The sequence below is a fragment of the Limanda limanda genome, chromosome 21 (genome assembly GCF_963576545.1).
Source record: "Limanda limanda chromosome 21, fLimLim1.1, whole genome shotgun sequence".
Classification (NCBI taxonomy): domain Eukaryota; kingdom Metazoa; phylum Chordata; class Actinopteri; order Pleuronectiformes; family Pleuronectidae; genus Limanda; species Limanda limanda.
In genome coordinates this window covers 7364149-7650596 of record NC_083656.1, presented here as the reverse complement: position 1 = coordinate 7650596, position 286448 = coordinate 7364149, and the positions used below count along the sequence as shown (strand labels likewise).

Below are 286448 nucleotides of genomic sequence, written 5' to 3'. Positions count from 1 at the left end.
CAGGGTGTGACTGCATGTTTGTGCTGCTGTGTGCATTTTTGAATGGAGAAAATGTGATTGTGTGTGTGTGTGTGTGTGTGTGTGGTCGTACCTTTTTTCAGATGCTTCTGAGGATGAAATTTAGACAAAGGGTTACCGATGAAAAATAACTTTAACTGCAGGCACCACAGACGACACTGCAGGTTTTCTTAGTGTCCAGATGACAATTATTCCTCTGTCAAATCAGTTATCAGTGTTTATTCCTTAAATAGTGAGGCAGGGTCGTCTTTCAAAAGAACCATCCATCTACCCCCTATCTAAACCGGTTCACACCAATCCCAGCTGACACTGGGTGAGAGGCAGGGTATGGCAGCGTATCACAGGGCCAAGATATGGAGAAAAACAAGCATTCACACCCACGTCCAATTCAGATTCTCCAATCAACCTGCACCCCGGCTTTTCTAAGAGCTCATCAAATATACTCAGTCCTTGATTGATCAATTATCTTTAATCAATGCTGAAATGAAAGAATTGAAATGGTCTCCCAAGACGGAAATGCGTGAACTCTTACTTGCATCTAACTCACCTCAGTTCTGCCTGTAATGGTTCAGTCCCCCAACCTTTCAGTAGATGTGTGTGTGTCATTATCTTGAGTGCTGCCGTACCCTACTCAGCTTCTACTCGATTCAGGCAGAGCAGACCCACTTAAACACCCAGCAGTGGCCACATCATCATCTTCTGCATCATCTTACAATGACCTTGCTCTCCTCAGTCCTGCTCTGCGTCAGCTTCAAACCCAAATGGCTCCAAATGACGCCCGCCTGCCGCCTGCCGCCTGCCTGCCAAGCACCGCTGCACCACCGGAGAGATGTTCTCTCCAACAACATGCAAGCAGTCATTTGCGCAGTGAACAAAAGGTCCTTGATTCATCAAATCCCGCGCCTCCTACTGCCCACTCCCCAGTGAGATGCTGTAATTTGCAGCACTCCTCCGGTGTGAGGCTGGGGAGAGTTTCTCAGTTATGTTCATTTTTTGGTGAATCTGCTAGGCTCTTAGGTGTGCACACAACTGGGCCATATCACACTCTCCACACAGCATGACGACTTGAAATCGCAGAAATGGCTGACAAGCTAAAGAAATGCAAAGCGGATTAGTTAGGTAGCATATCTCATGCACAGGATTTTTCCCTATTACATTAAAAGTGTTTTAGAAATAGACTGACAGCAGCCTGCTCCCAACAGACATACAGAATAACACAATTTAAAGCTTTGGAAAAAACTGAGAATATAATAATAATAAAAGATTTTAGTGACCGGGAAAATCAAAACCAGACCAGAGCTAAATAATCTGAATGGTCTGGTTTACTCTCAACATTTCAGCAGGTTATGGCAAATTGTTTTGCACCACTACCCAGTGCTTTATGAATGTATATTTTTTAAAGGCTTGTTCTAGTTCACACAAGATAAGCTTCCAAGAAATAATATTTTTTTCTTTTTCTGTATAATCCTGTCTCTCAGTACTCAATTTCTCAAAACCTTAAGAAACAGGTTACTAATATTTTATATAATTTTCAAGAAAGCCTGAACAATTTCAGTAAACAACTGGACACAGTAGTTTGGAGCAAACATTACTCAGACAGAAGTGAATAGCTGAAGATTTATTGAGTATTTACAGCTTAAGTGTAGGTGGGACTGACTCAGTGTAACCTACAGAGCCAAGTTCATCACAGTGGGGGGGTTCACTTGGACTTCAGAATGATCTGAATACATTTATTTAAAAAGCTTTACATTTCACTTTAATTGTGCTTTGTTTGCCTTTTGTGAAAAAAATCTTGTTGGTCCATTGTATTCCTCCATTTATTTTGTTTATTTAAGTCCACACATTTGATATAAAGCGATAGACATTAATATCAGAAAACCTATGTATGGTGAAGCTAAAGCAGTCAAGTATATAAAGATGACAAATATTTTATCCAAATGGTTAAAGGTCAACTTCACTTAAAATCTTTTAATATTCAGCAAAAACACCTCCATGGCCATTATATAATATCAATAACTCAGTAACAGTAAAGGCGATCGCCACCATATGTCACATTTAGACAAATACTACAATGGTGACACAAAACTTTAGTGCCCACCTTGAAACTGCAGCGACAGATCTTCTGTGCTGCCATATTGAAAATGGTCCCATTATGAGTCTGGACCATTATGACTCTGGACTCATTGCAGGCAGTAGTTCTGTTTTTCTTCAGGTTTACATCACAGCCAGGCTTGTGTTGTGAGACCTGAGATCTCAGCCCCTCTCATCCCTCACCCTCCTGCGGCACTAGGTCACGTTTACATATTATTTATTTTCCAAACATTACTGATGAAGTTGAGTGACCAGGTTATCTCCCTTTTATTTTTTTCGCCCCACTCCCTCTCTAACTTTCTCTCCTCTACCTCAGAGCGCTCTTTGGCATTTGGCTGCCGCCGTCTGTCTCTGTGAAAACCATCAGCTGTGAAATTGAGAATAATCATGTGGAACGAGATTGGGATGGGAGCAGCTTGAGCTCCAGCCCTTCACTGTCAATGGACTTGTGGCTCCTGCTGATAAAGTCCACCGAGGATTGAACAATTGCCTACGAAGCATTTTTTTTTTTGTTGACATGTGAGGAATATTGCTTTTTGTCATCGGTGAAGCAAAGATTTTTCTTCAAGACCAGTCCCTCTCTGTGCTTTTGTGTGGGTGTGTGTCTGCCATTGTCTCCAACCTAAACAAACGTATTGTCTCTATTCCACAAGCCTCCTTTCCACCAGTCGAAAACCCCAATAACCCCAGATTTGGTCTATAATAGAAATGGATTCAATCGGCACTCTGTCCCGTGTCACATGACTCTGCAGTGGGGTTTTTATCAGTTCCGCCTCCGATTGGCAGTGATGGAACATCCGATAATTTCTTCTTCTTTGTTTCGTCAGTCTAGACGCTAATGCTCCACCTCTTCCACCGTTTGTCTTCAAATATTTTTCAAAGACGTATCCGATGTATATACGATAAAGAAAAGAAAAAACAAATCAGATTCTTGCCTGAAACCATACAAGGCTTGGCATCTTAATCCATCACCCAAATAGCGGCAGATTATTTTCGTCAGCCGTCTTAATTGTTTCAGCTCTGTTGGACACGCCATTTTATATCATGGGATCTAAACAAAGGAGAGAGCGGTGGTATAAAACGTAGGAAAGACCGTGGTGGTGTGTTCACCGCAGTTCTCTCCACAGCAGCCATTTTCTGCTCAGGTTTTTTTTCCGTTGCCCCTCCTGCCTGCGTCGAACACACACATTTTCTCGTCTGGACTCTGACAGAAGCGAAAAAGATAAGTGACGCTTAGGACGACAAATGTTTTTCGATGAAGCACGTCTGTCTTCTCTCCGCGCATCCATCACGGGGTAATAATTTGAAATGGACTGCGGGTGAAATGTTCAAACCCGCTGGAATGTTCCACCGGTAAATGGTGTGTGTGTGCGGCGAACACCTTATCACAACAGACTCACAACAGATTGCCCCTCCCTAACCCCCCTCTGAGCCCCTGTCTCCTCTGATACACTGAAATGGATTTCTGCTTAAGTCTACCATCAAAGACGTAATGGCTCTCGGGACTGTGTCATTACAAGTCAGATGACAGTCTCCTTCACACAGCTTCAACCTGCCTCTGGACAGATAACTGTGATCTTTATTTGCCTGATTAGAGGTGAAGACAGGGCAACGCCACCTCCCCGGGCTCCCCCCCCCCCCCCCCCTGACCTCCCCCCCAAACACAGCGTTATCAGCTGCAGTTCAGGGTGGAAAACAGATCCCACCAAGGTGCCGCGACAATGTCACAACGCCCACAAACAAAAAATCATGAAATGACACGACACTGGCTGGTCAATACTGGGCTGTAATAATAGGGACTGGCTCTTGCTTGTTCAGTTACTCGTTCAGTGAGAACATGTATCACTACCCTGGCAGCATGAATCATCTCCACTGAGCTGGGATCATCTGCTTCTCACATTAAAGCGCCATTGGAATAATCAACCTGAGGATAAATAAACAACATAAATACTGTATGTCAAACAAACATCCATTTAAACTTCATTAATCCTTGCAAAGTTAGAAGTCATGGACTGTATATAAAGATGGACGTTGTGGCCCCACTTTCTCCCACTATCCAGAAATGAAGCCAGAATATCCCAGATAAGATATTGCCGCCATCTTGGATTTTTTTTTGCCAGGGGAGGTCCAATCCAGCTCGACCAATTACGAGTCGGTCTCAGCTGTCAATGATGACAGTGTGGAAATTGCATTTAAACACAGAAGGCAATTCCTCAAGTTGGGAACACAAGTGTGTGTCCCGTTTATTTGTACAGATGTAAACAAAGAATACAAAATGGCGCTACGTTACCCAGCAAGCATTGGGCTCCAACGTCATCACGTTACCCGGCATGCATTGGTCTCAACGTCATCACCCAAGTAGGATATTTAACGGGACCACAATCCCGGCACAGTCATACTAATGCCTAACACATTAATTAAATAACTGCGTGAAACAACAGTGTATACAACCACACTAAGAACAAGGGTGATTTATGTAAGTCACATTCACTACAACAGCATCAAATAACGAATTAAAACCAACTGCACCCATTGGACGGTAGGAGCTGATCACACAGTATCCATGCCCCCTGTTCCTTTAAATTAGACCATAATTTACTAAATGAACATCATGCTTTATTAAAGAAGACTTGAAAAGTAGAGATACTGTTTAAATGTTTGTCAGTTTTCTGAGGTTCATTTTCTCATTTATTTATTTAACAAGTGGAGTTTCCACATTGGCTTCACTTTCTGGAATCTTCATCCATTTTTATATACAATATTCTTTTTTAAGTTGCCGTTCGAATGCCTGCCTCATGCTGCTCTCACATTTTCTCCAAAATGCTGTTTTGCCGATGTTTCACATTTTCACATTGATTTAGAAACACAGCATGTTGTATCTAACACAGCAGCACAAGGGACAGTTGCTCTTTGAGTCCTCGTCGCGTGGACCGAGCGACGGACCGAAACCTCGTCGGCTGTGTGGGAAGATGAATTTGTGTGCGGTCCATTACCTCTCTATTCCTCTGTTGCTGGATTGCAGGTACAGATTCAACACAGCAGGCAGCAGTGTGAAATTGGGCTTCTGTGTGTGTGTGTGTGTGTATTGCTTATAGGTGTGTGAACGCCCACCTGGGTGTGTGAGTGTGTTGTATGTGTACGTATCGTGTGTGCGGTTGGGAATGCACAAAGAAAATGTCCTTTATAAGGGACATGAACATAATTCTTCAGACACAGTACTCATGCATCATTTCACTCCATTTCAGCAATAAGATTTATGTCAAATGCATGTAAGCACAAATGCTTTAGGCTCAGAAGGAAACTATACATTTGCACAAACTGCAGATTTAATATTCTTTCTACTAATATTCCAAATTTTCAATATTCTTTCAATACAATTTCTAACATACACATTTTACTGTCAGAGAACCAACTCCTTAGTTTCATAGCGCTGTAATTTGATTCTTGGTGTCATGATTCAACAATTCAATTTGAATTCTGTGCTTAGAAAGGAAGGCAGTATTTTGGTGCTAATATTGTATATATGAAACATTAGCTGTTAGTAACAGTGGAATTATTGGTCTTGTTGTGAGGATTCAGGGCCTTTTTAAAATGATGTACCGAATTATTTTCTTCACCTGACCAGAAGTGTTGTACTATGATGCAGTGTGCATTGGTTGGTCGACTTGTTTTCTAGTCCTGGAGGTCTTACTATCTACAAATGATGCCACACAGAGAGTCCATGAAATAATTCATCATTAGATTTGTTGAATACTAAACCCAAGCACTTGTGGTCTCCCGTTCAGGGTGAACTTATGAGGAGAGGAAAGATCTGCTCCACCAGTTTTGGGCATTTCTTCTCTTCCTGTAGCTCTTACAGGCAAAAGCCCCAGTTACCAGAGCAGGAAATGAACCAGTTACAGAAGAAGGGAGGGGTCACCTTGATGGTGCGTTGCTGCAGATGGATTTTCTCTTTCTCCGGCTTGAATATTTCCCACCTATTGCATATTCCATGTACCTTCATGTCCAGAGGGTAAATTTGTACTCTCTGTGTGTGTGTGTGTGTGTGTGTGTGTGTGTGTGTGTGTGTTTTCTTGCTGTGTACAATAGGGTCATTACTGGTATAGACGCCAACATACAAAACAGCATTGTAGTCTCTGTTTGTTATAGTAATACAAATTTGGCACGTAGCTGTAGATAGTCATGATAATGTGTAAATGTATTAAATTTCCTTCAAATACAGTGAGAAATAAGTCCCTGTGCCCTGCAGTTAAAATAGATTGAGTCCCAGGTGATGAAACTAAAAGTCAAGCTCTGCCATTTTTAAAACTCTTTTCCATCCACCCTGGTTTTTCCTTGGAGCAAGCAACTTTCTCCGCGCACCCGATTCTTCATGCGGCCCCTTACTCTGAAATTATTTTTCTTTGTTCCTCCGTTAAATGGTGTGTTATATTCTCTCTAATGTCCTTTTATTGCTGAACACAAAGACCAGTCAAGCAGGCTACATTAAATGGTCGTTAATTGAAGGAGCCATTATGGCAGCGCTCTGCTGCTCGTATGGTGCCGTCTGTTTCAATCGCGGCTGAATCACAGGTCGCTGATGGCGAAGCCCACGGACTGTTCAGTCCATCAACGATTTATTATCACCGCTCACTTGACTCAAACCACCAGCAGAATTTTGCAATTTCATGAAAGCTCACTTTGATGTTAAGACCTGGTATTTGCCACATTTCGATAGTAAGGAAAATGTTAGTAGCAGATTATGCCACTGAGAATTTCATCCGAGAGAAAGTTGAGGTGTCAGCTGCCACTGGAGCTTGTCTCCAAAAATAAAAATACATAACAGCACATAAGTTTTTGCACATAAGAGTTTAAGGAGTGGTGAATATGATGATTTATACCCGATATTTGTAACAACAAAATAAAATATAGGGCATTAGTTTGGCCTTTGTCATCTTTTCTATATTCAAACATTTGATATTTAATTCAAAACTTGAAGCCTGAGCTTCACTTCAGTTTTATGGGAGTTTCTCTAAGTTCATCATTTAAATTTTACAGCATTTACTTTCTCCTCCATATGACGATTGTTCCCTCGAGTATTTCATTGGTACTAAGTTACTGGAGTAAGTGGTGTTAAAGGTGTTTCCATGATGATGGTTTTTGTTAGTTACTTTTAAATCAGTAGCCGTTTTAACCAGTTGTAATCACCTTCTCTAAATGACTAACTTCATCTGCAATTAAACACTGAAACTACTGAGTTCACAGATTACGTTTACATTACGTTGATATTATTTGATGACGGCCTTAACAACCTCACAGTCTTTTTCTTTTAGTGGCTGTTGGGATTTAGATTTAGGTTTATTTGTTGCCCAGGTGCTCGTTCCTGCCCTACCACCGCGAGGAGCCGGGGAGATAGTTCACTCAATTAAACCCATTTTACCTGGGGACTGCACCCAATTAAAAGTCAATCCAATTTAGCCTGTCTGGTTTCCAGTAGGAGTCGTAGGCACAGAAGAGAACTCGGAGGATGGATGATGAGGGGAACTGGAGTGAGAATGAGCGGTGATCTTATCTGCAGTCATCTGTCGGCGCCGGGGATGATTTGCTGCAGAAATAAAAAACAGCATTGAATTTCTTCGCCATGTGACGAGAGACCTCAGCAATTCTCACTGCAGCAGAAAGTGATTTAATCTCAGGTTTGTTAGGATAATTGCTAATGCAGGTAGTCAGGAATCAGCATAATAACACACAGAACTTTGAGTATGGCAAAGCATAAACACGGAAAGAAGTATGTTTTCATTAGGCTCGGGGACAATACATGCATTGATTTATTATTATATTTGAAAAGACGTGTATCTCACTAGAGGGCAGAGAAAAACTGAAACTAATATTTTGACATCCGCTAAGGATTTCATCTTCTTTCTGTTGATGTTTGTTTAAAAGCAAGATTACACAAAATCAACCAAGCACATATCCACGAAACTTGGTGGAAAGATTTTTCAACATTTTCATCATTTTCCCAGATAATAATTCATGGATCTTGATGAAAAGAAATCTGGCACTTTAGAAAACGGATATATCTATGAATGTGTGAAATGTGGCGCCGCTTGATTGAATATAAGGGGAATGTCGGGTTTTGACGGAGGTATGTGCCTGACTAGTTTTATTAAGCACTAGGAAAAAACAAATATTCTCTGGCTATGTTATGAACGATCATATAGTTCAAGTAGGCTCTCTCCATTTGCTAACCCAAAGTCATTCATGTGAGAAATACAAATTAATATCACCATCATTACACTGCCATTTCAACCTTTTCATTATCAGCTCGACGCAATATTCATCAACCGATTGGATAGACGAGGCCGAGACAAATGACATGGAACTGCACCCTGAATACATCTCTTAGTCATCCACATTAGTCATCCCTGCCCCCATGCTTCCCTCCTCCCACCTCCTGCCATCACTCCACATGGACAGCACATGCTTCGCCTCCAAGTGGAAGGATTCTCCACTTGGCATGTCATCATTTAGCATAAACATAATAAGCATTTTGTAGTTTCGTGCCAGAAACGGTGGGACTATAAACTTGGTGCCAAAGCCTAAAAGGAAAAAAAAGGAAGCAGAGACAGACTGAGATTAGGTGCATTTCTCTGTGATTGAGATGTCACGTGTCCCGGCTTCAGCTGTTTTATCAGTGTCATGCAGTTTGTGATCAGAGAGCTGTCAGGAGCACGAAGCCCGAAGGGAAAACCGTCAGAAAGTGGATTAACCCTGCTCCGCCCAGGGCTTCATTCCAAATGTAAACATGTGTTCACACCCGTGTGTCAGTGCCAAGGCAGAGGCACAGTCCTACTTAGATATTCAGGGTTGATCCAAGGTTATTTTCAGAATTCATATCATGACGTATAATAATGGACCCGACAACCCACTGCCTCGACAGTTTGACCTATGCCTTTGGTAAGCAGGCGGAGCAGAAGTTTGAAATCTATCTTAAAGGCGGAACAACTATTAATAAACAAGATGTATGTTGTTAATCCCGACAGCGGGTTGAGTGTGTGAAGACGGTCGGAAACTTGAAACCTTTGAATAACGACCTTTTCTCCATAAATATCATATTGACCTCTTCTTATATCGTCCCAGGAGTCAGTCCTCACCATTCAAACTCTGTCACTGAAAGAAAACTCCAATAGGACAGCGGTGATTCAAACAAGTAGGATAGTTTGTGTGTACTTGAACTATGGCTTTTACTAACAATCAGATGCATTGGTTCAAGTGTTAATTAATCAATGATATTAATTGATTTCTCACAGTTTCTTAAATGCCAAGGTCAAGTCTTTAAAATTGCTTGTTTTCTCTGAATAACTCAGCAGCCCCAAAATATTTAGTTCACTATCACAGGGTTTTTCCTGGCAGATAATAGGGTGGGGGTGGTACTTAGCAGTCAGACCAGTTTGGGGGGGCATGTGTAGCTAAGTAAGCTTACAGTGTCAGTGTCATCTCTGTCAGTGTCTCTATCATTTAGGTGTGTGTATGTAAGTGTGTGTGTGTAAGTGTGTCTGGATGTATAACCACAGATGACCTATATCTGAAGTACTGTTTGTATTATATAGCAAAGGAATTCACAAAAATTCCTCTTATTCTCCAAGCAGCCACTGTGTTCGTTTCCTTGTCATTACAGATACCATAGGAAAGAATAGCTTGATTTTCACCGACGCATATTATTTTGGCATCACTGGTAATTCTTGCAATAAGCTCCCACTTGTTAAATGTATCTAAAACTATTAAAGAGAATTTAGGTCAAGTCTTATTTTGAGCATGGAAGGAAAAGGAGGATTATATCTGACTGCAGGCGGATTCAGTCTTCACCAGCCCACATGTCCCTGTCAGAGGAAGAGAGGACAGTTGTCTCTACTAATCCATCACACTGCAATCGGGGGAATGTCCCTCAAAGTGCCTGGAAAACCCTTGAAACTAAACATAATTTTCTTTTAGTAGGTGATAGGAGGACAAGGCCATTTATAAACTCACGTATTGTCAAGTATTGTCGTTAAAATGATTTAGCGTAGAATAGGTTTGGTAAGCATTATTATGTACACTCGGCCTTTAGCCGATTATGTACTTTTGGTTTTCTGTCATGATCCACAAAAATCTGAATTCCATAACTCCACCAAGGGGATTACGTTTTCAACCCTTTCATCCCGCAAAACCGAAACCACAAATCTTGTTGGAAAGATGCGGTAAAGTTCAGGAAAGAACCAGTTTGACATTTTGTTCAAATCTGAATCCGGGGTGCAGATCCAGGAATTTAAATTTCCTTATAATTGAGAGAGAGAGAGGCTAATTTTCAACATTTTTATTTATAAGAGAATGATTCTTGGATCTTGATGAAAAAAATGTTTAGGAGACTGATCTTTATGAAAATCTGGATTCAGTGGATATCATACTGGGACTATTGGGCCTTAGCGTAAAATAAGTGAGTCCCAGTAAACTTAAATTTAATTAAACAGATAAATGTGAGTTTCCTGGTGGTTGACTCGTTAGAAAGTCTATCATTTATCCTTTAAGGAAACCCGAACAACCTGAAGACAACGCATCATGAATAGTTTAGTCCTCCTGGTTTATAACATACGAGTTCTTGGTTTGACTTCTGTACGGTCATTGCTGTTTTTCCTCTGTCTGCATGTGACTGGAAGCGCTGTTGGTGTTCCACTACATTACTGTCGTTCATGCTCGGGTCACATTTGCTTTCGTCCCCACAGCAGCTTCAGGGCTCTCCCAGATGGCCGATGACAGATGCCCACAATTGCTGTTGCCCTTGGCTGAAGTGCAGTTTCTCCCTCCAGATAAAAAAAAAAAAAAAAAAAAAAAATGTCTTTCCAAGTTCCCTTTAATGTCCCAGTTCACCCATTCGTCACTTCTGCTCGTAGTTTACTGTCCGTATAGGTTTGTGGGTTTTTTTTGTGTCAGTAGGTCTATACCTTCTACCTTTTAGTTTGCATTTAAAAATAGTTTTGAGTTCCTATGTCCTATTTAGGGACCTCTCCTCCGGCACCATTCTTCATTCTTTGACCTTGGCTTGATCCCATGTCCTCTGCACCCTCTGTTTTTTCCTTTTTTTTGTCACAGAGCTGCTGAATGCCACTATGAGGTGTCCACTCCTGTGTCCCTTTTTGTCCTGTCAGTGCTATTTATTTATTCTTTGCTTTATTTTATTGAAAATACGCTACATTAAAGAATCATCAATAGTGGAGAGGAGGCGTTAGGGTTGGAGGCATAAGGGCACAACTCAAAGTGGAGCAGTTCATGGTCATTGCCTTTAAACCCTTAGGCCTCCACAATGTTTCCCCAGAAAATTTTCCTTATTAACATGAAATCTCTCGTTTTTTTCTTTTTACCATAATTTCCAAATGGTATCAAATTAAACTTGTAGGCTCTTAGTGTCATATCTGCTTCATTGTTGTGGTCTCTTGACTTTCTGACAATAAGAAATAGACGGAAACTTCTTGGATGGTGGAATAAAGATCTTTTTGACAATATATAACCTTCATGCTTTGCTTCGAAAAAAGGATATTTAACTAAAGAGTGAATTAAGATGGTTTGGTAACAGCACTATGATGGAATTCAATATTTCTCTGGTAAAACTTAAGTTAACCAGGACAAACTCTTCCCTGTGTATTATGTTTCTGCCTCCGTGTAACAGTGAGGACACACTGTCAGCCAAGCCTCATGCTACACGACAGACTCCACCTGGAGGAAGGAGATTATATTCTTCCTAAGCACCTGCTCACGTGTAGCACAAAACTGTCTCCGTGTGGAGGTGTCAAGGTTTTTCTGCTGATAGGAGATTAGGTGCAAGCACACAGATTTATTTTAAATAGACATGACGACTGAGTGACTTATGTTTTGATTTTTTTTCTAGCTCCTTCCACCAAAGTAATGACGTTTAAGAAAACAGTGGTAACAATTAAAAAGATGCCATTTTGGAAAGTTCAATAAAAGTAATTTCATTGATTAAAGGCCTGAATAATAAACTCTATTTGCACGATGGACTTATTTTTATGAATTTGTTGTTTTGTGCCATAAAGTATAGAAAAACGACGACTTCAAATGCTTTGAAAAAATGAATGGACTAACTGACTAATCATTGCAGCTTTAATTGATTATCATTTGCGTTTTGTAATATATCCTGCCTAAGTTAATAACCTACCAGTCTTTGTATTTTTTCTTTAAATTTTCATATCTAATTAATAATAGGTTCCTAAAGTTACCATTACACTTCACAGTTCTGCAAGCCAAAGCTGCTGAGACAAAACTTTCCAGCACATTTGAAAATGATGGAAGATTAGAAACTTGTGTAGAAACACTATGCAGGATTGTAGGTCCGTAAATTGGACAGATATCTTTAGAAGGTTGAGCTGGTTGAGTGTCGAGGGGCTGATGGTTGGTTTGACGCCAACTCAAACTTAGACAATGATTCCAGAAACACCACTGTGATCCATCACAAGGCTCGACTGGTTTTGCAGAAAAATCGGGGAATGAGAAAAACTAATTTTGTCTGTTTTACTGAAAAAAAAGTCAAAAAAAAGTAATTTGCCATATAGGATGAGCAGTTGATAAATGGCCTTTTCTTTTTAGTAAATTTGGCTACCGTGTCAAAAAATGAATCCATGATTATATGGAAAATATTCTCCTCCAGCATTGGATAGAGCACACTTGTTATTCAGCGCACACATACAGCCAATCTGCTGCAGTCCTGCTTCGGGGCACGTGTTACTTCAGTGAACCAGGCTGTAGACCTTTGTGACTGCCCAGGTTTGGTACAGTTCCCAGGAAATAGCGGCACAATCCTGCAGTGGAATTTGATGTTATTGTTTAATCCATCATCACCAGCGACACTTCAGAGGTTCAAGTTCTGCTTCAATACTTTGAGAAGGTAGAGTGATCTGACATAATGGATGTGATAGGGGAGACGGTCAGATCAGGAACGTCCATCTCGTGAGACAGAATCAGGTCAAGAGTGGGGTCGCTGCAGTGAGCAGGTTCAAACTGAAGTTGGAGGAACCAGAGAGTCATAACGTGGAGGAGCAGGTGGTCAGTGCGTCTATAGCGAACCTCAAGGGGATCGATGGAATCGGTGGCTGCTCCAACACTTATCTGTCCGTCACGCCATCTCACTGCGGCTGACAAACAACCTGGAATTCAAACGCTAGTCAGAGTGTGTTTTCAAAATGACTCTTTGAGAGTTTATTAGCTTATTGTTCTTAATGATCTTTTGTTCCTCGTGTGTGTGTGTGTGTGTGTGTGTGTGTGTGTGTGTGTGTGTGTGTGTGTGTGTGTGTGTGTGTGTGTGTGTGTGTGTGTATGTGTGTGTGTGTGTGTGTGTGTGTGTGTGGGTGTGTTTGTATGTGTGAGGGGGTGGTCGTGTGTGTCCTCAGATAACAGTGGTCTAATTAAAGAGCCAGCATGTCAGAAACCTGCTCTGCCTCTTTGTTAAACATGGTACCTAATCTCCTGCTACATGGAGGTGTGTGTATGTGTGTGTGTGTGTGTGTCTCTATGTTAGTGTACGTGTGTGTTTGTGTGACTATGTTAGTGTACGTGGGTGCATGTTATCTGGCGAAAGCAGCAAGGTGTCTAGAAGATGGATGCCAGACGAGAACAGGCATTGGGTGGGAAACCAGCCAAGCTACCCCAGAGTGGTGGGTGGGTGTCTGTGTCTTTGTTTGAGTGTGTGTGTGTGTGTATTTTTCTTGTTAACAAAAAATAAACGAACACAGATATTCGGCCTTGATTGTTATTTATCATTGCATCTTTATTGTTGTCAGCATTTCTGCATTATTTGATGGAGAGAGGGAGGATGACGAGCAGCAAAGCAGTGTGGGCTGAATTTAAACCCAGTCAGCCGCAGTGAGGACAACATGACACTTTGCTAAAAGTGAATGCAAAGTGTCTCAATTGCCCTCTGGTGGCTGGCTGCATATTGGTTATAAACCCTTCCACCTCCATGTTAGTGCCTGGTACATGGACCAAACTAAAATGTCAAAGTACATGTGAAATATCATTGTAGATAGTTGTTATCCAACTGATGTTTGTCCAGTATACGCTTGGTTTTAATTGTCGAGTGTAAGTATCAACAGGACCTCGCTCCTGCAGCTGTTTCCCACGATCACAGACTCTGGCTCCAAATAACGTCTTTGGCGTGTCCATGATATTTTGTATTGTGTAGTGGAATGAAATGAAATGAAAAGGAGATACATGGTCAATCTTTATCCGAAGGCTACCACTGACGTTCAGAGGGTTTTCGTTGACCAGGTCTGACGTGTTTCATTATTTAAGAGTCGACTCAGAGCAAAGAAGATGTCACTTCCTTCTCCTACATATAGTATGTGGATATATACAGTATCGCCTGTCGTTGCCCCATGTTCCCAGTACCAGATGAGAGTAAGGGAAATGTAGAGACTAAAAATATGCACCCTCTCAACAGCTCCCACTCACTTACCTAACCGAGTGAATCACCGCATTGTATGAGTGGAACATTTGCGAATGACCTTGTCATAGAGATCTGACACAACGGACGCTCACGCTGTGGGATTACAGTTGTATCTATATGCTGTACACACAGTATATACAGATTGTATATTCGTGATTGTGTGTTTGTGTCTGGTTCGGAGGGAAACGGTGTGTTTTTGAACGCTGCTGTCTTGAATCGAAGCCGTGGGTTTCGGCATTTATCCATAATTGAGCTTTCTAGGTGAGTCATGCTTCTCTTTGAGCCTCTTGTCAAAGACATCTTTGTCATCTTTACTTACACTCGCACACCGGAGACAAACATCAATTCAATACCAAGACAAGATTTTACTTTACCAGATCCTAACAAGACAAATTATACAAGGGTTTGTAAGTTGGTTATTTAATTAATGTTATTATTGATCAATTTATTACACAAAAACTTGCCAGCTTCTCATGGCCACATACAGCAGCCTCTCCACTCTGTCTATGCTGATTATTCAGATTATTTAGTCAAATGTCAGGAAAATACAAAAGATTGTAAGTTTCAGGTTGTGTAAGTTTTCATATTCAGATGATGTGTGTCAGACCAACACCCTCAGTCCACTGTATAACAAATACAAGAAATAAATAAAACATCCTCATATTGGAGAAGGTGCAACCAGAGGATGTTTTGGTATTTTTGAATGAAATGATTTATTAATTATTGAAATATTTGCAGATTAATACAAATTATACCTCAGATCTTGTCCTGTGCTTCCATATCGTAGAATCCGGCTTCTTCCCCTGTTTGCCATCTCACTAATTAATGCTTCCTGCCTGCTCCCCATTTAATCTCCTTTTTTTTTGCCTCCCCTGACTGCTTCCCTGTTGTTGACCCCCTGCTGTGGATGAAGACAAAACCTTTTCCTGAGCCCACCTGCTCCACTGCAGTAGACCTGTCTCTCACAGCACTTGGTCAAGGTTGGGGGGAAAGGTCGTAGTCTTAAATCTTAAAAAGTCAAAAAGCGACTTGGAAAATCAGACGGCACTAGATCAACTTTTTACACTTCCATACAAAACACAACAAACAAATGATTAGTTTAGGACCCAGAGAGGGGTTTTGAGTTCACATTACACAGTTGTCCATGTCGCCTTCAGTCCCCAGAGCAACGACAGCTGGTAGAAATAATAACAGATTGTTTTATATTGTTTGTTTTTCCACCTTCAGGGGAACAGACACACGTTCTGATTGTTGCTACGACCGTAGTCTTGGCTAATTACTGGAACCGGCACTAACCGTGTTACAGACGTTGAGCATATGTGAACCTTGCTCCATGCAGCTCACCCATTGGTCTATTGTTCTGTCATCTAGCTCCTCAATGTCACAGAGAAGAGATCAATACATCATATGTCATCAGACCGTACTTCAGGGTTCACTCACCTCCAGCGCTCTCTGCAGACTTCACGCTGTGTGTGTGCTGTGCACGTTTCTGCAGCCACCGCTCTGTGAAATGTGGCTTTTTGTCCATTTATTCCCCCTTTCTACACAAATTACAGCATAATTGAGCTGCAATTTATGTGGAAAAGGTTCAAATTAATCTTCATATGGGATGTGCAGGGTTGCCTAGCGACATGGCTGTAATTGACTGGAAGACTAAAATGAATTGTATAGGTGCTGGTGCTTTGTGTGTGGGGCATAAAGTGGTTGTAGAAAAAAAGAAACGTGAAATTATTTTCTTTTTTACATTTAGACACAGTTTTCGCTGGAAAAATACAGTACAACCAGTATAAACAACAAGATTATTACTGACACTCCACCACTGCTCAGTTTTTTCATACCAGGCCAATCGTGTAATCTGCTGCTGTCTGTTGTTGACGTAATGGAACAGCGCTGACAGGTGCGGCAGCGGCGGAACTCGTCTTGGCCTCGGCGTCTGGAGCGCGGCCATGTTTGAAAGAGCACACGTCTTTGCCAAAACATCCCATTAACAGGCGCCTTTCATGTCGGTGCCGCGGACCTCGAGGCACCTCTCCACACATCTGGATTAGACCAGCTCGTTCCAGGATGCCACCTCGACAGAAAGTCCACAGGTTGAGGGGAATTAATAATGAGGGGAATTGAATTATCTCCGTTTTTTAATTCATAAAGGCCAGTCTAAAAACAGGACCTGATTCTTTGAAACATATTCTTAGGTCGTTGCATGTGATTTAATAATAACACAGCAGGATTTAATTCTATGGAGACAGACGGCAGATTGTCCGGTTAAAGAATATGACAGTAAAAAATTACATTGCACATAGCCTTTATAGTGTAATAGATAGCCTATAATGTAGCAGGGAATTAAGTGCAGTTATATATAGAGAAGTTCCGTGGTGTACTGTATCCCCTTGAGAAAATGCAGGACAATAATCCACATGCTGACAAGTAATTTTATGATACAATTAAAGTGATTTAAAAATGGGCCGAGGTGTTTTCTTAAAAACGTATACGTCAAAATGAAAATCTGTCTCTTAGCCTCAGAGTTCATTTTGTGGCACTTTCACACGCGTGTTCCTGGAGAACACAGCAATATTTTCAAAAAGCTATCTGACATCATGTTATTCCAGATTACTCTTTTCAGACGGCACTGTGCCAAAGCTTTTCCAGCAGCATCCCCTCGTTTGTCAAAACTGGGCGACAAACAAGTTTCCTCAGACGGGAAACAACAGCACATCAAGGCAGCCGGCAAATCGCTCAGATAGGAAACTTAAAGGGAAATGGCCGGAGCGTGTTTCCAGTTTTATCGCAGCCTGTCAACTTGCTACCCGCCCGGTGCTGCTGGTGGTGGTAGCTTTTATCATCTCATGCCAGATTAGCTTTAAGAAGAGCTTAATGGAAGCTTTGATGAAGAACAATCACTGAAAAAGTTACAAACTACTGTATTTTGAAGTCAGCGATAAAGCTGTGGTTTTAAGTTTGTTTCCCTCTGAGATTTTCTCTTCATGCAGACCCCTAATCTGTGCTCTACACTCAGGGTTGAGGTCGTCCTGGTCCTCTCTTCATTTACAGTATGTTGGACTTCACACTGCGAGTCCCCGGATAAAGTACTGTGAAGCTGACAGGTCATTTCCATGCAGCCGTGTGAGGCCGTAAAGAAAAGATGTGGAGCACGCTGTTGGCCTGAAGTCAGAGTGATAAACAAAGATATGACACTTAAAGGCAGCTGAAAGGTTTATAGATATGGATTTAATATCTGCTGTCTTGATTGGTCGGCTGAAGAATCATTAGTTTAAATATTTCTCGATGGCTTTTATGAGACGATCAAAAACTAACCTCAGGATCTAGGGTTTCTTCGTTGTCCTAAGGTGTTTGAGGGTTGAGCCAACACCCGTCTCCCAGTATATGGTATTTGTTTACGATTTCTACTTTACAGTATAAAGGTCAGAGGGAGTATATAAAGCAGCCTTTATGACTTGTGCTTTATATTCTGGCTGATGAGTGCTGGTATTTAAAGAGCTTCTATAAAACCATACACCAGCTTTCACTACCAAGACCACACCTCTACAGATACTGTGTGTACAGATAAAGATGCTGAGTTTCTAATGCTTTAACTTTGTATAAATCAAAATGTATGGATCCTCCAGTTAGCAAATTCATAGATATTAACACCTGTATATGTATATCTTCAAAATAAAATGTCCGAGACTCTTTGCAAAACATTACTTTGCACCTGCAGAACAAATTTACATTTAAACTATATTTATAATTAGGGGTGATGGGACTTAATGCAGCTTGATGAAATGAATCTTTATCAGCAATGACGGCAATTAACGGCTGATAATAATAATGATAATAATAATAATAATCTTATTGACATAGAAGCATATAAATTGTCCTTTACTTTTTCATATTGAGCCTTTAAACTGTGATAGCCTGGTATAATAAAAAGATCAACATGTTGATTGCAGATTAATGATAAATTCATGTAAATTGGTAACATTTGCCTCATTCACTTCCATATAATCAAGAATTCTACTCGGTGTCGGTCACAGTAAAGATAAACAGTTACAACCATAATGACTCAGTGTTCGTTATCAACAAAAACCTCTGATAAACCTCCCGGTATCATCGTAGATTTAAAGGATCTGTGGTTAAGCTACACTTTGCAGTACACCCTGTAGGGCAGATGAAAGGCTTTTAGTGTAGGTCCTAACTGAATGTAACCCTCAGCTGCCGACTGCACGTGCCACACTTCACTGTGTTGGAGCACCAGTCACTTCAGCCATTTAGTCTGCAGCTCTGCAGCCCAGCACTGGGTGCTGCTCCCAGCTGCCAACTCAGGTGCCAAACCGGCAGCGCAGCACTGGCCGCGGTACAGAGCGCCACCAGAAACCAAACAGCTGCTGGCCGCCGGCAACCTGTTTTAAAGTTGTTTGGTAATGGGTCTGTCAGCTGCCAACCCCAGCTGACCACATAAAGATGAGTAAGGGCAGCAGGACGGATGTTTTCTAGTGGGATGGAGGGTCGTGGCGTCGATGTACAGTTATTAGCCATCGTCCAACATGAGCATCTGAACAGTGCTTGACTAGGACTAAAAAAAACGATGGCAGAACTTTAAAGCAGCAGACTGGGGAGGGTGCTACTCCCACTTCTAGTAGAATGTCCAACCTATTTGTTTTAAAATTATTATCTGCAAACAATCTAAAAAAAAGTCATAAAGTAGGACATATTTGTCAGATATCCTTTCATACCCACATACACGCGTGATACATGTCTATTTTATTATGTATTCATGGATGATTGTGTTGCTGTAAATGATTTCATGATTCTACCCTCTTAGACATTTGTCCTATATTTGATCGTAATTAACGTTTTGAGGTCACAGTGAACCTGAGTGTCACGTTTGATCACGTTCAACGTACAAATCACATACAGGAATAGTCAATGACCTTTGACCTTTGACCACCACTTCATCCTTGAGTCCAAGGGGAGCTTTATACCAAATTTGAAGAAACTCCCTCACTGTGTTTCTTAGATATCACATTCACAAAAATGGGATGGACTTACGGACAACCCGACAACTTGATGCCTTCGGCTGAGACTGCTGCTGGCACGGAGGCACAAATATTAGTAAACCGACTTCTGTTGATTTTGTCTCCTTCCATCTCATCCCTGAAAAGAGGGAACTTGTCGATGCAAACTGATTCAAAGTGAGTGAGACGGCCCCCACCTCGCTCTGACTGACCCCTGTCTCCACATCATCGCTGGTTTGATGGAGGACTTTACAGACTCAAGGCTTTGGAGGCGAGAGAGAAAGTCTGAGCTGCTGCCAGACTGAACTGAGACATATTTGTACCTCAGACAGTCTGAGAGCAGCAGTGTATTTCTGCCTCTGCCCCGGGGCTTATTTCTTTTTGCAGGAAAACAATCAATGTATCAGGATGAAAAATGGTTGCATTTTATGTATGGACAAGGAAGTGTATTGCGAAAATGCTTTGGTGACACACGGATATAAGAGGCAGGGAACTGGATGTACTAAAATGAAAAAAGCTTTGTAACAGCTCAAGTAGAAGCTGAAATAATATTTTGTTGAATGTGTGAATTTGTGTGTTTAAAGGTTCTTTTCTCTGTTTTATATCATTGTTGTTACAATCTTTTCTTTCTTCCACCAAGGATGTTTCGTTTTTATCTCATTTGTTTGGTAGTTGGCAGGATTATGTAAAAAATGACTGAACCGAGTTCCATTCAATTTTGTGGTCGGACATACACGGCTCCAAATAAAAAATCCAGATAAAATAAATTTAAATGTGGTTTCATGAGGAGACTGTTGGGCCTTTTATAAAAAACATTTCTACCAAACATTTTAAAAAAGGTTAAATAGTTTAAATATTTTGTGACTTGCCAGAAATGTCAATTAACGATAGCTTTTTTTGCACAATTGTCTGTCAAACCATTTTTATAGTCAGAAAAAATGAGGGCATCATTACAACCCTGTGACTGTAGCAGTCGTGTGATTGGCTGCTACACAACGGTTGATTTCATGCCCCATTACTTCTCTGGATTTTGAAATTCAGACGAACAATTCTCAGGCACGTGTGTGTGTTGAGGTGAAGGTTAAGACCAACACCTGGTTGTGTTGAAAATGTTCTTCTTTCCTTCACCAGCAGTCACTCGCCCACTGTTAGACTTTACCCTCCAATAATCTGTGTTGATGGGCTGCTGCTTTGAAGTCCATGTTGCTGGTCGGAGGCTGATGGATTCCAGTGAGCACATTTCCATTACACTTTCATCTCCCCACCAGACAAATTGAATTTTTATAACAGAAAAGATTTTAAAAATAATGGCTTCTGTTGGCGGTGGCGGCGGCGGTGGTGGTGGCGGTGGTGGTGGTGGTGGTGGTGGTGGGTACACTCAGCGAGGCGGAGGATAAAATGTGCAACACAATGAGGACTTAATTGATGCCATTATCATATGAACAGCACCAAAGCAACGAATTCGCTCAGACTTTCGGGGGGTGACATTTCCACATTCACAGTGAAGCCCGTGCTGAGCTGCAGCTTGATTTATGCCGTCAATCTGCCATAACCGCTCAGCCATTACAGGTATTAAGGCGGCGCATTCTCACAAAGAAACATGTCACTTTGTATACCCTAGGAATCAGCTTTTATTGTCTGATTAACAGAGAGACGCTGGAACAAGATACTTATCTGTTGTAACAACCTGAGAGACAGAACGCTCTGCTTTCAGCTGGTGGATGTTTTATTCAAGCCCCTTTTTTGAATGGGATGTCAAAGGTTTTGAACACATGCGTTTGTACACGTTGAAATGTGTACGTGCAGATAAAGAAGGCGTTGGCCGAAGGATTAAATGAGTCCAAGTGATGAGCATATATTTGTTTAGCTTTGAATTCTCTTTTTGCCTCAGTGAGAAATTCAGCTTTACTGTAGAAATGCATATATAATTGCAGCTAAGAAAAAGAGCAGTCCCACTCCTCTGCTGCTCTGTTGCCCCCCTGTGGAGGCAGAGACAACATACACACCACACTTATAAGGGCAGGATTTATTCCTTCTATTCACATTAATTTTCAGGTTCTTATATTTACGTTTATTTACCCAGGTATTCTCTGAATTTATCCTCTCATTAATGACCTGCGTGACCTTTTTTTCTCCATCCAGATATGAAACGCCCCAAGAGCCCCGACAGTCTGGACGGCAGCCCCCCTCTCAAGAGTCAGGAGGTGGAGGAGGAGGACGTGGAGGAAGAAGAGGAGGATGCAGAGGAGGAGGAGGAGGAGGAAAAAAAGGTGGGCGCAGGGTACAGGGCCAAACGGGAGCGGCGACACAGCATCAGCAGCGCCACCATGTGTCAGGTGTGCAGCATACAGCTCAACTCCAGTGCCCAGGCCCAGATCCACTACAGAGGGAAGACGCACCAGAGGAGGCTGAGGCGACTTGCAAAGGCCGTCAGCACAGGTAGGGACCCATGGATTTAACTTTAACTATAAACTTGATGAGAAATAAATCTGTCAACCAACTAAAACTCAGGAGAGTCTTGTTCATTAAACAAAATAAATCAAGTTATATATTGAAAATCAGGTTAAAGATGATGAGGCCTCACCAGTGAGAAATCATCAGGAACCATGGATCATCTAAATGGGCCGGGGCAGCCTTTTATTTTTATTAATTACACCTGCACCATTCGTCTGATGAAGAGTTAAACTACAGTTGAATCCTGACATTGCAGCTTATTATTAGAGAAAAAAGCGTTAGACCCTCACCAATATAACACATAACTTTGATATTTTCTGACCACACCACAAACTGCCTGAAAACGGGTTTAATCACCAACTCTGAACAAAAAGAGAACATCGTGAAGTGCTTCAAATTGATGTTTACTGAGGGGCGGCTTTATCAACACTGCTTCTGTTATTATTATTTTTTATCCGCAGTGTTTGAATCAATTTTTCTTCATAGAATGTCTGTTTACGAGTGAAAGAAAAAGATTCTGCTGTCTGAAATTGTTTTGTCTTCAGCGTATTCATGTGCTTTGATGTGGAAATGTCGAAAATCATGGACGCTGTCACCACAATATGTTTTATATATATGTGTGTGTAGAACATTTGCATAATACTTGGACAGCTCCAACCAATATTTGCATAATAACTAAGACTAAAGAAAAAGGACGAAAAAACCATAGGGACCTTTTGGTGCATTTTGACAGGGTCACATTAGAAGCTCTTATTTATAATTTATTGTAGCATAATGTTAATTGGTTTATAAGTGATGACATCAGCTACTCTGCGTTGTTTGGACTTGAGACGGCGTTCACGTGAATTTTTACCAGGTAACAAATTTTCCAGATCATTCCGACAATATATATATGAACACACAGTGATTCTCATGCTTCTTAGCAACGAGACATTTATTTGATGCATAGAAAACAAAAAAGAGTTTGTAGTCGAACGAAAAGAGAAAAGCTCTTTTTTCCCTTTGGCATTATTCTGCAATTTCTGTTTTTCTTCAGGCGTATTTTGCAGCTACACAGACAAACTGCTCACGACAAAAAATTACAATATATCAACTTTTACCATCCTATGAAAAATGAACTTCTGTGTCCTTCCTGAAAGCGAACACATCAGACCTAGGAGCTTTCAGAAACATCTGACACCAGAGGTCTTGAATACCACGAGAGGCTGAGCTCACCCGGACTCTTGGAACGCAGCATCAGTCTAAACAGTTCATTCAGGTGTTTATCTATTTGACTTGAAGCGTCTCTCTCTCTCTCTCACTCAGTGTCCTCAGCTGTGATCTTGTAAACGTGCACACTCGAGCAGGTGTTATGTGCTCAGAATACATTTGCTGCTCCACAACACCCCCCCCCCCCCCCCCTTTGCCGTTTCCGAGCATTTTCTGCACACCTGTTTGTACGAGAGGCCATAAATCACCTTCACTCTCCCCCACCTGTCACTCCGCCGCAGTGACCAGCTTGATCAGGCAGGAAGAAAAAAAAAAAGCCTCTCATCAACAACCGGCCAATAAAACGACACGTTTAATGTTGATTTATGATTCTGTCCCCCTCGGTGGACTCGCCACACATATTTCCACCAGATTAGATTATTACTATATCCATTGTTTAATGTCTCCCTTATCTCGGCCTCATTTTGTTATCGTCAGAATGTAATCGACTTCTTCTGTGTCAGATAATGGCCTGTGTGCATCATCATTCATACTTAAAAGTGCAAGGTTGATGATTTTTGAACACGCTTCAGTAGGAATCTGGGTCAGTGGCCGACTCTGTGATGCAGGAGCAGACACCTGTGGGAATGTGAACACTGTTTCTCCAGGTGGACGGAGGTGACTAGTGAGTGTGTGAGAGGAGACGTTTCTGAAATCACCTCACCAAGTGTTTTTCTAAAGTTTGAGTTATTTTACACTATTAAAAGTTTGTTGCATTTATATGATGTACACTAAGGCGGCTCACAGGCCTCACAGCGAGATGATACCGGGTTCAAATCCTAGCTTTTCTGTGTGGAGTTCCCATTTTTCTCCCTGTGTTCACATGGTTTTTTTTCAGGGTCTTCTTCTCACAGTCCAAGGACGTGCAGACTGGGATTAGGTCAACTGGAAACTGGAAATTGACCATAAGTATGGGAATTAATAGTTCCTCTATATGTTGGCCCTGCGATATACTGGTGACCCGTTCAGGGTGTTGCCCTGGCTTTGCTTTACCCCCCCCCCCCCTGCGCAGTGTAAGCAGTATATATATACTGTATGTAGTATGTTGATAATGTTATGTTAATCTTGATGACTTTTATATGAGTTGATTTTCTGTTTGGTTTTTGTTTAGTCTCACATTATATCATATTATTATTATTATATTATTCTGATGGTGTCCAATCCCTTTCTGTTTTATGTTTAAGTAAAAAACAAAAAGTCCAGGTTCCAGTGACTGAATTAACTTTCTATTTTCCTCCTCTGTTGTCCATTTGCTGTAAATCATGTATATCTGACTGTGGACAGAAGCAATAGATAATTTACACTGTGTGGTCATGTGTGTGTGTGAGCATGTGTGTTTGTGTTTGACTGCAGGGTTTTGCTGTGTGCTGAATGATGCCAGTGTCTGACCGTCAAAAACAAACTGAGAAAGAGTGTATGTTTTTATTTATTTTTTTCTAATGCGAACTCCATTTTGCTCCAGTCTGCTTGCAAGACAGCAGGAAGCAATTTGTTATCTCAGATGAAACACAGATGAAAAAAGGATCCTGCTGCAAACAAAGACATATAGATATATTTGGAGACAAGAAATTAACACCACTGTCATTTGCAAAAAAAAGACGTCCAAATATGAGCTCTGTGTCGACATTATCATCGCTGTAAACCCTCGACCTCCTGCAGGCCACAATGTCAAAGCCATCTCATCCACTAATTGATAGTTAAGATGGGACTGGCTCATTGGCAGCGAGTGTCGGTTCCCTCGGGGAACACGGCCTCTCATTTCCACACAAGTGCCGGACGCAGAGCGGTTTGAACACCTGCCTTGTTTGAACCGGTTAAATGAACCATACAGGATTTGACCCATTTTGTTTGGGTCGTTGTGAACCTGACAATAGCACAGACAGATTGAGCAGCAGAGCGAACAACTGGCCTGGACTTAAATTAGCCCAGCATTGCTTTATTTGGTGTAGAAAAAAAAGCAAATGCAGCTCGACCATAGACAGGACATATCAATTCTATTTGGAAGATTCTTCTGCCATATTCATGCTTCTAAATAATCCATTTTCAGTCCTCGAACGGTGTCTCACTAACTGGTTTCTCAGCGAGCCATTTTCCCGGCCGTCTATTTCACAGTGGAGAGGAGGAAAGGAGGACGAGCCAAGTCAATTAAGGTGACTGTTAGTATAATGCAGACTCTGCTGCAGTGACACAAGCCTAATAATACCTCTTCCCTTCTCACAGCTGAACTAACTTTCCCTTTTATTTAGCTGCATGAAGCGGTTGCTCAAATTAAAGTATACTGTGGCTCTTCTGAAAAGAGAACGGGAGAAAAGCCCTTTGCACCTCCTGCTCTCTGCACTAAGCTTCAGGACCAAGCCACTGCTCAGTTCAGGGGTTTGTGCTTTTTCTAGTTTTCTGTAAATTTGCTACAGTTCAGCTTCAATCGGTGACATGGAGCCAGATCCAGTCATTTATTTTCTCTGTCTTTAATATTCACAACATTTGTATTGATTTCTTTGGGAATAATTCAGGGATTTACATATTTATTGGGACTGATGTTTATGAATCTGCAATTTGTGGATCTACAGAATTTGAATGTGGTCTCATGAGGAGACACTGCGAGCCTTGCTCTCTCCTTTATCTTCCATCATGTCCATTTCCTTTCGGAGAAACCACGACTGTCACTGGTGTCGTAATTGATAGATGGACAGATTATTCATCTTGTCAAAGACTAATAATGTGTCTTGGTATGTTCACTTCATATTTGCAGTTGTACTGAATGTGCCTGACAGGGAGCAACAGTCAGGGAAATTAGATTTGTTGTCCCTATACAGCTTTTTCTTTCCAGACTTGGTTACATTTTCCAGGGGCCACTTTGCACAGTTAACACCACAGATTACCTGAAAGACTGTAACTTGATTCTCTGCAAGATGTGTGTTTTTGGTGCAGTCGCTCCGCCCAGAATTACTTTGTTTAATCCACCTCCGGTTAAAAGTGTAACGTGACTGTAGTCAGACTCGTCTTTGATTTGATTTTTTCAAAGTTAGACCTCTCGTTCATCGGAAGTCAGAGAGTTGACCTACATTTCCTGTACCGTTTATAACAAGTACTCCTCTGAAAGAGAAAATCATGCCCTTTTTTTTTCCTGCGCAAATGCTGTCCTTCACAATTGGAAAATCTCTTGAATTGTTTCTCCCGTTTACCAACATACTGTAGATGCATGGTTCCACAAGAAAAGCCCCTGCAGGCGGAAATACAGTATATTATTGTGTGAGCTGCAAAATAGGACATTTATCAGCTGGAGATTGTTGCTTTCTTGACCTCGTTTCATTTGCTGTGACAGAGGCTGCAGAGAAAAAGCAGCGATTTTCAAGATGTCACTCGATCTGTCATCAAGGATACGTCTGCACAGTGTGAAGGCCTGCAGAGAGAGAGAGAGAGAGAGAGAGAGAGAGCGTAATCTGGAGATGCAGACATGGAGGGGGGAAGGGGATGGTGGCTGGTTCCCCATTTCCAAATTTGTAATACTCCATGGCCGCCTACAGCACCTAAATCCTGATCACCATAAAGCAGACGCCTGTTGTACAGTATTCCCAACGGCTGTGTCATCTAAACGGGTCACAGATTACTCAGGGAGCTGTACCTGGATCTTAGACTCGAGTGAAACCAGTGGAGTTCCTGCTCAGTAATCTGGATGACAGTGCGTTGGGGTTGTTTGTGAGTCATTACCCTGCACTGCATGTGCAGCAGAGTCACGTGGCCTGAGCCGTCGGTGAATGTATCTGAAGCCTTGAAAATTAACTCGAACAATGCTGGATTTATCGACTGGATTTTTTGAAATTTTATGTTTTTAATGAAATAATGATTTTATAGTTGCAGTCGTATCTGTACTGTTGCTATATGCAAAGCTCTGCAGGGAGTGAACATTGCAGAAACAGGCTTTTTAAATAATTTTCCTATTATTCTATGTTGGTGAGATGAGGTTTGCACAGCCAATGCTCAGCAGATCTGCAGCCAGATGACCGTTGTGCTCGAGGCCGACTCCCTGCTCTTTCATTTGAATGCAGCATCCGGAAATCAAGTGTAAAACTGTCAGGGTTCGTCAGTGTTGTGCTTCCACACCACACTTATTCAAGTGGACAAGGAGCCAGCTCGGAGCACACAGGGCAGACACAAGCCGTGAAACAGTGTGTGTGTATTTGTGTGTATCTCCACAACACTTGTGACATTTAAGGCCTGTTTTTTCTATAGAGACGGAGAATAATTGTGTTTATTTGAAGTGATTATAGTGACTGTGGAATGAATAACAAAGCACTGAATTCCTGCCCCCTCCCGTCAGCAGCATTCAAGCCTCCGTGTTGCCTCCACAAATCAAAACCAATGTGCATCTGGAGCGAGTCGAGTTTTCAGATGTAGTTAAAATCGTCCTCTTCAAAAACTAAAAGCACAGCTGGCCATTTTGAAGCAAATGCATCATGCTAATGTGAAATGACCTGAGAGCTGTGCAAGCTGTAAGAAATATAGATAATTTAAAGTAAAATTTATACATTTATCCATGCTAAACTTAAATTATACTTTATGTTTATTTATACTTTATACCTACTGTCACATCACTGTCGAGTAGTTTTATGTTTTAGTATTTTTTCCATTGTTCCCTTCCATGTTTACCATCTTGCAGTCTTCTCTTCTTTCCTGGCACAGTGACGCCACCTGTTGATCAGCGGACTGGTGTGAAACCATTGGCAGGAATAAGTGTTGCATCACCTGCAGACTCACTCATTAAAAACTGCTCTATTGTGCTAATATAGGACAAATGCTCCCTTTGAATAGCTGGATTAGTTTTCAAACTGAATTGAGTGGTTTAAAATGTCATTATTTCTCTTTGAAATGTGATTAAATATTTCGTAGTATATTGAAAATGAAATTTACTTACCATAGTTTAAATACTAATTCACCTTTCATCCCTGCCTACAGGATGCGATAAAAGTATTTGTCCATTATGATGCATCACACCCTTTAAGCATTTCACTTATGAGCCGTGATTATCCCTGAACTATGTGTCATAGTTTGAGCTAAAGCTTTTAAAGCTGCCAGTTGTTGGACAACTGTTTCAAAGGCAGGCGTTTTTTTTTTCTACTGCTGTATATGAATAAAAAACACAACCCCAAAACAAAATTGCCGCTGCAACAGTAAAAGAAATTATCTTGAAAGTCGAAGCTGCTGCAAATCGGCTCGATATTGAGAATATTCTCCTCAGATCTTTTCCCAGTGGAAATGCAAAGACCATTTCTGTGCAAATTACAATGCATCTGGAGCCCTGCAAGGTAAATATGTTGCACAGAGCAGTAAAATGCTTTATTCATGTATAAAATGGCCTGTTCGGGTTGTGGCGGAGCGTGACGAGGAAACACGGGTTCCAGGCTGCAAATCTGCTCTGCAGCATCAACCGAGTGATCATGGACAGATTAGTCAGGAAAATGAGCAGACTATTAGGTGAACAATAATCTGCTCCATCTGCTCAGTTCACAGAGCAAAACAAATAAAAAATACATCTCTGGTGTCGCAACAATTACAACTTTGATCTTAGACATGTAGAGATAACAGTATGTATCTGTAGAAATGTAAATGGAACTATTTCAACAACCAACTGACTACAAACGTTGTATTTACGGTGCATAGCAATAATACTGATCTATCAAGCAACAGATTGAATTCATATTGTTGTGGTTTCTGTCTTCATGTCACGTTTCATTTCACCTCTTCGCGTTTCCGCTCATTTGACGTCTTGTTTTTTTCTTATTATCGTCCATTTCTCCTCGCAAACTACCTCCAGACTTTTCATAACATCCCCCACACGCTGCCCCTTTAAAGGTGTGAAACAAAACCTCTGAAAAACACATCTTTATACAAATGGTCTGATATGACCAGAGCTGTGTGATGATGACTAATGTTCAACAAATCTGAGGTGCTGTCTGTCAACTGCTGGCTTGATACATTTTGTCTCCATTACATTTTTCTGAGTTTATTGTGTTGGCAACATAAGCGCAAAAAATACTTAAAACAATAGAATATTTTGGCAGAAAAAAAATATGGTGTCTACAAACATTTTACTGACGTTCAGTGAAATATTTCTTAAGATGTCCTCATTATATTATTGGAAAATACAGTTGTATAAACCAGTTGCCATTGTTTTACTTCACATCAAGTTAATTTAGCAAATTTGTGGTAGGTTGATACAGTGGTGCAGCCGTTTGCAGGAAGAAATTTCTTGGTTCGAATCCTAGTTTAGATTCCCCCCAAAGTTCAAAATCATGCAGATTAATTAGACTGTAGATTTGACCATAGAAGTGCATGCGAAATGTTGTTTGTCTCTTTAATGAATAAATGTGTGGGATATAAACATGAACTCTATAGGACAGTTCTTTCTTTCTACCTCCTTCTTCTATTGTTACACTTAATATTTACAATTAACCTCTCATTGTCTCTGGAGGCCACAGTTTCCATCGTGCAGGAGACGTTATACACACACCTACTCACTTTGAATATTTAGATTCATCCTTCCCTCTCCTGGCTCTGCATCCCAAACCTCTCCAGGCCCTTGCGTGAACTATTAAATATTATAAATATTTATAAATGTATGGTGTGGAGGTCAAAATATGATGATGTTCTCCCAAAGTGTTAAAAAACAGAAACACAGGCTGTTTGATGACGACAGCGATTATATCAGTTCCACCGAAGAAAAAAATCGTTATTGCTGCAGAACTAATTATTTATAATCAAAGTGAACCTGACAATCAATGATCACAAACGCTTACCGACGCTCAATAACCTCAGTTCACGTGGCGTGTATCATTTTAGTGTGAGTGGTGCACAGCTGCATTATGAGCACAAGTGTTACAGATTGATAAACGATGCCTATTGTTGTCATGACAGGAAGAAAATTACATTTGAGTGTCCTTAAGGGAGCAGGCAGGTGGGAACCCTGAATGGTGAAGAGTGCTGGTGGGGGGAAAAAAGGAGAAGAAGTGGAAGAAATGGAAGAAGAAGAAGAGGGGGAGATGTGGGATGTTCATATTGTTAATAGCCAGTCCTCTGCCAGCTCTCTCTCTCTCCTAGCTCTTCACCCTCTTTCCCTCACACTCTCTCTCTCTCTCTTTACATACGCAGAGGCATACACACTCTCGCAGCCTCTTTTCTTTCCCCGCTCCTTTTCGTGAAGGGCGCCGTGATCGGCGGAGCGTGAGGCTTTTAATTGAAGCACATGTGTGTCATCCTTCAGCCGCGGCGGTTTGGTTTTGCAGCCAAGATGTGTCATTGACTGAGAGGAGGACTGAGGACTGAGTGCCGTTTCACCTCAAGAGTTACAGAGAGTCAGAGTGCAAGGAGGGGGGGGATAGATCCAGGAGAGAGGGGAGAGCAGGTTGTGAGCGACGAGGCGGCTGCACTTTGTTGGTTTTCTGCTGAACTTCTGTGATGGGAGATACGCAGGCAGCAGAAGCTTGAGTCGGGAGGAGAGAGCTGCAAGCGGAGGAATCACCCAACTCGTGCAGATGCTGTTCGGTAAGACTGATGTTTACTCTTCCAGCATGTCAGCACCTCTTGTGTATGGGAACGCAACAATAGCTGCTGTTCCGTCCTCCATCTGCCTAAATGCATGCGAGTGTGTCACCACTGTGCGCTGTTCGACTTCCACATCTCTTTGCTCAAGGGCAGGTTCTGTCCTCCTGCCCGTGCACCATCTGCCCCCGTCTCGGTTCCCCTGCATCCTAAATGAGTCCCCGGCCTGTTTGTTTCTCTAATTGACCCCTTTATGATGAAGCCAAGTGTGGAGTTCATACAACGCCCCCCCGCCCCCTCCGTCCATCCCAGATGTGTCGAGCCATTTTTAAAGCCACTCAAGAACAGCCCTGATATCATTGTGTAGATTGGTGGCAATTATGTCTTTGCCTCCCGAGGGAAATATGCCCAGATTAGCTCGCATAATTGGAGCCTGTTAGAGATAAAGGCAGTTTGGGGATTTGTAGTCATTTGTAGGTTGTTGGGGTTGTTTTTTTTTTCAGCAAAAGGAACAAAAGGCTGATTGCATTTAGAGTTTTTTATAAAATTAGAACCACCTTAGTTTTTCCAAAGTTAAACCTTTTTATTATATCAGCAGACGTTGATGTTACGTGTACAAGATCGGCTTAGTTTGACCTCTGGTTGGATACAAATTAAAGACCAAGGCATAGTTTAATCTTGATATATATGTGGAGTTAAAAAACATTTGTTAACAAAGATGAATCATCTTATTTAATATGATTTTTTTTCCTGCTTTATATCCTCTTTATCTAATAATTCCAGAAATCTCCTCCCTGTCTAGATGTGGAAGGCAAATCTCGAGAACCATCTTATCAGCTTCACACTTGGCAAGTGTATTGTTAAAGGCCCAAGCAGGTGCAGGGTCTAATTTGGTGCAATCTGGACACGAGATACATTCAACATTAATGGACTTTGAACAGACAGTGCTCTTTAGCCACCACTGGGACGTGAGGTTGTCGATTAGACTAAAGCATTTTCAATTGCAAGTCTGGGGTTCTGCATACTGAGTCAGGTTTGAATGAACAGGTGAACAGCTTCTGCGGACAGTCTTTATTTGCCGTGCCTCAATTACTGCAGATACAGTTTCAGAAAGAAACTTGCAACCGGCTTCACCACAGGATAAACAAACAGTGCAAACAGACATGATTAGAACAGACACGGCACCAGTGTCCTTAAATGTGAGCCTGGAGGAATTTTCCGGTTGCAATGGGCAGTTTTGCCTATTTTCTGACATTTTATAGATGTTTATAGATGTTTTAGTCATTAAAATATGACTATAATCCTAATTTACAGCCCAGTGTTCTGAATTTAAAAAAAAAAATTAAGAAACATGGATTACTTAGTCGTGTTAATTCTAATCTCCTAGACTTTTAATCCGAATCACTTCGGTTTGAAGTATTATATGTGAACATAAACATACTGTGATATAGTTGAGAAGCTTAAGGAAACACACAGACTCGGAGTGCAGCGTGAGCCTGGATAGAAATGCTAAGAAGTGTCTGTGCAGCAGCAGCAGCGGCTCTGGATGCTTTCTTCTTTAAATGGCAGATTAGGGAGATCAAAAGGAAACAGTTGGAGAGGAGATAACTGTAGAGTTTTGCCTGGTGGCCATGCAGCAGCTGTCCTCAACCCCCTCTCACCCCTCGTCAGAGAGCTCTGTTCAGGAGCTGTGCTGACAGACCATGTGCACTATTCCATTCTCTGTTCAGCATCATATGTAAGAGATGTGACACCATGGGAAATGCCTTCAAAATACAAAAAAAGAGAAACCATAATTGTGAGCCGTGAGGTCGATGTGTTTCTCTCTCTGAGTAAAAGAAGCAGTAGAAACTGGAGGCAGAAGGACATTTCAAGAGCAGTCTACCGCAAAAAAATTGATAAAATCATCATAATGGATCACAACAGGAGCACAATAGTGGAATATATACACAGCGGGGGGGCTTTGTCTGCATGTATCATAGCACATGCAGCAGCCACCTATAGTACGACATGCTGAATGGTTTTAGTAATTACGTGATGGGAGGTATACAGAACAATTGCCCCTCGGTTGGAAATTAACTGCGTTCAGTGGTGTGAGACGCCGGAAATGTGACTGCTGCCATATCGTTGGCCCGAGTCTGGCTGGGGGTCCTTTGTAAAAAATATTTGTGTAGCGCTTATCAAAAAACATGATCACCCCAAATCACTCTACAGCCTGGTATAGACAACAGAGAGGGATTTCATATTCTGACCAAGTGATGCAACAAAATACAGGATCGTAAAAAATGAAGAAATTAGATTTCGATTGAGACGAAACACTGATACATATACTTAATAGGATAGAAAAATAAACATGGTTTGGAAAGTGAGTCTTAAACCAAGATTTAAACACATTAATTCATTCTGACGTTGCAGGATAATTTATTCCAAAGCTTTGGGGCACGTTGTCTCCTTTAGTTTTTAGTTAAGTTGTCAACTCCCTGTTCCCCCTCCTACATGTTTTCTGTTGCTCCCTATTCTCAACAAACAAATGCTGAAAGTATTACTTTCGAAGGTAAGTTTACAGGCAGTGATTAGAATAAAAAAAGCATCAAATACACAAACGTTCGTGGTTATTTACGCACCAACGCCCGGAAGTTCAATGTGCATCATACTGTTTAACTGGAAAAGAAGAAGCAGCATCAGCAGGAAGACGAAAGTGTTCATCTGGGTGTTTCCATCACTGCTGATTGGAGCTGAAGCTGATAAAAACCAGTGTCTCCTGCAGGGTCATTTGAACTGGGAGTGAATGCTGTTTGTATCCATTCCCATTGAAGACAAAAGCCAGATGTTAGTGGGTGTTGGTGGTTTTTTTTGACCAGCAGAAAAGGGGCTGTTTCATTCCCTTTCTGAAGCAAGTGAATCTGCAGTGAACTAAAATCCTGATGCTGCTGAGCTCCGTTGTGTTTTGTAATAAACACAACACCCTGTAATGCAATTTGCCACCCACACGCAGAAATCATTTACTATATATCAGAGGTTAAAGCACCGGGGACTCGCTTTAAATTGCCGCCAATGATCTTTGTGTGATCAGCTAAAAATAACCTGCTGCAGGTTACAGTTTGCAACAGACACTTTCATAAAGCACAGTCTTGTTTCTGGTTGTTCTCAGTTTATCTGCTGGTCTTTACTAAAATCTGTCAAAAATATAATTTTGAAAATTTACCAAGAATCTTTCTGTACTACGCACTTGAGGAAAGAAAACTGAAAAAGCTAAATTTGTCTCCTAAGTTTTGTTAAGGCGGTGAGAGACGATCCTTGTTTTCTTGTGACGTCATGGAAAATGTTTCCGGAGCCGGAAGTTCATGAGTCAGTTTAAATGGGACCATTAATTCTCCTGTTGGGCCTCGTATTCACCATCCTCCAGCGCTAATGAGTCATTACTCTAATCAAAGGGTAATGAATATGGCACAGTATGGTTTTAATTGTAATACTGATACTGCAGATTATCTTTGAGAACAAATTTAATTAGTCTGCTGTACTTTGACTCTGCGGCGTGAGTCGGTGAGAGTATTTGAGTTTATTTGTCTCTGCGGTTGTCATCAAGTACATTCCGATGAGCCAACTTGACTTCGATTTACTTTGATACACTTTCATATTTAAGTGAATGTACAAGCTTGTATGTAAATTACCACATATGCTCAGGAGCGCCATACTACTGCTACAAGGAGCCATTAGAGGATGCTATGGTCATAAGATGATGCACATGGTCAACAACAATACCCAAAGTGTGATTAAAAAACATTTCCCACACCCTGTCCACCACCACCACCACCAGCAGCAGCCTGGACTTTTAAAACAAGGGAGGCCAGGTCCATTAATTCATGCTGTCGATGCCACATTGTGACCCTGCCATGTGCGAACCTCAGCAGAAACCCAGACTCATGAGAGCAGGCCTCGTACTCCTGTCGTACGCCTCAAGGTTCGACGTGTTGTGCATTCAGTGAAGCTTTCCTGCTCCCCACAGCTGTAAATAGTGGTTGTCTGAGTAACTGGGGCCTGTTTGTCAGCTTGAACCAGTCTCTCGTCTTTTGAGTCTTAGGATTTTGTGGGCTTACCTCGATGAGGAACTATACACTTTTTGTAGTTTTGTGGTAGGTACAAGTTTCCTGACCTTGAACATAGATAATCGAGACCAACTTATTTCACCAAAGACTAGATCAATATGGCAGCTGATCTAATTTTGAGTGTTGTTCCAAATCTTGCATAAAACTGTTGCCCTCCTTAACCTCAGCAAGACTGACAGCCTAATCAGTCATTGTGAAGTGTTGACTGTGTGAGTTTGATTAGCCTCACTGGTAATGACTGTGGGACACACACACACACACTTATACACACAATAACGCTCTGAGTGCTTGCCACCAGTATCTAAACCATGCAAGACGTTCTGTGAACACCATCAGGAAAATGTCCTGAGCATTCAGAGCATGTAGGAGACAGATATAACGTCTTTGTTTAATCATAATCAGTGGAGTGATGTTATCTTACATCTAACTCCTCACGGTCATCTGTCTTCTACTCTTAATACTTAGAGTGCACCATAAGTGCCAGTATCTCCATTGGAGTGTGGGTACAGGGACAGGTTGCGAGTGTTGAGAAGACTTAAGTTTGAATGGAGATATTGACGCTTTGCACTTATGATTCATCGCGGAGGTAAAATCTGAATTAGAATCTGGAGAAAAACGTTTGCTGTGTGACAAGCTTGGAGTTGTGTAATTGAGCTTAAGAGATCAAGCACTGTTGAAAGTCGACGATCTGTGGAACAATATTTCTGTTTCAAAATCGTATCAAACTTCAGGCTGCTTAGTGACTGCATCGAAATGAGAAAGACATTTTTCCGGGTTTATCTCAGGACTGGAGCTGAAAGCCAAGACCAAACGAGTTAAGGCACTTTAACGATTTAGACACATGCCACGGATTTCTTTTATATTCTGGATTTGGCAAAAATTCATACTGCCTTAAGATATCGGGTGACTATGGATCTGCTGCAATCCAGCATCAGTGAGAGGCTGTTAATGTGTTAGAGTTTACACTAACTGCCGTGGGGCTTTTGTGATTAAAGTGAAATCTGATTTCTTTATTTTTCCCGAATAATAACCCCGGGGATAGGGGCTGGGAAAAGCATTACAGAGAAATAATCTGCTGGAGATGCAGAGTAGATAAGTGGTCAAATATTTCCCTGACTACGAGGAAAACACTGGGGAAGTGTTAGAAAAAGGCAGAATTGATAAACCTTTATTTTTGTTCACCGAGACACCTCTTGTCTGTCCACTTCTCCTCACTGCTGACAATCTGTCCATCACTCAGAGGACATTCATATGGCCCACGAGGCCCCACCATTCATTTCCAACTGGAAGGAACAAATACCTGGTGATCAAATGTGACAGGTTTGACAAAAAAGAAAAAGGGATAATTGTGTAATGCTCTTGCATAATACCAGAATACATTTCCAGCAACATCAATACGTCTTCACATCCAACCGATCCTGATAAATTTGCATCTGCTGCAGCTTTCTACAGACTTCCATAGCAAACGCCCCTCTTTGAAAATTTGTTTTGCAAATGTTTCCCGAAACAGATAGTACAGGTAGCACTTCCAGTGGTTAACACAAGATGAGCCTGCAGAGAAACAGAGGCAGGAACAGAAAGAAGAGGAAACTGAAGTCTCAACAACAGCAGTGGCCTCCACTAACTAGGAAAGTACCTGATTATTCTGCCTGCACTCTGCCCTGTTCATCACAGATCTAATTTAGTTTTTTATTTATATTGTGTGTGTGTCTCTTTTAATTCTGTATGTATGAGTTGGTGGGTTGTGACTCATTGTCTGTATCATCACTGCAGCAGTGCACAAGGAGGGATCGTTACTCCCTGGTGTTCGTTGGTTTAACACTTGGGTCCAGAGGAGGAAGCAGCCGGACACATTGTCGTTGACGTTCGGGTGTTCACTCTACCCTGAACCTTTTGAAGTCACATACTGAACTTTTTCTCTGCCACAATTTGCTCAAGATTTCTCTGTAATCACTTTACTCCATAACTCGGAAACTAAAAGCTTTATTTTCTTGACATTTCCTGCGGATTTTCACGGTCCACCAAAGCTTAAATCTGTACTCAATGAATAACAAGTCTAAACAGGAGATTGGAATAAGACGAGACTTACCCAGGTTCTGTGAGAACAAAGGAAGTAAATCTGTATAGTTTTTACAGTTACCTGATAAAATGAATACCACCACTGGGGAGTGGACAGTGACACTGATGGACCTTCAAATAGAAGATGGTCACCTGTAGCTGTACCTCTGTCTGAGCCCTGTAGCTACTCAAAAAACCTACCCTCACTCTTTCTAAGTTTTGACATACATGACATTGGATTTCCAAGAACATCCTGCGGGTCGCTGTACCTGACAAGCTGCTGACTGAGCACATTTCCTGCGTTTTCCCTAATCTCCCTCCGGAGTGGTGACAAACGATTGAAGTCAACTGTTACACCGTGGCTCAAGTGCTGCACGGGATTCGGTTTAAGACGCAGACGTGAACGCAGGCTCGCTGAGACACAAACTGCACATTGTGTCAGCAAAATGCATTCAAGTTTTGGTATTTTTGCTGAAACGCTGACATAAATGAAAATGTTGTGCCTCCGATTCCGACAACGTGCCTCGAAAATCAAGCAGAAAAATGCATAACCTGCTGAAAAACGTGTCCATTAAGATTCAATGCAACACACTGTCAAGATGGTGTGTGTGTGATTATGTTAGCTGCAGTGAGGTATGTAAGCTTGGAGTTGAGCGGTGGTGTTTGACTCTTTATTTATGTTATTTTATATTATTAGAAGGCTCAAATCTTTTTCTGGTAAGTTTTTATATGTTCTCTTGAACTCTCAGATTAAATGGAGCAGCGTGGTCAAAGGTCAAGGTTGGTTGTTTTTGAACATGCCAGTTGCTGAGCTTTGATTGGACAGTTTTTTGTTCCAGCATGAACTTTAGTAAACTCTGAGGTGACTAACTTTCTGTTGAATCTTCATTTACCAGAATAATCGATTCGGAAAAACTTTGCTTATCTCAAAGAAACAGGCCGAACTAAAAAAGCTCTTAAAAGCACAGTTTGTGACCTGTTTGATGAATACACGGCTCCTCTGTAATGTAGCCCTGATAAACATCTTTCGAGGTGCACCAGCAAATATCCTGCGACTCTCATCTCCGAGGCCACTAACGTAAGATGCTCAGCAGGCAGGAAGCCAGCCTCGCTGCAGCTCGGAGAGGAGCGCTGAGACAGAGCGCTGCTAATTACTAAGTTCATGAGGCGAATAAAGCCGCACACAGACTTCAAATATCAATAAGCGTGTGCTGCACATCCGCTGACTGCCATTCAGCAGCTCTGATTGGACTCCGTGCTTATCTCAATTCAAGCAGATGGCGGCAGTTTATTTTAAGTGGGATTGATACAGATGTGCAGGAAACACAACAAGCGCTGCTCTGTGTGAGCCGCAGTGATGGTGTGTGTGTGCTCATTTCCCTGCAGATCGGCCTTATCTCTGTGTTTGTTTACGCACACGGTGAAAAAGATTCAGATTCGCTCCAAACAACCGTTGTGTGTTTACTACATTTCATTTTCTGTTTACCTGCTTTCAAAAGATAACAACTTCTTTACATAATCTAGATATGGAAATGATTGATCATTGTGAGATTAACCAAACGATAGCTGAAACAAACTAAGAATATAACTTTTCTAATAGGGACATGTATTACAAGATAGAAGGTCTTGTGGAAATTATGTAAACAGACAGCGAGATGACAGCCTCCTGTAAAGGTCAGGTTAATCAGATAGCATTACATTGTGTAGCTGATCTACTGTAGCACACTGGAGACCTGATAATTTTTCAACCTCTTGATTGTTTTTGGTGTAATCATACCTTGGGGACATTAAAAGCTGCCGCTTGTGGTTTCTGAAGAGCAGTACCTCACTCTGATTTTATTCTTCTTTGACCAGGAGACACCTATTCCTGGATTTCACATTGAACAAATTCAATACAGGTTTATGGACCCTGGCGTGGAAAATGTTGAAAGTAGGACAGATTTCCATGGGGAGCCTGATCTGGGCTGGATGGTGCCCTGCAGGTAGGAACTCTCTGGAAGCCGCCGGCTCCGCCAGCTGCAGCTGCACGAGTTTAAATAGACGCTGACAGCCAGTGGGAGAATTTGCCTGTTGGCTGCCAGTCGTGGCCTAAATGTACTTTGTCACAATAAAGATGATTTATTTAAAGACCACACAGTGCAAGGTGGGGGCAGTCTTTTTAAGCCATCATGGAAATTAGGCCTTCACTCTCCAGCCTTTTGTCTCCAATGGAGAAAGCTCAGCGGAGCCGTCAATGGCGGTTTTAATGGATGCTAATTCATCCACCAGAGCTCATCATAAATGCCTATCTCAATGCCTGTTGTGTAAGCAATGAATGGCATCAACATTACGGCCAAAGCAGCAGCAGCAGCGCACTAACCACTTCTGTTTTATGACTCACAGAGGCTGTGTGCGTCATGCCATTGTGGCGTGGAAAACATACCATTCAATTTTCATTATGCGGCAATGTGTTTTGCAGGCTTAACAGAAAAAATACAGTCAAAGAGGCTGCATTTTTCTCGGTGTTCAAATTCCACGTTCCTCAGTGCTTAATCTGGCCTGTTTGATTAAACCATTTGTTATGACTGAGTGCTATTCTGCAAATAGAAAGATTAGTGTTCGTTAGAGATAGTGGGGGTGGGATTTTATAATGGGCACCATACACACTGAATAAAGTGTCCAGCAGGGGCTTACCATGGCTTTGTTTTATTATTTAGTTTTTTACACATTTTTTTAAGATATTTAATAACAAGATTGAATACTAAATTAAAATGTGATTTCATTACAACCTCTTTATTTAGTGATTTTGTCAAATATCTCAACAAACCATTAAATTAACACTGCGTTTCGATTCATATGCATGATGTCTAAAGTCCCTGATATGAACACATTCCACATCTATGGTTTCCAAAATAAGGAAAATTATAATAGTTTTTATTAGACTAAATATAGATAAATAAATACTTTATTGATCCCAACGGAAATTTGCGTGGAACCTTTACAAATAATCAAAATTCTACTAAAACTGTGACAATTTCTTAAAATGAAAATTGGTTTTGTTAAATTATTTAACCTTTTTTTTCCCCAGCCTTTTTACTTTACATAGTCATTTGTAATGTTGGGTGTAAAAGGGAAAAAAATGGTTGTACATTTACAAATACGTGCAGTGCATATATTCAGTGGTAAAAATAAGTAAATACTTCTAAAGTGGAAAAGCTCATTGTCCTGTGAAAAACCAGGTAAACATCAGGTGTTAAATTGAAGAAGATTCTTCTGTAGCTAAATGAAACACTTAAACCCGTATCTGAAAAAGCTATAAAGCTTATTACAAAGCTGAAATCTTGACTTAGCTCTAAGCTCATGAAAGTTTTTGGAGATACTGTACAGGATTAACGACAATAGGCTAAACACTGCTATTTTAAATATCTAATTTAGAAGGTAAAGGTGACAAATGTGAATCTTAAGGCCAAACCTGTGGGGATAAGTCAGAATGAGAATGAAAACTTTGATATATATAACATCTATAATAATGTGAGAAAAGGAGGAAACTAATCTGCACGCTCCTACTGCATCTGTCCTCCTGCATTTTGTCTCGCTCTAGTTTCACTGACAACACAGCAGCTCTGGTCTTCGTCACTCCTCCTAAATCTGCTCTCATCCTCAAATCCGTGGAGCGTCACTTAACGTTTGAGGATGAGCGAAGTAATAAAAGTGATTAACGCCACACACAGGAGGCTCACAGGGGAATGTCGGTCGGTGAAATGTGACTCTACCTCCAGGACGCCATGATGTTTTAGAGTGAAGACAGAGAAACTGGCTCAGACAGATAATACTATGAAATGCATTCACCATGAAATGAGCCAAAGCAGCATTTTCCTCTGATGCCTTTGCTGTGATTCGTTGCTATATGAAAAGCTCCACCCCCCCCCCCCCATTTTCCCCCTCGTTTCATGGAAAGATGCCATTTCTCTCTCTCTTTGATTGCTGTGATGTTGAGTCACCCAGAGTCTAATCCAAGACACAATAGAGATTAAGCTCCCCCCTACCCGTTTTTCTTCTTCTTCTTCTCCTTTTTTTTCAAGGTGCTATAATTTCTCCAGCTCATAATCTTTTATCCCTTCTCAATGCGGAGAGGTTGGCTGCTGTGACCTACACTCCCAGCCTCTTTCCTGCATAGAAAAAGAAAGTGAATGCAGATTAGTGAGCAGGAACTGGCTCATTTTAATATGTTGAATTTCACACATTAGGATGAGGGAAATCAAAATTGACAAAAGCGCAATTCCCTGCTCAATTCACTGCTTGATACACAAACGTTAATGGATTAATCTGTGTGGTTGTATCCTGTTACCTGCACTGACTATCATGTCCAGCTAACTAGCTTAGACCTGCACTGGAAACCCAGCCTGACTTTAGGGGACAAGATGGTTTTGTCAGCACAAATATAAACACAAGTAATTGGGAATATGATTTTTTTTCTTTTGCTGCAGTATGTCTTTTTGTTTGTTTGTTTTTCCTTGTATATGAGCTTACAGAACTTTGAGTTTTTATGAAAACTGAAGGTTACCAAAGGTTCTCTGTCATGTTGGGAAGGGGAGGGTGAGGTGAGGGGTGTTCGGCTGCAACATGCAACTTCACCACTTTATGTCACTAAATTCGACACACTGCAACTTTAAGGTAATGGGTTCTATAATCAAGTTCATGGCTTTGACTCCATGAAGTTCTAAAAAACGAATCAAGTCCTGCTGGGTAACACATTACCAGAATGATTAAACCAATATAACCACAGCTTTAGACCATCTTGTCAGATTCGCTGGGATGAAGCCTCCATGACACCCGGACACAAGCTCTCAGCTAGTCTCAGACTGAGGCAGTTGTCATTTTGATTTTCTTAGATGGTTAAACAAGGAACCACATTGTGGATGCAGATGAGCTGGTAACTGGAGGCACAGTCCTGTCAGAAGCATGTTCCTCTGCTCGCCTGATCCACATTTACACGGACGATGGCACTTTCTAGTTTGTTCGGTGAAAACGCAGTTAATTAAACATCTCGCTCTGCCGTGCTTTGTGAATATATGCAGAGCAGATTAATGAGATCAATTTCAGATTTGTGTGGGAGGGAATCAATGTCCCCAAAAGTCACACTGACAGGCAGATTAAGCACATCGGCCTGGAAGAGGAGGGGAAAAGAAACTGTCTCATCTGTGTCTCTCTCTCTTTTACTTTCCCTCAGTCCTCGCTGCTCGGTCATTCGCTGTTTATTCAGTGTGACACAATTCAATATACTTTATTGAGATCGGCGCTACATTAACAGTCCTGGTGGAGCATTTGAATGAAAATGGAATTCATCAAAAACAAATTCAATCAGTTAACACGTGTTGCTGTTGTGTATGTGTGCGTGTGTGTGTTTTGCATATGTGTGTATTTCCCGGGGACTTGTGTTGCCCATTGCACATGCACGATCAAATACACAGTAATAATCATAATCGCGCCTCTCATTTCATTTTCAAATCGAAATACTTGCAAAGTACCAGAGTGGCTGTAATTCCTGAATACATAAAATAACCAGTAATGTTTATTTGATGGGGATAAAAACAATTTCTTCATATTTCATATAGTTTTCCACTCTTGTCTTCCCCTTGGCAGCTGTGTTCTCTTCTTCTTTCGATGGCCAGGGCGCTCCTCAGTGATTCTGTATTTATCTCTGGTCACATGCATCTCCTCTTTGTAGTGAGGAGATGCGTCTGCTAGTTATTATTCATGGGTTTTACTCGAATAGAATTTGTTTGCTGTCTCAGTGCAAGTTTTGCTTTGTGGAATCAGTTTCCTTCGTTTTTTGTAAACCTAAAATGACAAAAACCATCTTTGAGGAAAACGTATTTATTGTACTTTGACATTTTAAGTTCGACCCATGTCCCATCGTGGAGGAGGCAGGGTTTATGACATGTACTGCAGCTCACCACCAGGGGGCGATGCACATGATTTGGTTTCACGTTAGGGGAGCTGTCATGTCAACCATGTGTATATATAAATATAACTTTATATACAATCATACCCGCTAAACATGGGAATTGTTATGCAAGCTTTTTTATTCTCACGGCTCACATAGACTTTTATTCGATATTCCCAATTATACAGTATTTTCACATTTCGCTTCTATTTAAGCTATTCGTTTTGGATTAGTCCGATTTTTGTAAATACCTTGTGAAGTTTATATCTTGCTTAGTTCCCTGCCAGAAAAGAAAAGGACCCTCGGGTGTTTGTTGCTGCAGGCGATGATGTTCTCACTGTTGCTGCTGCTTTATTATCTGTTGCCTGTAGCAAACATCGGCTCGCTTGCATGGAACAGATTCATTCAACAACTCAACTTCTATGATCTCCAGCTTCTTTTCATGTTCCTGCTAAAGCCATGTGCCCATATTGAGAATTCCCTTATCATTAACTACCTTAGTGGGTTGTTTTCCCCCTTCCTCCGTTCCTCTGTCTCCGCTCAGACTTAAGAACCAGTTTGAATATAAGACCAGATTAGTAAAAAAGACATGCTAATGCTCGAGGACTTCCAGACCTGCTTCTTTCTCAGAGATAACACATGAAATCCAGAGGTGCAGAGGAAGCACAGTTGGGAAATGTGTTCTCCTGTTGTGCTGAAAAAACATCTTTAGACTCCAACTCTATGATTCACTCACTGCAGTATTTACAGAATGTATCCAGCTGTTCATGAACAATACACTTATTGATATTCTGTTTTGGTACAATAATCTGAAACAGTCTCGTATAGATATATATCCATCTGTGCATCCTTTTGACAATTTCTATTCTGCTAAAGCCAAACCTCCCACCCAAGTCTTTTAAATATTGTAACGTACGACAAAGATGGCTGTGTTTAATGTAATATGCTGGATTTTTCATCCATATATTTTCTCTAACCGCATAATATTTCAAGCACAAGCTTCAAAGGACACCTGTTAAACCCACTGAACGTTAGGATAACATGTTAAACTGGATCCAGATCCAATGCTGATTTATATTTATTTTATTCTTCCACCAATACTTTTAACATACACCATGCTGATGTAAGACTGAATTCATTTACATGCGAGCGCACTGATGTTCATTTTGGGTCCCGACAAAGGTCATGCCATGGGGCTTCTTGAAGCACGAGCCGTCTAAAAGCATTTAGGGCAACTAAGATGAAGCTAGAAGAGATGAGAGGTCGCGTGGAAGGAGATTTCAAAGCTAAATGTGATTGTGGAATTGATTTGAATAAACGCTACAGTACTAATGTGTGCAAAAGGATGGAAAACTGGTGAGCAAATAAGACCAAAACGAAAATATGTATGTACAGTCCACCTCTCATCCTAACCCCTTATTCAAAGTCCCTTTCCTCTTTATCCAGAGATACACATTTCCAGGATCTGAGGAAGAACCAAGCCACACAATTACACACACAAGTGCTGTGTTTAAAGGCCAGGGACATTTGTCAAGATAAACTATGGACTAGTGAAGCGGGAAAAGGCCACGCGAAGGCTCTCATCATTTATCCCCTGCTATTACTGAAGTCATTAAAGCTTTACTGAGTGAATCATTCACTGCGGCGATGGATCTTGAGCTCATATGCTGTGTGCTAAAATCTCTCTTTGTGTGTGTGAGGATGAGCAGCACAGGTGGGCTCGTGTGAAGAAAATCCACAAATGTGATTCAACACCGTTCATTTACACAACCGATTAACACACAAAGGGCCGAGGTTGACAGAGAAGTTAGAGGGAACCAGTTTTCCCAGCGATGTGTTTATGTAAATGTTCTCTTCCCTTTCTGAAGGTGCACTGTCCCAGGGTCAGGTCCACCCTCTCCTGGGATCCCTGCCTCTGCCGGGTCGACCCCTCCAGGCGCAGGGTCACGCCCAGCTGGAGCACTTTCTGCCACTGAGGGTCAACGGCTCCTCGCCGCTTAGCCTCTTCCCAAACTTCAACACGGTGAGATACCAGATGAAATTTCACACAGACACACACGTCCTGCAGGTGGATGCAAGTGGGAAATATCTCCAGCCCCGAACAGGGCCTGTAAATACTTTGTCTAAACTAGCGTCATAATACGTGTGCTATAAACAGACATTATCCACAACTTGTAGCAGAAAGGTAAATCTTTTCGAATGTTAACGAGAAGCTAAGATGATGCATGATTTTAATTAGAAAACGGAAGCAGCGTCTTGTGATGTCTGAGTACCGGCGGCTGTCTACTTGAACTAAGTATAAGGCAACAATTTACAAGAGGAAACATTTTTTCATTCAATGTTGTGCTCTGAATATTTAGGACTTGTTTTGTTTTGTTTCCAGAAGCGAATCTTATATAATCCTTTTTATTTGACTTGAAACGTGCACTTTGTAGCCATGTTATACAGGAAAATATAAATGTTTCTCCTGGACTACATTGGCAGGTTGTCATATTCCCTCCAGTCAGTGGTAAACAGGATCTGGACATCCCTAAGTTCACACTACTCCCACACACATATGCATATGGTCTGGTTCCGAATGGTGAAACTAATATTGTACATTTAGTCTACATTTAGCTTTAACCCTTTATGAGACAAATATGAGGAAACGTACTAAACGTTGGCAAGTGGGAGGCAGAGAGAAGATTCCTGTCTGACACCAAGAGGCTAAAAATAAGACTCCACCAACACGGCTGCACTGTAGGGATTACCTCCATGAATAGAACTGATCAGAATGGGATATTTAAAAAGTGTAAATTGAGCTGTAATTTCTTCATCTTAATATACGCCGCCGACTGAATGCTGAAGTCAAATTAATCTCCTTTCGCCAAAGTCATCCATGTCACACTGTGGAACTAGAATGGCACTCGGGATACTTCTCAAAGTCAATCAAGCTTCACCAAATAGCAAACACTCATGGATATTAAATACGAATGATTGTCTTCATCAAGATCCGTTAATTGTTCACGGATGAAAATGTGAAAATGTAAAAAAACGCAATGTTTAATAACATGAAAACAAATTGCTGCAATATGTCGGTTTATCTGGATCCGCTCTAAATTATGTGATGGGACTGGGACAAATACATTTTACTGATGGTTTCGGAAATAACTGTTGATAACTCAAACATAATTTTGAATTATATATAGTTTGTATATATATATTTATATGTATTTTATGTGTATAAAAAGATATTAAATATCAAAAACAGGCATTCAAACCCAGAAAACTGTGTAAAATGTGCCACACAAAGTGCTAATTATTGAGATGTGTGTATTTGTGTGTGTGTGGGTTTGTGTGTTTTATCTCGTAGATGGACCCAGTGCAGAAGGCGGTGATCAACCATACCTTTGGCGTGACCCCCCCCAAGAAGAAACCCATCATCTCCTGTAACATCTGTCACCTGCGCTTCAACTCCACTGTGAGTCAGACGCTCTTCAGCGTTTTCTTTTTCCTGTTGGAAAGTGGGAAAACGACTTTTGACAACACAGTCGTGATTTCCGCAGAACTTAGTCACTCGTTAAATCAACCTGAGACATTTTTACATGACAGCGTGAAGGGATTGTTAAATGAGCTTTATCTCACTATGAGTGTAAAACATTGTGACCCTCCTGATGCGTGTTGTCATCTTAAAGTCATCTTTTGATTATTCCTGCAGTCAGACGTCCCTGTTCTTTCTCCACATTTAATATTTTTTCATCCTAGTGGCCTGAACACAATCTTGAAGCAGGTTATTCCTCTAATCGGTCCAATCGTGCGGGTTCCTTTTTTCTTTTAATCGACTGCTGAGTTCTTAAAAAGAAAAACCAGTCAGCTAATTCTGTGGCTTTTTTTCCTTCTTATCACGCCTCCCTTTCAAGTTCATTTGGCTCCCATTCCTGTGGAGTTCGTTTATGCATATTAGCATTTATATTGTCAGGAGGAACCTGGCGGAATGACAAACTCTTCTTTGTGTAGTCTGAGACTTGAGGGAAGCAGGACACTGGCGCACACTATCCTCACTTCCTTACCTCCTCATCTCTCTCCTCCTCTGCTCTTCACTTTCGGACACACAGTCATGTTGTCAGTTATTTTATTCTTTTAGCTAACAGGCTCTCTCCTCCTCCTCCCCCCTCTTTTACTTCAGCCTGACCCAGGAGGTGGATGCCAAGTTGCAGGCAGGTACCAGGTCCCAACAGGGGGCAGCACTGAGTGGCTGGAATTCGTACCCCTCAAAGAAATGTGATCAGAGCAATAGTTCTGAATGTTTGAAGTCTGTTTGTGTTTTATACTCGCTGCTTTGTGTGGTACGGAGGAATGGAAGGTGTCACTGTAAGAGACGTCCATCTGTATTTGTCATGTTGGACTTGCAGCTTCAGCTTGATATTATGAGATGAAGGAAAAACCTGATATCACAGCAGACTATCATATTCATTTTAATAGTTGTTTTGTTTACAGTTGTTCTTATTGAGTACATCAATGAGGAGATGCTTGGACAATCATTTTTAATGCTTCTTAAATCAGTATTACTCTCTGATTGTTCGTTATCCCTTAGTATCTTCAGTAGTCCCATTAGTTCTACACATTTTTGAGCATCTTTTAGCTCAATAATTTGGGTTTTACTCTCCAGAACTTTACGATTGACAGTAGACAGGCATAATAACAACAACAATAGGTGTGTTGTGATTACAATACACAACATAGTACGGTGTGTGTGCCAACGTGCCATGCTAAGCCAAACAAGAGACAGGAGATAACAACCAGATGAACACACTTCAAGTGCATCAAATGATAATGTTAATTGACCCTAATAGAAAGCTGATGCTGTTCGTTCAGTGTTAAGACAAAACTCGATGACTTGATGACGACTATATACACTCTACATAGTCGTACATAGGTTTCTTTTTGATAAGTAAAACCTATATACTGCTACATGAAAAGTGTATATGGACTTGGAAATATTCAAAATGATTCCTTTTAAAGCTGTAAACTCAGTGAACAAGAGCATGGACAACCAAACTTGTTTTTTAAGTTATTCTGCCCTTTTGCGGAGGACAGTTGTTGCTCACTGTGTGTGAAGCGTTTGGGCCTCAGTGGTGTAAGAATGCATAAAGCTGCTGGAAAGAAGGTCAGCCGAGGCCGTGCAGTCCCTGGGGACTTGTGTTTAGCAGTCCTGGGATACTCTGTTGGTTTTTTGTTTTAAGTTACTATGGTGGAACATAGTAAACTCATACTGCACTGGCATGCTGGGTAGATATGCAGATGAGAACGACTTCTCCCTGAATGGTTGGTGTGCACTGACATTCAGCGTAGCCAAAGGGGTCGTGCACCCTTTGCTCAACCCACGGTGCTGCCCTTTCTGTTTGGGTAGCAGGCCGGGCTTTATGCAAAGTGTTGATGGGGACACTTAGGGCCCCCCCCACCTACACCCTATACACACACACACACACACACACACACACACACACTCACACATTAAAAGATCACCTCCACACATTATGAGTTTGTATGTGCTTTAGCAGAAGCTGTGGAGCGTGTGCTTGGTAACTAGGATGGATAATTTGAGCAAATGACAAATTATCTAACGGCGTTGTGTGAAGCCAGACACTTGAAGTCTTGACACACTGATCCCCACTGAGTTATGATGTTGATTTAGGGAGCGCACTTGTGTCCTTCATATACAAAAGTGCTGCAAAAATGTCTCTCCAACATTTATAGGGCTGGTAACAGTGAATAAGTCATCTGCCCTCCTTACCTTGTAAACACATATCTGAGCTATGTAATGTCTGTATGGATTCTAAGATGAATGTGTTTTTGCTTCGGCTGTTTTTGTTTCACTGGTGGTGCACTTCACGTTTGCCGGACACTGATCTTCCTCTGTAGAGCACGTCTCTTATCTACAGATCCCCAATCTGAATGCATCTGTTGTCACGCTGCCACAAATGTGTTTTCTCTCGCCGCGGAAGACGGAGAAGTCATTTTGTGTTGCAGCATAACGGACACAGGCCATTTTGTGTCAGAACGAATCAGTGGGATGATGAGCTCAGTGGATGGTCATGAGACGCCATGAGTCCAACTGATGCTCATTTGTGCACAGCCATAACGATGGCGATGATCGAAATGGTGACGTGACTCTTCCTCCGAGTCAAACGCTTGATCGCATCATTTTTTCCCCCTCTCCCGACTCCATAGAAGCATGTGAAGCCAGAGAGCTGGAACAGATGGAACGATTACAGTTTACTGATTTCATGCTGTCCTTTTAATCATTTTAATTCAGTGATTCCGTGCATGTGCTGTCCATTGACTTTCCACTCTGCTTGTTCTGCTTGCGTGTATGTATCTGCGTGTGTGCTAGACCCAGGCAGAGGCCCACTACAAAGGTCACAAACATGCTCGCAAGCTAAAGGCCTTGGAGACCCAGAGGAACCGGCACAAGAACGGACACGGTCCATCCACAGCGGCAAAAGACCGAGAGAGGGGAATGGTGGGAGGAGCAACGGTGCCAAGAGACCTCTCTCATATGAAAGACAAAAAAGGTTTAAATCCTAGTTTTTTGTTTTTAAATCACCCTCTCTCCATCCTGTGAGTAATTACTGGTAATTGAAGTGACATAAGCAATAAGGCTTGGTTGCTGTCACTCATCTGGCTAATTACCTGCTATTACCTGTCCTGCTATCATTGGCTCTGTCAGATACGTAATTACCCTCATCATGCAAGACGTTTTTAATGATGAGAAGCCTCAAAGCACTTAAGAATACAAATCTGGAGAATGCAGTGGGTTTTCTTTTCTCAGATGTTGGTTTTTGCTTGTAAATCATCAGTAGCTCAACACAACTTCCTCTGGCAGTTCCGTGCCCCTGTTGGAAGATTTGTTGTGACTTGGTCAGAGAGAGTAGAAAATTGTGTAAAAGAAGAGGTGGCAGCATGATGACCGGTAAAAACGGTTAAAGTTAAGATTATTGTTGGTCTGCTGTCACAGATTTAAGTGTCAGAACCAGGTTCCTGCAAAAATCCCCAATATTAAGCAAGGAAACTGCGTAAATATGAAGAATTCTAAACAGAGAAAAAATGTGGCCATCTTCCCTTTCCTTACTCCGTCGAACCTTATTGATCTCCTTCTCCCATGTTCTTTCAGCACCTATCAATTTCCCTCTAACAACATAATGATAAGCTTGTTACATTCGCCAGTTGCCATGGTTGTTGATTGATGGTGACAGAGGGAGCTTCAGAAGAGACAGCGAACCAACGACAGAGAGGCAGAGTGATGGAGGAAGATAAATTGAAATGGCACAGAAAAAGAGAAGAAACGGTCTGAATTATAGAGAGATGAAAGAGCAGAGAAGAAAAATAAGTTGATGAGGTTGAGAATTATAGAATGACAAGCTCAAATGAAAGACACGGAACATATTAAAAATGACAGGTCAGTTATATAGAATGACGATAGAAAAGCAGAGTGGGGAAATAATTTATGTTTTTGTTTTTGCATGAGTCGAGAATTTATTTTTTTTTCTCCCCTCTGGCTAAGCTTCCCAGCAGAAATAATTTTCAATTCATCTGGGCTTTATTTATACCCGTACAGGCTGTAGACTGTATATATTACAAGCCATTTATGTTACTGTCTGTCTGCCTGATAGAATAGATAGATAGATAGATAGATAGATAGATAGATAGATAGATAGATAGATAGATAGATAGATAGATAGATAGATAGATAGATAGATAGATAGATAGATAGATAGATAGATAGATAGATAGATAGATAGATAGATAGATAGATAGATAGATAGATAGATAGATAGATAGATAGATAGATAGATAGATAGATAGATAGATAGATAGATAGATAGATAGATAGATAGATAGATAGATAGATAGATAGATAGATAGATAGATAGATAGATAGATAGATAGATAGATAGATAGATAGATAGATAGATAGATAGATAGATAGATAGATAGATAGATAGATAGATAGATAGATAGATAGATAGATAGATAGATAGAGCCAAATATGGAATTGTCGTATAGCTTAACCTCTTTTTATCTCTCTGTCCTCAGGCCCAACCTTGTCTTCTCCACCTGCACAGCAGCAAACTGAAATCATCCTGGGTAGTTCACTGGCAGCCCCCCCTTCCTCTCCACCTGCAGCCGTGGATTGCTTGCTCCGCTCCCCTCAGGTCCCCCATCAGGTCCTCCCTCAGGTCTCCCCTGGCTCTCAGCTTTCTGATCTACCCTCAGTGACACCACCTGTGGAAGGGTGCAGCCCCGCCACCAGCTCCGCCCCACCCTCTGATCCTCAGGGAGGCTCCACGGGAGGTGCGGAGGAGGAGGAGGTGGTGAAGGTGGATGAGGCTAAGGAGGCCAAGAGCAACAAAAACCAACCTATCCATTGTCCTACGTGCAAAGTGACGGTCAATTCCAGCTCCCAGTTGGAAGCTCACTGTAGTGGTACGTACTACACAACACTTTATTCAGCGTTTAAACATTTTTTTTACCTATAACCAATTATCATTCTGTCATTTCCTCCTTCTCTCTGAATGGCTGAATCAGGCTCCAAGCACAAACAGATGCTGGACGGTCCGAACAGCAGCCAGTCACAACGCAGGGTCAAGATGACATCATCGCCCAGACCCACCAGCAGAATTAAGCAGCGGATGGGCAGCAAGACCCGAGCGGTGGTGTGCGTGTCCAGCCAGCCCTTTCACTGTGAACTGTGCCAGGTGTCTGTCAACTCCGAGACACAGCTGAAGCAGGTGTGTGGGTTGATCCAAATATAATTAATGTGACTAATTTTGCTGCTATTTAAACGGCCGACCACTGATAATTAAAGAGACAGGACGGTTACCCTTTGTGTTGCACATGGAGAAGTAATAGGTTCTTTGCTGTGTGAGTCAGATCTGTCCTGACCGAATCACTGCTCTGTCCCCTTTTAGCACATGAACAGCAGGAGACACAAAGAGCGTTTGGCTGGGAAGCCTGTCAAGACAAAGTTCAGCCCCTATAATAAACTACAGCCCAGTGCAATCTTAGCGGTAAGAATTTATCACACACATCACATTTGACTGTTTTTATTTCTTATATATTCTAAAAGGCCCTAAAACCACATACAAACAGTACATACACATATACTCAAGTTGATATACCCACTGTGTACGTAAGTTGCAGATAATGAAATGCTACTTCTCTTTTGAGTATTTTATTTAAATATGATCACATTTGTTTTTCTGTCCCAGTTTTGTAATAACGGTGATCAATGGCTAAAGACAAATATATAAAATAAATCTTTATATCAGACTGGATAGAAGCCGAAGTTGTTGAAAAATGTAACCTTGGTCCAAAAAATAAAAGCTGAAATATTACACAGCTAAATTCTGTCACTAATGTGAAAGTTTGCATTTTTATTTTTATACTAGTTCGAAGGATATTTATGACAAGAGAATTAATTGCATGTAAAATATGTGTCTACGGTGAAAAGGCCTTTGGAGTCTTTTGTGCAATTATAATAAATCTCTTGTCTTGTGTGTCAGACTAAACTGGCCCTGCAGAAGCATCTCTGTAAGGCCCTGCCAGCCGGTTTCCTGACCAGCCCCCTCAATCCAGCTGCCTTTTGCACCATGGCGCACGGACCCTTGGCACTACGCCTACCGCCAACCATCTTCCAGGGTCCCCTGATCAGCCCCACGCTCTTCAGGCCTGCCCCAGGCCCTTTCAGGGCCACTCATGCACCCATAATGTTCTCTCCTTACTAGCATTGAGCCAAAGGCCAGAGGACCCGACCGTGCCAAAGCTGGACCAGGCAGGGGACCCCCCCCCCCCCCCGAGTGACAACAGGACACTATGCAGCGACAGCGAGGGCAACATGTCAGCATGTTAAGTTTGGCTGGTTATGGACATGGGAACAGTATGCCACAATCCCCTGGTGTGGGTTGAGATATCAGCACTGACTGACCAGTGTCTTGTCTTCTTAAAAATGGACGGACCATCACTCAGCTATTTCCTCTCGACAAGCTGTTGAGTGCATGTTCCCCCAGGGTTAGGGGAACATGGAAGCCATAATGACAAGCATCCTTTTATTTATAAGAATATAATAGACAGATAAACTAGGCTGTGTTTATGTTACTAAATGTTTGTTGCCAAATTTCTTTAATTCTGAGATCTTTCTAGTCAAACGTACAATCATGTACAATATTTCATCTTTGCCTTTATGAACATATCTAAATTATGTCCCATGGAACTGGCTACTTCCACAGAACACCCTCCACCGATAGTCATATATATTATTTGCTTTAATAAATATATACATTCTTCTTTTCTCACTTGCTCTCTGTGTTATGAGATGACAATCAACCACCACCATGATAATGATGCCAAGAATGCTTGCTTTATGGAAACCCACTACATGTAACGCATACAATGAGATGCTTTAATGTTTAAAGTTATTTAAAGTTTGAAACTTGATTTTGTTCGACATGAGGCATTATGAATAGCTCTTCAGGGGATGGTTATATGAATACGAATTTGCAACAGCTTGAGGTTGTTTGTGCAATATGGAGAGATGAGCTGTTATCCAGAGTGTAATGAAAAAGAATTAACCACATTTTAAATGTGTCTGACAATATTTATCATGTCTTTTTTTTGTTGTATAAAGTTGTATTTAAAAACTGTTCTTTAATTTTTCTCTCTCCCACCTGGTTGTGCTGAATCATCATAAGCAATATGTATTTTTGATGTGTCCCCTGACTAGTGTAAAATCCATGACAAGTGTAACTGCATTAATTGCAATAATGTAAATTATTATGTGTTAAAATGTCAGTACTGTATTCGATGAAAATGTATAAATAGTACTTTTTTTTACACAGTTGTGATAGTTTATTTTCTTATGAAGGCATGAATATCTTTATATGATTCTAGTTGTATTGTGCATCATTGAATAGAACTTAATTTATAAATATATTTTTGGACAAGAATATATGAAGAACTTTAATTCAGGCAATAACTTATATTGTATGGTCATATTTTATTATAGATTACACGAAGGTCACTGACAATGATTTAAATTCATTAATTTTGAGAAAATCTAAATATTTTGGATCAGCTTGTACTTACTTACGTATAAACGTAAAGCCTCTGAAATGCTGATAACCACCTACTGACACACAACAAAAGTCATTGCTGATGTGTTCCTCACACAGGAGCATATCCCATATTGTATAGTGCTCTAGTGCCCTCTACTGATACTCATCAAAATGTGAACAGTATTAGTTGTGGCTCAGTTTGACAATCAATCAATGGCCATTTATAAAATAGATATTCGAACATATTTATTATTAATGCAAAACCCCTGCTTAGAATCATATTCATTTTTCTTGATAGACCTAATATTTTGGGATAGTTCATGTTAATGTCAAACAGTTTATTGATTTTTTTTATGTTTATGATGGCATACTTTTAGACGTGAAGAGCTGTAAATAAAAATAATGATAAAAAAACCAAAATTAAATTATTGAAACCAAAATATGAATTTGTATCATGGACATTAGTTGTATGACAAATTAGCCACTGCATGACCAAACGTTTTAAAAAAAAATTCAAAGGCTTTTGCATGATTAGATTTTTTTTATTAAAACTGTTTGGATTAAAAACACTTGTTTTGTCTAACTCACACACAAGCACATAATCTCCTGTGGGGGGTGGGGGGGTGGGGCAGCAACAGGCTTGCGTAGGTAAGTCCCTGTGAAGACCAGCATCATTTACCCCTGAACCAGCGCGGAGAAATGCGCTCCCTGGGCCGCAGGGATGAGCCAGCCCCACGCCACTACGCTGCCATGGGTGGAACCAGGACACCAGTGGACACAGGAGCTGGGTCCGAACTCATGGGTAAGTTTGGCAGGCTGTCGTGTTGGCAGGACTTCAACCACCTATTCATTGCACAATATCTAATAGTATGTAAATCTAAAAACAAAAATGACCCATAACCATTTCAAATTTTAAAAAAATACAAAAAATACAAAAAATTAAATAAAAAAAATTAAATTAAATAAAAAAATTAAATTAAATTAAATTTTGAAAAAAAATTTTTAAAAACTGCACGCGCACATCCTGCGCAGAAGCCTATTGCGCACATCATGCGCAGAAACCCATTGCGCACATCCTGCGCAGAAACCAATTGCGCACAACCTGCGCAGAGGCCCATGGCCCACATCCTGTGCAGAAGCCCATTGCGCACATCCTGCGCAGAAACCCATTGCGCACATCCTGCGCAGAAACCAATAGCGCACAACCTGCGCAAGTCCATGCCCAACATACTATATTGCCATCTTTCTGCAGCAGGAACCTGAGAAACGAGAATGCATAACACATCAGAATAATTTCTTAGGTTTCCATGGCTGTGACCAAACAGCTGCACTCCAGCTGTTGTCCTGACTGAGCTTTGCTAATGAAAGAATACTGCATAGTCACATGCAGTATGCGTTGAGAGCACAGCATCCTGGTTTAAATGTTACTATCAACACATCTCCTTTGGTACTCTGTGTGCAACAAGCATACTGTGTCAGGGTGAAAATTAATTACACATGCAGTGTAATTAATCTTTTATTATTATAATTTTGTACTAACAGGAGATAACTTACGTCAAAGTCATATGCATGATGGGTACCCAGTTGAAGCGATGGTGGATACTTGTGTATTCAAACAAATGAGATGTTAAAAGACCTACCTCAAACATAAGTAACCCTCAAGTAGATAAACTACAGATCTATTAGAAGAATTTAGATAAACCATTAATATTAGAAGAAGAAAATGTCCTTCTCAAACTTCTCTGTTTACACCTTAATCATAATATAGCTTAAAAACCCAAAGCAAATAATTAAATCATTTCAACATGCATCAGTAGACATTCAATTATCTGAAATAATTTTAATAAAACATGCACTTGTCAAAGTGTAGGGGTGCTATATGTCTTGAAAAACAGCTTCGGATTCCTATCACTTGTGCACAACTTTCTGGAGGCCAAGTATGAATCACGAAATGTGAGAATGGATTTAAAAAAAAGAACTGTACTTGCATAACAGTGTATTGTATATAGGTGCATCCTTGTCAGCTGTATAGCCAGTTACAGTTTTTAAGTGCACCCCAAAGAATGTTTGTATTAAACTATGAAATGGTCTCAATCTCCTTATTCGCCTTCCTTCAAGGTTTCTCCTCCCTCTCCCTCTCTCCCTCTCCCTCTCTCAGCAGCAAAATGACAGGCTGGAGGCGGGATCACATCAGATACCATGCAGCGAATTCAGCCAGAGCAGCAATCCAAGTTGCAAACAGAACCTGTCCCGTTGGGTGTCGGAGGTCAGCCATGGCGAGTTGACTGGCATATGCCGTTCCACTCGACGCCGCTGGATGCACAAAAAGAGAAAAACAAACCTTGACAACATCAACCTCACAACAGTTCCGCATAGCAGCCTGATGCCCTATTTTTTTTATTCATTTTATTTAATTTAATTTAATTTAATTTTTTGTTTTTTAATTTAATTTAATAGTTTCACGCCCCTTGAAAATTCCTCCAGAATACGTACATTTTAACCACTTTCTAATTTTCTGCACATTTTGGTAAGAATTTGAGCATGTTAAAGCCCTCAAAAAGCCAGTTAATTTGCCTGAAAAAGAATAATAATAATCTTTACAATTTCAATAGGGCCTCACTGTCTTTGAATCCCTGTCAGTGCTCCGGCCCTAAATATTGGGTTTAGTGTTTGGCTAACATTAATTCATTAACTGAAAAAATAAAAGCATTTACTGATTTATAAAAAAGAACCACATTTATAAACAAATGTTAAAAGAATTAATATAAAAGAAAAAAGGAAAATATATGCTTTAGACGTGTGTGTGTGTGTATGTATGTGTGTTTACTATATTCTTTATTGAATCATTTTACAGTGCCCTAGTTTATTATGACCTCTAAATAAATAGATAAATTAATTAATAGATAAATAAATAAATTGTCTTCCGGAAGTGACGTGCGTTCCTGTTCGTCCTCTCCAGCAGAAATGGCAGCTGTTGACATCGACATGCCGGTAGATCCGGAGCCTCAGATCCGTAACCAGGATGAGCTGGATCGGTAAATACACGACTTCCTTTGTGTTTGATTGTGTTGTTTGTGTAAACAGAAAATAACCCGAGTGAATCCGACCTCTGGCTCCCGGACGAGCCTCGGAAACCACCGCGCGGTCGGTCAGCCCCGGGACCAGCTAACGATGCTAGCATGCCGGGGTTCAACCAACGGGGGCAGCGTGTTTCACCGAATCTAAATCCCGATTGTGTCTGTTTCTATAAACCACAGACGACGTCTTTACCCGAGGAAATGAACGCAGCACGTCTGTGAAACTATAAATCATCGAAATTGTCTGTTATTGTTGTTGTTTGCTAGCGCCTCAAAGGACACGTTAGCCACGACACATGTTTAGCCACATACATCCTAAAAACATCATATTATTTGGTTATTTAACCTGTTTGTGTGGACGTGTTTTAAACCTACACGTTACAGACGAGACAATAAAGCATTAATCCGGTTCCCTGCTGGACATTTCCGCCGTCGGTGATTTTCCGCCTTCCAGAATATTCTACAGCAGATCGTCAGCTAGCTCTAGCTAGCTAGCACCGAGCTAGCCTTCGGTACTCCCCTCTAAGATAAAGTCGCAGCGATTATATAACTTTGTATTTTGCCCCCAACATCTACAACAGGCTCAAAATGTAAAAAAGAACATTACCCGATTCAATGTAGATTTCAGTATTACAAACCAAATTGGGATTATAGTCTGGCTATTTAAGCTAGCGAGTGTTTCTTTCAGTTTCCGGTGAGATGTCCAAGCTTTCATTTCACTGTAAATGTGAAGTGACCACTTGGTTTCAGATTTTCAATATGACAATTACACGTTTAATCACACTGACAAAATCCAACCACAAACGATGTCATCAGCAATACTAGTGAGAATTTAATTCATTTTAAATATGCAAAATGTATGGATCAGAATTTCTATACATAGCTTGTTTGTGGCTTCCTTTCACATAAATTTTGCCACAAATATTTACAGCTGCTCTGCTCATATCATTTCTTAAAAAGATCTAAATGATAAAATAAATGTTGTGGGACATTCTTGCACAAAGTGCTTTGTTCAGGTGTTCGCTGCTGAAACAAACTAAGGTACCTGGGTGATGTAGATTCCACTGTTGTAGCCGATTCACAATTCTGTAGATGTACTGAGGTGTTTGCAGAGTCTGAGCAGGGAACTCATGATGACACTGTTTCTCCTATTCTCCTATTATCCCTCAGGGTCAGCAATGATGTACAGTGAGTAGTTTCATGTGACGTCAAGTCCAACATGCTCTGTAGTGCTCTTCGCTTTACTTTTTACAATTATTGGTGTTTTTAATAAAACCCAGAAAAGCAGGCACTACACAGATTTAAATTAATGCAGATTTTGACTAAACAACACCTTTAATCTTTATAAAAGTACAACACAGTTTTTCAAGTGAACATTCACCATTTTAGCGTTATGTCCCTTTTGTAACACAGCAGGGGGCTGCACAAATAACCTGCGTCTAAGTTGTGAGTGAATTCTACTTTAATAACATGTAGATGTATTGATAATAAAGCTTTTATCTCATTTTCAATAATTTTGTTTTACTTGTGTATTTTTACAAAGGTAATATCAATACCACTGAATCACGACCTTGAATTAATGCAGTCTATCTACTGACCACTATGCCGATGGAGGGGTTCGTGCAGTGTTTGAGTCCACAAAACACTTCTAGAGTTTCAGGGGTGAACAGCGTTGGAGCATAGAATCCGATACAATTGAAGTCAATGGTGTACTTTTCTTCAGGCGTAATAAAAAAGAAAGAAAAAAATAACATGCCTCCACACTGCTCTTGTGGTGTCATCCAAGTGTCCAGAAGCCTCGAAGTTCATATTCGACTCGAAAGGAGGTAATTTACACCGTGTTCTTAGCCTAACAGTCCACTGGAAGTGGCTAAGCTAGCAGATGTTAGCACGTCCAAGGTGAACACACCTCATAGGAGGATATCAGTGGACTTTAAGGCTAAAAATACAGTGTAAATGAACTTGCTTCAAGTCAAATATGAATGTTGGGACTTGTTACGTTTTATTCTGTCTGAAGAAGAGGTCACCATTGACTTCAATTGTATCGGATTCTGCTCAAACAAAGTTGACCCCTGAGACTCCAGTAGTGTTTTGTAGAGTCAAACACTTCATCCACACCCCCCCAATCTGCATGGTGGTGAAGGCATTTACATTTTTCGGTGAACTATCCCTTTTAATGTTATTAAGTGTAGCTGCATTGTCACAAAATTTGTGTGATTACTTTTGCATTTGTTATGGTCCTGGACCCCCCCCCCCCCTTCAAACACGGACTCCTAGCTGGAACCTTACTCAAAACTGTTTTGCATATTGCAGCACATTTTTGCCAATATGCAATTCTGTTGAATTGTCTTCTCCTGCTGCAAGCCTCAGTAAGTGATGTTATATCAGCTGAAGGAAAACACCCACTGTGATGTCTCTGGTTGGTGTAGCCCGTCTTAAAATGATTTACCCACACAGAACGGCAGAGCAGTAGCTTCCTCCTTGTGTGAATCAGCAGTGACCCTTTAGCACTTGGCATGTCTGACAGGACTTCAGCAGGCGAACCTCACTGCTATGTTTAGTACTGGAACTATCAGCACTGTGTGTACCCTGCTCTTCTGTCCCAGTTCCAGGTATAACACCCTGGCGAGTCCTGTCAGCCAATCTCACACTCTCGAGTCCCATCAAGAAATCCCTACATGGATAGAAATGTAAAATTGACCGGTTTCTTGCAGAATATTTTGTCTTCTTTTATATGCTTTGTTTTATCTTTTGTAAAGTACTGGCTTCATCTTTTCTTTCTCTACTCTCTCCAGGGAGGCTGAAGGATTCAAGGAGCAAGGGAATGCTCTCTACAGCAATAAAGATTACTCTGAGGCTTTCAACTATTACACTAAGGCCATCGGTGAGTTAACCACTCTTTATGGCTGGAAAGGAGTATTTGTTTTTGGGATTTGGTGTCGGACTGGAATAACTCATGTACATCTACTTGCAGCCTTATGTATGTTATTGTACACAGCGCCCGCTGAATAGTTCAAGAGGAAATTGTCTGATTTACTTTATTAGTTCATCTCCTAACAAATTTCCATTAGGATTTGACTCATTAACCCCATTTTAATGCTTTTCCCAGCATACGTGAGGTATTGGATATACACAAGGAAATATCCCTGTATTATTGTTTTTATTCAAGAATTTCTATCCACATCTCAGTTTGCCTGTGTGACATGGATTTCTTTTTTGTTTTATCTTAAGATACTTGCCCCAAAAATGCAAGTTATTATGGCAACAGGGCAGCCACCCTCATGATGCTTAGTCGCTTTCGAGAGGCCCTTGAAGATTCCCAGCAGGCTGTGCGGCTGGATGAATGTTTCATGAAGGTCAGTTTGAACAGGCTTTCAAATCAAGAGTTTTTTTCCCCTTAAACAATCTTTACATTAAAGAAATTTTCCCTTTTGGTTTCACAGGGTCATCTACGTGAGGGTAAGTGCCACATGTCTTTGGGAAATGCCATGGCAGCCAGTCGCTGCTTTCAGAAGGTTCTGGAACTTGAGCCCAGCAACAGAGAGGCCCAGCAGGAGGTGGGTGATCACCTGACTTTATAAATATTTGACTTAAACACCATGCACTTGTCTCTGAGTATAATTTGCATGATTCATTGTTTCTCATTAAAAGTGTTACACGTTGGTACCCTGTCATAGTCGGATTTGTTCACTGCAGTTTCACAATGTTTCCTAATGATCCAAATGTTTTTTTTACACTTCTTATAATAACAGGATTGATCTCATATGTAGTGATTTAAGCTGCTGCTTCATTATAGGGCTCACACACCCACACACTTGCACTTAAATGTTCTTCTTAGGGATACACTGACTGCATCCACAAGATGACATTTTTTTTCTTGTCTTTATTTTGTCTTTTTTTAGAACAAGAATTCTGCGACTCTGTTGGACTATGAGCGGATGGCAGAATTTGGCTTTGACAAGCGGGATTTCAGAAAGGTACTTTACAGTTCTTTTCTGCAAATTCTCGAAAGGATACTTCCATGTCTCAGCTCATCTTAGGGTCTATCACTGTTAGTCGAACAATCACTTTCATACTGAAACACCAACAAGAGCTTATTTGACTGAAAAGGCTTCAGTATTTGCATTTCTCTTCATGTAATGATGTAGCGTAATGGGTATAGTAACTCTTGTGCTCTTGTCCTGGTCCAGGTGGTGTACTGTATGGATCGGGCCTTAGCCATGGCTTCTGCCTGCCACCGCTTTAAAATCCTCAAGGCCGAGTGTCTGGCTCTGCTGGGACGCTATCCAGAAGCTCAGTCTGTAGCAAGGTAGGAATACTTGAGCTTTTATAATGAAGTAACTGGTGTTGGGGTCATTATTTTACAGGTTCTGCTTAAGTAGCTTACCGACTATAATGGTGGATTTGATTCCTCAAATTTCTTTTACAGTGATATCCTGCGAATGGATTCCACAAACGCAGACGCACTGTACGTCCGAGGCCTGTGTCTCTACTATGAGGACTGCATTGACAAAGCTGTTCAGTTCTTCGTCCAGGCTCTGCGCATGGCACCTGATCATGAAAAGGCCCGACTAGCCTGCAGGGTAGGATTGTCATTTTGTGTTATTGATTAAGGTTTGTAATGAGAAACAAGGATTTGCATAGACATTATAAAGGTGTTTTGAAATCTCTAATGGAAAATACGCCGTGTGTTGCCAAGGTTATCAGTTGCTGTAGGTTTGAAAGACATTGTTATCAATTTTAATTAAAGGAACCCTGATGAGTTTCTGACCACTAATGGTGCATATGTAAATGTTTATAAGTAACACTTGGACTTGTTCTCTTCCTAAATAAGAATGCCAAAGCCTTAAAAGCCAAGAAGGACGAGGGCAATCTGGCGTTCAAGAACTGCAGCTATGACTCTGCCTACCAACTGTACACTGAGGCCCTGACGATAGATCCCAACAACATCAAGACTAACGCTAAACTGTACTGCAATAGAGCCATGGCAGGAGCAAAGGTAAAAGGCAACACGTCTACATAAGTCTAATACGCCATTGAACTGGATCAATAATACTGATCGCTTACTTAAAAATGACTCCGATCTGTCATTAATTCTTGCTCGTCAACAGCTGAAGAAACCAAAACAAGCCATTGATGACTGCTCCAGTGCGATCAAACTCGATGACTCTTACATCAAGGCCTACTTAAGAAGAGCACAGTGGTAAGTCAAAATGAGAATGTTCTGCAAATGTTGTGTTCTGTTGTTCAGGGTTGGGCAGTTTTTGAGTGAATTTATGTGACTTGTAGTTACACGGACACTGAGCAGTTTGAAGAGGCTGTACGGGACTATGAAAAAGTTTACCAGACAGAAAAAACTGCAGGTACGCCGGTGATTCAGTTGTCTCATTTTTATGTGGCTGCTCACACGTACACATACTTACATGGCCTGTTTTGTCTTTTATTGCTGTAGATCACAAGCATCTGCTGAAAACGGCACAGCTGCAGCTGAAGAAGAGTAAAAGGAAAGATTATTACAAGGTGCTGGGGGTGGGCAAGAATGCCACAGATGATGAGATCAAAAAAGGCTATCGTAAACGCGCCCTCATGCACCACCCAGGTAGACCTATTTCTTTTTCCACACAGAATACCAGTTTTTGAGAATATTCAATGGGTAAATATCTGTATCGTCTCATCATTTTGCAGACCGACACAGTGCAGCTTCTATAGAAGTGCAGAAAGAGGAGGAGAAGAAATTTAAGGAGGTGGGCGAAGCCTTCACTGTGCTCTCAGACCCGAAGAAGAAGGGCCGCTATGACAATGGACACGACCTGGATGATGACAACGGAATGGACCATGGAGGTAAATTTACGTTCAACCTACAGGATTGCTGAGTAAAACATCTTTGGATTCATAACAAGTTTCACAGCCTTCAAACTGGAGACAGTGAAACAAAAATGTACACGTAGTAAGATACATGAAGGTGTTATAGTTATGTTTATTATTGAAGAGCATATCAAAGTCACAAAGTGCCATTAATTATGAATAATGAGATTGAGCAGAATGAATGAGCAAATCATCAAAAGATATAGTGAGCTTGCATCCAAACATTAAAAAAGGTGAAATCCCTCGTCTAAGCAACATACAATCTTCACCACTCTAAATCTTAGAAAATTAAGAAAAAAATGTTTTTGGCAACTACTATAAAAAGCTACCACCACTCTTATTTTAGTTGAGAGATTTTGGGCACACATTTTCTATTTTCTATTTCCTGAAGATGGCGATCATCAGTTAATCACTGCTTTGCTTTCTCTTCAGATTTTGATGCGAACAACATCTTCAGGGCTTTCTTTGGTGGACAAGGTGGAGGATATAGTTTTGATTCCAGTCCAGGTTAGTTTGTTTCTTATCGGTTTTTACATCTTAAGGTTTTTGGAACATGGGAGAAATAATCTGAGAAGGTTCATCATATAAACTAAATAACTAACCCTCCCCCCCTTTTTTTTCTGTAGACACTGGACCTGGAAACTTCTTTTTCCAGTTTGGCTAAAGTGAAGATGTGGGAAACTGCTGTTCTGCTGAGGACAAAATCAAGTTGGGCCCACTGTCCCCTTGTGACGCTCTTACTCCTGAGTGTCTAGAAAAATCTCACAACTATTCTTTCTCTGAAGAGATCTCTGATTATTGCATTCTCTTAATTTACCCCTTACATTGACGCTAACAATCATCGGAAGGGAAACCCCTGAGACTTTAGATGTGAATTAACAATGAAGATAAAGAGGTTTTGATCAGCTGATTCAGAGCATGTTGGTATTGCCAAAATCATATTAAATGAAATGTAGTCTTGCAAAACTGCCTCGACTTTCTTAAAGGTGATAAGTAACGAGGAATGCTTTAGAAATATTAGCGTCATGGTTGAACATTTCTTTTAGAGAACATGATAAACATTTTTAAGTTTCCACTGGGTCATCCGGTATCCATTGAGCAAGTCAATGTATTGGAGGAGTTCAATATCAAAACTGACCTCAGGATAGTCTGTTGAGGACAACGCTGAACTCTTGGAATGTGTGTCCAGGTTTTATTGGCTCATCTGCCAAATATAGAATCGACTTGCTGGGTTATTTTCCCTTCACCTCTCCTTCACTTTGCATTGTATATTTGACTTGAATGTAAAGCTGTTTTTGTCCATTCATATTTTTTTCTCTTCAGTCTTCCCCAGTCTATTTATATTTATTGTACTGTGTATCTTAAAATGTATGCAGCAGGATGCCATCGTCTTCCTCCTTTTGTAAGAGACGTCATTTGTAAATGTTTTCTGCATCATTGTCGTCACTAACAGATTGTGCAAGTTGTGTTACTTTTTTTATTTTTTCCCCCTGAATCGGGCCAAAAATTTCGCATCCACACACCTTCTGTTGAAAGCACCAGTCGCATCTGTTCGACTGTTTCATTCAAATTCAAGTGGTGCCTTACCAAAATGAGCAGATCAGTCAGTGACACCATCAGAAGCAGTAGAGCAGGCCCCTGTTTTATTTGCAAATAACAACAGTCCCTTTCAGGCCGTTTTTTTGTGCTCTTCAATAGGAAACCCCTTCTTTTGTCTGGCTAGTAAATTGATTTTTACCTGTAAATTCTTCATCCTGACAAACATGAGGTGCGATACGTTTCCTGTTGCCATCGCCGTCACACCCAGCCGTCATTCACCCAAACTCGTCATGCACGTTCAGCCAGTGCAGCACTTCCCCTACTCGTTCCACCTGTTCAAAGGGACGCTGATAGTACGTTGGAAGCTTCTTGTTATTTCGTCTGTGTATCATTTTAAAACAACTTGTCACAGTATTAACAAGACATGCTTTTCTTATAATGTAAATAAAGGCTTGTCTTTTACCGTAGTGTTTGACTTTTCTCTTAAAAATGTATCTCTTTCAGTTACCAGATGTGCGACGTAGCTATTTGAGTTGTGTGTGTGTATACTGAAAAATGTACAATCTACATAAGTGTTTCTAGTGTATTCTTTGTTACTTCACTCTGAGGAAGACAACTTATGAGTTACTTTATAGATTTTATATACAAAACATCTGATGCATTGTTTTTTTAGAATAAACTACCCAAGAGTAAATAATGTAAAGTAGTATAAGTTTGAATCTAATTGACCAATAATACAATATTAAATGACATCTACTTGTAACTGAGTCACTTTAACTTAAAGATCTGACCAGAGCTTCCTAAAGATTTCTATACGATAACATTTATTGTAATTTTTTAACCGGAATTATCTTTAAGTTTTTTGCACATGCATTTTTCCGTTTTTCTCTGGTACTGGTTTTTATTTAGTTGTGTATTTTATATGAAGGAAACCAAAAATAGAATTTTACAATAAATAAAATAATTGAAAGTAAAGTGAGGTTTGAGAATTTATTTTGAAATTTGTGTTGACAGTGTCTTTATTCTAAGGGCTGCTCTTACGTTACAGCCTTTGTTAAAAACAAATTACAAATAAAACCCCAAAAATAGAACATTGAAATACATGATGTAACAAGACCTAAAGATTCCTTTGATCTTTGACCACTGACACTGTTGAGTTGTTTGTTAATGGCTCAGCATCAAAGGATTCATGGTCCATGTATGTCTACTATACAGAACATCTTCACCACTTTCTAACTTTCTGCAAATTTTGGTAAGAATTTGAGCATGTTAAAGCCCTTGTCCACTCATCTACATGTAAGCCTGTTTATTTATCATTAGACTATCTTAACTGAATGGGCCTGCGTTTGTGTTTGCATTTGTTTCCAGCAGGGTGACAATACACCGGTAAGGTATCTTGCCTGTAGGGACGGCAAAGTGAAGACACAACCCCGTTTGAAGTTGTACACATTAGCCAGTTTGTACAATACATATATAGATTTAACAGCTTATTTTGTGTTGAGTCAGAACAAACAGCAACTAAGGATTGGAATAGGCAATATATAGATATATAATATCTTTGCAAAAATTATATTGGCATTATAGTGAGTGGAAAACTGGGCCTGATTACCCAGGGTTCCATTTGGCAAGGTCCATTGAAAAACCTGAATTGTGTGCGTGAATATGCAGTAGTCCACGACAGTGTTTGTTTTTGATTGTGTTGTCTGAAAGTTGTTTTTGCGTTTGCTTATATAATTGGTTGTGTTGTGTGTTTTTCCATCTCGACTTGTTTTAAATCTGTTTGTTTTGTTTATGTGGACGTGTAAGAAGTAGACACGGCCAACCAATGATAGTCTATTGCCAACAGTTTTTGTTTTAACTAACTACTTCCAATATTTGCTTTAAGCCAAGTTAACCACTTGCTGCTTCGAGCTATGTATTTATGACAGATTTAGACACAAAGCAGATGTTGAGACAAAGCAGGAAAGGGAAAACGACTGGAATCGAAAAGGAATACCTTCAAAAAATAATAATAATAATAATCCTTACAATTTCAATAGGGCCTCACGTCTGTCAGTGCTCGGGCCCTAAAAATATTTTTTGTTTACAGTTTTACGTAGTTTTATTCTAAACACTGTTCTTATTATACAATTATTATACAAATTTAACGCCTAAAATAGAATTTCGAAACAATAAGTCAATTCAAACAAAATGAGGAATTTTTGTGTGTACGTTTTGTAATTTTCTGAACAATACTTATTTGAACCTTTACAGTTCTACGGTGTTTTATTCCAACCGCTGTTCTCATTCTAAAGCCTTGGGCGTGTCTGGCACCTCACACGTGACCGCTCCGAGCCAATCAGCGGGGGGCAGTGACGTGTAATCGGTGGCCAGATTGTGGTGCGACCACTGGAGCGGAGGAGGAGACGAGGGACAGACAGCTGAGGACTCACCCGGGGACCAGGACACTCTTCAAGCGGTGGCACTTCTCTCCAAGCACCAGGGTCCTCGGCTTCTGGAACAAAAACGACTCAAACCGACAAGGTGACCACTTCCGCCCCGTGTGTGTGTGTGTTTTCTAAAAAAGCCCTGTGTTAGCTGGGAACTAGCTAGCTAGGCTACAGCGGTTAGCCCCGGTCAGTCAGCCAGGCAGTGAGTGAGTGAGTCCGGGTCAGCGGATATGAGATGCTGCGAGGCTCCACCAGCGATGACACGGGTTTTATTTGATGTCTTCTTGTAGTTTGAAGTATTTTATCAAATGGACGTTATGCTCAATTAACTGCCTCATCACTAGCAACGTTAATTACTCGCATGCTAACCCTTATTAGCAGCCCCTGCCCCGGGGAGCTTGTCATCTCCCCCCCACCTGGATGTTTTCATGACATGTCCATGAAATGTCCGCTAAAGTTGCTTCCTCCTGCAGCCCCTTGGCTACTCGAGGCTTAAAGTTGCTGAACTTCCCCGGCAGGCAGAGCTAGCAGGGTGGGTGTGGTAGCTGCCTCTGCTGCTGCTTACAGGGGCTTCATTCATTGAGTGCTCGCCTGACGCATGTAGATGGAGCATTGGATGGATTCCTCAAACAGCTGTTTGTGAAGCAGCACCACCACCACATCCATCAACTCCACCACCTCCACCCACTAACCCCCTTCACCGGCCCGTGAACTTATGCTGCTGCTGCTGACTCCAAACCCAGGTTCCTTCATCTCAGAAAGCCCCACAGTGACATTCATTTCACGGCTAGATAGTCTCAAACAATGGGCAGGACCCGTGGATTATGTGCAGGATAAATACTGGGACATCTGCCTCTAAAAGCAAGGCAGGTCAGCCTGTTAAGCCACCTGTCACAGACCCTTTTGCAGATTTAATGCATCTCGGTGCCACAGCTACCACAGAGCTTTGTATTTCAGAAGCATGAATAAAACGTGTTCGGTATCGCAGGGGAGATAAGATTCATGTTATCAAGCCTCACTGCTTATCACTGTTTAGTTAATGGTGGAGCCTTCAGGAGTTCCGCATCTCCCTTTTAGATTAGAGCTGTAAACTTCAGGCACCACACCAAAAGAAACAAACTACACATTAACATCTGTTTGTGTTTGCTGACGAAACATTGCCAGTGGCGTGTCTGCAGAGCAGGTCTGACAACATTGTGTGATGTTTAAAAACGGGAGTGTCGAGGGGGGGGTCACCGGTGCAGGCCTCATCCGGGTTCATCATTTAGATCTGGTAGCTTCTTGTTTTGGTCAGTTAATAATCTGAAGTCTACATATGATTCACTTATCATTTTGGCTTCATACCAAGGGTCTGGTAGTAGAGAACCAAATCTTATTTACTCTGTGGTTATGCATCGTTTCTGTGTTTAGAGCCGGAACTAACCATTGCTGCCTCAGCTAAGGAGGCTATGTTGCCACTTGCATTTGTTTGTTTGTTAGTTTGCAAGATTGTGTAAAAACTACAGCAGCCCTCTGTGGAAGGATGTGGTTTGGCTCAGAGTGGAACCCATCCCTTTTTGGAGCAGATCCAGATTTTTCTTCTTCCTTTACGATGCATGCATTTTTCACAGTCTACATTGATTTCACAGATGTCTTCCACATTTAGGGGACTGATATTCCAAAGTGTGTGAAAGTAAAGTCCAAATAATCTGAATTTTATCAAGTGAATTTATATGTGGTATCATAAGAGGACTGTTGGACCTTGGCAGAGGCAGAGACAGTTATTGATGTATCATTGATTAACGAATAATTGGAGCTGCACCTGCATCTGTGCTCTGAACACTTACATGGGATATTGACGTTTTCTATTTTCTTATGTACACTTTCTTACTGTCTTATGCACAAAGGCTGGTTTGTTGAATGAAGCAAGGGGACTCGAGTTGTGTGCACAGACTAGTCATGGACTTGCGAACAGGATCTGTGACTGACTGAATGTAGAGTTTGATTGTACCCCTCATTTCAAGCTCACAAATGGCCAAAGTCACTTTGAGGATTCACCACTGTCTCTAAAGTATGTGTTGACAGTTTGACACTGTCAGGGGAAATGAAAGCAGTCCAAGGCCGAATTATTAAACAGGTTTCTAGGTTTGGAACAAAGTAATTTAGATCAGAGTAATGAAGCTGTCGTCAGTCACAAACAGGAACATTCAAACTGCAGTATTGGGGTTTTAGCTGTACATTTTCCATATGCTTGCTTTGTTAGCCAATATTAAAAAGAAATCCTATGCAGTCCAGTCACTACGATGAGTTGGTAGAATTATTAAGTTTTAAATACAAGATAATTTTCAGGTTCAGATATTAGAATTCTCTGTTTATCTTAGGTCTGTTTGTGTTTTTAGCATCAAAACAACTGCATGAAACTCAGCATTGAACTCAGGCAATCATCATGAATATTTTGGTAGTATGTGGCCGTGCAGCTGATAGCAAATGCATTCGCACTTTATCTCTGTATTTTGTCTCTGTCAAAAATCTCAACCACTGATAAGTGTCGCTGGCAAGGCATCAGAAAGCTTTGGAAGGCCACATAGCTTCAATTCAGAAATGAAGACGAGTCACTTTTACTTTGTGAAACACGACTTTGGGACCGTTTAAACAATTTAATTCCATCACATTCAATCAATCGCAGTTTCCTTCTTTACACCCATTAATTGAGTAAACCAAGGCCTTGTAGTTTCAGGTCGTTCCCAGTCTACATATGCTTCTTTTTTGTTTATCTTTTATCCATCATTGTGTAGATATTATCATGTTCCTCCTGTGAAATTGACTGTCCTCCTCGCTCTCTCTAAAGGTCCTGTGCTAGCCAGCGCAGCCATGTCGGCGAAAGCCATCTCAGAGGAGACAGGAAAAGATTTATTATATAAGCATATCTGCACTTCAGCGGCCGTGCAGAATCGCTTTTCCTATGCCAGAGTAACCACCGAGACTGACTGGGACAGCCTCACGAAGGAGCATCCATGGCTGCTGACAGAGGTAAAAATACTGTGTTTTCATTCAAATGTATAAAACACAAACACCTGTACATGATACCAGGCAGGTTTTTGCCCGGTATCGGTTTCATGTAGCTTTTGTTTGATTTGTGGTTCTTCCGTCTTCCGCTCGCTCTTCCTGTAGCGTCTTGTGGTGAAGCCAGATCAGCTCATCAAGCGACGTGGGAAGCTTGGGCTGGTGGGCATCAACCTTGACCTGCAGGGTGTCAAGGAATGGGTCAAAAGCCACATCATGAAAGAGACCACTGTAAGTTTACTGTACTCCCGCTTTTTGTCACAGTGAGATTTTAGACCAAACACAATCCAGCATTACCTTTGAGACAATGAGATACCATCCAAGAATTTCGAGTTAGAGTAACAGATCTAAAAGTTTATTAGATATCAACCTAGAGTGGATTATATTACTATAAAGGACTATTCTACTTCTTTAGTTATTGTTTGTTGCTGTGATCTCTTGGTTAATCAGTATAAAAAGGCTGTTCATGTTGCAAAGTTCACAAAGCAACCTACCAGAAATATTCACTTGGTCCTTTAATACAACTTTATAATCCCCTGTTTAGAAATGTGTGAAACTGGCAGACCTGGTAAATGTGTTGTTAAAAGCAGTTAAAATGCAAATTCATTGCATCTTGCGTATATTTAGCAAACAACTATTCACACTTATTATCTTGTAAATTACAAAAACATTTTCCCAACAGTTTGACCTTGAGTACTGAATCACTAGTGCCCCATTTTCTTTTTTCTCAGTATATGGAGAGAAAGCAAGTTATATTTCCTTGTTTTTCCCAGGACCTGTCATGTCTAGGCGTATGTTGTGTCTTGTTTCATAGACCCACAGCTTATGTTTAGATCTGTCAGGTCAGAGGTGACCTAAAGCCAATGGAGGGGGGGGGGGGGTCTATTCTGGTCAACCATATATACAGACATGCATATCTGCTGTCCAAACAGCCAGAGGCCATACTTCCACTGTGGCACTGTGCAATACTTGCTCTCACTAAACAAAGTAACTACCAAGATGTTTAATGTGAAACTAAGATTGTCTTTTATATTTAGTAAATGTCTATAGGTTCTAGTTTAGAGCCAGAAACTAACATGTTTGGGTTTTTTCTTTAATAGGTGGGAAAGGCAAAGGGTGTGCTGAAGAACTTCCTCATTGAGCCGTTTGTTCCACACACACAGGTAATCTATTCCACCCTCCTGTGTCAAGTATAGTATATTTGCATAGCCTTTTAATGATATATAAATCATCAGAGAGCGGCATAGACCCCACAGCAACCAAGAAAACAAAGTGTCAGTCCTCTAAGCAGGGCAATAAAGCATCCAGGACCAGCTTTCATCCATTATTTTTGTGTTACTTCTAGGTCAGCGAGCATGTGATTAATTGGTTAATTTCCTAATATCTGTTGTGAAATGAACAAACCCGGGTGCAGTGGTATGTGTGTGATTTTTGTTGTTAGCAGTGAAGTGTGTGTGTGAACAGGCTCACTTAAACAAGTCAAGTATTAAAAGAACTTGTCAATCTATGATAATGTCATTGTGTGTCCATGTATTTGACCAGGAAGAGGAGTTTTATGTGTGTATCTATGCCACACGTGAGGGCGACCATGTGCTTTTCCACCACGAGGGAGGAGTGGAGGTGGGTGACGTGGACGCCAAGGCCCAGAGGCTGATGGTTGCAGTGGACGACAAGCTGAGCGAGGAGCAAGTCAGAGATCAGCTCCTCATACACGTCCCTGAAAATAAAAAAGAGTACGAATGAAACATAATTTTTTATCCACATGGCCTCAGTTTCACTTCACAGAGCCTGTTATTGATATAAAAAAGTGATAACTTGCCATTTTTACATCATATATAACATGCATGTTTTATATCTAACTGTCATCGGAAACCTGGTTGTGGTGGTTTTTTAAATTTTTCTGCCAGTGAACTGAAGAGACTTTCTTTCTTCAGTGGTGTTTCTGTGTCGTTTGCTCTTGTGTGACCTTGAACTTTATTTTCTCCCTTTTCGAATTCCACCCAACTGTGAGCAGAGAACATGCTGATTTCTCTCTTTCGTACAGTTTAATTTTTCCTTCCGAGCTCTAAGCTTGGAAGGAAAATGTGAACACTGTGAATTTATCTGTCACGTATTTATTTAACTGTGTGGTTCTCTATTAAGAGTTGTATTTGCTTTCCTGTTTGAACTTTTCTCAATTTTTTTTCTCCATAAAGAGCCCTGTCTAGTTTTATCGTGGCTCTCTTCAACTTTTACGAGGACCTCTATTTTACCTACCTCGAGATCAACCCCCTCGGTAAGTACTATGTGATGTTTTACTCAGCTCTTTGTGATTTGTACAAATAAGATTCAGTGCTATTCTTCAGTTTTTAAATGTTCTATATTTTAATAATAATAATTCAATCGCATGAACTAAGAACTTGTGTGTTTTTTTTTCTCCTATCAACCAGTTGTCACCCACAAAGGAGTGTACGTCCTTGACATGGCCGCCAAGATTGATGCCACAGCGGATTATATCTGCAAGGCTAAATGGGGTGACATTGAGTTCCCACCACCTTTCGGCAGAGAGGCATATCCAGAGGTGAGATCTGAAAAACGATAAATCTGACCATTTTAGTTGGTGTTTTTGGTGTTATAATGTTCCCGTTTACTTTTTACTTACTCAGTTTATTCATTGAGGCTGTGAAGGTTTAATGCCTTGTTGGTATATGTTTTTGACTTCACAGATTAATTTATTTTAATGACATGCATACCTTTTACATACATATATGATTTGTCACTTGTAGGAGGCCTACATAGCCGATCTGGATGCAAAGAGCGGGGCCAGTCTGAAGCTGACCCTGCTGAACCCTAGTGGCCGGATCTGGACCATGGTGGCGGGAGGAGGAGCTTCGGTTGTGTACAGGTAGTCCATTGTTTTGCAAGATTTATGCGAGACATTTTAGCCAACAGGAGTTAGTAAGATTTACAAACTACAATCAGGGCACAGTACTTGACTGTCCATCTTCTCTCTTCTTAAGTGACACCATCTGTGATTTGGGTGGAGTGGATGAGCTGGCAAACTACGGCGAATATTCTGGCGCTCCGAGCGAACAGCAGACTTACGACTATGCAAAAACCATCCTCTCGCTCATGACGCGTGAAAAACATCCTGAAGGCAAGTACAGCCAACACCCTTTACAAACATCATCAAAGATGTAAAAAAAAAAGTTGGCCAAAGTTGAAAAGCTGGGAGAAGGAGGTTACCAGAAGATGGACTCCATTAATTAACTTGGATATTTCTGTATTTAATCATGTTCTTCAATGTGACCTGTTCCTTCTCCTCTCGTGTGTTTCCAGGTTAACTATTTGTACTTTGCCAGCAATAGACCTCAAGGCTGTCACTTCAAATATGTTAGTGGGGGTGTCAAATTTCAGTCACGTACATGCTCTTAACATGTCACCTCCTCTCTCTTTATTCTACAGGGAAAGTGTTGATCATTGGAGGAAGTATTGCCAACTTTACCAATGTAGCAGCCACATTCAAGGTGAAACACAATGATATATTTATCTATGACACACTATCACATTGCCACGTAGTGTGATTTCCTTAGAAGAAAGCCAACACCACTGCAATAATTTCTTCCCAAAGCTGCAGCAGCTTGTTGAGAAGTGTGAAATGTCCCATCAAATAATGTTTTTTGAAGTTTAAAATGGGTCTTTGTATGTTTGAGGAACATGGAATCAAAGTTTCCTCTTGTTTTCTGAGGGGGACAAAGTCTTACCTGTTTAAAAGTGTTGATAATTTTCAAGCCTCTAGCTGACCTGCGTGTCTCTCACTTCAGGGCATTGTCAGAGCCATCAAAGACTACCAAGGTCCCCTGAAGGAGCATGAGGTCACAATCTTTGTTCGACGTGGTGGACCCAACTACCAGGAGGGGCTGAGGGTGATGGGGGAAGTTGGTGAGTTAGTTGATGCAGAGAGAGAACGTTTATGGACTAAACATTACAAGAAAGATAGCGAATTTTAACTTTTTGTCTTTTTGTCTTTCTTGTTTATTCAAAGTTGTTAAAATTGTGCTTTTTACTCTACAGGAAAAACCACAGGTATTCCTATCCATGTTTTTGGGACTGAGACTCATATGACAGCCATCGTTGGAATGGCCATGGGCCACCGGCCGATCCCCAACCAGCCTCCAATGGACGCACATACTGCCAACTTCCTCCTCAACGCCAGCAATAGTGCAATGGTATTTTTATTCAGTAACTTGTTTGGGAAAAATAGAATGATCTGCTGGTCATTTGCTGAAGAGCTGATATAGTGCTTAGCATTTTCTTTATTGTGAAGGCAAACTTTCGAAAGACAGAGGACAAACCAAATCGCTTTACAGCACCATATTATTCATTCAAGACATTTTATAAGACAAGAGCTGTTGTCGTCACAAATTCATATCTGCCTTCGCAGAATTAACAAAAATCGTAAGCCACTACAATTGCTTTACCTGAAAGATTGAAATTGTTAGTTCCATCTCAAAAACATTAGTTCTCTCTTTCTGCTCCAGACTCCAGCTGCAACAAGGACGGCGTCGTTCTCTGAACCCAGGACGCCTAATGACGCCATCCCAGCTAAAAAGTGTAAAGCAGGTCTTCCAGCAGGTATCTAAACTGGCGCTCTCATCTCTGCCTATTTGTTGTCAACAAGACTCCAGGCGCTCATACACTTCTGCTTTTTCATTTCTCTTGCCCTCACTTCCTATATTTTTCCCTCCCCCAATGCGGTCGCTGCTATTCTGCATTTTCTTTTGCTTTCTCTCTCCTCCTTATCCTCCTTCTCTTCTTCTTTTTGCTTTGCTGCACAAACTGTCCTCTCACCCCCCGTCTTTGTCATGCTTGTTTCTCTAAGACTCTCTTCATTCTATTCTGTGGCCTCTGAAGAATGTGGTCATAGCAGATTGGAAAGGTAAGTGGTAGGTGTGCCATGACCTCACTGCTCGCTGCTGTCCTCACACTCCACGTTGGTTTTTCCTATTGACTCCTCATCTCTGTAGAAAGGACTTTGACTGTGTGTGCGACACTTACATGAAGGGCTGTGCGATATGAACAAAAACATCCTGAAAACAATACATATCTTCATTTGTTACTCATTCCTTATACTCCACCTTGTACGTTGTGGCCATGTCATTGCAGCTGTTATCTGCTTCCACTCATTTGTATCTGAGTCTGGATTACTTTTGCAGCTCATCCATATGGTTTTTCATGATTCTCGTGGGGGTGATGAAAGACGTTTGTGGTGTGGGAATTTGCAGCGTAATTTGCAAAATGCTGTTTTCAGGTCCACGTCAGACTCAAACCATGACCATGCAAAAGAAGAGTAGCTCCCCTTTTAGGTACATGTTCCTCATTTTGTCTCTTCTGAGTCTTCCCGTCTAGAATGACCCCATTCTATGTAACATTCTCTCACTTCATGTTTGTTTGTGTTGCCTTCATGCAATATCCTGCGGTTAGTGTGAAGTGCTGTCCAAATGATGAAAAACATTGACAGAAAAGTGATTTATTGCCCAACTAGAACAACAGATCTTTTTGTATTGTTACACAAAATATATCGCACAGCCCTACATGTTTGCAACATGTTTGCATCAACTCTTGTCCAGGTATATTTTCCTTAGCAATAATAATTTTTTTTATACATAATAATAATCAAACTGCAGAAATAATCCCCAAATTGAGTATAGCTCCTGTTTTTGTTTTTATTGCTAAGGCTCATAAATACAAGGATCTTTTTGAAAAGATTTGTTGAGTTTAGTTGTGTGCTGGTGTGTGGAGATACTTTTTGATGTTGTGTCAGAAGTTCATCTCAGGCTATTTGGGAATGAGAGTTGAATAGCGGCTTGACTATACATTTTTGATTGCTTCTTATAGCAGCAAAGTAAAGAAAGGCATGCTCTTTAGCAGCTCAGCTTTGCATGCTCTTCCCTTTGCTGGGCTTGTAATGGAGTGGTTTCAGAGATAACACAGTTGCCACAATGCATTGAAGTCTTTTCAGAAACGATAAGCTAAAGATGAACTCATTCTTTTCTCTTTTTGTTCTTATTTTGTCACATTCTGTGTTTCCATCCCGTGGGGGTCACAGAAGCACAAGCCTCTTCAGGCTGCAGCGGAGGTATGGAAGGGTGTGAAAAACAAGTCCTCTCGGTCTTCTGCCTATTTCCCTTCCGCCTTCCCATCGTTGTTTGCTCTGTGATGTTTCTCAGCAGTTTGTCCCTCCCCCTTTTCCCCATTCTGATGGTGGCTTACTCCTTTAGAGCTGTAAATGTACAAGGACAAAACTCTCAGTTATACTGGTTGGTACAAATTGAACAGTCCCACTCACAGCTTTGTCTTACAACGTCACTGGAATGATCGCTGTGTGCCTGAATTACTGTAGCTCAGATGTAACAACAGAAGGCAGAGAGGAGGAGAGGCTTGGTAGGACTGGAACAAATGTGACATGGTGATTAACAATATATATTTCCAGCCACATTGTAAACTGACATTCTGCTTTCCCAACAGAGATCTTAACTTGAGCCTTCAGATTCTTTTTTAGTATGCCTCTTATTTCAGGCTGCTGTTTTTTATGCTTCACATATGGGCTTGATTTACACCTGAGTCATCGCAGTATCTGGATAGGGAAAAGTATTAATTCAGTAACTAGGAGACAACTGCGTCATCCGCACTCAGGGGTTCTGTCTCTCAGACAACCTCACATGGTGAAAAAAGAGAGGGTGTAGAAACATGACTCTAAGAGCATTGAGCAATTTTTACAAGCCCACATTTTCTTGAAAAACAATCTCAACATATTGGTAGAGAAGTTAAATTCGTGACGGTTCGATGAAGCCTTTACCCTCTGAGGAAGGGAAGTTGGCCAATCTGTCTTATCTCACACAGTGCAACTGCACAGGCCTTGTTCAGGACTAAGAGTTTTTATCAGCATGTGAGCATGGAATGGTTCTAATCAAGTTTAGGGTGGATCATTTGGTAAAGTTTCCCCTGTAGAAGTTTGAATATAAACAATGTGAGATCCCAAATTGATCCTTTTAATGGTGTGAGGGGGGTCGACAAAATAATGTCCTGAGTACCCTTATTGTACATAAGAAGTGTAACATATTAGATTGTGTGTGGCAGGTCACATACTAAATGCTTGTATGCATCCAGAAAAACAAACACGATCTGTTGAAGTTGTGTTTTCAGTGGTAAAAAGTCCTCAGAGTTATATTCTCTACCTCCTGTATCTCTGTCCTCGTACAAGATCTCTCTGTTCTCTACTTTCTCTTTCATCCCAATTCCTGGTGTTTATCTGAGCCAAACCTCCTTCTCTTGACTGATATTACTTTATTTCTCTCTTCATCACTAACTTTAATCTCTCTCTTTCTCTCTGCTTTCTCCTTCATGTAGCCAAAGCCACCACCCTCTTCAGAAAAAATTCCAAGGCCATTGTCTGGGGCATGCAGACCCGCGCTGTGCAAGGCATGATGGACTTTGACTACGTTTGCTCCCGGGAAGAACCCTCTGTGGCAGCCATGGTCTATCCCTTCACGTAGGTTCCCCAAGATCTAACCACTGCCTCAATTTAAGGAAATTAAAAGAGTCAATACATTTCTAAATTGTTACCACTCTTTATTTCAGAAATTGCATTGGTGTTTTTGTGATAGTGGTTTAAACTTGTGAACTTGGAAGAAACATCTGTTTTTTATAAACTAAGATGATGTAACCAACACATGTTTCTGTTGTTGAGCCATTTTTAGCTTGCAGTTCTGTTTTTTTTTAATCTTGTTTTACCAATTCAAGTCTTCATATCTTTCAAGATATTTCATCTTGATAAAATGTGTTAATCTGATCGGAAGTCTTCATATCTTGATAAATGTTAAACTTGAAAATCTAGTCAGCTCAACTTTATATTCCTGTTGCCCAGTGGGGATCACAAGCAGAAGTTCTATTGGGGCCACAAAGAAATCCTGGTGCCAGTCTATAAGAACATGGCCGATGCCATGAAGAGGCATCCCGAGGTGGACGTCCTTATCAGCTTTGCTTCTCTGCGCTCCGCGTTCGACAGTACAGTTGAGGGAATGCAGCACCCGCAGGTAGAAAGTCAAACACTACTGAATAAACATGTGATTTTCAGGCAGACATCAAAGTTAAGTCTTTTATTTAATTGTGTTTCCAGATTCACACTATTGCCATTATAGCTGAGGGCATCCCTGAAGCCCAGACAAGAAAGTTGATCAAGATGGCTGATGAGAAAGCTGTCACGATCATTGGCCCCGCCACGGTACGCATCAGACCGACTACAACTTTTAAAGCTGGACTGTTTGTACAGATACACGTAAGCAGTAAGTTACACTTGTTTTAAGTGAAAAGTTAATTTGATAAATTTATTTTATGTTTCCCAGGTTGGTGGCATCAAGCCTGGTTGTTTTAAAATCGGTAATACAGGTGGTATGCTGGACAACATCCTGGCTTCCAAACTCTACCGTCCTGGCAGTGTGGCTTATGTGTCGCGGTCTGGGGGAATGTCCAACGAGCTGAACAACATCATCTCCCGCACCACAGACGGCGTCTATGAAGGTGTAGCCATTGGAGGAGACAGGTAAATAACTTATTTGCACATTGTTCGGACTTAGAGACGGTTAAGAATTTAAGAGGATTTTATCTTGACAACACAGGAATGTTTTTTGTTGGAAGGACTTGTGTTATATTTGTTTCCTCTTTGCCAGATATCCAGGCTCCACGTTCATGGAACACGTCCTTCGTTACCAGGACACTCCAGGGATTAAGATGATAGTCATGCTGGGAGAGGTGGGGACAGGCTCTGCAAATGTTCATATTTTCATATTGACCTGTGAGTAAAGCAATTTGTCATTTTTAAACATCTTTTACTCTAACAACCCAGATCGGAGGCACAGAGGAGTACAAGATCTGCCAAGGGATCAGAGAGGGCAGGATAACCAAGCCTGTAGTGTGCTGGTGTATTGGAACCTGTGCCACCATGTTTGCTTCAGAGGTTTGTTGAGGAATGAAATTGCTGAGTATTTTGTTGTGGGGTGAGGATTTAGGGTTTTTGATTTATTTGGTTGTGCTGTCATCTTCAGGTTCAGTTTGGCCATGCAGGGGCCTGCGCCAACCAGGCTTCAGAAACAGCAGTAGCTAAGAACCAGGCTCTGAGGGACGCCGGAGCTTATGTTCCGAAGAGCTTTGATGAGCTGGGAAGCGTCATCAAGTGAGAGGGTTATCACATGTTTATGCAAAGTTTATCCCCGATTTTGTTTTAAGGGTTTTTCACTGATGTTGTGTCTGTATATTTGATGAAACAGGACTGTTTATGATGAGCTGGTCGCCAATGGTACCATCATTCCTGCTCAGGAGGTTCCTCCCCCGACAGTTCCTATGGATTACTCCTGGGCAAGGGTAAGCATCTTGATGATTAAACTACATTAAATATTTAGTAGTTGTAGAGCAACTATTTAGGCTGTGTAGATGGACTCATAACATAAATAAACCTTTAAGGTAAGGATTTGATTGTTTAAGAATTGTGACCGTGGTACAGTATGTTAGGAGCTTAGCATTTTGAAGTTGAAATATAAACTTGTTGGCGCTCTCTTGTGGACAAAATATTAAATACGCCACTTTTACCGCAAACATAACACTTGAACTAACCGCTGGGTTTTCTCCAGGAATTGGGACTGATCCGTAAACCAGCCTCGTTCATGACGAGCATCTGTGACGAGCGAGGCCAGGAGCTCATCTACGCTGGCATGCCAATCACTGAGGTCTTTAAGGAGGAGATGGGTTTAGGAGGAGTGCTGGGCTTGCTCTGGTTCCAGCGCAGGTTAGTGGGACTACTCCAGACATGGATGTTAATAAGTTCTTGGGGAAAGAAGATGGCTCTTTATTTTTTTAAGAAACTTATTTACAGTGGAAATATCTCTGTTCTTTTGTCAAGGTTGCCGCGCTACGCCTGCCAGTTCATTGAAAAGTGCCTGATGGTGACAGCGGACCACGGGCCAGCTGTGTCTGGTGCACACAACACCATTGTCTGTACTCGTGCTGGCAAAGACCTTATCTCATGCCTCACCTCTGGTCTACTCACCATCGTCAGTACTCACGACACAAAGACATTACACACATACACATTCACACTGTCCCAGCATCAAAATAACAGAAGTGGAAGGAGTATGTACTTTTCTACCAACTAGACTTGAAACTGATTTCCCTGCACTTTAATTAAAAAATGTTTCAAACTGACCAATATCTTTCTGTGCTGAATTGTTATGTCATCACTTATTTCAGGGGGACCGATTCGGGGGGGCTCTGGATGCAGCTGCAAAGCAGTTCAGCAAAGCATTCGACAGCGGCATGCTCCCCATGGAGTTTGTCAACAAGATGAAGAAGGACGGAAAGCTGATCATGGGCATCGGCCACAGGGTCAAATCGGTATGCGGCGCTCAGCTTATCACAATCTCTTAAGTCACATAGTCATGGGCTTTAAAAGATTATCTCCGTATAACATCCGTATTAATAATTACAGTTTGTCTTTGTTTTCAGATCAACAACCCGGACGTGCGGGTGCAGATTCTGAAGGACTTTGTTAAGCAGAGTTTCCCCTCCACCCAGCTACTCGACTACGCCCTCGACGTCGAGAAAATCACCACCTCAAAGGTACTTGTCAGTTGAATTAGCCGAGAGGGAAACAAACTATATGAGGAATTTTCCAAAGCAAAAATGCTAATGAGATGAAATGGTCTGAAAGGATGTCAGAAGCTACAATCAGGGCATTTGTAAAAGAACCTGTTAATGTTCAAATGTTAGAATATCAATCAATCAAATTTTATTTGTATAGCCCATCCACACAGAATAGGAACAGTATAATGACAAACAGTCATTTCAGTCCAACATCTGTGTACACGGGGTTGGCTAGCTCACTGGTTCTTCTGTAATCAAGATGAATTGAGTTTTGCTTTTTAAATTTCAGAAACCCAACCTGATCCTTAATGTAGATGGTTTTATTGGTGTTGCCTTCGTTGACCTGCTCAGGACGTGTGGCGGCTTCACACGGTAAGAATGTCTGCTAGGAAACTAAAAATGTTATCACCATTGCAAATATGCGAGAACATCAAATATATGGGCTAAGACTTTTAATGAGTATGGCAAAAACCACAACTTTGAAACCATTGAATAGTAGTTGTTTTATAACTTTTCTTCTATCTATCATTCAAAAGCATATATTATATATTTGGTAAATGGTTTATAAAACTAGAGTATAGCTGTTAGCAGATATAAAGACGTTATAAATCATTCATGTAAAATATTTTTCAGATAATTTCATCTTCTATCAAGCTATATATATCATATTATTATTATTATATTATTTATTAAAGCTGTATTGTATTCCAGGCTCCCACTATGGGTGTCCACAGGAGGATAATAGTTCCATTACATTACTAAACATAATTACACTGTTATTTATACAATTTGGAAAAAAGTTTGGATGTCAAAAGTGCATTGTCTGTACTGTCGCTCTCAGCTTTGATCTCACTCTGACTGCCCTGTATTGTTTCTCACATGAATGTTGAACTGGTTCCAGAGATGAGGCTGACGAGTTTGTGGAGATCGGTGCACTGAATGGGATCTTTGTCCTTGGCCGCAGTATGGGCTTCATTGGTGAGTCCCATTAAGACTGAGCCATGACACCAACTGTTTAAAGTGATAAAACAAGACCAAGTGTAAGTTGTTTGTTGATTTGTCTTGTATTAGGCCATTACCTGGACCAGAAGAGACTGAAACAGGGTTTGTACCGACACCCCTGGGACGATATCTCCTATGTTCTCCCTGAACACATGTCCATGTAAACGAGACATCAGACTGGGACGCACTTCCTGATGTGACCGCCCGTCTCACTTGGTGTATTGGTACGCCCCGGTTAACAGCTGCCTTCTGGAAAAAAGGCCAGGAGGATTCTGGAGAGTTGAATTACTCTCTGGCTGAGGGATCTGGGAAGAGGTTTTCAATCTAGTTTTTACGGAGACAAAGGGGAAGTATATTTTTAGATTTATCTTTTGACAAATTATTTAAAAAAAAGTCTGAGATGTAACTTATTCAGTTTTGAACAGAGAGCCAAACCAATGCAGATTACAGCAATTGCAGGAGCTTAAAATCAACCGGTACTTTAAAACCAAATGCTAAGGATCTGTTTTGCTTAGTTGGTACGAGACCGGGATTCAAAGCCCATTTCAAACCTGACCCGTGTGACAGAGTCTAAGTTAAATTGCAGTAGCTGATAAGAGAAATGTGTTCAAGCTCAGCAATACTTTGAGACTTTAATACTACTTACCAAAAAAAAAAAAAAACTTTTTTATTTTATTTTAAATAAGCAGCTGTTCCCTGTTTCAAGCCACAAGAAAAGTGTGCTTACGCATGCTTTGTCTTTGAGTATTGCACCTTAGTTTAAACTCTAGCAAATGTAGACCAATGATTTATTTTCCTTTCTTCTCCACGGTTCAATCCCATTGAGAAACATCCAAAAAATAAACCAAAGTTATTTTTAGGAAGTTGTCTTTGTTTAAAAGTTTAAAAACAGGCTCCGTGGTTGTTATTACAGAGCTAATCTACATCTGACATTTTGAGGAGGAGGCGTCGTAATGAGCTGAAGGAATTAAACCCGAACTGATTTAAGTGTCACTCCACCATTGCCTTTTTTGACAACTACCCTGTTTACAAACCCTGTTATCAACAAGTGGTTGGAATTCATCAGCAGCTGTAAATTAGATGCATTTGAGACCTTTACAATAAATCCAAACCTAACCACATGCGTTGCTGTTCTGAATATCTGTCAGAAAACACAAACGCGTGGACACTCCAAACAAAACGCTTCATGAATGAGCCCTGTGAGTCTCGGAGGCATCTTTTCGAGAGGGACCATGAAAGCAGAAATCGATTGCTCATTATAATGATGTGGGATCTGTAAAAGATTTGTTCGCTGAAGTCTTGCCACCAACTCAAAAGGCTTTGAAACCACCCACTTTACAGCCTGTTATGTTTGACCTTTGTTTTGCTGTTTTTATTTAACTGTGAAAAAAAATGCTTTGTTTTTGTAATAATGCTGTCATATAGTAGTATAATAAATAAACAAGTGTTGTTTAACTTTTCATTCTGGCTGCTGGTTAATGTCTGTATTTGTTGAAGGTGAAGAAGAAGGATCTGTGGACAAAGCTAATGAGATATGGCTCAAACACAGAGAACAGTCAAGTAAATGTAAAATATCTGTTTTAATACTGTGAGTTTGTCCATTTGCAAATCTGGTCAGCCACCGATTCATTTGATTAAGTTATTGAATAAAGGTTGTTCAATAATCAATAACATCTGTAGTTGTAAGTCCTAAACAGGTGGAGTTTAATAGCTTGTCTTGAAATTATTTATAAACCATCAATAAGTCAATCACCATTTATGAACTCTTTATAACTGGGGCTTATCTGTCCCACTTGGTTTTAAAGTTTTGAAATATTATAGTCTGGATAGCATATATGGTGTCCCTGAGGTGCAAATCAAAAAGCACAACAGCAAATAAGATTATGATTTGTTGTGTTTTGTATTTTGTTATGTTTGGTTGTGTTTCGTAATTTGCTGTTATATTTTGTGTTTTGTTATATTTGGTCATTTGCTGTGATTTGTACTTCGGGGGCCACCGTAGATGTATAACAACAGATCATGAATATAACTTATATAATGTAAATAACACGTTACAAGTCATTGGTCGTCAAAGCACCACACGCGCATGCGCAGAGACGGAGCCTTCACTGAGACAAAGTTTAAATCCTTCTGAAATAAAGACGTGTTACGGCTTGTGATCCACGTCAAAGATCACGTGGGGCTCTCCCTGAGTTAGTGTGTCCGTGTTGTGTTGAGACCACACGTGTCACAATGGACCTGTTGTTGTCTCCATCAGCGGAAAGACACAAATCACCTGAAGACGGAAGTGAGCTGCAGTTGTCAGTCCGGGCTTCGAACGCAGCAACGCATGCATGTCCCTGACTGACTGTTTGTTTACGTGTGTTTTCTACGTTTGCGAGTTCTTCCCCAAGATCCGTCCGAGCCTCGGGCCGCCTCGGACCCTGGCCTCCTGCGGGGGGATGGCTGCTGCTGCTGGGGTGGAGGAGCCGGAGGAGGACCGGGAGAACCGGAGCTGCGTGGCCGCAGCTCCGCTACCAGGTGCCGGGGAACCGGAGGAGGCCGAGGAGTTCACCTGCCCGACCCACCGCTCCGAGCTCTCCCGGCGGCAGGACGAGCAGCGGAGGGCGGGGCTGTTCTGCGACGTGACGCTGGAGTTCCGCTCCGGGTCCGGGTCCGGGGGGGGGGATCGGGTCCAGACGCTGGCCGCCCACCGGTCGGTTCTGTCCGCGGCGTCGCACTACTTCACCCTGCTGCTGGGCGGACACTTCTCCGAGTCCCAGTCCGCCCGAGTGGAGCTGAAGGGCTGGAGCTCCGAGGGCGGCCTGGAGCCCGAGGCTGTGAGGGGGGTGATCCAGTTCATGTACACCGGGGAGATCACGGTCTCCACCGCCAGTGTGCATGAAGTCCTGGAGCTGGCTGACAGGTGATGGACTTCATTCTATCTGAACCTGAGAGGGGAAGGGACTGATGTCTGTGGATGAACGATTTAAATACAAAAATCATGTATATGTATGTGTTTAATTGATTCACACAGTAGGTATTTGGATAGAAGTATGTAGTGGGTGAAATTAAACACAACAATGTACATGAAAGTATTTCAATCTTACATTTAATCTAAATCAGAAATTGGAAGGGACTGAAGTCTATGGACTAACAATTTAAATACAAATATCATGTACATTGTTGTGTTTAATTCTATACTTGTACCAAAGTGAGTCTTCCAGGAACAGGTGAGGCTTGTGTTGGTGTTTCGTGATCGCACACATCGTTGTTATTTGCCTGACTTATTGTTTTGGGTGTCAACAATGTGCTGGTCGGACAACTACTCGTGTTCTGCTGCACCTTCACCTTTGTCCATTTCGTAAATACACAGACTCTGGTGATGTCACGATGAATGTCATCACTACACCCAGCTCCAGTTCCAATTAAAACATATTGTATTTGTATAGCAGCTTATCACAGCATCCATTATCTCAAGACCTTCTGATATCAGAGATAAACTGTGTGATAAGAGCTACGGAAAAATAACAGAAACCATCTTTGAGAAACATTGATTTAATGTGTATTTTGACTTTGTAGTTTGGTCCCATCCACTAACATGGAGGAAGCAGGGGATATTACCTTTATGGCAGCCAGCCACCAGGGGGCAGCTGGGACTTTTTGGCTTCACTTTAGGGGCGCTGTCATGTCGTCCATCTTCATATACAGTCTGATAACTCAGATGTATTCTCTCCTCTAGGTTCCTGCTGGTGCAGCTGAAGAGCTTCTGTGGAGAGTTTCTCATGAAGAAGCTGAGCTTGTCCAACTGCGTGGCCGTGCACAGCCTGGCCCACATGTACACCCTGGACCAGCTCGCCCTGGGAGCCGCCACCATGATCCGGAGGAACTTCCACGAAATCATCCGCAACGAGGAATTCTTCACGCTGCCGTTTCACCTCTTGCGAACCTGGCTCTCGGACTCGGAAATCACCGTGGATTCTGAGGAGGAGCTGTTCGAGGCCGTGGTGAAATGGGTGCAGCAGAACCCGGAGGAGCGAGAGAAGCACTTTGAGGAGCTGTTCGGGCTCTTGAAGCTGTCACAGATTGCTCCCACCGCCCTGATGCAGGTGGTGAGGAAGGAGCCCTTAGTGGCAAACAGTGCGTGCTGTCAGAAGCTGGTGTCCGACACCCTCGAGGTTCAGGCTGTTCACTTCGAGAGCCTCAAGTCTGCTGATTTAGAGCTCTGTGCCTCCCACATGACCGCCACCCAGCCACGGTTTGGCCAGAACATGGACGTCATCATGGTCGTGGGTGGTGTTTCAGAAGGTGGAGAGTATCTGAGTGAGTGTGTGGGCTACTTTGTCGCCGAGGACCGCTGGGTCAACCTGCCGCACATTCACAACCACCTGGATGGACATGCTATCGCAGTCACCGACAGCCATGTGTACGTGGCGGGCTCCATGGAGCCAGGCTACGCCAAGATGGTGGAGCGCTACAACCCCAGCCTCAACAGCTGGGAGCAGCTCAGCAGCCTGAGCTCTCGCAAGCACTCCTTCGGCCTCACGTGTGTCAAAGAGGTTCTCTGCGGCATCGGTGGCCACGGAAACTTCAGTCCAGGCTTTAAGGACGTCACCGTCTACAAGCCCGAGCAGGACGAGTGGCACAATCTCGACCCGGCGCCAAAAATACTACGAGATGTCAAAACGGTGAGCGTGGAGGACCGCTACGTGTACGTGATGGCCAGGACCCCTGTGGACCTGGACTTCGAGGATGGGCTGAGCACGGTGACCACTTGCTACGACACGGAGAGTCACAAGTGGCAGGATGTGGACTCACTGCCGCTCCTCGATAACTACTGTGTCTTTCAAATGGCCGTCGCGTCCACCAACTTCTACCACACGTCTTCCTGTTGCCCCAAGAACTACGATGTGGCACAGGAGGCCGCTCAGCAGAAAATAAGCATAAACATCTCCGACGACATCCTGGACAGCCTCCCTCCAGAGGTCCTCGGTATGGAAGGTGCGGCCATCTGCTACCTGGCTGAGGACGTGTTCGTCATTGGCGGCTGGAGGAACAGCACCAACATGGACAAGCAGTACCGCAAGGAGGTCTACCGGTACTGTGCCGAAAAGAAGCGTTGGATGCTGCTGCCGCCCTTACCTCAGCCCCGCTGTCGGGCGGCGGCCTGCCACGTTCGCATCCCGTACCAGTATCTGTACGGCTGCCAGCGCTACCCCATGCCCCAGAACCTGGCTCGGCAGCGGGACCGCATGCAGCAGATGCAGCAGCTCCACCTGCGCACCCTCAGCCTGCGGAGGCAGCTGCAAACTCAGATCGAATGTTGACATTGAATCTCTATCGAAACGTTCGGCCTTGCACAATACTTCTGAGGTTCTTATTTTCCGCATGGGTTTACGTGGGGCTGAGGGTCACACTGTTCAAATTGCCAATAGAGAAAAATATAGGAAATACCAAGACAGGCTAATAAGTTTTCAGTCTTGTATATTTATTTCTAACTCTTAAACCATGATTTTACCCTTTTTTGCGCTGTTAGAATTGTTTCTTGTGTGTGCTGCTGGAACGAGACCATCATTTCATGTACAAGAAATAAGAAATTAAGCAAAGCATATATTGGGGAACAGGGTGGAGTGTGATTATATAAACACATAAGCCTGCATAAGGCAAATTTGCACTAAAAACTGTTGTGTTAATGATGTTTTTAAATTCCAATGAATGTGTATAAATGTGTATGTTTTATTTCAGCTGCTTAAAATTGCTTTATGTGATCAACATATCTTGAAACTTTGACCAAATATCGCCATGATAACGTGTCAAAATAGCTCTGCTTCTGATTTACATCTAAATTCTAATTCAAAGTGTCGTTATGTCAGGGAACAAAGTTTGTCGAGTTCTTGGTTTGTTGGTTTTTCTGGAATCTTTGTGCTTCTTGCAGAATTTGCTCTGCATTTTTCCCTTGAGTGATAAAGAGCACATGTTCACACACGGACACTGAACTGCTGAAAGACTGTAAAACGTGTAAAACACTTTAAACCATGAACTTCTCTCAATGTTCCTAACTTTCCTCTTCTCAATGCAGTTGGTTTAACTGCATTTCCTGCACTCAAAGACCCTGAATGTTAATTTAAACATTTCCTTCTCAGTGTTGTGTGGACCAGTTGCTGAGCTCAGTGTTTCTCTGTTACTGATCAGAAACTGCTCTTGTCTGTGGTTTCTCCAGCCAAGTTGTCTGTAACTATATGATCTCATTGGACATGGTGAGCCCGACACTTTCCACTAGCATACTGTGCATTATGTGAACAGAACTGGTGGATGAATGATTTCATTCAGTTGTGGAGGCTTTGATTTTTTCAGTTACTGTCACTTTGCATAGTGACAACGGACACGGGGAGATATTGACAGTAAGTCACATTTGAGGCTTCAGATTTTTGTGCCAAGTTTGATAAGAGGCGATTTTAGACTAAGTATGATTTCCCAGAGCCATGTATTCAGATTTCATGCGGCCAAGCCGGAGGTACCTTGTGACATGGTGTCATTGCATAAGCTGTAAGTGCACAAACTCTATAAATAAAAGTTATTGCAGTGAAATGTAGTTTGTCATCTCTTAATCGTGATCACAGTAAATCTAATGCATGATAAATGCCAGATTTAGCCAAACAGATATTTTTCTTGCTAAGTGTCTTGAGCTGTTGATGTTACTCAAAACCAAAAGCAGACAAGCTTCAATAATAAGTCACTGGATGTCTTTATGTCACCATTTAAGATAATTTTGTCAGTATTTTAAGTCTCAGAACATTTCTACATTTTCTACAGTACAGAACAATTGTTATATTTTCTGTAACAAAGTATTTTATTTATAGTCATATATACATCCAGTTGAATAAATAAAAAAAAATCAACAGGTAGGGTAGCTAATTAGGCATACATCTTTTTCAAAATATAAGACATATGGCTAATTAAATAGGCCTAGATAAATGCATTTAAATTCAAAAAGAACATAATTAAATATGGGTATTTAAGCTCATTATAGGATGGGACATCAAATTCGTAAGCACCATAATATTTGTCAATGCAAAGTAATTTTTTTTCCTCAATTACTGGGCTAGTAGATGTTCTATTATAATAATTTTTATGATATATGGTCTCAATCTTTTTTAGAATTACACAAATTTAGTTTGACTTTTTGGTATTAAATTGTTGATATGATTAAAATGATCATGTCTATGGTGGATAAAGTATTATTTGATTTTATTGTTTTTTTCTGTATTTGTTTCTACGCTGAGGCAGTAGGAACAAATATGCGTCGGAACCATGCTCGTAACAGTCCGCGTTTGCAGGGGGGACGCTGCGGGTGGGACCCACACGGACGATGTAAACAAACCCTCCAGAGCTGTTTCTTTGTTTTTAGCAGTTTTTAATGATTTTTCTGAAACAAACAGCTCGTGTTTGAAAACAATGAAGTGCTTGTGATGAACAGAAGTTCAGAGGAGACTCGTCACTTCGTTTGAAAATGGTAAGTTGAGGTTTCTTTCATCGAAATCCTCGTCGAGATTTGGGTTTAAACTTCATTTTAGTTCATATTTAGGACGTGAAACCCAACGGTAGTGATGTGTTTGCACTGAGAGACAAGATAGTTTTATATAACAGCTGAAACATGGTGGGAAATCTCACTGAATACACATGTTTACCCTTTTGAACAGAGCAGCTCTAAACTGCCTGCAACCTTGGATACATTGGATCAGTTTAAACTCAAGTGAATAATAATTTATTATTTCGTTATAAATGGAATATTTATTCACTATATATAGTTAATTATTTTGACTTTTTATGCATATCTGACTTATATAGTTTAAATAATTAAATGGAACTGTACCAACTGAAAACTGTTCCTAGTGTCAGTGGAGTCGGTACCAAATTCTATCAGTACTTCAAAACCCAACTCTATAGAATGACCTAATGACTTTTCCTCTTGGCTTCATGTGCAGATTTACCAGATTCCATGGATCTACACCCCGGCCCGGACTGCCCTGGCCATCTGGCACCAGCTGACCAAAACCCCGGTAAACATTAGCAGGAGTTAAAATCTCTTAAAACAGAAATAATTATGATTTAAAAGTGTGTTTTAAGTGAATTTAAATGCCTAAAAGAAGGATAACCATTATGCTTAGGTGTTTCAGAAACTTAATGTGATGATCTTGAGTTTGTAAGACTGAGACTCTTTTCTATTCAGATCCCGGAGCTGGCCAATTGCTCTGTGCTGATGAGGGAGCGCAGCAGAGTGGAGGAGACCATCCACGCCATCCAGCGAGCAGGTGCAGGCAGCCTGCAGGTCAGAGACATGAGCAGAGGAGGGAACTTTTTCATCCATTGTGTTGTTTTGTTTTCAATTCTAAAAAGTACTGTCGTCTCAGGTCATCGCAGACTTCGACATGACGCTGACCAGATTTGCTCACAACGGCAAGCGAGTGCCCACCACCCACAGTAAGCACACGGGCCACAGAGATCCTCCGCATAACGATCATCAGGGTCCTGATAATTGTATGTGAAGGATTTATGACTTTCTTGTACCTTTCTGAAACTAATACAAACCTGTTTTCCTTCCATTTGCAGACATCCTGGATAGCCCATTGTTGATTAATGAGGACTGCACTAGAAAGGTAGGATTTAGGATTTGTTTGCTACTCTATAATTTTGCATATTACTCCACTTTGAACAATTACAGTCTGATACGTATCTGTCATTTGTCTGTAAATATTTTTTCTGTATTTTGTGTTGGTTTATTGCAGATGAGGAAGCTTTTGAGCACCTACTATCCCATAGAGATCGATGCAAGTCTGAGTGTTGAAGAGAAGCTGCCTCTCATGGTGGAGTGGTAAGAAAGATCCTCACACTTCTGTTTAATATGTGCAGTTTGTGAAGCATTTAAAATGTTCAATATTTCTACTTACACTCCTACTACTGGAGAAGTCAGTTTCCCGTGCAGTAAAGACAAGGTGGTTAAAGCTGAGGAGGTTTCTGATCATGACGTTGTCTGTGCTGCTCTCGACAGGTGGACCAAAGTTCATGAGCTGCTGATTCAGCAGAGGATCAGAAAGGACATGCTTGCACAGGCTGTGAAGGAATCCAGTGCCATGCTCAGGTAAACACAGAGTAAAGGTCAAATGGAGTTTACCCAGAACACCAGTTTTATAACATTTTAAACTATATATATATATATTTTTCTCCTTGTAATTGGGACCGAATTCAAATTTTCATAATGAAACTAAAAGAGCTGATGTCCAGGCAAAATCGAAGAACTAAGATATTTGATTTTATATTTAAGTCTCTCCATCTTAGTTCTTGTTATACTCGTTGAAGGAATCTTGAATAGTCAGTGTGTAGTTCTCTTGTGTAATATTCTTTAATTGCTTTTCATGTTTACAGTAATGTAAAGCCCTCTGCTCAGATAGTCATAAGTTAATGTGTGTAATCCAATGAGGTGTGTGTGTGTTTGTGTAGGGACGGCTACAAGGTGTTTTTTGAGCGTCTGGCCGAGCAGCAGGTTCCTCTGTTGATCTTCTCGGCCGGTGTTGGAGACGTCCTGGAGGAGGTGATCCGACAGAACCACGTTTTCCATCCCAACGTCCACGTCGTCTCTAACTACATGGACTTTGACCAAACTGTGAGTTGGATCACGGCTGCCTCCACGTGTATTTGATCACAAGTACACCATTGTACCAATACTTTTTTCTCATCAATTCACATGAGCGAAAAAGGCTAAATTCTACTCCACCAACATCAGTCTCTATGTGAGAGCCCCTTTCTTAAACCCTGTCTTGTTGTTAAGGGCGTCCTTCAAGCCTTCAAAGGTCAACTCATCCACACGTTCAACAAGAGGGAAGGTGCTCTGTCACACGCCGCCGGCCTCAGCGAGCTGCAGGGTCGACCCAACGTGCTGCTGCTGGGAGACTCGCTGGGAGACCTGACCATGGCTGACGGGGTGGCCGAGCCCCAGAACGTCCTGACCATCGGCTTCCTGAACGACCAGGTCTGACCACAGCGCATGCACTACTGTTGATCAGTTGTAGACAGAGGATTGATTGATTGACACTGGGTTCTTCATCGTTTGTCTTTCAGGTAGAAGAGAGGAAAGAGTCGTACGTCAACGCCTTTGACATCGTGCTGGTGAAAGACGAGACGATGGACGTTCCGAACGCCATCCTCAGAAATATTACCTCATGTAGAGACAAGTGAGACACACAGACGGACATGTTCCCTCCATTTACAGTGTTGCAAGCTGGACAATCACACATCGTGATCATCACTTACCTCAATCGAGACCTCAAAACGGACCTCTTCACTTCGGTCTCTCCTGAAGTCGTTAATGGTGCAAATCATGCACAGTCAGTACTGTTTCTAATTTGTTACACTCACATGTTTTAACTTTAATCTGCTTGACCTACTTTTGTAGAATTTTTGATTCACTTCAGCCAAATCAGATTTACTCTCTTACAGCTGTTTACTTTCTTACTTTCTTTTACCACTGTGAACACCTGATACTCCAGGCTATCGTCACTTTACATGCAGGGGATTCTGGGATGTGTGTATTCATTTCAAGTGTTTTTCAGCTGAATTTGTGGCTGCTGCGTAGAAAAACTAAATGTTGAACTAGCTGCACTTTACTATGGGTGCAATAATTAGGATTTAGAAGACAATATGGAGATGGAGCAACTTGTAAGTTTGCTCCGCTCCATTTTTAAGATGCTTTTTTTAATTCAAAACAAATTGGTATTTTCTCCCAGTAAAGAGCAAAGTTGCAGGAAAATTCAAATCCAGGAATTGAATGTAATGCTGCTTCTCAAAACTATTTTCCTTGGTGTAGATGTTTCTTTATTTCCTTATCTTCTTAAAAACAAAACTGCACATTAACATGTGTGTTTTATGCAGAGTTGCAGCATTTGTCTTCACATTGTCACCAGACACACTCCTGTGTGATCACCCTGATTGGAATAAATCATGAATACGCCACCTATTGGTGATAGAAATACAACCAAAACTGATTTAGCAGTTTCATAAGACACTTTATTTCAGATTTGGAAGTATGATTTTTTTTACCATCAGAACCAGTGATAACATCTGTCTATACAATCTTCTTTACAAAACCTGTAACTTACCCACAGTGCAACTGTAACTGCTTATGGCTCCACCAGAGGTTTCATGTGTCACACTGTAATGCTCAAAGACCTGTGAACAAATGGTTGTACTTCTCCTTTAGATTTTACTCTGGATCTTTCACCAAAAAATCTTGGAATATTTTTTTTGATGTGCAGCTTTTAAAGCTTTTTAAACCATATGTTGTCTAACCTCTGTGATAAATAAACAGCAAATGTGATTATTTTAAGTTAACAGTCAAGAACAAAATGTTGTTTTCTTACATTTTAATTCACGTGAATTCAGGAAAATTAAAAAGGTGCTTGTTCAGTTCTCTGGAATACAACTCTCAAACAAAAACACTCATACAACACAAAACTCTGCAAAAAGATCACTTGCACTTTGTTCTTGTCATTTCAAAAACTGTCCAACAATAAAACCTGTTTGGTAAAAGTCTCTCGTTGATGTTCTTTTTTTTTTTTTTTTTTTTCTCAAGGTGTTGGTATCTCCCTGAGAGATAATTTAAAAAAGATCTGTCCTCCTCCTCCTCATCACAGCTCCTCGTGCATGATGTCTTCCCGCTCCTTGTCCTCCTCCACCTTCAGTTTCAGCTCGTCGGCTGTGATCACTCCGTCTTTATTTCGGTCCTGGTTTTCAAACATGTCGACAACGACCTGGTCCATAGTCAGACCGGGCTTGATACGACCGTGGCCCTCGGCGACCTGCAGCTTGATGAACTCCGAAAACTAGAAACAGTCAAAGAGGAATATTAACTGATTAATAACAGTGTGGAGGTAATTCATTAGAACTTTTGTCATGTGAATATGGTCAATAGAAAAATAAATAGATAACCTAAAACTGAAAAAAACAAGATTTGAAATTTTAAAATAATTTGATCTGACATCTGAAAACATTGAATCTGAAATCAGAAAAATAGATATTTATCTGAATTGTATAATAAAAATATCTACTCAGATGTAGAAATCTGAACATCAACTGGGCAGCTTCTACTGCTGATGAAGATTATTTGATTTGATCCTTAGTTGCAACTGACCTCTGTTTTCAGGGTCAGGCATGCAGTTTAATATTAAACCTTTACATTTTTTTATTAGGACAAAGATAGAAAATGCCTCATGTCATTGCAGACACCACCACCAGATGTCACCAAAGTAAGGAAGTAAGGATGCTGCCTACCTCCTCCTGTGGAACCTCCTCGTTCTTGTTGGCGTCCAGAGCTTCGAACAGGTTTTCAGGAGTGTTTGCGAGCCACACGAACAGGTAACCGGGGGGGACTCCCTTCTCGAAGCTCACCAGCTCGATTTCAAAGACCAGCACAGCGCTGCCCGGCACGCCAGTGGCTGACAGACGAAAAGTAAGAAAGACACGGTTTAGTTTTGGCCTTACCTCCATTAAATAGTTTGTGTGTGCAGCTTGATCGTACAGTTTGTGTTATATAACTGGTAGTAATATGTATAAAGTGTAATTGTAGCTTGATAAATGTAAAACTACTTATCAAACCATCTTTCTTCTGATAAAAAAAAGTACAGTTGTACTGTTGTCACAAGGGCGAAGTTTCAGTCTCACCTCCTTTCTCTCCGTGGCCGAGGTGGGGGGGCACGGTCACCGTCCTCCTCTCCCCCAGGCACATGCCGCGCAGACCGCTGTCCAGACCGTCGATCACCTTTTCTGCGCCCAGCACCGCGTCCTGAAGGTTCTCATAGGAGTGTCTGAGGACAGGGATAGAAAATGCATTCGTTAAAATGAAAGTAGACATGTGGTGTGCAAAGCTGCAGCTGAGAGTGTGCGTCTGCCGAACTCACGAGGAGAAGAGCAGCGTGCCGTCCATCAGCGAGCAGTTGTAGTTATAGCGGACGAGGTCGTTCTCCGCCGTGGTGTCGTTACACACTTCGGGTTTGTGGGTCACCTGGATGCTCACGGAGTCGTTGGGGTTGTGGAAGTCGATGATGTGGACGTCAAAGACGAGCACGGCCGAGGGAGGGATGACGTTACCTGGAAGGATCACAGAAAACGTTTTATCAACTCTGTGTCCAAAAATTATAAGTGTTCAGATGCATTTAGTCAAAGTGGATTTGAAGTACCAATGTGTTTTTTTGTTATACATAAGCAAATAATTAAGGGTCATGTTTATTTTATCTAACCAACAAAAATACAAGATGTTTAATTTACAATAAAAAAAACTATTGGCAAATCCTCAAATGTGAGAAGGTAAGAGAAACAAATGTTGATTTTTTAATGCTTATCAAAACCTTGATTTTCTTAGTTTTTATAATCACATCATCCTTTTCAAGCACTTTTAAATTCAAGACTTCAACGGCTTTGTGTCAGTGGACGTGTGTCAAATGAATCAAGTGTTATAATTTAATATAGTTTCAAAGTCTATTTGTGTTCGATCTTCTCATGTAGAGAGTTTGCTGCACTAAAGGAGGCACAGACTTACCAGCTCCTGCCTCTCCGTACGCCAGGTGGGGGGGGATGATGACCCTCCTCTTCTCCCCGACGCAGATTCCCACCAGACCCTGGTCCATGCCTGCGATCACATACCCCATCCCGATGTAGGTGTTGTATGTGCTGTTCCTCTGGTAGCTGTGGGCACAGGCAGGTTGCAAATAAACAACTTTTTAATCCCTTAAATAATTTGGTGTAAAAAACATTAAGAATCTTCATTGTCTGAGCTCACCTGGTGTCAAAGGTGCGTCCGTCCAGGAAGGTGCCGTTATAGTGGTAGCGGACGTAGTCCCCGACGACGGACTTGCGAGTGCACGACTCCGGCACCACCTGGTTCTCATAGGTGATGTTGTCCTTGGAGTTATGGATGTCCACCAACAGGACGTCAAACACCAGCGTCGCCTGGGAGGGGATCTCTGTGCCTGGGGAACCGAAAGCAGGACATTTAAAAACATTTACTGAAAAGTCAAATGGTTTGAGAGCTTTATTTTGATTATTTTGTTCATTTTTAATTGACCTAATTTGTGTTTATAAGTCAATTATTATTTGTTCTGCTAATAAGTTCTTTTGACTGTATGTCTTCTACACAACACAAGGTGACAGAATATATTGAAATAAAACATATGAGCATCTAAGGAATCATTTTGGCCATTACGTTTTTAAATAATGTTTATGGGACCATTTTAGACTTGTCCGACATTTGTGAACTGGTTGACTTTAAAGTTTCTTCGTGTAGACATCTTGTAAACGGACTAACTTTCTGTTTACGTTGTCAGTTTCTCACCAAAACACACTCAGAGTGTGTGTGTGTTTGTGTGCATCTTTAAGGCCAAACAAATGTGTAAAAGTATTTTCTATGATATGTGAAATGTATTCTATGGGTGAGATGTGATTTGGGGAATTTGCCTGAAGCCATGTTTTCTTCCTCTGACTAAAACATTCCACACTTTTATTTTAACTCGTTCTCTTCCTTCCCGTCTCCTGTACTCACCGGATCCTTTCTCTCCGTAGGCTTTAAATGGAGGGATGACGATGTGTCGGATCTCTCCCACACACATGCCCATCAGGCCCTCGTCCATGCCCTTGACCAGCCAGCCCTCGCCCACTAAGGTGTTGTGGGTCTGCTTCCTGTTGTAGCTACGTAGGGCTCATACAAGCGCATTGTCAAACACAACCTCACAGAGACAACACACCTGGATGACACAATACAAAACACACACAAGAGCAGTCATTCGTATGGGGGCTTCGTTTCAGAGAGAGACACAAACACATTGCATTTGATATTGTTTCATTAAAAAGTCAATAACCGATCACAGACACTCGATAAATCACCTGGATTCGAAGACGCTGCCGTCGAGCAGCGTGCCGTTGTAGTGGTAACGCACGAAGTCGGTGCTCATCACAGACCGTTTGCAGTCTTTGGGGGTGGTGATGGTTTTGGTGACGACCATGTCGGCCTTGTTCCACACGTCCAACAGATGGATCTCAAACACCAGGGTGGTGTCGGGAGGAACCACATCACCTGAAGAGAACAATCATCAATATAATATAACAGCAGTACAATACTATATATGAGCAAATGACAATTGACAATCATGAAATTTTAACTTTCAATGAAACATCTTATTTCCTCATGTGATGCCAAAGTGTAAACAGGATGTTAGGACACGCTACAAAACACCTGCATTGCTCTGAATTGATTTATATCTACTGGTGCTCAATGAAGTTTTATTTCCTCATTTTGATGTGCATTTATTGTGAAGGACTTTGTGATCTGATCTGTAAAAGTGAATTTCAAATAGAATATTTAAAGTGTTACTTCCTTAAATTACTTTTTAAAGTGAAGTAATAACGTTTATTTTTTTTGATCAGTTCTTTTTCATGACATGTTGAACAGAAATGTGAAAATCAGTCACTAAACCTGAAACCTGAACAGGGCAGGATTAAACCACTAGGCGGCCCAAGGGCAGAAATGAGGGGTGGGCCCCTCCTTAAACAAACCATTCAAACTCTGACTGGCTGTGGCATCAAGAAAATAAATGTGAAATTTGTATTTTGAACGTACAAAATTTAAAACCCTATTTAATTGTTATGTTTATTAATGAAACATCTTTTAACAAATGGGACATTTTGACTTACCGGCTCCGGCGCTGCCGTAGGCCAGGTGAGGGGGGACGGTGAGGCTCCTGCGCTCGTTCACACACATGCCCTGAAGGCCTTTATCTATACCAGCGATGAGTCGACCTTCTCCTAACAGACCCACCTTAGCTGCTCCTTTCTGGTGGCTGGAAGAGGAACAGAAGACATTATTATAATATTATTATTTTTATTAATTGGTTCTGCTATCTTCAATAACACCATTATATCTACAAGTGTGACTATTCTTGTCACACCTGGAGATTTATTTTCTTACATCTCCAGTGTGTAGGATTCAGGTTAAAAGGATATATTGGCAGCAATTGAATATAAAGTAATCTTTGTGATGTTTTCTTTACCCTGGAATGAGCCTTATATTGACTTTGGGTTCTCTGAATGGGGGGGGCCATGTTTTTTTTTTACAGGAGCCCAGACAAGACAAACTTGAGTTTTCCTGACAAGTGAAGGGGGAGGGTGAAGTGAGGGGTGTTAAGCTGCAAACATGCAACTTCACCACTAGGTGTCATTACATTCCACACACCGAGCCTTTAACAAAACCAGTCAGACAGAGCTTAAATGATAAAACTGTAATCTTATTTTTACAGTTATTCTTTTTTCTCTCCGGCTCTATTCTCTCCCCACATTGAGTCTGGTTCTTAAAAGAGTTTCTCCATATCCTAAAAAAGTTTTTTTTTATTCCTCCACATTCTCCAAATATTTGCTCCATTGGGTTCCTCCATGGTTTTCTACGGTCTCGTCCTCATCAAAATCTGCCTGGAGATGATGTAGGTGGTAATTTGGAAAGAAAAAAAAACGAGTTGAATTGAAAGTTATAGTTAAAAAAAAAAAAAAAAAAAGTGTATCTCCGGGGCACGTAGGTCTTTTCCACCTTCTCAGCTGCAAACTTGTTTTAACGTGTGAACCCTGGTCGTGTCAGCGTGTCTCTGCTGCTCGGAACGCCGCGGCTGCAGCCTCGGGCTGGGGTACGCACCCGGGCAGGCCTCCGTGCAGCGGAATGCGAGCAAACCCGAGTGAAATCAGAATAAAACCATCGACATTTTCACATGCAAAGCGACTTTATCTCACCTGGAATCGAAGGTTTTCCCGTCGACGAACGTGGCGTTGTAGTGGTAGCGCACGAAATCCCCTTCCTTCGCCTCCCGGCTGCAGACTTTGGGGCTGAAGGATTTGTCCACGACTACATCTCCCAGCACTGGACTGGGGTTGCTCTCCACCGAGGAGCAGGACCACGTACACAGCAGAGCCACGACCAGGCAGCAGCAGGAAAACATCCTCACACACTGGGAAGAGCTTGGATGAGTTAAAGAGCAGAATCAGAGAAGTTTGGAGAGTTTGGAGGCTGGAGGCTGTGTGCGCTCTTTACGCAGGAGTGGGGATGTGTCGGTGGCGCAGGGCAGCGGCGTCTGGAGCCTGTAAACGTGGACAATCTCCAGGTTAGTGTGCGTGAGAGGAGGTTTTTTTCTCTTTTTTCCAACCCAGGGGGAAGGGTGGAGGGGCTGTTGAATGTGGGAAGAGCCTCCGTCAAACTCCCCACAGTGAGAGGAGAGCATCACTTCCGTTACAAACTCGAAAGAAGAGGAAAACCCCACACGTTTCAGTTCGGCCACGTTGAGAAGCAGCAGAGTGAAAATAGTTATTCCAACTTTTTTTTCCAACTCTGCTCCTCATTGGTTTAAAGTTTAAGCTCCAACACACAAACTCAGATCAGCAGAATCTGTGCCTCAGTTTGAACTCTCCTGTATAGATGATCATTTGTTATAGTTATCTTTTTATTTAACTTTACGGTCACGTCCTCATCAAAAAGTGCCTGGAGATGATGTAGGTGGTAATTTGGAAAGAAAAAAAAACGAGTTGAATTGAAAGTTATAGTAAAAAAAAAAAAAAAAAGTGTATCTCCGGGGCACGTAGGTCTTTTCCACCTTCTCAGCTGCAAACTTGTTTATCTTTTTATTTAACTTTTCTATCTTTGCTTTTCTGTTTTATTTTGTGAAACACTTTGCCACTCTCGTTTTGAAAGGTGCAATAGAGATAACGTTTATTATTATTATCATCTTTCAAATAGACCTTAAAACATAATTTCCTATGAGTGCTTTTACATTTCATACGTTATACATAGTTCTACCTTTTTCTTTTATTATTTCACTTTTAAAATTTGAAAAAAAGTTTTTAAAAGTTCCATAAAAACAGAATGTATTATTATTATCATCATCATAACTGTGACACTGCCTTTTCTAGAACAGGGATATAACGGAGTGTGTATGGTTTCTTTTGTAATAAATAGATGATGAATTCAGATGCAGAGATTCCCCAAATTTATTTTTTCTTTTGTTCTACTCATACTATTAAAACTTTTCCTGGTTCCGCTTTTATTTTGGAAGAGGATGTTGCTCCAGCACAGCTGTACACAGCTGCAAAGCGGGGGATGAGGAGAGGAGGGAGGAGAGGACAGGAGAGGAGGGAGGAGCGGCTCTCTCTGGAACAGCCTCAGAGCCGTAAAAAGTCTTGGGACCTCAAGACTAAGCTTTTACATTAATGCCGTGAAGTTTAGACAAGAGGGCTTTATTACTTTGGCCCAGAACTACAAGAGGAACTACAAGTACAGGAGCCCGCAGGACTCTTTTAAAAAGAGGTACAGTGGATGGATGGATGGATGGATGGATACATGTAGATAGATAGATAGATAGATAGATAGATAGATAGATAGATAGATAGATAGATAGATAGATAGATAGATAGATAGATAGATAGATAGATAGATAGATAGATAGATAGATAGATAGATAGATAGATAGATAGATAGAGATAGATGTAAATGCTTAAAACAGCTAAACTGAAAGCCAAAAAAAGAACAAATATCAAAAGATGAGAAAGTTTGTGTACCTCTCTCTCTTTCTCTCTCTCGAATGATGAAGACACAGTCACTGGTATTCACATAGGTTTTAATATGTATTTTTTGAATATACAGTAATAGAGTATTTACATTGATATTCTTTACCGTGAGACTATAGACAGTGTTGACTTCCATGAATCTGATGAGTCTAACGACAACGAGTGATCTCAAACACAGCGAAACCTGAGCTTTCAGCCAAGAGTCCTCGAGTAACTTTGAACTCAGAGAACAAAGAGAAGTCCGAGTGGGATTAAAGGGAAACACAGATATTACAATTTAGTTCGATGTTGTTAAATTTCTACTGCTTCACTTATCTTTTTCAGTGAGGAATGTTTTTGAGCTTCTTTCCTTTAACAAACTAGATTTCTGAGACTTTCTCTCTGACGTTGACCTTAACTCAGAAAGCCGACATGTTCCTCTCATGCTCCTGTGGGTTAAACTGGCAGTGTAACTTGGATCATCTCTTCTGGCATCTGTGCTATTTGCCGAAGTTGTTTGTTTTTGAATTGTTACTGGTGACACAAAGCTTCTCATGTATAAAATATCTGCAGGAGTCAAATCCTCTGAACCTGATATGAGACCTGATAGGAGCAGAGAGGATAGAATGAGACAGTGGTGCACATAAAGGCTGCAGAAGTTTAAGGTTTTGTCCTAAGGGAAACGAGTCTTGTTTGTAGGAATAATAATGTTTTTTTTCTTTCAGATGTGTATTGCTTATTAAATGATTTGTTGAGCCAGGATTTAAAGTTTTCAATTAGAAAAAGGCATATTTGGATTAAACTGAGTAGAGAATTGAGTAGCGGCTTCATAGTCTTCTTTGAAATATGTTCTGCAACGCACGGCTTTTTTTTTTTGCAGTCCGAATAAACCGGCATGAAACCGAGAGCGATGCTAGAAAAACTCAGATGAGCTCCGACGTCCTTAAATCGTAAAAACTGCAAAGACGTGAATCATCTCTTGCTGATTAAAGTTTTTTCGGCTGAGAGGCAGGAGGAGTGTTCTTGTGCTTCAGCGGCAGTGAATCACTGCTTTCTGCACGTCAACCTTATAATACACTATGTACATCAGCACCCATGTTCAGCATACATGTATGCGTATTGGTGTTATATGGATTACTATCATACAGCAGGGGTTAAACATTCGGTGTGTACATGTGCAGCTTTTCTATCCGGCTTGGCTACGGTAACATCATCAGCACAGAGATTGGACCGTAAACAAGCTTCCTCGCAGGTTTGAGCAACACATTCGTACATTGATGCATATTATGTTGAAGCGTTGACACTGCAGTGACAATGAAACACAACATCAGAGGGGAAATTATGGCTGTTACCGTGGAATGTAAAGTCCTAACACACAAAAATAACCCTCATCTACAGAGATTAAAGCTCAACATTCACTATTCTGTATATTTATACACTTCTATTGCAGTAAGGGTCACACTCCTGAGGAGAGTTGATCGTTTTTTTTCCATGAGGTTAAATATATCAACTGTGTCACAACGGAACGCGTAATTTAAAAAGTCCAGAAGCAGGAGAAGGACGCGGCCTTCCTCCATGAACATCACTGAAGGGGCAAAAAGCAGGAGAACAGTCAATATGGCAGAAAAAGCAGCTGGAACCAGAGGGAGGGAAAAGAAAAGCGAAAAGAGGAGTAAACTAAGGGCGAGGTGTCCGAGACAAGAACATTCAGATCTGTGGGAATGTGCCCCTCAGGGTTCCTGTCCCTAAGCCCCACACCCCAAAAAGCATCCAGGGAGAAAATACTGATGGAGAGAGCTTCAGCAGAGTCAGAGAGAGGGAGAGGAAAAGGTCTGATGGCTCGTAGGTGGAAGACATATTTTTTGTGTTTTGTTTTTGTCTCCTCGGAGCGGACTGGACACAGTGTAAAGGAAGACAGGACAGCGGAGAGATGTGACTCACACTCATGAAGATCTGGAAAGAGAAGAGGGAAGAAGAGGAGAAGATAAAGACTAAAGAATCAGATGGGACAAACTCAGCAGCTAGAATCAACTGACTGATGCCACAAAAGACTGTTATCACTACAGATGTTATTTCAATTATATATCATTGGAATTATATAGTTGTGTGTGTTGTTTAATATATTTTTTAAAGCTTTTTCTCTCATTTTAGAACCTGGAACCGTCAATAATTGACTAATTGATTTATCAATGAATCATTGAGGTTTTAATGCAGATAGCAAAGAAAATAACAACAGTTATGATAAGAACAAGAGAAAGAGGAAGAAGCTGAGGACGGAGGAGATGGAGGAGAAGGAGGAGAAGTAGAGGGAGGAGAAGAAAAAGGAAGAAGAAAGGGAGAAGGTAGAGAAGGAGAAGATAGAGGAGAAGGAAAATGAGAAGAAGAAGAGAAGGAAGAAAGAGGAAGAAGAGATGAAAGAAGGCGAAGGTTAAGAACAAGGTCTTCAATCAAGCTTCAATCAGAAAAACAATAATAACAATAAAATAACTGAAAATTAAAAACTTATAAGAGATGTTCACCTTTTATTATTATGAAACTTATGAAATGAACATTACAAAGTCAACACTGCATCAATTTTCTATAAATGGCAGCCAAGTCAATACGGGACATGCAGTAAAAATACCAATGAAGCAAACTTGAATATGCACTGAAATAAAATTATGATGAGTGAAGTCGTATAATGCACTACTGTATATAAATGCTGTGTGATGTGAATGTATATGAATAAAAAATGCGTGAAAGATGAATAAAAATACATTTGAGTATAACAAAGTGTATGAGTCTGAATGAGGTGTGTGATCAGAGGATAAAGAAGCAGAGGATTATTATAAAAACAAAGATGGCCTGATGTGGACATGTAGAATGGGGATGATATTTTTTGGGGATCAGGATTGAAAGGCGGGGTCATACCTTCCTCTTCGGATGTTTCTGGATCCACGACGAGGCAGAAACAAGACGGAGACAGAAAAGACAGGACAAGTGAAGTAGAAAGAGGAGTAAAACCACCATGTTCTTTTTCTTATGTGAGTCGGATGTAGCGTGAAAAATAAACATGCAGTGAACCTGAGGCCTTGAAAAGCAAAGCAGTAAACAGAGGCACCACCTCCCTCCCTCACCCTCTGTTTACACCCAGACACTAGTGAGGAACTCAGCAGGCACATGATGTTATCATACAAGCTGCATCAAGATTACAGCATTTTTTGTTTGCTTGCATGCAGCAGGCGTGTCTCAGCAGAGCTTGCATTTGGCAAAACTGTACAGGAGAGAGAAAGGAAAAGAAAACCTGGATAATGAAGCGTATTCATCTGCTGTATTTATCTGATTATTTCTCTGCATCACTATCACTGTCTGTGTATAAAGATGGCCGACATGACGGATCCCCAAAAGTGAAGCTAGAGCATCTCAATCGGCCGCTGCAGGTCGGCTGCAGTACAGGCCTCCTCCATGTTAGTGGATGAGACAGGGACCAAACCCGAAATGGCAAAATGCACGTCAAATAAATTTCTATCAAAGATGGCGTCTGTCGTTTTAGTTAGTTCTAAACCCACTGGTGTGATTTTGTGGATTTTTCTGTGAAGTTTGGTTTTGATTGGTTATTTGATGCTATAAAAACAGAACAAAACATCATGATTGACAGCTAAGACCTTTGTGACCTAGCTACTGAGGCTCCATCACCGATACACCGATGCTACTGGGACGATTCTGACCATTTAAGGACCTGCCAGCAAATCAAATAAATACCATACATACATGCTATGTTAGTTATGCCACACGGTTAGTAGCCTAAAGTACAAACAGGGGTTATAAGTACTAGTATCTCTACAGAAGGATAAATCATCTACCGCCTCAGCATTGATAATGAACCTGTGATGGTCTTCGGTCGTTAGGATCAAGCAGCAAGCAGAGAGCAGCATTCAGCAGCGAGCCGCAGGCACGTGTGTTAGAGAGCAACTCAGCAGGCACACACAGACGGAGGCATGCCACAGCTCTTACTTAAATCCCCAGCCAGTCCCCCCCAGGACTATCGCTGCCACCAGAATTGCACCAGCAACCGAACCTATTATGATATTGGTGCCGCTGGGACCTGTGGGAGTGAAGGAGTCACCCGGTGAGGAGAACAAACAGCACACTGAGGCCTAGACATAAAATATATTTCCGTAAACTTCAGTCTTACCTGAACTACTTATTATATATCACATCACTTTATTTAGTTTAAGATGTGTGGAGGTAAACTGCTCAGTGTGCTCACCTTTGTATTTTTCCGGGCCGTCTGGCGGGGTGGGGCTGGGGAGAGGGTCGAAGACGCTGCAGTCCTTCCCCGTGAAGTCGACATCACAGATGCACTTCACCTCGTTGCTGCACGTCTGCGGCACGAGGAGGAGAAACACGAGGGGGGAGAGTTTATCTCTGCAAGCAAACCTGTGGAGGTCACAGAAAACCAAACAGAACCAAATCTGGATAACGGAGACGGACTCACTCCGTGGTGGGAGCAGATGCGTGAGGACGAGGAGCCCGGGCAGGTGCTCAGGTTGAAGGTGGTGACGGGGAGGCAGCGGCGCTCCAGACACATCATGTTCGGCCCGCATGGCGTCCCGTCCTCCACGTAGCCCAGGTCCAAGCCGTCATCCAGCACAGCATGGCCTCCCCTGCACGTTGGATCGTCACATCAAAGTGATTATTTCTTTATCCACATAACCTCAAGTTATATGTGAACGTAGTTGCCATCACTGTATCCATGTGAGGTAATATTTAAATCATGTACAAGCATCAGAATCAGTTCAGGAATCAATGAATCCCTCAGTATTACCTCATCACATTTGTCATTAACTTAAACAAATGTGTAAAAAAAGACCTGGTCAAATATGAGTAGATATCTGTCGCTCTTCCTCTGACAACTAAAACAAAAATAAAAGATCTACAACATGAACCTGATCCAATTTCACCTCATGTAGATAACCAAAAACAGCTTTCTGCATTCCCTAAACCTTCTTATTGCTGTTCAAACCCACTAAGCTCCCAGATCCAAGCTGCCTCACCTGCAGTCCATGTATCGGTTCTGATGGTGGATGGTCAGACTCGTGAGCTTCCCCTGAAGCTCGCCAAACCTCGGCTTCTCCGTCAGATTGGTGCACAGCAGCAAACCGCACAGAACGTCTCTGTTGGAGGCAGAAGATGCAACAATATAGCTCCACATTCAGAGCATGCACATGAGGTGTTTATGTGGTTTATCGTGTTCACTCACTGCTTGTTGCACTGAACCCATCCCTGACCAGTGGAGTCTGGGCCACAGTTTCCTTTCTCTGTTCCCTCAGAGTTCAGCTTCTCATAGCAGAACCTGTCAGCCGAGTCTGAGAGAAGAGGAAACTTTGAATGAGCTCACTCTGTCGTCAGAAATGTGGGTTCAATAAATTTACAACCCCAATGGCTGAATGAAAAAAGGGCTTCTCCCAAAAACACCTCAAATGCTTTGAACATTCTTTAATATTGTCATTCTTCCCACAGCCATGGAATTCCTGTTTTAATCCTCAGCAGGCCATGCAACACTGAGAAACCAGAAAGCCCCTCAGTAGAGCGCATATCTCCACCGAGGCCAAACACTCAATAAAGCTGCACCAGATTCCACACAAGCGGATTTCTTTTCATCAAGCTCCATGAATGAATCCCGAGGAAAACTGTGAAAATGTTGAAAAACAGCTAAACTATCTCACTATGTTACAAAAAGTGAAAACAAATCCTGGATCCGCCCCGAAATGCACTGGGCTCTTCCCTGTCACATATCACATCCTTCCACCAAGTTCCGTGGATATTTGCTCAGTGACTTTGTGTAAACTTAACAAACAAACAACTAAACCCACAAACAACAGCCAGGGGGGGTAACAGTCAATATTAAACCTACTGTAGCCCCACAAGTTCCTGCACTGGCCATCTCTGGTCTTACAGCGGCCTCCGTAACAGCGACCCTGAGGAGGAAGAGGAGGAGGAGGAGGAGGAGGAGGAGGAGGAGGAGGAGGAGGAGGAGGAGGAGGAGGAGGAGGAGGAGGAGGAGGAGAGTGGTTATGTTATGATAATAGACAGTATGAGAAGAATATTGTACTATATACATATTATACACCTATTATGTCTTTACCTGGCCAGCATCACACATGTAGCCATCCAGCTTGTGGACATTATGAGAACACTGAAAGAGAAGGAAGCTCATCTGTCCATTCAGAGTCACGGTGGGTTTCAGATTTCTCTATTTTCAAAACAATCTCTAAAGCTTCCCCTACCTGGCTGGAGTCTCCTGCGCAGGTCTCGGGAATGTCGCAGTCGTTGACGGCTTCGCGGCACGTCGCTCCTCTCAGCTCGTACTGTCGCCAATCATCACAGAAGAAGAGAGAGAACATGGATGAAGAAATAAGAAGGCAAGAAAAAAAACCTAAACCAGATTTGGAACTGACTAGCCGAGATAGGACCAGTGGATCGTTTAATATGTTGTGACGTATGAGAGCAGTTCACCTTACAGTCCCGGCAGCAGAGCCCATTGCTGCACATGGCATTGTGGGTAAGTGTACACTTCTTACAGCAATTGGCTCCGACACGAGCACAGTCCTACAGGACACGGAGGGTTTGGAACACATTTATAGATCATGAGTGATTTGCTTGCGGGCCCTGACGAAATGAATAGTGTAGCCATAAATACAACATAGAAATGAATTAGCAGGAGCTTTGGGAGGAATAAAGACCCTTGTAGTTCTAAGTTTAGACGTATTTTAAGAGCATTTCCTTCATAAATCATAACAGTATCCGATGTGACAGTAGGTGAATGTGTAGTAGGTTTGATTAGGCCATTAGTTAATTGGAGTTAACTCACCACCAGTGATCCACAGTCACATTCCTCTCCCAGCTCTACGTATCCATTGCCGCACTCTGGTGGGTCAAACAGCTGTTGATCAAAACAAACATTTTTATCTTTATGGTTGGAGACTTTTCTTAGATTTTTTTATTAAACATTGAAATAAGTACACTCTCATATTACATATTCGGCATGTATCTTATAATAACCAGTTTTTCTTTCATTGATCACTGTTCAAGTGAGTAGCCCCCCCCTCTGTGATACTACCTGGTGGAGTCTCACCTTGCTGGGCTTGTTGAAGAGGCAGCTGCCTCCTCCCTGTTGGAGGAAGCGCAGGTACTCGTCTATGCTGCAGCGGGAAAACTTCCTCGGCAGGTAGTAGCTGATTGACAAAGAAAAACAGAAAAACTATATTCAGTAACAAATAATAAAGAGGTCAGTTACTGATAGTCCTTACATTTGTCATTACATTGCAGATCATTAGCTGGATGGCAGAGATATGCAGGAAAGGAAACAAAATGATCAAATGCTACTTATCAACAAAACTTTCGATTCTTCACTGTCACATGTTTTATAAATAATAAGAGTGACTTGTGATTAATGTCCATCTTTGCTTGGTCACTGATTGATTAATTGTGAATGAGTTCATACCCTGTATCCTCCATGATGCAGCCCAGCCATGGATCTGGACACCTGCAGTCTCCTGGACACACACACACAAACACACATATTTACACAGAAAAAGGTAATGCTGACTTCTCGCCACTTGAGGGAGCTGTTAACACAGTCAGTGATAATAATACACTGCTCTTACCTGCTGACGGTCGCTCCTTGTTCCTCAGCATCCCGATGTTCTGGCCCAGACTCTGACACAGCGTGATGGCCATGGGCCCCACGCTGCCAAACTGAAAACACATCAACAAGACAAGTAAAGATACATTGGGAGGAAAAAGAGCAAACTAGACAAACTTAAAAACTTTTTACATCATAAGAGTCACATGTCCCACCTCATTGATGCCTCCCCCCCTGGTGAGGGAGCAGATGCCCTCGACATACGCCGCCTCACTGCGGCTGCTCATGAACGTCCTCCCTCTGTGGAGAAGACATGGGGGCAAGTTACGAAGACAGACATGAAGGGGAAGATGGACGAAGAGGTGAAGGAGAAGGAGACAGAGACAGAAGACAGAGGAGGAAGGGAGAAGATCATGAGAGAGGGAAGAGGATAAGTTGTAGGATGAGGAGAATAAGAAGAGGTGGAAGAGAGAAGGGAGGTTGCGTTAAGGAAAGACAAGAAAAGATGAAAAAGAGAGAGAAGGAGATAGAAGGATGTGGATGGCAGGGAAAAAGGATTGAGGAGGATAAGACGGAGGAGAAGGAGAGAAAAAAGAGATGAAGGAATTGGATGGGGAGGAGAAGACGGTAGAGAAGAGAGCCAAAAAAAGAGTAAAAGAAGAAAGAGGACAAGGTGAAAGAAGAAGAGAAGAGAAAAGAAGCAGGAAGTGATGGATAAGGAGGAGGTATCAGAGGAGGAAGAGAGGGAGGAGGAGGAGAGGAAAAAGAGGGAGATCATCAGACTGAACGTACGAGAAGAGGTGCACGGCGTCGCAGCGTTCCTTGATGCTCTCCTTCCTGTACTTCATGAAGTCGCGCAGGGTGAGCAAGGCATCGTCGCCGATGGAGACCCTGTTTTCAGACGACCACGTTTCCATGGAGACCAGGACGATGCGCGTGTTCAGCTGCTCCTTGTAAATCTGGACACATCAAAGGAGGGAAATCATGCGCATGAATTATGCAGCAGGTGAGGAGGGGAGAGCAAATACACATGGGTGATTTATTGGATGTTATCTGGTGTCCGGTTGTCAGACAGCGGCAGGAGACAGCTGATAAAAACTGTAATTCTGATCCACGACCTCCTTTAACACAAGACCAGACCTGAGAAGGTTAGAAATAACTTTTGGCTTCATTTCTGGATAGTAGGAGGACGTGGATGTTGTAGATTCTGTTCATTCTGATTCACTCACCGCATCGGCCATGTTCACCACCGCTTTGGCAAAATTCTTCGTCTGAGTGGTCGAGCGACGCAGCTGCACGAACTAACAAAAACAGAGGAGAAACTATTTTAAAAATCTATTTTTGAATGAGTCCAAATAACTTTATATAATTGCTGTGCCCCATTTAGAGAAGTACAGTGATGTAAGGGACGCACCAGTTCATGGTCGTTCACCACCATCAGCTCGATGTACTTGGTCTCAGTCTGGACGGTGCGTTGGCCTCGCCGCACCTGGAGGAGGAAAATGAAATCCACACAGCCTGAGTTCAGTGTCATAACAACCTTCACACAGGACAAACAGTCACACAACTATACAACACACACACACAAACCCAGCAGGTGACACCAGTACTCACACACTGATACAAACAAGTGCTGATGCCAGGGAAACTCTAGTCTTTGTCCCTGAGAAGGAAACACAACTTGGAGACCATGACTTGACCTTCCATGCAAAGTGCCTTGAGATAATGTTTATTATGTATATTGTGATTTGGCGCTATACAAATCCATTAAACAGGCCGGCCCTGCCTCATAAATCGTACTTATCGTATTTTCCATCAGAAATGAATCCAGTGTCATTATGAGCTTAATATTCTCCGGTTTCAAAAAGCACATCTCTGTCTCTCTTTTTTTAAACATGGAAGCTGAGACAAGCTGTGAGCGAGTGTGTCGTGATTTGGCATCAAACAGACGTCTCCATAAAATATTAATTGTGTTTGCATATCTCAACACTCTCCTCAATGCATGCGACAACTTCCTGGCAGGTCATCTGCACGCATGAGAACACGGAGGTGTGTGCCGGGAGGACGAGGCTGCGTGAAAACTGACTTGTCTTTTAGAGCGTCTCAGTGTTCCTATGACGACAGGCTCCTCTTCCTCAGACCAGTCGTCTTCATCCCTCAGCTCTCTGTCTCCTTCACCGTGGCCATCTGGCTGCCCCCCAGGCCCTGTGCTGTTCACAGAGCACCCTGACACACACACACACACACACACAGACACACACACAGACACACACAGATGTATGGAGAAACACAGACTAAGTTAGAGTGAGATAGAAAAGTGGCCAGTCATCAATCCAAATGCAACATGTATTTTAGTCCACTAATCTGCGGGAGAAATCAATATCACACAACCACTGGAGAAGAGGGGAGGAAAGGGGAGAGCATAACAGGAGTGAGAGCGAGAGAGAGAGAGAGAGAGAGAGAGAGAGAGAGAGAGAGAGAGAGAGAGAGAGAGAGAGAGAGGAGGCAGGGAGGGTAACAGGAAGGAGGTGAATCAAGAGTGTCAGAGACAGAGAGGGGAGACAGAAGAGATACTGCCAAATGAGAAGTTTAGCAAGGTCAAGAAGGGCAGCGAGACAACCTGAGGAGGACATCATACTCTGCAGTCAGAGAGTCTGTGTGTGTGTGTGTGTGTGTGTGTGTGTGTGTGTGTGTGTGTTTGTGTGTGTGTGTCTGTCATTCCGCCAGGTCTCATCAGAATCTCAGGTAAATGTCTTTACCTACAGCACCCACAGATGAGCCTTGTAATACAATTTATATGTATCACATCAAAAAGTTTAACCAGATATGCTTCCTACCACCTCAGGAGGAATGGAAACAGTGTGTAAACTTTCCTGTTATCAAAGCTTAGGCCCTACCTGGACAGGGAGGGGGGAAGAGGTCAATGTCCGGCATGCGATGCACAATGTGGTCATTATTCTCCTGAAGGGCATCGGGAATAAACACAAGAGAGAAAGAGATTGTGGGAAAAGGGTTTAAAAGTTAAGTTGTCACTGAATTTAAAGTTTAAAAATTTGTTTTAGCTTATTTTCTGTGCTGTTTGCTTTAAATGCCGACTCAGACCAACCCAAAGCAGATTTTTTTATTTAAAAATATATATATATATATATATATATATATATATATATATATATATATATATATATATATATATATATATATATATATAAAAGCAGAAAAATACACTTTTTAAAAGTATTATCTGATAAAAAAACTGCTGGAATTTAGGATTTTACACATCAAGGGTCAACAGAAGAGTCGGTTTTAGTTGCGTGCATACACTGTATATAAAGATGGACTGTGTATAAAAAAGCGGAGACGTGTCGTCCATCGTGTTACAGTCTGTGGCTATTCACTATTAATGAATGAGAAATACAAAATAACACCAAAAGTTGGGGATCAAGTCTAACTGAAAACCGACTTTGCCCTTTGAAAAGGTGAACCAGGCTTTAAGCCAATACAAGTGAAAATTACAAAACTCCTTCCTGACGAAAGTGCAGGAAAATATTCATCTGAACAAGCTGTGATCACCTCAGACAAAAGGAAAAACATCCTTTTAAAATTATACCGACCCTGAAACGATTTCCTTCTCATCCTGAACTTAAAAGCTTCTCTGTCTGAGAAGTGCTGCCGTGTCCTCTGAGCTACAGGCGGATCAACGGGAGAGAAAAGTGCTGCGGTGCATAATTAATCAGTCGCCCGGGCTGTCATAATGGCAAAAACACTACTGGACGCTGTGGAACACTCGAGCTGGGGATAAATACTTTATGAAAATGACCCATCTGAGATAGAGCAGCGAGGAGAGAGACAGACAGAGAGTGAGGTGAGTTTGAAGATGAGCTGCTATTGATCCATCTCTCCAGTCTATGTAATTGAGCTGCACTTCGCCTGCTGTGGGTCTTAATGGGAAAAAATGCTCAGCCATTTCTTTTCTCTCCTCTCAAATCAAATCTGAATAATTTTTTTTGAAAGATCTTAAAAGCAACTTAAACCCCCTGTTTCATCATTATTCATTTACACGTGTCGTCACTCTGTCTGACAGGTGATGTCTCAGTTTGGATATGAGACAGGAGGTGTGTTTCAGTGTTGGTGGATTGTGTGTCAACTGAATATTTTCCATACGGAAACTCAGAGGTAGAGTAACACTGTCTGGATTAGCCGAGATTCACAAGGTGACACTAAAATATATTATTTTGGCCACTTAGACAGATTGGTGCCAGTTTTTTTCCAGAACATTTTTCACACGACCTTGCTGTAGCCGAGGAAACCAGATAAGTGCACGATCCGCTTCACTGACGTCCTGACTCACCTCTCCACTGCCGACAGGTTCAATCCCATAAGAGAAGCTTCCGTCAGAAAACATCCCTCTAAAAAATACAAAGCAGAGGAAGGTTATGATGTGGGCTGGCAGTCCTGGACGTTCTGAAGGAGGATAATAGTTTTTAGGTTGAAAAAAACTGGCTTTAAATCCCAGTAGTGACCCTTAGTCATCGTAGTGTCCCATTTTGTGTGTTTCCTTCCTATTTCTCGGCTTGAGACTGTATTTGTTTTGCAAAGGTAGTAGGTACAGTCTGAGGAGATTGATGTGTTTTCAGGTGAAGTGACAGGGATCAGACTCACCTCAGGCCGTGGCAGGTGGACACAGCCGCCCAGGAGCCGGGCAGCCCACGCACTCGCCCGTGGTAATAGCAGTGTTCTCCCCCCTGACAATCAAATCATAGGTGACAGTGAGACAACAAACCCATCATCGTTCAGTAACACGTCCACATCAAGGTTTCAGGGAGTGAAATCAACACCGACTGTGAGCCCCTGGATGTGGCCGATCTCCTAAGCTCTACGTGAACACAGAGGAGGTGGAAACTGTCAGTCCGGGGCCTAGAGGGCCACCTGGTGGGTGGACTGAAGGGTATCAGTGACACGTGTTCGACTCGGGGGGAAAACCTACACCTGCAGAGGCTGTGGATGAGTTGGGTTTCAGCAAAGAAAAGCTGTGTGCATACAGTGTGTGAGTGTGAGGGATGGAGAGATTAATTAAAGTGCGGGAAGGCCATGGGTCAAATGGGAGAAACTTAGTGACGTGAGCCGGTTTCAATGGAAAGTACGTGTGTGTACAAAGTGACTTAAATCCAGTTTCTAACACGATACAACAGAGTCTATATCAATATATTTGTGTCGGTATACAATTTCATGTGTCAACTAATTGTAATGGAGAGGGCTTTATATTCATACTAGATGTGCTAGAAAAATATTCCAGTCATTTATAATTAAGCTTCGTCAAACTTGAAGGACAAGGAAGAGACAGGTTTTAAAAGGGCAGAAGGAAAATCAATGCAGCAACGGCTGAGAAGTATCCTGGCTTTCAGATCCTACACTGCATCTTTCACCAGACTGTCTCTGGCTGGTAAACGCCCACATACTTAAAACTTCATGCCCCCCCATTATGACTCAGGATTTCTGTTGGTCACCCAAACTATTCCAGTGACATTTATTAACTCGGGTTTTATGAAATTACAAACATTTTGAATGCTGACCTTCAAGATGGAATTAATAAATTGCGAATTTAGCATTGGATAAAACAAACTGTGATAGTGTTTCTGTATCAGTTGCAGTCGGGAGAAATGCATTGAGGTGTTACCCGTGCACCCGGCTTCCAGATACCTTGACCTGATTATTCATATTCCCCCTGAGAGGCTCCAGCGAGATGATCATGTTTGGGATATAGTGTTTCCACGCTGCCTCTCACAGTACAGGAATGATCCGATTACGACAGCTAGAGAGGAGACTTTACCGCTGTCAGACTCGCTACACCGCCACGTGTTTAACTATCGAAAGTTGTGGAGAAGAGAACAAAGTGTGCGCGGTGGAGAGAGTTGCATTCAGGAGAGAATTTCAATAATCAGGCACATCTCATCTACGTGGAAGAAAAATATAATACCACCATATACTTGATATATTAATGTTTGTGAGTGTGTGTGTTTGTGTGTGGGTCAGTTTCAGGTGTTGGTAATGAACCCCAATAATGTCATGTCTGCCACCTGAGACTGTTGTTGTCTGGCACGACTAATAGACCAAAATGAAAAGAGGCAAATGGGAGCTGCTGTTGTTTACCCATCGCCAACCTTTACTCCGAGCTGCAACTCAAAGCTGGAAAAAAAATGAAAATCGAGCTAAGTCATCCACAAACATGAAAAGTTATTTCCCTCACGCCTTTTCTACTCTTGAAAGGAATACAGTGTGCAATGTAACCAGGCATCTGCTCTGAGGTGGAGTAAATCACACATAGTGGCCTAGACTCCTGTTGAAGAGCGGTCTAACATTAGTCAACTGATTTTAAAATTCATTCCAATTAAAAAAATGGGATAAAAGTTTAACATTCCAAACATGAAAGAGAACCTGTGGAAGCCTTCAGCTTTCATAAAAACTCAGAAGGTTGTACTGTTTTGGCTACTGTAAAAAAAATGGCATCCTGCGTAGAGAAGACCCGCCCCCCATGTAAATATAAACTATTTGAATATAAAGGGCTCATTCGAGGGTGAAGAAAAGTACAATCCGTACTATTAAAGGGACTCTTACCTTTGTTGCATTTGAGAATTACAGCACATTCAAATCATCCCGCCTTCCTCCAATGCCCCACCCCCTCGTTCCCATCCGCGGTGTTTTTTTGAAGAAACTTTATTTACAACCTACTGCCTCCGCGCACGCACATGAGTTTTTGTTTACCAAAGCAATGGATTCGGATTCAGAAGCACCGGTAAGTTATATACATTGATGACGCGGGCCCGAATGCGCCACAAGAAGCAGACGGAAAACCTGCATGTCCATGCAGCAAACAGACAGGTCTGTCGGCCAATAAGGTCCTTCGGTCCGAAGAATTTTATAGGTTGAAGTTTTCACTAAATATTATGAGAGTGAAATAATTGTTTGTTTTTACTCCTGGTGGGTCTGTCTTGCATTTTAGAGTGTCATTACCTTATTAATAGCAATTTAACCTTATCCAAAAAAAGTGTAAAAATGCAACAAAGGTAAGAGTCCCTTTAAGATAATTACACACCCGTGAAATTATCAGTAGGATTATTTTATATAATTTTTTTGTAAAAAAAATCCCTTTTACCTAAATCCTACACACTGGACCTTTAAATATCAATTAAAAACAATTTAAATTTATTCCAGGTATTTTTTTTTAATGACGCATTTCTATATTCAGCATCAGTTGATTCGTTCAGGAAGAAAAGGGACTTTCATTAGTCATCTAGTCGAGTTAGACAGGCCACAGCACTTAGCCCCGGGCAGGATCATAAATAAATAAAAGGTAGGATTACAAGGCTAAATGGAGGAAATCAAATTGCCTGACACAGCAGACACACACCGACTGTGAGGGAGTTTTCAGACGAGATGCTTCACCGAACGGGCTTCGTCATTAAATATCATCAGTGCCACTCGAGCAGGGACGTTACATCAGAGCTAGATGACGAGATGAATGGAATAAAAACTGCTCGCACACACAAATGTAGGCGAGATCAAATTTGACATGATCAACTTTAACGGAATTAGGGGAGTTTAACCCCTTTGACCCTGCATTGCTGGAGAGGAGTGGGGGAGGAAAGTAACAGGAACTACGAAAGGCAGCGATCAAGAATATTTTACATCTTCAATAAGTTATAGAAGGATTGTTATTTTATTAATTTTTCCAGATCTTATCAAAAACATCAGGTGACGGCTAAGACCTGGTGAAATTTGGAGCGGATCCAAGTAATGATCCTGATTTAGTGAATCAAATAATGTATTTTAAGTCTTAACTCAGTTACTTTAACACATATTCCTTTCAACTATATTAGAGAATGTATATGTTGCCTGCTTCCTGTGTGCATGAATATACAATAAGGACAGAAAACCAATCAGCCTTGGTGGAGGTACGTGCTCTCAGTATTTTATCGATCAGGCTGTCAAGAAGTCAAACAAGTGATGTCTTCCCCGTTGACATCTTGTATGTTATGTGCAGATTACGATACGTGATCAATAGTTGCCTTGTGCAAAGAGTCATGGGGCATGTGTGATGGCAGGGGATGAGAAACGAGAAATCAAAGAGACAAGCACTACAGCGGGAAGAAGATTAATACATGAAACAGCTCCCATCAATTTCAGGCCGTCCTCGTCCCTTACTCAGTTCCTCTTTGGTCGTGTGTCATTGGGATTCATCCAAACATGACAGTCACAGATCCGAGGGGACCAATAAAAGAGTGACACACAAAGGGGGAATTTATTGGCAGGTCAATAAAACTAAATAAATCAAGATGGAGATGGTGTTGGTGGAGGATGGGCTGTTATCGATCGAGCTCTGAAATAAATGTATCACCGATCCTTTTAGAGAATAATAAAATTGTCTTCCTGTGTATAACCTTTTATTTTACATAATCTATATCCATGTTTGAGATGAGATGAGGTGATTTATTGTTTTTTGTTATTATACAGAGACATCAGTAATAGATTAATATTCTCATGCAGAGTATTATATATATTTCTTATATGGAATAATATATGTTTCTGAAGGTCACGTCACATGTTAGTGTTTGGTTAGATTTGGATTATAGTTTCTGGAAGTGGACATGATTTCAATTCCCCTCACGAAACAAAAAAGCAGACCCACGCTGCTGCTGCTGCTGCTGACTGCTGGTTACCACGGCAACCATCTACTGATTGGTCAGGTGGTCTTTGGCAGAGAAAAGGGGGGGGATTGAAAGAGGGAGAGAGAGCAATGGCGAGAAAGAGACGGAGAGACGAAAAGGACAGAGGCAGAAATATAGAGCTGAGGACACCAGACGGAAAGTGACAGTCTCCCAGATAGTGATGACAGTCGATCTGTCAGCATTAGTTACAGAGAGGAGAAGGTCAGCAATTTAAAAATTGGTCTGAATCATTTTCGGAGACACATCTCTCAGGATTCGGGACGAGGTGTGAATTCAAAAAGGGAAGGAAACCAGAGTGTGGGCTATAAAATCAGCCATTCACACCAGCCTCCAAGGTTAAGATGAAAACACGCTGCCGATATTGTTGGATTCATTTTCAGTTACATCTCCAATACACTCTGGAGAATATTGTTGTAGGTGTCGGCACAAAATCGACTTTAAGCTTCTATTAAATTCTGGCAAAAGTGATGATGTAGTAATTTGGTTTCATAAAGGAATAGTTTGACAATTCAGGAGAAATATATAATATAATTATCTGGTCATAAGTTAGATGAGAAATAAAAACCGCACCCATGTCTATATGAGTTTGAAAGTACATCCAGCAGCCAGTTAGCTTAGCTGGAATCAGATAGTAAGTGAACACAAGGTGCAGTTTCAAAGTACACAATCTTACAAGCCCATTAATAAACACACTGTCCAATTTATTAAATCCACATAAATCCTTCATGTAATCCAGCACTGTTCCATGTCATACTGCTTTGGCTTCACTTTTGGGCAGCAGTAACATCGTCCATCTTTATATACAGTCTATGCTCTATGCCAAGAAATATAGTTTTTTTTTCCAGATTAAACTAACAAAAACAATGTGTTAATTTGTGAGCTTTCTATTTGCTGGTTATCATATTTTGTACCTTTTGGACAGAGCCACACTACAGTTCCCTATTTACTGAACAAGCATGAGAGTGCAGTCAATTTCATCCACTAACCCCTGGCGAGAAAGAAAATAAGCATAATTTCTATAATGGTAAAACAAGCTCTATAATGGCAGTCCTACCATATTCTCTGAGGGCTGCCCGTCGTCGTCATAGTGACGCTCCACATAGTCTGTAGACAGGAGATCGCTGGAGAGAAGAGAAGAGAAGGAAAATAATCATTGTAACGTTAAGTTTCCATACCTCCATTAGACAAGAGCACCGTGAGACTATTAAAGGGATATTTAACAGAAACAAAAATCATCATTGCAAATACAGCACCAGTCTGGATCAACAAAGGGCACGAAAGTAAAACTAAAATGTGGGAAGATTCATTTCTTCTAAGTGCTTATCCAGCCAGAGAGAGGTGTTACATTAATGTAGTCCATTAGAGGAAACGATGTATGGAGCAAGAAGATGGGGGAGGGGGAGGTGTACAGTGTTGTTTCTCCCACAGTCGACAGAGACAGATGATGAAGATCAGAGTAAGAGTAGTAGGAGTGAGGTTTCTTTATTTTCCAACATGGGGAAATCTGTTGTGCAACAAGAGTTCACAAAGAGACAAAAACACAGACAACCTCAACAACAGCAGCCACAATTAAAACACATTTGGCGAGTACAGAGAAATGGAAAATCCCTACCACTTACAAATATGCAGAGCAGATGCCAATTTTCAAGAATGTGCAATTGCGCAAAACACAAACAGTATGTCAGTTTGTCCGTGACGGCTGTGACTACTGAGGTGCTGCTTTCTGGGTCTGTGGCCAGGGATGTGTTTCACTTACTGGTTGAGTTCCAGGTCAAGGACGAAGGATGCGCCGAACGCCTCCACCAGGAAGCTGCACTGGGCCAGATGGACCGGCTGAGGGAGAGATGGAGAACGGGAAAAGTTGGGAGAAGGTGGCGTGAGAGTAAGACAGAGACACAGGAGGAGATATTTACTACCTTCTAGAGCGCATGCCTCAGCCAAGGTCCAACAGTGCCCTTATGAAAACAAATTTATATTTCACTAGCTCTGGATTTTTATTTGGATCTGAAGCAGATTTGACTGCCTGACTTATTTCACCAAGTTCCATGAACTGTTCTCTGAGAAATTAGGAAAATGTTGGAATACATCCTATCTTGAAAAGCAAAATATTGTGAAAAATCGGATTTGAAACTAAATTTAATTTGTTCTTCCTTGGGGTATGAAATTTGTTGAGTAGGTTTTGCAAAATCCTGCTAAAACCAAAACTAAGCTAACTAAAGTTTAAACACTTTATAGGAGCACAGAGGGAGTTCAGATGGGACGTTTCCCTTGATGAATCGATGTCATCCTTGGAAATCTATGGCTCAGAATGCGTAGCTAAACTAGCATAAAGAAGAACTTGATGAGTTAACTGAGGGGACATGACTTCCAGCAGAAGAGAAACAGAAGTATTTTGTACGTCCAACATCTAACTTCTATAGATGTACACCTCGTATCCCTAACTGATATTCCTGCAACGTTGGCCCACATCGCTGACTCAAACAAATGACTCCCTAATTTGTCAAGTATTTCCTGCCTACTCTAGAATTGTGAATAGGAAAAAAAGAAATTTGACAGAATATGATGAGGGGAGAGCGGAGGAGGGAAGAAAAGTGATGGATGTTCAATATGGAATAATTTGACAGCGTGAATGGAGAACAAAGCAACAAAGGAGTCGGATGATAAGGGACCGTCCTCCGCCAGTGACCTCTCCCCGAAGGCGACACAGCCCTCGGGGTTTTGGGACAAAACTCTGCGTATGGGCTGATGGGCTCAGTCTCACCTTGCTCCAAGGTGAACCCCATCCTCATCACAAGACAGGGCTCTGTGGTGGATCCCAGCAGTGGGCTACTTAAAGGCCAGCAGAAAGGAAGGTCTCATTAGCATTACCATGCACTCTCTGCAAACCACTTAGTATCCGCCTAGTCCTCCACACGGTCCAGATAATGCACATTAAATAAAAACCACAATGTGAGCAGAGATAAGAAAACCGCACCAGATCTCTTTTTTTATCGTCTTGTATTTTTTCATTTTAACAAGAAATCATAAATATTTAAATTCTGCCTATAATTCAGGCAATGCAGCATCTCAGCTCAAGACACTGAATCATAAGCTGATTTCAGACATGAACCATGGACACACTTTCCACTGGAGTTTGTCTTTCACTAATGATGAATGTAGGTTCGGGTCAGATGAGTTCACAACGACAAGTGAATGTCTGGAACACTCTGGTGAGGAGTAGAACTCCTCCGACGCCTGATCTTGCCATGCTTACGAAAGTGAAAAATAATTCCTGGATACTCCCTCTGATCCACAAAAATGTAAGAGATTCTTCTCTGACCCAAACTGCACCCTTCCACCAAGTGTCATGGTGATCTCATAATCTCCTTGGTGGAGGAAACAAAGAGCTGAAAGACACTGATGGATTTGTAGCTGTAAACAACACGTTTCACATTACACCCAATCATTTGATCCATTGTTAAAACTAAAATATTAAGCAGCATTAAATCTGATCTGGGTCATTTATTGCCGTTCTATGGTTGTGAAACAGCCATTTGGTCCAATGATCAGTGTTCACTTGAGATGAAAATCCATATAAAGCATTACTCTAAATGTCAAAATCACACAGAAGATAATCCTTGTATCGTGGGTGAGATTTCTTGCAAATGTGTGGTTTACACTAACAGGAGAACCGCTTCAACCTCACGTCTAAATTCACATTACGTGACAGCACTTCAGATGCAAACATCCTCCGGTCTCAGGTAAGACAGAGAGGTCAAGAGACATCCTGCTTACCACAGAGGGCAGCTCAAGGTTCGAGCCGTGTCATATCCACTGACAGATAGTGTTTTATAGTGAAGGTAATGAGAGAGGACAGGTAGAGGTATGAAATATAATCTAACAGGGTGGAGAGGTGGAGCAGACGGCAGCGGTGAGGGCTGGGCTGAGGGTTTTTTTTCCTGCTGTGCTTCAGCCTGAGCAAGCTGGACATCATGAGGAGGTGTCACACGGTGATGAAGGGGTGACACACATGACCTCATAAAAGGTGACGCAGAGAAAAGGTTATCAGCTTTCTTATGTTACATGTTTGATACCGACTGTCTCAGTTTGCCTTTAATATATATTTATACCTATTACTCGATTTCTTTCTCCCATTGTATTTGAATAGATATTGTCGTTTGCATATTGTTCTTAGTTTATTTTATTGTTATAGAGTGGGCATTGGAAAAATCATATTAGGAACATTCAATATACTTTATATTTTGATATGTGCCAGTTACAGCCAGATTGATATGGATATTTGGTGACTGATGCTGATATTAGGGAGTAAAAAATGAAATATTTTATATGATACATAAATACAAAAATATCCAGGTTTAATAAGATGTCGTTACAAAACCCTTATGAAAAGGAATTGCAATTGAAGCTTTATTTCACCATAAACAGTATTCTAACTATTTAGAGCCAAAAAAACATTAATTATGTGTGAATATCAGTAATTATTAAAGCCAGAATAGATTTCTATATCCGCTGATTTAGGGTCAAGATAAACTATCTTTGAGAGGTAGCAGCTAAAACATGAATATTTAAATTGGAAAAATCATATTAGTAACCAAACGGGAACATTCAATATACTTTATATTTTGATATGTGCCAGTTACAGCAAGATTGATATGGATATTTGGTGACTGATGCTGATATTAGGGAATAAAATAAGAAATATTTTATATGATACATAAATACAAAAATATCCAGGTTTAATAAGATGTCGTTACAAAACCCTTATGAAAAGGAATTGCAATTGAAGCTTTATTTTACTTTATTTTACCATCAACAGTAACTATTTAGAGCCAAAAAACATTAATTATGTGTGAATATCAGTAATTATTAAAGCCAGAATAGATTTCTATATCCGCTGATTTAGGGTCAAGATAAACTATCTTTGAGAGGTAGCAGCTAAAACATGAATATTTAAATTGGTAATGTTGTAGAAAAAAGAAAAGAGGAATATATCTCCTCAAATATTTCATTAAAAAGACACAACTCCTATAATCTCTCCACCTCAGCACCTGCTTTGATTGAAACAAATTGAAGTTTCACTGATGAGGATGAAGAGTTTAAGAGGTTGGAGACTTTAGGGGTGGGGGGTGGGGGGCGCATTTTGTATGAAGCAACTCAGCCATTTTTCAGAGGGTGAATTCATCCAGATGTTTATTAAAGCCCCCTTCACTATACATGATAGGAAGCCCATGTACTGTTGACACCGGTTCCAGGGGCGGTCACCACTCACCTGCAGCCCGGTGGTGTGGTTCCTGACCCGGGTGTCCAGCCGGCCGTGGAGCAGCTCCTCCGGGGAGCGGATCTGATGCAGCAGCCTCTTGGGCTGGACGAGCTCCTGTGCGGGCGGCAGATCTGCAGAGGACACCGGGGGAGGATCAGTGCACTGCGGGGTGGATCGGACCGGATGTTTCAAAACCGTATTATTTCTGTGCATTGAGCCGATGGAGAAGAGACGCTTGTTGACGCTGATGCAACAACCACCCGGAGCCTGTTGTTGTGTGGAGCTGAGCCCCGGAGCCTCTTACCTGTCGCGGTGCACCGTGCACACACTGCGGCGAACAGCAGGCATCCCACGGCGAGCATGGTGCTCACATAGTCCCTGTGATGTCTCCTCCGGGTGCTGCTCCGTTAGGTGAACCGAGGGGAGCCGGGAGAGGAGCTGCTGCAGCGGGGAGAACAAACACAACAGCGGGGGTCCGTCCAGCGCGGAGCCCGCATCTCTCGCCTCCCTCTCGGGCTACAGCCGGTGGAAGCTCCCGGTGATGGAGCTCCTGAGCTCGGATCCAGCTGCGAGGTGTGTGTCGGTGTCAACGAGCTCCACCGCTCTCTCTCTCTTTCTCTCTCTCTCCTCCAATCACACACACACCCACCCACACACAAACACACACATCTCTCTATAGTTCTGAGGACACTCATTGGCATACTGATTCCCCAGCCCCATAGGCAAACCCTAACCAACAAAACTAACCCTAACCATAGCCCCTAATTATTACTCTAACATCTACCATAAAAGCACTTGAATTTATGAGGACCAACCAAAATATCCCCACATTGATGGTATTGAACCAAAATAAGCCCTCATAATTATAGAAAGACATGCACACACACTTTTGTACATCTACATGTATCTTAGTGTAGACACTCATTGGCATAATGTATCCTGTAGCACCTAGCTTTAACCACCCAAATTAAAAGCCTAACCCTAATTACCTTAACCCTCAAAAAGTGAGGACCTGCCAAAATGTTATAACTTTCCCAAAATGTCCTCACTCTGTAGGGACTATGCTCAAAATGATCCTCACAAATAAGTACAAGGACACACACACCCACTCCTGTGTTCCTGGAGGCTGCAAGGAGTCGTTTATCTTGGACCAAAGAGCACATGGGGGTCGACAGGCGCACCTCTGATGATTTAAAAACTAAACTGAAAAACTGTATTTTATCTTCCTATGTTTAATATCTTCATGCAAAATAAATCACTATTTCTTTAACTCCTTTAAATTAATCGGATGCTCATAAATCTTTTTTTCCTTTTAAATATAACCCAACTGAGGGTTTGTTACAGAATAACTGCCAAACCAGTGCAGTTTCATTCTTCATACACTTCTCCAGATTCATGAGGTCACTATGACCTTGGACATCTTACCAGTTCATCTTTGAGTCCAAGTGAACATTTGTACCAACTTGAGTGGCTTTCTCGAGTTAACGTGTTCAGAAACATTGGAGCGAAAGATTAAAATGTAACGACTCCACCGGCCTCTTGCACAAAGTCATAAACTCTTCTTCAACATCTTATCAACAGGCGCATACATGAATATCAGTGAGCAGCGGTCTGACCCTGGTGACTTCTGGTGAATGTTTTTCTCCCATTCTCCTCTCGATCCACTGTCTCCTTGTCTCAGAGGATGACCACCAAGCTTGAGATTCTGAACAATGTATAATTTGAAAATGTATCTGATTCTCTGCTCCAGACTGTAATCCATCACCACAGACGTTCGACTGCAAGGCATCATTGTCCAACGGGAGTCAGTGGGCAGAGGAGCCAAATACTTTGACCGGAATATTTGAGATTTTGAGCTTTGTATCTCACCAACACTCAACTCCCTGTTGGCAGCTACACCCTCAGCAGACGTACTTCCCCACACTTCCCTCTACTTATCAACAAAGTCTATTCAGCACACAGCAGCCAGGAAGTCTGCAAAGTTAAAGGCTGTTGTTGTTCTCCCTCCTCCTGTGACAAGCAGCGTGGTTTTGTCCAGTGCTGCTCACAACAAAGGATCCTGTCAGTCCAACAAATCTAGAAAGTTACGAGGTTACGCAACACGGCACCGAGATTAGATATCAAATATTGTTAGTGTCAGCTGGACGCCGGGATGAGGAGCCAAACAGAACACATCGACCTCGCTGTTGCCCTTGCTCCATCCTTGCCTCCCTTACTCTAGGAGCACCCTCAGCATTTATTCACAGGAAGAAATATGTTCAGCACAGCTGCAATGTTCCTGAAGCAACAACTTGTTATGAGACACGCAGCAGGAACTGTTTAAGGTTAAAAACGTTTATTTAAAAACACCACACAAGGTTTCACTTCACATTTCCCCCACGAGAACTGGGTGAGATTTCTTGGTGACATTCGATTTGAGTTTTGTCAGCTATGATGAGCTGTGGTGAGTCTTTAATGGCACGCGACCTTAAATTTCCTACACCGAGAAGTGAGGATAATAAAGCTCCTGTAGCTGCAGTGCACTACAGCGGAACAGGTTCTTTGGCCCACCTTCAGAAGGGAGGAAAAGTCGTTTCACATTAATTAGACAGTTTGTCTTGCACCTTGTGCGAGGCCTCCTCTCGCCCGTTTGACCATCTACGCCGGTGCAATCGGGATCTGATCCAGATGCAGCACTTACAGTAATTGAGTAATGCCCCCATTCAGAAAAGCCTCGTTAAATTCTCAGTACCAACGTGTGTTCCCGGACATTGCTGCTGAAACGCTGCAGTCAGCACAATATACAGAAACTGCTCGTGTTCTGTGCACAAGGAGAATTACAGGTTGAGAGTAAGCATGATAATGGAAGCTCTTTAAATGCATGCGAGGATGCAGGATCCACTATGCATCTACTACAACCAATAATACAAATGTGCACGACCTAAAAACAGTTGAGCGTTACCTTTTAGTTTGCACTCAATTTTAAATATTTATTGAATGTACACGTCAGTGGTTTATTTTGAAGAGCTTAAGTGCTGCACATTGTTCCTCGAGGTGGAATAAGCAGCTGCAGAGTCCGACACTTACTGCTCCCAGTGGTGGTTCTTCTAGTTTTCTGGAACAATCACCAGATTAATAGTCAGTGCTGAACTTGAACAATCTGTATCACAGTCCTGGAAAACACTGATGGGTCCATTTCCTCCCCACACAGTGAGGTCGATGGGGTCGCCGGCTGGAGGGCCGTGTGCAGACGTGACTCGTAGCTGGTGTCTTGCATCCACTTGCACGGCTTATGGAGGAGCTCGTTGTCGACAACACAGCTCTGCTCAGAGGGCAAAAGAGGTGTCGCCGAGGCCGGGCCCAGCCGTGACAGCAGGTCACACTCCCAGTCAGAGTCAGATGACGATGGAGAGAGCGCAGCCAAGTCAGGGATGAGGGCCGACTCGATGCACACGGAGGTAGAGTGGGATAGTGAACGCTGAGAGTCTTGGCTGGAAAACGCACTGAGAGATTCTCCATAGTGGAGCTGAAGCTGTGGTTCAAAAGTCTTTGTATTTGAAGGAGTTGTTACACGTGCGTTACTTTGACCCAAAATGTCAGTTTGACTCGGTTCCCATGGAAAATTCTGCACAGTTGGAACACAAAATGTTGAAGAATCAAGTTTTTCCCCCGTGCATGAAGAAGAGACCTGCTGTCGAGGACACTGTGTTATCTGACAAGAGGCCTTGTCAAATAATGAATACCCCCCACACTTTGGCCTAATGTCACGTTCTGGTTTTATAGATATCAACCCTTGTTCAGTCCAGTTACATTTCGCTGTAATCCTACTCCTTTTGCTGCGGTTACATTCGGGGCTGGCTGAGCGACAGCGTTTTTTGTGGTTTGGAGCTGTAGCTGACTGTCGAGGCAATGACTGGGATCGACATGACACCAGTTTATCACACACCGAACCACTGCCAGAAAATATGATCCCACTCAATGCTAAACAACCATCTTCCACCTCTGCATTTGTCTCAGCTGCAGTGTAAGGGAGGGAGACGGTGATGGGAACCGTGACAGCTGAGACAGAGTCCGAAAAACTCTCCGCAGTATCCCTTTCACTGACTTCCAGAGTTTCCTCTTCGATGTACTGTTGAGGACTGAGGACAGGCGGCTCGGAGTACGGGCTGTGCAGCTCCATAATGCAGGAAGGGATTTGAGGGCTGAGGACAGGGGGCAGAGAGTAAGGGTCAACGGATGGAGTATCAGGGGTATCAGGACAAGAGGATGGCTGCTGGCTGGGTGAGGCGTGGTATTGTGGTTGAACATCCAATAGAGGCATGACAGGGCTCAAAACCTGGGGCTGGATATCCGGGAGCTGGCACTCAGCTGGAGTGAAAGGCTGGATGTCAGCAGGTGGTGTGGCTGGTCTTGCGACGGGAAACAGAACTCCTAGCGATGGGCTGCCAGGGTCAATGGTAAGACGACCCGCGGTAGAACTGGAGATGATTATGGACGATGAACTTTGTCTGCGCAGGGCCTGAATGGCAAGTTCCGTCTCGCCATCAGTGAGAGGCTCCAGTTCACAGACGTCCTGGATGAGCTGCAGACTTGGTGGTCTAGGAGGAAGACATGAAAAATGATCAAACTATAGAAAGACACTGTTTTCTAGTGAAAAACCAAACAGCAAAAGCATCACTGCATTCCAACATTACAACGTAATCATCAAACTCACTCTGTTTCTTCTGGTTGTTCAGGTGGACTAGGGTTGAATCCTGGGAGCATCTCAGCCACAAGTTGATCAACCACAGTGTAGTTGGAGGGATCCAGCACAAACATACGGTGCTGATCCGACTGTAAGTGCTGCAAAGACCCGATCAAAGATTATGTCAAAGACTGTGCACACGATGTTTGCAAATCTATCAAATACTAATAAGAAAAGACTCAAAAGATTTCCACCTCCTCCAGATTGGTGAAGGGTTGATGACAGCATTCGCAGTACGCGGTTTCCTTTTTGCGCGGACGCCACGGTGCAGGGTTACAGGGGAGCGGCGTTTGGGATTTGTCCTGAATGCTGCTTTCAACTTTTTTCGTCTCCCTAATTAACAAAGAATAAAACAACATTTGTGAGAAATCAGTTGTTGAACTTGAAACTTAAAAATTGTCTGTAGCTCTGAAATATCGACTCCACCACAGCTGAACAAACCTCGTTTTACTTTCTCCTTCTTCTGTCGGATTTTCAAATCGAGGAGGAGCAAGATCAAAGGGACTGAATCGGCCCGAGTAGCAAAGCGATGGGAAGGTGGTAGACTGCATATGCAGGGGTTTGTATTTCCTGGTTAGATGACAAAAAGTAAGTTAGTAAAATAAAAAGAATTAAAAAAGACTGCCTATTTGAATTCATCATAATATTATTACGACTATGATTATTATCAAACTCTCACATGGGTATTATTTCATACTTTGCAACTCTGCAAATGAGAGAACACATCTGAGATTGACCCCTGCTGCCCTGCTGTTCAACCCTTTCAGATGTCACGGGTTCAGTTTCTCATTGCCAGGGTCTAAACATTAGCCAGAGCACTTCAATTAACTGAAATGAGAGGGCAAATGAAAAGACCTGTTCGCACAGAGAGAGGTCCCCCTGGAGGAACTGGCAGTGACGCCTGCAATGTCTCATCGAGTAGACATCGTATCCGCCTGAGCACAAGGCTCCTGGAGAGAGGCATCAACTGGAGGGCAGGGGGCCTTGTCACATTACATGATAGGACTTCTTAACAGGTTCCATTAGGAAAATCGCCTGGGCTGAAATGCAAACCGCCACAAATAGAACCCAGTGGGGTATGATGGGTAGAAACAGTGACAGGTGACTGTAGTTTCACTGTCACTATGATTCAACTGCAAAAAAAGGAACTGAATCTGATACTAAACAACCACTATATGGACTGAGGCAAACCTTAAGCACATTTCTCCTCTATAACTTTGCACTTGAATTAAAGTCACTCCTTTCTTGGGAGAAAATAAACCAACAGAAACTTCACTGACTGAAACTCACCTGCTGGAGTCTTCGATTTTAAGGTATGGAGTTCTTAAAGCTGCAGCTGTGTGCCAGGGGAAGAGGAGGAGAACACAAAAAAACAATGACATTAATTCAAACATTTACACCAACAGAATCAGAATATTTGGAAAGTAAACACAAAACATAAACCAACCTTTGACAACAGGAGAACTTTGTGGTTTGGCGTAAGTCCGCTGCAATAAAGAAAGGACTCATTAATATTAAAGAACAAATGCAGATGTGCATTATGTCATAGTAGTTTTTGTATTACTTATTCATTACTCCTTTTCATGGACGCTGATTTAATTGAACGCCAATCTTCAAAACCTTAAGCCTTTTTTATCGACTCACTTACTTTACTTACTTGACTTCTTTATATTGAACTGTTATGTCTGGATGTTTTTTAAGTGAAATCTTACCTCAGGTCTCCTGTGCCTCACGTTGAAACTCTCTCGTGTCAGTTGTTTCAGGTACAAAATCACATCTGACACCACATTAAGGAACAATACAAACACGGTTTTGTGCTTCAAGAATGTGACAGCTCTGTGTTGGTGCACAGCCGAATTCTTCAGCCTCTATTAGTAAGACACACAGTAAGGACAAAACACTTGGAGGGTGCCACCTGCTGTGAGAAGGGCCTCACAGCAGTACATATTTGAACACAGACATTTAACTCTCTTATGTGGAATCCATCTTTGTATTAAAGTTATTACAAAAAGGATACCGTCCACAAACAAAATCTTCACTCCCCACGAACGGGCACTGGCCAGAACACTGTTCGCCTGCAGTCGCTCCTGCAAAACAGAATCATCAGAATCACAAACCACGTCTCTCTTCAGTGCAACATCACCAATACCCACAAAATAAAAGATACAGCCTGAAGATCTACTAGATTAAAACATGTTTTGACTGCATTGACTTACATTGTTGCGAATGGCCTTTTCAAGCAGAGCTTTCCCTCGGCTGCCACATGCCTGGAAACGCAAAAACATGCAGGGTTTAGTATTAAACAGCAGCCTTTTAGGTGTTCAATTATTTTCATTTGCAATTTTCAGCTTAAATCACCATGATAATATTTAAGTAATGAATTTTGACACTCCTGCGAGCCTGATCAGTGGATGTAAAAAGGTTTTGGACACGTATGTGCCTGATGTTCAGTACCGTCGGTCGAGGAGTTACTGGTTGCTGTTTCTCGCTGATGAGGACACTCTTGGGTTTTTGTTGGGTTTCTTCATTTGTTGCCTTCTCCCGTCCCTTGGTCACCCCACTCCTCTCCTCTTGCAGACCCTCTTGGCTTCCAGTCACAACAAAGCTCACATCCTTGTGTAGAAAACTCTCGATTTTCTTCAGCAGGAGGAGAAACAGACATCGACTCATTAGTTTCTACTTTAATGTTGAAACATTTTAACTTGGTTTAGAAACCAATACGTGTTGGCATGCTGTCAGATTGGATATTTCATTTGATCAGACAGGCGCACAATCTTGAAACAAACTCACCCCTCCTAAAAGAGATATGGCCTCCAAAAGCAGAGCTGTTGCACGTTTCTTCAAGTTGTCCAAATAGAAGTTCTTCCCCTCGAGCTTCTTGTCCCCAGGACACAGTTTTCCCAGAAGGCCTCTCTCCTCTGCATACTGCTGCATGATCCTGGGGCAGAGAAGGAGCTCACAGCTCTACTGTAAAGCACCAGGATCCTGCGTAAACAAGAGAAAACAGAATTGACGATCAACATATTAATTAAATGGTAAAACTGACCTGCAAAGACAGACAGGATTGTAAAAAGTAGCAGGATTTACAATTCTATTACATTTTATATAAACATTTCAAAATAAGAACCTGATATTAAGAGTCTAGCAACACTTACACAACAGCTGCTTTTCTTATTATTTCTAACTTCTGTTCTAATCTCCTCTGTTTGGTCAAAATATGATATAACTAACTTAATTAAGTGAAAGTAAAACAAAGGTCTACTGCTCATAATAAAGTTTAAAGACTTCTCAAAGGTACGATTGACTTAAGGGTTTTCGCCAGTGATTAAAGTTGTGCAGGAAACACACGCAGCGTGACAACAACACGCACTAGCTCTGCACCTCGCTCCTGAGCTAGCACACTTAGCTGCGGCTGGTTAGCATTAGCCCACCTATGCTAGCTGGGCTTTCCTCCACAAAAATGGCGTTTGGCTGCTTCGTTACGGGGATCGGTCGTCTGGGGGGAGAGAGCTTCCACGTTGTCCGGGTTGTGGGGGGAAACAACAACAAGGCACTTCCGTCGTGGGACCTTTCCGAGGAGCTGAGCCAGAGAAACGGCAGCAAGTGGTTCATGAATAGGTGGAGGAGCAACCGCCGCTTTTTTAAAAACACTGGAGACGTCAACGTAGAGTGCGGATCACTTCCGGTACAGCGCTGCGTTCGAGGAGCTCGTCACATCCGGTCTGCGCAGCTGATTCCATACAGTCTATGGGCTGATTGTATGGGGGGGGGGGGACATCTTGTTAAAAATGATGGACAATGTTGATTATATCGGTGCGTAACTTTTAGCCTGAAGTGATGTTTTGTCAAACCAAGAATTTAAAATCCTACTGTGACTGAAAAAAGTGTCAAATCAGCACATTTGAGAAAATGGGTGCAGCAAACATTTGGAATTGTTGCTTTATAAGTAGAATGAAATGTTTCTTGAACATCTAAATAGTTGACGGGTAATTTTATGTTGGTCGACTTATCAATACATTTATTTAAAGCTCATATTCCCCTGCTGCTTAGTCTATAAGGTTTTTATATTGTGTTTTATTTACATTGTATATATTGGTTTATTTTTGTCTTGCACTGATTGCTGGTTGTACATCAATTTGCCCTTGAAGGATAATAAAGATTTTATTTAGGGGGCAGCCTCAGGACATCACATGGAAACAAGCAGCAGACTGCATTTGTATTAATTTAATTTATTTGCCACTAGTTAATCTTATTACTTATTAACTATTTCCACGACCTTTTATTTTATTTTAATATCTGAATGAATTACTTTTTTTCCTATCATGAAATAATTTCTATAGTAATAAAAGTGACTTTTATTTGACACACGTTCATACTTTTGTCATTTAGGACCTGAAAATAAGATTAACATATCAGGTAAAATGGATAAAATTGGGCAACTATATGCAATATGCCTAAAAAACATAAATCAGAAAAGCCTCTAATAGGCATATACTCAATTCTGGTTTGTATGGGTTGCACTATTGTTTTCGAAATGATGGTGTATCAAGCAGCAACTTCCCTGTCAGTTTCAACACTTGCTTGCTGAGATGGTTATCGAGTGCGATTCATTCTGACTCAGTTACAGAGATGGTTAAACAATGGAACAGACAATAGGTTGTTCTTATGTGACTTAGCCATTTTTTTTTAACTTCTCTCTCATACATATATATAATTATATCAGTTTGCTCCTTCAACAGGGGGTAAAATGTGATAATGTAAATACTCTTGAGCCTCACTCAAGAAAAAAAAGAAATCTTATCCTCCCCATCCAGCAGAGGGCAGTGTGCCTGTACACACAGTCATCCCTGTGAAGAAAGTGGCACCTTCAACTGTCTCTACTTATCATCTGTAATCTATATGTTCAAATGGATTCAATTTATTAATTTGTTTAAGGTTTTACAAGCTTTAATGACGACAACACTGTCACAATGTGAGACAAATATAAAGTTTTTATTCAAAACATGCATCATAAAACTACTTTTGACAAAATTAAACAATGCTGGGCTTCATGGCATTTCAATGTGAAAATCTGAAAGTGAAGTATGTATCAATAACAAGGAAGTTTTCAGACAAATACAAAAAATGTAAAAACCCAGGCCAGATGCCAGATTAAAGAAAGGTTGAGAAAACCTTCATGGCACAAACATCACGTGTCTAAAAGCAACAGGCCAACAAAAATACTACGAACAACAAATTATGGTCATTAAACTTTGCCTAACATAGATTTAACAATATATTAAAGAGAAAACAAGAAAAACTGTCAATTTAGCCAATGTCAGTGGGTAGCAGCTCTTTGGCTGTTTACATAAGGCACCATAGGTTTCAGTAAAGCTGCCTCTGCACTTTATATCCATACTAAATTGAAGTCGACATGAACATCCTCCAGAGAGACTTAAACAAATTGTAATCCTGAAGATAAAAATACAATTGTAAAGCACAAGCTGATAATTGTTAACACCCAATTTTATTTGGAATAGACTTGCGTTAAGTGTACAATTTAATACAAGATATACATATGTAAATATGTGTTGATCTGAGGAGTAAAAAAAAAACAAACTGATTTTAGGAAAAACATAAAGTCAAAGCCTGTCCTTCAGATAAACAGGGAACCCTTCACCACTCCGTATTTGCTGTTACTACTGTTGATGCTGATGCTGCTGCCACTGTCTGCCTCTGCCTTGCTGGAGGTGTGTTTGTGGACCTGCTGGTGTTTACGATCGCGGTGAGGAATGCTGTGGTTATTATCATTGTGGCTCTGAAGGTGCTGGTAGGCCGGACACTCGGCCTCCAGCTTTTTCTGAGCTGGACTGATGACACATCTGGAGGCATCCTCCATCCCCTCTCTGCCCAAGTCATCTTCATTTCTGGAGAAGTGCTGAAGCTCCTCTTGGGCATTGTTTACGTGGTTCTGTCGGCATGCCATCTTAGCATTAGCCATGTCGGTGATGAGCAGTGGTTTGTCGTGGTTCTTTGTAGATACCATAGAAGGCTTAATTGCAATGTTGTACCCTGGTTGATCTGTTGATGCATTCCAAGAATAAGGGTAGCTGTGATAATCCCTTCCGCCCAATCCGGCCTCTTTCATAGCTCCATGGTCATGTGACAGTCCGTACAACTCTCCATCGGGGAGCTGCACCTGGCGGGTGCGTACAATCTCACAGATGGTGCCGATGCCCAAGTAAAGCATCTCCCATAATTTGAGAGCCAGACAGAGCATGGAGACGACATACATGACGAGGAGAAAGATAGTTTTCTCAGTGGGGCGAGACACAAAGCAGTCCACACTGTGAGGGCAGGGAAGTTTAGAGCACATGTAGGTCGGAGGTACTTCAAATCCATACAGGAAGTACTGACCGCACAGGAAGGCAACCTCCAGCAAAGCGCTGGCCAAGAGCTGAAACACGTAAATACACATTAGCCCATCTTCTTTGATACGCTGGCGACCAACATGCCGCGCCTTGACCTTTACTTGTTCTTCGCCACTGTCTCCTTTTGCTGCAGCATCGCTCACCACCTCTGTCATTTCATAGATCATCGGGTCTTCCTCTTGGTTGTCCTCAGCCTCTTCAATACCTCTGTGCTGCATTCTTCCCCCAAGGTTAAGCTTCTGGGGTTTCCTCCGTGATGATCCACTAACTCCCCCACTGCCAGCCCGCTCCTCTGCCCGAGCAATCTTGTTGACCGCGTAGCCCAGGTACAGGAGTGAAGGCGTGGCCACCAGGATGATTTGGAAGACCCAGAAGCGGACGTGCGATAGCGGAGCGAAGGCGTTGTAGCAGACGTTCTCACAGCCCGGTTGACCCGTGTTACAGACGAACTTGCCATCATCATAGTAGATGGACTCTCCTCCTACAGCCGTCAGCACAATGCGGAAAACAACGAGGATGGTGAGCCAGATCTTGCCCACAGACGTGGAGTGGTTGTGGATTTCTTCCAGCAGACGAGTCAGGAAACTCCAGCTCATGGTAGTGGCACAGAAGCTACAGCGACAAACACCTCCTGTTACTCACCTGGGGAGAGAGCAGAAATGGTTTACTTTTTAACTACTATCCACATTAATATTCACAATTTATTTAGGTCTCCTGACAGCAAAATACCAGTAAAAGACAAGAACAATATCTGGTAAGAACAATTCAGTTTTGTGGGCTGATGGGATGTATGGGACGTAGCGGTTGCCTTTTTTAAAGTGTAGCCTCCTCTAGCTTTTCCATTGTTACCAAGCCTAGCATTAACAGTATATAAAATGTACAGAGAAAATCCCCCCCCAAATGCAGCTCCTTACTTCGCTTTCACCGACCTCCAAGGCATTGGATACACAATGAAAACATCAAAGCGAGAGGTTGTTGTATCTGTATAAAGTCAGTGGCCATAGGTTCCTTTGATGCCTTTGATGTTGCAAAGATGAAAGACATTATTCTAATAAACGAGAAAATTAGCTTTTAATAAATTAATTGATAAGTCGACCAACAGAAAATTACCCGTCAACTATTTAGATATTGTTGAAAAAGTTCATTCTACTTTTAAAGCAAAAATTCCAAATATTTGCTGCACCCATTTTCTCAAATGTGCTAAATTGACACTTTTATCAGTCACAGTAGGAATTTTTAAACTCTTGGTTTGACAAAACATCACTTCAGGCTAAAAGTTATACACAGATATATTCAACATTGTCCATCATTTTTAACAAGATGTCAAAAATTAAATATAAAAAAAAAGATCCCCCCCCAAATGCAGCTCCTTACTTCGCTTTCACCAACCTCCAAGGTATTGGATACACAATTAAAACATCAAAGCGAGAGGTTGTTGTATCTGTATGTAGTCAGTGGCCATAGATTCCTTTGATGTCTTTGATGTTGCAAAGATGAAAGACATTATTCTAATAAATGTTTTTTAGTCACAATTGTTTTCAATGAACAATTTGTTTCTGTCAGAAACTGAGCGACGCCGGTGAACTATTTCACGCAGCCAACTCGAGCTGCGCTGCGCCAATCATGTGACATACCTCACTCTCCACAACAATACACACCCACCTCATCAGGTGGTCTATTTAAGCAGAGAGTAATTTCCCATCATCCCCTATGCTTGCACTGCTGCTGCATTATTTTTACCAGTTGCTTCAGCCCCTCTCCACCACCCCAGCATCCACCTGTAGGCTCCAACGGGGGGTTACAAGTATTTGCTCATCACTCCCATCATTCCTGTGTAATCATATAGGGGAGTGATAAGGTTGGAGCATAGATGCCAAACACTAGACCTGTTCTACTGCTGTAATACACGTTTGAACGTGAGTTCTCTGACTGAACTGAGAGCATACCTGACAACCAGGAAATATAGTTCAGTTTTCACTAATTTGAAATGCATCATTGACAAGCACTTTGTCTTTCCTGTATCTGCTTAACAAAAAACAGTCCTGAGGCTGCCCCCTGCTGGCTGCAGGGTTCCTCTGCTGCTCTTGTTTGGTTTGTGCAGTTTGTGATTAACTAAAGTTGTCCATAAAAGAGAATCTTTATTATCCTTCAAGGGCAATTAGATGTACAACCAGCAATCAGTGCATGACAAAAATAAACCAATATATACTATATAAATAAAACACAATATAAAAACCTTATAGACTAAGCAGCAGGGGAAAATTAGCTTTTACTAAATTAATTGATAAGTCGACCAACTGAAAATTACCCGTCAACTATTTAGATATTCTAGAAACATTTCATTCTACTTTTAAAGCCAAAATTCCAAATGTTTGCTGCACCCATTTTCTCAAATGTGCTGATTTGACACTTTTCTCAGTCACAGTAGGATTTTAAACTCTTGGTTTGACAAAACATCACTTCAGGCTAAAAGTTATACACAGATATAATCAACATTGTCCATCATGTAACCCACATAGATACCAGACCCATGTTTGTCATTTAGAGGTGGCGCGCTAGCCCTGCATTCATGGTCACGACCATAGACTAGATCTCGTCTCGTCTGCGTTGCCGGCCAACGGAGCCGGACGTCACCACATGGCGGCCATCTTGCTAGGGGGCAGCTCGCTCACCCATAACATTGTGTTGGTAGTGGTAAATAACCATAACTTACTAAATTTTCAACCGATTTTGAAACGGTCTGGTTTGTTATAATTTTCAGAGATGTAGTTATGACACTGCATAAATTATTACATTTTTTTGGAAATAACATAATTATTCATAAGTATGCAGTGTCATATCTACGTCTCTGACGTTTATAACAAACCAGACCGTTTCAAAATCGGTTGAAAATTGAGCAAGTTGTGGTTATTTACCACTACCAACACAATGTTATGGGTGAGCGAGCTGCCCCATAGCAAGATGGCCGCCATGTGGTGACGTCCGGCTCCGTCCAACGAGACAGCTAGGCTTTATATATGTCTAAGGTCACGACCACATAGCGTGTCCTCGTCCTGAGACTCAACCGAGACATTGACCGTGAGTGCTGCTCGTTGAGTGTGCTGACGAACCTGGGTATGAAACGTGATGTAAACCTCATAAATTAATGATTAATCCCCACGTAGTATATTGATAAATCTCTTGTTTATTAGGAGAGAGCTTTGTGCGTTGTGAGAGAGAGAGAGCGGAGCTGCTTCAGCCGTGTAAGCCTCTGTTGACTCCGGTAAGAACCATGCTACATGCTAAGAGGCTAGCCTCGTTATTAGCTTGTTGATGTTAGCTCAGATGAACATGCTGCTTACTGAGGTACTTTTGTAAAACCAATCGGAGTCAAAAGGAATGTTTTGAATGTTTAACCCATCGTGGTACTATCTGTATCATTGTGAAATGTGGGAAATTACTTCTAAAAGATCGCTAGCTAATGCGCTAAAGCTAGCCGCGGGTAGCATTGCTAAAGCTAGCTCAGATATACTGTCGTGTTCAATATAGCTAATGTGTAGCTGGCTAAACTACCAGGCCACCACCATGTTTAATGATAGAGACAGAGATGGACTATGATGTCAGGTTGTAATAATATCGATCTGATATAATTTACTGTGTACATAATGTGATTAATCCATGGAGGTCATTTAAATATTCATGTTGAGTAAAATGGAGTGAATTGATACAGTTCATTTACAGTTAAAAAGATAAATATTGCTTAAGAATATAAACACTGCTTATAGAGATATATAAGTCTATTTATGTTAAATACAAGTACAGGATGAATAATTGTGTTAAAAATATTTGTACTTTAAATGTGTACATCGCCATTTACAATGATTGGAACAATGTATTGCATTTGGATATGTATATGCAGAGAATCAGAGTAAGAGTAGTAGAAGTCATGTGATGAATATGGATAATTGAAATCTATTTTCTGCACCATGCGTGTAGATTGTTTTTTTTGCTAGATCAGGGATTGATCAGAATTCTGAACCCTTGGTGGTTCAGTGGCGAGCCAGGCGATTGACAGCGGACGGAGATCGGGATCCACTCTGAAGACCATAGACATCTACTCATTCTCCTTTGATACAGATAAGAACATTCACCATAAAACCTACCCGGGTAGTAGAACGAACACAGGGTTGAAACCCCCATCTTCTGATATAGAAGAAAGGACACTTTTCTTTAAACTTTATTTTATTATTTTATTTTGTTATTTTATTGAAAGAGCTCTATTTTTGTTTTGTTCCTAATTCCATGCACTGCAAAATAATAATTGCGTGTGAGGCAATAAATGATCACTGTTCAATTTCCAGCCAGAGTCAACCTATGGGAATGTGAGTTGCTTTTTTCCATTAGGGTTAAAGGCGCTACAATCATTTTTAACAAGATGTAAAAAATTAAATCTAAAAAAAAATTAGATAAAATTAAATGAATCCTACGCAGTCGACTTCTGTGCAGGCTGTGCTCAGTGGACTTCTGCTTTTTTTATATTTAATTTCTTTATTCATTTAATTTATTTGCCACTAGTTAATCTTATTACTTTTTTACTATTTTCACGACCATCTCTTTTATTTTAATACCTGAATGAATAACTTTTTTTTTCCTTTCATGAAATAATTTCTAAAGTGATAAGTGACTTTTATTTGACACACGTTCATACTTTTGTCATTTAGGACCTGAAAATAAGATTAACATCAACTAAAACGGATACAATTGGGCAACTATATGCAATATGCCTAAAAAACATAAATCAGAAAAGCCTCTAATAGGCATATACTCAATTCTGGTTTGTATGGGTTGCACTATTGTTTTCCAAAAGAATGTGTATCCAGCAGCAACTTCCCTGTCAGTTTCAACACTTGCTTGCTGAGATGGTTATCGAGTGCGATTCATTCTGACTCAGTTACAGAGATGGTTAAACAATGGAACAGACAATAGGTTGTTCTTATGTGACTTAGCCATTTTTTTTACTAAAATGTGATAATGTAAATACTCTTGAGCCTCACTCAAGAAAAAAAAGAAAATCTTATCCTCCCTATCCAGCAGAGGGCAGTGTGCCTGTACACACAGTCATCCCTGTGAAGAAAGTGGCACCTTCAATTGTCTCTACTTATCATCTTTGATCTATATGTTCAAATGGATTAAATTAATTAATTTGTTTAAGGTTTTACAAGCTTTAATGACGACAACATTGTCAAAATGTGAGACAAATATAAAGTCTTTATTCAAAACATGCATCATAAAAAAACTTTTGACAAAATTAAACAATGTTGGGCTTTATGGCATTTCAATGTGAAAATCTGAACGTGAAGTATGTATCAATAACAAGGAAGTTTTCATAGAAATACAAAAAATGTAAAAACCCAGGCCAGATGCCAGATTAAAGAAAGGTTGAGAAAACCTTCATGGCACAAACATCACGTGTCTAAAAGCAACAGGCCAACAAAAATACTATGAACAACAAAATATGGTCATTAAACTTTGCCTAACATCAATTGAACAATATATTAAAGAGAAAACAAGAAAAACTGTCAATTTAGCCAATGACCACATACATCGTTTTTTCTTCATAGCGTTGAAAGTTGGGCTGGGCGATATGGAAAAAAATGTTATCACGATATGTTTTTCCATATTGATCGATCTCGATTCTTATCACGATATGTAGTTATTGCAGATGCTGCCAGTGTGAGGGGCATCCTCAAGCTTGAAGAAACAAGAGATTCACTGAAACTTTACAATAAAGTTTATTAACATAAAAAAAAAAAGAATATGCATCCAATAATGAGCACAAAATGTTTTTGTGAAGGTCTTCATGCTTCCATTGATCAAGAGAGCAGCAGGGCCCATAACTAGCAAAAGAAAATTCAGAGCAGCGCTCTTAGCTCATACAGAGTCTTATATGCTTAATGCAAACTAAGTGACTGGTCACTTTTCACTATATTTTACATTTTTTGATTTTGTAAACAACTTAAAAAAAGTAAACATGTGGGTCACACCCTCTGACACATTCAAGTGCTAAAACTAAACCACTATAATATTATACTGGTTTACCTCCCAGAGATTTTTTTGAGGTATTGAAAAATGCAAAAATAAAAATATTATACTATAAGGTAGGTGGTGCACATCATTTGTAATTCCAAACATTAGTCATCTCCCTTTACAAAATAATACAAGCTTTAACTTATTGAAACATTATACAGTATAAACTAACAGCTGTGACAACTATCACATCAAATTGCTTTGGCTGGACAGTGAACATCTCAAGTGCAAAAAGAGTAAACATGGCCCTAGCACAAATACTACCTGGAAGATGAAGGTAGATCTCTGAAAATGTTTTATAAGTAGAATGAAATCTGAGCAAAAATTGCACAACCTGTAAACATAGTAAACCATTCATAGTTATTCTTGTGCACTAGTGAACATCATTTACCCCATTACAGTTTTTTTACAAGAAAGACAAGTCTGTCCACCACGTCTGACTTTAAAGTTGCTATATGGCAGGACACAATATTGCCACTTGTACTAAAAGCATGCTCCGAGGGCGAGCTGTTGGCAGGAATACAGAGGGGCTCAGGGGCATCATATCTTTAGCTAAGCAATAAGTAATAGCGCTCGTTATATTTTTGCCCCGCTTCGACTGAACTTAGGAAAAACAAAAAGACACAGCCTGTCCTTCAGATCCACAGGGAACCCTTCACCACTCCGTATTTGCTTTTACTACTGGTGATGCTGATGCTGCTGCCTCTGTCTGTCTCTGCCTTGCTGGAGGCACGTTTGTGGACCTGCTGGTGTTTACGATCGCGGTGAGGAATGCTGTGGTTATTGTCATTGTGGCTCTGAAGGTGCTGGTACCTCTATGCCTTTTTAAACTAAACGCTTCCTATTTTAGATCATAGGACGAGTTACTTTCTGCCGCACTAATTAGCTCTAACTATAAGCTTTGTCCAAAAGATGTGGCTTAACTTGATCGGTCATACATTATGCTGGTCGTATATTGGTATATGCTTCAGGAAGCTCAGGAACACCTTTTGCATTTTTTGTTCTTAAAGTAGCTTAAAGGTTGGTTTGTATATGGAATGAGAACAGAGGGTAGTGCTACTCCTTATATAGTAGCAGACAGCCCATCAAATTGTTCGTTCATTCTAGTCTTTTTCGATGTCTGAAAAAGTGACTAGCGAACAAATCTAGCGACTATTGGGGTTTGGGTTTGAAATGTCGCATGCCACAGTGCAAAAAAGAAGAAAATAAAGCAACTAGCCACAAATCTAGCTACTATTTTTACTGTTCTCCTATACTGTATATCCCCCAAATACCTCTATCCCTCTAATTAACCCTAAACTTCACATAGTTTACCCCGTGACCTATAACACAGTTAGCCTATGACATGTTTTAGAAATGTTTCAGATGGTTATAACTGGTAACTCCTGTTTGAAAATGTTCAAAAACATACTATGGGAGTCCGATATTATTGACATCTAGAAAGTATAGGCAAAGATTATGCTGAAATGCAAAATCAGTCCAACCATGGTGGCCATCTTGAAATAAATGGCGGCCATTTTTGATTTTCGAGTGGCCTGATTCCTAAATCGAAGAGTGACCTTCAAAGATGATTTGTACCAAATTTCACGCTTGTATCACCATTTGAATGATTTCCCCAAAATATTGCTGTTATTTCCTCCACTAAGTTGCGATGTTGTACCCTGGTGGATCTCTTGATGCGTTCCAAGAATAAGGGTAGCTGTGGTAATCCCTTCCGCCCAATCCGGCCTCTTTCATAGCTCTATGGTCATGTGACAGTCCGTACAACTCTCCATCGGGGAGCTGCACCTGGCGGGTGCGTACAATTTCACAGATGGTGCCGATGCCCAAGTGAAGCATCTCCCATACATTGAGAGCCAGACAGAGCATGGAGACAACATACATGATGAGGAGTCAGATAGTTTTCTCAGTGGGGCGAGACACACAGCAGTCCACACTGTTAGGGCAGGGAAGGTCAGAGCACAAGTAGGTCCGAGGTACTTCAAATCCATACAGGAAGTACTGACCGCACAGGAAGGCCACCTCCAGCAAAGAGCGGGCCAAGAGCTGAAACACGTAAGCACGCATTAGCCCATCTTCTTTGATATATTTGCGTCCATCATGCCGCGCCTTTGAATCCTTCTGGGGTTTCCTCCGTGATAATCCATTACCAGCCCGCTCCTCTGCCCCATCAATCTTGTTGACCGCGTAGAACAAGTAAATGAGTGGAGGCGTGGCCAACAGGAAGATTTGGTAGATCCAGAAGCGGATGTGCGAGAGCGGAGCAAAGCTGTTGTAGCAGACGGTCTCGCAGCCCCGTTGATCTGTGTTGCAGACGAACCTGCTCAGCTCATCCTCATAGACGTACTTTCCTCCTACAGCCGTCAGCAGAATGCGGCCAACAACTAGGATGATGAGCCAGGTCTTGCCCAAAAACGTGGAGTGGTTGTGGATTTCATCCAGCAGACGTGTCAGGAAACTCCAGCTCATGGTAGTGGCACAGAAGCTACAGTGACACACACCTCCTGTTACTCACCTGGGGAGAGAGCAGAAATGGTTTACTTCTTAACTACTATCCACATTAATATTCACAATTTATTTAGGTCTCGTCATTTTTGCCGGATCCAAACCACGTCCACACAACTGACGTCGCGTTACCCTTTTTTTCGACAATGTCTTCGGTTTCGGGTGATGTAGTGATGTCGCTTTCACATTCGGCATTATTTTTGCTGTCCCCGACTTCAGTTTCACTCATTTTTTCTCCTTTTTCCAACTTCGTTCTCTCTTTTTCTCTCTCTCGCAACTGCAGCTACTCTCACGATGGGAAGTGGGCGTTGCGCTTACTTTTGCCACGTGAAATCGAATACATGTCACAAGGAGATAATCGAAATCGATCAAAATTTTATCGCGATCCCGAATCGAGATCGAAAAATCGCCCAGCCCTAGTTGAAAATAATGAAAGTTTGGTGAAAATAAAGATTGAATATTGCATTACTGCTTTAACACCTGGACAGTCATGAAGACTAGCCACATGAACCCGGCTCCTGTTGTCAGTTCGTAGTTATGAGCAAATTGTGTCAAAAATCATTCTTGAACAGTTGAACAGGAAGTGATGCAGAGTCAGTGGGAAGCAGCTCTTTGGCTGTTCACATAAGGCACCATAGGTTTCAGCAAAGCTGCCTCTGCACTTTATATCCATACTTAATTGAAGTCGACATGAACATCCTCCAGAGAGACATTAAACAAAATGTAATCCTGAAGATAAAAATAAAATTGTAAAGCACAAGCTGATAATTGTTAACACCAAATTTTATTTGGAATAGACTTGCGTTAAGTGTACAATTTAATACAAGATATAAATATGTAAATATGTGTTGATCTGAGGAGAAAAAAAAACAAAAACTGAACTTAGGAAAAATAAAAAGACACAGCCTGTCCTTCAGATCCACAGGGAACCCTTCACCACTCCGTATTTGCTGTAACTACTGGTGATGCTGATGCTGCTGCCACTGTCTGCCTCTGCCTTGCTGGAGGCGTGTTTGTGGACCTGCTGGTGTTTACGATCGCGGTGAGGAATGCTGTGGTTATTGTCATTGTGGCTCTGAAGTGGCTGGTAGGCCGGACACTCGGCCTCCAGCTTTTTCTGAGCGGGACTGATGACACACCTGGAGGCATCCTCCATCCCCTCTCTGCCCAAGTTGTCATCATTTCTGGAGAAGTGCTGAAGCTCCTCTTGGGCATTGTTTACGTGGTTCTGTCGGCATGCCATCTTAGCATTAGCAAGGTCGGTGATGGGCAGTGGTTTGTCGTGGGTCTTTATAGATACCATAGTAGGCTTAGTTGCGATGTTGTACCCTGGTGGATCTGTTGATGCATTCCAAGATTGAGGGTAGCTGTGGTAATCCCTTCCGCCCATCCGGCCTCTTTCATAGCTCCATGGTCATGTGACAGTCTGTACAACTCTACATTGGAGAGCTGCACCTGGCGGGTGCGTACAATTTCACAGATGGTGCCGATGCCCAAGTGAAGCATCTCCCATACATTGAGAGCCAGACAGAGCATGGAGACAACATACATGATGAGGTGACAGATAGTTTTCTCAGTGGGGCGAGACACACAGCAGTCCACCAGGAAGTACTGACCGCACAGGAAGGCCACCTCAAGCAAAGAGCGGGCCAAGAGCTGAAACACGTAAGCACACATTAGCCCATCTTCTTTGATATATTTGCGTCCATCATGCCGCGCCTTTGAATCCTTCTGGGGTTTCCTCCGTGATAATCCATTACCAGCCCGCTCCTCTGCCCCATCAATCTTGTTGACCGCGTAGAACAAGTAAATGAGTGGAGGCGTGGCCAACAGGAAGATTTGGTAGATCCAGAAGCGGATGTGCGAGAGCGGAGCGAAGCTGTTGTAGCAGACGGTCTCGCAGCCCTGTTGATCTGTGTTGCAGACGAACCTGCTCAGCTCATCCTCGTAGACGGACTTTCCTCCTACAGCCGTCAGCAGAATGCGGCCAACAACTAGGATGATGAGCCAGGTCTTGCCCAAAAACGTGGAGTGGTTGTGGATTTCATCCAGCAGACGTGTCAGGAAACTCCAGCTCATGGTAGTGGCACAGAAGCTACAGTGACACACACCTCCTGTTACTCACCTGGGGAGAGAGCAGAAATGGTTTACTTCTTAACTACTATCCACATTAATATTCACAATTTATTTAGGTCTCGTCATTTTTGCCGGATCCAAACCATGTCCACACAACTGACGTCGCGTTACCCTTTTTTTCGACAATGTCTTCGGTTTCGGGTGATGTAGTGATGTCGCTTTCACATTCGGCATTATTTTTGCTGTCCCCGACTTCAGTTTCACTCATTTTTTCTCCTTTTTCCAACTTCGTTCTCTCTTTTTCTCTCTCTCGCAACTGCAGCTGCTCTCACGATGGGAAGTGGGCGTTGCGCTTACTTTTGCCACGTGAAATCGAATACATGTCACAAGGAGATAATCGAAATCGATCAAAATTTTATCGCGATCCCGAATCGAGATCGAAAAATCGCCCAGCCCTAGTTGAAAATAATGAAAGTTTGGTGAAAATAAAGATTGAATATTGCATTACTGCTTTAACACCTGGACAGTCATGAAAACTAGCCACATGAACCCGGCTCCTGTTGTCAGTTCGTAGTTATGAGCAAATTGTGTCAAAAATCATTCTTGAACAGTTGAACAGGAAGTGATGCAGAGTCAGTGGGAAGCAGCTCTTTGGCTGTTCACATAAGGCACCATAGGTTTCAGCAAAGCTGCCTCTGCACTTTATATCCATACTTAATTGAAATCGACATGAACATCCTCCAGAGAGACATTAAACAAAATGTAATCCTGAAGATAAAAATAAAATTGTAAAGCACAAGCTGATAATTGTTAACACCCAATTTTATTTGGAATAGACTTGCGTTAAGTGTACAATTTAATACAAGATATAAATATGTAAATATGTGTTGATCTGAGGAGAAAAAAAAACAAAAACTGAACTTAGGAAAAATAAAAAGACACAGCCTGTCCTTCAGATCCACAGGGAACCCTTCACCACTCCGTATTTGCTGTTACTACTGGTGATGCTGATGCTGCTGCCTCTGTCTGCCTCTGCCTTGCTGGAGGCGTGTTTGTGGACCTGCTGGTGTTTACGATCGCGGTGAGGAATGCTGTGGTCATTGTCATTGTGGCTCTGAAGTGGCTGGTAGGCCGGACACTCGGCCTCCAGCTTTTTCTGAGCGGGACTGATGACACATCTGGAGGCATCCTCCATCCCCTCTCTAGATAGAGGTAGATCCAGAAGCGGATGTGAGAGAGCGGAGCGAAGCTGTTGTAGCAGACGGTCTCGCAGCCCCGTTGATCTGTGTTGCAGACGAACCTGCTCAGCTCATCCTCGTAGACGGACTTTCCTCCTACAGCCGTCAGCAGAATGCGGCCAACAACTAGGATGATGAGGCTGCCCCCTGCTGGCTGCTGGGTTCCTCTGCTGCTGTTGCTTGGTTTGTGCAGTTTGTGATTAACTAAAGTTGTCCATAAAAGAGAATCTTTATTATCCTTCAAGGGAAATTTGATGTACAACCAGCAATCAGTGCACGACAAAAATAAACCAATATATACAATATAAATAAAACACAATATAAAAACCGTATAGACTAAGCAGCAGGGGAAAATGAGCTTTTAATAAATGAATTGATAAGTCGACCAACAGAAAATTACCCGTCAACTATTTAGATATTCTAGAAACATTTCATTCTACTTTTAAAGCAAAAATTCCAAATGTTTGCTGCACCCATTTTCTCAAATGTGCTGATTTGACACTTTTCTCAGTCACAGTAGGATTTTAAACTCTTGGTTTGACAAAACATCACTTCAGGCTAAAAGTTATACACAGATATAATCAACATTGTCCATCATTTTTAACAAGATGTCAAAAATTAAATATAAAAAAAAATTTGATTAAATTAAATGAATCCTGCGCAGTGGACTTCTGCGCAGGATGTGCGCAGTGAGCTTCTGCTTTTTTTATATTTAATTTCTTTATTCATTTAATTTATTTGCCACTAGTTTTCATGACCTCTTTTATTTTAATACCTGAAGGAATTACTTTTTTTCCTTTTCATGAAATAATTTCTATAGTAATAAAAGTGCCTTTTATTTGACACACGTTCATACTTTTGTCATTTAGGACCTGAAAATAAGATTAACATATCAGCTAAAACGGATACAATTGGGCAACTATATGCAATATGCCTAAAAAACATAAATCAGAAAAGCCTCTAATAGGCATATACTCACTTCTGGTTTGTATGGGTTGCACTATTGTTTTCAAAAAGAATGTGTATCCAGCAGCAACTTCCCTGTCAGTTTCAACACTTGCTTGCTGAGATGGTTGAGTGCGATTCATTCTGACTCAGTTACAGAGATGGTTAAACAATGGAACAGTAATAGGTTGTTCTTTTGTGACTTAGCAATTTGTTTACTTCTCTCTCATATATATATAGAATTATATTAGTTTGCTCCTTCAACAGGGGGTAAAATGTGATAATGTAAATACTCTTGAGCCTCACTCAAGAAAAAAAGAAAATCTTATCCTCCCTATCCAGCAGAGGGCAGTGTGCCTGTACACACAGTCATCCCTGTGAAGAAAGTGGCACCTTCAATTGTCTCTACTTATCATCTTTGATCTATATGTTCAAATGGATTAAATTGATTAATTTGTTTAAGGTTTTACAAGCTTTAATGATGACAACATTGTCGTCATTATTCTGTGTTACATTAACACATAACAGTATATTGCACAATCACATTTCTCTCCTGTTTTGCATTTGACTTTATTTAACTTTTTATATCTTGTATATATCTATTTTGCAATTTACTCTTTATTTAACTGTTTATATCTTGTATATATTTTTGTTTTGTTCTATATACAGTTATTTCTTTCTTATGTGAAGTACTTATTGTGTTTTTATGCTTTATGTTAAATGTATGCACCTATTTACCAAAGAAAATTCCAGGTAGATGTAAACCTACTTGGCAATAAATCATTTCTGATTCTGATTCTGAAGTCTTTATTCAAAACATGCATCATAAAAATACTTTTGACAAAATTAAACAATGCTGGGCTTCATGGCATTTCAATGTGAAAATTGGAAAGTAAAGTATGTATCAATAACAACGAAGTTTTCATACAAATACAAAAAATGTAAAAACCCAGGCCAGATGCCAGATTAAAGAAAGGTTGAGAAAACGTTCATGGCACAAACATCACATGTCTAAAAGCAACAGGCCAACAAAAATAGTACAAACAACAAATTATGGTAATTCAACTTTGCCTAACATCAATTGAACAATATATTAAACAGAAAACAAGAAAAACTGTCAATTTAGCCAATTACAACATACATCGTTTTTTCTTCATAGCGTTGAAAAAAATGAAAGTTTGGAGAAAATAAAGATTGAATATTGCATTACTGCTTTAACACCTGGACAGTCATGAAAACTAGCCACATGAAGCCGGCTCCTGTTGTCAGTTCGTAGTTATGAGCACATTGTGTCAAAAATCATTCTTGAACAGTTGAACAGGAAGTGATGCAGAGTCAGTGGGAAGCAGCTCTTTGGCTGTTTACATAAGGCACCATAGGTTTCAGCAAAGCTGCCTCTGCACTTTATATCCATACTAAATTGAAGTCGACATGAACATCCTCCAGAGAGACATTAAACAAAATGTAATCCTGAAAATAAAAATAAAATTGTAAAGCACAAGCTGATAATTGTTAACACCCAATTTTATTTGGAATAGACTTGCGTTAAGTGTACAATTTAATACAAGATATACATATGTAAATATGTGTTGATCTGAGGAGTAAAAAAAAAAAAAACTGAACTAGGGAAAAACAAAAAGTCACAGCCTTTCCTTCAGATCCACTGGGAACCCTTCACCACTCCGTATTTGCTGTTACTACTGGTGATGCTGATGCTGCTGCCTCTGTCTGCCTCTGCCTTGCTGGAGGCGTGTTTGTGGACCTGCTGGTGTTTACGATCGCGGTGAGGAATGCTGTGGTCATTGTCATTGTGGCTCTGAAGGTGCTGGTAGGCCGGACACTCGGACTCCAGCTTTTTCTGAGCTGGACTGATGACACATCTGGAGGCATCCTCCATCCCCTCTCTGCCCAAGTTGTCATCATTTCTGGAGAAGTGCTGAAACTCCTCTTGGGCATTGTTTACGTGGTTCTGTCGGCATGCCATCTTAGCATTAGCAAGGTCGGTGATGGGCAGTGGTTTGTCGTGGGTCTTTGTAGATACCATAGTAGGCTTAGTTGCGATGTTGTACCCTGGTGGATCTGTTGATGCGTTCCAAGAATACGGGTAGCTGTGGTAATCCCTTCCGCCCAATCCGGCCTCTTTCATAGCTCCATGGTCATGTGAAAGTCCGTACAACTCTCCACCGGGGAGCTGCACCTGGCGGGTGCGTACAATTTCACAGATGGTGCCGATGCCCAAGTGAAGCATCTCCCATACATTGAGAGCCAGACAGAGCATGGAGACAACATACATGATGAGGAGGAAGATAGTTTTCTCAGTAGGGCGAGACACAAAGCAGTCCACACTGTGAGGGCAGGGAAGGTCAGAGCACATGTAGGTCGGAGGTACTGCAAATCCATACAGGAAGTACTGACCGCACAGGAAGGCCACCTCCAGCAAAGAGCGGGCCAAGAGCTGAAACACGTAAATACGCATTAGCCCATCTTCTTTGATACGCTGGCGTCCATCATGCCGCGCCTTGACCTTTACTTGTTCTTCACCACTGTCTCCTTTTGCTGCAGCATCGCTCACCACCTCTGTCATTTCATAGATCATCGGGTCTTCCTCTTGGTTGTCCTCAGCCTCTTCAACACCTCTGTGCTGCATTCTGCCCCCAAGGTAATGCTTCTGGGGTTTCCTCCGTGATAATCCACTACCTCCCCCACTGCCAGCCCGCTCCTCTGCCCGAGCAATCTTGTTGACCGCGTAGCCCAGGTACATGAGTGAAGGCGTGGCCACCAGGATGATTTGGAAGACCCAGAAGCGGACGTGCGAGAGCGGAGCGAAGGCGTCGTAGCAGACGTTCTCGCAGCCCGGTTGACCCGTGTTACAGACGAACTTGCTCTGCTCATCATAGTAGATGGACTCTCCTCCTACAGCCGTCAGCACAATGCGGAAAACAACGAGGATGGTGAGCCAGATCTTGCCCACAAACGTGGAGTGGTTGTGGATTTCTTCCAGCAGACGAGTCAGGAAACTCCAGCTCATGGTAGTGGCACAGAAGCTACAGCGACAAACACCTCCTGTTACTCACCTGGGGAGAGAGCAGAAATGGTTTACTTCTTAACTACTATCCACATTAATATTCACAATTTATTTATTTTTTATCAAAACGTGCATTTCCCACAGTAGCAATACCCTCATAGGCCAGTAGCTGTGCTCTTAAGCTTTAAACATCACCACAATATGGGAAACTAATGACAACAATGGGATGTCTATTGTTCATTGAATGCCCCTGAGCCTTTAATTTTACAGTAGGTCATAACAACTTCTGACTGTCCAGATTCTGTTCAAGTCATTTTTCTCTACTCGTGCCGATCGTAAGTATTATTGACATAATCAGTGCATTTAACTCTGTTATATATGAGTAATTTCAAAAATCAAAAAAGGTTGTGCGGGGTGGTTTATTAATCCTATTGTAAAGCTATGGCAACTACAAATTATGGTGCAATGTAATAAAATACTATATCTTTTATCAACACCACTCAGCGGAAAGGGTTTCTCAGGACAACATGACCAGCTGCTAACACCAGAGTTAACAATGTTCCTCACTGTGTGAAGAAAAAAAATCCAGACTATCTCATTAAGAATCACAAGCCCTTTAAAACTGCACATCTGGCCCAGTTGTGTAACGTACTATTTGGAGACCGAGTAGCACAGCTATCAACACCCAAACAAGTCTATAGCAAAGGGCGAGAAACTGGGAACACTTCCTTCTTCAGGTCATCAGCAAAGACCATCACTAAGACTAAGTAAAGCCAATTTAAGTGCTTTTTTGGTCATAAAACCATATGGATAGTTATAGAATCCATAGTTACCTTCACGATAACATGTACAAAATGCAAAATGATTTCTCTGACAGTGATGGTCATTCTGTTTCGTTGTGTGTGTTTGTTTTGTTTTAACTGATGTTAATTTCAACATTGTGTGTATCGTTCAGTCATTTTATTCACCAACCTATTTCAGATTTGACCCAACTAGCAGAGGTCCCCTTGGGCAAGCAACCTTCCCACCATTAGTGTATTGGGACAGGAAATCAGGGCTTCATCCTCCCAGCACAGACACAATAAATATAGATTGACGGTGCCTCACCACTTCCTTTCATTGTACAAAAATGTAGGGAAAATATCTAATAGACAGGCTGGCGTCTCTCTTTTTTGGCCTCATTACGAGCCAGAGACTGCACAGTATAGTCACAGATACACACAGGCTCAACCAACTGCGACTCAACCTTCCAGGTATTGTAGCATCAAATAACTAAACTAAACATATCAAAATCAATCAGATACACAAACACTCAAACGTACCTTTCAGTTTTATTTCACTAAAATCTGTTATATACCACACAGACACTACATGTTTTTGCATTAAACCACTTAGGACATGTCCATAGCGAAGGCTGATGGCAGTGCCACACTGAAAGCCAGACGTTGGTACAGTGCCCTCTCCAGATGTCTTCCAGCCTCAGACCAACAGCCTTCAGTTTCCTACGGTGCTAGTAAATGAACTATTTGAGAAGCGTTAAAGAGTTAAAAGAGCAGCCACCCATGTACATGCATATCGGTGAAGGCTCCAGGCTGTGAATTTGAAGGGCTGCGGTTTCCTTCGAAGCAGTTAAAGTGATGCTCCACCCAACATCTATCTTTTGAGTATGAAACGCTTACCCACTCTTAACTTGAAAGGCAACTGTAAAATGTTTGTAGGATGCTGACACTGCACTTGTTTTTGTAAGTATTTTTAGGAGAGTTTTTTTTCTTGCACACAGTACACCGTAGAAAGCTGATGAGGAAAAATGGGGAAATAAGAGAAGAGAATGACCAACAGGAGAGGTGCCGGGCTGGATTCATACCAGGTACGCTATGAACACATAGTCAAAGTGAACACCTGCCATGACTTATGAACATAGTCAAGGTTCAATAGCTTTGATGTGGTGATCCATGGACACAATAAGCTTTAAGGCAGTGCCAATAAGTGCTAACATAAAACATTACCTCTGTGGCTTAAGTCCTACATCATGCACCACGTCGGTGTCTCGCTAAGCTATTGTCAGGAAAACCTATAAACCCTAAATTTATATATCTAATTAAATATAATTATTCCCTGGGAAATCTGCGATAATGTAAAAAAAAAAAGAAGCCCTATCTTGCAATATTAAAGACACTGATAAAAAGAAAAAATTCCTGCCGTTATCTATATCCTTGGCAGAGATAACAATGACGACGGCCGCAGCAAGCGGCACGTATGTCTATCTTTAAATCCAGCACTGATCCAGTCATCCCCACATTTCATTCACATCCCGGCCAACTTACTGGAATAAAATATTGTGCCAAGACGTAAAGTTACAAAAAGTACTGCACATGCACTTTACCCAAACTTACAATTCAGCATTTATCTGTATAACTATGACAACTGCGTTAGACATAACGCCTGCAGGGTATCTTAAGGTCACATTGTGAGTCAAACAATCACAACATGTCAAAACACACACGGATGATGCAGTATGTATAACCTGATTTGATTTTGACACACGCCTCTAGCAAAGACAGCTTCTTTGCCACCTGCAGGAAGTCAACACTATAACTGGAAAACTGAGTGGTGAGAACAACCAGAGGGGAAACTGGAGAATTACCGCCCAAGCGGATATGTCATTTTACAGTGGAAGTAAACACCATCCCTTTAATGTTAGTGTTTGATTTGATTACAAGGAGCTTTCTTACTTATTACTTATGCAAATTATAGTGAGCAATTGCTTTTAAAATCTGTTTATTATCTAACACACATGAATTTGTACACAAAAAAGGTCTTGGGACAAGAAATAGTAATTTTATGAAAAGGCGGACTCCAATTTTACAGCAACACTTTTCTTTTGCGGCTCCTCCTCCCTCTCAACCTCTTCAACTAATCTCAATTATTAAAAAAAGCTCTAAATCTTAGTGCTCTTATAGCTAATGAACTTTATTCATAATTCTTATTACCTCTTCTTGTTATATTCTTCGATCCTTCTTGTTTTCCCGGCACCAAATTTGGAGCAATTTCAAACCCCTATGTGCCTGTAAAGGGAACAGAGATAACACAGAGACAAAAATCAGTTTCATCAAATTCCTCCCAGCTTTTATAGCTGGTAATATAGTAATTGTGTTTTTAAAAGCTTTTACTTTAAGAGTGTACTTCGTTGAGTTATAATCGCTTATTACATAATTTTCATTTATTGCAGATTAAAAGGTAAACACAATACAATTTTTTTTAAAGGGGGCACAGCTTTTTCCAAATAAATACCTCAGAAAGAAAATCATGCCAAACCTTGATCCACGTTAAATTATTAGATTAAGATTAAAATAAAACCCCCGCAATATATTAACTGTACTGTGTTATAGCACAGTCTCAAGATAAATTATTCTCTAAAGGCACTAATAAGATAATCTGATCATATAGACACTAAATATAATTTAATTTAAAAACTTTGGCTTAAACTTTTTTGGGGAAACATCAAGTTTGTTTTAACTTGTATGTATTACATTATAATAACCAATACATTTAAAATAAATAAATGACAGATTGATTGAAACCGGAAATAGGAAGTTAAGACCCTTCAATTTGCTGAAAACTGAATAATTCAACTACAGCTTTAAAGCCAACTGGCAAAGTTACGAAGAGAAAAATGGTCAGTGGGTTTTAACCTTGATGCACTAGGATGCTTAGTATTTCTTATAAATAATCTAACAGAACAGACATCATACTTCACAGTAACATAACTAGCAAAGCTAACATTCAGGTGAACGAACCTACAGGTAAACGTTAGCTAACTCAACGAACTTAGCACAGGCTCAAAATTCCTCCTCACTGACCTGGAAACAGATTTAAACCCGTTGTATTTGATTTAGTTTTTCCCTCCACAGTTTCCCAGTAGTTCTTGTTTTAATTAAATGTCCATTAGAAGCAGGAGGAGAGCACCAGTAACTCACCCACTCTCACCACAGCCTCCTCCTTCAGACCCACATCTGGAGCCGCTCCCGTCCGCCAGACAAGAGCCGGATGCACGATGGGAACTCGCCAGACATCCGGTGACACACGGTGGGAATCCTCATCGCCGAATTACCGTCAACGGGTGGACATGTCCCGCAAGGTTTCTGGCAAGTGAAGTTCTCCCCGGTGAAAGTGTTGAAATGTAGTTTTGATCACTGCAGACTGGACTGAGAGGTGGAGTGAGAGACAGAGAGAGAGAGAGAGAGAGAGAGAGAGAGAGAGAGAGGTGGAAGAGAGAGAGAGAGAGAGAGGGAGGGTGTGTGTAGGGGGGCGTCTGTGTGTGTGCGTCTGTGTCTGTGTGTGTGTTACTCATGTTGTGAGGACCTAAATCTTGCCTCCTCATTGGGATAAAAATGTGAATCATTGCAATTTTTAAGATGAAGACGTGTTTTATGGTCAATGTTAGGGTACAGTCAAGTTTGGGTCTAGGTCAGGTTAAGGTTAGGTAAGTAGTAGATATTGTTTTTAATGCTTAAGTTATGTGAGTTGTGGTTAGGTGAAGGTTAGGTTTATGTTGGGGTAAGGGTTAGGTAAGTAGTAACTATAGTTGAGGTTATTGATAAGTTATGTGAGTTGTGGTTTGGTTAATTAAGGGTTAGGTTATGTTTAGGTTGGGTCAGGGTCATTGTTAGGTAAGTAGTAACTATGGTTAAGGTTATTGATAAGTTATGTGAGGTGTGGTTAGGTTAAAGTTAGGGTTATAGGCATGAATTGCTTGTGGTTACGGTTAGTGATAAGGTTTTGGTTTGGCTGTTCACCATGAATGGAAGTCAATGTGAAGTCCTAATAAGGATGGCTGGACAAATATGTGTGTGCGTGTGTGTATGTGCGTGGGTGTGTGTGTGTGTGTGTGTTTGTGTGTGATTTCCATAGCACCATAAGGCAACACTTCTCCTTCGTGAGATTGTTGAATAATAACTGTTAAATGCCGTGATCCTGCTTTACCAAACGTCTGCATCAGGCAAATTACTTTTATATACATACTTGTATCCAATTAATACAAATCATGGGGACACATGATGTTTTTAATATATTTAAATTACGACTGCAGTTTTTTCTTCATATTGTTTAAAGAAAAAAAAACTTTAGTCAGGGTCAAGTACTAGTGGCATGACTTCTAATCAATAACTCACTGTTCTTTCTTTCTGTCTTCATCACTGGCTGCACATACAAGGAAGTTTGAATACAAGGAAGAGGCATCGTTTTTTAAATAAAAGTTACCCATGAAGACGCATTGCACAGCCACTGTCATAAACAGGTTCTATAGACATACTTCTGAGGATTATAGTTATCATCTTGATCTTCTTCACATTTTCATTGTAAGATTATGATCATTTAGCCTCCCCAGACTGTGCTGCTTTGTCAACAAATCTCTGGGTTGCAATGGATTACGGGTTTGTCGGAGACGCCATCATCTACAAACCTTTCAGTGTCAGAGCGTTACAGTTCACTGCAAACTATCCGGTTCCCTCCGGTTCCTTCTAGTCCCGCCCGCACTAACAGTAGCAAGGGCTTCTTGAAAAGGGCAAAGACGAGAGTTTTCAGACAAACACATGCTTTTTATTTACCACATTGTTTTCTTTAAACCGAGCCTGACAATGAACAGACACCAGGAGTTTGTCTCATCTTCTTCCACCAGGCCTTGGATACTGACCGTGGAACTGTAAAACTTCTTGTTTTTTAGCCTTCTGCTTTCACACAATGCACTCAATACGCCGCCTTAAAGGCATGCTCCACCAACACCACACATAAAAGGTCACTCGTCATGGAGAATACCACTCGGCTTGTTAAAAAGAGCTGTATTATGTCATCTGCCGCTCTGATGGGAGCTTTCTAGAAGCCTTAAAAAAATTACCCTCTTGATATAATCAGTGTGAGTACATAGTTTGGGTGTGAAATTTTAAAAGATGAGGACAGTTAACAGGCACGGAAGCTCAAGGAAACTCATTTTTAGAATCATGCAAGTGCAAAACTAAATTACAAGCAATGCCCCTTTAATAACACAAATGGACACTTTTGCAAAAACATGTGGCTCTGATATATTTCAGCTACTTATTCTACCTCGTAGGCCCCACGAGATGCGCCTCAAGGTAAAACATTTTATAAGATCCCACAATGCATGGCCTCTTCTCAGTTATCGTCACACTGCTGCAGCCTCAGCAGATAACGCATGAATACACCGAAGCCTCACAATGAGGTTCATTCGAGATATTGAACATCTTCAAGGACACGCAGACACAATTCGACGATTGTGTTTCTCCTGGTGCTGCAAAAAAATGAAATAAGCCAAAGAGTCTCAGTTTTATCTTTACTGTTAATCTCAAGGACCTTAGACAATTGTGAGCTCAGAGACTCCCCTCTTCTACTCCCCTCGCCATCTGTTGCTGTCTTTTGGTGGAGCGCCACGGCTCAAAGCTATCACTCTGACTTTTGGCTGGCATTGTATCCCTAAACTATCAGCAGGAGAATCAGACACACAGGAGTGGAAACACTTACAGCCCTAATCAGCCTGAGAGCGTTCTGGCATAGGAAGCATGCATCCTAATTCAGAGTGACCTCTTACAAGCCTCACGTCCCTTAATTGAGTTAACTTTCACCTCGAAATGAGTAATTGAATGGAGGAAAATCAATGGGGTTATCCATAAAGCCAATCATCGGAGAGCCCTGGCAATTTAAAGCATTTCAACAGTAGAGTGTGTGTATTGGTGTGGGAGCGGCTGCATCAGCTGGTATCTGGATATTGACGGGAAGCAACAACACGAGTGAGACCCTCAAATACAATTCGTCATCGTTCTCCACCGGCTGATGTTAATTGGGTTTTCCATCCATTCACTTACCTCCAGAGGTCGTTGGAAATTGGGTCTGGCAGCAAGTTATCTTTTGCCTATTTGACCATAATAGACACAGCATGTACTCTTTCCCTTAACAACGTCAGGCTCAATTGGATCTAAATTGAAGGATCAATCCCGGTCGGATCAATTGAGCCGAGTGTTGTAGATGCTAACAGAGAGGGGTTTCCGAAGAGTGATGGCTGTTGTTGGAAAGAGAAGAGGTGGACGACAGCAGAGGGAGTGAAGGCCTCCATTGATTATATGTTCTTCCAATCACTAATCATTTCTTCCCTGCGGAAAAAATACTGCAGATAAAACGGTCACAAGGCCTTTTTCAAATCAAATGCATCAAAAAGAAAAGCATGCAGAAGCTCAGATCTACATAAAATTATTAGATCAAGAGTTTACAAAGAAATATGATCACCGGAGGGAACAAATAAACGCGAAAGATGAAACCAGATGTGGAGAGAGAACAATGTGGACGTGGTTGGATGCAGAGTTGGAAACCTGGATTATGTTTGTCTGAACTGACGGACGTGAAAGAAGAAAGGGAGGAGAGGTTACGTAGAGGTTGTTGGGGGCTGAATGGGCCCGAATTCGACTTTGTTCCTCACAAGTTAAAAACATGAATCAACATATTTACTCTCTGACGTCAGCGGCCTCTCAAACTCACATGACGACACGGAGCACGCACCACGTCATCTCCATCACCAAAGCCTGGAGCCTCTGCTGTCACATACTCCCTGAGAGCGGTTTCGTGACTTCACGCCAGAACTGCTGATGTTGGTGCAGCGTGTCACTTGGTTTTCTTATTAATCCAATGCAACATGTTTCCCTGAAGTAGCTTGAAGGACTTGTAACTGACATTAAGTGTCTTGCTGCACAGAGAGATTTGGCGCCATCCTCTGGTCAGCACGTGTGCAGTTACTGTAAAACTGTTTCCAAACTTTTGGGTTTGTTATCCCTTTAAACAAAGAAATGTCCACCTGTGATCCCTCCTTACTAATTATGGCCTTAGTATGAAAAAATGTAGGTGCATCTCAATTAAAGAGGGTATTTATTTTGAACAGGTTTCATGGGCCTGAGGTAAAATAATCTGAATATTTCATAATATATATACATTTGTCCTCATTCCCCTAAGGATCATGCCTTCATTCGAATTTTTCTCTTTTTACTTTTTATTCACTGGAGCTAAATGTGTTCACCTCAATCTAATTTAAACATGAGCAGGATTTAATATACACATGGAGTTGGTAAATTAGTCTGTTTATTGCTGTGAATACTAAGGGAAAATTCAGTTTCATTTACATTCAAACCACCTCCCAGGAAACAAAAAACAGAGCTCTATCCACCATCTTTCTATGTATCTATCTATGTATCTATCTATGTATCTATCTATGCATCTATCTATGTATCTATGTATCTATCTATCTATCTATCTATCTATCTATCTATCTATCTATCTATCTATCTATCTATCTATCTATCTATCTATCTATCTATCTATCTATCTATCTATCTATCTATCTATCTATCTATCTATCTATCTATCTATCTGTACATAATACTACGCAGTTATAGTAGCAACAGTGACAACCTCTTACTGACATGAAACATTGACTGAGAGTAAAAGAGCCAGGTAAGAAGCGGGATCATGTATTATTTAGGGCTGCTTTGGTTGCAGGTACTAGGTTTTTGCAGAAGCGGGCCAGGTTGCACCTGATTGACCTGTATCTTTGTCCTGATTATGTTGAAGTGGCAGTTGACTGCATGCAGGTGAATTGTGCCCACTGCAATCCTTTTACTTTTTTATGGCTCAACTTACTATTGGATTGAAATTGGATCTATTGGCAGCCTTGAAAGGTAACTTTACAATTTATGTTTTCATTTGCGTATGATCACCTGAAACTTGGAAGTGCTGTTTTTCCATTGCATTAAAATTAGTTTTTCATATCTAGCTGGACTTTAATTTAACTTTGCCCTCTTTTGTCAGTAACCCAGAATGGACAAACCAGAGGCTTTTCAGTTGGTTGCAATACGCAACTTCACCACTTGATGCCCCTAAATCCTAATCAGTGGTCCTTCATAGTTAATGATGCTGAACTTTTTTATCACACACAGCAGGGGGCAATTTGGGTTTCATTATCTTGCCCAATGACACTTCAGAATTCAAACTAGAGGAGCCAGGGATTGAACCATGGACATTCTGGTTAGTGGACGACCTCCTGATCCACAGCCGCCCCCTGTAATGCACTCATACACTATCTCCTATCTACATGCACCCACCAGTCTGCATCCACTTTGTGGGACCGCCCTGGTAGTGGTGGTGGTGACACGTTTATTCATCTCATTGTCTTCTCATATCATCTCATCTCAGTGCTGCTGTCCTTCTCTCCTCTTCTCCCTCCATCACGCTGACTTTCTTTCCACTGACCCTGCAACCTCCACATTTCTGTCTGTGTCCTCATCCACTCTCATCTAATCCCTTCCGTCTGTCTTCACGCTGTCCTCTGGCTGTTCGAAGTCCTGCAAGTTGAGAAAGTGGTTCAGATGACTCCTCTCACTCCAGGTCTCCTCTGTCCTCTTCTGTCTCTGCAGCTAAATCAACATGTCACCAATTAAAGTGAGAGGAGAGAGAACAAGCTTCACTGTCACTTCTCCTAAATCACTTCCCTGCACGTCCTTTTCTTTCAGTTTCTTTCTGACACTGGCATGACATTGTCTCCCCCTAAACTTAAAGCAGTGACATCAACAAATACAGTACATTCCAGTATAATGATAAATGATTGGCCTCTTTTACTGAGGAGTAATGTCTCTTAAAAATGCTGCTTTTCTATGTTGTCCTCCTCCTTAAAACTCAACTGACATATCCTCCACTATTTTCCAAAACATCGACTCTTTCGAAACACAGTTTTAAAATGGAGTTATATAGTTTATAATAAAGATATTTATATTGAGTTGTCATTATAATTATAAGAATATTCTTTGCTGAGGGGCCTAATCGATCGGTCAGGAGTAGGAACTGAACTGTGCGGGAATACAATAATAGAACCATATAGAATAGAACAGAATAACAGTCATGAAACACACAGCAGAACAAGGTGAATCAGATAATGGCTTTATATTCCTGATACAATGATGCATTACACACGTACCTCAAGTCTTGATTAAAAGTAAAAACTCCAAAGAAACAGCAAACCACAAAAAGGAAAGCTAAATATAGCATAATAATCAGAGACATACCGTCACAACACATGTCCTACTTTAATTTGGTTCTTATTTTAAATTTGTATTGTAAAACACTGTAGTTTGGTTATTTGGGGTCATTTCAAATCCCTGTAAATGTCAAATGTGACATTTTTCTATCTGTTAAATCTCTTTTACATCATATCATGTACATAGCATTTAATTATTGCACAAAACTCCGCGGAAGTCTCATCAGATAATGAACTTAAAGTACCTGTGTTACAATTTTCAGTAATTCCAGCATCAGAGGGAGCAAAGATCACAGAACTTCAGTCTCCTAATCACAGAGAACGAGTGGATTACAGCAGGTTTAGATCTCCAAGAGTTTCAGGCTCAAACTCCTGCAGCTGCATTGATTTTCAATCACAAACAGACACTTGTTCTTAGAGCAGTGAATCTAAGACTGCAAATAATCACAGCTCCATAAATATACATTATTATTATCTGTTTGCTAGCTAACACTTTCTTTAATACTCCCTGAGAAATTAAAACACTGGTTAAAGGAAACGTTTTCAGCACTTACGTAGCATAATGTTGTTTTTCAAGGCTTGAAGTTTCTTATTGTTGATTGTAATGGCTTGACAAAGATGTACATAGATATATACGATTATTTATACCTCTGCCCTTAAGTCATCGTCAGTGATTGAGAACTTATGGGTGTATTAACAGGGAATACAACTTCAAATAGATAGAACAAATCAAACGGAGTGTTGCAACAGTTCCCTTGATTTCTCAGAGAGATATCTCATGGAGCTTAACGGAAAAAAACCTGGCATGTTAAGTGGACTAATAACTACGAGTGGGTGCAGTTAAAAATCTAGATCTGGTGAATTTAAGGGGGACTGTTGGGCCTTGGCGGAGGTATGTGCCATCTGAATGACCTTCTCAATTTTTAATGCGATGGAAAATTAAAACAGCAACGGCAATACACTATTCCACTAATCCCTGAATTTTAACAGAATAATAAAATGCTAAAAACAGACTGGGTGAATACAACTGCTCTTTTTTCATATTTTAAAATACATTTCTCAGTCCCTGTTGTGAGTTTCAGTGAGGTTATATGTTGAGTTTACTAAATATATACCTTTACCTCATAAATCTCTAAGTTAACGCGGAATACATTCAAACATAAAGAAGATATAGTTCTTTTGAGAGAATTAAAATCCTCCCCCATGCATACAACCTTTTGTCACTACTCATACTCACTGTTTTAATAGGATACAAGAACAGTGTGTGCTAACTACCGGTGTCACAAACCAAAATTATAATCTATCTTATCAATTGGTTTTTTGCATGATAGTTTCTTTCATTGTTCCAGAGTCATAGGGTTTCATAGTGGGGACAAAGTGCAGGCGTACATTTTGTCTGCAGCATTCCCTTTGGATCTCGTGCTGGTGTAGATTACTGCTGTATAATCAAGGCCTAGATTAGGTATCAGCACTGGCCGGGTGCAGGTACAGACGGTGTTGCCTGAGTCTCTGTCACGTTATCTCCCCTCTACGCCATCTTTGTGCCTGCCTGACTCAACACGTGTGGTCTTTTGTCCCGGATCGCGCTACAACACTCGATCCCACTCATGCGTCCGTCGTTGAGGCCTCGGACGAAGTGTCGAGTGTTTAGAAAAGGAGCCTGTTGACACGGAGAACCTCCACCTTGGGAGGTGTTCTCCAGGCGCTTGTTCCGTGCACGTGACCTTGGACTTCCACAGCTTAATGTCAGACACAGTGAGGTGTTCAAATGCAAAGTATATTACATTCATATCAAAGGGGCCGTGTGTTTAATGTGCCGACTGCGCTGCATTTAGTTCCCTCTACAATTTAGCTAGGAAGAGGACCTTCATCATTTTGATCAAACTTTAGCTTCAAATATTAGTGCATCAATACTGAATTAATCCTGATCATCTTAACCACTGACCTCATATATTTGCATTACAATATGAGTCGTGTTCCTGCACCTACTTCCACCAAGCACTGACTACCCATATAATTAAGATGTTTTCTATAAGAACGCTAACATATTTTGGATATATGCTCAATCTTTTTCTTGCATGATGCTGCTGGTTAGCTTAGCATTAACACTGGAAACAGTGGGGGGTTATCTTGGGGTTTATTGCTGTACTTCTTGAGTCTGTTCGAGATGTGTCCCTTCAGACATGCACTGGCTTCCGGGGGGGCTTTATGGAAGGATGCAAATATCAGATGCTTCAGACATTTCTACAAACTTTTCCTTCCCAAAGGAATTCATGTCCGGCCTCCTGCATGTCCTTGCCTGTTGTTGTTGTTGTTAAGGAATGTGTCTGCAGCTCTCCACATATGTGAAAGGCAAGGTCCAGAAAATATCCAGACCCAATTTTTTTTTTTTAAGTTTCCAGAGTTCCTGAAAAGTACTTTAGTGAGCTTGAGTATTTGCGCTAGGCTAAGCTAACCAGCTTCTGGCACCAGTTACTGAGTGTGAACTTGATCTGCTCATCAAACTCTCAGAAAGAAATCAAATAAGTGTATTTCCTAAAATGTCCAACTAATCCTCTAAAACATTTCATTCAGATAGATTAACACTTACTGGCTACATCTTCAGAAGTTGTACCAAGTGTGGCTGAGGTAAAATCATGCATATGCTGCTTCTCACCAGCCCTGATGTCTGTGCATCTTTGCTATATCTGTTCCACTCTTTCATCCCCTCTATTACACACATCCCGTCTCTCCTTCATTATTTTCCTCAGGTAGTCCACTATGTCCTCACCACTGACCCAGGGAACCACGTTTGCCTGGAACGACTGCGACTGCTGCATCCCCTGCAGCAGACTGTGCATGGGGAAGTCCCTCCTGGGGAAGGCTGTGTCCCTGGGTCCCAGAGCCATAGAGGGACAGACGTCATTGGCCCCGTCACCGATATAGAACACCCCCTGGTAGGCTGTACCACCACGCTCCTTTTGCCGGTACGTTAGATACTCCTGCATGATGACCTGCTTGCACATGTTGTCAGGACAACGGGAGCAGGAGTGGGAGTGGAAAGGGAGGAGCATGAGCTGGCCGGTTGCATCGAAACTGGCCGGGTTTGTGAAGATCTCGCGGAAAAGGTGACGGACCCCAACATGCTCCAACCACGTCTCGATGAAGAACATGTTGGCGTCGGAGACCACCAGTAACTCAAAGTCCTGCTGGTTGCTGTGCAGATACTGAAAGAGATTGAGAAGGCCAGGTGTCGGTGGGATCTTCTCCAGCACCGAACGAATGCCGTCTTCTGACACACCCTGCTCTGCCATGTAGGCCAGGACCTTCTGCATGTGCTCGTTGTAGTGCCCCTCCCTGAAGCAGTTCTTCAGCCATTCGGGAAGCTGCTGGCCCGGCAGCGCGCACACCACGGCATCATCACTGCTCACGTTGATGATGGTCTCGTCAAAGTCGAACAACACCAAAAAGCGCTGTTCCTGTGGCGCGGCAGGGGCCAGATCGCACAGAGTGGTCATCTTTGGTCCGTGGGGAGTGGTGCCTCTCTGAGAAAAGGAAATTGTAAGAGGTCAGGAAGTTTTAAACAGTACAGCAGAGCTTTACTGGTAAGACTTTCTCTAAAAATAGAATGTTAATGGCTGGATGCCGCTGAGCACGTAACCATGCATGCATTAAGGAAACATCTAAACCACATAAATACTCTTAATTATGGCAGAGGATACATGGGAAACAGTTATTTACAAGAGGAAAGGAAGGAAGCAGAGTCTAAACTAGGTCTGCCCAGCATCACTGTGCTGGCCCAAGCACTGGCGAACTTGGGACCTCATGCCCTCGCGGGGAGAGGACGGCCGCTAAGACATCTTTCACCTTTGCAACAGACTAAGATATCAAAGGAATATATGGCCACTGTTGCTGTGACATTAAAGAAGAACGACAACAAGGAATTATTTGCTTAATGAATCCTTTGAGGGGATCTCTTATCTAAAGCCTGAGTGGAGTTAAATCAAAACAGAAACAAGTGTTATTCCTTCAGCTTCACATCTTCAGAGTAATTAACCTCTGAAGATGAACCTGAACAACATTACTCAACAGTGCAGTAAGTCCAGGAAAAGACCATAATGGGACACAAGATGAATGACCCACAGCTGATGAGACAAAACCAACGTGTAAACAGGAGGTCTGTGATGATTCCCTTTTCCTTGAGGTGTAAGTGAACTGAGTCTGGGCTTGACATGCACAGGTATGCGTTGTTTGTAGAAAGGTCCCTTGAGTTTTTCAGAGACTTTTCAGAGACACAACGTTGTTCCGTTCGTTGTCGCCCAGTTGCCTACGCACACTCGTACGACTTCTCAAGTGTAAACAGGATGTGTAACACTCAGCGAAAGAAAACAACCTTAAAACCTTAAAGTCCCACAAACATCTTGGAAGGAAAATCACAGAGAAAGAATCTGATAAGCAGCTCACAGTCGTGCACTTCCCTTCTTCTCCCCACAGATACTTACCTGTTCCTGGATAGAGGCAAAAGAAAGAAACCCCCGAACTTATGTATTTATATATAACTCCGCCAGATCTCAGACCTGTGCCAGTTCCATATTTACACAGCCGATATATTTGTAGCTCAAGGCCCTCACTGGTGCGGCGGACATGCTGTAACTCAAGTGAGGGAGAGTTATGTCACAGCATACTTTTACCATAAGTGGAACAAATACGAGCAGGAAGGACAAACCATCTGTGGCCGGGTGTTGAAAGCAAATTAACCCTCTACTCTGCCGGACGATTTCAGTCTCTACTCTTGAGGAATTGTAAGATGCTACTTAAAACTTCTTCTAAATTATATTTCTTAAGATTAATTGGGGACATGTATTAATTTTTTCTTTTTAAATTCTACTACAAACCCAAAATGCCAGGAGGGGAGAAACCATCTTTGAGAATAATTTCCTTCAGTGAACTTTTGGGATTTGACCCATTTCAGTGTTTACAACCTGTTCCGCCACCAGCCAGCAGGTGGTGACTGAGACTCTTTGGCTTCACTTTTGTGGGAGCTGTCATGTCCTAATTTTTACATCTATGGTTGTAGCACGTAAATATGTCTGTGACTAAATATAATCATACAACTAGCCTAGCTTACCATGTCTAGAAGAAAGCAAATGAAGTACATATTTTATTTGTAGATTGTCGAAGCATTAAAAACATTCTGCCTCTTTATTCATAGTAATTCAAGTGTCCCAGTACTTCTTGCACAACCAGAACCAGGGGGACTGAAAACAACCAGTTATCCTCTTTTACACAGAGAGTGTCACAGGCCCAAATAAACATAATCTCACCGTAACTGAGTTGACAGCTGCGCTCCAGGCTGTGACAGGGTTGAGATTACAGAGCCAGATCAGCCCTGATTGAGAAGCATCTTGCGCAACATGCCAACGCAAACCGACTCATGCAATAACCCACGAATCATTGCAGCAGAGGTCACATGTGTCCAGGCCTCAGCGGCATCAGAACAACACGTTGACATTGACCAAAACAAAAACGTTTTTGAAAATGAAAAAAATCTAACATTTTAAGTGAAAGGTTGAATCAAAATCAATCATATTTAGTTGCTTGTAAATTTAATGTAATGTATTTTAGTTTGATATTCTGGGTTTGCATGGGTGGGGGGTGGGGCTGGGGGGAGGCTCTGCGTTTACATTGCTTGAACACCATTTTATTCAGTCAGCTGGTTGTCAGTGTCATAACATGCAGCTGGTCTGGTAAACGTCCTGTAACCTGCAGTCAGGGAGATCGAACACACGCCTGCCCCCCCTTTCCCTCCCTCCCTCTCTCTCCCTCATCCCACTGCAGCTGCATTATTAATAGCCACATATTTACACACTGTAAGCACCTCTAATTTTAACCCTGCACAGCTATTCCGGTTTGGAGAGGTGACCAATGCAAGTCATTACAGCGCCAGGAGGAATTAAGTCTTACCGGGTGCATGTAATAAGCTGCAGCAGGAAAAAGATGAAGACAACACAAGCACAGAGAGACAAACAGTGGAGGACAGACAGAGAGACAGAGAACCAGGCCTACCGGTGCTGGACACACAGGCGGGGATGGGAGGCTCGGTGCCCGGCTCCGGCAGCAGTGGACCAGCCTGTCACCATGCAGATATTTTAAAGGAGACTCCCTCAGCAGCACACAGGGCTTTCCCATTTAAAGCTACCACGTCAAGCCAGCCGGTGCACAGGACAGCACATCCGCTTCCGGTTTTCATAGTAAAAGCACCGCAAATGGGAAGAAAATCAAATCCTTGAATTGACGATTTGGAGGAACTGATTGGAAGAGAAGTGCAAAAGGAGAAATCGAGCAATGTTTCACAGTGTGTCTGGTTCATAATGCAGGTGAGAGGCAACTTGAAATTCTAAAGGAAAAGAAAAATAAATGAGAAAAGAGAAATAAAGTTTTTTTTGTAAATACTGGACACATATGGGTTTAATACTGGGAAACAATACTGCCATTAAGGTAAACACTTGACATGATTTATAGTAATAATAATAATAATTGTATTTATACTGCACCTTTCATACATAAAAAATGGCTTTACAGTCAGATCAAAGATATGAAATAAAAAAGATCAAAGATGACATTTGAGCAATAAAATAAAGATATAGGATAAGTCACAGGAATAAGTAAAAGGAATAAAGACAAAAAAAATTATCAAATTAATTAAAAGCAAGATCATAGTAAAAGGTTTTGTAGTTTCTTAAAACTATGCCAACACATGTCTAAACCTTCAAGTTAAAATGAAGATTTGAAGGCAAAACAATAGGAAACACAACAACAGAGCACAAAAGAGAAATGAAATAAAACAAAACATTATAAAATAATTCAAATATTTGTTAAGAGCTGAGCTAAATTGAAATAAAATATTTTTTAAAAAATGAACTTGAAGGTGAGTTATTCTTCAATTGTAAAACAAAGTGAATTGAAACAAATTGAAATTAGGAAAACATACATTTTCTAAATATATAAATGAAATGTTTTAAGTTGTCTTTATGTGGTGCACTTTTGGACCCAGGCGTTTCCAACTTGTGTAACATGTATCTCAGCACCAGTCACATGACTGTCCCGTAATGTAATCAACCTTAGGTCAACAATATTAACAGACCGTAACAGACCCACCATTAACAGACGGGACTGACAATCACTCAGCTGCTGCTCTGAGACACGAGTTTGAAGCTCCAACACAACTCGTCACTGTTTTGTCCCTTTGCCTCAGCCTGGAAATGTCAGTCCAAAAATACACAAGGGCATTTTATTTTGGTCCTGGGTCAGCAGGAGCTTCAAAAGCAGGACTGACCACCTCTTCACTTAGACAGCTGAGGGTTAAACAAAGGACATCTTCTAATTTCTCAAGACTGTGTAAAATAGCTGCCGTGCAAAGAGCTGGAGAAACTCCTGGTGAGATAAACAGCCAGAGTCACGTTCTCTGCTGACTGGGGAAGGGGAAGGGGCTGATAACAACAATCTTATCACTGCACCCGGCTGTCTCAGCCCCTCCACCCTTTGTAATCATGGTGTGGTCCATGTGTGTTCAGTGCACCACGTCACTAGGGACTTTGGTTTCCCTCATCATTGATAATACATAAGTATTCTTAGTAAGTTTGCACAGAAACAGAAAACATATAATCTAAACGTTATTTCTAGGTTTTGGGATCAAATTGAGAAAGCTTCTTTATCTGTGTCCCAGTTTCAGGGGCAGGCCGACATCAGGTTTATCAAGGGTGGAGACCATTTGCCTGTTCAAGGGTCAGAGGCCGAAAGTCATGTTTGGGTCACAGCTTGTACAGTTTACATTTTTATGTCATGTGCACCTCAGACTTTTACATTTATCATGATGGGCGGAAAAAAGCTTATTCTGCATTAAGTGCAAATATCTAAACCTCTTCACGTCAGGGTTTCAGATTAAAGCAAATGTAATACCTGAGTTTTTAATACATGCTTTAAAATGTAAGGGAAATTAAGCAGCGTGTATCCAAGTTACATTTTGCTATTTTCACAAAAGGGAAAACTATTTTATAGTTTATATTTACAGTATATTTTAGGCCTCTTTCAGACATGCAACAAACTCCTGAAATTATCCAAAGGGGCTGAATGTGAGAACGCAAATGTACGAGTCAGTTGAAAATGAGTTTATCCCGTCTGACCCCGATGGAAATGTCTGGAAAATGTATGAGTGATCCCATGTGAGAATAGAGTAGGAAAATGTCTGGAAATTCCCAGTGAACAAGCAGATCATCGTCTCAGCCTCAACCAGTGCAGTTTCCCTCTCACCTTTGACCTGTGAGATCTAGTCAGTTCCTCTTAGGGTGACTTGAGATAAGGATGATCAAGGAACCATTATCACCCAAATTTAACCTGTGAATCTGTCTAAGTGCAAATTTACATGTTAGTAATAATTAAAAATAAATGAAGGAATGAAGAACTGAACATTAGAGCCAAATTTGAAAGGAGGCAAAACATATTCGAAAATGTGAAGAATATGAAGGAATCTCAGCGCTCTCTGAAATCACCGTACACACGAGGACCCCTGCTGGTTGACATGTATATTTATGAACAATGCTCAACTTCTGTTCTTTATCGTCAACTGACATTAAATGACAGTCAAACTTTAACTTAGCTCCGGTAACTCTCACTCTCTTTGTTTTCTTGACTCTGAATTCCTATCGTGTTCATTCAGGATCATGATACCAAGAAAAGTGAAGCAGAAGCTATAAGCTCCAGTGGACTGAATTCACCCGGATCTAGTTATTGAATAAAGTTTGTAACCTGCTCATCAATTTGGACAAAGACCTGTAGTGATGATAAGTCAGTACGTGATCCTCTATTAAAGACCCAATCATCAAGGACAGATAAAATATCAGTAATTCACAAGTTCAGATGAAGATAAGTGACAACACAGACAGGTTAGTGTCACATGAGCACAGACCAGCCCACACAAACGTGCATTATTGGTGTATACAATTTAAGAAAGGCAGCATTATTCTATAAAACACAATACATTTTAAATCTAGTAAAAGCAAAAAAATATTCCTGAATTCACAAAGGTTGCCAGGCTTTTTAGGACTTTTATCATTAAAGTATTATTATTACAACTTTTACCATCATCATCTATGTTCTTCCCTATTTAACCATTTGTTTCTATTTTATGTAGCACTTTGAACTTCGTGTCACTGTTTTAAATTGACCACTAGAGGTCGCTCACTGCATGAGTGAATAACTCGAACATGTGTTTCAGTAGATCATTGATTTTACATGACACTTTCCTGATATTTTAGACTTTGGATTCTGAAAACCACATTGTTGTTGTGTTTTGCCGACTGTTTACTTGTCGTCTTGAATATAACTATTAATTTAGCATCTCTTAATTTTGCATTTTTACACATTCTAACTTCACTGATGTCCAGAACAATTTGCTCAGATGACATATTCTGTTAAATCCATTGTTTAACTGGAAGTCAAAGTAAAACTCAAGCACCAGGGATTTCTGCAACCAGATGAACTTCACATAATCACAATCAGACTCCAGCTCCTGCTCTAAATCTGCATCAGGTATTACTTCATACTACGAGAAAGGAACCTGGCATGAACCTCACAATATTTTTTCCAAGTGGCCACAAGAAGAAAAACATGTCACAGATGTAAATAACATAAAAACCTCAAATGTCTAACTTCAGGAACCCAGCAGCCAGCAGGGGGCAGCCTCAGGACATCACATGGAAACCAGCAGCAGACTGTGATTCTTGTCAGAAGGCGTCAGAAGACAAGTTTGGAAACTACTGGGTTATTCTCTAACAATAGGTTTTTAAAGCATGTTAAATCCTCCAGTATCTAAAATCCAAAAATATATAGGTAACTTTTAAGTAAGGTAGTAAAGTAGAAACTATTATTTCTGAAGTGTGTGTAAAAAGCAGCATAGAATGACTCGGACACACACGATAATTTGTCCACACTACTTCTTAGTGTGCTTAGTTCTTAGTTCTTCAACACGAAGGTCGCCGGTTCGATTCCCCAATACTCCTTATCTTCGTGCCGGCAATATACTGAACTCTTAAAATTTGCAGGATTTCAATCACCTATTAATTGCAAAATATATTACACTATGTAAATTTAAATTCATTAGATTTTTTTTTTAAAACTGCGCAATGGGCTTCTGCGCATGATGTGCGCAATGGGTACATCCAGTGCGTCTTGGGGTTAGAGGATGATGGTGTGACGTTAATATTTTGTTTTACATTGAATTTGTCACGTCATGATAATTCAGTCTCTTGTGCCGCCCTCTCGGCATTTTTCACCCTAGGCAACCGCCTATGTCGCCTGTAACAGGAGCCGCCCCTGGCTGGACAGGGAGAGAGATGAGAGAGACAGAGAAGAAGAGAGAGGAATGTGAGGAGCTGGATGGAGGAGAAACTCTTCTGCTGCGTCGTCACAGCGTTGAATTACAGCCACAGCTGGACAAAACATCTGCAATACTGACCCCAATCTGCACTATTCATAAGAAGGAAGCTTTGTAATCCATCACTAGAAGCTGCAAGAGATTCAAAACGCTGGTTGAGCACAGAAATACAAAGTGCATAAGAAGAGAGGGATGATGAAGTATAATACAATATATATATATTCAAGAGGAATCTGTAAACATGATTCACTTTGAATTTAAAAAAGCACCAAGGGAAGAAAACCTGCTTCCATGTGGTTTTCCAAACAGTTTCTAGCTCAGGTTCAGTGGGACATTGTTCAGAGGAAAGTCCAAGAGTTATTACGAAGGCAGGGGAAGTTTTCCGCTAAATGTTATTCACAGTTGTGGTTGAGCCACTTAAAAGTTTGGCACAAACAATTTAAAGCATCTGGACAATCCTGCAGAGACTAGATTGTCTAACAAAACTAACACTTTCACTCATTAAAGGATTCTTCATTTATCTAGTTCTAGCTAGTTATACACAAATATTAACTGATATAATATACTCATATCATCTGCTGTAGTTTCTAATCACTTCATTAATCATCTGAATAGGAAGAAAGAACTGACCATGTCTCAGTAATGTATTCTGATGACATTTGAATTACTTGGAGAAAAAACACAAAGCGCAGGAGATGTACATCTTCATTTTTTTTAGATCCACCGATGTCTTCTTGACACGTGTGACGAGCCAGAATGTTTAAAGCCGCACAGACACAAACATTTAACATGCATCACACTGTTAAAAACGTAATAATTCTTCTTCAGTTCATACACAGGGTGTCTGCAGCTGTAAACAACACCTCCTCAAATTAAATTGAAGACCAAACTGTTGATGGAAATACACAACCGAAAGTGAAAATACACTTGTTCTGAGTAAACACATTTACATCGCTTTACATTGTTCCAAGAAATACGGTCAACACACAACGCAGGAGCTTGTTTTTCCCCAGGTTCATTAACCAGCTCGCAGGCTGGTTAGACGGAAATTAGTTCAACACAGAAACTTAATCAGAAAGAGAATAATGATGCAACTGATAATTCAGTAGAAACATTTTCATGAGAATCTGAATTTGGGATAATTGAAAACTATTTAAGGCCTTGTATTTGTACTTGTTAAGGACAAGTAGTCACTGTAAGGATATTTACACTCTGTGTGAAATCTTACAGGAATCGTAAAACATTAAAAACATTCTACTCAGGGTTGTTTGATTTGAAATAAATCTAAATTCCTGGTAAACCTTTTATGGGAGGACTTCATTAGGCTTTTTATCTGCCATGAGTGGTTCGTACTTGCAGTGATTGCTCAGTCTTTCTATACCTCATTTAAAATGTTATGAATAAAACAAATAGCATTTAATGATATTGTCAAGATCACTATAGGGAAATGTCTTGCACATTGTGTTAAAAGTGTTAAAACATAGGCACTCCACTTTAGAAATATGGCACAATAAATCTTTATAAACATTTAGAAATACTGACAGACAATTGCATCCCTTCTCTTTTCTTTCATTTTTTTTGGACGATTAAACAATAGGGAACCTTGTTGAGGAAGTGTCTCCCTCAGATAAACACTCTGACTCCTTCTTCTCTTTTACTTTGACAGCTGCTTCAGTTTTTCTCTGCCTTTCCCTCGGGCCCAGGGTCGGACCGAGGCTTCTAGTCCTTCTTCTTGGGCTCGGTGAGAAGAATGACTTTTCCAATGTTCTGGCGCTCGTGCATGCGCCTCATGGCGTCAGCGACCTGGACAGAGACAGGATGTGAACCCAAGGTCAGTTTCCATCCAAAACAAGAGACAATATCGTGATGTGTCCCAATTGTGCAGGAATTAGCCTCTAAATTGGCAAAAAAACTATAATATGAATGGACAGGTCAAAGGTTTCTGACCGAAGACTTAACATTTGATCTATTGTTGAAAAAATAACCAAATAACGGCCTCAGATTATATTTTCTTGGTGCATATGAAATCTAAAAAAACAAGATATTAATTGGGCCAGTGCTGCAGTGACAACATGCGCCCACACTAATGACTAATGATGATGATGAGATAAAAACAAATATCTATGCTATGCGCACACACACACACACACACTCACACAAACACACATATCCTTGACATCCTAACTAGCAGTGGATGCCACGACAACAAAAAGATCGTCCCCTAGCAACGACTGTTCAGTACCACATCTCCTGCAGGATATGAATGAAGCGAGGAAAACACCCGGAGAACTTTTCTAAGGTTGTGAGGCACAACATGCTTTAGTGGAGATGTAGTGAGGAACACATACAACATTAAGTATGTAAATATTATATACTTAAGCAAATCTAGTGTATTTCAAGGTCAAACTAATGCTTGTGTGCAGCAAATCACCGACACAAGACGTCTTTACAGTTACAGTGACTTTTAGAGGTCGATAAACAAACTATACTCCTAGCATCTATTCCTCGTTTCAGATTTACATATAACGGGACCGAACTGACCTCCTCGAAGTGATGGCAGGAGTCGATGCGGGGCTTGATCTTGCCCTGCCTGTAGAGCTCCAGCAGCTCCGACATGGTCCTGTTGACGAGCTGATGGTCGTCCAGGTAGCCCAGGTGGAAGCCGCCGATGGCCTTGTTGGTCTGCATCAGTTTCAAGGCGTTGATGGAGAGCTGGTTGTACCAGAGCTTCATCAGTGCCATCAGGTTCCTTTTCGGGCCCGTCACACCATTGGCTGCACCTGGAATGACAAACAATGAATCAGAACAGGAATCTGACACAGAGAAGATCACAAATGGAGTCTTCCCACCCGAAAATACCTGCACATTCCAAATTAAAGGAGTATTATGATGCTTAGTTTAATTGCCTTTTTTTGCTTCCACTCGTCTGATGTTATTCTGGGATGTGTGCACTGTAAACACAACCTCAGGGCACAGCTAGTATAAAGGGAAAAGGAGCCACAGGATGTGCATTAAGAAATGTCAATAAAACTGTGACCTTGGAATTTCTATTAAACTTAACGGGGAAAAGCAGTTTTGGTTTTTTTCCAGCTTGAGAAACTCCTCTGTCTCCTTTCATTCATCATTAGCGCCACATATCACATTACTGCACACTGAACACTTGGTTAGAATTAAGCTCAAAAAGAAAAAGAGAGACAGCTTCAGTTGGACCTCTGGGGATCCGTGGTTTCTGCAAACCTTCGGATTTTGATTATATGAAGGGAAACGTGAAACACGACCCGTATTTCATCATATTCACAGAAATTAAACGGCTTGTTGAAAAAGCTATTTTCTTCCCTATTTAATTGAGCAATATGTATTCTAAACGTGCGAGAGATGCTGTGAAGGCCACAATGTGAAAACCTAAAACCAAATTATCCTTCAAGTCCAATATATTGTAATCAGATTATGGAAAACAGCCTTATTAAGATTTAATCAGGTAAAAAAATGCAACAAATGCATGGAACACTTTCTCCAAATGTCTTACCAAAGACTATCAGACTTCCCATGGGTTTTAACAAATCAAAGCCTTTCTGGGTGTCTGAGCCACCAAGTGGGTCCAGGACGATGTCCACACCTGCAGAGAGACGATAAGACGGAGGTGAAGGGTTTTTGCACGTTCAAAAAACAAAAAAACAGAAGTTCTGTTCAGATTTAAACATGAAAACATGAACTTTGCGCGACAGAAATGTGACAAGTGTCCTATCTCACCCTTGGGCCTGATTTTGCGGACCTCCTCCACGTAGTCTCTGGTACGGTAGTCGATGGGGTGAGTTACGCCGCCCTGGGTGATGGTCTCGTGCTTGGAGGCTGATGCGGTGCCGAAAACGGTCACATCCGCCACCGTCTGACACAGCTGGGTGGCAGCGATACCCACACCACCTACAGATGTGCAGACAGCAGCACAAACACATGAGAGCTGCAGGGATTTCTACTTTCAGCAGCTGAGCCTATCAACCTCTGTGAGATCTCTGTTCTCTCTCTAAAACTCAGTAACATCTAACAATGAAACGACTCAGACTGTAAACTGCTGCCGTAGCACAGAGCCGATCTGAGAGAAGAATCACCTCCTACACACTTGCTCAACAAGGTTTTTATTTCGAAATATGTATCTGCCATTCACCTGGGCTCATACTGCACATTCACAGCCTTTATGGTTAAACAACGGTCATGTCATGAAAGTAAATTCACCGCATTTCAATAATTCCCTTTGCTCAATTTAATATAATATAATATAATTTACTCTGATGTGACACCTCTCAGACCTTGGTTATTTATGAGCTACAGAAAATGACTCATGTTTGCGTGTGACAGAGCCGGAGCCCCTTCGTGAATTGTCCGATGTTGCCATAGCGACCGTGCCCACATCTTCACCTGTGACCTGCGGTGTCTCGGCACAGCAACGCGGCCGCATTCAACCGAGCGATTTGTGACCTGGAGTAAATGAGCTGTGTGACTCTTCACATGTTGCCCATTGGACTGGGAGACATGCGTGTTGAAACTATTAAATCATGGAGACCAATCAAACTGCGTTTAGATTCAAAACTCTTTTTTCTGTGCCACATTAATACAGAAACAAACAGGAGGGGACAAAGAGAGAAATTAATTTAACTTGCTGGATTTTGTCATTTATGTACAATTTGTCACTTCCTCAAACATAATTTCTATACTATAATGTTATTTTAATAATTCTTAATTTATTTGCTCATCAGTCAGTGATTTTATTCGGTAAACATGGTTTAAATGCTGCAGCATTACTCACTGTATTGTACATTATATAATCTGTCTGTTCTGTATATGTCTTACCTGCAGCCATGTGTACGAGAACGCTCTTGCCCGGCTTCAGGTTGGCCATCTCGAACAGCATCAAGTAGGCCGTTATGTAGTTGACGGGGATGGCGGCGCCTTCCTCGAAGCTCATATTCTCGGGCATGAGGAAGGTGAGCTCAGCCGGCACGACGACCTCATCCTGCCACATGCCGGAGCGCTTCATCGCGATGACACGATCTCCCACCTGAGGGAGGAGAGACAGAAAAGGTGCAGAGCTGCAGGTTACTGAGTGGACATATGGCTTTGGTAGAAAACAGGCAAACCAAACATGAATACTGCGTTTGGGTGGAGGCATAAAATAAAACCATAGCTGCACGACCATTATACGTGATACTGTTGCATTACAGGTGAAACAGGTGTAATGGGTTTTGGAGAAGAAGCCGGATGTTTTGTGAACATGTCAGAGAGAGGGACGGGTAATTGCCTCTTCCTCGAGCTCAGGTTCTTGTGTCACTTTGCTTCCGATTACAGGAGAGACTGAAGCTGCCCCCCCCCTCCCCCCAGTGGGGCATCTGGTGCCCTCAGATGGAAGATTGAGGTCAAGTCGGCAGGAGGTCGTCTGACGTGATTGTGTCGTTGACGTGAGGTTCAGTTCTCAAGCTGCTGCTCTGTGTCTATGTCCACGTTCATAAGTAGGAAACCCTCAATACCTCATTCATCAGGACTGCAGACAATAAGGCAACTAATGACCAATGACACTATTGGTTATGGATCATTCTGCTGAATACTTTCTTATTTAATAATAATCGTTTGCTCCATATAATGTCAGAATCTGTGTTTGTTTTGTCTGACCCATATTATAGAACCTAAAGATATTTAGTTTAAAATCATGAATGGCCATAGACTTTACTCCACTTCCTCCTACTATCTAGAAATGATTCCAGAATATTGTGGATTAGAAAGTGGCCATCTTGCACTGATGATACTATTTGAATCCAGACCACCAGGGGCAGCCAGGATATTTTGGCTTTTTTTTTGGGGAGCTGTCATCACGTCTTTATATACAGTATAGATATCATATACCTTATATACATATTTATGTTATAAATGAATTGCCAAAAATGTTGTCCCTGTGTTCCTGTGTTTGTGTGAGTGCACAGTGAGGACGTCTGACCTTATGAACGCTGCACCACTTCCTGTGACACATTGTCACTCATGACGATAGACAAATATTCACGCCTACGCACATGCAGGCAAACACACACACACACGTCTGTTGCTGTGAAATAATTCTAACCAGATCCACATCTTTATCGTCTGTTTTCTGTTTAACTTTTCATGCAGATCTTGGGAAACACCCTAAAACCTCTGGATGATCTCATCAAAGTCAAACTGGCTGAGGTCAGTTAACAGAGAGCTGACGTGAGCTTCCCTGAAATCCTGTTTGAAGTGGGACAGTGTGTGTGGAGGGGCGCAGCCGGTTTGAGTCCGTCACTGCAAAAAACCTGCGCCAGAACTCTACAGTTTTCCAGCTGTTTGTATCAGTGCATGGAAACAAAAACACGGTGTGATTACAGGCCAATAGCAGATAAAGAGAGAGCGTGTCCAACCACAGCAGATGTTTTGCTTTGTGTGTTTTACAATACTCTGATCACACGTAACTATAGTCAAAGGCTTAATACTTGTCCTGGTTTTACGAACTTTATCTGTATATCGCAATGCATCATGGGCCAAATATAATTACAGTAGCTGACAGCATTTTTCCACACATTGTAAATTGACAGGCAAGTTGTATTCTTACTGTAGGTGTGGAGAGCAACAGAAATGATGTTAGATCATAAACTGCCTTGGCCAGCTGCCCTCTGCAGTTGTCCAAGTAAGGAAAAAGTAACGAGCCCATTTAGTTATTCAGTAATTGTAATGCCGTTATAAAAGAGTGATAGGAATAGTTGGGATTTTTCTGTCTTAAGGGTTAGGCTCACCATCCAGCACTGTCGTTGCATGGATATAACCCCGGGCATAGAGTCCTTCAATTGAAGATCTCATGACTAGCCCAACAACAGTGGCAGCAAACTGGGACAACTACCAAACATTTTAAACCACAACAAACCAAAGCCAAAAATATGTTTAGTAATCCACAACAGATATAATATAACTCTTTATTGTTTGTGTCCTGGACCTTTATTGCAGAGCGTGAAGTAAGAACTTGATCATCTTCCCTGGCTTATGTGCAGGGAATATTTTATAGTCAGTGTTGTTCATAAAAATGAAACTGACTTTTCTTTATTGCTGTTCATGTGTGTGGTTTATATATATATACATGAGTTTGAATGATTCACGTAACTGCTTTTATAGTTTTTTTTATTCCTTGTGATTCCACAAAGCATTACTGCAACACCTTGTTGAGCGTTATGCTTTTATCTCATGACCAGCCCAACAACAGTGGCCGCAAACTTGGACAACTACCAAACAACATTTTAAACCACAAAAAAACAAAGCCAAAAATATGTTTAGTAATCCACAACAGAATATATATTCACTGAATATTTAATGATTTTTCCTACCTATTTCATAGGTAGTCTGGAGCCACTAGGTGCCTGTGCAGTGGTGTGATATGTAAAAAGGCTCCAGTGTGAATCCAGGCTGTGTCTCACAAACAGCATAGTTCCAATACAATGAGTGGTATAGGAGCCACGTAAAGCAGCAAAATACACTAAATATGGTTCTGTTGTGAATACAAACCATTTTACGTCTGTATGTTTTGCGATGTGATTGTTGTCCTTGCAAGCTGGTCAGGAAGTCTCCAACCAGGGCACCTGTTGCCTTGGGTTATGTTGCAACTATATCACTGCTGGTCAGCTCATGCAATCTTGTGAAGTTTTGCTTTTCATATTAAATGGGCATTTTTTTTTTACATTCTTCACTTCAACCCTCATCTGGATCTTTCATTCCTGCACAGCTGCATCTGGGGCTTTGTGGGATCTGTGTGTTTTGCAGCTTCCGCCCTTCCTTCCTTCAAAAACAAAAAGAGGTGTTGGAACGCCACCACTCCCTCTATAAGATTCTTGTTCTCCGAAAATGGAGAGATGGATGGAGCAAGGAATGAGAGGAGTGGGTTTGGAGCGTACTGAGAGGAGGATGAGGGGAATTTCATAGTGACACTGAGGGAGGAGCTTTGGAAACAGAACACACTAGCAGGAAACAAAGCCCCCTGATCCAGATTCACGCCAAAATGTAATGTTTTCTATCCTGACACCAGAAAACCAGATGCGTAGCTCTGTGACTCTGACGTGATGTTAGTGAATGTGAGGCGCAGGCTGAGGGGGAGGATGCACAAAAGAGATCTCTGCACTGCTTCATTTCTCCTGAAAACACTGTTGCGGATCAAACTTCAACTTGTATTTTCATGAAAGGATGAAATGAATAAGAGAAAAACCGAGATTCACCCAAAAAGCTAATAATTCACCTCTGCTACTCTTTCCCTGGAGCGTTTCCCATCTTCTCTGTGCATGACTGAACAGATTAACCTGGTGTTAAAGCTCCTACGACTTGAGCTGCTTTTTTCACTTTGCACCAGGGCTGAATTGGAAAAGCTGCATGAGGTCAGCTGTAGTGAGTCACTTTACTTTCCACGCTTTTATCAAGGAGGTACAAATTAAACCGGTGCAATTAACCTGTGGAGTCAAGGCCTCTGGTTCTACGCTGCAGGAAGCAGGTATGAGATCAAAGTGTGTGCGACTGCAAATCACTCACACTATCAGGTGTTAATAAAACACACGTGTGGCTTTTAAAGCTGGGCTCATGTTGTGTTATTTGTGGATTTGAAGGAGCAGCGTAAACAAGTAGTATAAAGATTCCGCACATTTTAATGAGGATTAATAAATGACTCTGGAAAGCTCTTATCAAGGCAAATGGAGCCTTCTGTTAACAGCTCAAGGACACATTGTAAATCAAAGCTGTATAAATAGTTATAGCAGCAGAGTGACATTATACACGTTAATGATCTGGACAGAGATAAGTTATTAATGAGCGACACTTTTAGTAGCCTGCAGGTACGACTTCATGCATGGAGATGCTTTAAAAAGATTTAAAAAAAACTGTACAAAACTCCAATTGTCCAAACTCTACAAATATTAATATCTAAACCTCAGATGAGCTTATTAATGTACTTTTCTTAAAATAAAGACAGAAGTGATGCTGTGGTTTTCACTTGTCTGAGAGAAACCAATAGAAAAACCCTGTTGATATGTTGGGAAAAGACCAGCAGCTTTGAGCAGGAGTCAGAATTTATGATGCACGTTTCCACAACCAAACCCCCACTTCCACTTCTTCCAGTAAAACAATGCTGTGTTTGAATGCAGTGGGGAAACTTCATCCCTCAGTGTGTTGGTGTTTCCTCACCTTCCTGTCCTTCACCTCCTCCCCCACAGCCTCGATGACCCCGGAGCCCTCCATCCCCATGACGACCGGCGGGGGGGGCAGCGGCTCGTACAGACCCTGTCTCCCCATCAGCTCGGCGAAGTTCAGCCCGGCCGCCTTGACCCGCAGCAGCACGTCCCCGGGCCCCAGCTTCACTTCTCCCTGCTTCGTCTCCTGCAGCTTCACCTTGTCGTAGCCGCCGTAACCCGTCAGCACCAGGGCCCGGCAGGTTGGAGCTTTCTCTCCAGACATGATGGAGACGTGTGATGTGACTCTGCGGGGGGTCAGTCCAGATCCTGCAGCCTCACCCGGTGAAGAAGTGGAAGAGGCCTGATGGTTGGTAAAAACTTTGTGGGATAGGAGGTTCCTCTGAGGAGACTGTGATTCGTTGCAGGACGAGATTGAAAGTCTGAGGTTTCCTGTGCGCGCTCCGTGCAACAAGTCACCAAGTGTCAAAATAAATATAATGAGATACAAGTTCCTGGGGGGATTTTCACAATAAAATAACGGATCGTGCTTGAAAAATGAAAATAAAAGAGGTTTATCGAGACATTCCCCACACAAACAATTAATTAATTTTACCGCTATAAAATTGTTTTAAATCAATCCAAAGTAGATATTGAAATGCCATGAACTCCTTCAGATTACATTTGAAAAATGAAAGTCGAAGAGTACTCCAACAACAGAACAAGCAAACATATAAACTTACATTATTCATATATAACGATTGAACAAAAAAGGTAACAATACGAATAAGAACAAAATACAAAATCAAACTGAAAAATGTGACCTCCCTGTTGGAGTCTAAATTCTTCTTACAGTTTTACAATTTTTGCAGTGAAAGTTTGGATTGGACTGTGATCTTCTCTTCATTCGAACTGTTCCTTATCCACAAGTCTTTGCTCATATCAATAGCAGTTTCCAACTTCTTGCTCACTTGTATGGTTTGCTCTATCAAAAGAGCATTCAGTTTTTCTAAAGCGATTTTCTCTTTTTTCCTGAGGATCAGAACCCCGAGCACTGTAAGAGAGAACAACCCAAACATGATTTGTATGAAATGCTTCTGTTTAAGCTGCATTATGCCGATCTATTAAAACCAAACAGCTCAGCTATGTCTGCAATGACTACATGAATACATGTATGATAATATAGATAAGGTAAAAGCTATTTTATACAGCCAAGATCATAGGCCTATCATAGATCTTGATTTGGCATTGATCATTGATTCTGACCTGTTACCATTTGCTGCATGTCCTCCCCTTGTCTCTCTGTCTTCCCTTGCTCTCCTTCCTATCAATCAAAGGCAATAAAAAGCGCCAAATATGCTTAAAAGAAATGTCGCCTGTGACCATTATTTTGCGTGTGAATGGGCATGCAATGATAAACTTCAAAGTAAAAAGCTTGCAGCTTACGGCTTATTACAGTACAATAAGAACAGCACAAACGCCATCAACAGTCAATAAATCACTATAATCAATCACTATATGACATGGTCCATTTAATGGTCACTTTAAAAACACCGTTGAGCCATTTTGCGACGCCCATTGAATATTCCTCCAGAATACGTGAATTTTCACCACTTTCAAATTTTCTGCAAATTTTGGTCAGAATATGAGCATGTTAAAGCCCTCAAAAAGCCAATTAATTTGCCTGAATTAATTTAAATAGGGCCTCACCTGTCAGTGCATTTCAGTGCTCAGATGTCAAAATAGTATTTAATTTAGTTTGTTTTGATCTTATATTATCGTTTAACTTCCTGTGCTTTCACAGCTCTGTTTCTAACTTGACTCAGACAGTGACAGGGCTGTGTGGCTGGCAGCTCAGAGCTGTGGAGAGATTCAAACCTCGGACACTGGAGCAGTGGGAGGGAGCACTGGGATCATCTGAGGCCACAGCTGGAGGAGAACACACTCACAGCTCCACTCCTCTGTCTGTCTGTCACAAGCTCAAGTTTACAGATCACACGACGCATCCTTATCATGCAATAAATACATGTCTGTCAGGAGATGGGTTACCTCCCCTGAGAGATACTAACCTTACCTCCCTGAGAGAAGAAGACTCTCGTTTGAGAAACACAAAACATATACACTGACACAATTCATTATTTCAATATAAATGTATTTAGGATATTTTCAGTCTATGGGCTTGTATGTGAAACATCTGGAACATCTGGTTGAATGATTATTAGGGTGAAATATTTAGGCTCACATCTGTGCCACATCCTTCACGATGACATTTACTCGCTGGTATCACCTTAGACATTGTTGCCCCCGGCAACTGGAGCTGCTTTCTCATCTTGTCATTGTGGCTGTGTGACAGGAAGTGAGCGGATGGTTAGAGGATTTTTTTAAGAAGACATCTGAAAGGTCAGATTTGGATTTTTACGCTTCTGTCATTCAGGTTGAGAGGAAGGTGTGTGTCCGCACAAACACACACACACACACACACACACACAGACACACACACAGACACACACACAGACACACACACACACACACACACACACACACACACACACACACACATTAATCAAATCAAACCCTCTGTGATCTGGTTTAAAATAAAATCTTTAAAAAAGAAACTATCATGATCTTTATTGCTCTAAGGTTGGTGTCTTGAATTTCTTGAACTAAAAACTTAAAATAAACAAAATACGAAGTTGAATCCGTACATTTGAAATCAGCTTTAGCATTGAAATTCATGAAAAACTGAAGGGCCCTGACTGTGCCAAGTACATTTATGTGCCAACCTCTTCCTTTTGACCAGTAGATGGCGCTAAGGCACTAGTCAGAAGTTCGGTTCTGCTCATTTATGTTTTCTTTTTACTGATGACAAATAAACTGTGATGACGTGATGTTGTGGTGAAATGAGTAACACGTCCAGGTTGACTCAGGTTAAATATGCAGACACTTGTCTCAGCAGTGTAACATGACAACAATCAGTATCTTTTATTATCAGCTTTGTATTGATCAGCTTTTTATAAATTGCATTCATCGACAATCCAAACAATTTAAATGCAAACACAACGTCTCAAATCTTGACTAAAAAGGAGAAGACTGAAGAATGCTCTTATATAATCTGCGACTCTTTCACAACACATAAAGTAAAAAAGAAAATAATTCAATAAAATTAAACATTTAAATAGCTGCAGGCAAACACAGCAGCTCCCATCCCTCTGTTAGTTCCAGTTACAATTCATTGTACTGTTTACCATTCAAAGAAGCTCACAAAATGATCTTAACTAATGTATAATGTTTGTTTAAATAATTTTGTGTCTTTGTTGAGACTGTTCCTTCAACTGATTCCTTTCACTGTAATGCAACGTTACATCATCGATCTTTGCTCATTTTAAGTTATAATTGTTTTCTCTATGTTTTACATCATTGACATCTTTTTTTTAACCTTTTCTCTGTTTTATCATTATAATTCAGCATTTAACATCAGTTATAGAGATGGAGAAGTTAAGTGAATACATATTTACATTTAAAGTGTATTTTGACATTAATGTTCATATTCACGCAGAAATGTCGAAAACACTGAGTCAGCCAGAGAGGGACCGGAAGTACCTGGGGTTTGTCTTCAAAGTTAAAGCATGAAAGCAACAACAACACCAAGAATGCTACTACGACTAATACTAATAATAAAAAGAATATTAAATTATACGTATTAACAATACATTGATTATGATAATTACAGACATGAACTGATTTTACCTTGATCTAACTTTTGGCCATATCAATTAATTTAAATTTGAGTAAAGTATTGTGAGGCTACGTTGAGTATATTTGGCTTTTATTTTGAAACATCCAAAAGGAAACCGGGTTGCATTGACGCCGGCTTGCCAGGTGTCATCAGTGTCACCGGTGGAGCGGGAGCGCGCAGCAGTGCGCAGCGTGTGAAGCCGAAACTACCGAGGAACCCTGGAGCTGAACTTTTTATTCGACTCTTGAGGAGAAAAAGAAATAAACACATCCCCATCAGTTTGTCTCTTCCACCTTCGACCCGAGTGGAGCTCAATGACCAGAGGAGAGAGAGGAGCTGAGTGATACCCGGGGCACCATGGAGAGCAAAGGATTACAGCGCTGTAAGATCGTGGTGGTCGGGGACACGCAGTGTGGGAAGACAGCTCTCCTCCATGTCTTCGCCAAGGACTCGTACCCGGAGGTAAGAGGCTGTGTGGGATGGAGAGGGACAAGTGTGCGTGAAGTCCCAGGAACCGCGGGGAGCCACAAGGTCTCCACCGCGCGTCATGACACGTACACCCCACAAAACTTCCATCCTCACCAGTTGGGAACCGGCTGAGAACTCACAGTTGTTTTTATTTAGGTTTATTTCCTGTGAGTTCCTGCTTTATTACAACTGACAGGATGTAGATTCATCCAGAAGAAAGAAAGGTCACATCTCTCTTTATCTTTACATGATTCCATTTGGCTCCTTGTCTTTTACGGTATAAAACATGAGCTATATTAAATGTTTCTTGTCCGGACCTTGATTCTGAATTAAAAAAAAAGTCGTCATCACCATTATCATCTTCATCCCCTTCAGATTCATTCAGCTGCGCACAAATCTGGGCTCATCTGTGCGCCTTTTTGCGCATCAGCCGTCTGGCGCGGAGACGCCGAGGGATCGGATCAGCGGCGATTTGAGCAACACACTGAGTCACCCGCTCACCCCCCTGTCTCAGGATTCAAACAGCTAATGAAACACGGAAAATGTCCAATTCAAACAATAGAATTTAGACAAGAAAGAGTTTATTCCTGTTGAATATTCATGGCTGGACTTGGATTTTGGTCTAAAGAAAACAATACAACACAAAAGACAGGTTGAAGTTATAAGGACAAATTTGAGTTTAAAAAACAAAATGTAATATTTTAATGCTAATACACATTGTCCCTCCAGTGAGAAATCAACATTATTCTGTTAAATCTGTGTTGTGGTTTTGCCAGTATTGAAGGTAAATTTTCAATAATAGTAGGAAATGTAATTTATTGTCATGTAATGCGTTAAAAAACAGTCCACTGTTTGTTGCCTGAGTCACTGCGATGGACCACATTGGTTTTTCACATGAAAACCTCTGGAGATAATGAAATCATTGCTCGTTGACCTAAATTTCTGAATTTGGAGATGAGTCAAAGCTCAGAATTGGCCTCATCTACCTTTCAATGCACGCACACACACACACACACACACACACACACACACACACACACACACACACACACACACACACACACACACACACACACACACACACACACACACACACACACACACACACACACACACACACACACACACACACACACACACACACACACACTGATCATCCCCATTCTCTGCACAACAGATATTTGAAGTCATTATATTATTTTCAAATCCCTCAATTTAGATTCTCAATGATTGCTCATTAACTAGGTGGATGACCTCCCCACCCCTGAGCTCTGATCTACTTTCAGCCTCACACACGTCTCTCTCTCTCTCTCTCTTCTTCCAGAATTACGTTCCCACCGTGTTTGAGAACTACACGGCCAGCTTCGAGATCGAAAAGCAGAGGATCGAGCTCAACATGTGGGACACGTCAGGTGAGACGCACTTGGGTTTTGGGGAGTATTTTTTTTTTAACATCTCACCTCTGCTCTGGCGTGGCAGGATTATCATGCCAGGGCGCTGAGAGGTGAGCCGCGTCACGCTGACTCCTCAGAGTGCCCGACAACATCCACTCTGTGTGGGCCACAAACACACACGAGCTGACACTGTGAGAGCTTCGAGAGCCGCCGGATGTTTCCCCTGTCTTATATCTGTGTTCATGCAGCGTTCCAGAGACCATACACAACTTCTGTTGTGTTGACGAGCTGCCACAGCATAAACAACACTTAAAAATATATCACACTGGCTTCATGTTGGAGTGTTATCACAGACCAAGTTCATTCCTGTGTGGAAATATGTCAATTTTTTATCTTTCGAGTCAGTAAATTCTGATCTCAGATTAAGTTAAGACTAACATGTGAGGGCTGATGTCATAATAGTCATTTTTTAAGACACTCAAAGTCGTCCTGTTTGGAGTTTGTGGAGCTCTGACAGTCAGGTTCCTTCCGTCTCGTGTACTTTCTCCCTCAAGCTCCAGGCCCTTTTTGCATTTCACTCCCACAACAACACCCTAAAACTTGCTCTCTCTCTCTCACACGCACATGTACGCACAAACGCACACACACACACACAACCAGAGAGCAGCTTTACGGCGCGGTGTTCCATCAGCCTCCACCCATGCAGACAGACAGACAGACCTGCTCGACGGGCTGGAGATTAAGAGCTGCAGCTGCTGAGGCTGGTGCTGCCGGTCGGTTTGCAGTGGGCGAGGCCGCTCCGATGTGTTTGTACAACACCCATTTCAAATTACTGGTTGTGTGTGTATCACACGCTAACACACACACTCACATACACACACATACCCACGCACACACTCTTTTCTCACACTGAGCTGTGTGATGGATTACAATTGCACCATGGGAATGCTAAACCAGTAATTTACTCCACCATGTGAAACAATTCAATTCATGTTTTTGTGTGTGTGGAGCGTGTTGATCCATTCAGGAGTGTATTCTATCATATGAATGGAATCTGTGAAGACAAAGACGAGGTGGCGCCCGGTGGGCCGAGTGCTCCCAGGTGTGACCCTGGATGAATCAGATTTAAGATGTTTCTGAAAATGAGCCGCACCTTTCTCCATAAATACAGTTTAACAAAGGATCTATTTCTGTCCACACACATCTGCTGAGGTTTTATATTTTTTAACAAGCAAATGCTTTACCACGGATTTTACCAAGATTCAAACCAGACAGAGGAACAACCATTAATACTGAATGTATAAATGGCCTTTTACTTGTTTTACTAGAATTTCTATATCTACATCTAGAGCAGGGGTGTCCAAACTTTTTGTCCCGAGGGCCACATACAGAAACAAATACCAAGGACTGGGCCACTCGCGCCGCCACACCCCCCTGCCCTGGAGTGGACTGTTGACAGTCGCGTCGCTCAGGGCGGGGGGGGGCGTGGCGTTCTGAGGGACAGCTAGCAAGTCAGCAAAGCAATTCACCGCCAGACCACTAGGTGGAGTAACGTTTTTTGTCGAAGACAACCTAAGAGACACCTTCTTTGTGTGTGGCAGTCTTTGTCGATCTGATCTTTCTACACAGCTTTGTACACTCGTCGACCTGCAAACCGACGTTAGCCGAGATCTCCTTCCAGGAATTGCAAGTCATCTGCGTGTCCTTGTATTTAGTCAGTGACGGGTTATACAAGTGGTCATACTTTCAGATCTCTTCTGCCAAGTGGTCTTCTATTTGGTCCATAACCGTTCTTCTAAATCTTCCTTGGTTTCTGCCGGTATTATGGGGCATGAAACTGGAAATATGACTCTGGAAAGGATGTAGTTAGTGGACCAATCACAGCCTTGCGGGCTGCGTGAGGCTTGCGTAGCTTTGTCGTATAGTTACAAAAATTGGTGAATGCACGCAAGCACGCAAGAAGGGGCACGCAAGCACGCAAGGGCTCTTGCGTGCTTGCGTGCCCCTTCTTGCGTGTCTCTGAAAACACAGAAGCATGCACCGGCCTCTCCCCTGTCGAAGAAGCCTGGCCCCATAAAGCAAAACAAAGTGCTTTAAGTAAGTGCTATTTGAGCGCTACTAAATTTTGAGTTTCATAAAAAAAATTAAATGTTTTTTTTTTTTTTTTTATAAAATATATTTTTAGACATTGATGCGGGCCAATTAAAAATGGATGGCCGGCCGCAGTTGGCCCGCGGGCGCTTTAGTTTGGACACCCCTGATCTAGAGGCTATCTATATATCTATATCCCAATCTATCTATATATAGACTATATCTACATCTAGAGGCTATCTATATACACGTTATATCTATCTGTATCTATATCTATACACTATAGCTATCTATATCTAGATTTGCTCTAATTTAGACATGATCTTAATTTGACTGAGACTGAAAGGAGCTTCAAACAATATTTCAACCATTTTGGAAACAATAAAGAACTACAGACCAGAGGAGCTTAGCTTAGCTTAGCATAAAAGCTGGAACCCATATCTGCCTTCCAGCACTAAACTACACTGTTTAACAGGTAATATCACATTTGATTGTTATGTACAAACAAAAGTGTAAAAACAAGAATTTGAATATTAAAAAAATGGAAATATGCAATTTGGTGTGAACACAACTTTAGAGAATGTAGAATTTCGACTTTATTTTTACCTTTCGACTAAGGCAGTTAAGGTTTATGCTAAGCTAAGCTAGCTGGCTGTTGCCTAAGTGGAGTCACTCTTCAAGAAGAAAAACAAATAAGCCTATCTACTAAAAAATATAAAGCTATATCTTTAGTCAAATGATATTTATTTATGTTAAAATCCGCGACTTTGAATGGTTTAGATTCTGGCAGGTGATCCGTGTCACACCTGAACTGGTTTATTCCAGCTGTGCGCGAGCCGCGGACGTGCACGTTGCCTCGCAGAGTCCCCGCGAGCTATTCTGGGTCGGTGTCAGGAGACAGGTGCTCTGGCTCCTACATCAGTATTACAACACTCCCCTCTGGTGCCTGCTTCTTCAGACTAATGACTCGATGGGGGATTACCTTTCCAACATTTACTGTTTCTTATGCAATCACAGTTTTGTTTGGGGATGTAGATACTTTCTGGTGTATGTGTGTTAGTGTGCGTGTGTGTGGCGCATGTGTGTATCCGTAGGCGTGTGCAGGCATGCGTGAGAGACAGCCGGGCGAATGTTTGCAAGCATTCAGATTGTGTGTGTGTGTGTGTGTGTGTGTGTATGTGTATGTCGTGCCAGCGTGTGTGCTGTTTGTATGTCAGCCAAAAGCATGAAGCATGAACCAAAAGCAGTGGGAGCGAGTCGGTGACCGAAACTCCGACATCAAACAAGCGTTATGGAGAAATCTGTTGTGTTTTCATCGGCAACCATCATAACAGTGTTTGAAAGGACAGGCAGGGTTGGATGAAGCCTCAGAAACTTAGTGGAGGAACACAGGAAGGTGGAGGACGAGCAGGTACCAGGTCTGTGTGACGAAACCAGAACAATGGCCAATCAAAACCAGTCCAAAAACCAGAGGTGGGATTAGGAGATGGCTGTACGCCCCAATAGAGTCAGTCTGTTGTCTTTTACCCCCTAATGTCAGTAATGGCATCGATCCCCTGAAAAATCCATATCGATCAGGTTCCAGTATAAATACATAATTTTTATTTGAAACTTTATTTGATTTATTTAGAACTTTTGTTCTTGGTCCACCCAAACATCAGGCAGAGAAACATCAACATGTGGCAAAGCAGCAGACCTGGCAACCCTCGTGCACAGGCCCACGGAGAGGAGCGAGTGTTTGGACCAACTCGCTCATTGTGCAGAAACAAACAGTGGATTTAATTAATCAGACGCTCTCTGTGCCACCAAACACTTGCTCCCTGTCTCCTCCATTCTTCATCTCCCTGCACCACCCGCCGCCTCCCCCACCTCCTGCCTCCTCCCTTTACATCCAAACACGCTCGTTCTCGGACTCCCTGCCTCGTAGGTTAAACTCTTGTCCTCGTTTTCTCTCTCCTCCTGTCAAACTCAATCCCCCCCCCTCCGTCTCCTGCGTGTACATCTGTGTTACCCCTCATTCTTCTCTCAGTCTTTCTGCCGTCTTCACCTCTTTCCTTTTCTGTCTTTCATCTGCTGTTGTGGGCGGCGCCGGTTCGTTACTAAGATCGGAGTCAAAATGACATTTACTCTTGGCCATGGAAACACCAGTGTCTCTCCAGGGCCCAGTTAGAAACTGCTCTTGGAAGGTTTTGATCATATCACATGATCTTCTCCCGGCCAATAACCTCTGCACAGGCCCTTTTATGTTTAAAGACTTTTAAATTCGGGATAAAATCTAAGGCTGTTCAAGGGCTTTATTGTGACTTTGCTGGTGTTACGTTGAAACAAGGGGTAAAAGTGTTGCTAGGCCTGAAGACCTGCATCAGGGGCAGTGGTCTGGTGTGTCATAGTCTGGTGTTGATGGGCCTTAATAACGCTAAGGTCAAGTGGCTCAGTTGTTCTTCCAACCTGCATGTAACGTTTTCATGTATAATACTAAAATTAATTTGAAACCGAACGCTTCTTCGAAAACGTTTTGTGTTGATTTCTCTGACAATAATTCCTTGATCCTGAAAAAAAGGACTGATATTTATGATCGTGAACAAATTGGTGCAGATTCAAATAAAAATCCGGATGTAGTAAAAGTAAATGTGGATTTATAAGAAAACTATCTGGCTTCGGCGGCGGTATGTGCTCTGCTAAGTATAATGTGCAACGGACCTTGTGGAATAACCACCTCAAGGCAATTGTTACATCAAATCACTATAAAACCAAATAGTTATTTATTTATTATGATTACACAACATTGTTGTTGTGCATTGATGAGTTAGGGGAGACTGAGGCCTTAAGAAAACCTGATCCCATCCACATGCGCTATAAAACAATTTCCTTTTGCTCTTCTCTGCACTTTTCTCCTCCTCCTCCTTTCTTTAATTCTATCTGTTCTTTCTCATATCCAGCCCGGCTGCCAACCTCCAACCGGTCTTATTCCTCTCAAGGTCAGGAGTCCCACTGTATTGGGGCAGTGCCCTCTCAGCACTCCTGCTCTTGATTAGCTTACCTTGCGTTTTCTTTGTCTGTCTTTTATGTGCCTCCCTTACTTCTCACTCAATCCTTTTCTCATTTCCTCTGAAAAACCCTGCACTCCTTTCCCCACTGCATCCTGGCAGATACCACACATGGCTCACTCTAATCTTTCTTAATGTGCTGTGACAACCCCCCCCCCCCCAACACCACCAAAAAAGGAAAAAAAGTCTTGGTGCAGAGAAGAGTTTTTGCCGTTGATTGATTTGCTTCTGGCTCACCATCCTGCAACGAATCGACGAATGATCTTTACGAAGGATGGATCAGGTGTCTGTGGTTGTGCCGCTGTTATCTGCCGGTGCGATTTCATCTTTTCTTTAGTTCCTCTTGCATCGATTGCCTTCCGCGAGTGTGGTGTAGAGCCCGAGACTTTAGCCCAAAGGAATTCACTTTTCACAAGCATCTGTGTGAAGCAATTATCCACCAATTTGCCAACATGAGGCTTCAAAAGGTCATAAATTGCATTAAAATACAGACTCCGGGGTTCTGACCTTTACATTATTACTTAATCGTCTGCTGCTAATTATGAATATGCCCCCAGATCACATTTTTTCTGTACTCCAAGGTAATTATAAAGCAACAAGCAGTAAGAGCGGAAAATTATTTAGGGCTTTTATAGGACGGAAAGTAAGTGGATCATATAAGTAGATCACACATGTAGGTGGTTAAAATTAATGTTTTCATATTAATAGTGACACAGTTAGTGAATAGCAGGTGATGGTAAAGGAGCATTTTACCACTAAGGAGTCGGAGGAGACCAAAACAGAGCTCAAAGAATAGTGGATATTTGATTGACTTTAATCAAAAACACAACTCCTTTGCGCATTGATAATCATGATGTTGACCCGAGGTCTCAAAAACCTGCTGATACATGTGCTCGACCAATCGCAAGTCATTCTTAATTCTCAATTACACCCCGTTAATTTAAACCAAATTTACAGGCAACATGAGGCCTAGAACAAACATCAGTGAAATAAGAACCACCTAAAAAGACAGAAGTCATCTTTGCGGTGTTATTTATCTCGGTGTGTTTTTACAGCTTCATTCCACTGCCTCAAATGACACCAACATCTTTTATTGCAGGTCTGACATTTTTATACTTAAGCTTGTTTATATTTTAGTCACATATTTACTTATTATACTGAGTAATTAACAACTGCATAAACACACATAGCAGGGTTTGAATTTGGCCAACTTATTTTTGTTAGACTCATTAGGAACCACCGCATTTTACTGTTGCTCCAAAGAAAATTACATTTCAGTGGGAGTCTGAGTTTATTTACCTCTGCAGCTGGCGGTCGACCGAAAGCAGCTTCACGTCCTCAGGGAAGCTGTCGCCATCAAAACACCCGTTTACTAAACATTCAGGTTTCACAGCTGAGGAATGTGAAAGTATGAGGTAAGGATGCAATTAAAAACATTGAGCGGCGAAGGAATGTTTTGAGGTTTGGCCTCTTGAACTCCTTCCAGGCAGTTTCCGGATCTGAGGCATACAGCCTGGATTTTCTGTGATACTTCCTTGACGAGTCACTAAGAACATGTCCCGACATGAATTGAAACACGAGCGCTCTCAATGCGCACCCTGTTGCATCCCTCCATCCTTCCATCTATCCTAAGTCTACAGAGTCCGTGGCAGAGATCGCCTTAACAAGCCATCATTCATTCATGAGCAGCTTTCATGACCCCTATTAAATGTTGGCTCCTGGAAAGCACTACCCAGATGTGCCCTGACTGAGCATCTGTGTGGCACCTGGCTCCATGACAGATGCGAGCTTAAGTGTGTCCAAGGCTTTCTAGATGGAATTGGTTCCTCAGCCCAAGTTGCTGTTGGCTGTTTGTGCTTAATATGTGCACTGGTGTGTGTGTGTTTGTGTGTATGAGTAAGCGTATGAGCGAGTGCTCTGAGATATTAAAGGAGCGGCAGAATATATAAATAGAGACAGCGAGGAGACGATATGGTGTCAAAGTGAAGAGCTCAGTTCTAAGTGCTGAGTGAGGACGAAACGAGTGTCCGTGGGTTTTCATGGCGAAGGCGTGCGCTCCAGTCAATGTGCTCTGGTTCTCTGCTGCCCATGCAGCCCATTAGAAGACCGAAAACACATTGAAAATCAATGGCCTAGATGCGTCTCCACTCTCAATCCCGGGGGACGGAGAGACTCTCAGCTGCATGTGTAACTGAGCAGTCCGTCTAAAAGAGACACTGAGTCTGGACGAGCACGAAGACGGTAACACCAACTTCAGATGTGACTTTTAGACGAGACTCTTACTTGAACTAAATACAGACTAGTTTTACTCGTTTTCACACAATTTAGAAATTCGCTCACATTTAAAAGACCAATCCTGACACGTACCACTGAAAATACACGTAGAGAGACATATTTAAACAGTCGCACACAGTTGGACTCACAAATCATTGACTTTTATTCCTGCTCCAAGTTTCAGCTTAAAGAAAAAAGAGAACCAGGCTCACCTCAAATATACCAAAAAAACACTTCCCCTTGCTAATTCTATGGAACTGTCAAGCTAAACCTGATAATAGCAAGGGAGCTAGCCATAGCCAGAGCTCCCTCTCTATTGCTAGGTGATAGCTCCTTCGCTATATCTCTCTGATGAAAACATTAACGATAGCTTTCACTAAAAGTAAAATGGATGCCGGCCTGGAGACTGGGCAATAAACACCGTACATCTATCAGGCTCAGTTGAGGCTATACGGGATAAAGCGTAATTAGATGTTGTAGAGCACTTTGTATAGAGACAAACAAAAGCAATCTGAGGGCACTCAAGGGGTCTCTCCATCCACTTAAGACCCCCTATATCCCTTATCTATAATGCAAGATATAGCTATGACCGCTCCATTCAACCCCCCCAACACCTCGGCCATTACTGAGAGCGCTGGTGACCCTGATTCTACTGTACAGGGATATTCTGTCCTTTTTTACTGTATGAACACGGGTGTTGCCTGCTTGTATTTTTCTCTAATCTTGTTTCGGTAAATGGATGAAATACATATCGATGCCGACAGTGTGTTAAACACCACGGGAACCGGATCGTTACCGGCTCAGCTGCTGCAAACGCTGAACATGGAAATCAAATTAATGACAAATGTAATTCCGTCTACAACACACCTCGGTCTCAAGTTGGCCTCCATTACACCACATGTTCCAGATGTCCTGATTTGAAGTGACACCGTAAAAAGGGATGTTGTATTTTATTTACAAGTTGATCCTATAGAATTGTGTGAAAAAATAAGGATGTAGACTTCGGGTCTCCAGCCATTATTAAAATTGGCAGTCAAATTGAAGTGAGTCATGTTTTAAACAAAGCTACACAACCATAAATGTACATTTATTTTATGTAAAATACACATAGTTTTGATCTTTGCTTTAATCTCCATTTTATTTCCAAAGTACTCTTTAGTCTCTTTCCTTTTCTTTCGTGTGTTTGCCTTTGGTACCCCCGTCTAGCAGGAGAAGTGATGGAGCAGCAGGACAAAGCGTTTGCTTCCAATAAACAACAAACACGGATCGGAGGTTCATACATTTTCTCTGAGTCTGAGTCCACGATCCAGGCTGCACACAGGCTGCTCCTAACTTCACAGCATATAAAATCACAACAGGGGCCGGGAGGTTTAATGTGAGGGGGAGATGCCCAGATGCCAGTCGGTTCCCTCTGTCATTAATTTTAAGGAATCCTCCAGGATTACTGCTGATTTCAGGCAAAACTGTGCTCGCTGGCAGCCCATTCCCTCTGTGCCCACTGAGTTAGAAATCTGCCAGAACATCACACGGAATTTCTCACTGAAATCCGTCCTGATATTCTGTTAGTAGTCCCTCTATACATGGAAAACTTAAAAAACTTTGGTCAGACTTGAGCTTTTCTTATTAGACTGAAGCTTTGAAAATATCATAACCTGAGCAAAGACCTTTCAAGTCGTTCCCGGTGAAGAACTCAGGCTTCATATAAAACATCACACGACTTCAACATGTGTGGTGTCATATTGTTGATGGCTACAAGGGCTGATTGTCTTATTCAAGAAGAGACGTACCCCAAGTCCACTCTAGTGCTTGATTTATTAATTGATATAAATAGATATTTAACATCTGAAATTAATTATTAAACCTAGAGGAGAACGGCCTGTGTGTTATTTCCCCAAAGTTCGAATTAGATGAAGCACCTATCTCCTTGAGTTCTGCACATATACCGTCCGTACCATTTATCCCTAGAGAGGATAACATGAGATGGATCCCTCTCAAAGAATGGACAGAAGTGCAATAGATGTTGCTTGTAAATAATAAAGCTTTAACTGTATGTGTGTAGATAAAACAACTGAGATGCAGTGGAAGGCAACTTTACAGCAAGTATTCACAAACAACCTTTTTCCAAGGTCAAGACTGATCGTTCAACTGTTGTTTCTTATTTTAAAATGGTTTTTCAGGGATCTACCAATGCTCTTCCAGGACATTGGGGGGGAGGATGGGGGATCTTAACCTTACACACATTTGTCTGCAGGGCTTCTGTTATTGACATTCAGGGTTTATTTTCTCCGACTTGACAAAGCTCCTCCAGAGCCACAGGCTGAGCAGCACTCTGCGTGACTCGTAAGCAGATCTTCATGTGTAAAAGTGTCCCTTTAACTTTAAGCCTGAAGGCCCGTTGAGACTTCTGAGTCACTTACCCATTACTCCAAACAAATATTTATAAGAAATCCATCATATGATCCGCTATTTCACGCTCCAGGGCCAAATTGTTTTCATCACCAAGGAAATGTGACGAATAAAAAACACCTTCCAGTTAAATCTGTGACATTATAATTGATATTCGCTGAATGAACAGCCACGTACTGGCTTAATTTCTCTTTTATTAATTTCCAGACAGTCGTATTGTCCCCAACCCTCACACAGCACCGGTGTGTAGCTGCTGTGCGTCATCCAAGCGGGTCCAAATTATTTATACGCTCAGATGGTGGAAGAAAAATACATTAATCAATAGCATTAAACTGTGCTGCATATTTCAGGTATTCAGACCTGCATGGAAATCTTAAAAAGGCACTACTTCGTGAGAAGGGCATAACTGGGACAAACAGGATTTTAATATTAATGAACATTACCATGCAGTGATGGAAGTTGGCAGACAAAAATGCCATAGGAGAGGATAATAATGATGTTCTGTGCAAACAACTCCAGGTGTGTGTGTCTGTGTGTGTGTTCCTTCCAAAACACTGTGCATTCTGAACGTGTAGCCTGATTGTCTCCTCAGCAACATCTCAGCTAAATACATTACCCATAGTACAACAGTGGAGAAGTGTTAAATAATCAGTTGAGACAAAAACGAGAAAAAGAAGATCTCTGGAACATAAACAAATTTAATCCCTAACAAGAGTTGCATTATTTAATATAGAATAGATAATATCACTCCCTTCATTCCATAATTAAGAAACCTGCCCAGCGGGGCTCATTAAGCTCATTAAGAAACTTTATTCATAAAAAGCTCTGAGCTGAACTTGCAGAACAGTCTGGAATATCCAGATGAATTAAAGAAATACCTGAATACATGAGTGGAGTCTTAACACACGTCATCTTGTGGGAATATAGAGTGAGACGTGTTGGACCATGTTATCAAAGCACCAAATGAGGGATTAAAGACTTAAAGACTGGTTTATCCTTTAATTTGTCAAAGTTGGATGTACAGTTCAATAAAAGGATTTATTTAAAACCGTGATGTGAATTTGAAAACCGTGACAGATTCACGTTGTGAGGAGCAACACTCACATGTTGTGTGTGACACGTGTGAAAACTGTCACAGCCGTTTTTCTGGTCATGTCACCTCATGATGATGTGACAGGTTGTCAGGAAATTCCAGTTTTTTATTCCGCACACGTCGACTCTCTGTTGAAGTTGAAACCTTAATTCAATTCCACTTGTCGATTGGCAGAAAACAGATGAGCTTTTATTTTGATAAGTGATTAATTTAAATTAGTTTCCCGTCGTTATATTCCTTATGCACTGTAAAAATGGAAATTGCTCGTGTCTCTTATTCAAACAAGCAGCGTTGGAGCCCTGCATATTTAGATTTTCAAAGTATCTCCACGATTCGGCTTCATGTGTCACATTACTGGGAAAAACCCGGTGTGGCTCCATTAAAAGATGCCATTTAGACGAGATTACACAAGACTTTTAGGAAGGAAAAAACAACACAGGCCTGGAATCGGTTAAGAGCAGAACACAAGTGGATTACATAAAACGACAAGAGGGAACAAACAGTACATGCTCAGCCGTGTGTAAGCGACCAAACAAGCAGGAGCAAAAGGGAGCTGCAGTTTTTTTTGAACGCGTCAAACATCAAAGGCATGACAACCCCATGTGGAGTCGCAGTACGGCGTCTCTGTCGGTAACAGCAACACCACGACTCACTGAGTTCTGTGCGGCACTGTGCCAAACGTTGTTCAGCCGCCGGTAAATGTCTCAAAAAAACGTGTAAGCGCCAAACAAATATGTAATTCTATCGAGCATTAAGCATTTTAAATGACACTAATATCGACGTGGGAGATAAAATACGTGCAGCACTCCTCGGTCGTTCATGAGCTTGTGCTTGATCAGTTTTTTTTTAGACAGAGACAGATGGGTTGAAGTTTCTTTGTGCTGCTGCGGCAACAGCAGGGGTCTTCCCACGAGGGGCTCCGTGTACTACAGGTCCCAGAGAGGGTCAAAAAACGGCTCGCAGATCAATACGCATTAGCTGCTGCTGGAGCGCTGAACATGGATTAGTTGACATCACGGAACCTCGAGGCTCACTCTGTCTCTGTGTGTGTGTGTGTGTGTGTGTGTGTGTGTGTGTGTGTGTGTGTGTGTGTGTGTGTGTGTGTGTGTGTGTGTGTGTGTGTGTGTGTGTGAATTCATGCTTTTTAGAAAAGAGACAAGTCAAAGATCGTTCTTTTTTTCATTGGTTTTGTCTTAATTAGTTATTTGATGGTATGAAATGAGTCAAAACGTCATAAACTCCTGAGAACACATATCTGTCTCTTGAGCTGCACTCCACCATATTCACCAGCTACTGTGGGTACTTGAGTTTTTTATTTCAGTTTTTATTCAACTGCCTACTGCAACTTGAGAAAGGTGAGATTAAACCAAAACAGAGAGGCCAGGAAACCAAAGCACTCAAAGACAAAAAGACGCTATAAAGAACCACAGAGCTGAAGGAAACTGCAGAGTCTGGTGATTATTCTCTGTGGATTCATCACTATAAACAACCTCTTTCACATAAAAGTGGACATGATCTGTTATTAATATGAAAAAACTGATTATACGCTGCTCGGATCGAAGACATGAAAGTGCTGTCAATCTTCTTATGAACATGAAGAAAGCAAATGAGCCATTTTCCAACATTAAATATGTATACCTGTTTTAGGAAACATTCCTGACATCCACCCAACAACCTGCATGTTGTCAGGAAGGTTGATGACACACACTGAAACCTGTTTGACAGCGTCTTTTAATGAGTGTTTGATTCAAAGCCGGATTTGGCAGGTGTGTGTTTTTGGAACCACTGAAGAGGAGGAGGAGGAGGAAGGAGATTCGAGCGCAGAGGGACTTAAACCTCAGAGAGGTCTTGATGCTTGTTTATTCTGGCAAAGGGTTGGTACACAGCACAGAGGAGGACTTGGCAGAACAATAAAGGACTGCATAGTATTACTTAAAAAAAACTACCAAGTAACTGAATACACCTGAGGAGCAATCCCCTAAACTCAAACTCAAGTTCTTATTCTGTCTTTTTCTTGGAGGACGAAGCGATGTGAGGACAGCGTCCCTCACAGCTGCATTAGCTACACTAGTGATCACAGGTCACCGGCTCACAGGAGACGTCGTCGCTTTGGCACAAACGCTCAGTGGAATCAGCACCTTGGACAGCTCTCGTACATCTAAAAACATTCACCAGCCATTTTACGTCTCCGTGTTGTCGTCTACATCTGTTACGCGTTACATCTACAACGGAGACTAGATTTCATCTTCCATTACTTCTGCTTGGAAAAGCGAAGGAGTCGCAGGAAGTAGCTTTTTAAAATTACATTAAAGAATAATAGAGTTTCATTATTGTTTTATCCTGGATTCTGCTCTGTTGATTTTTTCTCCTCCTTGCCTTGGGATGTTTGGGCGGAACTTGTTCTGATCTGAGGCGTTGTTTAGAGAACAAAGCAAAAAGAGCGTGGTGAACTAGTTAAAGACCCAAGTTGACTCATTTTTAACTGAAGTCTTTTTTAGAAAATACTTATTTTATACATATGAATACGTCTTTTATTGCTGACGGAGTTTGCTGAGTTTCTATGTGATTATGACGGAGTATCGCACTTCAAACTGTCTCTATTCAAATTGTATTGTTTTATATTTCCTAACTGCTGAGGAAGACTATATAGATCTATTTAGCAGACCATGAGTTAATAATTTATTGTTTTCATGGTGAAGAATTAAGCTTGACATGAAGAAAACGAGTGTTATTAAATTAAATTATTAAAATCTATTTTATTTCAAGTTAAAATTATTAATCTTTAATTTGATTTATCATTATTTTATTACATTTGATGTTTTCAGAGTCACTTTTTGATGCATTCAAGGGCAGATAAAATCTTAATCACCTCATGTCGTGTGGTGCTTCTCTCTGTTCGTGAAGTATCTTTAGTCGCAAATACATCATTTGTCAAAGTGTTTTGCAACAGTCGGCACGAGTTCTAATGATAGCAGCTGACCAACAATAGTCTGCATAGCTGTAACCTACATAGGCCCGGTGCACTTGCTAAAGCGCTGACAAAGCAGCTCTGCAAATGACTTGTTTTACAGTGTCCCATCCCGCTGCCCAGAATTTGACCGCGGCTTCAGGTGGGAGACAAAAACCTCTTGTTGTTTTCACACTGTCTTTTTTTGTGTGTGTGCGTGTGTGTGTGTGTGTGTGTGTGTTTAACCCATTTGTCTGGAACCGGCTCAAAGCTGAGCAGGACCCAAACGACAGATGAGGACAAAGGGAGGTTTGGTGCAGCGAAGAACATTTGATGTGTGAAGCTCCAGTAGAAAGTGATACAGGCAGTAGGACACACATGATAAATGTACGTGAATGACCACGTGATATGTGTTTCAGGTGTTCGTACGGACGAGGGTTATTACTCATACGGAGCTAAAATTGTAAGAAAACATATTAGTATGGATGTAGCTGTAGGCAGGAAGAACAAGACACAGGTGAAAAGACATGGGGGGGGGGGGGGGCAGACTATCACAAAGGTGGGAAACCCAACAAAGCCAGGAAGTAAATCACATAAGGTGGGAAATATGAAAATAAACAGGAAACGACAGCAGACATTCCAAAAGAAAGGGTCATGAGAGAGAAAAACAATAAATGTGTTGAGATTGTGGAAGAAATCTGTTACGGAATTAATCATTTTCATGATGCTGTTAATGTTCAAACTTAATCTGCACCTACAAAATACTGAAACATGAAACAAGTGCGAGTGAGCGTCTGTGCGTGTGTGTGTTTGTGTGTGTGGTGTGAATGTGTGTGTGTGTGTGTGTCTGTGGTGTGAATGTGTGTGTGTGTCTGTGGTGTGAACACAGGGTAGCATGTGTAAAACCCAGCAGCAGGAATTAATCAGAGAGACAGCGGAAAAATGGTTGTAGCCTTTCGGTTTGACATTTTTTAACCACAGAAACACAAACACGTTTTGATCTGGGGCCCAGATTTTGACAGCGCGACACAAATGAGGGTAAATGTGGCTCTTTGTTATTTGCCGGTGTCTCTGCACACATCATGTAAATGTAAACTGCCCGGCTGGTGTGTTGATGTTGTGGAGTCGACATTTTGAAATGATTTGGCAGCTTCAAGAAAAACCCTCACGTCCTTCAGTTAGTGTGGATTTACATTCGCTCGCTTCGCCACGGAGGTTGTGTCTTCACTCTTGTTTGTTTATTTGTCAGCAGGATTACGCAAAAACCAAAAAAACGATATCGATCAAACTTCCACTCTGTGAAAACCACAAATGTATTTTCCCATTTTTTTTAAAGAAATATAACGTGTAACAATTGTTCATTAACATTTCTACAAGCTACTAAACCTATTCCATATATTTTGTTAACTTTGATTTGTCAGTTTTCAAGATTTTTGAACATAATACACAGATCCTGATTTTCCACTGTTTACGATTTGTTTTATGAGAAAATAGATGATTCGGGTGACCAGACCACTTCCTTTTCCTTTTCTATATTTCTACTATAAGAACTAGACAGTCAGGCTTAGGATTCTTTGACCTTGGCAGAGGCATGAACTCCACTGAGTGCCACTCTAGTCAGAGACCTTTGAGCAGATAAATCCATGTAAACATCCCTGAGTGCAGGTTGAGTCATTACAAATATATATTATTCATGTTTGAAAAGAAAATACACATGTTATGTTTTTTTGACTTACATCATGTGTATTTTAAGTGATAATTGAATAATAATGAATAATCAGTTTGATACACATATATCTTTAAGAGAAATAAGAGTCTGCTTCATAATTCTCATTGTAAAAGTTGGATTATTTTGGGAACTGTGAACTGTGTTTTTCGTGTTTGTGCTCCGTGCAGCAGATTCAGGGCCTGTTCTACGAGTATGGGAATTTTTCTCTTCAACCTTTTGTCTTTTTGTTGAGTGGCCAAAGCCCTGTGCACGTATAGTGTCGGAGACAATGAGTGAAATGGAGAGGGAATGCTGTCCCCCACCCAGAAAGGAATGTGTCCCCTTGCCCAGGTCACAATGCTTAATTCAGCCGGGGGGCCCGGGGCAATACCACATGCCATTCTGAAATACCAGGTGAAGCTTTGTGTGCGCCATTCATTATGTCACTGTCACATGTCTGTCTGCTGGCTTATTCAAGACTGCCAGACAAACAGCCCTGGGGTTGTGGACGAGGCCCCTTGAAAGCAGTGAATAACTCCCACTGGCTGTCAGCGGCAGAGTGGCTGAGTTCATCCTAATCATCATTATTATCCTTTAATCACAGTTGTTACTGCCGAAGCTGCTCTGTAATGACTCACTTTGACATTCAAAACTTAACCCGTCAGCAAAGTGACTATAAATAACATATAATCTACCTGGAAACACTGCTCATGCGTGTGTGTGTGTGTGTGTGTGCCTTTCGCCCCTGCAGGTTCAGCCTACTACGACAACGTGCGACCGTTAGCTTACCCCGACGCGGACGCCGTGCTCATCGTCTTTGACATCAGCCGTCCGGAGACCATGGACAGCGTGCTGAAAAAGGTCAGTGAACATCAAGTGGCGGCTTCTCGCTCCACGCACATTCCTGCGGTCGGCGACCATCACTCATCGACCACATCGTCAATACAAGACCGAACACTTTATCTTTCATGGAGGGCAAGTTCTCACTACTTCAGGGGGTCCATATGAGAACTAACTTGACCTCTGACCCCTTGGTAACAGCGGTAAACACTGACTTCACAATACAAGCGCCGGATGCCAAAGTGACACGTTGAGTGGTCACTTTATTCACAGTTTAGCAGCAAAATAATGGAACCGGTCTATGAGTAAGTTCCTAAGCATCTAATTTAAAAGCCTCAGAATTACAATGTGCCATCACGTGTTGCTTCTGTTTCCTTTCATGTCTATTTTTTAAGCTTATTTTACATCTGTAATCTTCTGTTTTTCAAATAACACCGCTGCACTTTTCTCTGACAGCCTTCCTCCCAACATCATTTTTGCACCTTCCAATTTCCCCTTTTAGAGGCTCTTTTCTTTCCCAGCATCGCTTGAATCCTTATCACAGCCTCTTTTCCCTTTTTGTCTCTTTTGTTCGCTTCAGTCCAATCTCTCTTCAAAGGCTCATTCAAATCTCCCATGTCAGGCTGTCTGTATCTCCCTCTTATCGAGTATTACACAACTGAAGATGTTATCCCAGTCTGACACCCTTCGCCTTTTTTAATGCTCCAACCCTGGCACAACATTTTCTCACCTCTTCCCTTTTTTTTCTCGTGCCTTTTCTGACTCGCACTCTGCCAACGCTGCCATATCTCCGCCTTTGCATGATTCCTCTCTGTTTCCATCCGCCTGCCTGATTGAATTGAGCTGTCAAATGTTTGTGTGATGATGAGATGTGATGCGCTCGTTTCTGCATCCAACACAAACAGCTTCAAGGTAACTAAGGCTGTATAATCGTAATCACAGGTTTACAGCCTTGATTTTTTTAAATGACTGAGGTTCGTTCCGAGCACAATTAACCCGGCCAATAATTTTTTGTATTTCTTTTTAAAAAACGAAATGTGCTCAGTCATTTCACATTTTAATTATGTTTTAAATATATCTGAATATTTGGCCCCGACACAAATTACAGCTGCAGGTTTTTGCACAAATCAAAAGTTCGACCAAGTAAACAAGCTTGATGAAAATTCAGAGGATCAATAAAGTGATGCTGTTCTAACTTCAAGGTTGATAAATGTGTGAAATACATCTCAGAGGTATTCTCCACAACGCAGCAGAAAACAAATAATATTTTAATGATCTAAGAAAATGGTCTAAGGCACAAAGGTACATGTGCATAAGAGTTTATGAGCGGAATGAAAAGGTCACTCGGCCACGAGCATGGCTCAAAATTATTAGTCTCCGAATTAATCACGTCTGTGTTTCGTGACCAACATGCAATAAACCAGACAGAGGTTCATCTTCCGTTCCATTTAAAAGCCTGATTCGCTTGCATCTGGGCAGATTGTATTCATAATGGCACATTTTCCAGGTATGAAGAGAGAGACTGCAGAGGAAATTTGTGTTTAAAGTAAAAGCACGAGAGGAAACACATGTGTGTGTGTGTGATGTTGTACACACTCTGTGCACACACCTACAACGGTGAAATCACTATCTTGATAATCTGTCCTTATACTTTGCATATACTACAACATTGGTATTGGATGCAATTTAATGAAAATCCATTAAATAGTTGATCACACACAATATTAAATTTGGAACAAAGACTGAATCACTGAAACTAAACTGACTAAAGCCTGAAAATATCACAATAAGCCTTAAAATTCAAAAACGTGTGTGAAAGTGTGTAATATCATGTATTTTAAAAATATAGTTTTTCCTCGTCTTGTTCGGTTTCCTGGATTGCAGATATCTTTATAAACTGAATTGTCAGCTGCACTTATTGAAAACTCTGAATTTACGCTTTGATAAGCCCGACAGCTTGCTCTCTGCTCTCTATCTGGGACAAAACTCTCACCAGTTCTTAACATTACGCAAACAATAAACCGCTCGTCCCATGGGTCCTTTGTGACTCATCGAAATTGCTCTTATTCACCGGGTGCACGCTGCTCGGTGGAGAGAGGCGCCGAGAGGCAACCGCTCGCTTCTGCACAGCAGCACAACAGTGGCTGGCGCAGGCGTCGGGGAGAAAAGACGTCTTTGTGAGCGAGAACAAATGGAGCAACAGTGCTCAGTGTGGCTGCCTGTGCCACGGTGTGAGGAGAGAATGAAAGGAGTCTCTCAGAGAGAACGAGTGCGACGGAGGGGAAGAGAGATAGTTTGAGTCATGTTTGTGGTGTGTAATGTCTATTGTCTGTCTCGGTGCGTCTCTGACCGAGAGCGTCATGCTGCTGCTGGGAGCTGCAGAAAAGAACTTGACTGTTGTATCGCTTCAGTTGTGGTTTCTGGTCTTGTCTTCATGTCAGAACAATTTTTATTTTATTATTAAACGTGCTGCGAGTTCAGAACCGCATAGTGTTATTTTTCAATATCCATTATGTTAGTATTCCTTATGACAAATACTTTCACACTGGTACACATACCAAAACAAATACTTAGATACTAAGACACGGGAAGAACATTTCCCCCGTAAAAATAAAGCTCAAGTTCTCAAATGCTTCAGAATTTAATTTAGTTATTGGTGATTTAAAATAGGATCTAAACAATGAAATCCTATTAAAGAACTGTACTGAATGTAGACAGATACTGCAGCAATACATGGCCAAATTTGTTGTACTACCTTGTGACAATATAGCTTTCTGATTTGGATTCTGTTGTAGAAACATTAATGACAATAACACATCAAATGCTCAGGTGTCCACATACTATTGGCCACATGGTGTTTTATCCTCAAGTCAACATAAGGCCCCTGTGCACTGACATGCTTTCCCCTTTTGATTCACAGTGGCAAGGTGAGACGCAGGAGTTCTGCCCCAACGCCAAAGTGGTGCTGGTCGGCTCCAAGCTGGACATGAGGACGGACATGAATGTCATGAGGGAGCTCTCCAAACACAGACTCATTCCCGTCACCCACGAACAGGTGAGCGTATTTGAGTTATTCAGCATCAACAATATGTGAAACATGCCGTTCTCACATAAACAAAACTTTGAAACACTGAGATTACAAAAGACTTGAGACTGAACAAAGAGGGAGGCAAACAGAAGGATGTGCGATAATACACTTGTTTTGTTTGTGTCTTGGAGCGATGAACAGTGGCACGCATGAATTTGAATATAGCCCATTCTCATGGAAATGTGCATTCCCCATTTCATGGCAGCCCTTTGTCAACAAATTAATATGAGCTCACACATCAGACGCAGCAAAGGTAACGACCTTCATTGTCCCAACGGTAATGAAGTCAAAATGTATCCGTCAAGAGTTTTCACAGCCGCAAGTGTTTAAGGATCAAAGTTGAGCCAGAACACGGATGTTTTCCCTAGAATGTAACTGCAGCCACGTTGGACTAAAACAATCCTTTGTCTCAGATGTCTTGAGAGAGAGAGAAAATACTTGTGAATGAGCGTTCACCATAATGAACCACACAGTTCATAAGCTGCACACAAACCGTGAGACTTCTGCTGTAATCACCTCGAGGCCGTCAAAACAAAGACGTGGGAACGTTTCCATTAATGCAAAAATAATGCAGCCTTCCTGGCAGAACAGCCTTTCATATTTCCTTCATAGAGGAGGAATTTTATTGCCCTGGTATCTGGTGGATGGAGACTTCTTCAGTCTGATTTCTCTTAACACTGATACTGAATACCTGCAAATGTTTCACCTCAAAAAGGTTAATGGATCCAGCTGATGAAACCAAAACCCATAAGACACGTTTCTTTGTCCAATTCAAGGGTCTAAGGGCCGAGGGTGATGTTAATGCTGAGCCCCTTGAGGTATATTTGTAATTTGTGATATTGGGCCGTGAATAAAATCTGAAAAAAACAGTCCATCATAAATAAACATTATCCAGGTTTCCTTTTTTTGTATTTACAATGTACAAAAAAAGATGTTGGAGAACAGGTAGCAAAAGGAATTGACCATATAAAAATTAAACCAGGTCAGATTTAGAATGGTTCTAATCACTACTGGGAATAAGCTGAACTTTTACACGTTTTATAGTCACACACATCGGACTTGGATATTTCCCAGTTTGTACAAAACGTTTAGGGCATGTTTTAAAAGTGTGTTGATAAAATAAATGAAAAAAAGCACCAGCCAAATGCTCACTGTTACAGGAGGTTGTATAAATCCTTCATTTGCCTTCAATGATATTCCCAGGATTCATGTATTTCAGAAGTTCAGTGAGGTTTAAATTATACAGAAAACATCAATTCTACCACATGAAGTCTCTTTTCTGTGACACACAGTTTGTTTATCACATCTCTGAGGATCAGGTCTCCGCTCGCTGACTGAGTCACTCACTGTTGGAGTACAAGCAAACACAAGCTGAATGCTTGAGCTGCATTATTCAATATTTTATGGCAACAATCAATAAAAGGAATACTTGTGATGTGAAAAAAGTCGCTTGTGGTTAAGAAACCGAGGAAAATGATCTTCTGCGGTTCACCCTCAACTTCACGGAGCGAGTCTCGCTCTCGGCAGCAGCAGCAAGGAGAAGAATTCAGACAAAAAGCTATTAACCAACTGAACATGACAAAAAAAACATAGAGAGAAAAAGTTAGCAACAAGTGTGTGAACATATTTAGCACTTAGTAGCTAGCGCCAGCTATTTCCTTCACAAGTTAGTATTGACTAAAATGAAACCGAAAGATGGTTCATGCCTAACCTCTCCACAAAATTTCATGAAAACCTGTTGAGTAATTTTAATAACCTTCCTTAACCGCACGATTTCTTACGAACATGTTTAGCAACATCAACTTTAAAGTGTCATTGCATGTCATGGTTGTGTTAACATCTTGGTTCTACTGCCTCCTACTGGCCAGAAATCAGGTAACAAACCTTTAAGTCTTCTGTTTAAACGTTAACTCAACCATTCTGTCTTTCTCTGTGTTTGCAGGGCACAAGCTTGGCGAGGCAGATCGGCGCCGTGGCCTACGCAGAGTGCACGTCAAAGTATTCAGAGAACAGCGTCCGCGACGTTTTCCACGTCACCACGCTGGCGTCCGTGTCCCGCATCCACCGGCCCCTCCCTCAGCTCAAACGCGCGGCCTCACGTCGCGGCCTCAAGCGGGTTTCCCAGCAGCCGCCTCGGACTGAGATCACTGAGCACCCGGCTCCCATCAGAAAGGACCGGGCCAAAAGCTGTGTGCTCATGTAGGACCAGGGTCGGACCAGCGAGGCCGACCCGCGTGTGCCGATGGACACGAACCATACCGCACATGAACTTAATTTATTGGTGATTTCTTGTCCGCTCTTTGCACTTTGCACTGTGGGTTCTTTGAGGAGTTGTCGATCTTTAGCAAAAACTCTCCTTGTTGTTTTTCTCTGTGGCTGTGTTCTCTGGGGGGAGGGGGCGCTGTGGCGGTACAGGCGACGTCTCCGATGCTTTGACTTAAACGTGGAGACAAAGAGGCCGCTGAGCAAATGAAGCACAAGGACAGAAAAAAAAGTGTGTGTTGAGATTAAAGAGGAAAGAAATGAATTAACGGGTCACCCTGCAGGAACCGGCTGTAACAAAGCCGGCCTCGACCTCTATTATGTTGTTTTCCTGTTTTTGAAAAAGCTATTCTCTCTTTAGGTGTATAAGTAAACGAAGCACAATACAATGCACGCAAACTGTTCCGAGTTTTCTGTTCATGTCAGGGAAGGAACTCGCATGACCGGTCGACAAAGAAAATCTGGAGCGGCTAAATACTCGTGGGCTGAGATGACACTAATTTTCTTAAACCACAAGTGCTTTTTAATATTGAAAAAACAGAATAACCACTCACCACATAATACTGTTGTGAAATTAATACTGTTCTAACGATCCACACCGAGAAGGGAAGTCACAGAGGGAGTAAAGAGGGTGATTGTTATGTTGTACGTGTCATAATGAAATAAAGAAAAAACTTGCTCTGCTGAGTGTTGAAACGTCTTTAATATGTAAGATACTCGTTTGACTTTGGTCTTGATCCTGAATAATTGTGCTCGGGAGAAGAATTTGATTCATTCAACTTTTGAATTTCTCAGTGGATCTCAGTTCACTGGAGCAAAAGGCAGAGTTGTTTCTACCTCTGAACATTGTCTCAGTTCGACAGGAACATGTCTCGTTGAAAGATTTATTCTGTAACTTGCAGAAAATGTACTTTTAACTTGAAAAAGCAAATTGAATCGAGAGAAAAAAGACACTTAGCTGAAAAACGAATTAAAACCAAAAATCTATCGTAGGTACTGGTAGTCTTCTCTGTGTTTATGTGGACACGAAAATATTCTGACAAACGTAGACATTATTTTCATTATGATGTTTACATGAGTTGATTAACAATATTCATTATAAACTCATTTACATTACGTCCTACTACGATTAAGACGTATTTACATCATGTGACAAAAATCGGACAAATCCACGAGGGCTGAGTTTTCCAGGTATTTAGAACAAATAAAAATACTGGATGATGCTAAGATTTTGACCTGATGATGGGTCTAAATGAAAACGTTACGGCATCAACCAGGTTACTATAATTCATCCTCTGGGGACCATGAGTATCTGGACTGAATTTCATGGCTCCCACTCCAGACTGATAAATTCCATTGTAAACCAAAATGTTACACCGACACCAACAGACGAGAAAACAAACTAAAGTGCTCAGAGATGGGGCCTTGATAATAAAAGTGATTACACACAAATCAAAAATAACAACTGTCCGACCTTTAGTTGTTGGTCTTTAAATGGGAATTACAGTGATTTTACTCATCAGGTTTAAAGTAGAGTGTAGAACAATGTTGTTAAAAACCCTTCATGGCTCCAGAGTGGCTGATTGACAGTGTTATGATGCAAAGCTAAATCAGAGGAGCAGCTTTCTGATAGCAACAGTAGATTAGCTCCACATAATGCAAATGGGAAACCTGATTTTTTAATCATAGAACGTTAAAAGAACTGTAATTACAGTGCTAATCTCACATCCACCCGTGTAAACTCAGAAAACAGTTAGATTAATTACTGTTTGATGAAGTCTTTATTGTCCAAATTACCTATTTATAATGTGCCGTAGAATTCTCAGGCTGTATTTTGTATCAGTCCTGCAGAGTTTTATATCTCTATATAAAATTATAAAACGTTATTAAGCTGAAGCAGAGACTATGTGTCATCTGTGTGAGTGATCTGTCCTGCAGCCCTGTCCTCTTTGACAGTCAGACACTGGTGGCAGGTTGAAAGAGAACATACTGCACACGTATGTTAGAACCGACTCATACACACGTTCTTTGCTGAAATGACACATTGTCGACATTCCTAACCACTGTAAAGAGAATGTACATTTTCCTACTGGCACCAGTCTCCCACTTCCATGCTTAAAATCCACTCAACAACTTCGAATGTGACCATACTCCTGCCGTATTAAAAATGAATACAGCTACTCTGAACTGTATTCATGATCCGCGTAGTTTTGACCTTTAGCTGTGGCTCTTGTTCCATTTGTTTCCCACCGTCACGGACAAGACCCCCGCAGCCACTCACTGCCTCTGCGAGCAGCGGCAATGTGACATTTCACAGCATCGCTGCCTGATGCCATGCAGGGGGGGGGGGGGCGAGGTCGCACCACGCGCCCCGGGCGGAACCAGGGCAGACCTCGAGTCAGAGGGGAGAGGACGTCCGAACAATTGGAGCAACAACAATCTGGCGTTCGTACCGTGCATGAAAACGTCTGCATTTTAATTTAAATCGCAACTGCTTCCACTTCCACTGCTGGATAATAATAGCTGGTTGGATAATGATTCACAGTCGTGTGGTGTGATTCTGAATATGTGCTTTAAATACTTGAGTTTATTATTCACATACAAAGTCATGTTCTCTATTATTATCATAGAGATTGAGCCTCTGGCTGTCCTGTCATAATACGACCAAATTAGAATTACATTTCCAACTTTAAACTCAAATACACCGCACTTGTATTCTACATCTCAGCTGCACTGAATGATCAGTGAAGTCCATAAAGGTGGAACTGCTCTGGTGGAAGAAATGTTCACTGATGCTACAGAAAATTTGAAAAGTGTCACTTTTTTAGTGTTCCAGCCTTTGGTGGAAGTGAGAAAACACATTTAGCAAACAGTCGGTCCTCTGTCCTTGCAGCATCACAACACTCAATATGATCTTCCACTCAAAAGCCAAATAACAGTGTCGCCACCTGCACGGCATCGTACCACTCTAGCTTCCTGGTACTCTATACTGGTAATGATTTGCCACCATCAGAAACAGAATGTGGAAAAGATCGCAGAGAGAAAGACGATTAAACACCCACATGTTCTGAAATCTTCTTCCACTTCTTCTCCTCTGTCAAACACCAGATGACCCCAGGGTTCATGTTCTACCTTTATATGCCCAGGTATTGTTTTTATAATGCATTACAGCCAAGTGGGCAGCTTGGATGAGATGGAACAAACTATAGTGTTGTCCACATTTAGCTCACACTCAGCAGGAGGCACTTACATCGAGTGGGACGCAGTGATGGTGCATGAAAGCAAAACAGGTATGAGTCCTTGAAAACCTTCCTGTGATAATAAGAGTTACCATGAAAGAGAGGCGAGAAAGATGGAGAAAAGGATCAGAGTTAAATGGAAAAGGAAGAATGAAGAAAGATGAGAGAGAAAACATGCACCAGACAAGACGCTGATGGGACTGATATGTGTGAGGGTGTGAAATTTGATGCAGATCAAAATCAAAATCTGTATCTTGATAATTCAACTTTTGCTTTGTGAGGGGACTGTTTTTCTTTTTATAAGTGAAAGTTCTTTACAAATACTTAGTAACTCAATACTCAGTGCCTCAGGTGAGATGAAGACATTTGACTGAAAAGACCAGAGGTGGCTGGAGTTCATTGTGGAGGCTGCAGTTTGTGTTGCTGTTGAACTGAAAGGACATTTTTATTATTTTGTCCACACTGTTTATATCTAAGAGGGCAGGCTATATATAAGAAACACAACCTGTTATAATGCATTACAGTTCAACGGCAACACAAACTGCAGCCTCCAACAAAAGAGAGTGAACTTTATAAGGATGGAGAAGGTGGAATTAGGAGGAGCTGCTGTATTCAGCTGCAGTAATTTCGGATTACGGATTGCGTTAGAACCTGGCAGCAGAGTGAGAGTAAAGACTGTGTTTCTGTTCCTGTGTTTCAAGGTGATGTAAGAACACACGCAACAAAAATGGTGTCCCAGGCTAATACAAGAGTCTGCACACACGCAGCAAATGTCTTTTAACGTCAGAGCTCATGCATGAAATGTGCAGAATCATCTTTAAAATAAAGTCTCTTGAAAAGACCCAATCGATTGATGTCTTATTTCTCCAGGGACAGATTCTTGCAGTCTGTATAGTCGGAGGTTTGGCTCGGTTGGCTTCAAGCAGACCAGTCATCTGTTCTTTGTGATTCAAAGCGGAGACGTTTTTTCAGTCTAACAGCTTCTACTGGGAAAGTGAAGTGGATGTTTTCCGGCGAAGCAACAACTACTTTCAGGTTCTGAATTCAGACGACAACCTGCATCACAAAGTCCTTCTGAGACGAGCCAGCCACTTGCAAAATAATGCTAAGTCACACGCGGTCATGTGAAAGGTTCACATGTAATTATGGTAATCCCAACATGCAAAATTCATCATGGAAGGGAAATTTGTTTACGAGACAGGAATCTATCTCCGTGTGCTGCATCAGCCGCATTATTATCATATGCACCGTTATCTGGATGCAAACACACTTTGCAGGGGGTCCATTTCTCATTTTAATTCCACTATAAAGTAGCACTGATGAGTGACCACCGAGGCTCAACCCTTCTGCATCTTTAATGCTCTTCCTGCTTGCACAGTGTCAGTAGCCATAAAACTGCAGCCTAATGCTCTGAAGGTGGAAAATGGCTCCACTATCAGTTCAGTTTTGCTCAAATCTCGGCTTTTAGCGTCGGCGGGCGAAGGCAATTCAGAGAAATAAGGCCGACAATGAGCATCAAGCACCCAGTGCAAGCAGCGCCAACGCCATGCCGGGATAATGGCTGCCGTGTCAGAGAGAGCGAGTTATTAAAAATGCAAAACCCATTTATACAGTATGTAAAATTGAGCAGATTAAAAATATATGTGCCCTGTGTCCATGAGAGGTAAAGCTGCTGCTGCCGTGTTTTCTGCGCAACAATGACGGCGGCAAATTTGTGGGGGTCAGGAGGGGGGGACAAGCACGTGCACCAGACAAAATGCATCAGCACATACAGGTATTCATATGGAGAACACACAAACACACACACACACGGAATAAAAAAGCGATGAGTCTGAAATTGGATTTTTACTGTAGTGGAACTCTTGCAAATTTAACCAGGAGTAAACAAAGCTCAGACTGGAGGATGCGATGCGTTTAAAAAAATAAAAAAAAGTTTGTTCCAACTTCTGTGTCGTTCTCTGTGCAGGGGTGAAAGTTACGGAGGCAGTCGTGGCTTGTTTGTGCAAGGAAACCAAACCGGTTGGTTTTCTGAATAGTTTCCCTTTGCATGACCCGGCTTCAAGGACTTAAGAGTTGAAGAGATACTTGTAGACAGTGTTTGTTTCACTGCCAGAGGGTGCGGCCGAAATTACTGTTAAAATACTCCTGGAGGCTCCGGGCTGCGAGTAACGACGATCGCAGCAGCGGCAACGTGTGAGAGCAGCCGGGGTCATCGTGGACAAGTGAACTCATTAGTCACAACTGCTTGACTACAGAGATCTGACATGTGGCTGAATACGATGTGCACACGGACATCCGAGATCTAAATGATGTGAAAACAGCTGAATTATATTCATTAACAGATATAGAAGCACGAGAGCGTGTTTCAGGTTCAGCTGTTTCACCGTCAGAGGCTAATTTTAGGCTTTTGGCTCATGTGACGACTTCAGTGGAGTTTTCTGACCAAACTTCTGTCCGACGCATTTGATGGTTTGCTCTATGATGGCTTTTATCTTGTTTGAGAATACGTTTCTTTAGAAGTAACGATGAAAAATAAAATAATCAAACTCCCTGGATAAATATATAAATGGATTAATTAAACGTTTAAAGTTATCGCTGAAAACCAGGGCTCTAAATCAAACCAAATCTTACAAATTTTACTACAGTTTTCACATTGCATGAATCAGAGAAATTCCACATTTAAAACAATTCGTTGATCTATTTCTATTACATTTGTTGACTTTGTGTCTTCAGATTATTCTAGCTTGGATAAAATGTAGATTTGCATTGACAGTAATTCAATGTGTCAGGGCACAGTAACAGTGAAATGGAAGCTAATATCACGGGTCAAACTTCACCAAAGTGGAACTCCCTGCTAGGCCGTGCTGCAAATTTTATATTTCACCTACACGCTCTCAAAGATTAGAAGTGAACGGGAGGCAAAGGTCTGCAACAGAAACTTACGTTATGCTTATTTATGACCAGGCCCTGATTCCAGCATTAACCCCAATGTAAGATTAATGTAATTTCTATTTAAATCTTGTGTCTCTACGAAACAGGATTTCTACAGGCTTCTGTAATCGCACCGGTTAATCAAAATTTAAATGAAACAGCTTTGCGTGTATTGAAAAAGTGTCCAAAAAGTCCCAATATATCACAGAAGATTCAGAAACACATCCTCCCATTAAAGATGCTGGAAGCAGGGAATTGTTGACATTTTTGCTGAAATGGCAACACATCATCTGGGCCCTGCTCTCGTAGCTTCGCCTCACATAACACTGTTTTTCTCCAGCAGCAGAACGGTCCCTAGCAACCTCGTGCTCTGGTGTGAGTGTAAAAAAAAACAACCCAAAAAACAAAACAGGAAGCCTCACTCTGCTCATTCCGAATTTAGCTGGAGGGTAAATGGCTGCCCTCAGGTGTTTGAAATGCCAATCTTCTGGTACATGTTTGCACACACGCACACAGATGTGCGTCTTCACAAGCGACTGCGCTGAAACGCTCCAGATGGCCGAGCAGAATGTTTTGTGCTAATTTCCCCTGTGAAGCATACGAACAGAAATATCTCCCACAAAACCCCCGGTCCGACCAACGCCGAGGCATAAGGACCTAACAACCGCACACACACAACCAGCAGACTGCTTTCTGCACAGAGACCTTCTCACACATGCAGACATAACCGTGTTTACACAGAGGAACCGCAGCCTGTGGTCAGTAAATCACATTTCAGGTGGATCTTCCCTTTTCTATAAATAACTTCACTGACTGCCCAGCACTGATAATAAAAATCTGACAAAAACAACAAAAACCAAATAGATTATATTTGTATTCATGCCAGCAGCAAATAGCTCTAAGGATATCAGTGTCTCTCACTCAAATATCTCAGGGACTTTGATGATGACCCTCTGAGGTTTTCTCGAGGAGGGCTGTGGCTCAGGAGGTAGAGAGGGTCGTCCACTAACCAGAAGGCCGGTGGTCCGATCCCTGGCTTCTCCAGTCTGTATTATTAATTGTCATTGGATAAGATACTTATCCCCAAACAGAGGGGCAGACAGTGTATGAATGATGTGATGGGAAAACTCTCTGGGGATGATCAGACGAAATGTGAAGCTGGATTGCCATGAAATTTCAGAACAGACATTCACGGTGCCCTGAGGATGAACCCTAAAAAATGTTCACGTTGTGCAGACAGCAGGTCAACCGTCACATATTAATAACTACTGCATAATTTGCCTGGAAGTTTTTATGCCCCCTCAGAATGAATTTTAATAACCCTGAATTTGTAGTGCCATCATCAGGTCAAAATATTAATTTGTCCTGTTCATGCATAACAAAGTGTTCTCGTCTCTTCCTCAACACAAACTACAGCCTCAGCTGTGCTGGTCCTGACGTGCAAAGCTAAAATGTTGAATCCTGTAAAAACTATAGCTGCTGACACTTAATATTATATCTTATATTGATTATACACTTAGCTGAAAAATGTGCAGCTGAGGAAAAAGGGTCTGGACTTTCCAAAGAGACTGATTTCCCTCATCCTAACTAAAAGAAAGCAAACAGTGCAGCATTGTGAGCTTTCAGTCACAAAGAGTCACGGCGCTGAATGCATGCTCGGCTGCAGCCCCGGCACTGAGAGGAAAAAGCAGGAATCAGCTGACTGGAGGAAAGCGGCGTCCTGGCACTCGGGCGTCTGCTGCCGCACATCTGGCATTTAAAAAGCCTCGGTGTAAAGGCGCTGACGTGACTGTTTCGCGCTGTGCTCGCTCTCTGTTTTCAGCCACCTGGTTGTTTGGTCGCTGTTGTTAATGCACGACACTGAATCCAGCGTCTGTACTTCCCCTGCAACCAAATGTCACAAATAGTTATTATGAGTTAATTGATTTTTTACGATTGTCTTCTTCTTGCTGGACATAGGAGTTCATTTTAAGAGGTTGTACAGTGAAAGAAGAGAAGTAGATGTTAGCAGCTCTGTGCATGCATCCGTCATTCAGCACAAATCTATACCAGGAAAACCAGTAAGTTATATAATCTTGACTTCGGCCCTGAAGGCCACATCTACATAAGGTTGATTTAGGGTCCAGCCATTCATGTCGACTCGAGTCCTGGAGGCTTGTTCTAGCTCATTCTGCCAGAAAAAGTAGAGAGCGGCTGCAGGAGCAGAATGTTCCTCCGCTGCAACTCAGTGGTTTCCATATTGTTCCAGTGGCTGGTGTTTCTGTGGATATGACCCCCCCATACCATTCATTCTGGTTAATTCATGGCTTGCAGTCGTCAGACCTGTCCTGAGGGACTTTGAGGTGAAGCTGTACGTAGAAACATACATTATTGAGCTGGTGCGTTTCTCTTCTGGATAGAAACATTATTGTACGTGGACTGATTTTTCATGAGAGATCTGAGGTTCTGAAGGAAACCAAAGGACGTTCCCAGAATTGGAAACTCAAAGGAGTATTTTTACATTTTAGGAGCAACTGTTGCTATCGGCTAGACGAGCAGATGGATACTATGCACCTCACATTTCTGTGGATTTAATATGAAGCTGTGGCCAGCAGCTGGTTAAAGGTTCAATGTGTAGGATTTAGTGACATCTAGGGGTGAAGTTGCATTTTGCAGCTGAACACCCCTCACTTCACCCTCAGTTTTTGTCCAGTCTGGGCTACTGTAAAAAGCATGGCGGCCTTCTTAGAGAGGACCCTCCCCCGATATAAATATAAAGTATTTAAATATAAAAGGCCCATTCTAGGGTAAAAAAACAACAATTCATACAATTTAGATGAAACATTATATTTTATATTCAATTTTTGCTAGCTTTATTTAAGGAGAGTTTGGCATTTTAGTCAAGTTTGGATTTCCTTCTGTTGGACCTGTTTTACCTAGAAACCCTTGAACACGAACATGATGCATGTTCTGCGTGATGATGGAGCCTCATCTGACAAAGACATGCATCCTTTTGAGATTACATCAAACCTTGTACACTGATGTGTGAGGGCTGGTTTCTGTGCTCTCAAATTACTCATTCCTGTAAATCTCTTCCCTCTCATTTTATTCCCACACACTGGCTGTGCAATAATTCATGAAGCATGTTACAGCGCACAGTTGTGTGTTTCGGTGAAGCTACAGGCTTTCTGCCATGACCAGGAACGCTGGCTTTACACTGGGGAATTGCAAACAACCGCGGCAGAACCGCAGAACATCAGAGGGAACACTGGAGATGACAAGAGCTTATTATACTAGATTACAACTGACAGGAGGCAGCAGGTAGCGGATACTGTAAATGATTCTCTCTGCAAACCCCACGGATGATATTGATGATGAAGGGGTTTATTGAATTTAAGTTTCAGCTTTTCATTCGCTGGGTTTTAAAGGTTCCAGATGATACATGCTTACCCCCAGAGTAAAGTTTAAAAACATCATCGGAAAAACTTGCATAGATATTATTATGATGTGGATTTCGATTTTTACAATGTGCGCGATTACATTTTTGTTTTCTGATCTGATTTTCTGTCTTTTTTTCTGCCATTTGCAGATTTACTATTTTAGCAGTGATATTTGTATGCGTGTACTTTGCTAGTAGAACAAAGAAAGAAAGAATGAACTGAATTCAAAGCTGAAATACACAGAGCTTCCAGCATAGCCGTCTAAGCAGATGTTTATTTATAATATCGGACATAAAAACACAGGATATGTACAGTGCAGATGAGACCAGAGCACAACGTGGTCATAGTGAGTAGTTGTTGACGTTTTGGAGGGTGTAGGTTGACACTGTGTCCAAGAGCCAACCACGTGTCACCACAGTCGCCTGTCCGAGGAGACCTGTGTGGAGACAGTGTATATTAGGTACGTCTAAAAATGAATGAATCATAAGTATGAACAGAACAAAATAAACATTTATGAGGACATGATTCTTGTGATAGCCTCCATAGCTTAGTGGGTAAGACTCCAACCCAGTATTCCCAGTTCATCTCCGACTGAGGACCTCACATTCTCACTCATTCTTGTCCCAAATTAAGGCATGAAATCCTCCCTAAATGAATGAACTTCCAGAGCATAAAGCAAAATGTTTGGTCAGTCATTCTTTACACAGGAAATGTATTTAAGGTTAATATTATTTAAAGGGCATGAAGATAAAGAGTCCATAATGAAAAAGACACCTAGAATAACTATGATGGTTACTGGAAAAACTTAATTTCATGTTGACTACACGGATTAGTCTGAACATCAACCGAAGTTATGCAAAATTCAAAAAAGCAGCGAACGTTTAAGGCAATAACCTCGAAGAAAGAAGTCCAGAACTGCTTTAGACACAATCTGCAGTTTACACACAGATACTCACACAAGACCTGTCTGTGATTTCAATCAATGGTGCAGAAGAAGAGGATAAAGAGGGACAGAGAAGAGGAGGGTGTGTATGGGGGGGCTGCTCCATTACCTGGGCTACGAGCGCCAGAGGACGTGGAAAAGGAAAAGCCGCATTAAATATGCAACAGCGCAAGTTAGGCTGCCAGGAGGAGCGAGGCGGGGGAGTTTGGAGCCGCTTTCTCCGTTTCAAACTGTCAGCTCTCCTGGTGCCACGGCAGCCTCTCTCTCTCCTGGTGGCCAACTTGTTTTGACATTCCCCCCCCCCCCGCTCCAATCTGACATTTTCTCTTGGCCATTTCTCCGCCGCTGCCTAACTTCCTTCACACCCGCTTCCCTGGCAAGTCAGTCCCCTCACCCTCGTTGGGAAACTGTTTCATTTTGGCTGGCAGCGTCTGACACGTCACTGTTCTGTCACAACCCAACTGGTCCTCAAGGCACAAGCACATCCCGACGTAGAGACCAGTGAACCAACAGGTGCACAGAACGCAGCTTTGTGAGGAGAATCGATTTACCACTGGATGTTCAGATAGGAAAGCTGATGTTGAACCAAATTTCAATCAGTTGCCAATTAAATTGATGTTGGATTTACTTTATATCTATTGATAAACTACCTGACTTCAACCCAAAACTAAAATAGCGAAAACGCCGGTGGTAACGAGACGATAGATTTTCACAAAACTTGAAAGGATGGGACAAGGGCCAAGTAAGAATCTTTCACATTTTAGCATGTGTCCGAACAAAGAGGTAGATTCATTCCTGGGAATTGATATTTAACCAATTCCCAGGGATGGGATGTAAGATAAAAAAGTATCTAACTTATATATACATATATAAAACATCTATTGGTATATTGTCTGTCATACACAATTACTGTCTGACTCTCGATAGGTCAACGCTTGTGTCAGACTCAAACCCCCAGGTGAAGTGATGTATGAATTATTTAACCAGCTCCCACTGCTCCCACTGCTGCTGCTGCCAGTCTCCTCTCGATCCGTATTAACTCCGTACGCAGGCACGTGTGTCAGTGTGTTATTTCTGTGGTCTGGTTTCAAAGTAGCAGGTGAAAATGAGGTTTCAGACTCACGGCTGAAGGATGATGACTCAGTTCCAGGCTGTACAATGACCAGCTGACGGGACTTCTGTGTAAAAGAAGAAAATTTATATTAGGTTCAGTTTAAAATTATATTAGTGAGACGCAGAACATATTTTCACACACAGTCAATCAGACTGAAAGGAAATTGTGTTTTCAACCATATCTATCATTTTATATTAGAAATACGTTTTTGTTTGGGGATTATTGATTAAGCTGTGGTGGATTTTGGACCTGGGGATTTTCAACATTAATCAATTGTTATCACTTAGAAACTGACAACTGCAGCAAAGTGATTTTTCTCAAAATAAAAATCATACACAAGGGAAAATAACAGTCACAACTACAGAATGCTGCCAAATCCCTGCAGGTAGGATTTTAGCAATTTAATTTACAATACATATCTAATAGGAATCATAGAGCTTCATTAAACTGAAACATCATTAACAGGAGTGAGGGGGAAAATTAAACTGCTCACATGAAAACAATCAAATGCCAACAATTGGATTTTAAAACACTGATCTCTGCATTTTAGACAGTAAGACTGACTTCTATATGAATTTATACTTTTTGAGATGGGATAGTTTTGACACTCTTACCTGTTTACTGTCCAGGAGAAGTGGATCTTTAACTACAGCTGCTCCACAGAGCTCCACCATCCACTCCATTTCATCTATAAACACACACACACACACTGTTGATGTATTCTTTTGGGGGGGACGGAGTTTCAAAAATGTATCAGCAGTCACGCCTGCATTTGTTTTTCCTCCCCTCGCCCCTTGAGGGGATACAGAGCAGACTCATTTCAAACTCAGACTTCCTCAGAGGGAGGGAAAATAGATCAATATTCCAGTCTCCACTCAAATCAATATGTACATCTCACTTAATCAGTCATTGCACTTTAAATTAAATTTTTTTGGAAAATGTCTTCGTCTTCAGACATCAGCAAACACCTTCTCCAACAGGGAAAATCACCAGCTTCCCTTGTTTATTAGCACCAACTTGAAAACACTTTATCAACACATGGCGCGAGCTTTGGAGAATCTCATCATCTGACAAACTCCAGCAATTAAATAATGGATGAAATCCTGTGCGGCTGAAGAAAAACAGACTCCATCCTCGTGTTTGTGCCATGTATAAGAAAGTCTTTAAGCTCCACACGCAAACGAGCAGATGTCGGGCCATTAGCAAAGCTTCATCGATCCGGGAGTCGGCGGGAGGATGCTGCAGGAGCACTTTAAGAGCCCCAGGAAGAAGGAAACAGCGTGCACACCCCCCGAGACCTTCAACCATGATCTATCTGTCCATTCAGTCACGCTGGAAGGATGAAGCCAAAAAGTATTTCGTATGAAGGGCAACCCTACTCCTCTTCCGTCTTGAACTTAAACGTTATTTGCGGTTTTTGACCAATGCTCAACATCTACAAGAGTATTTACAACGATTATTAATAGAGCTGCAGAAACACTTTGGCCACGACTGAAAGCTGATTTCTAGTCTCTTGTCAGATATAATCTCCGGGCAACTAACCAACACCATAGAAACCGCTGTGCAGTATGACAGCACCGCAGAACATGTCCAATCCACCCACACGCTGGGATCACTTGTCATTTCTCTAAGGTACGGAAATGACACAGGTTTCAAAAACAGCACAGGTTCCAAGCTGCGCAGCGTGTCAGTCAAAACCTGGGTGAGCTACTTAAACTGTCCCTCTTTTCATTGTCATGTTGTCTCGCAAGTCCATCAGAGGCCTGCAGAGCTCAACAAAACTGCACAAGTGTGCCTGAGAAAGGCAATTCTTGAATGAGGGAACAAAACAGAGTCGACATTATGACGGCAGGTGGAATAAAAGGAAAGAATACCATGAAATAACAGTGTTTCCTTTGAAAGGACACAATTCCTGTGGCGTTTGCTGCATTTCACAGACAAACAGAAACCATCTAGCAAGAACGAGTTACCGGGGGAGGGGAAATTAAAGTCATCAGAGTTGGATTTGAGATACAGTTGATAATTTCTGAGTCTAAGCTGCAGAAATTGCAGATAGAATTCTGATGAAAGACAACATTTCATACTCCTCCACAGAACGCCATCACTTACAGAGCTCCACAAATACTGTGTGACGTGTGCTGGCAGGTAATTGTGATAGAGAAAAACACATACTTCACATAGTCAACCTTTCCGCTAAGCAGCTAGAGACGAACACTGTTCATGTAGCAGACACCATAGCTACACTATCACTTCCTAATTTTTTAGGAGCTATAACCAGAATTTATTTACAAGTTGCAATTTTATGACGAGTTTCATGTGAACAATATCTTAGTGACTTCCTGAAATCTAAACAAGCTTTGGTGACAAGGCTTGATTAAATGCTGAAATGTCAATAATGTGACCCTCAAACTTCCGGTGTTGGTGGAGCTCTACAAGTTAGAGTTCAAGACAAATCATTAGATGTTGAAAAAGCTACAGATCCTGTAACTGTTTCACTCTTTCAAATTGATCTGACACAGTCATGACAAAAATCCAAAATACACTCGTTTCATGCCTGGCCCACTTTGCCTGTTGAATTACAGCCTTTGGTCAGAAAGACGAATACAATATATTTTTTTCTCCATGGAAAATGTCATAAAATGTCAGGTTTTAAAGTTGGAAATGTCAGGATGTTGATGCAGTTTACCTGTAGTCATGTCTGTGAAAGTCCCCTGGAAGCAGATGCTGTAGCCGCTCATGAGCAGCTAAAGACAAAAAGGAAAAGAAAGAATGAAAAACGCTGCTGTGAGATTTCTGCAAAAAACACAAATCTACAAAAGAGAACCTTAAATCAGTGAATTTAACCTTCGGATAACGCTCAATGATACTGAATGAGTACGGCCATTGCAGCCGTCTCCATTAGTGCTGAGTGTGTCTCTGAACTTTGCACCTGTCTGAAGTGTTTCACTGGTGAGCCTGAAACACTTCACCCAGCATATCCCAAGTAATATATAACAAGTCCACCGCACTTAATGTGTAAAACAAAACCTCAGGACCTTGTTAATTTGTTGCTCTCGCTGTAAATTCAAGGAAGAGTCGAAACAGAACCGAATAAACAGAGGAACTTTCACACCATAGAAAACTTCTCAAAAAAAAGACCGGTCCAACCCAAGGGACACGTTTTATTGCACTCAGGGTCAATAAGCCAGAGAAAGGAAAGTAAATCCGTTTTTCCTGAATCATGGTAACTGCCAAAAAGGAAATGGTGCAACTTAGATCCGCAGCCTCATATATACAGTGTCTGGGCAGATGGTTGGTGTTTGGAAGATAAATGTCTCAGCTCCCGGAGAAAGAAATACTAATTTCTCACACCTCGCCGTCCGTCCACAGTGATCATTAGCCAGAGGTGCTCGGCGAGATGAAAAAGTGTTTCTCTTACAGATTTTTAATTTAGACAACAGCTAATGTCCTTCAGGAGGTATTAGAGTGTGTGCTGTGATAACATCCAAACACACACACACACACCCAAACACACACACAGCTTCTTTGATTTCCTAAACATCAACATTCCGCTGGCACACTCCCTCCCAGTCCATTTCATCTGTTAGTCTGTTTGCCAACGGTGCGGGTGACAGAAGGCGAATATGAACGGGGGGGCAATCTGTCCGGCTCCATCAAAGTGCCGGCGCGGTGCTGAAGCCACTTAAATAAGCCTGAAATTACCAGCTAATTCAATTAGCAGAGGTTCTTCAAAGGCAGCGATACGGCCAACATGACACCTAGCCATTTCTAATTTTCCTCTTCAGTGGCAACAGGACCGGTCCTGCTGGCCGCGCACCAGGAGGAAAATTACCATTCGCTCTCAATAACGAGGGCTATGCTAAGAGGCTGTTGCAAGCGGAGGAAACCAGGTTCAAGACCTTACTTGAATGCTGACTTTCATATTTATGTCCCGTCTTTCTTATACAGTTGCATGTTGGATATTGAAACTCAGAGTTTGACTGTAGACTGTACGGATTTGGGAGGTTAAATCTGTTCCAGTACTGAGATAAAGCCTTGAGGTCAATGAGTTTTTTTCCGAAGTCCCTGACAAACCAAATAAATTATTAAAATTAAATGAATGCACTGATTTTGTATTTGGACACATTTGGGAATTTTCTACTTTTGTCTCAGGAAGAGCCAAACTACACATTTTCTGAATTGTTTCAGTATTTAACTTGACTTTATATCGCGTTGATATTTTCTGACTTTATTCATCTTTTCGATGGGTTCCAACATAAATGCAACTTTTTCAGCCACTTTGATAAGAAAAAAAAAGCAGATTTCTGTATTGGTGTTATTGTCTACACTTTTCTCATTAGTTAAAAATTGGTGGGTCAGATTTTAATCATGTGGCTGAACTTGAAACACAATTTGTTTTAATCTTCAAGATATAAAACCCGATACAACAGCTGCAGGTGGAAGACCAGAGACTTATGACGCCAATGTTTCATTCCTCTGGGTGATCCCCGACTTTACCTTTTACCATTAGAGGTCATTAGATCAAAAAGAGGCTGTATAATCGACCGTCCTGTTCAATGTGCCAATGACTCACATTACTGTCTGCAGTGGTTCGAGCTCTTGAGGGGCCCTGGTGGTTCGGTCCGTTCACTACGTCGCCTTTCACTTCGAAGAGACTCTGTCGGACAACAAAGGAAACTGGCTTCAGTGTGAATAAAAAAACAGGAATGAGAGCTTTTCTCTTTCTATCACTGTCTCAATAAGTGCCGAAAAGATTCAATCTCATCCGACAAACGGAATCAATATTAATTTTCACTATTAATTTTAGGAGGAAAACAACTCCGAACACATCAGTTTGACAGAGTTCCTCTTAAAAATGCATGGAAACTCTTTGAAGTTCTGGGAAATACTTGTTAAATTAATGGCGAAACTAAACTACAGCTTGCTGCAGGATTTCGCTTCCATTGCAAAGAATCACATGCGAGTTTTGCTTAAGCTAATGGGTGACAAATAATTGATGAAGTATCACAGCTAACCTCGTAAAGAGACTCATCATGAAGCATTAATTAATTCAACATCAAGACATAAGGGGATGTAACAGGAAGTTACCGGTGTGCAAATTAAAGGAGCATACCTCATCTAGGAGTTTCTTTTGTTTGAAGCACTCTGAAATCCCTGCGGAGAGAAAGAAGGAACAAAACTTGTGAGCTTACACTGTATTATGTATCACTCTTTTTATTCCAGCAGATCCCTCCATCATCGTGGTGTTTTGCATTTAGACTAATTGCTCTAAACTCATCAGCCACAGAGCTGTGACAGTGAAGTGAAGCGAGACTCACACTGGAAACTCAAGACCCACTTCCTGCCCGCGATGCCAAGGAAGTACTTCAGCGTGCGCTCGCATACCAGCTGTTCATCTGGTGGAGACAGGAGATCAAGAAGAGATGTGTGACAAGGTGTGCGAGAGTATGTGTACAATCTCTCTCTCTCTCTCTCACACTCTCACATGCACACACCCTGAGTTTGTAACTCAGATGTGTCAACACGGACTGAGATCATTTCAATAGAAACAAGATTCAGATGAACTGACATATTCAAAAATCTGATTGCCTTTGTTTGAGAAAATATCTTAATAAAGGGTTAAGTGAGTTACATCGGGATCTGATGGGCAGATAAAAGCCTTTATAACCAGAGCATTCAACAAGGATGTGGAGGAGCAAGCTGGTGGGGAAAAGGAAGCAGCTTGTCGGGTCTGGGGGCTTTGTCTCTTAATGGAGATAAAATTTGGTCGTTAAAGCCCAAATTTGGTAATTGTTAAGGTGTACAAGATACAAGATACATTTATTAATCCCACACACATGCACAGACACACTCATGCAAAAAATGAGGGAAATTTGTCCTCTGCTTTTAAACCATCTGGTGAACACAGCAGGACACACAGAGCAGTGGGCAGCCATGCACGGCGACCAGTAGTGAAGTATTTTTAACGCTCACTTTGATTCACACGAAACAATGACAAGATAAAACCCAAATTCAAAACCATGGACAAAATGTATGATGTTACTGATGAAAGTTTACGTCGTATATTATTTATAAAACATGATTTGACATGAGAACTAATTACTCTTTTTTAGAGGAGCAAAAGTAATGTTCTGTAAGTGAACAAGTCGGTAAAATAAATAATATCCCTGAGTGAAGTTTGGAGAGAAAGACGAACCCAGGGCGGATGTTGGCCTTCGTGTTTTGTGTATTCTGTTGTACTTTATCCTTCAAATCAACAAATGAAAATGAAACAATTTTCTGGTGATTAAAAATAGCTCCCATGACAATGACCGCTATCATTATTAGCTAAGACAGCAACTGTGCCGGGATTATTTCTTTTTAAAGGGGACATGTGTTTTAACTTAATAGCTTTTTTATAAAACCATTTTCGAGAGCCAAAATAAACAAGGAGTTGTTTTAACCTGCACCAAAGAGTTTTGTAATGAGAACGGTGTAAAATGTCACAGACATAAATCGAGGATGATGAGCAGGATGAAGGGTTATTCCTCCTTCAAGAGATATTGAAATTCTGCTTTCATTTGTATTCCAGTCAAGAGCTAATTACTGACACCTCACACCTAAAATTAGGTTAAAGGATTTCAAATTACTCTCTGCTAAAGGTTAGAATGGGACACGTCCTGCTCCTTTTCAACCTTTAACCAGAAAAGCTCAAGAGGCGCCACGTTCCCGTTTTTTTTGTGGTTGCCAGGGAAACAAGCTGCCATTAAAAAGGAAAAGAAAAAGACATCTTTAACGGTGACAGTTAATACGCTGCTTTGGAGACAGCGAGCTTTGAAAATTAAAAATAATCTATCAGAGAGTGTAATTAGCAACAAGTGGATGAATGGAGGGGCGAGTGTGTGGGTGAGAGAGAAACGGAGAGCTTATCGCCAAGGAGGGTTTTAACTGACGCACAAAACAAGCTGTAACAGCACGCTGAAAGAAAATGTACTTGTGGAAAGGAAAATGTTATTGCTGGAGGAAATGTTTCAAAACAGTTAAAGGGTTTAAGAGCAGGTCTAATTGCTTTACTGCGTGTGAAGTCAGTTGTGAATCATCAATTAGGATCTTGTGAATAAATTCAGCTATTAAGGACATTTTAAACAGCAACAGTGTTTAAATGAAATGTTAGACACTCTCACTGCCTGCGTGTGAGAACACTTACCTGTGCGCATGATGATGTGTGTGACCTCCTCCGTCACCTGGGAAATCACACGAGCCCCGACTCGCTTGGCAAACTTTTTCACAATTATCTGTCAAAAACGACATCTGATGAGTTAGTGTGTCCTAACATGGAGATCCGAAATAGACTAGTATGCCAACTATCAGGCAAACAAACACACGTCCATGAAAGCATAACCTCCTTGGCAGAGGTTAGTCATTGATTGATCGGATACCTGTTCATTGGGCCCTAATCCAGACGACACAAGCACCAGCTTGTCTTTAGGCCTGTCTTTTGGAGGAGTGGTGTTTTCTTTGTCTTCTTGTCCATCCGATGGTGAATTACTGTTCTTCAGTGTCTTTGCTGCTGAGCTTAAAACAGGCGTCTTGGAGGCATCAGTGCCCTTTACACTCAGCGCTGTGTGTGTGGAGCACTGCACTGCTGAGAAGACAGAAAACGAAAAAATACACATATATTTCAAATACACACATACACATAAATAAGACATTAAAAGTAAAATCAGAACGAGCTCTCTTTGAAAAACACAAAACCAGAACTGGAAGAAGACCATACACCAGATGAAACACTTACATTTTTTGAACATTTTGTGCAACAAAAAAAATCCAGTAGCCCCCCCGAGAGGAATTTTGTCCACAGACACGTCCCATGCACATTTGGAGAAACAAAATACAAATGTGTGGAATCATCATGTTAAGGAAAGAAAGACTCATCTGACACAACTACACATGTTACAACATCACCCCGGGAGCCTTACTCGTCTGTGCAGCGCCGACAGGCTTCGACACGCTGGACTCAGTGACCTCTCTGCCATCAGATGCTCTTGTGCCGGGCTTTCGCTCTGCCTCTGGAACGCCTTTCCTGTAAAAGTGACATTTATGTTAACCTTTATTGAGCAATGATGTAAAAGAACCTGCACACGGCTGACTGTAGCTTCAGTAGCCGAAACGATTGCAGGGATCTGCAGCGCTGACATGAAGATCAGTATACCGACTATATTGAATCACATTGATCAAGATTATTTGTGTATTGGTATTTTGAGAAGGACCAGTGCTCTTTACTTTGTCTCAGAACTGCATTGGATTTGGCCCATGTCTCGTCCACTAACATGGGGGACAATTTCAAAAAAGTTGTCATCTTTATATTTAGTCTATGTTTTGACTTGTTGCTTGTTTCGGGAGTTTTCCAAATTCAATTTCTAGACTCGAGGATTTCATTGTTACACCATAAACAAAAAGAAAATATCTGGGCTGGTCTTGTCTATAAGTTTATGGTCATTATTGCAACATTAGGAGATGTTGGCCCCCTATATCTGAATAACAGCAATTTAAATTCATAGTCATTGTTTAGCTTCTCATCTAATTTGATGAAAACAAGAAAAACTAATTATTGTCCAAATACTTTTTAACTGCAATGTAAATGCAGTTTGTGAATCCATGAGAAGATTCAAGCCTGTGTCATAACTGATATGAATAACATTTTGCAATGCTTTGTGATTCATTTCTTCACTCAAAGACAAATGATGATGACTGTGTGACTCCATTTAAACGACCTGGACCAAAGTGATAAGCGATATTTTACTTTCCGATCACACCACTGGGTTCTTGGAATTTGTGCTTTTTAATTTAGAAACTTCTCCAGCTAAGATTCTCACTGTCTCTGTCTCTATCTCTCTTTGTCTCTCTCGCCCGTAGGACAGCACTTAGAACCCTGCGAGGTTGGGGCGGGGGGAGGGTAGTCAAGCAGGAGAGATGAATTACTGTAGAAACACAAGTTCCCCTCTAAGTGCTCTAAATGACACATAAGATGCAGTCAGTAATGACTTTTTTTATTCTCCGCAGCATAAACAGATTCCGGGGTTCATTAGTAAGATTATGCGCCTGTCCTCTCGAGATGCATCACCCTCTGAAAACAAGAGTAACAACACACACACTGAAAAAGACCAATTACATGCCACTTGCTTCTCATATTATTCTCCTGAATATGGCTGAATTGAAATATGGCTCCATTTAAAATGTATTAACAATGTATACAAGTCTCCGAGCAGAGAAATGCAACGCACTCGGGCAGATATTATGTCATTGGATGTCTTATTGAGGCTCTGTTTGAGTCACGTCGCTTGAGGCTAACATCGGGCCAGCTTATTGGCTAACCAGCCTACTGAGCATAACAGGTGCTTGTCTACTTGACTGAGAAGTCTGTGTTTAATCACTAAAAATAAAAAGCTGCCTCACTTTATAAGTTACTTTGATTTTTCACTTTATGGCAGGAAGTTGAATGAGAGTTTAAATACCACTCTAATATCTCCCCAGTAAGTATGAAGCTATAGTCAGCCGCCAGTTAGCTTAGCACAAACACTGGAAACAGAGGTAAACTCATAGCTTGGCTCTAAGCACCTGTAACAAAGTGCAGCTATCATGACTTTTAATTATGTACTTTTATCTCTTCCCTGGGAGCAGAATCATCCTAAAGTTCCCGCTCGTCGCCCGACAGCTGCTCAGAGTTGCATGAATTTATTAGAAAGTTAAAACATCTGCCAGTACAAAATGAATGCCCCCCGATAGCACCAGACAGATCAAAAGTTGAACGTTGACAAATCTCCTTCTCATTTTCAATTATGATATCATCCCGCAGCGACTGCAGAGAACAGCCGACCTCGAGAATGTCCTCAATGGAAACTGTTATCAGGCAGAACCTGTTTCTAACTGTCCAATTCCTGAGACTTATTTAGCTGGAATATAATCGGCCCCTTAGTCATTCGCTGCTTAACACTAACAAATACTTTAGAGGCAGACTTTCCATGTTAGCTGCGAGTCAGAGCAGCGTTTATTTCTGTTGAACATCATGCCTTTTGTTTTCAGTGAGACAGTTTAACAACATGTAACTTACTGGTCTGAATCTTGGCGTGCGTCCTGGTTGCACGGGAGGGGTTCCTGAGTGTCTGGGCCTGGAGACACACAACAACCATCATGTCTAGGTCAGCTTTGAATAGTTGATCATCAACAACTTCAACTACCATCAGAATAAATAGTGTAAAATTGTGTATTTCTTTCCAACCAATGGCTCAAAGCCAAAATATGTTAACTTTGATATTAAGGAACTCATGATGCAACTGATTTGTTGCATTTCAGAGGCTGGAACTACAGCCGCAATATTCTGTCTAATCACCATCGAGCCTGAGAGAAAGCTAACCGACCCTCACAGGCATTCTGTTTCTACAGGATCTCAATGTTTTTCTCGATTACAGGCACGTACGGCGAAGAAAAAAATTAAGTAGCTTGCGCAGCCAATGTGACCAAACCGACCCAAACCAGAATATCAGTTCAAATAATTTGTCGGAACACAGCTTGGGTCAGGTATCCACACTCCAGTGAATTCATGGCATTTTGCTTTGAAAAATCGAATCTAGTAATCTTCAGTTTGTCTACGTCTCCATTATTATCTGCTTACCGGTGGTTTTGCTGCTGTGATTCGTCTCTTTCGCTGGACTCTGCTCTTTCTCATGAAGCACCTCTGACACCAGACCAATCAGCTTCTCCAGCCTCACTAGCTCCTTCTGCATCTGTATCTTTTGCTTAGAGAGGGCGAAAAGAGGGCAAAGTAAATCAGCTCATTATTCCAAATGAGGCTTAAATAAAAGAAACAGTAAGCAACCTGCAAAACAACATTTACTATTTTTACTGGAAGAGAATGGCTGCTTACTTATCCATACAGCACACAGTGAGGAGAATGGTAGAATAAAAGACAGAGAGGTAATTACATAATATTTGAGTGATTAGTGGGAGTTCAGAAAGCAACAGAGAAAAGGGACAAAAGCTTATTCTCAGCACGGGCTGCTTTGGAAGGACAGAGTCTAACTCTTCTGAGTTTACAGCATTAAGTGCATTGAATATGTATACAGACACCCTCGCTCTATATTCTCAGATGTCTGTAATCCTGGGTCCTCTCTAAACCCCGGAGCGTGAAACTTTAACTCCCAGTCAAATACAGTCAACGGATAAAAGGGGGAGCGTGGAAGATGGATGAGGTAGAAAACAAGAATCATCTCCGAGGCGGCATTTCCTCTAACGCAAATGAAATGCAATTTGGAAAGCTGCTGAGGGGGACATATTTTACGGAGCAAGGTAGTCTGTCATCCAGGATCTGACAGGTTTCAGGTTTAGAAAGATGTGGTTGCTGCCCTCTATGGGGCATGAGGTGAAAGTGCATCACTGGGAGCACAGTGAAAAAGGCATAAAGCCAAACAAACAGATGGACAGATTGTGTTGTGTTCACATTAATGGAAACTCTCACTTTGACGAAGATCAGTGATTCTGTAAACCTTGGATTTGGTGAATTTGAAAGTACATGAGAACATAACTATATTTACCTGTGTGACAAGGACCTCACTTGAAAATTGTGATGACTCGATGTCAATGTTTTCATTTACTGGAGCATCACCTGCAGAAAAGATAATCAAATTCCTTTGAGATGAAGACTCTTAGAGAGGGAAACAGCAGAGCAAACACAATTTGCAGATTTATTGCATTATAGGCTGCTTCCTAAAAAAGAAAGTATGTATTATCTGTTACTGAGAACCTACTTACATTCATCTGGCGTTCCGAACAAGTCCACAGACCCTTGGCTGGAGGGAACACAGTCGGGGCTGGGGGATGCAGGCGGACGGCTCAACCGTTCTGCTGCATCAGCTGGAACACAAGCAGCCTCACATCCAGGGGCTTCACTGGAGCCCCCCCGATCCCGGGTCACAGCAGCCGGAAGAGCCGACGTTCCGAAGATTTGAGTCAACGTTGGTAATTCCTCTCTGGATTCATCAGACTCGGATGAAGACTCCAGCCTCTGAGTCCTTCTCCTCTTCTTCAGGTTGCTCTTGATGGGGGAGTGTGTGCTGAGCTCGCCGCTTCCATGGGCCGTCGGGACAAGCGGTGTCACCAGGCCGTCAGGAGTTAAAGAAGACTCAGCGACTAAGATACGTTCTCCCTTTCCAGGAGAAATGCTGTCTCTCATCTCCTTCCATTCCCCAGCATCCTTCAGTGAACATGCAAGCTGACCGTTTGGGATCTGAGAGCTCTTCGAGGCTTCGTTTACCTCCTCGTGCTCAACATCTGTGAAGCGGAGCCCCGACTCTACGAAATGAGGACTTTCAATTCCACGTTTTGAGACTTGATTAGGAGTGAGGGCGCTGCTCTGACTCCTGGAAAGACAGTTACCAGCAGGACCGTCCTGACCTGAACTACTGGTGACAGGGTTCAAGGCTTCATCCACCACTTGACCTGGTTTCTCAACAGATTTTCTTGTCAGTAGTGGGGAGACAGAGGGAGAAATCAAGTCACTACACAATGAGTTTTCATCATCTTTTAGTGCCTCCTGGTCGACGACTCCAGATGTTTTCTTGTGCGTCTGTTTTTTTGCAGATTCAACACTAGAACAAACAAAGTCATTTTCCTCTCCTTCAGCACCTTGGGTGTTTCCACGGACTGAGCTACGGCTCCTTTTCCCTTTCGGACAACTGAGACGGAAAGATTTCCTCTTCGTGGCTTTGAAGCTCTGGAGCAGTTGTTCTGTGTCAAGCTCACTGTCGTTCTTTTCCTCCTCTTTCTCCGTTATCACGCAGGCTGATGTTTTCAACTCAATATGTTTTGAGGATTGATCAGTCAGATTGTTATTTTCAAGTGTTGGACCTAAAATAGTTGTTTCCATTGGACATGGAGAACTTGGGACCACTGGGACAGAACAAGCAACAGTAGCTTCAGTGAGAGTTTCAGCATTCGGGAAATTCTGCACCTCAGCAATGGACTCTTGTTCTCGGCGAGTTCTCTTACCAGACTCCACGTTTTCAATTCCTCCTAAATCTTCATCATAAACACATCCATTTCTTTTGGCCAACTTTTCACCCTTAGGTGATTCTGCTTTATCCGGTGTTTCACCTTCAACTTCCTCCTGCTGCTGTGCGACACTGACATCCTTTTCAATTACATTAGCTCTCGAGTTTGCTTTCTTGTGACCGTCCTGGACTTCCTCGGTAAAGAGCTGAAGCCTTCTGCTTCTCCTGTTACTCCTCATGATGGGGGTTTGTTGGTCCTCACTGCTGGGATAGTTCTCAATTTGTACCTGAACCTCTTCTGACTTCACTCTAGGCTTTGGATTGGTTTCTCCATTTTTAACTCCAACGAGAACAAGGGGCTTCGACGCTCTTGCAGACTTGCCTTTTTCTGACCTGGTGTTTTTACCTTTCCTCCTGTCAGGCTTCTTTGGCTCAGTTTTTTCTGCCTCAGCTTGCTCCTTCAAATCACTGTCAACCTGCTGCAGAGCGTTTTGCATTCTTTTCTTTGACTTTCTTTGTGGTTGCTGTGGTTCGGACTCCGACTCAGCAATCTCATCTTTGTCAACAACATCATTTTCCTCAAAGTCTTCCATCTGTTCGGCTTTTTTAAAAATGTCACTGCTATCATTTACGTCTTCTGTTAGCAGTTGATGTACCTCTGAGTCACTTCGGTTTTCATCTTCAGAGTCTGTTTTGTGTTTTACGATTGTTGGCTCAACAAAAAGAGATCGAGAGCTGTTCCTCTTCCCTCCTCTGCCTCTTTTGTAGACGGCTCCGAACACTTGCTCTTGGAGGGCTTTGGCACGATCCTCTCTCTTAGAATTGATATCGCTAAGGTGTTGATTTACATCTATTGTTGAGGTGGAAGAACAGCCATCAGAGTCATCTGGGTCTTTGTCTGGTTTTTCTAATTCAAGACTTCCCTCGGGTGGAACTTTCATAAGCCACTCAGCAACCTTTTCAAGACTTTTCTTCCGTTTCCGCTGAAGAATCTTGTCGGACTCCAGATCAGTTTTCTGCTTCTTGCGAGAAGACTTTCTTAAAGGCTGATATTCTGTCTCGTCAGGAATTGCTACGGAAAGAAGGGAGGCACTGTCCAATTTACCAGATCTAGTTTTGCCTCTAGTTTTATGTGTTGATGCCTTTTTCACAGCTTCTAACATTTCTGTTTCTGCTGGTTCCAAATAATCTGCAGAGCTTTGTAGTTTCTTGTCAGACGTCGGCAAAGCATCCCCAAGGCCGCTGTCCAGGCCTTCGTGTTCTGTCGTCAAAGGAGTCGAGTCTTCAAGTTCCATGAGTCTTGCAAATCCATTCTGGGCTAAAACATTGGATACAAAAATTATGAATAATTAAGTATTTGGAAGAAAACTTCAATGAGGATGAATAATGAGTTACCAGTTTCCTATTTGATCTACTGAATAACTAGAAATAAAACTGGCTATAACATGCGTACATATGTGCAACATGCAAGCCTTGGTTGCTTAAAGTAAAGACAAATGTTTTCTTGTCCTTGAATAGGAATCGTAAACAGGACACAATAACACATGTGCAGCACAAAAAATAACAAATCCCCACTTTCTAAATATTTAATGGCAGCAGCTTTTCCTAAAATAGGAAAAACATCAAGAGCAATTCCGATTTATTAGGTCATATCTACTTCAAATTGAGCGTCAGCGTTGTTTCTACACTTGTTTTATACACTCTACACTTCTACGCTACATTTGTAACAAAAGCTAATGCCAAAATTGATTTGATCTAATAAGACCAGTTACAACTGATTTTTACCTTCTATAGTTGAAGAGTGGGACCTTGGAAGATCATCTTGCTCTTCGTTTTCCACAGAGTCCAGGTCAGTGTGGGCTGTTTCTCCAGATAACACATGAGGAGGTTTGGTGGCTTCGGCCTCTTCGACACTGAGAAGAAGAAAATATGAGATCAGATTGATGTTACATTAAATAACTAAGTGTAATTTCCATGGTTCTAATTTCTTACCCCAACTGTTTTTCTTGCAGGGACATTCCAGTGAAATCTGAAAATGTTAGAGAGATTTTTAGTCGGTGATTGTATGCGAGTTAATTACATGGGGCATTTGAAGAAGTCTGCAATGGGATCTTACAGTTTGTGCCAGTGTCATGTTCATATGCTTGTATGATGTCCTGCAGTCCTGCAACAAGTCTCTGGAACCCAGGGCTCACCTGCAAACTCCTGCACAGGTCAAACACACACACACACACACACACACACACACACACACACACACACACACACACACACACACACACACACACACACACACACACACACACACACACACACACACACACATATTATATATTATGATGTACATAATAGTAACATTGTACTTTCAATGACAAGTATTTAGCGTCTTGTTATTGATTTTCTCAAACCTTTTGGTTATCTTGGTTTTGCACACTGGACAGTTGGCCCGGTTTTGTTTGGAGGTGTCCACAAGTTTCATTATGCAAAATCTATCAGAACAAAAAAAAACAGCAAATTTATTATTCATGAGTGCATGTGAAAAAAATTAGTAGTGATCAATCCTCAAGTAAAGAGTATTTATAAGATGTTCTTTACTTGCAAAACTGGTGGTCACACTTGGTAGATACCGGTACCGTCAATAAATCCAAGCTACAAGTGAAAACCAGTGTGACGTGAGTTACAGTTCATCTCATAGTAACATATCAAAAATAAATACTACAGATCACAGAACTGTTATCGGGGGCCCTCACCATATCGGACACCGCAAAGTCTCCCAAAGGTCTGAGATCCCTTTTTTCACATCTGAGGCCTTTGGCGTTTCCATGGTGATGTTTTAAAAGCTAAATCAGCAAACAAAGAACACAGGTTATCGGACAAAACTACACAACTAGACAAACTGAACCTTCTCAGATACAAACTGTCACTTGTACGACTGTGTGTGTACTTTGGTTATGTCACATTTTCTGTAGATAGGTGGCACAAATACACATGTAGCCAGCTTTGTTGTGTTATCTAACCAGGAAGTTATCAGGTTGTCTGCAGTACTTAAATGTACAACAATACACTTCACAACATCTCATTTGCTTATAGCTGTATGTTACAATAGAAAACACACTTTAAACCGAGTTTCAATGAGGATTTCATGCACAATAAATGGTGTTTAAGCAGCAATGCGTCACACAACAGTATGCCATGTACAGTCTACGGGTCAAACACAACACTCCTGCTTGTATAAGCGTTAGTAAACGTTCAACACTGGGCTGTTAAGTTGTTGTAATTTGTTGTTTTGGTTACACAACGGGTCAGTTGGCGTTTCCTCTGCTTTTCCTCTAAAGACCGAGACAGTCGAGGGAAACACACCCAAGGACCCACAAGTGACCGGGAAGAGAAGTCTGTCGTTGTTCAAATGCAACTAATTGATCATATAAAGTAAATATTTACAGATATTTACCTCGTTTTGAGTCCAACGTTACAAACACAGGGAATATCCGCTTCACTTTTCCCGCAACTAGCTGATCTTCTTCTTCTGCGGTGGATTGACTTCGCCCTGCGGCTGACGCTGCAGCGACACCTGCTGGTTCGGAGCCACAATGACTTCACCTCACTCGTCTTTTTCTTGTGTTTTGATTAAATTCGATATTAAATAATATTGATAAGCGAAACCAATGAAACATACTAATTTAATTTGAATCAAAAAATTTCTGATAATCAACAATAACGGAAATGTGGGATGCGATTTTCTCGTTTGGTTCTGACATCACGCGGAAACGTAAACAACAATACGGAAGTGGAGGGGGGGCAGTCGGGAGGAGCAGAATGCTACAGTCACGCTAACTCCCTCGGAAGTGTTCGTTTATCCTCGTAATGCACGACTGAGGATTACAGTGAACTACCTTTTATTTGTCACAAGCGGAAGTGAGTTGTGGGTTTTGTTTTAACGAACAAGCTAGCTGTTAGCCTTAGCTTCAGGCTGCTAGCTAGCCAACGAGCTACAGGTTTGTGAAGGAAACAGCTAAAGGGGGTGTCAGGCTTCACTGTGTGTTTTTATTTGTTGTGTTTGTGTTGCTGTAGCTGGCGATGGAGGGCTCCAAGTCGTCGAGCACCACCATGCAGGTGAGCTTCGTGTGTCAGCGCTGCTGTCAGCCCCTGAAGCTGGACACGTCCTTCAACGTGCTCGACCGGGTCACTATCCAGGAGCTGATAGGTATGTGTGCTGTCAATCAAGATGTAGTGTCATGGCGTCTAAAGTGCTCCATCTGACCATGAAGTCACTAATCTGTGTCCCCTCTCCTCCTCTTCCTCTTCATCCTCTTCCTCCTCAGCTCCGTTGGTCACAGTGACTCCCAGCAAACAGGCTGACAGCAGCGAGGGGGAGACAGGTCCAGAGGTGGGTTCAGCAGAAAGCACTCAGCACCTGGTTGGAAGGATTGGGCCCTAGAATAAAGTTTGGATGTCATGGAGGGATTTTATTTAACAATTATAGAAAAGTCTCTGCTGTAACAACACACACATCAGGTTTGAAAACTTGTAAACTCATGACCAACAACCCTCTGCACTTCTGTTTTCCTGCCTGTTTTTTCACCTCTGGAATAATGTGAAATAGCTGATACACACAGGTTGCAATAACTATACATACAGTTGTGCGTCTTGGCGTCATCAAGAGGGCAATAACGTATTCAAAACACACTCCATATAGTTAATAATTGAGATCATGGCACTGTTGGGGCTATGTCATCTGCTGCAGGACTTGTTGTCCCTCTTGTGTTTGATAATAGTTCTTTATGACTCCGGCTGTGAGTTTGTGCTGGTTGTCCTGCTGCAGAATGAATGTGGGACTGATCAGATGCCCTTCCATCATTTATGGTATGATGTGGTGTGATGGATGAGAATATAAAGATCTTAAGCGCCTTAAGCTTTCCACTATACTGAGTACTCCACATCCTCCATGTCCTTCAGTGTATTTGAGTCTCAGGAACTACATTTCTCTTCCAGGAGACCTTTGTAGAAAACAAGCAAGATGGAGTTTCGAGAAAATATATCCCTCCCGCACGGTGAGCATCAACTTCAGTCAGGAAATGAAGGTATGGATTGACTTTGAAATGTGACGTATTCTAAAGAACTGACTGAACTGCCAAATCTTGCTCTACAGTATGATGTCCACCGAGAGTGCCAACAGCTTCACCTTGATTGGAGAAGCATCTGATGGAGGCACGATGGAGAATCTCAGTCGTAGGCTAAAGGTCAGCAAAAAAAGTTTGGCAATGATTTAAGAGTCACCTTGTTGGGGGTCAGCTCATGTTTGTGTCTGTGGCCTCTACGGCTGAACCATAAAAGTGACTGTTTGGTGTCGCAGGTGACAAGCGACCTGTTTGATATAATGTCGGGTCAGACGGATGTGGACCATCCGCTGTGTGAAGAATGCACTGACACTTTGCTGGATCACCTGGACACACAGCTCAACATCACAGAGAACGAATGCCAGAATTACAAGTTAGTCAGACACATTCAATTACTTTTCATATATTATGTTGGTAGTCACTGCCTCAAACAGATTAACTAGCTAAATCCTCATTTGTGAATTAAAACACACTATTTGAATGTATTTTTAGGCAGTGTCTGGAGCTGCTGTCACACCTGCAGGTGGAGGAAGAGGAGACCCTGCTGTCGGAGCTGCAGCAGCTGGACGAGGAGGAGGAGGCCCTGGTGCAGGAGCTGGAGGCGGTGGAGGAGCAGAGGGCCAATGTGGCCCAGGACCTGGCCCAGAGCAGGATCCACTCTCAGCAACTGGACACAGAGGAGCTACAGTGAGTGGCCGAGCTGGGGTTCAGAGGGTGAGAGTGGGAGATGATGCAGCACCTAACAGCTTTGTTCTTTAGGTACCAGAAGGAGTACAGCGAGTTTAAACGGCAGCAGCTGGAGCTGGATGATGAGCTGAAGAGCGTCGACAACCAGATGCGTTACTGCCAGATTCAGCTGGATCGGCTGAAAAAGACCAACGTCTTCAACGCCACATTTCACATTTGGTAAATTCACCCACACGGGAGAGGAAATTATTATTTTTCTTGTCACCAATAAACCATGACTTAACAAATATTCAACACAGGCCCCTGGATAAAAGTAAAACAAAGCCTATTGAGTGCGATTGCGAATACATTGTTCCTTGTCTGGTCCAGGCACAGTGGTCAGTTTGGTACCATCAACAACTTCCGCCTGGGTCGACTCCCCAGCGTCCCAGTGGAGTGGAACGAGATCAACGCAGCCTGGGGACAGACGGTGCTGCTGCTGCACGCGCTCGCCAACAAGATGGGGCTGCGATTTCAGAGGTTTTTTGTTTAAGCTTGTCTTCTCACGTAGTCATGTTTCCATAAAATATGATCAATGATATTAGTGAAATGTCTTTTCTTTTGACATTTCAAAAGAAAAGAAATGTTTAGTTGGTGCTTCAACACTTATGTTTAGCTTTTATGCAATAAGCTCAAAAATGGTCTCTCTTCAGATATCGTCTCGTTCCATATGGAAACCACTCATACTTAGAATCACTGGCAGACAAGTCCAAGGTAATATGATGCAGAATTCTCAATCCCAGCTCTCCCATCAGTTATTTAAATACACCTCCAGGCTCCATCCAATCTCTCACCCCCTCTTTCTGTCTTGTGTTTGCGCAGGAACTCCCTCTGTACTGCTCAGGTGGCCTGAGGTTCTTCTGGGACAATAAATTTGACCATGCCATGGTGGCCTTCCTGGACTGTGTCCAGCAGTTCAAAGAGGAGGTGGAAAAGGGAGACACTGGCTTCTGTCTCCCATACAGGTCAGAGCAACGTCATGTTAGCATATCCTACTGTTTCCTAATGTGAATAAACAAGTATATTTTGCAGTTGTTTAATTTGAAGCTGTAATTGAACTAGAAAATATAATTCAACTTATTCTAAAGGGGCTGAAGTATGATCTACTCTAAATATGCTATTGAGGCAATACTGGAAAACATGTGTTTTTCGACCACATTCATGTTCCCTTTCTATTTTGAACTTTTGAACCTTCCTCTCATCTTCGTACTAGAGAGTGATGTAATCTGCGTAATAATCTACACGGGCAAGTCGGGTAAATTAGTAAACTCGTGCTGCTGGGAGAAATGCACCCGTTTGGTTCTAAATACCTTATGATCCTTCCTTTATTGGCACCTTGAGGACAAACTCTGTGTTTAATGCCACAGTCTGAAATGTAAATTTAGTGAACACAGACCAGTGGTCACGGAACATTTTGGCAGATAAGACATAATCAAGATCTTAAATTTCCAATATGCAGCTATAAAATGAAGAACCAGACGTCCAAAGCCTGGGGTTGTATTTTCTGAGTTCAAAATCTGTGTAGCACAATTGACAGAGATAAAGTCTTGGTATTAACTCAAGTCCCCTCAACGGTTTTATAGTGTGATAACGATATTGGCTCCAGTGTGTCCACCAGGCCTAGTGTCATGGCTGTAATCAGTGTTTTTCTCTTTTCGTGTGTCAGGATGGATGTGGAGAAGGGGAAGATCGAGGACACAGGCGGCAGCGGTGGCTCCTACTCCATCAAAACCCAGTTTAACTCGGAGGAGCAGTGGACGAAGGCGTTGAAGTTCATGCTCACCAACCTGAAGTGGGGACTGGCCTGGGTCACCTCGCAGTTCTACAACAAATGAACCTGCTGGACTGGAATGCCTTGGGTTGTTGGGTTTTGCTTTTCCGTACACCCCCTGCTTCTGATTAATGGATTACTTTTGGATCTTAAATGGATTTTCGGCCAAAGAAAAATAAATGTTACTTCTTTTTAATGATATTGAACACAAAGAAGTCTTCAGTCCAGATTGTCAGTTTTTACACATTGTTAAATGAGGCCATTTAAATTTATATATTCCACACTTCCCCAGACTAGAATGTACTCAAGAAAAAAGTATTTCCCAAATTCTCACCACTTTTTCAACTTCAAGCTGTTGGTCTCCTGTTGCACTGCACATATTTGAAATCACTATTTTATTCACTCTTTCAAGTGTTGTTTTTCTTTGTCTCAATTAATATAAACTATGAAGAGTTTGATGTGATCATTATGATCAAGGAAAGATTTTTTAAATGAACACTGTTTAGTATTTGACAGAAGTACATCAGTATTTGTTTAACCTCGACTGTCGTTAGCCACGTTTTCCAGTTACACACATACTTGGCAGGTTAACTATTGTATTTAGAGGTGCACTGATACGAGACCTGTGTTCTTACTCTGCACCGCCACCTGAACATGTCTGTGTTCAAAATGATGGATCATTTCAATGGCCTGAGCTAATAAACATAAGCTGTGGAAAAGAATCTAGTTTGGAGATTTATTTTTCTAGCAATTAGACATATTTGACATTCATTGAAATATCTGCATCATGGGATACCACTCAACATAGTTTATAATTATTAAAATCAGGGTTTCTGTAGGTTTCAACAATATTGAAGACTTTTTAAGACTAAAATTAATTAACTTTAAGATCTAAGTTAAGAACGCCAGATGCGACAGAATATCTCGGTCCCAGAATTTTTGAACACTCCCTCATAACTGAGGATGCCACAATATCTCAAACTATGGACGGAGACAGTTGGTATTTCTAATCTTTCTCACAGCTGACTTAGCCGAGCTGATAAATATTAGTTTGAAATTACTCGTTTGTAGCTTAACACAACCTGCTAATACCTGTATTGTTGAGAAAGACGGATGCAGTGATTACAAACTATGCATGCCACCAAATTCAAAACACAATTTATTTTAAGATCCTGCAGAAACCCTGTTACACGTCTGTATCCATTTGAGTATGTTTTGTTAATCAACAATAAATCTTCATGTTTTCTAAAGTGAATCAACACACCACAGAGTAAACCAAACGTTTTTAATGGTTTTATAATCATTTCTGTTGAATCGAACCTCTCATCACAACACTCACTCAGTCAGCCCCCCACCCCCCATTTAAGGTTAACAAAAACATTAGAAGGGGTAAATTTCATGGAAAAATATTTACTTAATCAAAATAATAAGCCGACTTCCAGTTATCCAGTAAAATCTCTTTAAAATAGGTCAACACCAGTTGCTCTTCTCAGAATCATCCCATTTCTCTATAAATTCATTCATGAATCTCTAATGCTGCCACAACAACATCCCTAAACTTTGGTCATCAGTCACTTCCTCATCGCTTGTCGGAGCCCTTTCTAAAAAAAGTGCCATGTTCAAACCTAAAGGGAAACATCTTTGAAACCAACCTCTAGTTCGGAAAGATAGTTTCCACGTAAAGTTCTCAAATAGTTTAGACGATGAATGTCAAGCAGGATGGAATGAGCTTTCATTAGCACTTCTTCTAAACCTTCCAGAGTACAGGCAGGTGATCTTCCACACATGGCGTATCTCTCAGCCTGACTGTTGTGCAATTTTTTGGGTGCTTTTACTATTTCTCTCGTTAGAAAGACCCTCGAAATGAGCTAAAGTTTTTGTTAGTGCATGCATATGGACAAATCTTTGGGTTCTATTGAGCCCTCAGCCAGAGACTGGCCGTTAATTTTTTTTTTTAACCATTTGGACGATGGTGGTGGGCACATTTACTGCTACATAACCACATCATCCGTCATTTTGGTTCCATTCACACTTTCAGGATCTCCCCGTCCCATCATGCTCTCTGCTCCTTCGCCATCGAGACAGCGAAGGAGGAGCTTCAGAGTGTGCGATGCCGCTGCGTAGCTTTTGTCCTCACTGGTGTTTTACTCCAGTTTCTTTCAGCTCGCTTCAGTCGGATGTGGAGGGAAGAGGAGGAGCCAGAGGTGCGCTGCTGCCCAGGGCTTTTCGAATGTGGGGCATTAGAAAGGGGTCACTGGCCAGCTGCAGCACGTCCACGCGATCCTCCTTGTGATAAGCCAGGCAACGTCGGATGAAAGCCTATGAAGGCAAAGAGGGGAATTAATAACATTTTTACCAAAAATAAAAATGTTCACCCCATTAAGATAATAAACTTTACATTTATACCCAGGTCATTATGATCTCTCCTAATAACTTCAGGGGATTATCTGGAGTACAGAACATGTCTAAAGCAGGAGAAGAGAATGGGATACTCACCTTTGCTTCTGTGGTGACCACAGGTTTGGGAGGAAACTGCACCTCAGTGGCTTTCAGAATGGTGTTTTCTTGAAGAATATCCTGTTGCGACTGGTTATGGCCAAACGGCTGGAAAAAGTCAACAGGGAGATGGTTAACAGACCGTTAATAAATAAATAGAAACCTTCAGACAACACCTGTTACACATGCACGTTCGTGGCTACCTTGCGTCCATATAAGCTCTGGTAAAAGATGACCCCAAGTGACCACACATCCACCTTGTTGGATATTTTGGGGGGCTCCTTGCCCACCACAAAACATTCCGGAGGGAGGTACCTGTAAACCACACAATCCCAACATGATCAATCACACATCCTCTGGTTGCTTGGTTACAACTAGGTTACAGCGGAATGTGTATCACTGTACCAGTAGGTGCCTGCTCCCTGTGAGGTCAGCTCCATGCCATCTGCCGAGCTGTAGCTGTCATCATCCATGATCTTAGACAGGCCGAAGTCGGTGATCTTAATTTCTCCGCATGCTGTGCCGTTAACCAACAGGATGTTTCCTACGCACAGAGTCAGAAAACGAGCCGTCACACACACACTCTTGTAATTCATGCACACAACTGTGTATACTCCACAGAGAACTATTCAGTTTTTTACTAATATCTGAAGGTCGTAAATGTTCTATACAACAAGCTAACAGCTCCGGGACTCTACCAGGCTTGAGGTCATAGTGGATGATGGGTGGCCGGATCTGGTTGAGGTACTTGAGAGCGTTGACGATCTGCATGACGATGGAGCGGCCCTCCTTCTCCGTCATCAGCTTATTCTGCTTCAAGTAGAAATCCAGATCGTTGCCTTCACAGTACTCCAGGACTGTGCAGAACCTGCCAGAGACACAACAGATGGAACGTTAGGGAAGCTTTTCAATATCAAGCACCCACATACATACACACACATCCAGAGATGTTTAAACAGGATATTTGAAACATATCTATATCAAAAAAGTATTTTCACTTATAAGCTTTATAATAACTGTACCATGAAGATTATGTAAAAGGATAAACCCAAATCCAGTCTTACATATTTCAATAGCACACCTAATTCAACTTTTTTGGGATCCATGTACTTACGAGTCTGTGTCAAGTGAGAAATAGTCATAGAGTTTGACTATTCTCGGGTGGTCGAGTTCTTTGTGGATTCTGTACTCTCGACAGGCGTGTCTGAAAAGATGATTCAGCGTTAACACTGATTGACTTATTAAATACATCATAAATAAAGTTTAAGCTGCAAAGCATATTTTTAAACACAATATTTCCAACACACTCACTTGTGGTAGTTTTCCTTCTTCTCCTCCCTCCAGTTCTTGTTGAGTTGATGGATTTTAATGGCCACATACCTTTGCTCTGTCAAATCAAATGCCTGGAACAGGAAATTTAAATGTCAACACAAGCGAGTTGGAGAAGCCGACTATGAGAGGACAGTTATATTCAGATGTGCAGAGTATCTGTTTAATAGACAAGGCAATGTTGAGATAACGACACCACAGGGACACAAGATGTCCGCCTGCTAAACTAAAACCAGTGCTTGTAAATAAGAAGCCTAATAATGGCATATTCTCACCTTGAAAACTTCACTAAAGCCGCCTCTTCCAAGTAAATATAACAGCAGATATCTGTCATTCAGCGTCGGGTGGTCTTTAAACCTAAAAGTTAAGACAAGGTGCTTCATTACTTCACTTTTCTTTTTAAGATCAAGTTGAAAAAGTGATGGTACCGAACATGTTATGCAGGTTCAACAGAAATAATAATACACACTGTGAATTGTCCTCATTGTGGATTCTCTTCAGCTCCCGAATGTGCAGGTTTCTAACTCGCTCCAAATGCTCCAGCTCGGACTGGATCTCTGCTTCTTCCTGCACACAAACACACAGAGCTGTCACATACCTCATCCTGTGGTGGACAGGAATCCTAACAGAACTAAAAGCTTGCATAAGCATAAAGCCGGTACCTTTTTTAGATGACCAATTCGGAGTTTGAAAATCTCTTCTTGCTCATGATATTCTGCCAGTGACAGCCTGTGTGGGATACAGTAGCAGATAGACAGTGAGAATAATACTGTATAATGAAAATAAAGCCAGAAGTGTCAAAATCATCAATATTCTAAGAATTAAACCGTAAAAACATGATAGCAATAAACACAACTGTTTGAACTGGCAAAATCAAACAAACAACTTGACAATAATTGTCTATTAATAATTCAGGATTTGTTGTCAGTGTTTCCAAAAACAAGTACATGATAGCAGAGCCTACACCAGTCAGCAAGGACTGAAGTGCTGCCTCCTGGACATGAAGAGCATTAAGTGTTAACTTTGGGCAGATCCATGTGAGCTGTTGTTTGTGATCTTACGTTTCATTCTCTTGGCCGTTGCTCCTGCTCTTTCTTCTGTTCTGTTCCAGGCTGGGTGGAGGCGTCTGGGCCATGGAAGGCGGTTTCCTCTTCCCCAGCAGCTTCCTCTGCCTCTCCATCTCCTCACGCTGCGAGTTGATCTTCTCTTGTTGCCTAGAACACAAAAGTACAATCAAGTGTGAACGTTCTTCTTTACAGAACGGACAAAATGCAAACATGTTGTGTCTTATTTGCGCTGCTAACTTGATTAGGTTCTGGAAGGCGAATCCATCGGTCCACTGTTCAGTGAAGGAGGCTCCGTGGCGTACGGTAGTGAAGTGACCCAGACGCAGGCGGTCCTGCATGCTCTTGTCCCTGCAAGCCATCTTCTCCTGCTTTGACTGCACAAAACCATGATAAATAAAACACATTCTGAATCAACTCAATGTAAAGAACTGAACACTGCTTTAAAATCCCCAATCCCCCAGCAGCCTCCGACACATACAGTCCTTGTGTACACACCCACCTTCTCAATCAGCAGCTTCTTGCTCATGGTCACACACTTGTTGAGCCGCTCTTTGTAGCGCTCCAGCATCTTCTGCTGCTCATCGACCTGCCGCCTCAAGTCACAGTTCGCCTGCCAAAACGTACTTCGTCACATCTCATTCTTATCACATACGGATTCAAGGCCTTTTTGCATTTAAACTGACAAGACACAGCAATTATCAGTGTGTGTGTGTTTGCTCTGCTGACATTTAGTTAGACAAAATGGCATTTAAACCACAATGGCCTTTGGAAGTTAGCAAGCACATCATTCATGACAAGCTGCAACCATGCCAGTGCAGCTTAATTGATGATGTTATTGTGATAAGAATATTTGTTAATACTGTGAGGTGATTTTAAGGACATTTAACCCCAAATTGGGAAGTGTATGATTGTTATTGTTAGTGAACTATATTATGAATTTGTTGTCGGTATTCTCGGGAATTTCATAATAATTCGATAACTAGTTTCCATTGTCAACTCCTACTCGGATGCACTTTAAACTGATCCAAATGTTTTAAAACAGATTTTTAAGACGTATTTTAAATATTTTCTCATCTCACCCTCAGCAGGTCGTCTATCCTTTCCTCCTTCTGCTCCAGGTCAGAGTGTTTGTTCCTCTCCAGTGCCGCCAGTTTCAGCAGCGTCAGCTCTGACTGGGGAAGGAGGACAGAGACAAAAACAAGTCAATACAACGTTAACTGAAATTATGCAAACGCCCTTTTGGCCAGTGAGCAGAAACAAACCCTTTAACTTTATCAAAATCAGACAGAGGCCATCTTGCATATTAAGACATGAATTCAAAATGTTGACCTTTAATCAGGCCAATTAAAGTAATTTGCAAAGACAGCTGGATGTGTGTTGAAAGTGTTTGACCTTTAATTCTAGCATACACATCTTGTCCAACTAGTGTGATTTAATACATGTCTGGACAAGGTGTGAAGTTGAATCATCACTGCAAGTTTTGTCCTCCTCAACTAAAAGTCGTGAGGTGTTATTTTTCAGAGCGGAAATACAAATTCACCCCTTAGTTAATGATTCAATGATCGAAACAAAACCAGGCTGCTTTTCCAACGTGACTGAGAAAATGGTGACGGAAAATCTGATACGATAGTTTTAAAAGTTAGTGGAGATCCAGGTCAGTCAGACAGTTACCTGTGTGGCTTTGTGTGTGCAGGAGTGTGAGGGGGCCGTCTTCACAGAGCTGCAGGATGAAGAGTCTGTGTGGGCCGAGCCTGTGGAGGAAGGACTGCCATGCTGAAACTAAGGGGAAAAGAGAAAGGTAGAAAAGACACAGACTAAAATATAACTATTATATAACTCAGACAGCGTAGGGGGTTATAAAGTCACAGAGGAGATACAAAAGAAAAAGGTGCAAATACTGATGCAGTTGAGAGAGAGAACTGAATTATAAGATGGACTATCGTAAACGTCCATTACAAAAAGAAACACATCATTCCTTTGCTGAGTCAAAACAGAGAGTATTTTACAAGATGTGCTGTTAATGAAACATACTGCATACAGGCATACAGTTAAGTTCTAGTAAACTTGCAGGACAATATGTGCTTTTCAGTCAATGTATGTCGATGCAAGAAGAGATTTGAAATGACATGAATGAAATAAATATGCTTTTACATCTTTCAGAAAGAAAATTCACTCTTTCCCCAGAGAAATATCTGAAAAAAAATACTCCACATAAAACCGCTAACCAAAGAATCTGATCTGCAAACTAAACCGTGCTCATTTTGATTAATCTAAAATTATTATGATCCCCATGATCAGCAATAGCATCTTTCTTTTTGTCAATATCAAACATAACCAAACCAGACCAGATCCCATTTCTAAATTTCTGTCCGAAACCTCGCCAGATGGGCTCCAGTCAGATACCCACACTCCAATGCAAAGAAAAAATTAACATCGACCCACATAACTTGCACATCAATTGACAATGGCATAAGACTAAAAACCTGGTGGTCCCAAAGCAAGAGAGAGCTATGGAGATGGAAACTGGTGCTCACCAGAGGATTAGACAGTGAGTGCTGTGGAGAGGAGCGCACCAGCATGGGGATGCCCCGGGCAGGACTGTTGCCAGAGCCACTGCTACCAGCAAACTGGCCACAGGGCAGTGAACAGAGTGGAAACAAGACGGAGAGAAAGAAAGACAGAGTTGTTATTTAGAGAGAGTTTAATGAGGAACCACAGTGGCGCAGTGGGAACATGAGGGTGAGACATCACACTAAAAGCCAGAGAGGGATTTGAAACTGTGCACGACATGGTGGCAAGAGCACAAAATGAAAAAGGACTGAGGCATATGATGTCAACTTAGTTTGTACTCACCTCAAAATAATCACTTATTTTGTGTCCTCTTCCTTTTCCTACAAAAAAAAAACATGCCAGGTATGAGAGGTGAGAAAATGGAATAATTCGATATTTACATATATATTTAGCAGAGCAGAAGAATGGCCTGAATACTGTGATGCTTCTGCCTCGGTAGATAGATCAAACTTACCCTGGCTATTGCTGTCATAGATGTCTCCTTTTCTCTTCCTGCTTCTCTGTTCATTGGTCTTCTTCTCTGGTGACTGACATGAGAGGAAAAGCAGCACGGGTTATAATTAAATTAAACCTCCATAAATGTATTCTATGAATCACATTAAGATAACGGTATATGAAATATTACATCTTTAAATTATGTGGGCATAATGGCACTTTCAACATAAATGTCAAACCATTTTTAATAAGATTGATAGCAGCTTCTATTTTGTATTCAGTATTTAATTAACCGTGATGCACCTACTGACAAATTTTTCCATTCACAAGGTGACATGTTTGTTTGTTAATGGCTATTTGCCGTCACCACACAGCAAGGTGGTCATGAGCTCAAAACTGAGTCATGAATCTTTCTGTGAGGAGTCTGCATGTTTGGCCCCTGAAGAACCCATGAAATTTAAATCTTTATGTTAAAGAAGTAGTTCATAGCATATTTGCACTTCATATTAGCAAGTATTAGCATGCTCTATACGTGTATGATACAAAACATATCACAGTTTCTACAACTAACAACCAATAGGAATACCTCTGACTGGCAGGAAGCGTGCACATAGTGAAAAAGACCTGAATATAAAGAGCAAAGTCATTTCGACTGACTCTTTCCTATAACCCACCTCCAGTTCCTTATCACTCAGTGATCCTGCGCTGCACACAGACTGGTTGGATGATTCACTGTTGGCTGAACTCTGGAAATAAACAGAACAGACACAAGAGAACTGATGGATTAATCAGGTACTACTTATGCTAGCAGATGCTTGAGAGTAAATCTGGAAAGGGACCTACTTGAAAGAAGTAGTCATGCTTGTGGCAAATTGAAAAACGTTACTTCATTACATACACAACCACACGAGACGAAGAGGAAACTGACTAACAGGTGCAGGAGGCTAATGCTGTTACGGCCTGTCGGCTTTCTGTGTCTGTCAAGGTCACACATAGACATACACTTTATATAATCATTGCAATGTCTCGAATGATACTTTAATACATCATTCACTGTATTGCAACATACACACAGCGTTAAATCATTCGCTCTCTAATACCGCAGGCCCGACAATTCATCTCTGAGCTCACTGCAGGTCATGAATGATAGTGATTGCTTTCTCAGGGGTGGCCATTTTCTCGAATGGGCCCCCACACGCAGTAATACCCAGTTCAACAGCAGGGTTGCGGTGCAGTGCTCAGCCGGAGCTGTGAGCTTCAGCTGCGGTGCCATTTCAGTGTCGCTCAACAAAGCAGCTGGCCAGCTCCCGTGTCAGCTGAAACAGAGCTCGTCTTGTCTAGGTTTTAGTTCAGGAAGACAGGATCGTTCCACAGAGGGAAACTCCTGAACACAGAGCACCAGTAATTGATTTTTAAAAGATTTTGAAGCCTTTTTAAACTGGAGAACTACCATGAGAGAACCGACAGACTGTACACATCTGCATTCACTCATAAACAACAGTGGAGTTGTGTGTCGTTTGCCTGCAGGAAAGCTCCAAGCTAATTTTAGTATGGGTTCAACTGAACTCTCATTAGATTAATATTGGAAGTAACATCTGCAGAAACAATCTGTACTTACAGAAGCTTAATGCTATTAAACAAGAATGGCCCACAGTAGAGTGTGTATAGCCCCATTCAATTAAACCAACTTGCACCACATTACACACACTTGTATATGTAAGGCTTTTAAATATGCCTGATTTTATTCTTTCAAATTCCTGGATCTGCTTCAAAAGTTAAAGGGTTTATCCTGGGGAAATCGTTTTTGTATAATCCTGCAGACAGACAAACAAACAGACAAACAGACAAACAGAGATTGGCGGAGATAAAGATGCCCACCTTGGCCAAACCAACTCCGGTGAAGCGGGCCTCAAGCAGTTCCTGCTTGCGTGGGTCCAGGCTTATAGCCTGACTATGAAGTCCTTCCATCATGCCTACAGAGAGACACAAACACTGATGAGCTCATGTGGACGAGCTGGATTAGGTTACTGCCACACGAGGGAAGACCGTGCAGGTAAGTTTCCCATTCAGCATATAGGACAAGATGTTGAATATCCCCTGTACAACTTAATACTTTTAAAAACCTCAATCTGATTTAATCAAAGAAAGATAACAGGAATTTGTTTCAAAGATACATCTTAGGAAAGATTCCCCAGCCCCTAATTCTGGTACATATATAGAGGTGACTATAAATGTACATATTAAACTACTCCATGATCATAAACTGGAGAATAAGGAGATCCACTGACTTTACTGGTTCCCAGTATCATCATCGTTACATTATATATTCAAACTTAATTGAACTTACAGGCATCGAGGTGTCAAGTGGCAAAGGTAATGTGTTTTAAATTCTCCTCTGGTTTTAAATGTCAGTGCACGACTTTCTTTAACCATCAGCTTCCCTCAGGGTATCGATCAATTATTGAATGATTCATCTGATGACAGCCGACTCACAGCCATGACAGTTACTTGATAACTATAATCATAATGATCATCATCTTTTTGCCTCGGTTGTATTGAGTCATAATGTTATTTTATATAGATAAACCAGTCAACTTTATCAAAAACAATGGTGGTCAGGAAACGATGCCTCCTTTTAACTGAAGTGACAACCCCCAGATTTATTCGAGTTAATATTAGTTTCCCCTAAAGTGAGTTGATTGCAGCAGACAGAAGAAAAAGCGAGTTTGTATTATGATCATTGACTGAAGCGATGTGAACATATGCCAAACTTAGCTAACCTTAATTAGCTGGTTAACATTAGCAAACGTCAACATACAAATAACAAAACCTCGAGGACGCTCCCACGCTGAGTTGAGTTGTTATTAATCGATTAAAAGTTTAATTTTAAGTTGTTGTTAGCAGCTAATGTGTTGTAGGTTAGTAAATAACTGCACAGTAGCTTACCCCGAGTAGCTAGCTATGTAGCAAGGGAAGCTAGCGTTAGCATTGGCCGCAGTGGAAGTCTCACCTGGAGGAGCTTCGGCAGATGTCACCGTCACTCGCGGTCCTAGAGACGCTGATGTCCGGACACCCAGTGACAACAAACCCCCTTTAACAGCCCCCGGCTCCACACGCCTCAAATAGACGTGTCAAGTTTCCCATCTGCAGTTATATCTAAAGCAAGGAAGACATCTGTTAGCTTAGCCGAATGCTAGCTCCGCAGGGCGGCTGGGTGGGAGTCATCCGGACAGGAGGCCCTGATCCTCGGTGTTTCCTGGGGCGCCGCGGTGCTCCTGTGCGGAGGGGACCGGGAGCTGCCGACGCTCTGAAGCCGCTCGGACGGATGTTGTCACATCTCTGCCTCCCTCGGTCCCTCCGGTGTCATTAGGACCGGGAGGACGAGCGCAGCCCCCTCGGTAGAGTCCATCACTTAATGGTTAATACATGATAATAGCCCCCTGCAGCAGGGCCACGGGGCTCCAGAGATTTAAGTGATGCCTCCCCATGCGCCACTTAAACCAGATCATGTAAACCAGTCACCCCGGATCACAGAGGAGAGGCTCGGTCAACTCTCAGGGGCCCCAGGGTTCTAGGGGCCCCTGGGAGCCCCAGATGGGCAAGAGTACAGAGGGGGTTTTCAGCGTTTTTTGACACATTTCAGATGTTGTTTTGAAATTTACAACATAAAGTATAATATCATTTAAGTCCTGTGTTGTAGTAATAGAAATAATCATGATAATTGTGTGGTCCTTTTTGCAGGGCCACATGATTTGGTAGTAAGTAGTGTAAGATGATTTGTATTATATCTATCTATCTATCTATCTATCTATCTATCTATCTATCTATCTATCTATCTATCTATCTATCTATCTATCTATCTATCTATCTATCTATCTATATATCTATCTATCTCTACTGTATCTATCTATCTATCTATCTACTATCTATCTATCTATCTATCTATCTATCTATCTATCTATCTATCTATCTATCTATCTATCTATCTATCTATCTATCTATCTATCTATCTATCTATCTATCTATCTATCTATCTATCTCTCTATCTATCTTTCCATACATCCCTCCCTCTGTCTCTTTCTTTCTTTCTTTCTTTCTTTCTTTCTATCTATCTATCTATCTATCTATCTATCTATCTATCTATCTATCTATCTATCTATCTATCTATCTATCTATCTATCTATCTATCTATCTATCTATCTATCGATCGATCTATTTGTCTATCTATCTATCGATCGATTGATCTATTTGTCTATCTATCCATCTATTCATCCCTCTCTCTATCTCTCTCTCTCTATCCATCCACCCATTCATCTATCTATCTATTTATCTTATTATCTATCTATACCTCCCTCCCTCCCTCCCTCCCTCCCTCCCTCCCTCCCTCCCTCCCTCCCTCCCTCCCTCCCTCCATCCATCCATCCATCCATCCATCCATCTATCTATCTATCTATCTATCTATCTATCTATCTATCTATCTATCTATCTATCTATCTATCTATCTATCTATCTATCTATCTATCTATCTATCTATCTATCTATCTATATATCTATCTATCTATCTATCTATCTATCTATCTATCTATCTATCTATCTATCTATCTATCTATCTATCTATCTATCTATCTATCTATCTATGTGTTTATAGTTGACTGGATGATATGGTTGCTGGTTAACAATGACAACTCTGCAAACACACTTCTCGCTGCATAATTCCGCTGATACAATCCATCTTGCATATTTTACACTGTGTTAGATGAGCGATACTTTGCACAAAGATAAGTAGGGGCCACTTACAGTTTAAGTCCAGGAGATGGAAGCAGAGCATCACTGACAAAAAGCCCTGCACATGTTCCAATGCACGTTGTTGGAAAACCACAACTCTTGTTATGAATCTTTATGTATTTCTTGGTGAAATTTCCAACATTTAAACCAAAACAGGATTGAAAATTACCCTCTGTGGTCACACCAGCTCAGACGCCATGTCATTCATTTGTTATCATGTCTGAAAATTATTTTTTTTCAGTGCAGCTTGATTGAATTTAAAGGGATCTTCCTCCTAATTTTTTTTAAATAGTTTTATCCTCGTATCTGTCTTTCACGTCTCACACCTGGAACCTGTAATGCTTGATAAGGAAGCTTTATCAGAAAGAATAAATGAAAACTTATAAATACATGTTTTGCATGCTTTAAGCAAAGCTGAAGAGGGAGATTTTGGACTAAGGTGCATATATTAAATGCATAAGATAAAAATATATATATTTCAGTTGCAGGCAAATCAAATTAAAACAACATACATGGCTGGATACAGTGGCATCCTGAAAGTCTTGGTGAACCAAACCTTTATTCTGTCCTGCACAACAAAACAGTTTTTAATCAATCACACAACACAATATCTTACTTGTCAGCAGGGGCGTCGTTAGGCCTGCTGAAGCCCCCCTAAAATCGCTGCTGCGCTGGCTTTTTCACTCTGTCAAGTAACGTCTCTCATCAATACAGCAGAATTACAGCCAAGGAGTTTAGCTCATAGTAAATGATGCACGGAGTGAAATTGTAAGTACAGGTAGTTACAGTATGTGGCTATATGTAGTTGTTAACGATTGTTACCTGCTTAAATTTAGGTTTACTTGAGGCAAATGAAAGGGAATATTGTAATGAGCTATGTTAACACTAAGCTAGCTATTTTGTTTGCAAATTTGAAATGTAAGAAATAACTATCGACAGCTCTCTATTCTTTGCATTAATATCTATCTCTAGTATTTTAAAACAATAATATCAGTGCCTATAGAATGTTGATGTTTATAATCAGTTAATGCTAGTGAAAACTAAATGTCATAGTGTCCCTCATAACGCTATTGTACCGGTATATCATCCAATTCATTGACCAGATGGATATAAGAAGATTCTTTAGCAGAGGTGACAGCTCCGCCCTCGTCAAAACAAGTATATCCGTCTTTCCTTTACAAGCAGGAAAATGATTTCTCTCTATTTGAGAAAAGTTCATATTTGTGTTGTCAAATTTCACAATGACCCTGAAATTCTGTCTCTTCTGTTATCTTATACTGAACGAATGCAAGCAAAGATACAGAGAAAAATCACAGTGTTTCTGATTGAACCAATCTATGAACTGTCTGAAACAATGGATATCCGCAGCCCCAAATGAGCCCAAAAAAAATTGGCGCGCGCTGCGCGCGCAAACATTCAACTTCCTTAGGGGCTAAGCCCCCCCTTTCTTTCAATCCTAGAAACGCCCCTGCTTGTCAGAGTAGTATAAATGGACGTTTACGACAAATCCCTGATAAAAATGTGTCCTCAGAATCATTTCTACATATTTACAAACACAAATAATTATTATTTATGGTCAGGTGACAGTAGAGGCCTGCACATGATTCGCTGCCTTCCCACAAAGTCCATTATTTCCTCTTCGTCCTTTATTACTTCGTCCTTCTTCAGTAGCGTCAGTCTTTTCCTCTGTATGTGATGTTTGTGAACGTGGAGGTGGCTCCTTTGTAGAGAGGGTTGTGTCCCTGTTTGTCAGATACACACATAGAGACTTACGTTAAAGTCAGTTTAACAAACAAAAAATACTCTCTTGTTGTTCAAGATTATAGAACAGACACGTTGAAAGTCCCTACTGAATTACATGATAGAAAATGTAAGGGGAAAATAGCCTTAAATGTGAGCTTTATGGTTTCTCTGCCATTACTCGGTGAGTATTCTATAACACTACGGTGATTCTTTGTGGTTTCTGGCCTGTGGATGTGTCTGAGGCCACAAAAAGGCCCATTACCAGTAAAGGCTAATTAACGTAAGCTGATATAAACCCAGCCCTTCCGTTGGCTGCCTTTTGTTCTGCTGGGAGTAACAGCATGCCGCAGAAATAATAAAGAACATCTACAGAAAACGAGAGTGTGTGTGGCCGTGTGTGTGGCCTTGTGTGTGTGCGTGTGCCTGTGTGTGCATGTGCGTGTGTGTGTGTGTCCACAGAATGATTTTTCAGACATTTTTTATTTATTAGATATAATTTTATAATGAAGAACCTTAATTTTAGTGTTAGTATACAAATACACCATCCTACAGTAGATGCCATCTCAAACTCAATTCACTCACCGTGTCCCACTTGGCACGAGCACGCTCTTCCTCAAATTTGGCGAACTCCCGTCTGTCATGGATGGTGACCAGCAGCTTCCAGATGAGCAGAGCCGCCAGGCCGAGGAACAAGATGGCCCCCGCCACCGACAGGAGCAACACCAGAATGTCTGGACCCTTGGGGCAGTCTGGATGGAAGAAGGAAGAGAATAAGATCGAGGAAGGAGTGACATAGACACACAGAGGAAGATAAGGCTTATTTCATAATGCTGTTTCCTCCTGGTCTCGTATCTTTTATCGACCAATGAACTTCAGAGGATATTAATATTGCCACCTGTGACGCTGGCTGCATCGAACCCAGTGTGCCCGTTCTCCGAGCACGACTTCCAAACTGTGAAGTGATGCAAGAGAACGACGGCAGCACAACAGGGACGAACACAAGAGAACGGGACTTCTTAAAAATACCAAAGAGCGAAGAGGAGGATGGGCTGAAGTGGAAAAATAGAAAGCTCACACTGCCAGGCCACAAATCTCCTGTCCCTCACTGCGGTCGGACAAACACTCAACAGGAATCGGTTTTGTATGGTTTTGAGATGGGGTTGCTTACAAGACGACTACATGAAGCCTTCTGACACAACACTGGAATAACACACCAAGCAAGCAGAGGTTTATTTCCACAGCACATTTCATTCCAGGCTGAAGCCGACTGTGTTCGGCACAAAGCACGAGCTTTACAGTGGAATCTGCTACCACAAAACTATGTGGAAATTGTAAAGATAAACATTAAACACACAAATTATAAAGTAGGAATAAAGTATGATAAAATAAAAAAATCCCTCTTTGTTTTCACTGTCGTGTTTCCAATCATTAGTCGTTCTGGAAAACTTATTCAACAATCAACTATTTTATGTTTTTGAACAAACCTCGAGGAGTAATAAGCTGCGATAATAGCTGTGGGAATAGGCTGTGTTTAAATCTGCAGATGATGGTTTAGTTTCTTAGTTTGGGAGTTTCAGCAGAAGTTAAGTCACTCATTTGTTAGTTTGGCTTCTATGTTCCTGGTTTAACTGATTCCAATCCCGATTTGGAGGGATAAATGGGTGGATTCCCTAAAAACTTACTTTGTTATTAAGCATCTTACAATGAGCAACTTAAACAGTTATTGCTTTTTATCATTTATTTCACCTGCAAGGTCGACGGTATCGAAATGTTCTGTTTGTTTGTTTTCTGTGTTGTTCCTAAAGGTTCGAAGTCACAGTGTGAGTGCGTGCTTGCACGACATACATATGTGTACAGCAGCAGTTAGGTAACCTATGGGGGGAACCAGGGTGAACTTTTACAGCCGACATCAAAGCTCTGCTGCTCTTCCTCTCTCCTCATTCCTACATTCTTATATTTCCTGCTTTTCAACGGTGCCTTTTGATCCTTATCATAACGACATATACGAATCATGAAGCTGGTTCAAGACATATGCTGAGTCAACTTTAGGGAGTCTCTTCTTTCTCCTCCAAAATACAGCTTCATGTTTCTGTTTTTCTCTTCCTGAGTTCCCCCTCTCCCCCTCTCTCCCTTTCCTCCCGAGGATGTGTGGAGTCAGCGAGCTGCTGGAGGAGAGGTGGGCTGCTGTTTACGACCCCCCTCGACACGGCGGGGTGCACCGCGTTCAAGGCAGATTTCTTGGTGCGCTTCTCTGCAACCCAGTTGTGTCTTAATTAAACACACACCTTCATTAAAGGCAGGCCCCGGGACAGACTTTCTCTGCGGGCACTGGTGGTCATTAAAGGGCTGTTTCACCCCCCCGCCCCCCCTCTATCTGGCCACTTAATGAGCAGATGAAGGGCGTGCAGCAGGGAAGTAACAACTTGTACATAGGGATTTCACAGGGTGAGGATGTTTGGTATTACTAATATAGTTTTTTTTATGTATTTGTGGATTTCATTTTACTGGATTTGTCATTTAAGCTTCCTTCAGTTATATTATTTTGATTATTTGCAGCATATAAAAGTTGCTGTGCTCAAAGCAGTATGAATATATTTATCTGGCCCATTGGGGGCACTAGAACAACCTGTAAACACAACTGGAAACACTCCAACAGTCATTCCTCTTTCAAGTCTTTATTTTATATTAATACACCAGTTCTTTAGAGGGAATAAAAGGCTCCATAGCTACTAAACGCTTCACTATGACCAACAGCTATAAAATATAGTCCTTGTTTGCTTGCGGTTTGATGCTCAGCCGGCAGTGCACAGCCATTTTATCAGAACTTTTTTACTGGAATAGCAAATCAGTAAAGTAAAACAGTAAAACCGTGACCAAAACAGTAAAACTGTCGGTTGTAAAACCAAAACAATGAGCTGAAAGACTATTAAATGCTCTGCAGAGCTGATGCAGATTGCAGCGTAGGCAGACTCACATTTGACATTTCATCCTTTAAAAGAAATCGGAATTATTGATTCGGGCAGCTTTAAATGTGAGGGTTGTTCAGTCAGATATCCAGGACGCATGGATCTTTCTTCTTACCTGGCTCTTTGACGACGAACAAGATGGACTTGCCACTGGAGTCTTCGTAGTACTGGAAACGCTCCACGCAGTCGTCCTCGTCTTTGTACGTGCAGTTCACGGCGTTCGTATCATGGAGCACTGCAAGAAAAATCCAATAGTGCAATGAACACTTTCTTTAGATGGCAGCATTAACACATTTTTATTTTATTTTGAAATTTCAGGAGGCAACTTTCATAAAATTTATGAAATCACTTATAAATTCATCTATTTAACTTCTTTATGGTTGTAGTTTTAAACATCTCACCTAGTTCATCCACAAGCACAATCTCATCCTTGCAGATTCGAGAACAGGTGTTGTCCTCAAACAGGCGGCCCCTCTTGAAGTGCTTACACTCCACGCACTCCCTTTAGGAAGAGAAACTCCATCAGTTTAGTTTAAGCAGCAGTTTCTAGAAGTATGAATATGAACTCTGCAAGCGGACTCACTTCTTCATGGTACAGGCGTCAGGGCAGGTGGGGCACTTGTCACACGTGGCCCCGTACGCACCGGGCTGAGTGCACTCGCAGGCCCCACACACACACTGGCCCCTGCCGCTGCACAGCAGACCCACGCTGGACATGCAGGTGTCGGTGCGTCTGGAGCAGTTACAGTTTTCACCCTGCCAGTCCGGGGCACACTGACAGAAGCCACAGTTACAGACCCCATGGCCTGGGAGGGACGGAGAAAGAAAAATACAAATGAAATACAAAGAACTGAAATTACTGCCCTGTGGTTGCAAATCTTTGCAGCTTCAGTCTAAATACATTTCTTTCCAGGCTTTGTGCCAAATTGAAAGGATCCTCTTCAGGTGTTCTTAAGATTATGCGTTCATGAGGCCATATTGGTTTTGTGAGGTAACAGCAACCTTTACCTTTGACCCTTAACCCTCAAAATGACATTAGATCATCCTTATTCATCCGGAGACTTTCGTCATCTTCACCGACTTCACTTCACCTCAATTCAAAATAAGGTTCTGCATCATTGGCACAGCATGAGTATGTGGTTATGAACCCACCAACATGTGGTGGATTTGAAGACATAAACAATCTTCTGACAAAGCCACATCAACCCTGTTTACTCATATAACTTCCATTTCCTCAGATGTAGGGGTGGTACATGGGAAAAGAGGAATCGAACAACCAATAAAAAGCAAGGACACTTATAATTCTGGGTGAAAATGAGGGTGTGACTGTGACATGATTGGGAAAGAGTGAGGGAGACAGCAGTAGTGTTTAGTGGTTGACATGATTGTTGTGTAACACGCAGTCTGTTCAAACTGCTCATTAAAGATAGTTAGTTCCTCAACACTCAGCCTGACATGACAGACTGGTGCAGCGACACGTTAACCTCTGCTAATGTTTTCACCCCTGTCCATTGGTTTGTTTGTTTGTTTGTTAGCAAGATTTTAGCTCTAGCTTTAGCTCTTCCTGGGCGGTCCAGAGGCCTTCCGAGTCCAGATGGGATATGTAGTTCCTCCAGCGAGTTCTGGGTCGACCCTGGGGTGACTGGTAAACCTCCAAAGGAAGTCGCCTAGGAGGCATCCTAACTAGATGCTCTAACAAGTTCATCTGTCCCCTTTCAACATGAAAGAGCAGTGGCTCTACCCCGAGCTCCCTCCGGATGTCTAAACTCCTCACCCTGTCTCTAAGGCTGGGCCCTGCCATATACTACCTCTATTCACAACCTTGTTCTTTCAGTCATAAGCCATACAAAGCTGTCCTAGTTCATATTTACTTGAGGGTTCCACTCTATCTTCAACAATATTTACTATTCATATTTAAAAATCAGGTTAAGCCGCTAGAACGACACAGCACCATGTTTTCATCGAACACTAACAACGTGTTTACATCCTTTACAAATGTCACAAATGTTTTCAGTGGCTTCGACCACCAACACAGGAAAAGCAGAAGTGATCCTGCATCTGTTGCGAGACACAAAACCCATATCATTGTGGGCCTGCGGTGTCTGGAGGGCTCTTATTTTCAGCCGCATGACTCAGTGCATGTGTGAGTAAATCTGTGCGCGTTGGTTTTGTTGTCGTTACATGAATTTGTGTGTGTGTGTGCCAATACGCAGAGTGACACTGCAGAACCTATTGTGGCCTATCGCTGCCCAGATAAACAATGACAGGAAGCTGCTCCAAAGAGTCTGGCAGGATAAAAGATGATCCACAAAAAAAACGTCATTACCACATGACCACAGGACCCGCTGGCTTTTAATTAGACCGTTTTGTGGAGAAGAATGGTCCTCGCACAGAATCAGGGATTTCAAGACAGAAAATCCATGTTTCACTTAGGGAACATTTCCAGGACTCTCCCACGAGCCCCTTTCCTGCCCAAACATGGGTTTATTTTTAGCCTTATTACACCACATCAGCCAATGAGTAAGCAGAGAGGTATTTTCATGTTAATCTATGGCCTTTGGGGAATAGAGCAAAACATTTTTCTGTGAGATCAGCGGGTTGGGGGTAAGACATATATGTGACCGTGTGATGGAGCATGTGGAAGTCAGCGCCAAAACTTGCAATTAGTTAATTAGCAATGGTCAAGTAAAATATCCTCAGTGCAATCCAATTGATTTGTTTTCGCATGTTTCTAACCACTATTGTGTTTTCCTCAACAATAAAAAAAGAGGGGGAGGGAGTGTGAGGATGTGAGTTAAAGCTCCAAACTGTTACCAAACACAAACTCACAGCCGCTGTTTAAAAGTTTCAACCGCACTTGAGAAACTTTTCAGAAAAGTGAGAGTCTCCTCTGACCGGAGAGAGCTACTGTCTGAATCTAGCAAGTTTTCTTTGTGCTCGAATCCTGTTGAAGTCCGAGGTGTAGAATCTTGGCTCGGCTACAAACATATAACCTGAGCTCAGGCGCACACACACACACAGTCACGTCGCCATGACTTCAGAGGACACACATTCACTCACATTAACTTCCTGGAGACTTACTCTAACATTAACTGTCAATACTACTTGCCTTTTACCCAAACCTTAACCTAACCATAACCTAAACTTATCATGACCTTACCAAACCTAAACCAAAGCTCATCCTAACTTTAAAACCTCTCTTCTTCAGCTTCACCTTAAAAGTTAAGGATGTACTTTATGAAGATCTGCCCATAACGTGTAATACCTAGAGCACATACGCACGTACGTACACACACTGCAAGTCACACCATTCTGTTTATTGTGAATGGAGCCCATGTCCTGGGCAGAAGGGAGCTTTGTTATTCTCTGTAATTCTTCCCAGATGAGGTGGGTGGCAAGTCAGTGCGGTGACTGGGACTCCAAACCCTGTCTGCCGTGTAAAAATAATGTAAAAGGAACAGTTTCATATTTGGGGAATATGCTTTTCTTGTCCAGAGTTCGATGAGATGATATCTGACTGTTCAATATGAAGCTGCTGCTTTGTTTAGACTGGTAACCGTGGGAAATAGCTAGACCTGCAGATTTATTATCGCTGACCTATAATACACTGCTGGCACCACAGGCATGTTTAACTTGTGTCTGAGAGTTGTATTAATCTCCTGATCAAACTTTTAAAAAGTCATATCAATCTTACTTATTCTCATTAAAGCTCCAATGATCGATGGAATAGTTGAATCCAATGAAAACAACCCACTTTTCATATAATCTTAAACCTATTTTTCACTATTTCCTGACATTTTTTAAATAAACTTCCTCTTACCTGAGCACAGTTCCCCCTTGTAGCGCAGGCAGTTGAAGTCGTCACACTCGCACAACTTGCCCCACACTTTCCCAAAGTCACTGCTGTGGCACACGCACTGGCCGCACACGCAGTCTCCACGGCCGCTGCAAATGGCAGAGTGGGGCCCTCCAGCGCCCGCGGGGCCACTGCAGCCGTCCTGCTCCGTGGGACTGTAGTCGCCCTCCGCACACTCGCAGTGCGGCCCCAGGCGACCCGGGTGGCACAGACAGATGCCGCACTCGTAGGTGCCGTTGCCTTGGTTGCATTTGGGGCTGTCGAGCTGGGCCTTGGCCTGGCACTTGCAGTCGCACTCGAAGGACACGGTGATGGACAGGGAGTCCTTGAAGCCCACGGGTTTGATGATGAAGGTTTTCTTCTTCTGTTTGGGGCAACCACGAGCTCTGGCCTCCACACTGAAAGAGACCTGGGCGACAGGGGGGAATCGATGTTGTACAATGTCAACTGTTTGTGGATAAAAAGATTTTAGAGATTCTGCATCTGAGTGATAGTAACTTTTAAAACTTCTGTATCTCCCTGGTGGACTAACTAACATGTAAAAGCACTGTAATGGTCCGTTTGATGTTCATTTAAGAGCAGCTCTAGTTCTTGGCTTTATCTAATCACTTTTGGTGGATACAGCACACACTTATGACATAGAGATTGCCTCCATATGTATTTAGTCAATGTAATTGTTCGTTCAACATTGCATCCAAATCTGGACGTCCAAAAGTGGGCAGTTACCACATCTGGTGAAACAACCATATATGGAAGAAACAAGAGGAGCTGAAGCAGAGAGAGAGAAAGAAAGAAAGAAATGTGCGGCGGCCAAAAAATGTCACCTGGAGTGAGGAGAGAACAAGGAAAAGAGCCAAAGAGGCTGTGATAGAGAAAAAATGCAAAACAGGGACGGAGAAAGAGCCCTCACAGCAATTTGCTCTAAATGGTGTTGGCAGGAGAAGTGTGGAAAGACAATGAAAACATGGACTGAGAAGAACAAGTTCAGAGACGGTGCTGATCCACTTCTTTCCATCATCTGAAGAAACGGAACATGTAGATAGCAGAAAGAAGGGAAATGGAAAGAGACCGAAAAGAGAAGGAAGAACAGCACATGGAAGTTGTTATTTTAAGAATCAAGACGTGGTATCGTCCTCTTGTCCTCAGAGACAGATCGTGACAAAATTGGCCTGAGAGCTGTGAGTATTGTATTTTATACAAGCCATCATATTTGAGTTTAATTCCATGTTTTTCTTATTTTTTATATTTTATGATCTTCTTATAAGAAGCTGAAATAATGTCTTCTAAAGAAACCACAGTAACTGGAAGAATTATATCAAATTAGTTTCACATCATCAGGAAATAACTCTTCAGAGCTGAATGTGAAACATATTTAGGTTTAAGTAATTTTAAGTAGTTGAAAACGAGTAGATTATTAGATTAGTATATTAATCTTCCTAATCACAGTAAGTGGAGCTCAGCTGACCGTGTCTCCTATCTTGAGCCCAGAGCAGGACTTGAGACCTGGGATGACCTCCCCGTTCAGACAGGTGGCGTTGAAGGACAGAGACAGTTCCTCCGGGACGTCTTGGAGCTCCAGCTCCACCCTGGAACGGATTTTCTGGCAACATCAAATAAACAAAATCAACACATGCACATAGAAAAGTGAGTGTGGGAAATTGTACTACAAGGTTAAAATCTCACTAGGTTTCATATTTGGTTGGGAAATTAAGGAAATTACCTATTTTTAACTCTCTCTTGATTGCAAAAAGAAGTTATTACAACTAGTCAATTATAATAATTATATTGCAGTTGTTATGATTACTTCCCTCTTCCAATGTCTGCATGCTGCACTGTAATTAAAGAATTTCCTTCTCCAATTACATGCAGACTAACTCATACACAGTGTTTACTTGGATGTACAAACACAAGTGCACATATTAACACACACGACTGCGCATACACCTTTAAAAGCAACAAGGTAACAGGCAGGACGCACAATAAAATACTTTTTTAGCTCATTCGTCTGATCTCTGCAAAGTAGACTTGAGTAAACCACGAACAATGAAGTACAGCCAACAATCTCCTGCATATGGTCAGCTTCACTGTTCGGCCAACTTTGCCTTTACCAAGTGTGTGACTCAGACAGGGTGTGTGTTAACAAGCACATGTCATCTCCTCAAACACTGTCTAGCCTTGGTGTGTGTGTGTGTGTGTGTGTGTGTGTGTGTGTGTGTGTGTGTGTGTGTGTATGTGTGTGTCTGTGTGTGTGTGTGTTGTGTGTGTGTGTGTGTGTGTGTGTATGTCTGTGTGTGTGTGTGTGTGTGTGTGTGTGTGTGTGTGTGTGTGTGTGTGTGTGTGTGTGTGTGTGTGTGTGTGTGTGTGTGTGTGTGTGTGTGTGTGTGTGTGTGTGTGTGTGACTCACAGCGTAGGCCTTCAGTATGAGCTGAATCACGTTGCCTGAGTCGTTGGACAGTGTTCCTACTGTGGTGCCCGGAATCAGCTCGCTGTAGTTCTACAAGACAGAGACAGACGTCCATAACAGTCAGTGAAATCATTTATAAACCATTAACAGCCACAACTTACAAATATATATAGAATATTCAACTTATTCCTGAAATAAATTGTTAAAGCATTTGACAATATAATAAAATCTACCTTCAAAGGGGTCAAAAATGTAAAACCCGTTCATAGTGACTATATAAATATATATATCAATATTAATCAAGGTTTTCTGCTAGTAAAATAAAAAAAATTAAATCCTATTGCCATCATTACATTATCCAGTATTCTATAACAATAACTTATATCGATTTTTTTTCACTATTTTCTTTGTAACCCAGGTAAATGTGACAGTAAATTACAGGAAAAAGCAGCTCAAGTCAAACTACTGATTCTCGTTACTGAACTAAAAGTTGTCAGAGCTGCACAAAACCTTCACAGTTCTCACAACCTCATGAAGCTGCAGAAGTGTGACACACCCTGCTCACACTGGTCTGTTTAAAAAAAGTATATATTTCCTATTAGCTTTTTTGAAAACACACATCAACACTTGGTTGTAATGGTGACAGTTTTTGGAAACACTGGGTTTGTATCTTGCTGTGTATGAACAGTGATTCATTTTTGAATTTCCATTCTTCCAACGCAGGATCCAAGAATCTCATTCTAAAACCAGTGAGGTTTGGAGGACTGCAGCTGAAACGATACTGAATACACACTGGGATTTGTCATCTTTCCCTTTAAAACATTAGTATGTGTCTTTCAACTTTTCACAATGGGTCGTTGCACAGCCAGTATGTTGTGTATGAGGAGCTGAATGTGCACAGTGTGAAGTGCAGGGGTCCTGACCTGGTACAGAGGAACCACCGGGTTGGTGACAGCGAAGATGAGGTTGATGTTGTTCTCCGACATCTTCTCTGTGATCAGAGCAAGAGATGGATAATCCTGTGGGGCCAAACGAGGCACCGTGGTTAGCACATAAACACTGAAATCTTCCTATTCGTGCTTCTGCAGAGCTGCATACAAAGACTTCCATTGTCTCGGCCTCTCTCTCACACTCTCCCTGTCTGCAACATGTGCACCAAACACACACTTACAGTATACACTAACCATGGTGGTTGACATGCTGTAAATATTGTCAGAGTTGAGGTGGCACTGCCCGTCGTTGGGCCGCACGATTCCTGCCATTCGACCGTCCAGCGCCACGTGAGTCTTCGCATCCGAGGTGAAGATCAGGAGGTGGGAAGCGTCGGGACGCCAGCCGATCTGCTCCTGGTTCCCATCAAAACCACATGAGAGAGAAGAAGAACTGAAATGTTATATTTCATTTTTAATTTGCACTTTGCCAGACGCTCATCTGAAACAAGCAAAGCGCTCGCTGATTCGTTTCATCCTTGTTTTTGATCTAGTTTTTGGAATTCCTGAAATGTTTATTTGTACAAATGCGTGCCATGAGAGAAAAAGGTTAGTAAGCCAGATTCTTGGTTTTGTGTTTGTGTGTGAGCACATGTCTCTCCACCTCGCACACCGCAGCCTGGATGATGGCATCAAAGCCTCCCTCCGGGGCATCTCGGTTCCTGGACACCATCTGCTTCTTCACTTCCTCTGTGAAGCGTCCCACTTCTTCCGTCAGGGACAGAACGTGTTTGTAGCCGAACTGGGGCAGACAGGTGGTGTTGATGCTGTCAATCAAACAGAGATCGGTCATTTGTGCATCTGTTGAGTCTGAATGTACGAAAAACTTAGAGGACAATTTTTTCGGTAACGATTTATCACAGGGACCTTTTTAGGTTGTGAATAATCATCTGTAAAATGGAAAATAATCAATAGACAGCATTATAGCTACATAACATAAACAAGTTATTTTCTATCATTGTTTAGTAGTTATATTGAATATTGGTTTCAATGAGTCACACTCCCTGTTATGACATTTGGGGACTTTAAGACTTTGGTTGAAATGTCTCCTTATCTTGGTAACATCACCCGGAAGTGGCAGCCAAGGTAAGAGCTCATCAAATTCTTTAAAGAAAAAGTTGCTTCACTGCTTCCTTTCTTATCTGCGTCACCTTAGAAGACACTTAAGCATCATTTATGAAAGGAAGGGAGACAATACCCTCCCATAATTCCCTTGTGGCAGCAGCATTTATTGACCCACATCAATAACGTTCATCATCATAATGTGGTCTCGTAAAAGGTCAATCGGTCCCTAACTCCATGTGAATCCTCATTCACTTCCTTGACCTCAAGATATTTCCCATCGCCTGAACCCTTCTTTCCATCTGTATTTCTACCAAACCCAAATTCTCCACTTGTCTTATCTTTTATCCAAACATTCCCGGAGGCTGGATATCTGCAGACTGTGTGTAAGCGGGGGAGTAAATGGGGGGGTAAATGACTCAAGGGGGTTATGGCAGTTTGCTCAGGGACACTAGTGTTGCCCCGCGGAGGTACGATTACCTGCGGCTGATTCGTAGCAGCTGACCAAGCACCGGGGAGCCACTTTAAGCCTTTAACAGGTGCTGTGATGCCGAGCAACGCTGTGTTTAAAGGTGTCCTCACTAAAATGATCTCATCTGCATAATGACGCTACTTTCCACACGCAGACATAAACAGCTGCTCAAATCAACACCAGTACGCAAAAACACTGCAGCTACCAAAATAAACTTTCCATTACAAAGACATCTGGGTGTAGATTCCTGTGAAACGACGAGGATCAGGTAAATGAGGCTGATTTGGTGTTGAAGTCATAGTTTGACATTTTAGGAAATACGTTCATAAGCAAACTTACTCTATTTCACATGTCTCAATAAACTGCTTCTCAAATATTTTGATCTGTATCATTTTCCTCTGTATTGCTCAAGATAGTAGCATGACACCCCGTTGACAATGGCCCCAATACCACCTTGTATTTTATTTTCACCTGTAGCAGGGGTTGTTCACGGCCTCTTTGGGGGAGATGTACATGTACGGCGAGAGCGGCTTGTCCACAAAAGCCCCAAAGCCCATGCGGAGGTTGCTGGTCGTGCGGTTCATGGCCTCGGCCAGGCCTTTGCCCAGCGTCCTCAGGCGGAAGAGGTCATCATTCATGGAGTAGGAGAGGTCCATGAGGTAGTAAAGATCAACGGGGTAATCCTCCACCTGACGCACCTTCACAGTGAAGCGCTTTGCATCATCTGGGGAAACATGGGGGAGAAATCTAGCTTTACTTGATGTTTACTGGATTTATTTTCCATCCCTCATAACCAAACTGAGGAACCGACCTGGCCTGAGCGTGATGTGGAGTTTCTGGGGCTTGATCTGAGTGACATCTTGTGTGGCCCCTGCTGCCTTGTTGCTGAGGGGCCGGTCCTCGATCACTTGCATTTTGCTGATTGGAGACTCCACAGATGGGGCAGCGCAGCCCGCTGCCACCAGATGACTCTTCAGGTCACAGCGGGAAGAACTGGCAATTCCCTGACCGAAGTCCTGACAGACAAATGCAGACAGTCAAAGAAACACAGTCACTGTGTCTTAGGGGCTATAAATCAGATTTAAGCTCAAAACAAGCCAATGGATTATTGGTTACTTTGTCCCATTCAACCTATTTCATGTTCTCAGTTTAAGAATAAAGATAAAACATATGCACACATTCATCTCAAGCAGATTAAGTGGCTGAAGGGGCGATGTGTACCACCCTGCACCAGCAGAAAGCTCATTGCCTCAATGAAGTGAAGAGGAAAAGCAACCCACCTCCTGGACGCACCATGCACAGCTGGGGTGCACAGCCAGACATTGTTTGCATGTGCTCGCTCCTCGGGAGGTGCAGACGTTGGAGGCTGGAACCAAAAGAGAAATCATTTTCCCCAAATAGTTCATGTTTACCACATATGAAGGGAAACGCTTTAACCAGATCCTGAATCATCTTGTTTTGTGGCTGTTTAAATTAAATCCATAATACAAAGACTTGGTTTTCCCTTGAAGTAGATGAAGTAACCATTTATTCAGAGGGAATGCTGTACCTTTCACTTTTTTAAACTTTAAGTTCGTTACATGTCAAATGAACATTTATCAAGTTAAATAATCCAACTAAGTACTTTTATCCTTCACTACATTTAGCTGCCAATGATTCTCTACTTTGACTCAACAATTGTTCAAGTAGTACTTTGCTGTACTGGTACTTTTTCTTGAAGAATCTGAGTATTCATCACTGTCCGTATATGATGAAAAACGTATACTCTGATCAACGAATGTTTGTACTTCAATCCATCAATTCTCATCGCCAACAAGCAACAAGCATATTCTGTTTAATAAGTACATTGAGAACATCACTTTTAAAGCCTGAAAACAACCAGACCAGACAGTCATAAATGCATCATGTGTCTAATTGTGTCTTTATACTTTTACTTAAGGACAACTTCACATGGAGTACTTTTACTTGCACTGGGTATTTTCTATACTGCACTTAAAACGATCTGAGTACTTCTAGCACCACTATTGAAAGTACTGTATTTATGGTGCAACAAGCATATTCTGTCCAGCAGGCACTTTGAAAAACATCACTGTAAAGTCTGAAAACCTCCAGACATCCAGACATGCACCAAAAAACAACAAAACTCACCGCAAACGTCTGATATCCCAGTAAAAATCAAAAGAGCCATCCAGACCAGCCCCTGCGCCGGGAGAGCTCCCATCCTGGTGCGGGCTCTGTGAGGAGAGGAGCCGGACAACGAGCTCTGCAGTGAGGAGGAGAAGAGGAGGAAAAAGTTTCATGTACAACTCCTAATAGAGTCAAATGTCTTAGAACCACCTCCTCCACATCCATAGCTCCCAGTATTATACTGTCAGATGCAGTGGGCGGGGACAGTGCAGCATCTACAGCCTGACATATGGGGGCTTTTATTTTGGTGAGCAATCGAACCTGTGACATTACTCTACCAGCTGGTGCAGTGTTGTGTAAACTTTTTTAGATTATATTGTTATTATGAAATCAAACACATTCTGATTAACAGAGATAAATTAATTAGATTTTAGAATATTTGTTTGCTTCCTTTACAATAGATTTGCTTTATTATGAAAACTAAATGTAAAGGAAGAATAGGGTGCAATCATGAGGTTTGCTTTAGTGCACACTGCCCACTAATGGACATAACCAGTAAACACTGGTGTTACACAAACCATATATATGCTCCAGAAGACTGAGTGATTGGCAACAAAACAAAAACTATAGAACAAATAATTAAAAATGCACACAGAAAAAAACGGAAACGATATAAGACAAAAATGAATTAATGGACGATTAATATAAAGTTTCCAATGACCCTGGGACCTACGTCATTAATCTCCCATCATACCTTGAGGCTGAACAAAACAAGCACTTCCGGTCGCACCTGTGCAGATGTTACAGCTGTGGTGAGGACACCGATCAGTGGTTCTGTATTTATGTGTGTTGTAACTTTGTGTCGTCAAATTGATGAAGTTGTTTACTTAATGTGAACGTGTTTTTTTTCGATTTGCGTGTGTTTTCTTAATTTGCATTGCGTTGATCTCTCTCGGTCACCGTACATTTCAGGTGCTGGAAGGAAGCAGTGACTATGTTCTCAGGTAATTGATCTCTGACACACACACACACACACACACACACACACGCACAGACACACACACACACACACACATCCCATAAACACTGCACGACTTCTGTCTACAGCTCCAGTTACATTTATGTACACCAGGTGGCGTTATATTACAGTAAGTGTACGTGCATGATGCAGATGACACACACACACACACACACACACATACATACACACACACAAACTGTATTTGTATATTAATAACTGGTGCTACTATCATTCACACCATCATCACATCTATAAGAATCCCTGTGATTATTCTCATTAAAGTACACGGTGATCGTATAAATATTCTTGCACAACTATCCAAGTTTTGTATAAACAGAAAATGTCCCTTGGCCTCAGTGTTTCCCTTTGGTTACACATTCACTTAAAACAATTCAAGGTGAAATTCCTCGAGGTAATCCAGAGTTAATACTTGATGTTTTAACTCCTTGATACAAACTGAACTTGTCCGGTGCTGTTGTTTCAGGGTCAGTGACGGGGACGATCCATTTTATCTGATCTCAGTGAAGCGTGTTGTGGGACATCTTGGGACTGGAAGGTTTCACCGAACTGGAAGTCACAGCTGAGAGCTTTTGGCAGAGAGATGTGAGCGGGGAGCAGAGTGAATGTTTAAAAGGGGGGGGCAGATGTAAACAATGAGGCAGACGAAACAGAGAAACAATGAAGGACCAGTTCACTCTCACTTTAGCTTGTCAGCTGCGATGGCACTGATGGGATGGAAAGCAATGAGAAAAAAAAGCCGATCTCTAAATGCACTGCTGCCAAGTCGGTCTTTATATTTGTCTAAATGTCTCACTATATCTCTGTCCTTTACATTGTCTCTCTTTCACCTCCTTTTTCTCTCCATCCTTGTCTGTTGATCTTCATCTTCCCTCCTTGTTTTTCTTTCCTCTTGAGTTTCGATGTTGCTTCATTTTCCTTCTTCGACTCTTTTCTCTTGCGTCTCATTTGCTTTTTCCCTGTTCTCTTTTTAGAAACTTCTGCAAGCTGTTGCACAACTCTCTGTGTAGGGAAAAAAAAAAACACTTCTCTTTTCTCTGGCAGGTTTGATTGACAACACCCCTTGCACGCTTTGCAGTGTGTGTGTTTGTGTGTGTTCACAGAGCGGGGGGTGTCTTGGCATCAACCGATGTGTTTTAGACTTTTAATTGCAGCATTTGGTCTTTCTTCCCTGGGCCATAAGAGCGTGTGTGGGTATGTTTTCCTACATATCTGTGTGTGTGTCAGTGTGTGTCAGTATATGTGTGTGTGTGAATGCTTCTTCAAGGAAACCGAGCAACAAAACCAGTCCAAAGGTTGCGAAAGACCTCTCACACTGATTCATCTGAGGAGTGCAGGCGTATGTGCGTGCATGCACACACACACACACACACACACACACACACACACACACACACACACACACACACACACACACACTGAGGGGCTGTGTGTTGACTTAAGAGTTAATGAATGGATGATTGAGGGCTGCAGGGGTTGGGGAGAGCAGTGCCGTGGAAACAACCCCTCTTTCCCAGGAAGGCAGCATAGAACCGAACTGGAGTTAGAGACAAAGGAAGGGATTGAAAACGAGTGTCTCAGGGACAAGAATGGAAATCGGATTGTTAGAGAGACGAGGGCCCTGTGGGACGGACCACTCGGGAGCAGAAGCATTCGAAGCAGCAATAAAGCAAGTAGCATGTACTTGACAAGGACCCAAAGGGAAAGAGAGAGGGAGAGAAGCAGCTGTTGGAGGAGGAGAGTGAGACAAAGAAGGAGCGAGGGGCTGTCCTTAGTTGCTCTTCAGTGTGAGGACTGTATGTGGGAGGAGGCAGGGGGAGAGGGAGAGAAACAAGGGTGAACAGGAACGGAAAAGAGCAAGCAGGGAGTAGCCAGTATGTTTGGTGTGTGAGGAGATAAATATACATCTGAAAGTGTGTGCGGGTGCATTGCATTGTTGCAGCAGGTCTCTACACCCGGCTCCCCTTCTCTCCTCCTGTGCTGCACAACTTGGGCTGAGGGACCATGCAGCGGCGGGGGACTCTTCCCTGGCTTGGTGCCGTCCTGCTGGGGCTGATGGGGCTCCTGGCGGCCGGCTTGGAGCTCCAGCATCACCGGTACGAGGACATGGTGCGAGCCCTGTTTGCAGTGCAGAGCGAGTGCCCCTACGTCACCCGCATATACAGCATCGGGCGCAGCGTGGAGGGGCGCCACCTCTACGTGCTGGAGTTCAGTGATAACCCGGGCATCCACGAAGCATGTGAGTACCAGCTGACTCCCCGTGGATGGGCAGGTTCCGTTAGGATCAAAAGTGTTTTAACAGGGGGATGATAACAGGGAAAAATAACAGCAAGTTCAAGTTGATATCTTGAAAATGTGAATATCAGTTTATTTGTGCTTGAATTTCTATTAAACAACAAGTTCCAACTATTTCTAACAGTATGAATTATCTACTGAAGCGGATAAAAACATGATATATTGTTCTGGTGGCACAGAAAATGTATTTAAAATGATTATGGATTTCTAATGCCCAGGCCTGGCTGCTCATTTGTTGTGCACTTCTTGCTGAGACAGATCAGTCTGAACACGCTCTGGGTTTTTCCTGTAGAATGAAATGCAAGCTCTTCGATTATGAAGCTGAGTTACAGTGGGGCTTAGAAGCGAGGACCAAAGAGGAGCAGTGTTCTCCGAGCTGGATCCTTTCGATAAACATCAGTTCAGCGTGATCTGCGGAAAACTTAAAGGCAAAAGTGAAAGAACAGAGTCAACATCTGTGTTTCATTCCATTTTTTTTCTCTTTTGCCATTCAGCCACTGAGAATGTGTGGGGTGTTATTCAAAGCGGAGCAGATGGCACAGGGGTTCAGACTGAGTCAACACGGCTTTAACCCTGAACCCACTCTTCAGAAAGCTTTGCTTGTTTTCCCCTCCTCTCCAAACCCCCGAATCAGCTCCTCAGCCGTTTATTTTATGTATCGTTCCCAAACTGGAAAATAATAAATCATTAAATCCAGTGTTTGTATTGAAAACAGGCCAAAGGGTCAAACTCATGTGGGAGGTTTCGTGATTTTAACACCCATTCTTGTATTTGTAATAGCAGCTATTTGGAAAAAATGCCTTTTTGGCCACGGCTGAGCTTGCAATTTTTTTTCCTGCATGTGCACACGTAGGGGCTTCCTTGAGTAGAATAGAAGGATGTGCGCCTGTTCTGTTGCAAGGTGACCGAGGGTGAAAAACAGGAACCGCGCACTTCACAGGGGAGGGAACGACCCTAAGTCTTGTCTGGGTCAAGCCTCTTGCACCATTTAGGAAGTTCATGTCTTTCACATACTGCTGTGTGTGAGTGTTTTTTTAAGCTCCACACTCAGAGCCAGCACTGTTTTCTGATCTTAAGGCCAGTTGGCCCCTTCCTAAAGAAAGGGAGGTGAATTGCAGTGCCCAAGCTGCAGCATTTGGGTTCCTGAAGCAATTAGAGAAGGGTGTTCATACATTTGGAAGTATCTGCTCACCTACACATTACCCCAACCACTCAAAAAACAGTTCGAACAGTTGCATTGTATGTGCTGTGGCCATAGAGTGAAATAATAAATCCTGGCCAGTTTTCTGCAGTAGCTTTCATTGTGGTATAGATGCAGTGATTAATGAAGGGACTCTGTGGAAGGAGGGATCCCGACACAGAGAGGGAAGCAGCTCAATCAATCAGTGACAGATACATCGGAATGCCCGATGACCTTATCCAAATAATCCAATCATCTGTAGCTGGACTCCAGAGCTCACCTTTGGCTGAACATTGAGAAAAATCCTTATCAGGAAATTCCATTAAAACATTGAGCAAAGAAAGTTAATTAGCTCACAGTGAGACTTTGTGTGTTTCAAAATAAGATGGAGATGTGGAGTCACTTACCAGACCTCTGTTGCTCTTCATCTCTGCCTGAGGCTCAAGGCTACAGGAGCCATTCAAATCTCTAAATTAAGTGTCGCTATCAGAGTTGCATTATGGGTAATCTTTGCTGTCAGGTTGGTGACAACTGAGAAGACTGTTTGTGAACATAAACTGTTTTAAAAGATCCCACTATCTAGAGCCCAGAGTCTGCACTGCGATCAGGGGGTGGAGCCCCGGTATTTAGGTCCTGCCCATACATGCTCTTGACCAATCACGAGTCACTTTCAGCTGTCAATCATGACGTTTCCCCCGGGGTTTATAGCATCAGGTTAGATCAGGGTTACCTAAAATGACAAATAATCAGGAAAGGGAATTTTGGGGTTTGCCCTACGTCCCATCCACTAACATGGAGGAGGCAGGATTCCTTGCCCATCCTTCAGCCAGTCAAAAGGGGGCTATTGTGTTGAACCTTCTTATGCCACATGCTTATCAGTAAAGTTACATGATAATAATGATGATGTAAAGAATTCAAACTTGTAACTCAGGACAATGTCTCAAAGACACAAAGAACATATAGACTTAATCAAAAACATGAAAGAGGCAGCCTACTGAGTTAATGAGCTGCAGTGTGTGTGTGTGTGCGTCTGTGTGCATGCTCAGGCATTCATTTTAAATGTCAAGCTTCGCAGCTCTCTTTGTGTTTTATTTTGACCCCCTGCCCCCTCCACCTTTCCATTTCCTCTCCAGTGGAGCCAGAGTTCAAGTACGTGGGCAACATGCACGGCAACGAGGTGCTCGGCCGCGAGCTGCTCATTAAGTTATCCCAGTTTCTGTGCGAGGAGTACCGGGCCGGAAACCAGCGGATCTCCAGGCTGATTCATGACACACGCATACACATCCTGCCCTCCATGAACCCCGATGGCTACGAGGTGGCTGCCAGACAGGTAATGTACACCCTGACCTCCAGGCTTCTGTGAACCAAAACTAAAGAATATTTAAAAAGCTAGGAAAATCATCCACAGGGACGCGCTCGGCTGTTTTTCTTGAGCAATCATTTACCACTCTGGAAAAAAAGTTTCCACATTATTTGCCAGTGGAAATGTTAGAAAAGTTAAGGTCCTTCAGTGGAAGTTGAGTTCCGCAAATTCAAATCAGAGCTCAATACACATATCCAGCCCAGACTCCCTCTGATAACATCCATCTAAAGGAATCTGACTTGATATCAACTGAAGGTTTGTGTGTTCAAGATGAGCAACTTGGAAAAAACAGGAAATCTGTTATAACACCATCGATCAGTTCCCCCCCGCGTTCTACTGGGATAATTATACAGGCCATGAAACAAGAGACCTGACATGAAACCCCCTTTAACACACACACATGCATACAATCACTAATTATACGTCCTAAGGAGGCCATGTTGCACACGTCGTTCCTTCTGTCTGCCACCCTCAGATGACACGTGCACACCACACTATAATTTGTTTCATCAACAGATGTTTGGAAGCAGCAGAATCTGGAAAACAATGGGGGATGTCGTTTCATCCTAGAAGTCGTATTAGTGTGTAAGATTGAAATACTGCATCTCCATGTAAAGTACTCTCAGTTGTCTTGCATAGAAATACTAAGATTCCCTATTTTGATCATTTCCCGGAATATGCTCTGACTTCTGAAAACATGCAATGATAAATGGTTGGTTTTTTGGAGTTGCAACTAATGAAAACAGAGGAAAGTGAAATTCCACACCCTGAGTCCAGAGAATAATAAATCTACAGCCACGCTAACGACTCTGTGAGGCTGGACTCGAGAACAGAAGGGCCTGCGAACAGTTCATCTCAGCATTCATCTCGTATATTGTTAATATACTTGTTAGTATAATAGCATTTTATCCCGGGGGGGAACATGAATGTCTGTGTCCGATCGGTGGTGGAGACGTTCCATCCTGAACCACAAATGTGAAACTTGTGGTGGCGCAAGATAAAAAGAAAAAGGCGGGGGGAATCATCAGAGGCATCAGGGTTCAACCCCCGGGTATAGTGAATGTTTGTGCAACAGTTTATGGGAATCACTTCCAGTGGTTAATGAGACTGTTCAGTCTGCACCGAGCGTCACTGCCAACCCTAGAGCCACGTACAACAATTTCCTATTGTTGCTCTGCCTGTGCAGTTTGTGCAATATGAAAGTAAGTTTCCTTTACTGCAACCAAGCAGTTAAAAAGTCATAGTCGTAAATAAACTAAAACCAATTGAAGCCAAATACATGATGGAACAAGCGAGGTGACTGTGACTCAAACAGGTTTTTTACACTCGATAAGTTGGTCTGTGGGTCAACAGGGTCCAGAGTTCAACGGCTACCTGGTGGGTCGAGGGAACTCCAGGGAAATGGATCTGAACCGGAACTTCCCCGACCTGAACGCGCTCATGTACTACTACGAGAAAACCAACGGGCGAAACCACCACCTGCCGCTGCCGGATAACTGGGAGCAACAGGTCAGTGAAGACGATCCTTCACCGTGTATGAGTATGTGCATGCTTGGGTGAGAGAGGAACATGGGTGAGGACATTTTTCCCTGCTTGTGCATTGAATGGTGAGTAACTGTAACATAGCTGAGCTGTTGGCATTCAATGATATCATGAGATTTGTGGAACAGACTGTGCTGCCAGCTGAGCTTTAACGAAATACAAATAAACTCAAGCAGAGAGCAGAGCTGGTAAATCACTTGGTCGCTCGTCACTGAATCTCTTGATGCTCTGTTTTTGTGTGTCTGAGCAGTCGGACCTGTTTGGATCTGCTGTGTTTTTCTTATCCAATTGTGAAACCTATATTTTCCTTATGTAAACTAGTTTTTTTGTTTTTTTTTAAACTCCCCTTTGTCTTTGCAAACTGAAACAAAGCAGCTGCATGCAGACGGGGAACATATGCATCTTTAAGAATATCTTTTGGATCCACACTTAATTATAAAGATTGTTCAGAGGTTTATGAGATTATTAGTCTTGGCATTTGTCTTCCAGCCTAGAAGGAAGTCTGAAGCAAACAGAATTATATGGAAATACAAGGTCCTCACTCCTGGGACAACTGATAAGATTTGTGTGATGTACATGAAGAGTATCTTTGCTCTCTATCACCACCATGAGAAGTTGAGCTGACCGTCTCTGTGGTTTCAGAGTGTGACTGTTACCTGCTACCGCCTGACTCACTCTTACACACCTCATAAAATCACCTCTTCATCAAGTGTCAACAGGCGCAGAATTTCTTCATTTAACCAACACATTCACCGCTGAGCTCGATCCCTGTTTGTGGATATTTCTGTTGCTATGAGACTATTGGAAATGAAATTGCCAGGCAGTTGGCAGGAACACACAAAGCTCCTGCACAGTCTTGTACTGTACATGCAACTGCAGATGCTTTCCATTAAAAGTACAAATGAGAAACTGGCCTAACACAGTAAATATCTAAAAAGGGAATAAACATAGTTTTGTTCTCTGCAGTGTGAAATGAACATAGAAGAAGTGAAGGGAAGAAATGTGCTCTCAAACTAACTGACTGATAAACAGTGCGTTTTACATCTTAAGGTCAGATCCCGGAAGACGCCTCGTCCGCAGTCATCTTATCTTCAGCAGACACTGTCGGAGTTTCATGGTTAATTTCATTGTAGTGTCTCTCTATCTCTCAACTGTCCCTGGCCTTCAGTTCATCCTTCCTGAAACCAGTCCAAGCTGGTTCTGCTTGATAATGGAATCTCTATAAATATACTGAAAACCCCCTTCCTGAGTCTCAAAAGTCAAATAGACTAGAATATGAGAGGAGAGTTTGTTTCCATCGTATTAAGTAAATTAAACACATGCGTACAACATTACTTTAGGTATAATGTTATTGTTAATAGATAAAGTAGTTAAAACTCATCAAATGTGTGTTATCTGTCCATCGGGTGTTACATTAACAATGAGAAATAAAGATGATCTACCCTATATAAAGTAAATAAAATGTAGAATCTCCTTTGCAGAGTAAAACAACAGGGATTAAAAAAATAATTTGATGTTATAGCTTTACCTGGAGGGACTCATGGTATTTACAGTTTTTATAAGTAACAGCCTTGATTATTTTTGTAACTTTTTAAACAATTTAAAGCAACAAAACATAGGTTGAGATACTCAAACCCTTGTATACCTACTTACAAAGAAAGATAACAAAATAAAAGACCACAAAACCCTCAGAGTAGTGAATAGATACACATGCATGGTGTATTGTGTTGTATCTCCAGCATTTGTTGCCTCAATCTCCTCCAAACAAAGTACAGCATTAAAGAGCAACAGTTGCATCATAACTTACCGTTTTGATCGCACAATAAATTTGTTCTTGTTCCTTAGCAATTAACAGCCTTTGATTTCCAAACTTGTTTTTGTATTTACTAGTGTCTGGTCTGCAAATGCATTGAGAAAACTAAAGCGCTGTTCTCTCCAGTTGGCTGTGTCCCCACATGGCTGCCGCCTGAAAGAGATGCACAAAAGAGAAACTGTGCCGCTGTTACAGATACTTCATTCATGCTGGCCGGGATTACATCCTCACAGGCTCAGCCATGCTGCATTCAGCCAACTGCTGGGGTTTTATCCAGAGGAGCAAGTTTAGTTAGAAACACAGTTTTCCTCATCAAGAGGACTATATGTATTCTGCTGTTTTCACTCACTATACATCAACGTTTGGCCTTTCAGGTGCCCATGGAGAATTGTGATACCTGTATGAAGAAGCATATTTTTAACCCTCAACTCTTGTGTCAATTAGAAAACCAGAACCAGTCTCGGAGTTTCCCAGTGTAGTTGCAATTTTACCTGGTTAATTTCCCTCAGGAATCAATTCTCTTTCACCCACTCAAAGACATGACAGCAGGGGTTCTGAGAAATAAATAACCTTCTTTACTCAACCTCTGGAGAAGGAACCCACCTCGCACCGTGAAGCCTGTAGGACAAAAGTATCCGCTGACAATTAATCGCCTCTTTAAAATAAACTTTATATCCAGAATGTGTGGATTTGATGATATTCTCCCTCTGCCTCTGAGTTATTCGCGAAGTGTAACAATAAGAAATGACCGTCGGTGTGTTTTTGTGAGTGTGTGCACTTCATGTGAAACCCAACACCACAGTAACAGGTCAGACTTCAAAGCGTGCACGGGAGTATATAAAGATCCACAGATCATAAACACCTGCCGGTCTGCAAAACACAACGCCCATTTCTTGGTGCCGATGCTGCGTTCAAGGCTAGTTGGACTCCGACCGGCCAGACTGTGTTTATTTTCCTACATATCTCACTCAAGGAGAGGTTGTACTTCTTGTTCCCTAAGCACGATATGCACCCAGGAGGGAGTGAGGATGGTTTGTGCTGAGAGAGAGAGAGAGAAGAGATGTCGGCCTGAACTGGAATCTAAAGGGTTAAGATGTCTGTAGCAGTGAACTTGAGATGAACTGATTAGATAATGTGAGGCAGAGGATGAAAGTGTAGCACGAGATGTGTTCATAAATGTAGAGTAAATATTAACAGCCTTATGTAGCCTATTAAATAGTCTTGTGACCATAATGCGTTATTGTAGATTTTCTATGGATGTCGGAGAAGTGTTGTGTTTATCCAAGTACTGCATTATCTTGTAAACTCATCTTTCTCCCTAATGTCTAGACCCAAAAAAAGAGAAGGGTTAGTCATTGAGCACAATGACTCAGTCATTAGAGCGTTGATAGAATGAGATACACTGGAAGATTGTGGGATAAAGAAAAATGTCAGACATTTTAGAGGAATCAACCATGGTTGTCTCAACATGAACCTGTTGGCAAGAAAAATCCCAGAGAAAAAATGTGCACATGACACATTTTTTCCAGATAACCAGCCATGAGATGCCAGTGGTTCTGGGTGAAAGGGAAACCAGGTGTGGGATAAAGTGATGGTTATGTATGAAACCTTTGTTATAAGTAACTGCACAGGAGGTCTGACAGACACCATTACAGTATATAAATATACATTCCATAAAAGACATAATGTAAATAGTCCTCTGATTGGCCAGCATGTCTTTGGTGTGTGTATAAAAAAGGTCTGTATGGTCTCTATGGGCTTCCGCCCTAAAAGATGTTGGTGACTTTCTGTATAACTTTCTCATTGAATATCCTCGACAGGTCGAACCGGAGACGTTGGCCGTCATAAAATGGATGCAAAACTACAATTTCGTCCTGTCTGCCAACCTCCATGGAGGAGCCGTGGTGGCCAATTACCCCTTCGACAGGTCGAGAGATTCCCGCATTCGAGGGAGGACCATGTACGCGGCGACTCCGGACGACAAAATCTTCAGACAGGTCTGTAATACACATCTGATGCCATTTCTGTCTGTCGGGAACACGTGGGGACTGATCGGGCTCATGCACATCTGTGATCCTTTGTGATGGCAGTTGGCGAGGACCTACTCGTACGCTCACAGCTGGATGCACAAGGGCTGGAACTGCGGGGACTTCTTCGAAGAGGGGATCACCAATGGTGCCAGCTGGTACTCTCTGTCCAAAGGTCAGCCACACCTCCTGTCCATGAGCAGCACCAAGACAAAATGACAAATTCACAAAGACAAAACTTCAAACTCTGCTGGATTCATGTCTCTATCCCCCTTAAACGATGATTGTCAACCCTTTTATGAAAGTATTCATTAACAGAACAATTTGCAATAAATCCATTGACTACGTGAAAGAAAGGGAGTGTCTCTCTGGGCATTGCCGTGCACCTCAGATACAGAGAACACTGGTCGGGACCATCTCCCTGTATTCCCCTGCTGACGTGGAGAATTCCAGTAGGTTGAAGGACATCCATTATCTTTCATGTTCAAAAGAAAGACAAGGCCACCTGCACGAGTGTTGGCCAGCTCTGGCATGGGCTGCAGCATGAATGAGATGCCTTGAGAGGCTTGCGTGTCCCAGTGTCCTCGTGAACTCCGTGACTCTCTCCGAGGGCCTCTGTGCCCCCCCCCCCTCCCCTAACCTCTTCACCTCTCGTACATCAGTAGCTGCTCCCCTCTGACCCCCCCCCCCCCCCCCCCCCCCACCTCACTTTAGCTGCTCACGTTTGTAAGTGACACCACTTCGGTGGGTTTAACCACCGGCACCGTTACCATAATTAGGCGACTACGTGCCAACAACAACCAGAGCAGCTGTTTGAATTATTACCTGTGGGGAGGTTGAGGTCTTTAGATGTATGTCATCAGAGTTTTATATATTTGTTAAGCCTTTCACTTGAATCTGGTCGCTTTTGTCACTCGCAGTGGTGATAACTGTAAGTAATATTCCCCCACATACAGTAAATATACACATCGTTTTCTGTATTTTAGTGTAGTATTAATCTTGTTTTTATGTTATGAGATTCAGTCTTGAGTAAAGAAATTCAATGTCTCATCAGTAGCGAAGCAGATTTACAGTCTGTTAAGTGCGACTAGAAAAAAACTAGTTTAACATTGAGAATTGTTTTTGTGTGTCATGTAGAAAGCCAGAATGCAGAGTGGGGTTTTTTATCAGGGTTTTAAATTATATCACTTTGTGGCATCGGACACAAACAGGCCATTAGGATTTAAACAAGCTTTGTCACTTGCAGCTGACTTGAAGTCCTCAGCCAACTTGTTTGGTTTATGCACTGAGACCTTTGTTTTAATACTAGATGAATATTTAAAGTCATGTTTTGATTCTGCAGTTCATCAAACTGTCTGGTCGTGTATTCGTTCCCATCTCAGTTCACCTGCAACTGCAACACTATCAAGAACCACCTCTCTGATCTGCCCTGGTCTGGATTCTGTTGGAATGTGAATCTGTTGAGCTTTTTTGACTTGTTTCAGGCGAGCTTTTGAATTAGGATGAAAACACCCACAGTCGCATTTAGAAGGTTCATGTTATATTTACTTTAACAGCTCCTTTTGCTCCAAGTCTTATGTCATGGTCTGCCAGGCTACTTTTGAACTCCAAATATTGGCCTCGGATACAAAGTCCATGAAAAATGTGCTAAGAGTGAGTTCTCTGGAAGAATTAAACAGCTCTCGAACAACTAAGTAGAAGCTGTGTTGTCAAAAATACATCTTTAGTTTCTATTTGAAAGAATTTGAAATTCTCCTAAAAGATCTGAACAGCTAAAGGGTCCACACGACCCCCTTTTCATACATGTATATAGACACAGTGCCCTTAATCCAAAGTGAAATGAAATATCTCTATGTGTTTCAGGCATGCAGGACTTTAACTACCTGTACACCAACTGTTTCGAGATCACCCTGGAGCTGAGCTGTGATAAGTTCCCTCCAGCGTCAGTTCTGCCCAGAGAGTGGCTGGGCAACCGAGAAGCACTGGTTTCATACCTGGAGCAGGTCAGAGCAAACACACTTCAGCGTACACAATATTTGGGAGATTACAGTTATGTCAATAAGGTTTTACAACTTGATGCACGCGCCACAAAACACACAGTCCTTCAGTCATACAGAACAAACCAACTGCCAAGAGTCCAGAGTCTTTTGTTTCCTGGACATGTTGGCTGGGATTCCCTGGATAATGTGTAATACAATTAAACTGACCTTTACCTTGTGTCAAACATTAAAATGGAGCCTTGGTTTGAAGACAACATGTCCTCTATCCCTCTGAGAAGAAATGTGCATAACGCTTTGCCAATAATGCTAATTCTGAAGCCACAAGGGAGGGGTCAGAAATGTACACTTGTTCCACTGCACTGATTAAACACACCACAATGAAAGAGGCTGCAGATACTGTTTTGTTTTGCTTGTGTCTCTGTTGCAGACCACAAGACGGGGGAGGGTTAATCATGTCGAATGTTTTGCTTTAGAAATTGAGTGAACGACCTGATATGACTTCCATTATAATATTCAAACAAGAATCTATGGTCTGGTTTACTTTATAGCAGATTTTGTTTGTTGTATTTTGGACGGCAACGAATTCTTTTAGAGTAATATACATGTTTCTCCTTCTCCAGGTGCATCATGGGATAAAAGGCATGGTGTATGATGAAAACAACAACGTTATCGGCAACGCGGAGGTTTCTGTAGCTGGCATCCCCCATGATGTGACCAGCGGTAAGATGCAGTATAAATATTTGGTTTGTGGTAAATATTCTGCTAAAATTAGAATGAAGCATTCAAGATAAATCTTTATGATATAAAGAAAATATTTGTTTAGTTAAATAGAGACTCAGGCCCCAAGAGTTTGTTGTTTTATAGCTGAATTACAATTCATCATCAGAACCAAAAAAACATTTGCAGTCCCTGGATTGGGACATACTGCCATCTATTGGTCAATGGTAGAAATGCACATTGAAAATAGTGCAAACTGTAAATGTTTAAATTTACATAAGTACCATAATCAAGTGTATTATAATTTCAGGCTACTCTATACTCTATAAGGAAGTACAACTTACTACTATTATTTAGTAAATTTTGTTCTGCTACATTCTCCACTTGCGTTGCAGATTAAGATTATGACAACATTATGTATTGTTATAGTAAATTAAGCAACCTGGTGGTATATAAAATAGCTCAGATTAAGTGCAACATACAACATAAAAAAATGTTGTTTATATAAAAATGCACCTGTAAAAAATAAACCACTACCATAATATATAACAATATAACTCTTACATTGGCCGTTTTGCATGAAAACTGGGCAGATTTAGTAGAAAATGCAGTTGTTGCTGTAAAGATTTGCATAGATTGAATAAAACATTTTTTTTACTGCCACTTGAATACTTCTTCTACCACCGTGAAGCCTCTTATCCTTTCCTCATGTGTGTGCTCCTGTAGGAGTGGAGGGCGACTTTTTCCGACTCCTGTTACCAGGCACCTACACTGTGACCGTGTCCGCCCCCGGCTACCTCCCCTCCACCAGCACCATCACAGTGGGACCAGCCGAGGCCACACAGGTGATACACAACTTTATCCACTGATTTACTGTATTATAAGACAAAGCAAGTATGAGGGGTGGACTTGGAGAACCCCAGATAAGGCTTGTAGTTTATTTTCTTGTGTCTGTGTGTTGCTGTGAGCTGTAATGATACTGAGTCTTCATCCCTTTTTCTTCATCTCTTCCCTGACAGCTTCATTTTTACTTGAAAACTGCACCAAAACAAAGCCTGAGAGTGAAGCCCCACAACAGCAAGAGGAACCTCTCGTCTCTCAAGGCTCCGTTAAAGCTCGGCCCCAGATGAGACACGGACACTTATTCAGATGTGACACAAACATGCACGCACATACACTGAAAGTCCCGCATACTGTAAGAAAAATACACACATTCACACTTCACACATACAATTTATGGGAATGGTAAATTACCTTTGTTAGTCTTCTGATTATGTATTTCAAACCCCTGTGTTTTGTCGATATATAAACTGTGTGTCCGTATCGAAGAATTGTTGCCAACCTCGTGTATTTATGTAACAGTATTGATTTCCTGTATTTCTTAAAGACTTTTTGGATTTTAATTTCTATAATTTGATGAAAATTGGAAATAAAAGACAGTTCAGTTCTTACCGTGTTTGCATCTCTTTAATGGATTTGAATGAATAACCTTTCATAATTGCAATAATACCCGTTCACTGCAAGCTGAAGTTGAATTTATAGCATGTCAGTCTGGCCCAAACAAGTATTAAGAAAACATAAAATAACAGAGAATTAAAATGAAGTGGAAAAAATTGTGAATAAATCATTTTACAATAGCAACTTCAGGGTTCCCACGGTACCTGGAAACCATGGAAAACATGGAATTTATTTTTTCATTTTCCAGGTTTGGAAAAGTCATGGAAACTGAGCAAAAGTGAACACTTACATGGAAATTGAAACAGTTGTCCTGGAGAGAATACAGAGTCGAAGCATATCCTGAACCGTAGGAGAAAAGTCCTATTCTTTGTCGTGCGATCTTCGACAGGGAGAAAGGAATACAATCCTTGTGATGAGTGTCGAACAGGGAAGAGAAATGCACCAAGTTATTTACACATGCATTGTAAATCTTGAAAGTGCGTAACAATAGATGAGAAGCGTATATTTATCAAGCATCAAAGCAGCTATAAAGTTAGACACCTGCCCCAAACCATTCATGAAGAGCAGGATGATTAACATTATCCATGATTGCGAGTAGCTCAGAATGAATTAAAACCGTCTGATCATACACCAGATGCAGGCCATCCAGTGTGCCAGCAGCGCAAACACGGACATTAATAATGTCACCAATCATCCCAGACCTGTTATTGCTCAATCTCGTGTGGCTAAATTCCACTTGTCCCTCTTATTAGTTGGACGCCAACCGCACGGGGCCGCATAACTAGTTAGCATGCCAGAGTCTCAAAGTTATAAAAATTTAAAAAGCCTTTCTAAAATGTTGTCATTGTCGTTTTGAACTCTTTTTTTTTTTTTTAAAGTATCGGTTCAGGCACCGGTATTGGGGAAAAAAACAAACGATACCCAATATTTAGAAACGTCGTGCCAGGGCTTCCAGACTCAATCTAAATTGACCTATTACCTGACTAAGCAACGGACCCTCCCTTGGACAAGTGGAGAGAAATAAGCATAATAGATGCTTTGTTACTGTTCTTGTAGCTGTATTTTCAGCCTTCTATAGTAAATGTCCCCGTAACTGTAATTTCCGTGTGTTATAACTGTAGTATTATCCGTTTAGGAGCACCACCGGAGGTCCTTGGATGGCCCGTGCTTTACACATTGTTCCCGCGGGGTTTTAAAAAGTCTTAAATTAAATCATCGGAATTTTAGGCCTAAAAAAGACTTAAAAAGTTTTAAATTTGATTTAGCTAGGTCTTAAAAATTAATTGATCTCCAGTCACTATCATGTAGTAGGTAACCACAAATACTAGCTTCCTTAAAGTGGGTGCAACTTACCTCCAGAGGGGGATGTAGATCAGACAAGGCAGCGCCAAAGCCATTGTGACATAGCGCCAGTATTCCCGGAGAAGAAAGAGCCAAGCAGAATTCCCAGGAAATACACTGTGGTGGTAAACGGCTGCTTCCACATTTGTGTTGTGAAATTCAAACAAATAACATGTAATTTGACATGTAAGTTAAAACAATCACAGTTTATCTATACGAAATTGACCTAAAATCACAAGTCACAGCTCAGTTATACAAAGACAATACGTAGACGTCACAAAGTAGTAATAACAACATGATTTATTACAAAAAGAATACATGGATGTGGACAACTTAAATTAATATCAATTATTTTGATATGTGAGTTAAAACAATCACAGTTTATTGATACGAACTTTGTTTGAAGTCACAATTTGACTTAAATAAATAAATACATCACTTAAGTCCAATAAAATATAATATATTCATAGATACACGGTATCATGAATGATAATATATATAAATAAGTTTGGTTTTAGTCACAGTTATAGAATTAAAGGATCACAGTGGAATAGACAAGGGGGAGGAGTCTGTGAGAGGCAGCCTATAAATAGAGGAGCCCTCAGGCTCCTCACTCGCTCTTGGTCTGAACGTTGTAGTGGAAGGACCTCACAGCTCTGATAGAAACAATTTGCTTTTTCAGGTGCCTAACCTAGTAAGACCTGAAGAAGACCCAAGAGTGTCTTATGACACCTTCACGTGTTTTCAGTTTTTGATTTTATTTTCAGTTTCTTTGAGTTATTGTGTTTTTGATTTAATTTCATGCTAACAATAATGGTTCCAAGTTGCATTCTGCGCTTTCTCAAGTATTCTCCTCTCCTCACAACACCTGAGGGTTGTCCTGTCGTGCGGGCAGCGCCATCAGTTGTGATACCGACGCACATGTCCCAGCTTCGTCCCAATGAACTCAAATACAAGTCCACAGAGCTGCGATTTTTTGTTTTTTTCTTTAAAAAAATGATACTACTAAATAGGAAAATTGTGGGTGAGACATTTTTTAAAAATCATTGATCATGCACAGACTGATTCTATACATCTATACTGTTAAGTTAAGCTTACTAGTGAGGTTGCTGTACTGAGGAAAGCTTCAGGGGCCTATAGATCATCACTTAATATGGTACCTGGAAAATCAGGAGGTAGCATGGAATTTTTTTTCAAGGCAAGCGTGGGAACCCTGAACTTGTAGAGCTTGTGTAGCTCAGATTCAGTCACACAATTTCACAATAAGTACAATGATAAAGCTTTAACTGTTAAATACAAAGCATCAACTTGTTCAACTTGAGATTAGTCACCCTGATGAATCAGCAACGAGGTGCCTCATCACTATGGTCAGATGAGCCTCAGCGTCCTGGAGGTGGCAGCAAAGGGTCGCATGACCATGTCTCATAGAACAATGCACAATAACATGAATGGAAATATTTATCCACATCCTAAATTGCCCAAATGACAAACTCTTGGTTTGGATTGAAAAGGTTTGTATCTCTATTTGGAAAGGGTGCATTTCAAATCATTTTGATCGATCTATTTGATCTTATTATAAGAATAAAAGATGAAAACGTATTGAACATTTCAACAGCATGAAGGACGTTCAAAACTGTGATTTCACATTGTGTTGAAGGGACTGATCCTCCGAGCTGTTAACAAGAGGCCCCTCTGGACTCTTAAGAGTGGACTGGACAACAGATCTCTCTACTTGTTCTTAATATTCATAAACACTAGAGAATACAACAATAGCATCTCTCTGACAAACAGGAAAGAGGAAAAACGCACTTCAGATTTAATATCAGAGGTACTGAGTTAAACATGGAGTCACACACAAATAACTTCATGGAAAGAGACACTGTGTAAGTAGGAAACATTTTTTAATAAAAGTATCCACCTATTTAAACAGAAAATGTGACATTGGAGAGAATAATACATCTCAAAATCTTGACTACACATCAGCCAAGCAATGTCAAACCCACTGTTCCTATTGCGAACTCTTAGTAATCATTGAGTCATTTACTGACATCAGTTCAACTATCAGTCCAGTCCAGTAATAACTGCCCACACTCAGTGTCATTTTTTTGCCTGCGCCAACACTCTGGCTGATGTTTCTCAGAGGAAACACAATGGGATGATTGTACGACGGCCAATGTGTTCTCTGCCCGCTGAGCTTTATGGTGACGATCAACTGGCAGCAAAATACTGAAAGACAACAATAGACCCACAAACTGCCCTTTAATGAAAGTGACCACTGTGTGTGGACACAAAGCCGGCGTTTCATACAGGGCCACCGATCTGGAGGGTTCGCAGTTGTAGAATGGGTGTGAGCATGTGAGTGTGTGTCTGTGTGTGAGCATGTGAGCGTGTGTGTGTGTGTGCACTCAGTTGGCCAAATGTGGCGTCAATGAAGCCCACCAGTGGTCGCACAGAGCCAGACACTTCCTACACTGATATACCCACGTTCATTGACTGACACTGGGGGGACCTGGATTTATTGGAAGTTACTGAACAGACACTCTTAAAAATGAATTGTTCTTTTGTAGCACATGAAGGTCGACATGTTTGTGCTATGTGTCTTTACTTGGACAGTGTTGATGGTGATGACAAATTAAAAAGAGAAATAGTACAATTTAAAAGCTTTTTAAGAATGAATGCAAGTTTATTTTGCAATATGCTTCAATATGTCATTCTCCTTATGATACATTTTAAAGACACATGTTTATCTTAGAGTTATAAAATATAATATATTGTAAAAGCTGTAACTTTTGTCTTCCTTGCCACATGCTACAAATATGCCAATGCATGTATAAGTGAATATCGTCTCTAGTATAAGTTATACAAATGTTTATTTTAAACACAACTGGCTGATTTGTTTTAATGATCAATAAGTTTAAACACTTAAAGCTTTTTTGGAGCTTTACCAGAGCAAAAGATTTATTTCTAGGTGAATTTTAGGGTTGACGCGTGAGTCTATGCCCTTTTGTCCCCCCCCTCCCCTTGTCCTGAATACTTTAGAATAAATACTAAGGTTGGCACATGAAAAAAAAGCTGCACACTGACATGGAATGTGTTGCAGATTTAGCTGTATTTGCATTTCAAAGGTAATTAACCAAACATTCTGCACAGTGCAGGGATCTGGGTGCATATATCCTGTATGTGTAAACTGAGGCTATTTACATGTT

At 41.7% G+C, this 286448-nt stretch overlaps 18 protein-coding genes, 1 long non-coding RNA gene and 2 pseudogenes across 22 annotated transcripts; 8 read left to right on the top strand and 13 right to left on the bottom strand.

The window, feature by feature from the left end:
* Nucleotides 1-21734: 21734 nt before the first annotated feature.
* Nucleotides 21735-52685, top strand: LOC133028329 (zinc finger protein 385C-like). Its single transcript, XM_061095525.1, has 8 exons — nt 21735-22029; nt 44787-44941; nt 46271-46378; nt 49292-49472; nt 50995-51384; nt 51487-51689; nt 51870-51968; nt 52464-52685. The coding sequence occupies exons 1-8, from the start codon at nt 21735-21737 to the stop codon at nt 52683-52685; spliced, it is 1653 nt and encodes a 550-aa protein (XP_060951508.1).
* A 4280-nt stretch (nt 52686-56965) lies between these two features.
* LOC133027717 (dnaJ homolog subfamily C member 7-like) lies at nt 56966-64959 on the top strand. Its single transcript, XM_061094803.1, has 14 exons — nt 56966-57046; nt 59884-59972; nt 60320-60444; nt 60532-60645; nt 60991-61065; nt 61279-61397; nt 61518-61671; nt 61923-62087; nt 62200-62291; nt 62378-62451; nt 62541-62687; nt 62774-62929; nt 63386-63460; nt 63580-64959. Exons 1-14 carry the CDS (start codon nt 56976-56978, stop codon nt 63615-63617), a joined length of 1494 nt encoding a protein of 497 aa, XP_060950786.1. The 5' UTR covers nt 56966-56975; the 3' UTR covers nt 63618-64959.
* Nucleotides 64960-66894: 1935 nt separating this feature from the next.
* On the top strand, nt 66895-83101 carry LOC133027566 (ATP-citrate synthase-like). Of its 2 annotated transcripts, XM_061094606.1 has the most exons (30): nt 66961-67015; nt 69749-69930; nt 70072-70194; nt 71064-71126; nt 71506-71696; nt 72159-72238; nt 72393-72523; nt 72729-72847; nt 72963-73099; nt 73408-73469; nt 73767-73884; nt 74017-74171; nt 74484-74577; nt 74825-74881; nt 76052-76081; nt 77353-77494; nt 77870-78038; nt 78122-78226; nt 78348-78544; nt 78672-78753; nt 78848-78958; nt 79047-79174; nt 79269-79362; nt 79629-79783; nt 79898-80048; nt 80245-80388; nt 80500-80613; nt 80927-81009; nt 81539-81615; nt 81709-83101. In XM_061094606.1, the coding sequence occupies exons 2-30, from the start codon at nt 69772-69774 to the stop codon at nt 81801-81803; spliced, it is 3366 nt and encodes a 1121-aa protein (XP_060950589.1). In that variant the 5' UTR covers nt 66961-67015; nt 69749-69771; the 3' UTR covers nt 81804-83101. The 2 variants fall into 2 exon arrangements, with proteins under 2 accessions (XP_060950588.1, XP_060950589.1); XM_061094605.1 differs by lacking the exons at nt 74825-74881; nt 76052-76081 and having other exon boundaries at nt 66895-67015.
* Nucleotides 83102-83804: 703 nt separating this feature from the next.
* Nucleotides 83805-88206, top strand: LOC133027725 (kelch-like protein 11). The gene is made up of 2 exons (XM_061094810.1): nt 83805-84544; nt 85361-88206. The coding sequence occupies exons 1-2, from the start codon at nt 83973-83975 to the stop codon at nt 86943-86945; spliced, it is 2157 nt and encodes a 718-aa protein (XP_060950793.1). The 5' UTR covers nt 83805-83972; the 3' UTR covers nt 86946-88206.
* Nucleotides 88207-88998: 792 nt separating this feature from the next.
* Nucleotides 88999-93171, top strand: LOC133027721 (7-methylguanosine phosphate-specific 5'-nucleotidase-like). Its single transcript, XM_061094807.1, has 10 exons — nt 88999-89131; nt 89604-89678; nt 89849-89947; nt 90030-90099; nt 90229-90275; nt 90405-90490; nt 90668-90757; nt 91117-91279; nt 91445-91645; nt 91735-93171. Exons 1-10 carry the CDS (start codon nt 89129-89131, stop codon nt 91849-91851), a joined length of 951 nt encoding a protein of 316 aa, XP_060950790.1. The 5' UTR covers nt 88999-89128; the 3' UTR covers nt 91852-93171.
* Nucleotides 93172-93215: 44 nt separating this feature from the next.
* Nucleotides 93216-98788, bottom strand: fkbp10b (FKBP prolyl isomerase 10b). The gene is made up of 10 exons (XM_061094806.1): nt 98437-98788; nt 97354-97499; nt 96547-96736; nt 96206-96351; nt 95447-95636; nt 95207-95352; nt 94569-94758; nt 94333-94475; nt 93943-94106; nt 93216-93494 (listed from the first exon to the last, which is right to left on the bottom strand). Exons 1-10 carry the CDS (start codon nt 98640-98642, stop codon nt 93300-93302), a joined length of 1716 nt encoding a protein of 571 aa, XP_060950789.1. The 5' UTR covers nt 98643-98788; the 3' UTR covers nt 93216-93299.
* A 4049-nt stretch (nt 98789-102837) lies between these two features.
* Nucleotides 102838-122399, bottom strand: adam11 (ADAM metallopeptidase domain 11). The gene is made up of 26 exons (XM_061094905.1): nt 122154-122399; nt 121859-121980; nt 118346-118422; nt 117644-117710; nt 112526-112608; nt 112215-112272; nt 110764-110827; nt 109953-110092; nt 109281-109355; nt 109096-109167; nt 108659-108825; nt 108082-108166; nt 107889-107979; nt 107726-107777; nt 107357-107456; nt 107093-107164; nt 106738-106830; nt 106509-106589; nt 106367-106417; nt 106136-106199; nt 105482-105587; nt 105276-105395; nt 104717-104885; nt 104489-104603; nt 104233-104323; nt 102838-103167 (listed from the first exon to the last, which is right to left on the bottom strand). The coding sequence occupies exons 1-26, from the start codon at nt 122209-122211 to the stop codon at nt 103125-103127; spliced, it is 2316 nt and encodes a 771-aa protein (XP_060950888.1). The 5' UTR covers nt 122212-122399; the 3' UTR covers nt 102838-103124.
* A 1768-nt stretch (nt 122400-124167) lies between these two features.
* LOC133028099 (mucin-2-like) lies at nt 124168-127506 on the bottom strand. Its single transcript, XM_061095297.1, has 5 exons — nt 127428-127506; nt 127014-127142; nt 126767-126905; nt 126543-126670; nt 124168-126426 (listed from the first exon to the last, which is right to left on the bottom strand). The coding sequence occupies exons 2-5, from the start codon at nt 127121-127123 to the stop codon at nt 124968-124970; spliced, it is 1836 nt and encodes a 611-aa protein (XP_060951280.1). The 5' UTR covers nt 127124-127142; nt 127428-127506; the 3' UTR covers nt 124168-124967.
* Nucleotides 127507-127864: 358 nt separating this feature from the next.
* LOC133027384 (uncharacterized) lies at nt 127865-128320 on the bottom strand. Its single transcript, XR_009683272.1, has 3 exons — nt 128285-128320; nt 128020-128059; nt 127865-127908 (listed from the first exon to the last, which is right to left on the bottom strand). It is a non-coding gene; the product is annotated as an uncharacterized LOC133027384 (long non-coding RNA).
* A 3887-nt stretch (nt 128321-132207) lies between these two features.
* Nucleotides 132208-133578, bottom strand: LOC133027929 (gap junction gamma-1 protein-like). The gene has a single exon (XM_061095102.1). The coding sequence runs from the start codon at nt 133576-133578 to the stop codon at nt 132208-132210; it is 1371 nt and encodes a 456-aa protein (XP_060951085.1).
* A 7111-nt stretch (nt 133579-140689) lies between these two features.
* LOC133028219 (gap junction gamma-1 protein-like) lies at nt 140690-141517 on the bottom strand (annotated as a pseudogene).
* A 949-nt stretch (nt 141518-142466) lies between these two features.
* Nucleotides 142467-143632, bottom strand: LOC133028289 (gap junction gamma-1 protein-like; annotated as a pseudogene).
* A 3241-nt stretch (nt 143633-146873) lies between these two features.
* Nucleotides 146874-152990, bottom strand: LOC133027765 (gap junction gamma-1 protein-like). The gene is made up of 3 exons (XM_061094881.1): nt 152815-152990; nt 151828-151902; nt 146874-148886 (listed from the first exon to the last, which is right to left on the bottom strand). The coding sequence occupies exon 3, from the start codon at nt 148838-148840 to the stop codon at nt 147467-147469; it is 1374 nt and encodes a 457-aa protein (XP_060950864.1). The 5' UTR covers nt 148841-148886; nt 151828-151902; nt 152815-152990; the 3' UTR covers nt 146874-147466.
* An 8612-nt stretch (nt 152991-161602) lies between these two features.
* Nucleotides 161603-165031, bottom strand: LOC133028218 (probable phosphatase phospho1). The gene is made up of 2 exons (XM_061095412.1): nt 164967-165031; nt 161603-162445 (listed from the first exon to the last, which is right to left on the bottom strand). The coding sequence occupies exon 2, from the start codon at nt 162416-162418 to the stop codon at nt 161603-161605; it is 816 nt and encodes a 271-aa protein (XP_060951395.1). The 5' UTR covers nt 162419-162445; nt 164967-165031.
* Nucleotides 165032-170821: 5790 nt separating this feature from the next.
* Nucleotides 170822-178812, bottom strand: LOC133028217 (synaptic vesicle membrane protein VAT-1 homolog). Its single transcript, XM_061095411.1, has 6 exons — nt 178543-178812; nt 174178-174385; nt 173083-173253; nt 172859-172948; nt 171874-172112; nt 170822-171135 (listed from the first exon to the last, which is right to left on the bottom strand). The coding sequence occupies exons 1-6, from the start codon at nt 178810-178812 to the stop codon at nt 171052-171054; spliced, it is 1062 nt and encodes a 353-aa protein (XP_060951394.1). The 3' UTR covers nt 170822-171051.
* Nucleotides 178813-182619: 3807 nt separating this feature from the next.
* Nucleotides 182620-205821, top strand: LOC133027931 (rho-related GTP-binding protein RhoN-like). The gene is made up of 5 exons (XM_061095104.1): nt 182620-182724; nt 184055-184142; nt 200442-200551; nt 203451-203585; nt 205561-205821. The coding sequence occupies exons 1-5, from the start codon at nt 182620-182622 to the stop codon at nt 205819-205821; spliced, it is 699 nt and encodes a 232-aa protein (XP_060951087.1).
* A 9867-nt stretch (nt 205822-215688) lies between these two features.
* LOC133027877 (uncharacterized) lies at nt 215689-234064 on the bottom strand. The gene is made up of 21 exons (XM_061095022.1): nt 234003-234064; nt 233302-233391; nt 233147-233200; nt 232960-233040; nt 232668-232756; nt 232544-232580; nt 232337-232464; nt 229314-231869; nt 229097-229167; nt 228178-228301; nt 227617-227674; nt 225485-225588; nt 224945-225150; nt 224713-224800; nt 222845-222922; nt 222640-222680; nt 222100-222183; nt 220213-220270; nt 218141-218214; nt 217536-217590; nt 215689-215905 (listed from the first exon to the last, which is right to left on the bottom strand). Exons 2-21 carry the CDS (start codon nt 233373-233375, stop codon nt 215811-215813), a joined length of 4155 nt encoding a protein of 1384 aa, XP_060951005.1. The 5' UTR covers nt 233376-233391; nt 234003-234064; the 3' UTR covers nt 215689-215810.
* A 270-nt stretch (nt 234065-234334) lies between these two features.
* becn1 (beclin 1, autophagy related) lies at nt 234335-238887 on the top strand. Its single transcript, XM_061094368.1, has 12 exons — nt 234335-234466; nt 234623-234755; nt 234874-234938; nt 235544-235602; nt 235701-235791; nt 235905-236041; nt 236161-236355; nt 236428-236574; nt 236725-236874; nt 237048-237108; nt 237217-237359; nt 238061-238887. The coding sequence occupies exons 2-12, from the start codon at nt 234629-234631 to the stop codon at nt 238227-238229; spliced, it is 1344 nt and encodes a 447-aa protein (XP_060950351.1). The 5' UTR covers nt 234335-234466; nt 234623-234628; the 3' UTR covers nt 238230-238887.
* A 549-nt stretch (nt 238888-239436) lies between these two features.
* LOC133027379 (serine/threonine-protein kinase tousled-like 2) lies at nt 239437-249539 on the bottom strand. 2 transcript variants are annotated; one of them, XM_061094366.1, is made up of 21 exons: nt 249074-249539; nt 247942-248036; nt 246738-246809; nt 246083-246155; nt 245911-245948; nt 245592-245684; nt 244729-244836; nt 244137-244229; nt 243557-243667; nt 243295-243431; nt 243052-243204; nt 242653-242719; nt 242460-242557; nt 242266-242347; nt 241973-242064; nt 241776-241865; nt 241360-241529; nt 241067-241205; nt 240865-240976; nt 240662-240769; nt 239437-240484 (listed from the first exon to the last, which is right to left on the bottom strand). In XM_061094366.1, the coding sequence occupies exons 2-21, from the start codon at nt 248032-248034 to the stop codon at nt 240335-240337; spliced, it is 2079 nt and encodes a 692-aa protein (XP_060950349.1). In that variant the 5' UTR covers nt 248035-248036; nt 249074-249539; the 3' UTR covers nt 239437-240334. The 2 variants fall into 2 exon arrangements, with proteins under 2 accessions (XP_060950349.1, XP_060950350.1); XM_061094367.1 differs by lacking the exon at nt 245592-245684 and having other exon boundaries at nt 249074-249538.
* A 2982-nt stretch (nt 249540-252521) lies between these two features.
* On the bottom strand, nt 252522-266561 carry LOC133027913 (integrin beta-3-like). 2 transcript variants are annotated; one of them, XM_061095079.1, is made up of 15 exons: nt 266489-266561; nt 265621-265706; nt 265152-265356; nt 264812-265064; nt 263411-263573; nt 263002-263163; nt 262741-262836; nt 261818-261907; nt 260879-261013; nt 259378-259822; nt 256141-256363; nt 255959-256059; nt 255673-255792; nt 253174-253340; nt 252522-252590 (listed from the first exon to the last, which is right to left on the bottom strand). In XM_061095079.1, exons 1-15 carry the CDS (start codon nt 266559-266561, stop codon nt 252522-252524), a joined length of 2388 nt encoding a protein of 795 aa, XP_060951062.1. The 2 variants fall into 2 exon arrangements, with proteins under 2 accessions (XP_060951062.1, XP_060951063.1); XM_061095080.1 differs by lacking the exons at nt 265621-265706; nt 266489-266561 and having other exon boundaries at nt 255673-255779; nt 255919-256059; nt 265152-265269.
* Nucleotides 266562-269012: 2451 nt separating this feature from the next.
* On the top strand, nt 269013-281894 carry cpn1 (carboxypeptidase N, polypeptide 1). The gene is made up of 9 exons (XM_061094738.1): nt 269013-269745; nt 272115-272311; nt 273698-273853; nt 277520-277696; nt 277790-277901; nt 279590-279729; nt 280347-280446; nt 281170-281288; nt 281463-281894. Exons 1-9 carry the CDS (start codon nt 269511-269513, stop codon nt 281571-281573), a joined length of 1347 nt encoding a protein of 448 aa, XP_060950721.1. The 5' UTR covers nt 269013-269510; the 3' UTR covers nt 281574-281894.
* Nucleotides 281895-286448: the final 4554 nt, after the last annotated feature.

Coding starts and splice junctions, on each gene's coding strand:
- LOC133028329 (XM_061095525.1), top strand. CDS start 21,735: ATGAAACGCCCCAAGAGCCCCGACAGTCTGGACGGCAGCCCCCCTCTC. Junction 44,942..46,270: donor TCTTCCCAAACTTCAACACG/GTGAGATACCAG, acceptor TTTATCTCGTAG/ATGGACCCAGTGCAGAAGGC. Junction 51,690..51,869: donor CCGAGACACAGCTGAAGCAG/GTGTGTGGGTTG, acceptor GTCCCCTTTTAG/CACATGAACAGCAGGAGACA.
- LOC133027717 (XM_061094803.1), top strand. CDS start 56,976: ATGGCAGCTGTTGACATCGACATGCCGGTAGATCCGGAGCCTCAGATC. Junction 59,973..60,319: donor CTATTACACTAAGGCCATCG/GTGAGTTAACCA, acceptor TTTTATCTTAAG/ATACTTGCCCCAAAAATGCA. Junction 63,461..63,579: donor TAGTTTTGATTCCAGTCCAG/GTTAGTTTGTTT, acceptor TTTTTTCTGTAG/ACACTGGACCTGGAAACTTC.
- LOC133027566 (XM_061094606.1), top strand. CDS start 69,772: ATGTCGGCGAAAGCCATCTCAGAGGAGACAGGAAAAGATTTATTATAT. Junction 71,127..71,505: donor CGTTTGTTCCACACACACAG/GTAATCTATTCC, acceptor GTATTTGACCAG/GAAGAGGAGTTTTATGTGTG. Junction 79,175..79,268: donor GAGCTGGGAAGCGTCATCAA/GTGAGAGGGTTA, acceptor TTGATGAAACAG/GACTGTTTATGATGAGCTGG.
- LOC133027725 (XM_061094810.1), top strand. CDS start 83,973: ATGTCCCTGACTGACTGTTTGTTTACGTGTGTTTTCTACGTTTGCGAG. Junction 84,545..85,360: donor GTCCTGGAGCTGGCTGACAG/GTGATGGACTTC, acceptor TCTCTCCTCTAG/GTTCCTGCTGGTGCAGCTGA.
- LOC133027721 (XM_061094807.1), top strand. Junction 89,948..90,029: donor CAGGTGCAGGCAGCCTGCAG/GTCAGAGACATG, acceptor CTGTCGTCTCAG/GTCATCGCAGACTTCGACAT. Junction 91,280..91,444: donor ACATGGACTTTGACCAAACT/GTGAGTTGGATC, acceptor CTTGTTGTTAAG/GGCGTCCTTCAAGCCTTCAA.
- fkbp10b (XM_061094806.1), bottom strand. CDS start 98,642: ATGTTTTCCTGCTGCTGCCTGGTCGTGGCTCTGCTGTGTACGTGGTCC. Junction 97,500..98,436: donor GGGAAAACCTTCGATTCCAG/GTGAGATAAAGT, acceptor TTCCTCTTCCAG/CCACCAGAAAGGAGCAGCTA. Junction 94,476..94,568: donor GGCACGCTGCTCTTCTCCTC/GTGAGTTCGGCA, acceptor CCCTGTCCTCAG/ACACTCCTATGAGAACCTTC.
- adam11 (XM_061094905.1), bottom strand. CDS start 122,211: ATGCTCGCCGTGGGATGCCTGCTGTTCGCCGCAGTGTGTGCACGGTGC. Junction 110,828..112,214: donor AACCTGTCGGCAGTGGAGAG/GTGAGTCAGGAC, acceptor GATGCCCTTCAG/GAGAATAATGACCACATTGT. Junction 104,324..104,488: donor CGGCCCGGAAAAATACAAAG/GTGAGCACACTG, acceptor TCACTCCCACAG/GTCCCAGCGGCACCAATATC.
- LOC133028099 (XM_061095297.1), bottom strand. CDS start 127,123: ATGCAGTCTACCACCTTCCCATCGCTTTGCTACTCGGGCCGATTCAGT. Junction 126,906..127,013: donor GAAGGAGAAAGTAAAACGAG/GTTTGTTCAGCT, acceptor TTTGTTAATTAG/GGAGACGAAAAAAGTTGAAA. Junction 126,427..126,542: donor GAACAACCAGAAGAAACAGA/GTGAGTTTGATG, acceptor TCTTCCTCCTAG/ACCACCAAGTCTGCAGCTCA.
- LOC133027929 (XM_061095102.1), bottom strand. CDS start 133,578: ATGAGCTGGAGTTTCCTGACTCGTCTGCTGGAAGAAATCCACAACCAC.
- LOC133027765 (XM_061094881.1), bottom strand. CDS start 148,840: ATGAGCTGGAGTTTCCTGACTCGTCTGCTGGAAGAAATCCACAACCAC.
- LOC133028218 (XM_061095412.1), bottom strand. CDS start 162,418: ATGACCACTCTGTGCGATCTGGCCCCTGCCGCGCCACAGGAACAGCGC.
- LOC133028217 (XM_061095411.1), bottom strand. CDS start 178,812: ATGTCTGGAGAGAAAGCTCCAACCTGCCGGGCCCTGGTGCTGACGGGT. Junction 173,254..174,177: donor TCTCGTACACATGGCTGCAG/GTAAGACATATA, acceptor GCACATCTGTAG/GTGGTGTGGGTATCGCTGCC. Junction 172,949..173,082: donor CCGCAAAATCAGGCCCAAGG/GTGAGATAGGAC, acceptor GTCTCTCTGCAG/GTGTGGACATCGTCCTGGAC.
- LOC133027931 (XM_061095104.1), top strand. CDS start 182,620: ATGGAGAGCAAAGGATTACAGCGCTGTAAGATCGTGGTGGTCGGGGAC. Junction 182,725..184,054: donor CCAAGGACTCGTACCCGGAG/GTAAGAGGCTGT, acceptor CTCTTCTTCCAG/AATTACGTTCCCACCGTGTT. Junction 203,586..205,560: donor TTCCCGTCACCCACGAACAG/GTGAGCGTATTT, acceptor CTGTGTTTGCAG/GGCACAAGCTTGGCGAGGCA.
- LOC133027877 (XM_061095022.1), bottom strand. CDS start 233,375: ATGGAAACGCCAAAGGCCTCAGATGTGAAAAAAGGGATCTCAGACCTT. Junction 222,681..222,844: donor GTGGGTCTTGAGTTTCCAGT/GTGAGTCTCGCT, acceptor TTCTCTCCGCAG/GGATTTCAGAGTGCTTCAAA. Junction 218,215..220,212: donor TTTCACAGACATGACTACAG/GTAAACTGCATC, acceptor GTGTGTTTATAG/ATGAAATGGAGTGGATGGTG.
- becn1 (XM_061094368.1), top strand. CDS start 234,629: ATGGAGGGCTCCAAGTCGTCGAGCACCACCATGCAGGTGAGCTTCGTG. Junction 236,575..236,724: donor AACGCCACATTTCACATTTG/GTAAATTCACCC, acceptor TGTCTGGTCCAG/GCACAGTGGTCAGTTTGGTA. Junction 237,360..238,060: donor GGCTTCTGTCTCCCATACAG/GTCAGAGCAACG, acceptor TTCGTGTGTCAG/GATGGATGTGGAGAAGGGGA.
- LOC133027379 (XM_061094366.1), bottom strand. CDS start 248,034: ATGATGGAAGGACTTCATAGTCAGGCTATAAGCCTGGACCCACGCAAG. Junction 245,949..246,082: donor CTATGACAGCAATAGCCAGG/GTAAGTTTGATC, acceptor TTTTTTTTGTAG/GAAAAGGAAGAGGACACAAA. Junction 243,432..243,556: donor AGAAGCTGCTGATTGAGAAG/GTGGGTGTGTAC, acceptor GGTTTTGTGCAG/TCAAAGCAGGAGAAGATGGC.
- LOC133027913 (XM_061095079.1), bottom strand. CDS start 266,561: ATGGGAGCTCTCCCGGCGCAGGGGCTGGTCTGGATGGCTCTTTTGATT. Junction 253,341..255,672: donor GTTCGTCGTCAAAGAGCCAG/GTAAGAAGAAAG, acceptor TCTTCCATCCAG/ACTGCCCCAAGGGTCCAGAC. Junction 252,591..253,173: donor CTCGTGCCAAGTGGGACACG/GTGAGTGAATTG, acceptor TCTGACAAACAG/GGACACAACCCTCTCTACAA.
- cpn1 (XM_061094738.1), top strand. CDS start 269,511: ATGCAGCGGCGGGGGACTCTTCCCTGGCTTGGTGCCGTCCTGCTGGGG. Junction 272,312..273,697: donor ACGAGGTGGCTGCCAGACAG/GTAATGTACACC, acceptor GTGGGTCAACAG/GGTCCAGAGTTCAACGGCTA. Junction 279,730..280,346: donor TGGTTTCATACCTGGAGCAG/GTCAGAGCAAAC, acceptor CTCCTTCTCCAG/GTGCATCATGGGATAAAAGG.